Here is a 208,930-nt window from a genome sequence, read left to right on the forward strand (position 1 = left end):
TTTTGAATATCATATAATATAAAAACCTTCAAAAAATATAAATATAATATGACATGTAATTAGTCATATTCAACATCTCCCCCTTTTTCTAAGTGACTATTCCTCCATTTGTCATCTCCTTCATAGCTCCTTTATTCATTTGTCGATCTGGCTCGAATTAGTTTGTGCCTTGTATCATCGCTCGTCCAACATCGTTTGTTGATCCGTTGTTTGCATTTGACCTTTCATTTATTTTTAATCATTTTTTAGATCGTAAGTCATATTTCCTGTTTTGAACTTGAATTTTTGTTTGACTTTGACTTTCTTCACCTCTTCCCCCTCTAAAAATCCGTGTAGTATTATCGTTTGTTATTGCGTTTGTTGTTCTTTTCTTTATTTGATCAAGATGTCTCCTAATTGTTGTATATGCAAATACATTTTGAGAAATTGGAATGTTAATTTTTGGAAGTTATTATTCATAAATTAACTGAAAACGAATATAATATATTTTTTTGGGGAATTATTTTTGTAAATGATCTTAAAATTAACATAATATTATTTTATATATTTTCATATATTCAAATTAATTGTAAAACAATTATGATATATATCGCTTTAAAAAGTAAAACACATAATATGATTAATAAATTTTTTTAATATAATTTGGATTCTTTATCGAATAAAGTGATTTTCTATAGTCGTAAAGTTTTTTTTATTCTTTGTTATATTATATATTTGTTATCCTAATTTATTTAAATATATTTTATTCTTTCTTTATTTAGATTCCAATATAATAATAATTCTAATTGAGAGTTTTAGTTAACATCGATAATAATTTAATCAACTTCTATACACAACTCAACTCAAGCTTGCAGCAACCTGCAACAATTAGTGCCGAAACAAAAAAATCGAACCCTGTACCTTAGGTCTTCAGTCTAACCATTACATAATATTTCGGGGAACTAAAGCGTTAAGAAGATTCTATCTAATTTATACCAGGATATTGAAGGTAAAAAAAAAATTATATTCATGATATATTAATTTTATTTTTTATTTATAATATTAATAATTGTTTTATATTTAATTAATTTTGGTAGGATTTTTAAATTATTTTTAATTAGATTTTTATTAAGCACGTTATAATGTATATTAATCAGATGAGTATTTGGAATTTATTTTTAGAAAATATAATTTTAATAGTTTTTGTGGTTATGATTATTGTTTTTTACATTAGGTTTAATCATAGGGAGAAGTACAGCTTATATTAAGATAGAGATTATAGAATTAGAAAAGGTTAAGAATATATTGAGAGATGTAGAGAAGAAGATAAATATAGATAATTTCAGACGGACAGATAATTATAGACAAATAATTTGTTTTAGTTGCGGCTAGCTGGGTCACATGTCGCGACAATGTGATTTAACGAAAGATTTAAAGGGTGCGAGATGTGGCAAGAATGACCATGTAGCTATTAGATGCAGATTAGACAATTTGATATTAAGATGTAATACGTGTGGTCAAGATGGACACACACAAGAGAGATGTAAGAAATGACTAGTAGAAGGAAATGTTAATTTTAATGATAATTTGAATGATAATTTTAAGGATAATTTTATTGATAATTTTAATTATAATTTGAATGATAATTTTAATGATAATTTTACGGATAATTTTAATGATAAATTTTGTAATGATAATAATTTTTCTAATGTTGATAATTTTAATTCAGGTAAGAATAAATATTTTAATTTTAAGGATAAAGGTTGTAATAATAATTTTGCTAATGGTGATAATTTTAGTTCAAGTAAGAATAAGTATTTTAATATTAATAATCCGGTGATGATAATGAGTGTGTTAATGTTGATAATAATAATTTGAATAATAATAATGGAAGTATAGGTAAAGAGAGAAATATAAAGATAGAAAGTAGGAATTTTGAAATATATAGAATAAAAGGTTCAACTGGTGTAGATGTACGAAAGATTAAATTAGAAAATTTTTTAATGAAAAATAAATGTCCGAGAGTCAAGACAAAGGCTGAAGAAGCAGAGATATGTTTTTTATTGGATACAGGAGCGGAGATTAGCCTAATGAGTGTAAAAGATTTTAATAAATATTTTCCAAAAGAAAGATTCATTGCAAAGAGAATAAAAGTTAGACAATTAGATGGTAGCATGGTTAAAATTCTAGGTTTTTATGTGATAAAATTGTTAGATATAAATAGTAAAGTTATGGATTACGACACTAAAGATAGAGCCTATTTTAGGTTGAAATGACATTGAAAAGATAGGTCCTGAGTATAATTGGTGGTCTTTGTTTGAAAATGTCCGTGAGAAAAACAAAATAACGAATGAGATAATAAGAAGTGAGGATAAAGAGAAGACTGATTTACCTTGTTTAAGAGTTAAACAGGATATAGTTCTCGATAAACTCAAAAATCGAACACCAGAATTTTTAATTAGATATAGAAGTAACTTAGAAGAAAATAAGGAAATAAGAGATATAAAGACAATAGAGGTACAGTCGAAGATAAACAACAAGGAATTAATAAAATTGTTGAACTGAATGTTTTTGAGAACAATTTTAACAAAGAAATAAAGATTATTTTGAATAGATATAAGGAAGTCTTTAAAGAAGAATTAGGGACTCTTAGAGATTTTGAAGTATATATACGATTAGAACAAGATTATCGACCTAAATATTGCAGCACAAGAAGATTGCCGTTTTCGTGGATAGAAGATATAAATAAGGAATTAGACAAATGGTTAAAAGAAGGAATTATAAAACCAATAGTGCATTGCATAGTGTATGGGCAACACCGTTAGTTCCCATAAGAAAACCAGATAACAGTTTAAGACTGTGTATAGATTATAGAGTATCAGTTAACCCGTGGGTAATAAACGAAAGATATCCATTACCTAGAATAGAACAATTGCTGGCTAATTTAAGAGGAGCAACAATTTTTTCAAAAATAGATTTTTCGAATGCTTACTTGCAAATAAAGGTAAGTGAGAGAACAAGTAAGATATTAACGATTACAACGCATAGAGGATTATTTGCTTTTTGTCGTTTACCATTTGGTTTGAAAGTATCAGCTCCAATATTTCAAAGAACTATGGCGGCATTATTTCAAGGAATAAAGGGAATAATGTATTATTTAGACGATGTTTTGATATCTGGTAGAACAGAAGAAGAACACAATGCTAGGTTAGTTAAAGTGTTAGATATTATATTAGAAAATGGTTTAAAAGCTAATATTAATAAAAGTGTTTTTGGAACAAGAAAAATAAAGTATTTAGGACATATTATAAAGGGAGATGAAATTACTCCAATTGCAAAGAATATAGATAAGATAATGAATATGAGAGCCCCAAATAATAAGACTGAAGTACAGGCGTTTTTGGGAGCAACGGATTATTGTCATCGGTTTGTTAAAAATTTTGCAGAAATCGCCTCACCGTTGTATGATTTATGAAAGAAATATAAGAAAAATAAAGTATTTAGGACATATTATAAAGGGAGATGAAATTACTCCAATTGCAAAGAATATAGATAAGATAATGAATATGAGAGCCCCAAATAATAAGACTGAAGTACAGGCGTTTTTGGGAGCAACGGATTATTATCATCGGTTTGTTAAAAATTTTGCAGAAATCGCCTCACCGTTGTATGATTTATGAAAGAAAAATAAAAAGTTTGAATGGGGAGAAACACAGGAGAAAAGTTTCGAAACATTGAAGATAAAGATGGTAGAGAAACCGATTTTAAATTGTTTTAATGAGAAATTGGATATTATATTAGCGATTGATGCATCTAATGAAGGTATAGGAGGAGTTTTATTACAGATGACCGATAAGGTTGAGAAACCGATTTTATTTTTATCGAGACGGTTTAGTAGCACTGAGAAAAATTACCCCACGATCGAGAGAGAGGCGCTGGCTGTGAAATTCGGGCTAGAGAAGTGCAAAGAATATCTGATTGGAAGAAGGTTTATTTTATATACGGATCATAAGCCGTTGGTAGATTTATTCAAAAAAGAAAATAAAGAACTTATGATGTCACCAAGACTACAGAGATGGTTAATTTTAGTGGGTAATTTCGATTTTGAGATAAGATTCAGAGCAGGTAAACAGAATTGTTTACCAGATGTTTTATCGAGATTGTTTGATAAGGACTTTGAAGACAAAAACAAAGAGCCAATGATAAATATTTTAGAATATAGTAAAACAGAAGAACTTAATAGTAATGTTATAAGAACCTTAAAAATAGATACAAGAGAAAAACCGATAACTTTTGAAATAGTAAAGGAGATATCCAGGGAAGATGAAGAATTATTAAGAATTAGAACTTGTTTAAAAGGAGATGCAGAATGGAAGAAGGAAGACAAAGCATTTAAGAATATTAGAAGCGAATTAAATATAGAAGACAATTGTTTATTGAGAGGATATAGATTAGTGATACCGAATAAGTTAAGAAAAGAAACCTTAGGTGTAATACATTCAGGTCATCAAGGCATAGAGAGAATGAAAAATAAAGCAAGAGAATACATTTGGTGGCCTAGAATGAATAAGGAAATAGAAGAATTAGCTAAGAGCTGTGAAACATGTAATATGTGTGCTAATTTACCGGCAAGGGATAAGGACGATAAATGGCCAGAGACAAATGTGCCATGTGAAAGAATACACGTAGATTTTTTAGAATTTGAAAGAAAAAGTACTTTATTATGGTAGATGCTGGTTCAAAATGGATAGATTGTCAACAGGTATTTGGCCTATCTTCAAAAGTAGCGTTGAATAAGTTAAAAGATTTTGTAAGTAAATATGGATTAATGAAGACATTAGTATCGGATGGTGGTTCAGCATTTAGAGGCAAGGCATTTGATAAGTTTTGTGATAGGTAAGATTGAACATGTATTATCTCCACCATATTATCCAAGAAGTAATGGACAAGCAGAACGAATGGTGGCTATAGTTAAAAATTGGTTAAAAAAAGAAAAATATGGAGAAGGAAAATGGTGGTTATTATTATTAGCATACAATAATACTAAGAATAGCAAGGGGAATTCGTCAGCAGAGATGTTTTTAGGTAGAAAAACAAGAACTGAATTGATTTTTTGAAAGAAAAAATAAAGCCAAATGATAATACATATGAGGAGAAAATTAAAGTTGGAAGTTTGGTATGGATTCTTCTGTTTGAGGGTCCAGTTAAATGGGGGAAAGGTATAGTAAGCAAGAATATAGGAAGAAAGAAAGTAGAAGTAGAAATTGAAGGACAAGAAGGTACATATACAAGACACCTGAAACAAATAAGGCGTAGAAGCTTAGGACCTTAAGAGATTTGAGAAATATACGAAAAATTAGAAGAAATAAATTGATGAAAGACATATTTATGAGAATCATAATTTCTGATGAGACATATTTATGAGAATCATAATTTATAAAGAAATAAATTGATGTTAGACCTATTATGAGAATCATATTTTCCAAGAAATGAAATTATGATAAACATAGTAGGAGAATCATAATTTAAAGAAGGAATAAATTGATGTTAGGCGTAATGGAAGGAATCATAAATTGGAATGAAATAAAATGGATAATAGACCTAATTATGAGATTCATAATTGATAAATGAATAAAAGGTAAGTGGAGAAAATATAATGAAATATAGATAATTAAGAGTTGAGGAATATATATATATGTTTATAAAGTAATTTATTTAGATGGCATCATACGTCAGAGTAGGGAATAAGATCATAAAGATGTAGATAAGAGAAGTAGACGGATCGGCGGAATCCAATAGATGGATAGAGGCAGCTAGAAATGAGGCACAACAAAGCTATGGGGATTGGTTACAAGAGATGCCGAGAAGAACCAGATTTGATCGAAGGTTAGCACCTTATGGGATAACGAGGAGACTGGAATGTTGGGCTTGCGGGGGAGGACACAAGTTACGATATTGTCCAAGTGTAGAGTTGACCGCGAATAATAATACAAATTTACCAGTGCGAAATATGGTAGAATCATCGAACACTACGGGGACAAGGGAGATCTAAAGGAAGGAGGTGTTTTATATGCAAATACATTTTGAGAAATTAGAATGTTAATTTTTGGAAGTTATTATTCATAAATTAACTGAAAACGAATATAATATATTTTTTTTAAGGAATTATTTTTGTAAATGAACTTAAAATTAACATAATATTATTTTATATATTTTCATATATTCAAATTAATTGTAAAACAATTATTATATATATCGCTTTAAAAAGTAAAACACATAATATGATTATTAAATTTTTTAATATAATTTGGATTCTTTATCGAATAAAGCGATTTTCTATAGTCGTAAAGTTTTTTTTATTTTTTGTTATTATATTTGTTATCCTAATTATTTAAATATATTTTATTCTTTCTTTATTTAGATTCCAATATAATAATAATTCTAATTGAGAGTTTTAGTTAACATCGATAATAATTTAATCAACTTCTATACACAACTCAACTCAAGCTTGCAGCAACCTGCAACTAATAATGTTGTATCCATTATCTATTCTATATGTCAAGTTTCCTTCCTTTTGTACTACTACTCCTTTATCCCAAATATTTTCTTTAAACGTCTTGTACCAAATCTTGTCTCCTATTTCTATTTCTTTATTCTTTGATATTTTGTTCGTATCATGTTATCTCTATCGTCTAATCATTTGCTTGAATATCATCCTCCCATTAGCTTGTTCATCTCGTTATTTATTATCATTTTTATCAATGTTTATAAATATATATTATGATCAATAAATCTCAAATAAAATAATTTTGGAATAATTGAAATAATGGAATAAATAATTTATCGGAATCATTCATAAGAATAAGAATCATGGAATATAGAATAATAGAATATTTGGAATTGTTTCATTTTATATTATAATTTTTTTATTATTTTTATTTTTAAATTTTACTCCTTTTTTCAATTTAAACACTTTCTTTATATCATAATTTCTTTGTAACAAAATTTCTCTTTCTCCTTCCATTTTCAACATACGATCTCCATATAGTACTCCTTATCTCTCTTTCAACATCACGATATTTAATCACCTTTGTTTTAATTATCTTTTCCAAAGTTTTTTTCAATTTTTTATTAATTATAAAATTTTTTATTTTATTATTTTCTTCAATTTTTATTTCATTATTGTTTTTAATAACTATTATATCTTCAATTGTTATCAAATGATTTATTTCTTCTAATTTATAAGAATTTATTTCTTTTTTAACATTTAATTTACACAATTCAATTTTATTCAAGTTTTTATTATTATGATATTTATAATTATAATTTTCATGCTTTTTATTGTAATATGTACCTTCATAATTTTTACTATCTACTTTTCTATTTTCCTCGATTATATTTACAATTTTATTAAGTATGTTTCCAAAAACTTTTATCCACGTCCTTCCCAAAATTGCAATTTTGTCATTTTGGACTACAAAAGCATCTAAGTTTTGAGTTTTGTCTTCATATCTCACTTTTATTTTAACGATTCCTAGCACCTCTATTCTTCTCCCATCATAGCCAGTCAGTTTCGTATCCGATTTATTCAAGACTTTGATTTCTATCTTTCTAGCAATATTAATCGGCAATATCGAAAATCGAGACCCGGTATTTATCTGCATGTCTACCGGTATAGCGTAACTTTGTAAGCATCATTTGCCTTGTCATCATCATCCATTCTATTTACGTCATATCCGTTCTTGTATGACTGATTATTGTTCTGATTATTATTGTATCTAGGTATGTATCTCGATTCGTTCTGATGTCTATAATATCTATAATTATTTTCATTATATTTGCAATTATCATTATTATTATATCTATAGTTATCGTAGTTATAATTATTTTTATTGTTGAATCTTGTGAAATTATTATACGGTCCTGGCCCATTATACCCCCTATCATTATCATAAACTCTAGGATTATAATTGTTTCGATATCTTGGTTCATAATTATTTGTATGTCTCGAATCTTCATAATTATCGTGTCTCGGTTTCCACTGATATCTGTGTACGTGCGACTTCATCCCTTTATCGTGGTCATTGTATTTCATCATCCTTAAATTTTTTTACTAAATAATCCTCTAATTATTCTATGAATTTTGTGTTATCATTATTGTCTTATTTTAAATATTTCATCATTAAAATTTTATTATATTTTTATTCAATTTTATATTTTAATCATCTCTTACGTGTTTTTAGAATAATATTAACGTCATTTTCCATAATTCTCTTTCGTCTAGCTTCACCATGTTTCAGTATAATTTGTAACGTCTTATTGAGGAATTATATTGTAAATTTATTAGATAAATAAACAATCTTTTAGGTGAAATCTTTTATAATTTTTTTATCATTTTTTTAAAATTATCTATTTTTTATTAAATGAGGTGGATTTTATGAAACTTTTTTGATGATTTTATATGATCATTTTAAGGATAATATTTTAATGTGACAATTGTCATAATCGTTATTTTATAAGTTTTTTGAATTTTTTTGAAGAAAATAGGTTAAAATAAGTATTGATAACATGTGTATATATAAATTTAGTGAAGATGTACCAAAGAAAAGTGACAATTGTCATAATCGCTATTTTTAAAGGTTTTTGAATTTTTTTGACGACAATATGTTAAAATAAGTATTAATAACATGTTTAAATAAAAATTTAGTGAAGATGTACCATAGAAAATTGACAATTGTCATAATCGTTATTTTTAAAGTTTTTTGAATTTTTTTGAAGAAAATATGTTAAAATAAGTATTAAAAACATGTTTAAATAAAAATTTAGTGAAGATGTACCATAGAAAAGTGACAATTGTCATAATCGTTATTTTATACGTTTTTTGAATTTTTTTGAAGAAAATAGGTTAAAATAAGTATTAATAACATGTGTAAATATAAATTTAGTGAAGATGTACCAATGAAAAGTGACATTTGTCATAATCGTTATTTTATAAGTTTTTTGAATTTTTTTGAAGAAAATAGGTTAAAATAAGTATTAATAACATGTGTAAATATAAATTTAGTGAAGATGTACCAATGAAAAGTGACATTTGTCATAATCGTTATTTTTAAAGTTTTTTGAATTTTTTTGAAGAAAATATGTTAAAATTAGTAGTAAAAACATGTTTAAATAAAAATTTAGTGAAGATGTACCATAGAAAAGTGACAATTATCATAATCGTTATTTTACAAGTTTTTGGATTTTTTTTGAAGAAAATATGTTAAAATAAGTATTAAAAACATGTTTAAATAAAAATTTAGTCAAGATGTACCATAGAAAAGTGACAATTGTCATAATCGTTATTGTATAAGTTTTTTGAATTTTTTTGAAGAAAATATGTTAAAATATGTATTGATAACATGTTTAAATAAAATTTAGTGAAGATGTACCATAGAAAATTGACATTGTCATAATGGTTATTTTTAAAGTTTTTTGAATTTTTTGACGAAAATATGTTAAAATAAGTATTAATAACATGTGTAAATATAAATTTAGTGAAGACAATGAAAAGTGACAATTGTCATAATCGTTATTTTTAAAGTTTTTTGAATTTTTTTGACGAAAATATGTTAAAATAAGTATTAATAACATGTGTAAATATAAATTTAGTGAAGATGTACCAATGAAAAGTGGGAATTGTCATAATCGTTATTCTTAAAGTTTTTTGAATTTTTTTGACGAAAATATTTTAAAATAAGTATATATAACATGTTTAAATAAAAATTTAGTGAAGATGTACTCTAGATAAGCGACAATTGTCATAATCATTATTTTTTAAGTTTTTTGATTTTTGTTGACGAAAATATGTTAAAATGAGTAATAATAACATGTTTAAATAAAAATTTAGTGAAGATGTACTATAGAAGTGACAATTGTCATAATCGTTATTTTTAAAATTTCTTTGATGTAAATGGGTAAAAATATAGATTGTAAAATTAAAATTGCCTGAGTATATGCCATAGAAAAACATATGGTAATAATAGATTCTTCCCCAAAAACAGGAGCAAATTGGCATTTTATTACATTTGTTCATCGGGTCAGAAATTAATATGCAAAATTTATATCATAATATCTAATCCTAAGTTAGAAATTATTATTTTTTTACCAATTTTCACCAGACAATCTTGTTTAAAATTTGGGTAAACTTTTTTTTCTATTTTAAAATCAATATCGATGCAAGTTAACTATTTTCGTCAAAAAAAATCAAAAAACTTTAAAAATAACGATTATGACAATTGTCGCTTATCTAGAGTACATCTTCACTAAATTTTTATTTAAATATGTTATCAATACTTATTTTAAAATATCTTTGTCAATAAAATTCAAAAAACTTTAAAAATAAAGATTATGACATGAGTCACTTTTCATTGGTACATCTTCACTAAATTTATATTTACACATGTTATTAATACTTATTTTAACATATTTTCGTCAAAAAAATTCAAAAAACTTTAAAAATAACGATTATGACAATTGTCACTTTTCTATGGTACATCTTCACTAAATTTTCATTTAAACATGTTTTTAATATTTATTTTAACATAATTTCTTAAAAAAAATTCAAAAAACTTTAAAAATAACAATTATGACAAATGTCACTTTTCATTGGTACATCTTCACTAAATTTATATTTACACATGTTATTAATACTTATTTTAACATATTTTCTTCAAAAAAATTCCAAAAACTTTAAAATTAACGATTATGACAAATGTCACTTTTCATTGGTACATCTTCACTAAATTTATATTTACATATGTTATTAATACTTATTTTAACATATTTTCGTCAAAAAAATTCAAAAAACTTTAAAAATAGCGATTATGACAATTGTCACTTTTCATTGGTACATCTTCACTAAATTTATATTTACATATGTTATTAATACTTATTTTAACATATTTTCTTCAAAAAAATTCAAAAAACTTTAAAAATAACGATTATGACAATTGTCACTTTTCTATGGTACATCTTCACTAAATTTATATTTACACATGTTATTTATACTTATTTTAACAAATTTTCGTCAAAAATATTCAAAAAACTTTAAAAATAGCGATTATGACAATTGTCACTTTTCATTGGTACATCTTAACTAAATTTATATTTACACATGTTATTAATACTCATTTTAACATATTTTCTTCAAAAAAATTCAAAAAACTTTAAAAATAACGATTATGACAATTGTCACTTTTCTATGGTACATCTTCACTAAATTTATATTTACACATGTTATTTATACTTATTTTAACAAATTTTCGTCAAAAATATTCAAAAAACTTTAAAATTATCCATTATGACAATTGTCACTTTTCATTGGTACATCTTCACTAAATTTATATTTATACATGTTATTAATTCTTATTTTAACATATTTTCGTCAAAAAAATTCAAAAAACTTTAAAAATAACGATTATGACAATTTTCACTTTTCTATGGTACATCTTCACTAAATTTTCATTTAAACATGTTTTTAATATTTATTTTAACATATTTTCTTAAAAAAAATTCAAAAAACTTTAAAAATAACAATTATGACAAATGTCACTTTTCATTGGTACATCTTCACTAAATTTATATTTACACATGTTATTAATACTTATTTTAACATATTTTCTTCAAAAAAATTCCAAAAACTTTAAAATTAACGATTATGACAAATGTCACTTTTCATTGGTACATCTTCACTAAATTTATATTTACATATGTTATTAATACTTATTTTAACATATTTTCGTCAAAAAAATTCAAAAAACTTTACACATAGCGATTATGACAATTGTCACTTTTCATTGGTACATCTTCACTAAATTTATATTTACATATGTTATTAATACTTATTTTAACATATTTTCTTCAAAAAAATTCAAAAAACTTTAAAAATAACGATTATGACGATTGTCACTTTTCTATGGTACATCTTCACTAAATTTATATTTACACATGTTATTAATACTTATTTTAACATATTTTCGTCAAAAAAATTCAAAAAACTTTAAAAATAGCGATTATGACAATTGTCACTTTTCATTGGTACATCTTAACTAAATTTATATTTACACATGTTATTAATACTTATTTTAACATATTTTCTTCAAAAAAATTCAAAAAACTTTAAAAATAACGATTATGACAATTGTCACTTTTCTATGGTACATCTTCACTAAATTTATATTTACACATGTTATTTATACTTATTTTAACAAATTTTCGTCAAAAATATTCAAAAAACTTTAAAATTATCCATTATGACAATTGTCACTTTTCATTGGTACATCTTCACTAAATTTATATTTATACATGTTATTAATTCTTATTTTAACATATTTTCGTCAAAAAAATTCAAAAAACTTTAAAAATAACGATTATGACAATTTTCACTTTTCTATGGTACATCTTCACTAAATTTTCATTTAAACATGTTTTTAATATTTATTTTAACATATTTTCTTCAAAAAAATTCAAAAAACTTTAAAAATAACAATTATGACAAATGTCACTTTTCATTGGTACATCTTCACTAAATTTATATTTACACATGTTATTAATACTTATTTTAACATATTTTCTTCAAAAAAATTCAAAAATCTTTAAAATTAACGATTATGACAAATGTCACTTTTCATTGGTACATCTTCACTAAATTTATATTTACATATGTTATTAATACTTATTATAACATATTTTGGTCAAAAAAATTCAAAAAACTTTAAAAATAGCGATTATGACAATTGTCACTTTTCATTGGTACATCTTCACTAAATTTATATTTACATATGTTATTAATACTTATTTTAACATATTTTCGTCAAAAAAATTCAAAAAACTTTAAAAATAACGATTATGACGATTGTCACTTTTCTATGGTACATCTTCACTAAATTTATATTTACACATGTTATTAATACTTATTTTAACATATTTTCGTCAAAAAAATTCAAAAAACTTTAAAAATAGCGATTATGACAATTGTCACTTTTCATTGGTACATCTTAACTAAATTTATATTTACACATGTTATTAATACTTATTTTAACATATTTTCTTCAAAAAAATTCAAAAAACTTTAAAAATAACGATTATGACAATTGTCACTTTTCTATGGTACATCTTCACTAAATTTATATTTACACATGTTATTTATACTTATTTTAACAAATTTTCGTCAAAAATATTCAAAAAACTTTAAAATTGACCATAATGACAATTGTCACTTTTCATTGGTACATCTTCACTAAATTTATATTTATACATGTTATTAATTCTTATTTTAACATATTTTCGTCAAAAAAAATCGAAAAACTTTAAAAATAACGATTATGACAATTGTCACTTTTCATTGGTACATCTTCACTAAATTTGTATTTACACATGTTATTAATACTTATTTTAACATACTTTCTTCAAAAAAATTCAAAAAACTTATAAAAGAACGATTATGACAATTGTCACATTAAAATATTATCCTTAAAAAGATCATATAAAATAACATCAGAAAAATTTCATAAAATCCACCTCATTTAATAATAAATAGATAATATTAAAAAAATGATAAAAGATTTCACCTAAAAGATTGTTTATTTATCTAATAAAATTTACAATATAATTCCTCAATAAAAGATGTGTTTACAAAGAAGATTGTGAAAATCACTAATAAATTATATTATAAAGAATATTACATTTTTACAATATAGCAGCATATTATTTTTTTTGTTAAAAAAATATCAAATAAATAAATTTATTTTCATTTCAAAATATAATAATAAAAATAAAAAATATTAAATCATATCATGTTTATTTGTTGATAATAATAAAATATTTACATTAAATATAAATAAAATAAATTATTTTACTAAAATAAATAAATAATAATTAATGCTAAGCATCGATGCAGAATTTTGACTAATTTATTTTAGCCAATTTTTAGGCTTAGCCCATTTTTAGGCTTAGCCAATTTTTAGGCTTAGCCAATTTTTAGGTTTAGCCGATTTTTAGGCTTAGCCTAATTAGGTTTAGCCGAATTTTAGGCTTAGCCTAATTAGGCTTAGCCGATTTTTTGGCTATACCTAATTAGGCTTAGCCGATTTTTCCACCTAAATTCTCGGCTAAGCTTAGTCGGCTAAAATTAGCCGATTACGCAACACTAGATATAATAATAATGATAATTACAAATATAATGAAAATAATTATAGATATTATAGACATCAGAACAAATCGAGATACATACCTAGATACAATAATAATTAGAACAATAATCAGTCATACAAGAACAGATTAGACGTAAATAGAATGGATGATGATGACAAGGCAAATGATGCTTACAAAGTTACGATATACCGGTAGACATGCAGATAAATACCGGGTCTCGATTTTCGATATTGCCGATTAATATTGCTAGAAAGATAGAAATCAAAGTCTTGAATAAATCGGATACGAAACTGACTGGCTATGGTGGGAGAAGAATAGAGGTGCTAGGAATCGTTAAAATAAAAGTGAGATATGAAGACAAAACTCAAAATTTAGATGCGTATCTAGTCCAAAATGACAAAATTGCAATTCTGGGAAGGACATGGATAAATGTTTTTGGGAACATACTTAATAAAATTGTAAATATAATCGTGGAAAATAGAAAAGTAGATAGTAAAAATTATGAAGGTACATATTAGAATAAAAAGCATGAAAATTATAATTATAAATATCATAATAATAAAAACTTGAATAAAATTGAATTATGTAAATTAATACCAAATGTTAATAAAGAAATAAATTCTTATAAATTAGAAGAAATAAATCATTTGATAATGAAGAAATAATAGTTATTATGAAATAAAAATTGAAGAAAATACTAAAATAAAAAATTTTATAATTAATAAAAAATTGAAAAAAACTTTGGAAAAGATAATTAAAACAAAGGTGATTAAATATCGTGATGTTGAAAGAGAGATTAGGAGTACTATATGGAGATCGTATGTTGAAAATGGAAGGAGAAAGAGAAATTTTGTTACAAAGAACTAGTTAAAGAGAAATTATGATATAAAAAATGTGTTTAAATTGAAAAATAAAGGAGTAAAATTTAAAAATAAAAATAATTAAGTAATAAATGAAAAATTATAATATAAAATGAAATAATTTTAAATATTCTATTATTCTATATTCCAAATTATGATTCTTATTCTTATGAATAATTCTGATAAATTATTTATTCCATTATTTCAATTATTCCAAAATTATTTTGATCATAATATATATTTAAAAACATTGATCAAAATGATAATAAATAACGAGATGAACAAACTAATGTGAGGATGATGTTCAAGCGAATGATTAGATGATAAGGATAACAGGCTAAGAACAAATCAATGAAAAAGATATGACTCAGGCTAAACATGATACGAACAAAATATCAAATGAAAATTCTACTACAAACAAATGAAAAAATTTTTAGAGGGGGAAGAAGTGAACAAGTTGAAGTTCAACAAAAAAAGAAAATTCAAAGTCAGTTCAAAATTCAAAAATTAAAGTCAAGTTCAAAAGCGAGAATATGACCTACGACATAGAAAATGATTGTTATAAAAAAAATTTTGTAAAAAATATTTATATAAAATTTTAAAAGCTAAATGGAAAGGTCAAATGCAAACAACGGATCAACAAACGATGTTGGACGAGCGATGATACAAGGCACAGACTAATTCGAGCCAGATCGACAAATGAATAAAGGAGCTATGAAGGAGATGACAAATGGAGGAAGAGTCACTTAGAAAAAGGGGGAGATGTTGAATATGACTAATTTACATATCATATTATATTTATATTTTTTGAAGGTTTTTATATTATATGATATTGAAAATACCTTTTAAAAATTGTCTTTTCTATTTTAATATGTTAAAGAGTTTAAAATTGTTTTTTCTTATTTAACATACTAAAAACCTTATTTTTATATCATTTTATTTTGTGAATTACAAAAACTGATTACTGAAAATGTATATAAAGTGTAATATATTTTTGTAAAAAAGAGATATATAAATTTTTCAATAAAAGTTTGTTTTACTCGTACCTTGTTTGCAATGCTTTCATAAAATAATAATACAGTGAAACGAGTGTTAAAAATCAACTAACAATCAAAGGGAATAAATATAATAAAGTTTTATTTTAATTTAATACATATTGAGATTAAATATGGACAAGCAATTAATTAACAAGATTAATCGTTTTTAAATTAATAAAAAGAAATTATATTGTAAATAGAAATTTGTAATAAAAAATGGGAATTTTTTTGATCTTCTTTGAGAATGCTCAAGTAAGATTTTTGTTTAAATTTTATCTAAAATTCTAAATCATTTTTTGTAAAAAGTTTTTTTGATATTGGAAAATATTTTAGAATTTCTTAAATGTAATCTATTTTGAAATCTTGCACCAATTTATTTCGATAAAAATATAATACTATAAATTTTTATAATAACTTCGATAAAATAATTAATACATAAAAAATATTATTATAATTTATCAAAATATTCTTTTGTTCCACGAATTTGATGATGGTACCTATTTAGAAATTAAAAGAGTTAATATTATAATTATTAATACAAATCAATTAAAAGGATTACCTAATTAATCAGTTGCCGGCGATATCCCAACTCCAAATAGTTTTGCATGTGATTGTAAAAGTTAGTAAAATCATAAGGAATAAATCCGTGTAAGAGCTGAATAATATTCCCAATAATTTCATCTCTTGAATTAGGGCTGGGGTTTATTGCTCGATATTTATTTTTTAAGACTCCAAAAAAAATTTCGATGGGATTTAGCCGAGGTGAATATGGTGGTAGATATTCAATCCTATCTTTATATGCATCGATAAGATGGCTTCTATGGATAGATGCATTATCCATTACAATAATTGCATCTGGTGGTAAGACACTGATAAGCTCTGTCATAAAATCACGGAATAACAACCACTTATAAGCTCCTTCGATTATTTTATAATGGATTACCCCTCTAATTCCAATTGTACAAAGTATGCTTACATTTTTACCCTTAGAGGATGGATTTTTTATTACTGGACGGACATTGTATGGTGCCCAGGCGTAGATTGGTACAACGTGCAAGTTTATTCCAGTTTCATCTAAGAAATATAATTTTTCTCCTGGGATATTTAAGATCTTTACACAATAGATTTGACGAATATTGATTGCCCCAGGAGTATTTCTTCTATCAAGCTCCTTGCCAGCTCTTTTTTTCGACCAACCTATATTTTTTATATATTTGCTAATTGTTGTTTTCGTTCTTGGACTACCAGGAGGTAAATTTTCTATTATCTGCTGGATAGTAAGAGTATTATTATCCATCAATAAATTTATGATGAGTCTTTCAATTATGGAAGTATCTTTTTTTTACTTCCACTGTTTTGAATATTATATTCTTTTAAATGTTCTCCATTTATATCTGGGAATGTGTCCCGTCTAAATTTATGAACTGATGCTGTATACATTTCGACGTATTTAGCAATGTCTTTAATTTTCATCTGTTCTCTTTCTGGCATTGATAACAATTTAGTGACAATATCTATTTTTTCTTTATTCCAATATTTGTGTATTCTTTTTGGTCTTGGAATTCTCGACGAAGATTGGGAGTTTTCATTAAATTGGAAAAATTAATATTACTATTGGATAATAAAGATTCTATATTAAACATTTTTTTTAATATTTAAGAAAAATTTAAAAAATTAATAAATATTTTTTTACTTATTTAAGAAAAATTTAAAAAATTAATAAAAGTCTATAACACCTTTATTTATTTTTAATTAAATTTCCAACACAACGATTAATCTTGTTATTTAATTACTTGTCCATATTTAATTTTAATATGTATTAAATTAAAATAAAACTTTATTATATTTATCCCCTTTTATTGTTAGTTGATTTTTAACACTCGTTTCACTGTATACAAAAATACAAATGTTTAAAATTATATAAAAGAAATCATATAGTTTACAAACCTGTAGAGGTACGATTAGCATTAAAAAATAAATCTTTTTAATTAATCTCTTAACCTTATCCTTATACTTTTTTAGACATCCTCTTTTTAAATCCCTTATTAAAATTGTTCAAACTAAATTATAGCTTTGCATTTCCCTAATAAGCCTAAAATAAACTCAGGTAAAACATTAATGAAGTTTTGATCTCTTAAATATCATTTTAAGCCAATAAAATATTTCTAAACCAACCCCCCCCCCCCCGCAACCTCTTCTCTCAAAAATATTTACAATTTATTAAAAGAATTTGAAATTTTGAAATAACGACCATAATTTAAAATTTTTAGAAAAAAGCATTTATATAAAAGATAAAACCTAAAATACTCATCGTCCACTCGCTGGTTCGGCTCAATTTTTTAAATTTATTTATAAGTAAATTATAACTTTTTATATCTTCTTATCTTACCTATCACATTGGTCATAGATCTTCCAAAAGTAAGCGAATCCTAATAATTTTGCTGATTTTTTTTCTCAGGGATACAACACTTGTAATACAGATGTATATTTATCAAAATGAGTGGAATTACGCCCTATCCAATTTGTAGTTCTAGAGTAGTGTTGTTAAAACGCCGCGAGTCGCGACCCCGACCCAAAGCTCGGGTCGTTTTATTCAACTCCGACTCAATGTTTGGGTCGTTTTTTTCGACTTCGACCCGAGTTCAAGCCGAAAAAAACGACTTCGACCCAAAATATGGGTCGTTTTTTCGACTCCGACCCAAGTCCAAGCCGAAAAAAACGACCTCGACCCAAAATATGGGTCGTTTTTTACGACTCCGACTCAAAATTTGGGTTGTATTTTTCGACTCAAACTTGAAATTTGGGTCGTATTTTTCGACTCAAACTTGAAGTTTGGGTCGTATTTTTCGACTCAAACTTGAAGTTTAGATCGTATTTTTCGACTCCAACTCAAAGTTTGGGTCGTTTTTCTGACTCAGACTCAAACATCGGGTCGTTTTATTCAATCCGACCCAAAATATGGATCTTTTTTTTTAAAGACGACTTAAAGTTAGGGTTTCTTTTTTTCACCCCTAACCCAAAATCTAGATCATTTTTTTCGACCAAAAGTCAAATAACATTTAATATATATTAATATTATAGGCGGGAAAGTTACTTAAAGCTTCTTTAAATTATAATGCTCTGATTAACTATTCATCATAGTTATATTTTAAAATTTTTAAGTGAAGATGTACCATAGAAAAGTGCCATTTGTCATGATGGTTATTTTTGAACTTTTTTAAATGAAATAGATAAAAATATATATTGTAGACATGTTAAATCAAAATTTCAGTGATGATGTACCATAGATAAGTGGTAATTGTCATAATCGCTATTTTTGAACTTTTTTGAGTTTTTTTAAAGCAAATTGCTAAAAATATATATTCTAAACATGTTAAATTAAAAATTCAATGAGGATGTATCATAGATAGGTGACAATTGTCATAATCGCTATTTTTGAACTTTTTCAAATTTTTTTAAAGGAAATAACTAAAAATATATATTCTAAACATGTTAAATTAAAAATTCAATGAGGATGTATCATAGATAGGTGACAATTGTCATAATCGCTATTTTTGAACTTTTTCAAATTTTTTTAAAGGAAATAGCTAAAAAAATATATTCTAAACATGTTAAATTAAAAATTCAGTGAGGATGTATCATAGATAGGTGACAATTGTCATAATCGCTATTTTTGAACTTTTTCAAATTTTTTTAAAGGAAATATCTAAAAATATATATTCTAAACATGTTAAATTAAAAATTCAATGAGGATGTATCATAGATAGGTGACAATTGTCATAATCGCTATTTTTGAACTTTTTCAAATTTTTTTAATGGAAATAGCTAAAAATATATATTCTAAACATGTTAAATTAAAAATTCAGTGAGGATGTATCATAGATAGGTGACAATTGTCATAATCGCTATTTTTGAACTTTTTCAAATTTTTTTAAAGAAAATAGCTAAAAATATATATTCTAAACATGTTAAATTAAAAATTCAGTGAGGATGTATCATAGATAGGTGACAATTGTCATAATCGCTATTTTTGAACTTTTTCAAATTTTTTTAAAGGAAATAGCTAAAAATATATATTCTAAACATGTTAAATTAAAAATTCAGTTAGGATGTATCATAGATAGGTGACAATTGTCATAATCGCTATTTTTGAACTATTTTTTCGACCAAAAGTCAAATAACATTTAGTATATATTAATATTATAGGCGGGAAAGTAACTTAAAGCTTCTTTAAATTATAATGCTATGATTAACTATTCATCATAGTTATATTTTAAAATTTTTAAGTTAAGATGTACCATAGAAAAATGCCATTTGTCATGATGGTTATTTTTGAACTTTTTTAAATGAAATAGATAAAAATATATATTGTAGACATGTTAAATCAAAATTTCAGTGATGATGTACCATAGATCACTGAATTTTTAATTTAACATGTTTAGAATATATATTTTTAGATATTTCCTTTAAAAAAATTTGAAAAAGTTCAAAAATAGCGATTATGACAATTGTCACCTATCTATGATACATCCTCACTGAATTTTTAATTTAACATGTTTAGAATATATATTTTTAGCAATTTGCTTTAAAAAAACTCAAAAAAGTTCATAGCGATTATGACAATTGTCACCTATCTATGATACATCCTCATTGAATTTTTAATTTAACATGTTTAGAATATATATTTTTAGATATTTCCTTTAAAAAAATTTGAAAAAGTTCAAAAATAGCGATTATGACAATTGTCACCTATATATAATACATCCTTACTGAATTTTTAATTTAACATGTTTAGAATATATATTTTTAGCAATTTGCTTTAAAAAAACTCAAAAAAGATCAAAAATAGCGATTATGACAATTGTCACCTATCTATGATACATCCTCATTGAATTTTTAATTTAACATGTTTGGAATATATATTTTTAGATATTTCCTTTAAAAAAATTTGAAAAAGTTCAAAAATAGCGATTATGACAATTGTCACCTATATATGATACATCCTCACTGAATTTTTAATTTAACATGTTTAGAATATATATTTTTAGCTATTTGCTTTAAAAAAATTGAAAAAAGTTGAAAAATAACGATTATGACAATTGTCACCTATCTATGATACATCCTCACTGAATTTTTAATTTAACATGTTTAGAATATATATTTTTAGCTATTTCCTTTAAAAAAATTTGAAAAAGTTCAAAAATAGCGATTATGACATTTGTCACCTATATATGATACATCCTCACTGAATTTTTAATTTATCATGTTTAGAATATATATTTTTAGATATTTCCTTAAAAAAAATTTGAAAAAGTTCAAAAATAGCGATTATGACAATTGTCACCTATCTATGATACATCCTCACTGAATTTTTAATTTAACATGTTTGGAATATATATTTTTAGATATTTCCTTTAAAAAAATTTGAAAAAGTTCAAAAATAGCGATTATGACAATTGTCACCTATATATGATACATCCTCACTGAATTTTTAATTTAACATGTTTAGAATATATATTTTTAGCTATTTGCTTTAAAAAAATTGAAAAAAGTTGAAAAATAACGATTATGACAATTGTCACCTATCTATGATACATCCTCACTGAATTTTTAATTTAACATGTTTAGAATATATATTTTTAGCTATTTCCTTTAAAAAAATTTGAAAAAGTTCAAAATCAGCGATTATGACATTTGTCACCTATATATGATACATCCTCACTGAATTTTTAATTTAACATGTTTAGAATATATATTTTTAGATATTTCCTTTAAAAAAATTTGAAAAAGTTCAAAAATAGCGATTATGACAATTGTCACCTATCTATGATACATCCTCACTGAATTTTTAATTTAACATGTTTAGTATATATATTTTTAGCATTTTGCTTTAAAAAAACTCAAAAAAGGTCAAAAATAGCGATTATGACAATTGTCACCTATCTATGATACATCCTCACTGAGTTTTTAATTTAACATGTTTAGAATATAAATTTTTAGATATTTCCTTTAAAAAAAATTGAAAAAGTTCAAAAATAGCGATTATGACAATTGTCACCTATATATGGTACATCCTCACTGAATTTTAAATTTAACATGTTAAAAATATATATTTTTAGATATTTCCTTTAAAAAAATTTGAAAAAGTTTAAAATCAGCGATTATGACATTTGTCACCTATATATGATACATCCTCACTGAATTTTTAATTTAACATGTTTAGAATTTTTAGATATTTCCTTTAAAAAAATTTGAAAAAGTTCAAAAATAGCGATTATGACAATTCTCACCTATCCTATCTATGATACATCCTCACTGAATTTTTAATTTAACATGTTTAGAATATATATTTTTAGCAATTTGCTTTAAAAAAACAAAAGTTCAAAAATAGCGATTATGACAATTACCACTTATCTATGGTACATCATCACTGAAATTTTGATTTAACATGTCTACAATATATATTTTTATCTATTTCATTTAAAAAAGTTCAAAAATAACCAACATGACAAATGGCACTTTTCTATGGTACATCTTCACTTAAAAATTTTAAAATATAACTATGATGAATAGTTAATCAGAGCATTATAATTTAAAGAAGCTTTAAGTAACTTTCCCGCCTATAATATTAATATATACTAAATGTTATTTGACTTTTGGTCGAAAAAAATGATCTAGATATTGGGTTAGGGGTGAAAAAAAGCAACCCTAACTTTAAGTCGTCTTTAAAAAAAACGATCCATATTTTGGGTCGGATTGAATAAAACGACCCGATGTTTGAGTCTGAGTCAGAAAAACGACCCAAACTTTGAGTTGGAGTCGAATACGATCTAAACTTCAAGTTTGAGTCGATAAATACGACCCAAACATCAAGTTTGAGTCGAAAAATATCACCCAAACTTCAAGTTTGAGTCGAAAAATACGACCCAAATTTCAGGTTTGAGTCGAAAAATACAACCCAAATTATGAGTCGGAGTCGTAAAAAACGACCCATATTTTGGGTCGAGGTCGTTTTTTTCGGCTTGGACTTGGGTCGGAGTCGAAAAAAACGACCCATATTTTGGGTCGAAGTCGTTTTTTCGGCTTGAACTCGGGTCGAAGTCGTAAAAAACGACCAATACTTTGAGTTGGAGTCGAAAAAAACGACCCAAAATTTGAGTGAGCTCTGTTCGAGCCGACTCGGCTAAGCCGATTAACAACACTATTCTAGAGTGAGGTATAGTTAGGAGTGTGAAGGAGAAAAAGGTAAGAAAATAAAACTATATCTTCTAAATACAAAATAGCTATTAATTATTTAGTTAAAAAAAATTTTCATTTTAGATATTGTATTTTAAACATTTAGTAAATATTAAGTAATCAGTAAAATACATATCACTTAATAGATTATCCTTACGTTATATATTCTCTTCACTTTGTAATCGGAAAAAATTATATTTTGCTTCTCATAGTTTATTTCTAACATCAAATTTATATGCCTTTATCATACTATTTGAGTCTATAAGGTAAGGTACCTAGTCATGATGAATATTAATCTCATACGGATGTATAAAATAACATTATCATAAAAAATAAAATTATATCGGTAAGATATAATTAATATAGAAAACTAGAAAACATTAATTTAGAAATTAACAGTCAAGAGAGTAATAGATATCTTTTCTTAAAATATTTTTCTTACAGCGTCATGGTTCATTTTAAAAAACTAGATATCATTTATTTGAAAACTAACATTCAATAGAGTATTATAGAGATATATTCTTAAAAAATAAATTTTTATTTTCAAAAAAATAAAACTTTTTCTAACCATCTGGATGGAGCCCTAAAATTTCGCAAGGTTTATAAGTCGAAAGGCTTAAGGCTAAAAAATAATATTGAAAATAACAAAGAAAATGATTAATGAGATACTTGATTGATTTATTGTTATTTTAGAGAAAAAATATTATAATAACATTACATTATAATATATTAAAAATATGGAAATTTTAAGATCTTTTCATTTTTTTAATAATTCTTTGAAATAATTTGCGGTTTTTTTAAATTAATTTAATTATATTAATTTAAAAATTAATATTTTTAATTAAATTAAAATTTGGAGTGGCGTCATTAGGAAGGGGGGGGGGCGCGCAGGGGCTCAAGCCCCCTGAAAAATTTGAATAGCTTCCTGAAGCAAAAAAAAATTTTTTTTTTAATGGTTCCTTAATATTCCCTTAAACTAAAAAGAACTTTTTTTGATTGTCCCCTGTTTATTATAATTCTATTAAGTAATATATAGATTTAATGTTATTATTTAAAAATTAATAAGACTATCTAAATTTTATTAGATTAGATTAATACATATAAATTATATTTTCACTATGTCAGCTTGCAATCAAATTCTTTGTTAAAAATAAAATATCAATACCATGCATAATGTTTAAATATCAATTTAGCATTAACAGTTGAAGTTTAATTGATTTTTATTAATTAAATTATTATATAACCCTAATTAAATAAATATAAAGATTTATTAATTGAAAATTAACAAATTTAATATTGTAAGCCGAGTTTAAAATCACTATTTAAATAAAATGACTTTGCGATTTAAAAATTTAAGCATTAAAGACTTTATGAAAAAAACTAAAGATAAAAGTAGCAATAATCTTGAGGACCAAAGAAGTGGATTCAATAATAAAGCTGGTGATGAACAAAGTATATATTATACAGTTTTTAAAATTCAAACTTTGATTTAGTTGAAAGACGATTAATTGTAGTTTTAAAAGATATAAATATTGAAAACAAAAATGTTAAAAGAAAGAAAATAAGTAAATAAATTTATATATAAGTCTGTGTCCAAAATATTTTGAAAAAATCCTTAAAATTTTCACAAATTAATAACAAAACACTTTGGACATTTAAGTTTTAAAAAATAAAAATTTATTAGTTAATTATCTATTTTAATGGAAGGTTTCTTTTTCACTTGATCATAATTGAAGTTATATGTTTTTCCTATTTCCTCCCAAATTTGCCTAATTTCTATAGAATTTCTATTTAAGTCATTTTTCACCAGAGTATTAAACAATCTTGATTTCTTTAGTTTTCAAGTTAAGCAAAAATTGCTTCACAATATATTTTCACCTTTCAGGAGCAGGACACTAGAAATGGAAAATTTTTTTAAAATTTTTCTATTATAATCACATATGGTGATGTCAAAATATTAGCTAAATAAAACATAGTAAATATTTTCTATATAAATAGTCAATATCTTAAAAAATCATACACTATTATTCTTTTTACATTAATAAAGATAATATTGGGTAAATTGTTTACTCAATCATTCTTTCATAATTTGATAATTATATATTTATTTGTTTATCCTAACTTAATAATAAACTATATTTTAATAAAAATGCTAAATAAATTTAGAATAGTTCAAAATGGCTATATATGTGCACTGCTATGCGCATAAACTCAACCTTGTACTGATCTCTGCCTGCAAATCAGTACCTCAATCTAGAAAGTTTTTTAATGTATTAAAGGTATTCATGCTTTTTTCTCAATATCTGTTATCCATCAATAAATTTCTTGATTTGCAATTAAGATTAGGGTTAAAATCCAAAAATATTGATGCCTTGAGTTCTACACGTTGGGGATCCCATATTGGAACTATAGATGCAGTAAAAATGACTTTCCCTGCATATATTTCTTATCTAGAAAATATAGACCATGGTGATATGGTGAAAGCAAAGGGAATTTTATATATTCTTTTACAATATGATACAATTATGTGTATGTTTATATTCCAAAAATTATTATCTATGTGTACCAATATTTCTATTTTTTTGCAAAAATCAGATTCGGACATATCAACAGCATTGGCTCTTATTGAGTCTCTTATCAGTTCTTTGTCAAATTTAAGAAATAATTCGTATTTTTCTTCATTATTTACCGAAGTAAATAAATTTTGCAATTTATATAATATAAAAATAACAAATAAAAGAGCAAATATACCTTCTACCATTTTGAATAATTATATTCAAATAGATGATATTGTTTCTTCTAATCATTCTGATCAAACAGAAACTTTTTATAAGTGTCATGTCTTTTATCCAATTTTGGATATTATGATAAATGAATTAAAAAAGAGATGCCAAGAAAACACAGATATTTTAATAGCTATAAATGCTTTACATCCCTCCTCTCCCCTTTTTTTAAATAATGATATCATTAAACCATTTATCTTACATTATAATCTTCCTGATCCAATGGAAGAATACATAATATTAAAGGCTTATATTTTAACCTATAATAAAAAACACGAATCTACGTGTAAATCAATAATAGATTTGATAAAAATCTTACCCATAGATATATTCCCTCGTATATTTAATTGCCTTAAAATTGCGTTAACTATACCTTTTAATTCCTGCTCATGTGAAAGATCGTTTTCAGCATTAAAACGGGTGAAAACATATCTTCGATCGACAATGGGTCAGGAACGATTAAATTCGTTGGCTCTATTGAGCATAGAAAAAAATATTATTAATACCATTCCTATAGATCACATTATAGATGAATATGCAATAATGACTAGCCGGCGTAGAGAACTTATTTTATAAATAATTTAACCTTACAACTTTTGAAACGCAATTTTAGGCGTTAGTATCTGCGAGTAAATATATCGTTTAATATTTATTTTATAAATTTTTTTTTCATATCCAAAATTAGCTAAAAGACATGGTGCTTATAAAAAAATTCTTTTTGAGATAGGAAAAAATCAGAAAAAAACAGTAAATGCTTTCTTTTGATATGACCAAAGTTTCTGAAAAATTTAATTAAAAATATTTGAATACATTGACAATACAATAATATATAAGATCTTAATTGCTTTCATCATATCACTATGGTACTTATTTTCTAGCTCCCAAATTATTTATTTATAATTTGGCACACTTAAATTGTAAATAACTCAAGGCTTCAATATATTTGCATAATTTCTTCCAAACATAATTTCTTCCAAGATTTTAGGTGTTTTTGCTTTATCAATATATCTAACATACTAGATTTTGATATGAGTTAACATCGTGTATGTCATGGCTATGACTGCAAATTAACCAGCATCTATTATTTGTGTGGCTATGTAATTTAAGATTATTACTACAGCTGCTGAGAGCATATGATTGCATAATTAAGATGAGCAACAATGATCAACTGTCCAGTAGTTTATATAGGATTAAAAATGGAAGATAATCTTTTAGAAATTTAATATCTCACAATAATTTTCTCGATTACTTATCTAGCTTCCATCATGTCTTCTAAGAGGAAGCTCTAACCACCATAAGTTTTATGATTTGGATTGGTCGTTTATATTCTCTTCTTCAAGAATTCTTGATTTGGTTAGGCCTATAAATTTTTCCTTATTAGTCCATTCTATAAAACTTTGTCTAAAATGGTAAGAGAGAGTTATATTAGTTTCATGACCTTTTGTTAATGTTAGTTGCTTAGAATTATATTGCCTTATGGGGTTTTTAAAAACATTAACAATTGAGGCATATGTATGAATTAATTAATCGGTTTTATCACTTGTAATTCTTTAGACGAAATTTTTTATATCAGCAATTTAAAATACTTTATACTGTAGTAAATCGATTTTGCATAAAAAAATTTGTAGAAATGTATTGTTTTAATTATTTATATTCTAGTTTTAATTATTTATATTCTAGTCTTAATTATTTATATTCTAGTCTTAATGATATTTATATTCTAGTCATAATGATATTTATATTCTAGTCTTAATGATCAATATTCTAATCTTAATTATTTATATTCTAGTTTATTTTGTACGTATAATATAATAAAAAACAAAATATGAAAATAAGAATAATCCTTCAAGAGTTTAGTATAATATTAATATATAACCCGGCCGAAGGCCGGGCAAAAGCGGTTTTTAGTTGAGCCCCCTGAGATTGTAAAGGCTAGCGACACCCCTGTAAGTAAGTATAAATATTTGTAATTACTTGATAAAAGGAAATGAGAAATATAAATTTTTTAAGGTATTTTTAATTTGAGAAAGCATTTAAGAGGAGAAAGGCTAACATCTTAAACGTAATTTTAAATATAATTATATCATTGAACTCAGAATTTAATTCTCTATCCAAAACCGCTTAGATGTTTTTTTTACGTTTTCGGTGTAGCGTGTGAAAGTGATTGCCGTGAGATTTCGAATTCTCACACCATCAAAATCCCATGGCTCATACCGTGTCAAAGTGATTTAATGAGATTTTGATTTTTATCGCTTCAAATACATTAGGGGCCATTTAAATATTCAGAATCTCACGGCTATTCAATATTTCAAAATCTCATGGATTTTTTTAAAATCTCACATTACGAATTCAATATGAATTAGATTTTCTCAAATTTAAAACATCAGATTTTAATGTAGCTGTCAAATTGAAAATATTTCTATATAATACATTTTAATTTGAAAAGAAAGGATTTCCTGTATTATGAAGTAAGTTTTAACAATATATTATATTTTATAAATATTTTTAGTGATAATTTTTCAATAAATGAATTTTTAAAGTTTTCAAAAATTCCACTTAATGTCAATAAATCTAACTTTATTAGAAAATGCACGGCCTACAAGATAAAAGATGACTATCTTTACTACATGATAGGGGAAAGTAAATTTTAGATATTTTTTTATTTCAAATTGTCATAATGTATATGGGTTTATAAATATATTAATTTTTTTTTTAAATTTAGGATAATTATTAAATTTGATTAGAACATTTCATATATTTTTGTTAAAGTCTTAATTAATTTATTTTATAGGTAAATTAGGATGTAAGTGTATTTTTTATTTCAAATTATTTTAATTTATTTTATGTTTATATATATATAAGAACATTTAATATATTTACTAAGATTTTACATATAGGCATTATAAGATAAGTGCTATTTATACAACTAAAATTTAATTTAGATTATAACATAATTTATTATTTCTGCAACATCACATAATATTATTATAAATATAAAATTTAACATTGCAGAAGTTAACACTTTGGGTGAAAGTAAATGTCAATATTCATTGCAATTTTTCATTATTATTTAGCATTATAAATCTTTAAACCATTGATTGTTTTTATTTTTTCTGCTTATTATTATGTATATAATTTAATGATATATTATTTTAGAAGAAAGAAAAGTTATATGGTCAGGAGATGAACAAAGGAAGATAATTAAAATGATACATGAGGGGAGTGTATCTACAGTTACAGGTATTTCCATGGGAGGGCATCTGGGGATAAATAAAACTAATCAAATAATAATTGAAAAGTAAACATTTGCAACATTATCTTAATTAATTTTTTTTATAGCTTTTATTAGTTAGGAAGCAATAAAAAATCACAGTCGTTTTGATAAAACTTCAAATGTTTTGCATAATATAAAGGTAGTACCAAAGTCTTGGTATCAAATTGGCACCGATTTAATCCAGATGCCAGAGTCTAGAGAAGATTTTAAATATATTTTATGTGCAATATGTTATTTCTCAAAATATTTAATGACCATTCCTATAAAGGATAAAACAGCTAAATCTGTTGTGAAAGCCTTATACATTATTGTCATCACCCACCAATGTTATGAAGTAATAAAATTAAAAATATCAATTTTAACTTTGAATTTTATTTGTTTTTAATTTAATAAAACTAAAATCTATAATATATAGATTCAGATAAGTAGGGAATTCTGTAACAATGTTTTTACATAATTCCATAAATATTGTGGGATAGTAGAGAGAATAAGCTCTGCCTACCACCCACAAGCAAATGGTTTGGTTGAGAGAGTTAATAGGACAATCCAGAACCGAATAGCAAAATCGGTTTTGGATATCCCAACTGACTGACCGGACGCTTTAGTAGGGGTGTGTGGGACCTTCAATTCTTGCATACACTCTTCTACAGGATTTTAACCCTATGAACTGATGTATGGTCAGAAACCGCGACGTCTTGTTACAGTAGGGATAATCTTTATAATTATATTTTTAATTATTATTTAGTTACAAAATAAAATTAATGATGTATTAACCTTACCAGAGGTCATGGCAAAAATAACAATTGACAAATGTCTAAGGGAAGAGTTAGATATAAAAATGGCGCATCTCAAGAAAATAACAGAGCTAGCTATACAAAATATTGGCACAGCTCAGCTCAAACAGAGAAAGGATTATGAGAAGAGGATGCAAAATCTTTTGTTGTGGGACAAAAGGTTCTTGCATGGAATCATAAAAGATCAGATAGGAAAGGGGGGGGGGGAATGTTGAACCCCTGGATTGGCCCTTATTTGATCAATAAAATATTTGATAAGGGTAATAATTATATTATATAAATTATTTATTGTATATCAAGGTGTATATCGCATTTTTTTATAAAGTAAATATTTTTAGATACAAAGGTTAATATTTAATATCATTATAATTATTTTAAATGTTTTTATTATAATGTATTGCCTTTAGATATTGGTTTCCTAAATGTTCAGCTTGAAGATGTAAATTTCCCACTTGATACAGATTTTATCGATCCAAAGTGTCCCATAGGTAGACCTGTGCGCCGCCGGCTCACGCCGGAACAGCCGCCGATTGAGATCAGCGGCGTGAGCCGGCTAGCTGCCGATTTTTCTTATGGCGGCGGCGCGGCGTGTATAATATTTAGAATGTAGTTTAATTATATTTATATATTAAATTATTATTATTTAAATTTGAATATTAACATTAATATAATAAAACATGAATTGTATTCCATTGCTTTATATAATAGAATAGTGTATATCATTTACATTCATTCATACACGATATTCATTTCGGCTATATTAATTATTTTTATGGATTTGCGCGTTTTAAACCACCCTATATACAATTATGAAATAACAACTCTCTCTACTAATCAAAAATCAAGTTATGTGTGGAAGTACTTTGGAAATCTTATTTTGAAGAATGAGAATAAGAAAAGCACGATAATGCCTGATTATATTTATTGTGAACCTTGTTTAAAATTGGGGAAAAAAGATGAGGAAAATTCGGATAAAAATAATCCATTTTCACAGTAATTTATTTTAATTTTAGACTTATATATATATATAATTTATATATTAGTTATGATATCAAATGTTATAGCAAAAATATAAGTACGAGTAACCTTTCTCGTCACTTACTAAATTTGCATAAAATATCAGAAAAAACTAATAATAATAAATCCATTCAAACTCTAAAAATGTTTCTAAAGCCAACGCCAACATGTAGCAAGAATATAAAAGATAAAAAATGGCTCTTAGGTTAGTATTAATGTTTATTAATATTCATTTTAAATTTTTAACTGGTTTGTTAAATTAATTTTATTAAGCTCTATTTGTTCAAAACAACTAAATTTTTTAGTTTGTTTTGTCAGCTCTTATTTTGAGAACTTTTTAATGTACAAACTTAATATATAATTTATTAAAATAATTATGTAAAACTTTAAAACAACTAAATTTTTAGTTTGTTTATTGTCAGCTAGATCCAATGCATAAACTTATGTATAATTTAAATTAATAAAATAATTATGTAAAACTTTAAAACAACTAAATTTTTAGTTTGTTTATTGTCAGCTCTATTTTGAGATCTTTTTAATGTATAAACTTAATATATAATTTATTAAAATAATTATGTAAAACTTTAAAACAACTAAATTTTGAGTTTGTTTATTGTCAGCTCTATTTTGAGATCCTTTTAATGCATAATTTAAATTTATTAAAATAATTATGTAAAACTTTAAAACAACTAATTTTTTAGTTTGTTAATTGTCAGCTCTATTTTGAGATCCTTTTAATGCATAAACTTAATGTATAATTTAAATTTATTAAAATAATTATGTAAAACTTTAAAACAACTAAATTTTTAGTTTGTTTATTGTCAGCTCTATTTTGAGATCTTTTTAATGAATAAAATAAACTAAAAATATATTTTATTAAATTATGTAAAACTTTATTTTGAAAGTTCATAACTAAATCAAATTTTTTATTTGTTTCTCTTTTTTAAATATCTTTTTTCTAATAGGGCGAAATTATGTTTTGATGTGCTGCTTAGATTTATTGCCATTTGATTCTATAAGCAATAATGGGATGACAGATTTTCTAAAGGTTTAAAATTTAAATAAAATGATTATTAAAAATTAAATTGCCTAAAAAAATAGAAATATAAGATAATTGATTCCTCATCAGAATTGCCTAATAGGACAACTATTAGTCGGGGAGCACTTGATGATGTTTATTATTCTATAAAGACACATGTTTTAAACCTGATTGATGCTGGTCCAAAATTCTGTTCCATTACTTTTGATTTATGGACCGATCATTTCAAGCGGTGAAATTATTACATTTTCTTCATCATTTAGATGAAAATTTTGTTTTAAAATATTTTACCCTGGCAACCCGAAATGTGACTCAAAAGCATACTGGGGAAACCATATTATCGGAGATTGATGGTATCGAAGAGGAGTTTCATTTAAAAGCCAAAATAATACAAATGGTAACTGATGCAGGGGCAAATGTCAAAAGAAGCGTCAGATTGGGGGATTATGAGCATCATTTATGCTTAGGCCATGGACTACATAATTTGGTTACAGTTGATGGCATAAAAAAAGTTGCCAGAATTGATAATCTCCTTAAAAAAATTAGAGAAATTATTTCAGCCCTCAGATATCGAGTAGCTGATTTGGAATGTGAAATTGAAGATGAGCATCGTAAATGTCTCCAGTCAATTTATGAGACAGGTCATATCTTGGATATTGATGATTCTGATCCATACCTTGATGACCATTTTGATAACGAAGCGGATAATAGAAATGTCATTACACCAACCAATCTATATAATACAAAAACGTTAAAATTAAATTGCCCTACCCGCTGGCACAGCATATTAATTATGCTAGAAAGTGTTCGTAGCGTGAACAAAAATCCTATTAATAATGTTTTGAATAAAATAGGAAAACAATGTTTAAAACTTTTTAATAATGAATGGGATATGATTGACGAGCTTTATGCCGTATTAATTCCATTCCGAGAGTCGGTGGAATTTCTTTCCTCCCAAAAGGGATCGACTATAAATCTAGGGTTATTATTTCGCAGTAAAATAGAAACCCACATACAGATCAATATATCTGATTCCTCAGATATTATTTGTTTAAAAGAAAATATGCAAAAAAAGCTTGACCATAGGTTTCCCATTACTGAACTTCAAGTTATTTTATATTTTTATTAATAAATTTTGAACATTAGATATTTCTCCTTGATCCCAGATTTCAAAATCTGAAAATTGTGTCAGAATATTTAAATTCAAATTCTACTACATCATTGCAATTTTTAACAAGACATTTAAAACTTTTAGAAAATGATAAAAATGCACAAAGTGAAATCCAAGTTGAAGATAATGGGGAGACTTCCAGTTCTTATATCGCCAAAATAGCTCGTAAACATTCCATTCCAGGCAGTGATTATAACAATTGCCATATTTTGCTAAGCCAAAATAATATCCCAGAAGAGGATGCATTAACCTTTTGGAAGAAAAAGCAACTGGAACTTCCTAGGCTTGCTAATTTAGCTAGGAAGGTTCTTTGTATACCTGCAACCAGTACACCCAGCGAAAGAATTTTTTCCATTGCTGGATTAATACTCAATGCAAAAAGGACTTCTTTATGTCCCACCAATCTTGATAAAATTCTATTTATTCATGATAATTATAATTTAGCTAAATCTGAATTCTGATTTATTATATTTCTTATTTAATATTTTGTTTGCATTCCAAATATATATTTGTTATAATAAAAATCAATAGAATATTACTAATATATGTTGTTTATGTGACTCTGATCTGAGTGAAAATGCAATTCCTTAGTCTATTTCTGAGAATGAGAAAATACATGTTAAATTGAAGTGAGACAGGAAATAATTTAAGAAATAAACTATGCTAACAATGTGTTAGAAAAGAGCGCCAAATTATAAAAAAAATGTAATACATTGATTTATAAATTAAATTTATTAAAAAATTTTTTTTAAATAAATATCGCGCCGCCGCCGCCGACAATTTAATAGGCGGAGGCGAAATCGGCGCGCCGCCGAACGCCGATAAAAAAATTTAAAAAAACCGCCGCCGTCAATTGAGACATCGGCGCACAGGTCTACCCATAGGTAATGTTATTTTTGATATATATTCAAACTATTTTTTGAATGATATGATAATTTTTTAAAAATATTATTAGTAGCACATTTAGGTGAAGAGATATGTAATAAATTACCTATTGACAGTGGTTCCAAGAATGTTGGCTTTGAAGATGAAAATTTCCCACTTGATACAGATTTTATCGATCCAAAGTCTCCCATAGATAATGTTATTTTTGATATATATTCAAATTATTTTTTGAATGATATGATAATTTTTTTTTTAATATTTTTATAAGCAGTACATCTGTGTGAAGATATATGTAATACATTTCCTATTGACAGTGGTTCCCAGAATGTTGGCTTTAAAGATGAAAATTTTCCACTTGATACAGATTTTATCGATCCAAAGTTTCCCATAGGTAATGTTATTTCTGATATGTATTTAATTTATTTTTTAATTTATTATGTATACATAATTGGATGATGATATTTTGATAATAAATAAATTGGAAAGTAACCCTAGATATTTTTTTCCTACAACAAAGGCATGGAAAAAATATCATGCTAAAATATATGCTCTAAAGCCTCCCAAACATTGTCGGGATGTAGACTATGGTAAACAACTTGGTGAACCATCTATCTTGGGGCAAATTGAAGGTGATGGGAATTGTTTTTATAGGTAGAACATATTAATATAAAATTTCATTTTATTCTACTTTATAAAATTTAGGGCGATTAGTGTGGAGATAACAGGGGCTCAAAATTCCCATCTTATTCTCAGGCAATGGTTGGCACAATTTATGCTAACATTTGAGATGGAAAAAGTAATTCAGAATTACATTTATGAACAAATAAAAAAATGGATATAAAAACTTATATCGTAAATAATGTTATGACAGGACGGATATGGGCTTCTGACACAGAAGTCAGGGCTATGGCCACAATGCTTAATACTCCTATTTTTACATATTTAAAATATAATAATAACTTTGTATGGGCCCGATATGACCCATTTTATATTCGCGATAATATTAAAAAATTTTATAATAATTTTATTTATATAAAAAATGGAGGAATATTGCAATCATTTATCTTCGCTCCATTATTTAATACATCTTTATTAGTGTTAAATAATTTTTATTATAAAAATATAAATACTTCATTATTATAATTTATATTCCTCATAATATATATTTTTGCAATAATTTATCTTCCATCTAGTCATTATTTAATATTTCCTTATTAGGATCAAATAATTTTTATTATAAAAATATAAATACTTCATTCATATTATAATTTATATTCCTCATAATATATATTTTTGCAATAATTTATCATCCATCTAATCATTATTTAATATTTCCTTATTAGGATCAAATAATTTTTATTATAAAAATATATATATTTCATTCATATTATAATTTATATTCAGCTGATATATTTTTTTATGAAAGTTGTAGTTTATAAATAAAATTCTATATATACATTTTAATGTGCATTATATGATAAATAGTTATATCAATAAAGTTCTTCGTCTATTTGCATATTAGTTTATGTGACCCGATTCAAATATAAGTATAAATAATATAGAGATGGATTTTTAAAAAAAATATTATATTAGGTAAACAAAATAAGCATTATGATTAAGTCATTTAAGTTAAGAATTTATCTTACCATTTCTTTGCATTATTTAAAAAGGCTAGGTAATGATTTTTAGAGGGTAGTGTGGAAAAGGGAGGTATCATAAATTAATTATAGGAAATCTGAGGATAGGTTAAATCTGGATAGTTATGAGATTGTAGTCTTCGGTTTTGGACCTATTTAAGCTTAAATTTGTTTTATATATAAATTTCATATTGTGTAAATTAGAATATTAGTAAGAATATTTTTACTTCCTTTACAAATAATAAATTAAATAATATTCATATACCAAGGCAACCCACATAGCCTAAAATAATCTGAACCATATCACCCCCCCCCCTCTTTGGTATGAAATACAGACTAAAAATATAAAATACAGACTATATAGGCAGCATCGGGTTATAAGATATGCCGAATTTTGTGAAAAATAAAAAGATCAAAACAATCAGATTTTCAATTTAAAAAAAAGGTATGTACGGGGATTCGAACCAAGATTTTGAAGGTAGGTAGTGTAACATATAAGCAATAAGACTACGCTACATAATTATAATATTCAAGTTTATTTATATATAATTATATATAATTGACTATTCAATTATATGCTAATTAATTTATATATATTAAAATAGAAGTTATATAAATCCTTTACTTTATTGTTTAATGGTGTTTATTTATTTGATATATCCCAGTATTCGACTTATTAATCTAAAAATACAAATGAACTCTTGAAATGAAACAAATATATCTTGCAAAGCAATCAAAGATTATAATTAGACAGTTAGGGTGTATATAATTATTGTCACTATATTATAATATTAGTAATTTTAAATACTTGTCATGAAAACTTTAACTTTTAATTTATCGCTTCAAAAACATTAGGAGCCATTTAAATCAAAATCTCACAACCCCGTGAGATTTTTTACACGTTACACCGGTTCAGAAAATAATTTTTTTGACGCGAAAGCCTTTTACAGGGGAAAGGCTTACATCTTAAACGTAATTTTGAATATTTTTGAACCGGAAATGTAAAAAAATACATCTAAGCGGTTTTGGATAGGAAATTAAATTCTGAGTTCAATGATATAATTATATTTAAAATTACGTTTAAGATGTTAGCCTTTCCCCTATAAAATGCTTTCACGACAAAAAAATTATTTTTTGAACCAGAAACGTAAAAAAATACATCTAAGCGGTTTTGGATAGGAAATTAAATTCTGAGTTCAATGATATAATAATATTCAAAATTACGTTTAAGATGTTAGCCTTTCCCCTATAAAAGGCTTTCGCGAAAAAAAAATTATTTTTTGAACCGGAAACGTATAAAAATACATCTAAGCGGTTTTGGATAGGAAATGAAATTCTGAGTTCAATGATATAACTATATTTAAAATTACGTTTAAGATGTTAGCCTTTCCCCTATAAAATGCTTTCGCGACAAAAAAATTATTGTTTGAACCGGAAACGTAAAAAAATACATCTAAGCGGTTTTGGATAGAGAATATAATTCTGAGTTCAATTATATAATAATATTCAAAATTACGTTTAAGATGTTAGCCTTTCCCCTCTAAAATGCTTTCGCGACAAAAAAAATATTTTTTGAACCGGAAACGTAAAAAAATACATCTACGCGGTTTTGGATAGAGAATATAATTCTGAGTTATATTCAAAATTACGTTTAAGATGTTAGCCTTTCCCCTCTAAAATGCTTTCGCGACAAAAAAATTATTTTTTGAACGGGAAACGTAAAAAAATACATCTAAAAATCCTTAAATTTATATTTCTCATTTACTTCTTTATCATTAATTACAATATATTTATACTTATTTAATATATAAAATCATAACCAAATATTTATTTAATTAAAAATAAAATTATTTCAAAGAATTATTAAAAAAATTGAAAAAATCCCTTCTACTTTAGAACCACAGGGTCTTTTTAGATCTAACGGTAAACGTCCTGACGGGATCTCTCAAATCCCATGGAGGAGAGGCCAACTTTTGGTATGGGACTATTCCTGTATTGACCCCTTGGCCCCATCCAACCACGCCATCAACATCCTTGACCAGAAGGAACAACTTAAAACTTCTAAATACACAGAAATAATGAACGATCATTGCTTCATCCCAATCATATCAACCACTCTTGGCACCTTCGGCAAACTCCCCTTAGCATTTTTCAAAAACTTAGGATCACAAATCAGCAAACTCTCAGAAGAACCTCGAGAGGATTTTTTTCTTCGTCAACGACTATCCATAGCGATTCTCAAAGCTAATTATATCAGTTTCAATGGTAGTCTTCTAGCCAAAGAGCTATCCTAAACAACACTTACGTCCCTTTTTCATTTTTGTTTCCCTGCGCCACACCATCTCCGTTCTTTTTTTTATAGTATTATTATATATTATAATAATATATTTTTGTTTTATAAAAAATTGATTTCTTTGTTTGTTTTGGATGATGAAAAATAAAGGTTTTTATTATAATGTAATGTTATTATAATATTTTTTCTCTAAAAAAAGCAATAAATCAATAAAATATCTCATTAAATATTTTCTTTGTTATTTTTATTTTCAATATTATATTTTAGCCTTTCGTATCTTATACCAAGCCTTCGACTTATAGACCTACCCTAAAAAAAGTATTATAATAACATTTTAAATTACAATAATATCCGCCAGTTATCGTATTTTTATTTAATTTTTTTTCATGAAATAATAATACGCTAACTTGCGGATTTAATATTAATGAAATTTAAAATGTAATTATAATTATTTTTAATTTAAATATACCAAAGGATTAAACTCTTTATTATGAGATAAAAGGATACAACTTTTAATGTCTATTCATTTATTATTGAATATATCTATTAATATAATTTTAGAGAGAATATAACAAAAATTTTTACCTAAGAATTTACAGTTTACCTTGGCATTTGCAGTTTAACTTAGCATTTGTAGTTTAGTCAAACCCACCAACAATAACGTAAACAAGAAAAGAAAAAAAAGGGAAATGAGAACATCAACGATATGAAGTTTCGCTCAACATCGATATCAAGAGAACATCTGATGAGAAGTTTTGGATAAACAATAATGCTGTAACGGATATTATTGACGAACAGTTTATGAAATGATGCAAGAAAAAGGAATCTTAAAAATTCCTAAATGATAGTTACGGGAAATTGTGGCATGTACTACCTTGAAAGGGGGGTACATGTTATGTAATTGTTTATTTATTTTTTTAAATTATTAAAAAATTAAGTGTTTATTTTTTTTAATATTATTATATATAATATTATATTGAAATTATCGATAATTGTATAATCATTTTTTATTTTTAGTTTTTAAAAGGTAGAAATAAAATAATTGTTTAAAATAAAATATTGTGTCTATATTATTTTAAGTTATTTAAGAGGTAAAAAAAGGTAGTGAAACCAAGGTTAGAAAGTTCGTAATCAATTCAGTAACTTATATTAAAAATAAGTCATAAAATTGTTGTGTGGATTAATTTGCCTTTGTATTTATCCTTAGAATATGTATATTTATCTAATATTTTATGCTAGTAATAATTAACGAGGTATAATTTTTAAATTTATCATATGTTATTTCACAGATTAAACACAAGTTGCAAAAATAATATTTTTAATCATTTTAAAAAAATCTTAATAATTATTATTCCTTAATTAGGTCTTAATAATAATAATCGTATAATATAATATATTACTATTAACAACACAAAATTGATTTATATACTAAATAATTAAAATTTAGTCTTTTAATTACTAAGAATCGGATAAGTGCGAAAATATTAATTTTTTCAGTCCTAATGCTTCGCAATTATCCGGTTTTGACTGTATGTGCACCTGTTAATAATTTATATACCCCTCCATTTTTATCGTTTGGTAACATTAATTCCTTTATTGCAGTTAGGTGGAAAAGGGATGTGCTGTAGATCATTTATTTATATAAGACATCTAATCTGTGCGAAAGTAAAATTATACCATTTTGTAATTAAATTTTAATAGGGTTATTATGCTTTTCATGATTAAAATCTTTAATTATATAATTTAGTTGCTTGGAAATAAATTGCATAAATTCAAATTTATCTAACTATCCTAAAAAATATTTTAATAAAATATATAATATTATTGAATATACTATAATTTATCAAAACGAGTATCTTATCTTATATCTCAACTCTTTTGATCGTTTAAACAAAATATCAAAGATGCATTTATTTTGCACAAAATTCTCGACCCGTTCAAATATTTGTCTGGCCTGATAAAAAAAATTTTCTTCTCAACCCGGCCTTTTAAACTTTTATGGAAAGTCAGACCTGGTATGTTTATAATTTTTAGACAAATTTTCCGTCCATCACATTTTTAATGTCTATGTCTAATTTTCCTCCAAATAAGGTTCTTTATCTCTACTCAATGGCTATCTATTCCTATAACAACCGTTTCATAAACCAATTGTATTTAGATATCTGTATTGTGTATTTGTAATTGCAACATATAAATTACTTATTAATTTTTTTTGAGTAATTACTAGTATTTTAGTACAGATCTATAGAAATAAGCATATAATCTATTTTCAAATAGTATTTATCAAAATATTCGCTTGAAATTCAAAAAAATGTATCAAATTTTTTTTATGAAAAATCAGAGATAAGTTCTGGTCCTATTTTTTATGTATGAATTGCCCAGTCCGTTATAATTTTTTTTGATTTGCCCAGCCCGCGGGTTTTTGGGCGGGTCGAACTTCGCATATCTCTGGTTAGTAAATTTTCTGATACCCAAAAAATGATGATTAACCCTTATAAATTTATAATAAAACTATTTAAGACAATATTAGGCTAAGAATTAATAAATATCCACTAATTTCTAAATCGGCAAGAAAATAAGAAAGAGGATGCTTCCATTTATTTTTTAATTTATTTATTATATCTTTGTATGCTAATATATTTTTTTTGGTATCGGTAACAAATCTTGGTTGATATCGATATCGGCAAAAAAATGGCATAAGTGCATCTTTGCAACAAATCTATAAAAACATAATTAATGATTTATATGATTTTTATTATATCAAGCTATTTAAAAGTTAATTACAATTATAATGCGCAAGATAAATTATACGTGTATGTAAGCATTTAAAAAAGCAATGAAAACTAATAAAACGTTTTTAAAATAATGGTAACAATTAGTTTAAATTCCAAAAATAATTGAAATTTATTTTGCTCAAAAACGTTAATCATAAATGTTTGACTAAAACGTTTCGTCATATTAATTCTTGATTACCAATAAATTTTTTGTAAACAATTCCAGTGGATAATTTGTATTTTTTCATATTCATTTATTATTCAAGTTTGCTGACAGGTAGCCCTTTGGATGCATTCAATAAATGAGCCAATACCTTTAAAATATATATTAATATTATATAAGATTTTATTTCAATTTTTCAAATTAAAATATATAGTGAATAAAAGAATCCTCAATTTTAATATTTGCCTAAAGCCATACCAGGGCGTTCTAGAGTTTGATGATGCAAAATAGTATCCAAAAATTTGGATATTTCGTGTGCTGGGTAGCCCTGCCAGGCCCGCATTAGATTGCCGTGTCCTGCTAAATGACTTTTTTGTCTCATGGGAAAAAAAGACAATAAGTATGCCGCCTAAAGTTTAATTAAATCCTAAAATCCCGCAAGATTGTCAAAAATCATAAAATGTTATTTATTTATAATAAAATTTAAAAATTTTTATAGAAACACAAAAAAAAATGGTAGCTTAGAGTATATTTTATCAAATTTCTGCTATTTATACTGTCAAATTTTATGTAATATAAAAAAATCAGCTGAAAATTTCACATATTTTATCAAGTTTCATTATTTCCACCATCAAATTTTGAAATGAATTTTATAAATGATATAAAATGGCTAGCTTAATTTATTATATCCAGCATACGTCAAAAATAAACTTTATCGCATCAAAAATATGGATAATTTTTTGAAATCCAAACAAATCTCAAACCTAGAAAACGATGTAATCTTGTATTTTAACTTCTCATTAAAATCCGCATAAGATGGTATATTTAGTTTAATGAATTCAATATATATATAAAATATTTGTACATATTCATTCGATTTATTAGAAGGAATAGAATATTATTGCCTAGAATTGGTGAAATTAAATCCCAAAGAAAAACAACTTTTAATAAAAGGCTGAGCGAATAGATATATATAGAAATTCCTATATAATTAGAAATAAAACTCGATAAATTTAGACAGAAACGAGTTAAATAAAATGTGATAGCGTTGTTTTTCCAACTTTTTTAAAATTTTATACTTATCTAGCAAATTTTACAATATGGCATTATATCTGATTTCGTAAAACCTTTCTTGGTTACAAAAAATTTTAATTAAAGTTTTAAATTTTGATAATTTTAGTTGCTACCTTTTATATATTTTCCTATTATTATAATCTTTGAATTTAATATTTATATAAAATGGGGGGAGGGGGGAGGAATATATTATTCAGTCAATCAAAGTGAAAAGACTGTGTGTGCCAGATAAAAATTCAAAGCGTAATTATCAAGTTTCCGTCAAAGAAAAACTCACTAAAAGTGACATTATAGTTCCACTATAGATAAGATGGTCCGATTCGTTTTAGTTGTATATTTGATGAAAACCCAAACTAATATTCTAGCAAAAGAAATCGAGTATTAAATTTTTTGAAATTTTATATAAAAAGTAGAGATTTTGTTAAATGAAATAATAACTTGAAAATCAATTTTTTTTTGTTGATCGATTTGATATGGAATGAGATGATTTATTTATGTTTTTTCTATTGTATATTATCAAAATTACATAAAACAATTACTAATCAAATTGCTATAATAATGATAAATGTAGCACCTCAAATCAGTGGCGTAGACAAGGGAGGGGGTTACCCCCCCCCCATAACCTCCGAACGAAAATTTTTTTATTGCGAATAATTTTATACCCATTAATGGTCAAGATTTTTCTAATGGATAAAAATGCTCAATTTTTTCAAATTATATTTATTAATGCTCTAATATGATATTCTAAAAAAATCAGCCAAATAAAATAATCCTAAATAGAAAATCTAGCCTGGTGCATATATGCACCGTTAACCATTAAGAGGTTAAAAAAGATAAAAATACTATAAGATCAAAAAACAACAAATATCTTTATTCTTTTTTTGTAATTTATAATAAAAACGAGAAAATGTTTATATATTATGAAAATCCTTGAAACATTTTATATGGAGTGCGATTTGACATGTTTGGCACATATATCTTGAGTGCGTATGGCAATATCTGCATCTTCGTCTTTTTTCATCTATAATTTTGGATAAATAATGTCCAGATGAATCAATAGAGTTTTCACACTGTAATGCAAACTGGCTGGCGTGACCTGTACTTGAATTTTTTTCAATTTTTACTGGCGTTCGAAGGAGGTAGTTAGTAACTTCTCGTCTAAATGCAAGCAAACTCTTCTTGTCATCTCGATTCACGAATTTCCAGATTTTCCATGCATTTACCAAAGCTACATCAATAAAATTGGTGAATATTGGCCACCACCATTTTCTCTTATTTTTATTCTATATGTAGATATTAGATTATCACATAGATCAACTCCACCATGTGTTTGTTATAAGCAGTTACCATATTTGGCTTAGGAATCTTTATTTTAGAAGATATTTTCTTACACCTTGAAACATTAGAAAGCAAAGAGATAGTGTGGCATGTCGATGCAACGGTCACCACCGAATTATCATTCCAACGAACTACAAATATTTCGTTTAATTTTTTCAAACCTATAATCATAATATCCTCTTTCTTTTTTTGCTACAACCTTTATAGATTCAACTGGGCAATGCTCTATTCTATTGTCCCTCACAGTTCCAGTTGCAAAATATATTTGTTTTAAGTATGACAAGAGTTTAAATGATGTAAAGAAATTATCAAAATATATTTTATGATAATTTGGTTTTTGCAATGCCTTTAATAATTTTATGATTACATTTCCACTTAATCCATATTCATATTTATTTTCGCTTTTTCCTTAATATATATCAAATGAGAATACGTAACCGTCGGAAGAAGCCAATATCCAAGACTTGTATCCGAATCTAATTGGTTTTCCTTTTATGAACATTTTGCAAGAATGTCTTCCTCGATATGGTATCATCTGTTCATCTATTGATAAATGATGTTTGAAAATTCCGAATTGCTGTAATTTATTATTCAATATATTAATGTAAGGCCTAACTTTATAAAATCTATCATGTATATCTATTTTAGTATTGTCTGCCAATTGGATATTATATTTGAAATTTCGAAATTGTAATTGGGTCATTGTATCCCGGATTATTGGAATAGAAATATCGCTATCATTAGCCCAGTATATTCTTTCTTGTGGGAGAGAATGATATCCAGTAAATAATAGAATTCCAATAAATCTCTGAATATCTTGGATGGTTATGCATATGTTAGGTCTATTAATTTGTTTAGCATAAATATTACTTTGTTCTACAATTAGAGAATATAATCTTCGTCGAAAATTTTAGAAAATATATCTGATGGACTTTTACCATGTAAATCATTTTCAAGTTTTATTACATCTTCCTTTTCTCCATTGAAAGGGCTTGAAGAATATATTGCATCCGTTTTTCTCCATTTTAAATTGTGAGAAATTCGAGAATAGCTTCTTGTAGAATATGGTTCTGGAAGGTCGTCATCACCTGAATTATGAATCTCCTCCAGCTGTATCTGAAGGCAAAACTCCGATATTTGTTAAGTCATTTTCATCGAAATCTTCTTCATCACTAACTGCAGAGGGGTTTGGCGCAATTATAACCATATCTCTTTCTTCAATTGGTTCCTCTTCAAAAAGTTGAGCAAGCGCTTGTTCAATTGTTAGAAAACGTTTCATTAAAAAAATTTACTAAAAATTAAATATCTAGACAAATTATTTTCGTAGAATCTTGATTTTTTTATTAGTAATCTATTATTTTGATAATTTTGATTGAATTGACAAAACAGGTGCATAATATTTTATATAAATAAAATAAAATCTTCAGAAAGTAAGAGGCTAAAAATAATTTTAAACTTTTGAATATTTATGAACCTAATAATTTCATATAATTTGATCGGGATAAAAAATTATAATAGGAACAATATATTATTCGATTTAATCTCAGGGGGGCTAAAAAAATTTTTTTAATTATTTTCAAAAGGTCTTTTTTTGGGTATAAAATTTTTTAAAAAAAATTCTTAGGGGGCTCGAGCCACCCACCCCTCCTCCCCCACCCTTAGTGACGGTAGTGGTTTTAAGTATAATATAAAAAATTATAATTCTTTATGTTAAATTTCATTTGTTTGAATTTTTTTAAATAATTTATACTGCTAGATGGTTAACGGTGCATATATGCACCAGTCAACTTTATGTGGTTAAAATTTTAATTATTTAAAAATTCAAAAATGATTGATAAATATTGATATATCTATAAAGAATATATACACACTAGTTTTCATCGAAATAATTTTATAATATGCTTGTGAGATCACTTAGAAAATTTTGCATTTTAGACTTCATAAATTCACAAAGTTTGAGGGTTTCTTAGGGACATAAAAAAATATTTTTTTCATATTTTTCTTTTCCAGTTTTGAAGTATAATGTCTGAACTACATAAAAATCTTTTTTATTATTTTTTAAAATAAAAACTACTATGTTAAAATAAGGTATATAGGAGGTGGTGCATATATGCACCGTTAACCAGTAACGGGTTAAAAATCGCTTTCAATTTATAAATAAAATAATATATACGATATCAAAATGAAATATATTTAAAAAAACAAATAAGAATTTTCAATTTTAAATGAAAACATGGTTTAAATATATATACTAAAAATTATATGTAAAATTAAATAAAATAAAAATATATTCTAAATTTTTTCTGGCATAGTCATATTAAATATTTATAAATTTAATAATAAAATTTACATTTTAAACTAATTAGATAGTTTTAAAAATTTTAATCAATTTTTTATAATTTTTAAATAAAAGAAAAATCATTTAATTTGGGAAATATAATGAGAAAGTAAAGGTGATCGCTAATATGTTTGGGATTAAAATTCTAAACCTAGAGTAGTTTCTAGATAGTCCAATCGCTTAAATATTGATGCATCTACGATTGAGGATTTTTATAAAATAAATACATTTTTATTTCAATTAAAGGAAAGATTCATTAGTCACAATTTTATTTTAAACAGCTTTTATTTTCTTTTACCGGTTGAGTCTTAATATACTTAAAGCGCGAGAAGATATTAAGAAAATCTCAGAGTTTTATTCTGATGAATTATCAGGATCGTATGATATATCACTTTGTGAGTATAAAAATTTTGACAGAATAGAATACTCTTTGAGACCAAAATATGCTTTACAGGCCCTTTCCATGTGCAATTGCACTTTAGATTCCTGGCCTTATATCAAAACATTATTAATTTTTTAGCTACCTTCCCAATTAGTACCTGCACTAATGAAAAATATTTTTCAACTTTAAAAAGGTTAAAAACTAGGGATGTGAACCCTTCGACAAAAAAAAAGGATCCAGGTCTGGGTTCAGTAATAAAATTTAAAAAGGACCGGGGTCCAGGGTTCGGGTTCAGGGAACATAAAAATAATGACTCAAAATAAGATTTTTATTCATTCATTTATTATTATACTTCCAATATATACATGTATGGGAATTCAGAATCTCTTGATTTTAAATCCTTTACCGAGGGCAATTTAAAAAAAAATTAAAATCCGATTTAACAGGAAATATATTCAAGCATGTGTAGAGTATTTACCCTATAGGTTTAAATCAATTTTTCCATGAACTTTAGCTACTTCTAATTTATATTAATTTTTATATGTATTTTTCATATAAATTAAATTTAAAAATAAATATTTTTTTAAAAAATAGATGGCGCTCCTTTATAAAATAACGCATTTTGTTGAGATTATTATTTAAACTTTTATCTATTTTTAAACATAAATAGCAGGATTTCTATCATTAATATCATGAAATGAGATTATTTGGCTGCGGTTATAATCATTTTTTTCTTATAAAAAATTTTAATTTTCGAAAATTTTATAAATTTTGTAGATATAATAGATAAATTAAAATTCATGAAAGATATTACCTATTTTCGGATTTCATTAAATTTAGTTTTTTTGACGCCATGATAATTTCCTGCTGCGATAAATTATATGTACGCCCAGTAGCCGTTGATAGGCTAACTATTGTTAAAATATTATTTTTTGGTATGAAAAGGATATCTTGTGCAGCTAGATAAACAAAAGAATTTGCTGGTCCTTTAGGGTGAAGAAAGTTATTTTACTTCATCTCTAATTACATTCACTTCTTGTACAATTCTTAACCACCAATCGTTTTCATATGCACATGTTACATATCCTCTAATCTCATCGATTATTTGATCCTCAATCAAAGGATCCTCACGTGGATATACTATATTCTCCACAATAAATGTCTGCGAATTAGAATATAGTTTAGTGTTGAGTTAAGTTAAACAATTACTCGCCTTAAAATGATTATATAATTCTTTCAAATTATTAAGAACTAACCTTTTTGAGCGTTCATTCGTTCCCCCTTTTCAATGCTAGATTATGCAATCTTTTTTTCCTGGTAATACCCTACTAACTTCATCACTGTAAAAAATTTTAACAATATCAACTGTTTTTTGATTGAGATATTTTTGCAGGCTTTCGATTTGGAGTTGAAAGAATCCCCCTTTCTTCTAAAAAGATTTTGGAATTATATGCCATATGATTATGTAGCGTTGAATGTCGTTTTTATTATTTGCGCTCTAATTAGGAGGCAGAATGGTCAGCAATTGATATTTTTTTATTTTTAGATAAATTAGGATATTGTAATTCCATATTATTGAGTAATATCATTATTATCTTTGTACCCGATTCTGGATTGTTAATTATTATATCTGAAATAAGCTTTTTATATTTTCGCTATCCTTTTTTTTTAGATAATTTTTTTCGGTTAGTTTTTTTTTCTTTAGGAGATATTCCAATTTGTTTCAAGTTATATTGATTGCATCTATTGATGTTGATGCTGTGTTGATATTATTTACATATTAGCTATCAGAATAGTTAAATTTTCAATATTTTTTGTGATAACCGTTTACGACATTTATCACAAATATAGTGTTCCGCCTCAATGTTTGGATATTGTGTCATCCATGTTATGACTTTAAGCGAGTTCTTTTTATAATTAAAGTGTTTAGATTCTTTAAAAGGATTTAACGCATTTATATTTATACATTATAAATAATTTTAAAAAGAAAAATAATTAATATCAAAATATTTGTAAAATAAAAATTAACTACTATTAGGGCAGGTGCACGAGAACTTGCTTTTATCTTTCAACAATTAATTATTATATTTTCTTGTAGGAGATATGGAATCTTAACTATCTTTTTAGGAAATTTAATCATTTATTATAAAAACAACTAATTTTTACAAGTTATCAATATAATAATAATAATAAGTAAGCCTATCATATCAAACTATATATAATATTTTTTCATGATAGTAATGCTGGAAAATCTTATTATTTATGTTTAAAAATGAAAAAAAGTTTAAAAAATAATAATCTAAACAAAACACGTTATTTTATAAAAGAGCGCCATCTATTTTTGATCAAAATATTTATTTTTTGATTTTTTAAATCGTAATAACTAAAAAACGCATGGCTGTCCCAAGTTTAAATTTTTTTTATGAATAGATATAAGGTTAGAGAATAAAAAATTATTAAATTCAAAAAAATTTGGAAAGCGAAACACCTGGAGTTTTCATATTTAAAATTTATAACGTAAATAAAAACCACAACAATATTATTTCAAAAAAATCCTTAATATTTAATTGTTGTGTTTTAACTAGTTTATAATAGTTATTATGTCTTTGTTCCTGTGATATGTTTTTATATTACCATTTATATTTTTGTTTTCTTTGTTCAATTAGAAGTGATGTTTTTCTCATTATCATGTATATCTTTTTTTTCTTTGTTCACGTATACCAAGCTTGTTTGGATTTCATCCTCAAAACTGGTTCTAGCCAGTTTTCGAGATGGGCCTGCATTATTAACATGCTTTTAATTATTTTAATTTATCTATATAAAGACCACGAAAAATGAAATTCGAGATTGTGAATTTAATTTCTTTTATTTTTTTTGTTGTTTAACCTTAATTCGGTGGTATGGGCTTTGGGATTAACTTTAAAATAATATCTACACGACGTTGTCCACGTGATCCCATGACAAAATCGATACCCAAACCCGGCCCCCTGAATCCCCTTATCGACCATCCTGGACCCCCGAACACGGAGAGTGTTCTCCCCACCCCGGGGGTGCTTTGGTGCTGAAGAAACTGGTGACATTGTCAAAATTAAAGGAATCCTCAACAAGGAGGGATACTGGCAAATCATTGAGGATAATGTGATTTCATCAGGAAAGCGTTTGATCAGGAATAACTTTTTATTTCAACAAGATAATGACCCAAAGCATACATCCAGACTATGCAAAGATTATTTACAAAATCTACAACAACACTGTATTCTCGAGTTAATGACTTAGCCATCCCAGTCTCCCGATCTCAATCCAATCAAACTTTATGGGATCACTTTGATCTACAAGTGCGAAAAGCCCTCTAACCTCTTTTTGCACCTTTGGGAAGTATTACAGAGAGAATGGAACAATATTGCTTCCGAATATTTAAAAAATCTCATCAAAAGATTACCAAAAATTTGTGCAGCAATTATAAATAAAGGTGGTCATATTGATGAGATCAAAATTTGATCTTAATTATTTGCTGTATTTATTTTAATTTTATGCAATAATATGTAAACTTATAAATAAATTGTATAAACCTCATATTGTGTGTTATTTGTCTTATTTTAAGAAAAATGTTTGCAGAGTGGGCAATCATTTATGGCTGGTAGTGTATATATTAAATGTATTATATTTAAAATATACTATCAAATTCTAAGTAATCTATTATTTTGGCTTATTTATTCAGCCTTATTTTAAAAAAATATGGGCCAGATCTGAAAATATAAAAGCCGGCCAGGTCTGAAAATATAAAAGCCGGCCAGGTCTGAAAATATAAAAGTTGGCCAGGCCAAATGGGCCGTGCAAATGGTACCTTAGCAGGACTCTGATATGTATAAATTTATAATAACAATTTGAATAATGAAATAAAATATAATAAAATAAGTTTATTATGAATTGAAGTAGTTAAGTTAAGTTACATGAAAAAATAAGAAATAAAATAAAAATTAACTTCATATACAAGGTTAAAGTAAAATGTTAAAATTATATAAAATTTCAGAAATTTATAATAATAACAATTTGAATAATGAAATATGGATAAGTTAAGCTACATGAAAAAAATAACAAATAAAATAAAAATTAACTTAAGTATAAATATGTATGAGGTTAACGTAAAATGTTAAAATAATATAAAATTATAATAATGGTACTTGAATTTATTAATATATGTTAAAATATAATTGGTATAAAATATTTCCTAATTTAATTAAAATTTATTTATTTAATATTAATCTATCTAAACAGATCTCCATATTGCAGCATGCATCAATCTATTTCTTGCTTATGAATTTATATCAAAGTTATAAGTTATAACAAGCATTCTACAAGAGGAGCTTTAAAAAATCAAAGTAAAATTGAAATTAGATTTAGTCAAGTATGGTAGAAGACAATTGGAATAAACTAAATTTAAGATTATTATAAGTGAAACAAGTATGAGTGTTTGTGTTTTATCATGTTACTAGTCTATTTACTTTTTTTTATCAAAAATTAAAACATAATATTTAACCCATCATCTTGGACATGTTTTTGTCAAAAAAATATAAGAAATAATAAAAACCATAATAAAAATAGGTAAAAGGGAAATGGGTGTTTAGAGTAATGGAGTGAAATCTTCATAAAGATTTTGCTATAAAAATTTGCACACTAACCAGTTCACCCCTGGGTACGATCTTAGCATAAAGATCGCTCAATAAAATTAAAATTGGTTTTGTATATAATACACTAAACTATGAGAATCTTATGCAAGGAGTTTATTTATAATAAAAATTGATAACCTTATTTTGATCAGGAAAATTACCATTTGAAAGCTTGGAAAATATAAGTTTCCCATTAATCTTGATTTCAAATGACGCTAAATATTTATTATTATACATAAAAGTTAAGCTTGATTTACTTACATACACGACCAACACTACCAGTAACTTCTGCTTGAGGATCAACTTTAAGAATAGCATCCTTCAGTTTTTTAAATTTGCCTTCGTAACCTCATCTTGAGCTTTTAAATAATCAATACAAATAAGTATTATTTTAATTAGAAACTTACCAATATTCAACTTCTACTATAGTCTTCATTGTTTCTACAAAGTAAATTAGGATAAAATAATTCATTCATTCATTCATTGCCACGCCTACATCGCCCACCAGGAGTGGGACGTGCACAAAGTATATTCATTAGTATATAGATCCTATGCATGATGTATATCCGTTTTATTATAGTGGACGGTACCACTATGTAGCCAGCTAGCAAAATGAAGAAGGGAGAAGTACGAAAGTAGTGATGTATTAGTTACGTTACCGGTAGAATAATGTTAAGAAATATAATGTCATGTAATAATTTTCCTGAATCCTGATATGGTTATTCAGTGACGCAACAAAAAAAACAATAATAACTCTTATTACTTGGTGAGTATTGAGAGTTTAAGTTAAGTTTGCATGATGAGTCCCTTCTTTGTTTGTTATTCGGTGTGTCGATATCGCGTGTCATGTAGACCTTGTACGCGCTGTGCAAATGATATTTGGGTTCGTCGGTGTTATTGCGTTTTTATCATAACCAGTGTTCGTTATCATTATTCATTATTCTATTTGTTGTTGTAGCTGTTGTCGTTATTGTCACCGATATCGTGTGTCCAGAAGAAAAAGTCGTGGGTTCATATGAGGAAAGTTGCGTTGTCCAGATTATTATTATCATCAAAAATGCTTTGTTCTAGCCATTGCAAGAAAAGAAAAAGAAGAGAACGGTTCCTATTTTAATTTAGGCCATATTTTAGCATGTATTTGATATGTTCCTTTAGGTGTTTCGTGTTCTTGCTGAGTGCCATGAAATCTGCAAACGAGAGATTGATCAGGTCCATATCCTTCAAACATTTCGCCAACCAATAATATTTAGAGGTACTTTTCTTCCTACCGTCAGGAGACCATTTCATGGACGAGAATATCATATTTTCCTGCGAGTGTCTTAAGCTATGGCCTAGTAATTCTAATCTCCTCATGGGAATGAGTCGATTGATTGGTAGGATGTCGCATCTATTCCAGAGCGTTGAATTTGAGGTGTTGTATGGATAATATGTTTTGGTGATTCTTCTTAGGCATTTGTTTATCAATGTTTGAGTTGCGTTGATGTTGCTTTTAGTGTCCTGCCAAGTCTCCAGTCTGTAGGTAAGAATGGGTACAATTAGGGACATGTTATCTTGGTTCCTAGGTATTTGAAATCTGAAACTAATTTTATCGTATTACCCTCAAAGTTAAAGGGGTTTAAGTTACTCGCATATGTATTTGAGGTGATAAGCTTGGTTTTTGTGTAGTTAACTCTTAATCCATATTCATAATAGTTGTTGACAAATAATGATATAATATTTCTTATCTTGTATTCCGAGTTAGCTTATATACACACGTCGTCGGCATAACATAGAAAATTCTGAGAGTTATGCATGTCATTGTGGTGCTGTAGATCTCTGTAATGTGGGTTGAGTGCATATTCTTATTTAAAGGATTTATTTAGGATATTATCCATTATTACATTAAAAATAATAGGCGAGAGAATGCATCCTTGTTTAAGGCCCCTATTTGGTTTAAAAGGTTTTGATTTTATATTTAGATGTTGAGGTACTACGCTATGATTGTCATAAATTATCTTAATTAGCGATATCAGATGCTTATCTATTCCTATGATTTCCAGCAAGGGCCATATCTTGTGATGTATAATGGAATCGAAGGCTTGACTTAAATCAATCATCAGGGCAAAGATGGGGGATTTATGCATTCTAGCCTTTTCCAGAATAACTTTAAGTGTCATAGTCAACTCCGTAGTATTTCTACCCTTCCTGTATGATGTGATAGTGTTAGAGAGGAACCTATTAATGATTGGTTTAATCCTGACAGATATGATGTATGTGAAGATTTTTAGGGTAACTGGAATCAGTGCAACCTCTGTAATCCTTAAAGCTGTTTGGAGTCTTGTTTTTAGGTAAGTTTAGTATTATTGATGTCATCCATTCGTCAGGAAAATTACCCATATTCCATATCTCCCTAAAAACGGGAAGTAGTAAACTGGCACTTAGGTCTACATCTATCTTCCAAAGTTCTGCAAAGATCCCATCGACTCCAGCAGCTTTATGCATTTTTAGTCGTTTAATGGAACCGATTATATCCAACTTGTTCAGGTCTGACTGGGTGATTGGAAAGGGTAGTAACATATAGGTCTGGGCCACCTCGTTCTGTAGAGGTTCATGTAATGGTCTATCCATATGTCTAATTGTTCCTTTGGGTCAGTTATAATTTTATTGTTACTTAAGTGTAGTCTTGGTAAAGGATTGGTATTGAAGGTGGTGAGTAGTTTAAGAGATTGGAAAGCCTTATAAATGTTATTGTTATCAAAATTGAATTGGATAGATTTAGATAAATTAGCAATAAACAGCCTTTTGTCGGCCCTTATGCGGTAAGTAATGTATCTCCTGTGATGTTTAGCGTATTGGTAATGGGATATATTTATTGTTAGATTCTTAATTATTTGTATAGTCTAAGGGGTGAGCCACTCTCTGCGTTTAATGCGTGGTCTAAAACATGATGTAATACTAACTAATAAATTCAGCTTAATGTCCTTCCAGGTCAGATTTGGGTTAATCATGCAATTTAATGTATTCCTCCATGTTGCTAATTTAGTGACGAACTCTTCCTTCACCTCTAAGTTATTGAGCTGTGACAAGTCTTTTAAAATAAGCAAATTGAATAAATAGTGAGGTAACAAAAACTGGTGATGTAATGAGATGTAACGTGGCGTCAGCCAGATTTGAATAACAATTGTACACAAATTGATAAGTCCTAAATGATTTCTATATTATGTTGAATTTACATTATAAGCAGTAGCGTCACTAGGGAGGGGCGCGCAGGGGCTCGCCCCCTGAAAAATTTAAATAGCTCCTTGAAGCAAAAGTTTTTTTTAATGGTGAACTAAAAATAATTTTTTTGATAGCCCCCTGAACGATTTCTATTATAAATCTATTAAGTATTATATATAGATTTGATTTTATTATTTAAAAATTAATAAGACAATCTAAATTTTTATTAAATGAATGCTATTTTATTTATTAGATTAGATTAATACATATAAATTATATTTTTACTATGTCAGCTTGCATTCAAATTCTGTGTTTAAAAAGGTAATATCAATATCACTCATAATGTCTAAATATCAATGTGGAATTAACAGTTGAAGTTTATTTGATTTTTATTATTTAAATTATTTTATAACCCTAATCAGGGGCGTCGCTAGCCTTTAAAATCTCAGGGGGCCACTAAAAAAATATTTTATGGGGGGCGAATCCCCCCAAACCCGTTAATTTCTCGCTTTTGCACGTCTTCGGCCGGGTTTTATATTAATATATTATACTTTTTTGAAATTCGCTAGCTCTAAATTATAATTCTGAATTTCATATTTTGTCATTTATTATATTATGCATAAAAAATAAACTAGCATATATATAAATAATTATAACAATACAAGACATTTCTAAAAATAATATTTTTTAATACAACATCTATTTATTACAATATAAAGTGTTTTCGATTGCTGGTATAACAAAATTTGCGTCTAAAGAATTACAAGTGATAAAAAAGGTTAATTATTTCATACATATGCCTCAATTGATAATGGTTGTAAAAACCATATAATATAATAATAATTCTTAAGAACTTACATTGACAAAAGGTCATGAGGCTAATATAACGCTCTGTTACCATTTTAGACAATGTTTTATAGGAAAAATTTATAGGCCTAACCAAATCAACAATTTTGAAGAAGAGAATATAAACGACCAATCCAAATCATAAAACTATATAGTGGTTAGAGCTTCCTTTTAGATAACATAATGGAAGCTAGATAAGTAATCGAGAGAATTATTGTGAGATATTAAATTTCTATAAGATAATCTTTCATTTTTTATGATATATAAACGACTACACATTTGATCATTATTGCTTATCTAAAATATGCAATCATATGCTTTCAGCAGCTGTAGAATCTTAACATACATAGCTACATAAATAATAGATGCTGGTTAATTGGCAGTCATTAACACACACGATGTTAACTTATATCAGAATTTATTATGTTAGATAAATTGTTAAAACAAAAACACTGGAAATCTTTATAGAAGAAATTATGAAATTATATTGAAGTCATAAATTATTACCACGGCAAGGATGCCATATTAGAAATGAAACATATTGTAACTATAAAATAAGAACCAGAGTGATATGATGAAAACAATTAAGATTTTATATATTATTATCGCACTACCTCTAGTTGGTATATTATGTCTTAAAATAATAGTAGTTTGTAATAATATCAATAATATACTCTAGTGTTGACTATTTACCTGTAACTAGTTACATTTTTGCTAAAAAATAACTGTAAGTAGTTATATTTTAAAAATTGTAACTAGTAACTGTAACTAGTTATATTTTTTGAAATGTAGCTGCCAAAAGTAACTAGTTACTTTAAAAATAATATATATGTATAAATCTAAATAATATATTCCAGTAATTAATTTTATTTTTAATATGTTTTTTAAAAAAATAATATAACTATTTATTAAAATAATTATACTATATCTATATACTATGTAAAAATATATAATTAAAAGAAGAGAAATAAAATAAAATTATGTATTTAGGTTTGGTCGATAGATATACATTTGGATCGACAAATTTTGATTGATATTCTTTATCGTAGGTAAAAGCCTTTTTTGGATGACCTGTGGTTAAACTTAACCTTTGCCCAATTGTTTAGAATAATTTTAGGGCTTGTGGTCTAAATGATCCACAGGTGACTGAGACTACCTGAACAAACAAAAGATTATTAAAGTGATTATATTTATTTGTTTTTGTATTTTCAGCTTTGTGATAGAGTTGAAATAAAAAGATCTGGCAAAACGATCTACACATGTATAATCCGAGAAGTATACATTGGTTCCACGGGACTAGGGTCATTCCATCAGGGCTGAAGCCATAGGGTTCCAGTGTAGAAAGAATATTTGCGGATTTCAAGTTTATATTGATATCGAATTGAGGCATAGTGCCTGGATAATTTACCTTTTGAAAAACGACAGTATGGGGGGGGGGTGTCTAAGGTATCGATATGAGTATCACAAGGGACACATGATATCGGCGTTACGATTTCACAAAACGAAGACCTATAGCTATTCTAAGTTCTTCGTTGGTTAATAAACATAAGTGAATCCCTGTTTTAAATAGATTCTAATTTAGTGATATTGGCATTTATGACTGACATTTTAAGATCAAATATAATATTTTAGTGATATCGACATTTATGACTGACGTGTAAATATTAAATATAGTATTTTTATTAATACTGACATTTATGACTAACGTGTAAAGATTAAATATAATTTTTAATAATACTGGCATTTATGACTGACGTGTAAAGATTAAGTATTATATTTTCTATTACATTGATATTTATAGCAATTTTGCTTAATTTGTATTTAAAATTAACTCTTAAAGTTTTACATATTAATTTAAGGTTAAGTTCGAAAATGTCAAAGCTTAATATAGAGATGTGGGATAAAACAGGATTAGAAATTATATATAAGTTAATAACATTTTTTAAATAATTTAAATACTTTATTTAAATTGTATATAAAATTTACGTATATATAAAGATTAGAAAAGATATAAAAAAGATATGCGTTATAACGATATGCGACATAAATAAGATATACGATATAAATAACAAATAAGACATGCGTTATAAAGATATGCGATATAAATAAGACATGCTTTATAAAGATGTGCGATGTAAATAAGACATGCGTTATAAAGATATGCGATATTAATAAGATATGTGATATAAATAAGATATACGATATAAATTAGATATACGATATAAATTAGATATAAGATATAAATAAGATTAATTTGCGATTAAAAGATTAATTAAAATTTATTATGCGGTAAAAATGTTCGCGATAATTTTTTAAATATATATTCGAATTAAATTTTTTGATGCAACTTAATTTTTTAATTGGCGTATAATATGCCCATTTATAAATAGTATGGATAATTATATTTGTTTGAAGCATATTTGCCAATGCAACTATCTCCACCTCTGTTCCATAAGTTGCATTTTGTGCCATGCCTGTTCTCTCCAAATGTTTGTCAACGGGTTCTCCCAAAAACCCCTCCATCTGCTCAACAATATCCTTGCTTCTCATAAAGAGAATGCATTGCTGTCTCAGAAAATCGTAGTGGCATTCGTCATAACAAACTTCTTTGCTTATACATCTACAATAATGATTAACAATAATTTTTTAAATATATATACCTGAAGAGACAATTTCCATCACCAATAATCTGCTCGGTAGAAAATTATCTTCCATTACACCATTATCATATTTTGGATATCTTTTCTTGGTAGCAAAATGAAAGCGTTTAGAATGATAAATTTTCCAAATTCTGTTGGTGGGAGAAAAAGATTTGCATCATCTTTCTTAGAAATTACAGTCTCTACTGTCATATCATTATCTAAAAAATATGCATAATTAAATAATAATACATATTAATACCTTTTTCAATAAACAGTCCTATTTTGTCAATTACAGCTGGTATATAAAGATTAGAAGGCCTAACTAATAATTTAAAAAACAAATTATATCAATTTATAAAATTATTACTATTTTCTCGATGGCTACCAAGCTCTACCATCTTCGTTTCGTCATTTAATATCTTACCCTGGTGGGAAGAAAAAGATTTGCGTCATCTTTTATGGAAAGAGTCTCAACTGTCAATTCATTATATAAAAAATATGCAAATCAAATAATAATACAAATTTATACCTTTCATTACAGCTAGTACATTAGGATTAAGAGGCATAACTAATATAAAAACAAATTAATATCAATTTATAAAAATATTACTAATTTCTCGATGGCTACCAGGCTCTACTATCTTCGTTTTATCATTTAATATCTTTATCCTTTGTTGCAGTTTTACTTTACAAAAAAATGCATTATGCAAATCGTAAACAAAAATAATGTTTTATTAAAATATCCCCGTCTATGTAAATGAGAAAAAAACGCGTGAGATTTGTAGATTTTTTCATACTTTAACAGTTTTAACAAGTGGGATGTAGAACTTTTTATTCTTCGCTAGGGAGACTATGTAAATGTTGATTAAAGAAAAAGGATATATAATGGAGAAATTATGATGCGAAAAAGAATGATTATTTTAACTAAAATTTACTTTTAATTTTTTTATTTTAAGTTTTATTATTTTAATTTTTATTATTTTAATTTTTTTTAATTAATTTAGTTTGATTATATTTTTAACTTATGATTTAATAAAGATTTAGTATCATGTTATTTTAACCTTTCTTATTTGACAACGATTTTAATCTCTCAATCCTTCTAAAAACATCAAAATGTTACAATGATGTTGGAGAGTGGAGGCGACAGGGCAATTTCAACAATTCAGTCTAATTAACTCTCCCACTAGCCTCAGCAATATAAATATCAATACCATATTGGTACAGAGGTGCCTTACAGCGATTGATCCAGGCTTTAGAAGATCAAAAGTCAGTCTAATTAACTCTGAAAAGAGATTCTAAATAAAGGGGGAAGGGGATGTATGAGATGACTATCGACACTAAGACAAAGAATGAGAGCAATAAAACAATGGTATCAATATTAATGGTCGTATTTCGGAGAATTAGTCGTTTAGCTAAAAAGAATGCGTCACAAGAGATCGTTATACGTACAAGTGATCGATGTAGCTAAAAGAATTTCGTTATAAATTTTTATTAAAGATATACGGTTGACTGTTATTTAAGTTGATAATATTTAGCAAAATATCAGGTTGTTGATTAACCAAAAAATCTTCATAAAGAGAAACGGCTTTTCGTCATTAGAAAATTTATGCCGCAATCGAGCTCAATTAGAGATCGGATTTTTATTTTGGATCAAAAGATAGAAGAAATCATTATCGTATAAGAGATCATAAGGCAAAGTGGATATCTGGACAAGCGACTAGGTAGAACAAGTAATCAAGACCAGGATGCAATCGTTAATCGTTGACAAATTATCGCCAATTGCTTATCAAAACTTTAGAATAGGATACAAAATCGATGATCTTAGAAACAAGAATTCGTGAAAACCATCGTTTATCACAGACCAATCGTTTATCGAGATAAAAAGCTAATCGTGGATAACAAGAGAATGATAGAAAACAAGTTACGATGAAACTGGATGGCATCGATAATCGTTCATCAAGCGTGGATCGTGGAAAACAAGCCTTTATCAAGTTCGTCAGTGGCCTACAGAGATAAAAAGCTGATCGTTTCACAGGGTGACTAGCCACAGATAGAATTCAAAAATTTCAAGCGACAAAGCCTTCGTTAGAACTTAGAAGACAGCAAAAATTAAGAAGAATAAGTCGAGATCAAAAGAAGATTGATTATTCGCAGATTGGTGGGTCTAACTTAAGTGGAAGGGTGTTGCAGTTTTACTTTACAAAAAAATGCATTATGCAAATCGTAAACAAAAATAATGTTTTATTAAAATATCCCCGTCTATGTAAATGAGAAAAAAACGCGTGAGATTTGTAGATTTTTTCATACTTTAACAGTTTTAACAAGTGGGATGTAGAACTTTTTATTCTTCGCTAGGGAGACTATGTAAATGTTGATTAAAGAAAAAGGATATATAATGGAGAAATTATGATGCGAAAAAGAATGATTATTTTAACTAAAATTTACTTTTAATTTTTTTATTTTAAGTTTTATTATTTTAATTTTTATTATTTTAATTTTTTTTAATTAATTTAGTTTGATTATATTTTTAACTTATGATTTAATAAAGATTTAGTATCATGTTATTTTAACCTTTCTTATTTGACAACGATTTTAATCTCTCAATCCTTCTAAAAACATCAAAATGTTACTTCCTTATAAAATCTGCATCATCTAAAAAATACATATAATAATAAATATTTTATATTTTTGGTCTTCACAATTCTTATTCTCCTCTCCAATAATCGTGTTGAGTAATTTTGAGACTAAATATTTAAAAAAATTAATGTGAGCTTTATAAATAATACCGTTCAAGTGATTTTCTCGAGCATTTAACTCCTCATTATAACTCACTACCTCAGAGTTTTTATCATCTAAAAAATATGTATATTACTAAGTAATTAAGACAATCTTTTCTTGCAAAGTAATGTTTTATATTACAAATATTTGCTTTGCTCTTTAAAATGCTACCGCTAGCATTCATGAGCTCAATATTGCCTAAATATTAAAAATAATTTAATAATAATAATAAATTTTACTTTTAAGAATCCTAACTATTGTATAAGGAGGACCCATCTAAGGTTTGGTCATTTTACCACCTTTCCTATCAGCCCGACGGCTGTTCCAAATAAGCATTTGATCATTGACTAAATAAGGGTTATTTCTACCTGCATTACGACTACTATAATCCCTCTGCTGCTTAAGCTGAGCAAGATCTATATTGCCAGCAGCTATTTCACGAATATCATTCATCCTGGAAACTGTATCTTTAAAAATAATTCAAAATATGCTTCAGGTACATTGTCAGGATCAATATCCTCTTCCTCGTCAACTTTAAATAGAGACATAATATATAGTATATGATTATAGAGATTTATCATACCCCATAAGCTTGTTTTGCTTTTCTACCATACATCAGCTCATAGGGTGCAAATTTCGAAGATTCGTGTAGAGAAGTGTTATAGGCAAATATTATGCCAGGCAAGGCATCTGTCCAAATTAATTGTTCATCCTTAATACACTTTAGTAGTGCTTTTGGATTGTCCTATTCACTCTTTCAACCATGCCATTTGCTTGAGGGCGATAAGCACTTGTCACCCTCTGCATGGTCCCTACGAGTTTGTGATAATTATTGCTTATTTCATTCACAAACTCAAGTCCTTGATCATTAATTTGAATCTATATATAATATTAATATTTTATTACCAAATTTATTATACTTTTGCCATACCATGTGTACATGCATAGTAACGAGTAGAGGAAGCGCGATACTGATTTTGCTGTTTTATCTTTTAAAGGCATGGCTACAATATATTTGCTGAAATAATCAACTGCTAGAGCAATGTATTTATAGCCATCCTCACTTTCAGGCAAAGCACTTAAATCAACACCTATTTGTGTCCATACCTTTTGTAAAATAAAAGATTGTTGTTATATTATATACTCCATTAGGAGGTTCGGTGTCATGTAATAAAATAAAGCTGCTTACCATTATTTATGATTGCAGCTGAAAAAAAACATAATAATAAGGGATGAGGTAAAATCTAAATTAGCTAAAAAATGAAATTATGATATATATATATCAATTGTTACCTGAGATTGAAGGGGACTATATTAATTTCATTTATTATATTTTCAGATTATAAGTTTTAATTTTTTACAAGATTATATGCTAATTATATTTTTATTTTAGACTGTTATATTAACCTTAAAGAAACTAAAAATGAATATATGATATATTTCTTGTAAAAAAATTCAATAAAATTTAAATGGTTCAATATATGAAACTAACATAACTAATAAAAACAAGTGCCACATACATATAAGCTATAATAGACCGATCATTAATAAGGCTACAAATGAAAAATATAAAATACATAAACAAAAATTAGATACAATTATAATGACCAAATTTAAAAATTTTCAAATTAAGGACTTGCTATGTAATCAACTTTAATACCTTTGTTTGAATAGGAATTGAATGCAACTCATTGTTAGTTTTGTCAAATCTTGTGTTGCTACGCTGGCAAATGTCACAACATTTTACAAAATTAACAACATCCAATTTCATATTTTGACACCAGAAGCTAAAAATATAATACATGATATAATAAATAATTTTATATGCAGAAATATTTTACCTACTAGTCAAATTGCTGTGAGTCTTGGTGATAGCAAAATGGTCAGCTAAAGATTTTGCCTCATTAGTGTCACATCCATTCCACTATAACTTTTTAAAGAAGTTAAACTCTTCTGTTACAATCTAAAATTGTTTCACTATTATAAATGGTGAAACAATTTATTATTGTGTATTATATTTAAAAATATATTATTGATCATATAATATTATAATTTTATATATTTTACCTATCAGCCAATTTGCTGTAAGTCTTGGTGATACCAAAATGGGCAGCAAGAGATATTGCTGACACTAGTGTTGTTAAAAAGTCGGGTTCATCCAACTCCGACTCAGAGTCTCGAGTCGTTAGTTGAATATGTCGACTAACTCAAACTCAAGTCGTGAACTCGAGTTATTAACTCTAGTTCTTAAAACATTCGTCCTCTAGTCGACTAGAGGACGAATATTTTATGAGAGTCGTCAACTTGAGTCGATTAGAGGACGAATATTTCAGATTTATTATTATTAATTAAGATATTTTTTGTATACATTTTTTTACTTTAGACTTTTATGAGTCGTGAATACAAATTATATAGTTGAGTCGACTAGAGGACGAATATTTCTAACTTGAGCCGTCAACTTGAGTCGACTAGAGGACGAATATTTAAAATTAGTTATTATTAATTAAGATAATTTTTGTTTTTTACATTTTTTTACTTTAGACCTTCATGAGTCGTGAATACAAATTATATAGTTAAGTCGATTAGAGGACGAATAGTTCTATGAACTTGAGTCGACTTAAGGACGAAGATTTAAATTAGTTATTATTAATTTATAAAACATTTTTCTTTAACTTTAGACTTCCAATTTGAATTGTTATACGAGTTATATACTTAAGTCGACTAGAAGATGAATAGTTGTGTCGTTTTTTCGACTCAGACTCAAACGGGTCGTTTTTTACGACTTCAACCCAAAGTTGTGGTCGTTTTATTCAATCCGATCCAAAATATAGGTCGGTTTTTAAAGGACGATCTAAGGTTTCGGTTTTTTTTCACCTCACCCATTATCCTGATCATTTTTTTTGACCAAGACTTCTAGGGTTGACTCCAATCTATAATAACATTTAGTAGATATTAAAATTATGGGAGGGTAAGTTATTTATAGCTTCTTTTAATTATAATGCTCTGACTTACTATTATTAATGCACTGGCATTTGTCATCGTTATTTTTTTAAACAGTGATTATGTACTATAAAAAAGTGACAATTGTCATAATCGTTATTTTTGAATTTTTAAGGCAAATGGATAAATATATACAAAGTAAACATGTTAAATTCAAATTTCAGTGAAGGTGTATCATAGAAATATGACAATTTTCTACATTATTTTTGAATTTTATTAAAGCAAATGGGTAAAAATAGATATTGTAAACATGTCAAATTAAAATTTCAGTAAATCTGTACCGTAGAAAGTTGACAATTGATTTTAAAAAGTGCGAGTGGACCTGTTAAAAAATTTAAATGAGACATTTTGATGAAATAAATAGTAAAGGTTTCTGAAAATGCTTTGGAAAAATGGCACAATTTGCAAATATATTGAGCGTTAAATTACATAACGAATTGTGTGCATTTACCAGTATATTTAAAGATTTAATAGCAGAATTAAATGAAATGGATGATGATATCATATATACAAGTGAGGAGTTAAATAAAAGATGGAATATCACAATATGATTTGATAATAAATGTAATAGGTGTTTAATAGGCGTGTATGAAATCATTACAAGTTACAATATGCACAAAAGTGCATACATTAATTTATTTTTGACATATGAATACATTTTAATTTTGTCATTTGCGGAGGTAATTGCGAGAGAACATTTAGTAAATTAAAAAATTATAAAAAATAGGCTGAGCTAATTAGACGCGTTTTTATCCATCACGCATGATAACGCACCAAACATAGTAAACGCTGCTGAAAAAATGATTACACTTTATCATGAAAAATATAAAACAAGCTTATACAGCCACCGATATTTAGCCCATATTATAAATTTGATAGTTAAAGAGGGGATTTCAGCCTTAAATAAAAAACTAAATAAAACTAATCTTGTAAAGAAGTTACATTCTTCACCAAAACTTTTACAAAGGTACTTGGAGCTCTCAGGAGGAACGAGGATTCCTTTAGATGTAGTAACTAGATGGAACTCTAAATATTTAATGATATCAACAGTAAACAAAGTAAGTTAAACATATTTTTTCATAATGTCTTTTATGTTCTTCTTTTGATAACCTTCTTGAGATATAACATTGCATTGTCTAATAATATATTTAATTTAAATAGAATTTTGATGCAATTAAAGAGCTAGGAAAAAAATGTATGACAGAGCCTTTCGATATAAGCGTTAGGGAGGCAAAATCTTTAAAAGAAGTTGAAAATTTTTAAAAACCTTTTTATAAAATAACACTCGAAATATCGTCAGATACTACTACAATTGGAACCGCTGTTTTACTTATAGCAAAGATGGACAAAATTTTAGGGGAGGCTTCCAAAAATCATCCAGATGATGATATTAAAAATGCGGCAAGTAAAATGCAGATAAAATATGGAACGTATAAAAACTATCTGAGCACATTCAGCAATTATGTCTACCATGTTAGATCCGAAAACTAAGATGAAATATATGCCTCATTTTGTAGAAAAGCAGGATTATAATGAAAAATTCAATTTATTATATAAAACCTACGGGTGACCACACAAAGCAAATGTGTATGACTTCTCTCCAGATGATTTGGAAATACAGCCTTATTCGGTCTGTATGCATCACGAATTGAGAAAGTAATTATAAATATTTGGTTATATTAATTTATAATTTTAGAGAGGCTTGTGAATTTCCAGATCTCACAAGAGATGAAATTAAAGAATATGTCAAAGAACCGGTTGCACCAGCGTCAACTAATATACTTGATTGGTGGGCGAAAAACAGCGATTTCTACCCAATCTTGTCGCTGATAGCTAAGAATTATATTGCTCAACAAACGTCCAGCGTTCCAAGCGAAAGCGCATTCAGCAAGGCCGTTGATTTTTTGACCAAGAAGCGAAACAGGATGTCACCAACAACATTTAAACATATTGCTTAAATAATTGGGATGTTTCAATATGAAATCATTATATATATATACATTTGTATCTTATTGATTCTATTATAAATCTTGTTATTTGTATTATAGTTATCAATAAATATTTAAAATATAAATAAATATTGTGTAATTTATATATTATTTTGAAGATATTTAGTAATAATTTATTTAATATAAGATTATAGGCCTGTTTTTATTAGATTTTATCTAAGGTTTTACAAATTTAAAATCAAAGATCAAAAACATTTTAATTTATGTTTCTCTATTTTAATAAAGAATTTTTATGTAAAGTTAAAATAAAGTCTAACATTGAATTTATTTTAAAATTACCTCAGCTTAGAAAATTCTCAAATATCAAAAATTATGTTTCGCGTAATTTTTACGAGAATATTAAATATAGAATTACTATTCACTCGCATAAATAAGACATTTGAATAACTAAAAAATCTACGCGAATGAATTTTTTTTAATTAAATTTTTATAAATAAAACAATAAAATATGTTACTTTTTTTTATTATAATAACTAAATAAAAATATAAAATAAAAAATACAAATCTTATTTATTTTAAAAGTACCATGAAAACAAATAATATATTATTAAAAAGAGGAAAAGGAGAGTGTTTCAAAGAATCAAAAAATAAATTCAAATTATATTAATTTGTTACATTATAGGAATTAATAAATTAAAATATTGGTTATTGAATAGTAATATATTTAAATTTATATTACATTCATTATATTTATTCAAATAATATTTTTTGTTATGAATTCAAATTCAACTTATATTACTTTTTATTTTTCGTAACCTTACTTTTTGTTTTTTGTTTAATCATATATATTATAATTTTATATAGTATATATATAGCATGTGTATGAAGAGAAAAAGAAGTTAGTTAATAATAATAAAATATATCTTTACTTACTCGCACGTTTAGCTTCCTTCGTTCTTTGCATGGTGCCCTGGCTCTGGGTGGTGGACTAGAATGAGATGACTACCTAACCTATGGAGATGACTGCTTAACCTATTGAGATGACTACCTATTGAGATGACTACCTAATTTATTGACATGATCAATACCTAGTCTATTGATGACTGCTTAACTTATTGAGATGACTACCTATTGAGATGACTACCTTATCTATTGATATGACTGCCTAATCTATTGATATGACCAATGCCTAATCTACTGAGACGACAACCTAATCTATTAAGATGACCAAGAATCAAACCTTAGCACGTTCTTTCATGCAAAAATCTTCTTTCTTCATGGTGTCCTGGATCTGGATGTTGGACTGGAATATGATAACCAGCACCTAACCTAATGTGGCAACCTAGAAAGAACCAATATGGAAGTTGGACGTTAGGTTATGAATTTTATTTTGTGAGACCAATGATGATTACTTAATTCTAATCCACGTAAGAAGAAAAGTTATTATAAATTAAGATTTTATGCCGGGATAAAGGTATGTTATAAATTTTTAAAATCACTAAAATGTAAAATCATAATGGATATATTTGAACACACAAAAAGCCTTTAAAAAATTATTTACTTAATTTCTTAGTGAAATATTGATATTTTTTTGATTTCTTGTATGATGACCATTTGTTATAAATTAACTAAACCTAAAGATGAATTCTTAGATATAATTAAAAATAAACCATTAAATATCCTAAACAAGAAGATAAAACTTTAATTTTAAATATATTAAAATGTAATTAAAACATATGTATTAAAAGGGATTGATTTAAATAACCCTTATAAGTAATACTTAATATGATAAAAATGTTTTTGAAATAAAGCTTTTGAAGACAAGTGGTTATGTTACATCTTCATTTTAGATAAATATTTAAATGATGTGATGAGATCATTTTCTAAAAATTATCTTAGGAAGAATTTTTATTAAAAATAACACTTTTTGAATTAAAACTAGGGTGTGAAATTTAAATTTTTTATTTAAAAAGAGGGAAATGTGAATAATATTTTATTTGCATATTTTAACCTCGGAGATTGAAAATAAATAAAAATAAATTAAATACTAAAACGCAAAAATTAATTAAACACTAAAACGCGAAAAAATAAAATTATTAAAACGCTAAAAATATAACAATCTTATTGATTTATCATTCTTCACTTATTTTAATATTTTGATGAACTATTAATTCTTATTATTCGCGACTTACTGATGATTATGACGATTTTTAAAAAATTGCGATTTAAACGAACCATCGTGCAAAATCAAACCAACGATTGGGACAAGCCAACGTTATGATGATTCGTGATACAACTTAATTACCAAAACGATAAACCACTAAAACAACAAACTCTATATGACTTCTCCGATGAAATTATCAGAAGAGGGAGAATGTTGTGAATATACTTTTTGAACTAATTTTTATTATAATCTAATTTTTTGTTATAATCTAATTTTATTTTATAAACGGCGTAACCTTACTTTTAATTTTATTTTATAAACGGCGTAACCTTACTTTTATATTACTTTTTTGTTTTTCGTTTATATTCTAATTTGGACTTATAAAAATGTATATAAATGAAGTGTGAAATGAAAAAGTTAATTAATAAAATATATTTTTACTGACTCGAACCTCGCGCTATATCGTTAGTGTCTTTATTCTTTGCATAAGCCATCAAACTTTGCAATAAATACAATTTTTAATTAATGCAACCAACTATATATTTTAATTCAATAACATATAATAATACCTAGACTGACGATTCATTCATTAAAAGTGTACATCAATACAAATCAGCTAGAGACGCCATCTTGATTACTGTAATAAATATTAAAATTTTAAACGAGAGCCTAATTTTATATTATATCTGATGCAAACTTTATTAAAGAATTGCCTGTTCATCGAGATAATAAGAAAGTAAGTTATCAATTTAATATTAGTTTTTAACATGAAAATAATTATTATAAAGGTTACCAAAATGGCGGGTCCAGCTGATTTGCTTTTAACGACGCTTAAAAATGGATTTTAATGAATGAATCGTCAGTCTAGGTATTATTATATGTCATTGTTTTAATTTGAATAAGTTATGTAACGAATAAAAAAACTAAATTTTAAAAATTTATCTTATTTGTTGAAACATATGATCATAGCTTTTTTTTCTTCCCACCAATAATCCTATATTTTTATCGTCAATTCATCAAGTTATTATTTTATAAAAAGTATTCAATTAATTTAGATCAATCAAATAATATTAAAATATCTGAAGCACTTGAAAGTAATGTGATATATTTTGATATATATATTTATATTTTCTCTAGATCTAGACATGATTATAGACAGAAAGGAACAAAGAAAACAAGACTTTTAATTATAAAAAGATTGTAATTATTTATGTATTAGCATTATAGTTGTTAATAAATTATTTTTTATTGAATAAAATTATAATTAAATTTGTTTACTTGATTTTATCTCATTTTTTATTTAAGATATGTAAGAATAAAGCAAAAAAAAGCTTTTGTGAAAGATAATAACATTTTTTCCTTTACAATACCCTAATATTTATTTCCATTAATTTTAACTAATTTTGTCATTTTACCTTCATTAAATTTATTGAAATATAATTTTACACAAATATATTATCACTTTTTAAATTCTAATTTATTATTAAAGCCAAATTTTAAAATATTTTGCCTAAAAAATTGGAAACAATAAGATTAATATAAAAGAATTTAAGTTTATTAAGTGTTTTGTTTTCATTCACATGATATTTGAATTAAAATCCTGTGCCTATTCAAATCTTATGAATTCTAATATTATAAATGTAAATGTATTAACAGACCATGCTGGAATGAAAGTTTATTAATGCTTTATAACATAAGATTTTATTTGAACTAATTTTATTACATGCATCACAATTATTATAAAGTAATGTAAGATTTAATAAAAATATTTTGTGATAAGAGTTTGGCTAGACTCTGGAGTATATAATTCTTTTTCCACTATATTCTCTAGCTTTCTTAGTGAATCTTGATCCCTTAGATTATGAGCATATTCAAGAAAAGTATAATAACCATTAAGAGCCTGATTTTTTGTAATTAAATGATCAGATATCTCTAGGTTCCCTTCATCATTCTCGGAGCTTTCATAACCTTCTATAAAAAATAAGATTAATTAAAATTTTAAGTAATTAAACCTTCCAACTCTGATCTTATCTGATTACAAATATCCTGATCATCTAAAATTCCATGGCAGCTAGCATCATCATCGTGTAACGCATATTCTTCAAATATGGTTTCAAATTCATCTTCTTCGTTGTCAGTTAATGCTATATCATCCTCCGATTCCCAATCAAATGCCATAAACTTATCAAAAAATTTAGCTTCAATAAAACACTTTATGATTGTGGTACTTGTCACCTCACCCCATGCAAATTTTATAAGATAGAGGCTAAAGTGTAAATCTTTTATAAAAAAAGGTGGTGTCATTTCCTTCCATTAATGTTATCATTTTTCTCATGATACCCTTTCTATAATGACATTTAAAAGATATAATTGCACCCATGTCCAAAGGTTGAATTAATGATATTGTATTTGCTGGTAAAAAAATTAATTTTATATTGTTAAATGTTAATTTTGTTTTGTGACAAGATCTTCTTTAATGAGGAATCCCATTCTTTAAGAATATCTTCAAAAGTTGAGGTTGTCATCCAGCTGCTTTTATTGGAGTAGTATTTAACTGGTAATTTTTTATTTTTAAAGCACCTAGGGTTTTTAAATTTCCTTACAACATATAACTTTTTATCAGATCCATCCCCATTTATGATAAATAGAACTGTGACCTTTTCCTTGTCTGGTTTGAAGCCCAGTGGTTGAGTTCCACTAAATTCCATTGTGCCCTTTTGTAATGCTCGGTAGTATAGTCCTGTCTCATCACAATTGTAAATATTACTCCTTTGATAATCTTTAATCAGAGATGGGAGTGTATTGTATTTCTGCTCCATTCATTTGCATTAATAATATCTGCACTCCCCTTTTCATTGCAAACATTATGAAAATTTATATTCTGTCTTTTCCTAAATTTCTGCAACAAGCTGCTAGTAGGAATGCCTATAATTTATATATATTATAAAAACTTATAATTACCTTCAGTTTGGCTAAAAAACATAGCTTTTTCTAACATCACTGGCCCATTTAGACTGCAATTTTTACTTCGCATTTGGGTAAACCAAACCAATAAAGCTGCTTCTGTCTTTGGGTAACAACTCATTCTAACTCTTTTAGTTGTAGGACCTTAGAAATTGTGAGCATAGGTTTTCTTTATTCGCTATTAAACGGTAGATTGTCGAGACGTGGCAATTGTAATTTGATGCCAATTGTGTTTTTGATGTAGTGTTTAATTTATCAATTATTTCTTTTTTATGCTTCAGGGTTAATGTTTGGAATGATTTTTTTACCATTTTTATATTAATTTCTGGCGTGGTAATGAATGAATGAATGAATGGAAAAAGGTTAAATAAAAAAAATGATGAATAATTTTTTTCGATAAATTTTTTTTATTTTTTCACTTATCCGATTAAATTAACGTTATTGTTATATAAATGGGACCTGAAAAATTTTGCAATTATCCGATATTTCGCAATTAATCGATTCGCAAATAAATGTAATTTAACATTATACCATAGTAATTATTATCAAAATCGCGGGGTTTTTTCGCATTTAAAAGTTTTTGCACTTAAGCGATATGCAATTAAACGGTTGTACTTATTAATCAATATAAACCTTTAAAAAAATTTATTCCTATAGTTTCTAGTAAGACAAGTGAGTTTCATATACTTCTGAATCAATATGACCACCATCCACTACATTTCAAATATTATTGAAGACGCCTGATTAAAACATTTATATTATTATTATATATTTAATATTAAAATATATTATATTATATAATTATATATATTTTATATTATATTACACTTATATTCAGCGTCTACATGGCAGAAAATTTGATGGAGGCAACCCCCATCCCAAATCTACCCCTACCCCCTAAAAAATTTCGCGGCCTTCGGCCGCGATATTTGCCTTAATCAAGAAAATCTTATATTAAGTCACTATTTATACCCTTACAAACATTCAGACCTGCTTTGGAAAAAAAAATTTACAAACTGATAACTATTGTTACTATCCGTTTTCAATTAACTTATATTTAAGTAGGTAGTGCAATCTTTTCATAATTTGATTGATAATCAATTTATTTTCATAAAAATTAATATAATAGTATTAAATGAGATAACATATTTACATTACTATAAAAAAATATCAAAAATTTAGTAAAAAAATATAAGATGAGTAATTTTAAAGAGGTATAGCTTGATTCTATAATTACTAATACCTTTATATTAAGTAAAAAAAACAAAATGAGTAATTTTAAAGAGGTATAGCTTGATTCTATAAATACTAATGCCTTTATATTAATTAAAAACATTCATATAGATATAACTATTATATAAAAAAAAATTTTATGTAAATATAACTTTTATATAAAATATTAGAATAAAGAATATAGTATATTTTGCACAAGAATTATAAAAACATTTATGTAAATATAACTATTATATAAAATATAAAATGAATAGAGTATATTTTGCACTGGAAATATAAATTTTTTTATGTAAATATAACTTTTATATAAAATATGAGAAAAAAATGAATATAGTTGCACTGGAATTATAAAAACATCTATGTAAATATAAGTTTTATATAAAATATTAAAATAAAATGAATATAATATATTTTGCACTGGAATTATAAAAACATTTATGTAAATATAACTATTATAAAATATTTAAATAAAATGAATATAGTATTATATTATGCACCGGACTAGAATGATATAAAAAACTATTAAATTAAATTTACATTATTAAAAAGGCGTATATAATTAGCTGTGAAAAAGATATAACTTATTTTATTAATAATTTAGTTAATCTTTTAGACGTAGATGCAAATCGCGTTATAATGTCGTCTATTTTAAATCTTTCAAAAACATCAATTTCGCTGGATATTAGAAGTAAATTTTCTAAAAAGGGGTCAGAAATTTTATTCCGCATTCTAGTTTTATTTATTTTGACTTTGCTCATCACTCTTTCGGCTGAACAAGAAGTAGTTGGTAGAGTCAATAAATATTTATATAATAAATATAAATTAGAATAAGAATTTAATTTATTTAAAAGACGATATGGTAGTATAAATGAATATTTTATCCATTTTTTTGTATTAATTATGTTATCGTTATTGATATCTTCCTCGGTTTCATCGTTTACAATACCTTTAATTATATATAATTTTAAATAAAATATCAATAAATTACTTTCATCAATATATAACCCATCATTCTTTTTTATTTTCAAAAGATCCTTGCAATAAATGATTGCTTGTGAATCCAAATATAAAGATCGAAAATCATTATATTCACGAGCAATATCTTGAGCATTTAATTGGTAAGTATGACAAATTTGAGATATTTGCCACCCTTCTATTCTATCATTGGCTATAATTCCAGCTGGTGTAAAAAGAGATATTTGAGATAAAAAATTTAAACAATCATAATTAAATCTTTCATTTAAATCATTAATGATTGTATCAAGCACAGGGAAAAATATTTCCCTTTTATATCTATAATGCTAAATAATAATTTTAAATCTTTTTTTATTCAACTTGTTTTTTTTTTGTTTAACATAATTATTGAATGCTGTTTGATCAAATTTGAATATTGATTTTATATTATGCAATTCCGTTGTAACATTATTCTTTTTCAAATAACTGTTAGATAAGGAATGCAATTTTAAAAAAATATTATCCCCATTAGCTACATTTTAAAATTATTTATAGAAATCGTAACTAATTTTAACCTCTTAGTCTTTGTAATTTATTTTTTGTGTGTTGTATTAATTTAGTTACCATAGCCAAATCATTACCAACTGCCTGCATTTCAATACAAGCCTCATGTGTGCATTTCAATATTTCTTTCAAAATAAATAGACTTAATATGAAATCTTCATCCTTAATTCTTGTTAATAATCCATCGGCAATAGAAGAGGTGCTTGGGTCATTAGAATCTTTTAATTCATTTAATGATGCTATAATATGTTCATAAACATCTAAAAAAATTTCTACAGCTTTATAAGATGATGACCAATTTCTAAAAAAAGATAAGTTACATTAAAAATATTATATTTACCTTGTTGTATTTTTTATTCTTTTAAGAGATTTTTTAGACTTTGTCATTTGATATTTAACAAACACTCCTTGACGTCTTACCCCATTCATGAAATTATATAACTCATCCAATATTCCCATTACCTTTTTCATTTCTATTTTGCATCCACAAACATGAGCAACTACTAAATTGAGCCTATGTGCATGGCACCAAATATATATGGCTTTTGGAGCCTCTTTCAATATTAAAGCCTGCATTCCTTTGTATACTCCTCTCATATTCCCTGCACCATCCATACTTTGCCCAACCATATAATCAAGAGGAAGACCAAGATCTTTGAACTTAGAAAAAACATGTTTCTTTATATTTTCCCCGGTGGTTTCTGATGTTGTAAAAACATGGATGATCCTTTCTACAGGATGTGGATGCGGATCATCTTCTATATATCTTACAAGTAAAGCAATGCATTCTTTTTTAGACACATCATATGTTCCATCTAATATGATGCTATAGGCACAATTCTCTTTAATTTTTTGAATAATACATTTTATTATTTTTATCTTAATGACTTCAATAATTTTTTTCACATGGCCATATGACAATAAATTTATATAAGGTCTTGAAATTTTATCTGATTTTTTTCTCCTCAATTTTTCGTTGTTATCAATGTATGCCCGTAAAGTTGGAACCGTTTTTGCCATTAATTTTATGAGGCACATAAAATTACCTTCATTCGAATTAGTGCCCCAAAAGGCTATGTTACATTTTATAAGGTATATAATGGCATCAATAATATTATGAACTATATTACGATTTTCCATTATTATATCAAGCCTATTTGATAGAAAATGATCTTGAATACGCTTATTTGCAAGCCAAGTCATGTTGGTGTATTCACAATCCTTATGAATAGAAGATGACTCATGTCTCTCTAAGTCACGCTTAAAATTTTTCCAATTATTTACTCCAAGTTGAGTCCAAAAAGTATTGGATTTAGGGCCACCAAACATAAGACAATAAAGACAAAAGACTTTGTCTAAAGTGGTGCTATAGGATAACCAATTTCTTGGTTTGAGGGAACCATCAATATTAACCTTTTTATAATAGGATATATTCATGCTCCTATTTAAAAGTAGAAATAATGGATGCGTAAAAATTAATAAAAATTAAATTTTTTAAAAACCTTTTGTGAGTAACAGGATATTGAAATATATTTGAACATGGCTGACATGGGCCTATGGAAATTATGAAATTAATCAAGATATTTGTCATTCTAAAGAATATGAAATGAAAAGGGTCATTAGGCTCCTTTTTTTTATATAATTGAATAATATTTGGGCCTTTAATGTTTGAAATATTTTGGCTTGCATTGGGATTGATAATTGGATGAAAAAAAGATATAATTGGGGAATTTTCAATAACTTTGTGTGTTTGCTAATTATTATTAAAGAGTGTATAGTTTTATTTAAATTAAATACCTCATCATTCAAAATCAGCAGATCACTGGAACTGGGCATTGTATGAGAAGATAATATAATTTGGGAATCTTCAGTAAAAGATTTGTGCTAATTATTAAATAAAGAATAATTAAAATTTGTTTATTCATGAAAATATCTGAATATCCTCATTTATTCCCTTCAAAATTATAAAAGAAATCTTATTTAAATTAAGTACCTCATTATTCAAAATCAGCAGATCACTGGAACTGGGCATTGTATGAGAAGATAATATAATTTGGGAATCTTCAATAAAAGATTCATGCTAATTATTAAATAAAGAGTGGTTAAAATTTGTTTACTTATGAAAATCTTAATTTTAATAAAAATTTTATTCTTAATTAAGATATAGAAAAGTGGAAAATATTTCATAATTTATTCACTTCAGAATTATCAAACAAATCTTATTTAAATTAAGTACCTCATCATTCAAAATCACCAGATCACTGGAACTGGGCATTGTATGAGATAATATAATTTGGGAATCTTCAGTAAAAGATTTGTGCTACTTATTAAATAAAGAATAATTAAAATTTGTTTATTCATGAAAATATCTGAATATCCTCATTTATTCCCTTCAAAATTATAAAAGAAATCTTATTTAAATTAAGTACCTCATTATTCAAAATCAGCAGATCACTGGAACTGGGCATTGTATGAGAAGATAATATAATTTGGGAATCTTCAATAAAAGATTCATGCTAATTATTAAATAAAGAGTGGTTAAAATTTGTTTACTTATGAAAATCTTAATTTTAATAAAAATTTTATTCTTAATTAAGATATAGAAAAGTGGAAAATATTTCATAATTTATTCACTTCAGAATTATCAAACAAATCTTATTTAAATTAAGTACCTCATCATTCAAAATCACCAGATCACTGGAACTGGGCATTGTATGAGATAATATAATTTGGGAATCTTCAGTAAAAGATTTGAGCTAATTATTAAATAAAGATTAATTAAAATTTGTTCATGAAAATATCTGAATATCCTCATTTATTCCCTTCAAAATTATAAAACAAATCTTATTTAAATTAAGTACCTCATTATTCAAAATCAGCAGATCACTGGAACTGGGCATTGTATGAGATAATATAATTTGGGAATCTTCAATAAAAGATTTGTGCTAATTATTAAATAAAGAGTAGTGAAAATTTTAGGCAAATGACTTATTTTATTCTTAATTATAATATATAAATTTTTTTTTAACAAAAGTTGAAATATTTAAATATTCTTATAATTTATTTCCTTCAAAATTGATAAAGGGCATAATAAAAATGTACCTATATATTAAAAATCTTATCTTTAATAAAAATTAAAAGTATTATGCTCAAATTATAGATGAAGAATTGGTTTCTACTAATTCACAAAATTTAAGGTTATTTTTACTTATATTTATTGTCATGAATTAAAATAATATATATAAAAAATTACTTTTTGGAAGTAAGATGTTATTGATTTTTTTTGTAACTTGGTTTCAACCCCATTTGTGATATTGAATGGAATATCTTTATTTAAGGATACCCAATTATTATCCTTTTTGATAGCTATCTTTGTAAATTTGATATCAGATAACTTGACATGAGGATGTTTATGTTTATAATGGTTATTTATTTTGTCACTTCTTATTTTAGAAGTTTTACAATTAATATAGTCACATTTGACTTTATATATTGTTTTGTTACTTGGCATCTAGAATAAAAATGAAATAAATATTTAGATAATATTTTTTTACTCACTGATGGCCATCAAGAATGATGGAGAATCATAATTTTATCCTTTATTTGACGGTGGATGGCTGAATCTTAAAATTCTCCTATCTTATGAGGTGTGATTCAGAAATTAAATTTATATTTGTTTAAATGAGGGTGTAATTTTAAAATTTTCCAGTGGTTTTACAAAATATATTAAAGAAATATATATTTAGATATTTTAATATATGTGCACAATAAATTTTTATTCATTTGTATTATATTTTTAATCTAAAAAATATATTAAAATCTTTTAAAATAAATTCTTATTCATTTGTATTTGTAATTTATAATCAAAAAAATATATTCTAGACCCTTATTGTTTTTAAATTAAAATTCATAAATATACACTCTATTAACATATTTTATAAAAATAATGAAAAATTTACTGATTCAATCATCATCATATAAAGGAAATTTATTATGCACCCATCATTGAATAAAGAAGAAAATTCTGATTACCAGTCATTCATAATGGACTATCAGCTATTAACTTATATTTTTGATAATGTTTTCTTAAAAGATTCCTATTATATTATATGTAAGCTTAATGCATGGTCACAAAAAATATAATATTTTTTGTTATTTATGCCAAAACAATCATGGATCAATATTTCCTCCATTATACACTTCACAATTGATTTCTTTATTTCTTAGTGTCCAACAATTTTTAGAAATGTATGATGCTTTGAAATCATAGTTTCTTTAAATTAACAATCCTAATAAATTTTGCAAATAATTGAAAACAGGCATATTTGTGATTTGCCCATTCATTTATCTTCAAATAAAGTCTGAGAAATGATATATTTTAATCATTGAAATTAGAGACCTTCACTGGCATTGATTTCTTCATCCAGCCTAGGTCATAAGTAAAAATAATTTTCAGGCCCAGTTCATGTTTAATGGAAATCCAAACCCAAACCACATCATAGGTTTCAAAGATTATTCCCAAGCCATATCCAAAAATTTAATTTATTGTTAACAAAAATAAACAATATTTCAGTATATGGAATCACTTTGTCAATTCATTTAATTGAAATCTTTTCTTAAATCAATAATCAAATGAGAGGAATAGATTATCTGTTCATTCTCCCAAGATTTCTATAAATATTTAGAAAAAAGGCCAAATATATTATGGAAAATTTGATGTTATATAAAATTTATCTAATAATGAAATAAAAAATTTATCAATTCTTTTAACAAATTTTTTATCACACAATGGTTTTCACCTCTCACTTATAATTTTGTATATAATTTACACTTACCTCAAAGAATCATTTATCATAAATAGAAATCAATTATGGGTCCAACCTGATTGCCTCACAAAAATGTGGTAATATTTACCCCATTGAAAATGATTATTTAAAAAATTATTAGCAAAAATAATTGCCATGGTTCAAAACCCAGATAACTTATTAAGTATACATATTAAGATTAAATAAAAATAGCTTCATTCTTTATTATATTTATTTATCTATCATCAAATTAAGGAAAATGCAATTATATGCTTAAAAAATTACCTTTTTAAAATCCAAAAATGTTTCTTTATATTGTTAATTGAGTAGGATTATCTTATCATAAAAGGGATTCTTTATTCAAAAGGTCCTTATTATAAAAAAATATATATTGATAATTTAAAATTGATACTGTGAAAATCTAAATCCCATTATGTAAATGAATTTTCTAAAAATTTAAAAAAATAAATATAGTGTATAATATTTATAAATTGACAGATATCTTTTCTTTAATTGACATTTTTCAGAAAATCAACGATAATCATATCGATTATTGGATTTAAAAATATCATAATACAAGTCAAAAATTACCCTCCAAAAATCAATACCTACCCCCCAAAAACAAATGCCTACCCCCCAAAAATCAATATCTACCCCCCAAAATTAATACCTACCCCCCAAAATGCCAATATTTTTTGGAGGCATTTGTCTCCTACCCCCCCGGCCATGTAGACACTGCTTATATTAGGATTTTATTGTATTATAATATTACATTAAATTAATATTATAGTGTAATACATTATTAGTTATATATATTTTATTATATTATACTTATATAAGGATTTTTTTTTATTTTATATATGTATATTTAGAAGATTAATTATAGTATTAGAATGTAGTACCCTTTTTAGTATTATATTATTAGTTTTATATTATATTAGTATTATATTATATTAGTATTATATTATATTAGTATTATATTATATTAGTATTTTAAATAAAAGGCAGAAGTTATTGAAATTAGATACATCTACGAAGCCTTTTCCTGATAAAATTTGCTTGGAGGGGGGTCACAAGTACAACAATTGTTCAAGCCAATTTTTTTGACAAAACAATGCCATTTGATTGGGAATCAGAGGATAAAATAGATCCCATGTTTCTATCTTATGCCTTACATGATGAGAATGCAAGTTGCCATTATTAGATGAACAGGATATTTGTAATCAAATTAGATTAAAATTGGAAGGTTTATTGTCTTTTATAGTGTTGTTAAATGGCTCGATTTGAGCCGATTTTTTAAAACGGCTAAATCAATATTTTATCCAGAAAAAATATTAAGCAAGCCTGGAGATTTTTCTCATAGATGGAACAAAGTTTTGGACATCTATTAGCGAGATCTCAAGGCTTAGGATACTTCTGGCTAAAATATTGAGTTAGCCGTTTTTAAAAATCGGCTCAAATCAAGCCATTTAACAACACTAGTCTTTTATAAATAATAGAATTTATCTTATTTTCTAGAAGGTATGATAGTGTAGAAAGTGATAACATGAATGATGTTATGGAAGAGATAATTGAAACCTGTTAATTATCCTAATAAAAGCAGGGATGTGAACCCTTTGACAAAAAAAAGGGTCCAGATTCGAATAAAATTTGAAAGGACCCGGGTCCAGGGTTCGGGTTCAGGGAACATAAAAATAATGACTCAAAATAAGATTATTTTTTATTCATTTATTATTATACTTCAATATATACATATTCATAATTTACAAATGAAAAATTTAAAAATGAAATAATTTATATTTTAAATTTTTTATTCTCGCACAATCATAATATCTTCTAAAATATCATCCTTGAGATTTCCATGTAAAGTAGACAATATATATTTCAAAGATAAAAATTCACGTTCTACCCTTACTAAAATCGATAGTTATCCTTTTATAATTATTGTACTTGCGTCTCCGGTACAGCCATGAAAATTCTAGATAACATATATTTCTGGATATATTTAAGAATTTTCTTCCCATAATTTTAAAATATTTATATACTTATTTATTCTCTTAACTTCTGAGAACTTTACTATTAAAGATGCAATAGGCATTTTTTTATCCTCCTTTCTATCTGATGATAATTTGATTTTTTTTTCTCTATCTAAAAGTAAAATTTCAAGATCATCAATGTTGCTATCATTATTATTATTATCACTACAACCAATAGGTATTGTCGTAGCCTCCAATATATTGTAAATAATGGAGTTTTGCTTATGCTATAATTCTTAAGATGGTCTTTAGCCATTTGTTTTTGTTTAATATTCAATAAAACTTAATATCGAGGGTCTAAATATATAGAAGCGTATACAACACTATTTACAAATATTGTTGCTCTCGAATTTTCATGTTTTAAAATATTTGGTATAAAAAGAACGGTAAATTTTCCTAAATTGAATCGGCATCTAATAAACATAATTGTTCTGATTGTTATCTTAATATTGTTATTTTTAAAGGAACTATTACACTAGTAAGGTCCTTGGCATCAAGCATCTTCCGACAAAATGACTTCACATACTCCTATAATAAAATCATTACAGAAATCTTTCAAACTTAATAATCATTCTAGCATCATACAAATTGGGGACCAGTATGTTATGCATTATCATTTGAATTAAAATATTATTTCTTATACTACAAAATAATTCACTTTCAAAATAAAACATAGCATTTTAATAAATTTACATAATAAAATATTATTACACTGGAAAATAATTTATGATATCAATCTTTAAATAAAATGGAAGTCCAGGAAGAAAATTGAAAGAATAAAGCGAAGATAGAATAAATGATTCCACAAAAAAAATTAAATTATTTTTTAAAAATATATTTTTATTTTAAAAATTTTTATGACACCTAGAACCCTTGGACCCTCCACTTTTAAAAAGGGTCCAGGTTCAGCCAAAATACGAGGGTTCAGGGTCCGGGTTCACATTCCTGAATAAAAGTCAAGCTATGAAAGGATATCAAATCTTTATTCAGTATGCACATGCAAACCTAAAGGACCAAAAATCACAAAGGCTAGAAGTCATTATAGACTGATTCAACCCAGGCATTAATTACAAATTATTTAAAATCAATTAATTAATTTTATAAAAATTATTCATCTTTTTATTTTCATATTGTAAATTCATATTTTTATAAATTGTTGTGTATAAATATTATAAGTGTATAAAATAAATGTAGCTATTATAAAAATTACAAATTTTCCCATAATAAATATACATATCTGTCCAAAAAATTATAATGACTTGAATGAATATGTAATTAATATACAAAATAAAAGTTTTATTTGAAAAATTCTAGGTGATTAAATTATTAAATACATATATAAGAAAAATAACTATGCTGCTAAATATATTTTTTGTAAATTCTCCATGTCTAGAAGTATATTTCTTTTATGATATCCTTGTTTGCTGAAGTTGTTAAAGATTTGACTTGTTGGTTGAGGGATATCATTTAAAATATTGATTATATTTTTCTGAGAATCATGATTTTCAAAATTTGTTGTTTAGGTAATATTGTTGTATGTGGACTAATTTGCCTCTGTATCTAACTTTAGAATGTGTATTTATCTTTAAAATATTTTATGAAAATTAACGCAAGGTACGTGTAACCTGGGTGCTCCTCGTGTAAACTTTGAAAAATATTTTTAATATCTAATCTAATGGAAATGAGGTATACCTAGAGTAGCTATGTTAAATACACATTATTAGAAAGTGAGAAGCATTTAATATCTCAGACTTTATTTTTATAGATGATTTCTGACAGTTGGTCGTATTATAAAATATTATTTTGTCATTTTAAAAAATAACTTAATAATTAATATTCCTTAACTATTATCTTAATAATAATAATCGTATATATACAACAAATTTATATACTTTGAATATTATATATTACTATTAGCAACACAAAATTGTTTTTTATACTAAATAATTAAAATTCAATCTTTTAATTGTGAAAAATCGGATAAGTGCGAAAATATTAATTTTTTCAGTCCCAACGTTTCGCAATTTTCAGGTTTTGACTGTATGACATTAATATTATTTTATATGTGAAATATATATTTTATTAACAATTAGGATTAGTATGTTTTTATATGTTCAATTACTAAAATTTGATATGTGTAATTCCTAGAATAAATACGGGATTATCATTTCATATGTCCTATTTTATAATAAAAATGTGAGAACTGTAATATTTTGTATAACTCATCGTTTTAGGAATTTTTATATATAAGTAATAATAAAAACAGGTGGAATATGAATACGTCATTAAAACGATTCCAACCAAAAGTCGGATAAAAGCGGACCGAAGGCCCGCTAATGGGAATGAAGCCCCAAGAATATGAGGCCACTAGAAAACACTTGCCCACGACCCAGAGAATCGCCAGTCCACCCCTGGTTACGATACCGGTTTATTAAAGGGAAGTATATGTCATAATTGGCCAGCCAATGTCATTTGGAAAAGCAGATTCGTTTAAAAAAAATACAAAGAGAAGTTTCAATTGTTAATGATTGCTTCTGCGTGATTTGAAAATAAATAATAAAAATTTAACAAAACAATCACAATTTTTGATTCTATACTTTGAAGATTAAGAAAGTCTTATTTTCTATTTTATGATTTAAGAAATGATTACTTTTCTTAATAATTGGAAAATGTCGATCATGAAGATTCTTATTGTTGTAGCCGTTGAAAAAAAGAAGAAATGAATTTAATATAATATATCAAATGTCAGTTGACAGGGGGGATTAATGTTTCCTTGTGGATGGGAGTGAAACGAAATCATCACATGGGTTTTTGGTAAAGAACAATAAAGGTTTCTTTGTGTGCGGTTTGGAGTGAAGAAGACATTATATTGAATGAAGACGGGATTGATCGGGAAGATTTATCAATTTAATGATTATCGTTTATGATACTTAGATATTTGTATGAATAATTAGATTTAGATATTAGTATGAATAAATTAGACTTTTAATATATTGGAACTTGGACTTTTTCTAAAAAGAATTGTTTTGGATTGATAAGTTATATTTTTAAAGGGAAGTATTGAGAGTAAGGGGCATTCTTTTATATTAGTGCGGTGACCAGGATCGGAAGATTTGGAGTGATTCGGTTTTAAAGGTAAAACAAAATTTTTGTATATATTATATGATAAATTTTGACAACGCATAAGTATTAACACTACACAGGGGTAAGTGAGATTAAGGGGTGAGTTTAAGGGATTCTATAAGTTTATTTAAATGTTTAGCTTACAAAGCCCAAGATAGAAAGTATGTAATGAGTATTAGGCCGGAATATAAAAATATAATCAGGAATTTAAGACAATAATATTGGTTATATATGTTTAGATGTATATTGTACATCCAATTTTGACAGTAGGTATGATCTTATTATTTGGTAGGCCTTAAGACTCATTGAATGGTGTTATAGGTATTCCATCATAGGAAAATTAGACCTCAAGATATGCAGAACAGAAAGGATTGCTAAATATTTAAATATTAGGAATTTATGAAAATATATATAGAAGTGGATTTGTGTAATAAAGTATTTGTTATATAATTATGCATTTGGGGTTTTTAAAGTGATGTACATGTGTGGGATAGTTTATTATTAATTAATGTTACTATATTGTATATGTAATTCAGTTTCAATTAAGGTTGAAAGGGATCTATTTAGGGTGAGTTAATGTTGTTTATTTTAGAGTAATTAACCATTTTTATGAACTATGGTGTAATGTGAATGACACATATGATATATTTAATTATGAATGATAAATTAAAGGAATTGAGGTATGATGAAGTCAGAATAATATCTATAATGTTATATGTGGATAGTTATTTTGATTTAAGTCTGCATTTGATATATTATATATAAATTTGGTATGGATTTATAAAATGTATTGGATGATATGTAATATATTTTTTTAAAAATTATAAAATCTTTATATTTAATATATATATTTTTTTTAAATTATAAAATTTTATAAAAGTTTTATTTGCATTTATTATATTATTTTCATGGTATGCAATGATGTGAAGGGAAAATATTTTTGCAGATAAGGTCAGCCCGTGTTGTTGGGTATGCCTTGAGGTGGGAATATCGTTTAGTGTGCATACTTGAGAAAGACTTTTTTGTAAATTGTTTTTTTTGTGTAAATTTATTTTGCATATTACATTTTTTTTTTATCTTTGTAATAATTTTATAGCACATCACATTTTATTATGTATATTATAAACATGTATTTTTAAAAGAAAAAAAACAAACTCAGATTATTTTATATTGTGAATGCTATATCAACTACATATATACCATATATCCCATGATATTTTTTGTTACTTTGCATTCTACATTTCTGTGAATTTGTATTATACATATTAAAATTAATGGCTCATAAATTGATCTTAATTATTTTTTTAAAAGCAATTTCACCTTTAAAAAACTATTTATTTTTCAGTTTTTTAAAATGTAAATATATTTTTAGGTTATGTCTAAATCTGATTTACTTTTTGTAAACAATGATATCTTAAGTTTAATGTAAAATAAAATTATTTGCAAGATTACTTACGAAAAGTAGATTAGGTTTAAACATAAGCTAAAATACAATTTCACAATAACCTATAAATCAAATTAAATTAATTCTCTCTATTTATATATATTATATAATCTTTATATTATTTACCAGATAATAATATTATTTATTGTACCAATATTGCATGAGATCGGTATTAATAAAATAACAAGGATTCATGTCTTAAAAATATATAATCGGAGATTTTATTTATCTAAATTAAATATTTTAAACAAAAATTGTAGAAACCCTTTATTACGCGGTACCACCTTATAGGTAAATTATAAAAAATCTGACCAGGTATGGTTAAATATACTCAAGACATTTATATGGCTAAAATCATTTCAATATTTTATATTATTTATTTAAACATAGGTAATGTTCTTATATATAAAATTTTTATATTATTTATTTAAACATAGGCAATGCTTTTTATATTATTTTAAATTTTAATTTAGAAATAATATCAAGCACCACTCAATGTTATGTATGTAAAGATCAAGATAATAATGAAGACAAATGCATAAAAACGCGTGAATATTGTCAAAACCAAACTCATAATGCATGCCGAACAACAGTTAAAATGGGAGGTTTTTTATTATAAAATAATAATTATTAAATATATAATAGTGGTCCCATATTGGTCTGCATTACCTAAATATCAATATTACATAAGTAAACAATGTGATACAATTGACAATTGCCAAAACTTAAATATGATTCATTATGGTGGATATGATCCTGAAAGACATCAGGCTGTTAAAAAATGTACATATCAAAAATTTAATGACTGGGAATGTGTTGACTGCTGTATAGGAGAACTATGTAATTATTATGTAGTGGTAAGTTTTCATTATTGTAATATTGAGAAGTGTACAGATTGTAATGAATAATCTTATTTTTTATATTTCTTGGTTTAATAATAGATTTTATTTAATAAATTTTATAACAAAAATGTAAAAATTTGAATTATATACTCCCCTTTTTAAGCTATAAATTGTTTTTATTAATATTTTGAGTTTAAAAATGTATATTTATTTATTTGCTCAATCAATTTCACTCTTTTCATTTAAAGCTTTCTGGGAGCAAGGAAAAAGTTAGTCTGCTTTTTATCATAGTTGGTGCGATCTTATCCATTTTCAAGATTTTTGGCTCTTACTAAAAAATCAATCATAATCTGCATTTGACTTGCTCAATAATAATTATCTTACTTTAGTTTATACTCAAGTATCTTTTTTAATTTATATTTTTATAGCAATTATTAAATTTTATGTAAAAAAATAATTATTTTTTAATCCTTATCTAATATATGTTAATTGTTTAAAGATGATAATCTCATATCCTGATTTTTTTATATACTATTTATCTTTTAGAATATAAAATCATTGATTTTTACACTGTATTTTTAATTAAAAATAAAATAAAATATATTTATACATTTTTATTTTATATGAAAATTACTAATTATCTTTAAAAAAGCATTATTAGATATTATAAATTAAATTTCTCATTGATAAGAACCAATCCTATATATGGATATTAAATAAATAAAAATATGCATTTCTTTAAATATAATATTATTTAACGCATCTTATCATAGTGTAAGAATAAGGTAAAATAATAAAATCACAATCAAATTATTTTACTTATATAAAAATGTTATTTAATAAATAGATGACAAAAAATAATAATTGATTTTATTATAAATAACATGGCTACATTATATTGACGAAAAATTTATGATTTGGATTCAATATTAAATGAATGTTAATGTTGTCCTTCAAGTTTGTACCAAACATAATGGTAATAAAATCGTAAACTGAATGCAATGTTTACCCAAAAAAGGGTTATAAAATTTCTGAAAATACATATTAGAGGACCTATCTTAAAATGAGCAATAAAGGGAGGGAATTTGGTCACTAATTGGTATGAAAAATAAATCAAAAATGTTAATATAAGAAAAATCTAACCAGTAATATTAACAATGATTATTTTATAAATTTATATCTGCAATTTTTAGCCTATAAATCACCATAATATTTTCAGGAAAATTGTAAAATATAGTTCCGATTAGATATAGCATTATGAGCCTATAATTAATAGCTAAATATTATCTAACAAAATAGGTTTTATAAAACAATATACCCATCATCAATGTGTAACTAACCCTGGTAAATTGCATTGATGAAATAATATAAATATTATTTAACAATAAAACAGAACAATATAAGAAAAATATTATGAGTTTTGCAAAAAACATCATGCTATTTAGAGGGTCTTAAGGGTCTGTCTCCTACCCCAGCAGCCATATCAAAAGCAAGCACGGAAATACTGTGAGCTAAATCATCTGCCTTTTCCTGTAAATTAATGAAAAGGTTTATACCAGTTATATCATATAATAAATTATATGCAATTCATTGGCGTAAGTAAAGAGGGGAGATCTCTAAATTGCCTTCCCTAATTATAAACAATTTATGAAATAATAAGTATAAATTAGAGCAATATATGGACTGATCCTAGGTTGTAGCAATTGGACAACTCGATTTTGTCATTTTAAATAATTTTAGCCAAAATAATATTACACAAGCCTCGAGATTTCGTTAGTGGATGTCCAAATCGTTGTGTCACCTATGAGTAAAATATCCAGGCTTGCGTAATTTCTGAATAAAATAGTGGGTTAGCCATTTTTAAAAATCAAATCAACATTAGATCAAACCTTTTTAAAAAATTTTTTTAATCGGCCCGAATTCGGACCTTATGAAAATGTTAAATTATTGTTTTCCTAAAAAAAATTCCTTTTATAACTGAAAAGTTAGATTCGACGCAGGGTCTCTAGAATAAATTAATAGCTTCTTAAAATAATTACCATGGAATGGAAATATTTTTTAGGGAAATTTATTTAATTAAAAAAATGCCTCAAAAACCAAAATTATTTCTTAAAAAAATGTAATCTGGCCAAAAGTCTATAAACCCCCCTCCCCTTAGGAAAATTTTGGATAGGCCAAAGGATGGATGGGCAAATGATTACAATAAAACAAATATATTCAATGTAGTGCTGCCAAATTTTTAGGAATCAGCTCGCTAAAATGTTCCTCAAATTTTTTTTTTCTTTATCGCTCAAAATTTTTTTCCGTAAATTTGCCCTTTTATAGTTTCATTTTTTAATATACAAATTATTTATTTGTCTGTGGCGACACTACCATGATTTGGACAAGATATTACAAAAGGCGAGGCATTCCGATCTGATAAAAGTTTATCTATTAATTATATCGTCATTAAATCTGCGATATATTTTATAGTTAGCGAATTTATATCTTTCATAACTATTTCATCCATCAAGCTAAATTCTTTCTGCTTCTGGGTTGCTAATACAAATTTTATCTGCCATTTTCTTAGCTTTTTCAACGGTTTAGGAAAGAGTCATAAGATTTGAAATTATCAAAATATCGGAACTCATGTAGATCTAATTTATATTGATTTTAATTAGATAAATGTGTTAATTTTCGTTCTCCTTCATTATACAAGAGGAAGTTAGGTTTTAATAAATTTAATTAAATTTTTTAAAATTAGATTTATATTTTAATTCATTAATCTTTTCAATTAACTTGAATCGTGATTAGTCTCACCAGAATTTTGCTTAGATGGGAGAAGACCTACTAAGTAGGATTTTCCCCATAAATGTTATTGGAGATCATTAGGTCAACTTATAGTAGGCTTTTGGCTATGTTACTTTCTAAAAATGCCTTATTTTTTGAAAATTTTGAATTATAGAAATTATTTTAGAAAAAATTAAATTTTACTTATTTTTCCCCAAATTATTGTTTATATTAGGTAGAGGAAGTGCGTAGGGGGGAAATTTTTATTAGATTAAAATGATATTTATGAGAACAGGTAAATTTTTAGTTATGCCCATGGACCTAACTTTATATTTTTATATCAAATTATTTTTTAACTTATATTGACCGTCTAATTAATTTTTTAGCTCTAAGTAAGTTGTTTTAAAATAGACTCAAGTGCAGTGATTTTGCATCACTAGTTATAAATAAAAAAACATACTTGCGATTCCGCTTCAGCGTATATCCTAACAACGTCTTCTGTTCCAGAAGGTCTAAAAGATTTATTTTTATTTTTACCGATATATATAATTTAAAATATTTTTAAATTAAAAAAAAAATTCAATTAGATATAATTTGAGTGGTGGCAACACTTAGTGATTATACTACCCGAGTTTAATTCTTTTATGATATCCAGTTCGTATAATTGTATCACTAAAATTAATGAATGAAAAAGCGTGGCTATCAAAAAAAATACCTAACGTACAGTGTGGTTGATATGTATTGAATTGTTATTTTTTGTAAAATGTTTATTTTCATTATTTATTCAAAATTTTGATATGAAATAAAAGAAAAAGAATTGCAAGAATTATTAATGACTTATATTTCTATTACTAATAACAATTGCAAGAATTATTAATTGACTTATATTTTTATTACTACTAACAATACACTACAAGAATGGCGCAGTCGATAAAAAGTTTAACGGATTCAAACCTGTGTTACAAAGATTGGTACGACTTATTTAAAAACATACAAATGTTATTAAATCAATAGAATGTGATACTTATAAAATATTGGTGAATTTATATGCATCAGATAGTCCAGGAAATAAAGAGGTATTAGAAATAAAATACATAACATTTTAATCAAATTTTTTCATCCTACTCCTAATATAACTCTAGAAAGATATAATTTTTATCAATATAATCAAAAAAAATGAGGAAAAATTAATAGACTTTATACAAAATCTTTGAAAATTAGCAGTGAATTTGGGGAATATTTAAATTAGTGATCTGCATCGGGCCTAATCTTCCAAGCCCGGCCTGTTTAAAAAAAATTTACCGACCCGTCCTGGCCCGAATTTATTTAAATATAGAAATTAATTTTTATAATTACTCAAAATAAAAGACATATGTTATATGTCGTTTAGTTTCAATAAATAAAATCAAATATTATTATTTTATATAAAAAATTAAATATAAAATTGATAAATTTAGATATATTTAAAAAAATTTCCAAGGTCCGACCCGACTCAGCACGAATTTTTTTTTAAAATGTTAAGCCCGGCCCGGTCCGAACCCGATTATTTTAAATATAATTAGGCCCGAGCCTGGCCCGAAACCCGTTCGGGCATGGTCGGACTCGGGTTGGACCTAAATTTGCAGATCTCTAATTTAAATACTACATTAAGAGATAAATTTATATTCCGAATAAAAAATCCTAAATTTTAAAAAGATTATTATCCGAAGATAATATAGACATAAATAAAGCTCTTCAAATAGCTACTGCAGTAGAAATTGTAAAAAATACAAAATAATATAAATAAAATTCAAAAAGTTAATAATGATAAAGAAAAACAATCCAAGTCATATAATAATTATAATACGAGCCAAAATTGGGCACATTGCTCGAGTCTGTAGAAAAGAAATAGTGAATTTTATTAATAATAAAACAAGCGAATATAATCTTGAATTTTGGGTAAATGTTAAAATAAACAACAGCGATATCAGAATGAAATTAGATACTGGAGCTGGGGTAAGCATAGTTAACGAAATAGATTGGAAAAATAAACTTAATTCCTGGATTAACAAATTGCATGCTAAAACTTAAAAGCTATACAGGAACCAATACCACTATTAGGTCAGACTGTAGTAAAAGTACAATATAAAGGACGAACATTAGAACTACCTCTCATAATTACAAAAGGATATACAAAATATCTAATTGGAAGAAACTGGATAACTAAATTTCCCAAAATGACTGAAATACCTGAAAGGATCGCACAAATATATAACATTAATATATAAAATGAATTTCCTCAATTATTTACCAAAGAATTGGGCTCTTGAAAGATTTTAAGACACAAATATATATGAAGAACGAGAAACCAATTTTCTGTAAATCATGTTCAGTACCATATGCATTAAAAGATAAAGTTGAAGAAGATTTAAACAGATTACTAAAAATAGGGATAATAGAAAAATTAATCATTAACTTTATGAATTGCCCATAGTAATTGTTCAAAAGAAAGATAAAACATTACGAATTTGCGGGGATTTTAAAAGAACTATATATCAAAATATTAATATTGATTCATACCCAATGCCAAAAATCCAAGATTTATTAGCCAGTTAGGGAAAAGGAGAGGAATTTTCAATCTTGGATTTCTCAGATGCCTATTTTCAAATTAAAGTGGGGGAAGAGTCTCAAAAATATCTTGTAATAGAGGATTATTTAAAATATACAAGACTACCTTTTGGTATATCGTCTTCTCCAACAATATTTCAATAGGCCATCGAAATTTATTAAAAGCTTTTGCTTGTTATTTAGATGATATAATAACCGGAAAAAAACAAATTTATAAACGGTTTTAAAATGTCTACACAAAAACGGTATCAAGCTAAAGATACAAAAATGTAAATTTTTTAAACAAAATGTCGAGTACTTAGAACACAATAAAAAAACAGGATTAAACTAGGGAAAAAAATACTGAGACAGTAAAAAAAACACTAGAAACAAACTTAAAACAATTACAGTCATTTCTAGAGTCAGCAATATACTATTCAAAATTTACTTCAAATTTTGCAGCCAAAGCCAAACCATTATACATATTATTAGAAAAAACAGTTGTTTGGAGATGGACTAATGAATGCAAAGACGCGTATAAAAAATTAAAGCAAGTAGTATTCCAATATTACAACGTTATGATCCAAAATTACCCATTGTATAAGCAAAAGATGTATCAGCCATAGGAATTTGGGAGTAATATCACATATAGAAGGGAGTAAGGAGAGTCCAATTGCATTCGCCTCAAGAACACTGCAGCCGAGAAAAATTATAGCCAAATAGAAAAAGAAGCTCTTGCCATCATATTTGGGGTTACAAAATTCATCAAAGAATTATATGGTAAAAGGTTCACATTACACACAGACCACAAGCCATTAATGAGTTTATTTCATCCAAGAAAAGATATACCAACAACATCTACTGCCAGAATACAAAGATAGGCTTTATTATTAGTAGGTTACCAATATGAAATAGAAGTCAAAAGTAGTCGACAAATAGCAAATGCCGACATGCTATCTAGATTACCTATAAAGAGAACTCCAATATCAAAAGAAGAAACGCTAAATCAAATACAGGTGGGAGAAACACCTTTAAATGCAAGCGAATTGAATGAGAACAATGCGAGATGATATACTCTATAAAGTATACAGATATACAATAGACGGATGGCCAATAAACTATGATTCATGTTTAAAGTAGTATAGCCAAAGGAGAGAGGAAATTACAACAGAGAGAGGTTGTTTATTGTCAGGCGCGTAACCAATCCCCCCAATCAAAATTTTAGAAATATTTGAATATTAATTTAACATAAAACTTATTTTTTATAAATAAATTTTATTGAAATTTCCTTTCCTTGTGAGTACATTAACATTATTCAAAAATATTAATAAAATGGGAAAATTTTTAGTCAAAGAGATTGAAATCAAACGGTAATTTATTTTATTATTATATATAATTATTTTATTAAATTCAAAATTATTAGTGAGTTAGAATTAATAAGTATATTTAATAATATACTTAATTAATAATAAATATCTATAATTTTTTAAATATTTTTCATTTTTACTCCCATTTTGTAGAACAGAAGAAATTGAAATACAAGAGTTAAATAACGCTGAGCATGAAAAAAAGTAATGTGTCGTCAGAAGCGATATCATTATTGAATTCATTTGATCAAACAGAGTTTATCATTGCTGCTAGTTGCATCAATAAATTATTTTCCTCTAGCTTACTTTGTAGAATTTACAAAAACCAAATTGTTCAGGTTATTGATTTGGCGGAAAATATATATGAACAGGTAGATACAATAAGAATGAATATAGATAATATTTTCATATTATTTATCTAGACTTTAAATCAAAGGCTAAATTTTAATAACACTAATTAAACCTCGTCTAGCACCTAGGCAATTAGAGATGTATAATAAATATTAGCTCAACTGAAGAATATTATAAAATATCTATTATCATCCCATTCTCAGATACCTCTTTATCGCAAATAAAAGTACCATTTTTTAAAAAACAAGTCTCTAGCAATCTTCAAGTTTTATTACCCAAAGATCCTTCTTCGTTTTCAAATGCCACTATTGGTAAAATTAAATATTTAGCAAAATTTTATTCCTATGATATTGATACTGAAATAAATTTAATCATTGAATTCGAATTGTGGTATAAATATTTACTACGTTTAGCTATTTTACCTGAGCATGCTATTGATGCGCTCAATCGGTGTAAATAAACCTTGGCTCAATTTCCTAATATTTTGAAGTTGTTTTATATTCTTGCATGTTTGCCTATTACAACATGTACGAATGAAAGGACTTTTTCCAACTTGAGAAGGTTGAAAACATATTTACGAAATACTACTTCTGAATCTCGGCTAAATGTGTTAGCTCTGTTAAATATTCACAGGTTCCAACGACAATAGAAATTCTTGATGAATTGGCAACATTCCCACGAAAATTAAAAATCACATTATAAGTATAGTATTTAATAAATTTTTTTGTATAATATTGTATTTGATAAGAAGTTAAAAAAAACTTGTTTTTTAAATTATTTTCTAGTCAATATTTTATACACACTAAAATTAGTATTTTCAATAAAAAAATTATATTCTACTTATATTGTATGAGAATTTAAGCTGAGGCTAGTTTTTAAGCAAATTTTATAAAAAAATGACATTAATCTTTATTTCAACTTTACATTTAAAAAAACTTTATTAAATATAATAAACCTAACTTAAAATAATAAAAAATAGGCTTGTAATATCCATAAGCACGAATTAGTAAAAATAGTTAAAAATAGAAATATAATTATTATTAAATTATGACTAATTTAATAGAATAGCTAAAACATAAGACCCGACCCGAAGGCCGGGGAAAAGCTGGCCGAAGGCCATGTAAGAAGGGTTTTGTGGCGAAGCCCCCAAAAATATTCCCCCCCCCCCCCCCCATAAGAAAATCCTGGATACGCCACTGTTTATTGTGGAGAACTAAAATGATAATACCACAACAATACAGAAACAACGTGTTAGATATGATACATAGGACATATTGGAATGGTAAAAATGAAGATGAGAGCAAGACAATACGCGTGGTGGCCTAATATAAACCAAGATATAGAAACATGGGTCGAAAAATGTAGAGAATGCAGGAACAACACGATATGCCTCAAAAGACATCAATTCAAAATTGGCCAAAATCACCAAAAGCATGGCACCAAGTACATATTGATTATGCTAGACCATTTCCAAATCATTATTGTTTGGTAGTGATAGATGATAGTAGTAGCTGGCCAGAAATAGTTCCCATGACTAGTACTACAACCGAAAGCACGATTAAAATATTAAGAAATATTTTTGGCCAGATTCGGATTTCCTAAGATAATCGTTTCTGATAACGGACCACAATTCAGCAACAAAGAATTCCATGATTTCTGCGAAAAAACGGAATACAATTAGCGCACGAAAGTCCTTACCATCCTCAGACAAACGGCATAGCTGAACGATTAGTTCAAACTTTTAAGCAGAGCATGAATAAAAGAAACGAGGGGGATTTAGAAACCAGTCTAGCTATTTTTCTTTACAATTACAGAAAACACAAGGGGCAGAAACTAAACAAAGTCCCGCTGAAATACTACTAAAAATTAAACCTAGATGATTGTTAGACCAAATATTAGAACGGGGGAACAAAAAGGAGAAGTAAATGGAAAAGTGTGGTCGCGCATTTACATTAATGAAGAAAAAAAATGGGAAAAGGCCATTAATAAAAGCATATTCGGATCACTACGATATGAAGTAAGTATAGAGTGTAAAAAAATTTTATGTCATACTGATCAATTAAGGAAAATAACCGAAAATATATTAACTGAAGAATACGAATTAGAAGAGAGAAGCGAAGAGATAGTAAAAAAAAGAGGATGTAATAAACAATGATGAAATGAATCTAAAGAGGGAGGGAGAAGATACAAGAGTACGAACGAAACCAAATAGATTGGGGATAAATGATATGTATTGAATTGTTATTTTTGTTATAAAATGTTTATTTTCATTATTATATTAGCATATGAATTTGAATAATAGAAAAAGAACAATTATTTTGATATGAAATAAAGAAAAAGAATTATCTGCGACTTATATTTCTATTACTAAAAAAAATTCTGTAGGGATCGGGTTGAAACCTTAGTTGATTTGATATGGAAATCACCATATACATACAAAATATTTAATCTAGAATTCATAAGAATAAATTGTATTTTAATATAAAATAAATAAATGTCTTATTGAAAACAAAAATATTATTGAATATTCTTCATTATATTTTTAAGAAGTGACGGCAAAAGATATTTTAAATTTGATAGCTTTAGTTCAAGTCTGGCCTGGTCTGAAAATCAAACTTTTAAAATTAGGCCTGGTCCATCTACGCCCGTCTTACTTGGTGCAGGAAGATTCGCCTATTCCGACGAGAGGTCCTACTGTAAAAGGACTATTTTTGTAAATGAGTAAATTTCTGGGTCATATCATATAGATTATACCCTCTCAGAAGCGGAATTTACTTTATATTAAATTCTGAAAATAATCTAATCGTGTATTAACCTTAAAAAAGCCCGGCCTTTGGGGTATCGCGATACCAAAGAATCAATAGCTTCTTGTAGGGCAGGTGGAGATAAACATATTGTTTCGTCGGGAGAAGTTTTAACCAAGGTTCTATCGTTGATCTAATTTAGTTTTATAAAAAAGAAAAAATTATAGCTTCCAAATTAGGAATGCAACCTATTTTTTTTATCGGATAGAACCGATTATTCCTATTTTTTACATATTATCGGCCGATATGTTAAATTTTCGATCCTAAAAAATGGCGTCATAATTTAAAATTTTTAAAGCACTTTGATATTTAATTTTTTAATATTAAGGAAAATATATTTAATAAATAAGAACATTCTCATAAAATTGAAGTGTTAATTTAATAAATAACTTAATTAAAAATAGGCTAAAAAAATTATAAAATAGATAATTTGTTTTAATAAGGATATTTATTATTAAAAAACTTAATAATTTAATTTTTTTACAATTTACATGATCATGAATAAACTAGATGGGATACTACTTTCTACGTGATAGAAAGACTTTTGGAACAAAAAAAAGATTAAAACGGTTTTAGTATATAAATAAAATGATTACTGAATATGTTGAGATTCATAAATATACTGAAAAATAGGCCTAAAATAAAAGATAAATTTGCTAGTAGTATATTTTAAATGGTTTGTTATGATTAAGGCAGTCATAGATGGTGGTATATTTAAAAAAAGCAGTGCATTGAAAAATTAAAATATAAGTATAACGAACAAATTCAGATTTCGGATCGGTATTCAGCGAAATCAATATAATATCGGCATTGTCGGGTCGACCTCCAAAAAGTTGTATCGGTACACTTCTATTCCAACTAATACATTTATTATATTACCTCTCTTTCATTAGTGTTGGCGAGTCAATTAGCTAAAAAAATTAAACGTTACTGGAGTTCTAAAAGCTAACTTTTTTGAGTAAAACCATAGAGGGGTGAAGAGAAAGACGGCAAATTTATGAGGATGGGCGTTAATCATAATATTTTTAGTAATGGTATAAAGGGGCTCTATCCATATAAACTCAATTGAAATTTTACAAAAGCTGTTCCATTACAGCCAATTAGTTTTCAAACCTTGATTTTCATCAATCTGTTGGGTAAGTCCTGGTACATAGAATTCCAGTGGGTTATGTTCCATCCATATTTCAGTAAAATGGCCTCGACTAACAAAAGATCGGACAGAGCGTCTCCCACAGACTAGGTATATTCGTTTATATATTAATATATATAACATGGAAGATTTAAAAAATTATCAAAAAGTGAAGAAAAATTTATATTGCCATAATTCTAAGCAATACAATATACGAGCCCTATACGAATCTGTCCGAGTCTACCTTCCATGCCCGAAGTCAGACTTGAGTGGGTTATAATTGTTCTTGGCTAGGATCTAATTTTAAAATTTTAATTCTCAGATAGGGTAAAATATTTTAAAAAAGTACTCCATTTTTCATAAAAAATACGCAATCTTAAACTACAAATTGTAATATTTTGTTTTCCTAGTGTTTTCAAAACAATTTATAGGCTGATTTTACTAAAAATCAGGTGATTTCGGACATTATTTTCATTCAGACAGCTTACAAAAACAGCGCCGATAGGACTTGAATCGAATTATCGAAATAATTATAAATGCGTAAATAATGTAAAGATAAATACCTGGTTAGTCAGATTAATGAAATTCATCATATTGCGAGCGGATGTGTTTATTTTGGAGCTTGATTTATATGGATGCATATAAACAATATGAGTAAGATAAATTTAATATTATAATCTAATAAAATTCAAAAAAGGGTAAAAATTGATATAACTTTGACTGGGAGGTGTTAAATCTACAAAAATATATAGATAGTATTGTGATATGGGATTTATGGACATGTAATATCCCTCGATTTTAAATCATTCACTGATGGAGGTTTTAAAATTTATGATTAGACTGATTTCAGCATTGAATTTCAACCATAAACTTCATTTTTTTTCCATTTATATGAAAAATCTATATAAAAACAGTCGAAAATACAGAGTATGGGTACTCCACACATGATTAAATACTCGGTCACATCAGATTAAAAAATCTGCTTTAAAATTGAGAAATTCAGAATCACCATGTCTATATCCCAATACGACATATACAGTGCTGCAGTTCTAAAATAGGGAAGGGGGTGGGGTTATGGTATGCTTTTATTCTACAAAAATAGTAGGGGGCACGCGAAAACGGGCAGAGCTGATTTTAATTTTTCTAAGAATTTGAGGCAAATTTTTTTTTTGAATATTATTTATCTATTTTTTTGAATTGTTTATATTGAAGTATTTCATATAAAATACATGATATCTATATTATATAAAATAGCTTAGAAAGTTATAAAAAAACTAAAATATATATGTTGCATAATCAGGGTTGGGCAAATTTTTAGAAAATTGTATTCGGATACAGATACAGATACTTTAAATAAATTTTGTATTTAAGATACAAGATACTTTAGAAAAATTTTAATAAGATACAAGATACTTGTATTTTTTTAAAAAAAATGATCTAAGATACAAGATACTTTTTTAAAAAACTTTAAATAGTCAAAATCAAAATGTATAAAGCTTTATTTTCTTATCTATAATATAAATTTATAAAAAAATATTTAAAATAAATTGTAGAAAATAACAAATTTATTATAAAAGATAATGCGATATTCCATTTAATAATTATATAATTAGTAAATAATAATAAATCAGCATTATTTTTTAAAATTATGAAAGAAAGAAAGTTCGTTCAATCTTTAAAGATTTGGTCTATTAACCATATTAGCAAAGCTAAATAACCTTTCAACGGGGGCTGAGGAGGGTAATATTGTGTTATATTTAATAAATATTTCTTTTATATATTTATAACTATTTAACATATTTATACTCCGCCTGTCATCTTTCATATAATTTAGGACCTCTATTTCAATATCATTTATTGAATTATTAGAATTGGATGTGGTACTTTTAAGGCAAAAGTAATCATCATCTTCATCAATTGAAGATTTTGTTGAAGTATTAATTTCAATATTATTTTTAAAAACAATTAAAACTTCATGTAATAACAAATCCTGAAGGTATTTTTTTTCTTTTTCACCATTAATCCAACGATTTTTAAAATAGGGATGAGAAATAGTTGCCAAAAATGCACTTTTAAAATTGTTATCAAAATCATATATATTTTTAAATCTTTTATTTAAATAATTTTCTATGGCAAAAGCTAATGGTTTGCAAAATTGTAGATTGGTTTGAATTAAATTTGTAATTTTTTTTAATATTTAAAATTGGAGCTGATTCTCCAAAATGGCAGTTGATTTCACTCTGTATTTTGTCAATCGCTATAGTCAATGGGGCCATTATATTGCAATATTCTTCTAAATATTGAATTTCAATATCTCTTAATTTAGGAAATTCTAATTTTTGACATAATTTAGGAAGTACGCCTCTAAAAAGACTATCATACAAACTATTCCATCTAGTGCAACAAGGTGTAACTAATTGTTTTCCTAAAACTGCTTTGATAAGTTCTGCAGTTTTGGGCCTATTATTTGCATTCCATAGCTTAGTACATTTAGCTATTGCAGGATGATGAATTTTAGAAATGTTAGAAGAATCCTTAATAGCTCTCTCGACATCTGTTGTGGCAATTAGACTTATCGTATGGCACAAACAACGAATGTGTTGAGGCAATGTTATTGAGGCTTCTTTAGACCCTTAAATAAACAAATAAATAATTTTATTTGAATAAAATTTTTTACTAAATTTACAATATCATAATAAATTTTAAAGAAGTATTAAATAATACTTTCAATGATTTCGAATTCTATACATTCATCATCATTGATGTCAAAGTCATTCTCTACAGCTTCCATAGAATATCCAAACTCCTTGAAAGCTTTCTTAAAGTTAGAGCCGTTATCTGTAACAGTTGCTATAACTTTTTCGTCAATACCAAAGTCACGATGAATTTCTTTATTATGATCATCTTGAAGTACTTCAAAAAATTTGCCATTAAGTATGCTTAGTTTAAATTTATTGTTATAATTTTCGGTTGAAGAATCATCTGAAGACGAAGATAAACAAATTATTCTATTTTCTTCTTCCATAATTTTAAAATAGACAGATATAAAACGATTCAAATATGGTAGTTCTATTTGTTAGCAAATTGCTATATGATGACCAACGTCATATATCAAAAATTATCTTAAAATATCTAAATTTTAATTAAATTTTTCATTTAAATCTTAAAACAATATCATTTTAAATTTTAATACTATTTAAATTAACCAATATAATTTTTTTTAAGTATCTGTATCTTTTTGAATACAAAGTTGGTTAAGATACAAATACTTTTAAATAATATGTAACTTAGATACTAGATACTTTCCAAAATTCTAAAAATCTTAGAGACAAATATCCGCGATACAGCCCAACCCTGTGCATAATGAGGTTTTGAGGCTATTTGATACAACGCTTTTTTTTATTTTTGTCAGAATGACTATATAAACGATATATTGCGTCATTAATTTTAAGAAAACCCAACGGATTTAAGAAGATCCAGTAGGGTATGAACTATTTCCTCTGCATCTTTTGATTGCAGATAATTAGGTCTAGAAATATAAAAAATAGGTTCATCAAAAGAGGGCCCCAATACCGATTTTACATAAATAACCATGGCTGGTTAATTTGACAGTGTTGTAGATTCATCTACCAGGATATTGATTTTGGATTGTATATTGATAATATTATTTACAACTTTCATCAGCATTTCTTTTGAAATGTTTTAAATTATTAATAAAGCAGAATGCCTAGAATGCAAAATATGTTCCGTATCCAAACCATTGTGCTCTTGTAAAAATATTCAAAATCTACAACTGGGCGATTTTCTTTTGCAAGATAATATGCAGTATTAAATATTATCTTGGTATCAATGTGATAAACCACTTTTAACTGCCAGTATTTTTTTGTTCGGCTTCATAGCCTTTTTAAGCAGCTTTGTGTCCACCCAAAAATATTTTTATGCAGACATCGTAATTTATGTCTGTCTTGTAAATTGCTGCTCGGCTAGTAACAACGGATACAATAAACACTATTTCTATTGGATATTATTTTTTAAGAACTAATTATATTAGGGAAGGGTTAATTTTTGAATTGAAAATGTACAATTACATTAATTACTACCTTTATGTTTATAAAATATTTCATGATAAAAAAAAGAATAATATACCATTATAAAAAAATTCAAATTTTTGTAAGAAGCTTTCCGTGCCCCTACCTTTTTGGAAATATAGCGGGGACATGCTATAACTTTTTAATATGCGTTGACTACTTGACTACATACCTGGAAATATATGATATAATGACCCAAATTTAATTTTTTAACACTCGGTTTAATTAAAATATAAACAGTTTTGCCAACTCAAAACCAAAATTTTGCATATACATTCTCAAAACTTCTTATGGGAATATTCTAAAATAAAATTTTCATATGATTTTTATTCATGCATATGAATATTATAACTTATCATCACAGTATTATTAAATAGTTGTGACGTTGAATCATGAAAATACTATAGTCCTTTAAACTCGGGTCCTGTGTCTTAGCCCTTTTTTAAAAAAATACCACGACAGGGTAACCTTCAGTCTCTCCATTTTTTAATTTTCTCCTTGGTAACCAGATAAATATGGAAAAGGTTCGTAAATCCCTAACAACAAGAGTGTGATTTCGAGTTAATCCTAAGGCATGTAGATTATATAATCCTAAGGCATGTAGATTATATAAGTTCATGCCTTCAATCTGCAGAGCATATAATAAACTCTTTGCTAGGATATAGGCACGGTACAAGATGCCATTCTAATCAAAAACATTGGTTAAAAAGCCCAAAATCAAGAGTCGATTTAGGGCTTTAGTGAAAGTGCATTAGCATGACTGATGCAAAAATGGCTTAAATGCTCTAAACACTATGACTCAAAGGCGATATAGCATAAAATGTATTTATCGAGAGTTAAATCCCCCAGACTACGTCAGGTAACATTACCATTCAAAAAAGTTTAAAAGCAGAAGCATTCCAACAACCCTGCTTCCTGGTAGATACTAGCAGGCGATAAATAAACAAAGAGTTCTAATTCCATAAAAATGGTGGGATTCCTTGTCATGTGTTGACCTCTTATCCTCCTTAAGCATAAACAAACAAATATTTGTGATAGCTTCAGAAAACTGTTAGATATTCCTTTCCAAAATTTAATAACTTATTTTAAACTTAATTTTTTTTTTTATTAACCTTTATAAATTAAGTTCATTTTAGATTTTAGTTTTAAAACAAATATTATTTTCTCATAGCATAACTTAAAATATCATATTATTCTTTCAATATATGTATAGATATCGAATGATTTTGATAGATTTTTATATTCTCATTTCTCATATAATTACTTTTATTATGATAAAATATTGGAAATTAGGATCGTGTTACTTCATACTATTTCATTTAAATAACCAGGCCACCATGTGTAACAGCAAAAATAATAGACTCGATCTAGATTCAGATATAATATTTCTACAACTTACATCATTAACATCTTTAGTTTTAATGAAAGGTTAAAAACATGAAAATAAACTAAATTCAGTGTAAACCTTTTAGTGCCGTCTTTAGATAATTCCGCTATTTTTTGAACAAACTTTTTACTGTAGAGAACCTGTAAAATGTTTTCATTAAAGAAAATTTATAAATACCATAGACCTATATTGCTATAGACTGCTTAACGTTTAATTCTATAATGTTATAAAAACGTCTTTCATTTGGCAGCCATTTGCAAAATAGCTACCTTTATTTTAATAAGTCTGTGATTATAATAATTTTAACGTTAAATATGTCATGTATTTACGATTTTTGTTTTATTTAAATCACATATAAATTGCAAGATATAACATTTATCAAAAAGATATAATATAAAAATAATTAATATTTTAATGAAAATTAAATATATATTAAACAATTTTTATTAGGGTTGTACCGATATTTTTCATAGGATCAAATCGGGCCACCCATTTTAAAATATCGGTTATAGGCCAATATTATAAAATTTTCCGATCCGATCCTATATAAAATGGCGTCTTTAACAAAAATAAAATGTTATAAAAAAAGTTATATCTAAAATCATTTCTTTTATAAACAAAATCGAAATCCATTTTAATGTATATTTTTTATTAATAATAAATTAATTAACATTCTGCCATATTGTTATTTTTTTGTGCATTCTGTTTATAAAAGTGTGCGATAATCTCCTCTTCAGAATCAATTTTTAGTGAAGCTGCTGATATTGACAATTATAATCACCGCAGGCTGATCTCTGATAAATTTGAAATTTTGGTATTTCTAAAAAGAAATCTTCGATATATTAATGTTAAATATTTATTTCAAATTTCATATATATTTGTTTATTACTTATTATGTATATAGATTAATGTATTACTTATTATATAGTGAATTTTATATACTTTTAGAATTGCAATTGAATTGAATATAAACTATACCTGATCATTATAATATATTTAGTTATGGTAGAGTTAAATTATAGATGTTATACTAATAAAAAGTATATTAAAAATTAAAACCATTGATTTCTTTACAAAACGATATGATATCGGATCGGTAATCGGCCGATATCAATTTAATATTGAAAATATCAGATCGAATCTGCCTTCAAAAAGTGGTATAGGTACACCCCTAATTTTTATAATAATATATAACAAGAAAATAAAGTAACAAAAATTTTTTAAAAAATTTGAATTATATATTTTTTTTATATAACAAAAATAAGTTTAATTTACAACAGAATATGAATATATATTTTATAAAATAAATTGACATAAATAAAATTCATGTAAAAGTTTTTTTTGTTCAATAAAAATAAGGATTTCCATATGTGTAAGCATTTATTCTTATATTTTTTGTTATTACCAATAATTACGTTCTGAAATTTTCTTAGACCTTTAACAATTGTATAATATATAATATCATGAGTAAAAATATAATTCTATACTTTTAATTAATATTATTTTTTACTATTTTTTAATTTACAGACATAATGATATCTCTGACATTTTTTTCTATTATTTTTATTCCTGAACTATTATATATAATGGGATGTGGCTTTGAATCAAAATGATTATTAATTCTTTAAATTATTTAGATTTCCAATTAACAATAACGCTCTTTTAAGTAGTAGACTAGAGGTTTGCATTGGGCGGGTTTTTGAACCAAAAGTCCGCCCACCCAAAGTTTAAAAAAAATTTAACCCTCCCCGCCCATAGCTTTCAAAAAAATATATACCCGCCCGCCCCGCCCATTTGTCTAAAATTCCTTACTCGCCCGCCCATTAGCCTAAAATTTTTTACCCGTCCGCCCATTATTTATAAAAAATCCAAGCCTGCTTATAAAATTTAATTATGGCCATTCTTTAAATTTTTTCAGCATTACACCTCTACAAAAAGTTAGTGCTGTAAACATTTCTAAAATAATCGAACGAGTTCGCCTTAGACGTTCATTGACAAAAATCAAACGCGTTCAGGTTCTAGTTCACTTTCAAAAAAAAAGGAACGCGTTCACGTTCATGGACGGTTCAAAATTATGATAAATTTTTTTTAAAATTTTCTAATATAAAAAAATGAACACAATATTAGCCATGTTAAAAAATAATATAATTTTATTTTGATAATATAATTATAAAATTCAAAATATCATATCAAATTAAAAGATATTTTTATTTATAAAAAATTTTTCTTATTAATTTTTAATAACATTATTTTTCAAAATTTTCATCTGATAGACAAGAACGCTTGGCAGTTAATACGGCATTAGCTATACCAAAAACGCGCTCAAGGGTAGATGAAGTGATTGCGGTATTATACTTATTAAATAATCTTTTAACGTGGGAAATTTATTAAAAACATTTATTGTTTTGTTATTTGCTCCAAAGAATTGAGATAAGTTATCCTCCTCCAATCCATTTTCTCGACAAAAAAAAGGATATCTCGAAATTAACAGTTCTTGCATTATCATTTCTAGGGTTTTCAAAGCAATTTTTTCAATAACGCTATAAGTTTATTTTTAATAGGTTCGTTCTATGGAAGTTTTATCCATGAGCATTGAAGCTTGAACACTGGATGTATAATTGCAGAAAGAACATATTGATCTTCATATATATGTTCAAATCTTAAAAAAAAATATATATGAATTAATTGAGAGTGATGGGCTTAATACCTTTTATTAACCCATTTAATACGGCGTCTGTCAATGGTTGACCATATTTGAGGCAACTAATTTTTTTAATTTTAAAATAACTATCGTTATTGTTGGGGTCAAATATCCCAAATGCATTATTTCTTCAAATTTAATGTTTTAACTTAGTTATATCATATAAAATCAAATAATTAATATTAAAATCAAATGTCGTTTTCAATTGGAACCCGAAGATTTTGACAATATAATACTTTTTGGCCACATTTTACACTGTAAGCATTGGATTAGTTACTTCAATACAGGATGTTAATGTAAAACATTTATCATATTTGGCCATGGTAATGATAATTCATTTTCAGAATCAGATGATGAGGATTAAATAATAATATCCATGCTTATGCTAATCTATTAAATTAAAATATAAACAATAATATTCAAATTAATAAACTGTGTTAAAAAAATTAAAATGTGAAAGGGAAATACGCAGCGGATTAAAAAATATAAATAATACTTTTTTAAAAAAAATTCGGAAATATTAAATTTTTCAAATAAATAAAAATAAAAAGTATTTTTATCGAACACGTTCGTCATAAAAAAAGAACGCGTTCACGTTCAAAGTTCGTCAAAAATAAAAGGAACGCCGTTCATTATTTTTTTCAAAACGAAATGAACGCGTTCGTTTACAACACTACAAAAAGTTTATAATTTAGGAAATTAATTTAAGCATAAAAAAAATATTCAATTTAAATTATGGACAATTTATTTGATCAAATAGAATATTTATGAAAAAAATATAAATATAAAATTGATATTATATGTAATTATAATGAAAAAATAATAATGTATCGACATTTTCTGGATTTAAACACGTTTTTCTTTGTTCTAAAAACCTTCCAGCAATGCTAAATCCTCGTTCAGAAGAAGCACTAGTTGCAGGAATTGCCAATATTTTTCTTGCTAATCTTGATAGCTTTGGCAAATCTTTTTCTTTTCGTTTCCACCAAAGTAGGATATCCGTTTGAAGTATATCCTCTTCCTCAAGTGAGATCCGGATGTTTCGTATGCAATATATATAAAACTCTTTTTTTAAAGTGAGTACGGAATGAATAATCTGCCATTCCAATTAAACCGTGCTATTTTTGTAATCCTTTTCACGTTATTTGGAATAATAACAGAACAAAATACTATACAGTTTTATAAACCGGACCTCGAGTTAATATCAGAAACAGATGCATCTAACCAAGGATTTGGAGCTCATGCAAAAATATAATGGTAACGAATTTCCAATAGCTTACACCTCGAGAACTTTACAAGACGCTGAAAAGAATTATTCTACAATAGACAGAGAAGCCAAAGCAATAATAAACGGCGTAGAAAAATTCCATAACTATTTGTATGGACGAAAATTTAAAATACGAACAGACCACAAATCTTTAATAAAGATATATGGTAATAAGAGAGATTTAAGCTCATTAACAAACCATAGATTATTACATTGGGCTTATAAATTATCTGCATATGATTATGATATAATGTACAAGAATGGCGCTAATAATATAATTGCAGATGCTTTATCGCGAAACCCAATAGAGAAAAATGATGATAGAATAACAAGCGAAAATAAAACAGTGTAATATATAAGAAATCTTACTTATGACATATTAACTTTATCAAGAAAAGAACTGAGAGGAAACCGCAAAAGATCCAATTTTAAGAAGAGTAAAAATATTAATAAATGGTAAATATACAAAAATGATGACGGTATTTTATTTTGGAATGGCAGATTAATCATTCCGTACTCACTTCAAATAAGAGTTTTACATATATTGCAATGGGACATCCGGGTATTACATCAATGAAATCCATTACGAGACATTATATGTGGGAACTAAGCCTATTCAAAAAAACTCGAATATTCAAACCGAATAATTATGAATATGAATATATTCGATTCGAATAAAACGAATTATTCGGAATATTTAATAAATTGCTTTAAAGTATCTAGATACAATATCTAAATATAAAAATGTGGTATCTGTATCTGGATATACTTTTGATTAAAATATCTGTATCTGTTTTTAGATACTTTTTAAGATACATTTTGATATACTTTTATTTAAATCCTATTTATATTATGAATAAAAATAACTTGAATGTAAAATTTATTTTATTTCATATGAGCATATAATTTAAATATATATATTAAAAAATATTAAAACTACTATAATAAAAAATTATTTATAAAAAATATTAAAACATATATATAAAAATATATATACATAAATATTCATTAAATATTATGTGCGAGTTATCAATAAACCAGACAAATTTTGATATTACAATGCAACTCAAGGAATCTGCCATTTTTATATTCAATGAAATTGGTTAATTTTATTTTATTATACATTTTAGAAATTTATTTTAGATTAATATTAATAGTGATGAAGAGGAAGAAGTAATAATCAATGAAGCATCAACAAGTTCAGACATTGTTTTTTCATGGCCAATTTATAGAGCATATTTTAAAGATCACTGATAGTAAAATGTTTCCCATATCTACAAAAAAATATGAAAATTTCAGTTAGCATTACCTCAACTTGCAACATTGTAAAACATTTAAGGGTATAGATACTAAATAAATGTTTACAATTGAATTTTAAGCTTTAAGAGAAAAAGTTAAACACTATTAATGAAAAAAAAATTAATACAGAGATTAGTTGATGAATTATTAAGGTTTTCTACTGATCATACAAATAACCTGTGAAAAAAACAAATAATTTAATATCAGATTTTTTTCAGTACTCCACAGCAGTAGTTATAATTGTTAATAATGATTTCAATGTTGATACAACAAATTTAAAAAAAATTTGTTCGAAAATGAATGTCGAGATTTTAGTATTTTTAAAGAATATTTGTTACATCACCACAATCCCTTCAAGCACCCTGGTAGAAAGACTTTTTAGTGTAGCTAAAAATGTCTTTACAGATATACGAGATGCCTTAATGACCAAAATTTTGAAAAAATTTTATTACCGAAATCTAATAATTATTTATAATCATTTAATCATATATTTTCATATATTATATTAAAATCTAAAAATCATTATTGTTATATTTTGATAAATGTGATATCTAGTCAATAAAGTTTTTTTAGCTCATTCATACATTTTAATAGAATCCTAATTTAGGTTTATGCAAAGCTTATACAAGAGTATTAAAAAATTGTATCTGTATCTAGTATTTAAAATTGTATCTGTATCAAGATATCTTTTTAGGTGATGTATCTGTATCTATATAACTTTTAGACGATGTATCTATATCTAGATCGATTTAAAAAATATCTTTTAACAACTCTGGTAATTTTTATTTGATGACCTTCCAATCTGACAGAGCACAAATTTAAAAATCTCTGAAGTGAAAATTAAAGCAATATTTAAATTTTATTTGCCCTATTATTCGAATCTCACGAGAAGTTTATTTTTTTGAATCTCATAATAAATTATATTAAAAAATTACGCAAACCAAAGGTATATAAAAATATAATACATTTCTACAATAAATTATTGTTAGCTAGCCTAATTAAGTTAGAGGAAAATGCTTCTGATGAAATAGTTATGCATGATGTTGAATTTGAAAAATTTCCTCACAAAAAGAGCGAATATATGGGATCAATATAAAATTAATAAAGACGGTGAAAAGGCTGCTTGCAATCATTTCACGAGCATTATAAAATGTAAAGGCAAAACAAAATCCCCTCTTATTAATCATTATAACGGTAATAGGAAAAAAAACCCCAGGAAACCTCGGATTTTTTTTTCATATTTATAGAATTTGTCACAAGAAGCAGTTCTCAATTCACGTCGAATTGAGCCTCGATTTCTTCCAGAAACTTGGAACGTAAATCAGAGCACTCTATCCGATGAAGAACGCACAAATTTTTCTAATCTGGTTGGGAATAAACACCCATCAATCTGGGTATTTATTTAAAAAAATGGAATGCGAGGTGGCTATAGATGAAAGTAAACTTGAACGATGGTGTGTAGATAGTTGGACACCGAAAAAAAATCGCAGTTATAATACCCAGATTCGGTTAAAGAAATTTTGCGAGGAATACCGTGTAAGAGCGATTTCCTTCAATATTCAATGTCAATCAATATAATTATTATTCTTTGTATATATCTTGATTTATCAATAAAATAAATATATTTTATTACAAAATTTTGTCAAATTTCTTTACGAAAATAAGAAATACATAGGTTATTTTACTGGGGTATTTTTTCCCAGTACCAATTTGAACTTCAGCATTTTATCTTGTTTAAGCATTTTTTATGGAAGGGTATATATGTAATCTTTAAATAATGAATTAGGGCCTAAAGAAATTTAGCTGATTAATATATTATATTTTTTTAATATTTTTTTCTAAAATACTAATTTATCAATACATTATAAATATGAGCATATCCATTATAATCCAAATAAAAATATACATATATTATTAGGTAGTGTTGATAAACAACTCGTTTTGAGCCGATTAAAAAGGGCTAACTCAATATTTCATCCAGAAAAATATTACGCAAACCTGAAGAACTTGCTCATAGAAGGAACAAAGGTTTAGACATTTATTATCAAAATCTAGAGGGCAATATTTTTCTGGCTAAAATATTGAGTTAGTCGTTTTGAAAAATCGGCTCAAAACGAGTCGTTTAACAACACTATTATTAGGTCTTAAGTAAATTCTATAAATATGAAAAAAAAATCCAGGGGTTCATTTTCCGGGGGTATATTTTCCTGGGGCTTTTTTTCCGGGATTCCCTTTTTATCATCAGATTATTGATTACATTTTTTTATTATAATATTATAATCATTTTTTCTGTTAATCAAATTTGCAATAAAAAAATTTGTCAATATATTTGGAAGATGATATATTTTTATTAAAAAAAATTTCAATGAACAATTAGATAAAGATGTCAAAAAACTAGTATGTTCTTCACTTAAAAAACGATTGGTACAATAAAAAAATAAATTGTTATTGATCATTTAATTAATTATGATTTTTCTTTAGTTTGTTTTTGAACAAAAAATTTTAATTTCCTTAACCCGCCCGCCCACCCATAGTTTCAAATTTTTTTTAACCCACCCGCCCATTCTCGAAATTTTTTTATTCGCCCACTTAGATGGGCGGGCGGGCCGAAATCCCATCCAACGCAGACCTCTAAAGTAGACCCATGCAGTTAAAAGAAATTTTTCAAACCAAACAAATATTCATGTCTCTGTATTGCACTTTTTTGAAATGAATCTCTTTATCCAACATCTATAAATTATCATTATCAATTAAATAACTGTTTTTTTACCGGATTTTAAAATTTTTCCATTATCAAAATATTTACAGACTAAATTTAAATGGCCTATATATATGGCAATTTCAATGGAAGTAACAATTGTAAATATCTTTAATTAATAATTTGAATAAATTAAAGCGTTAACAAAAGATCTGAATGATTTTTATGATATCATCATGATTAAATATATAATTTTAATTATATTTTTTTACTATTTATTAATTTATAGATATAATGTTAATATCTCCGACTTATTTTTGTCTATTATTTTTATTCCTGATCACTTTATTATTACATAGAATGATGTGGCCTTGAATCAAAAATGCTTATCTTTATTTAAATTATCTAGGTTTACAATTTACAGTAAAGTTCCTTTAAGTAAGTGAACCCATGCAGTTAAAAGAATTTAAGCAGCATATGCTAGAACAAGTCATTTCCAAATATTAATTAAACTCATGGATCCTAGATATAAAAACATTATATTTCATCATTTTGAAAAAAAGAATGCTTAAATTTTAAGATAAATATTAGAAATAAATAATAATAATGATCATCTAAAATTATGATATTTACTTTTAAGCCCTTAAGTGTTGTACAACTGAGCTACGCTAAATATTCCTCATTTCCATCAAACTGTTATTAAAAAGGGGATGAGGCGTACTTTATTTTTTAGTGGGCAGGTCACACGTAACTTTATGCACAACAGTCAGAAGATAGTCATTTAAACCTCTATAGGCTGAGATAAAATGAGATGGGCAAGGCAAAAACCTATGCCAGAGAATTGATAAAAGAAGAATTTAATTACTTCGGGGTTGAGCATGGGCTGATTTTTTTCTACGTTAAATATGCAAATTCTGTTGGAGTGGATGTTAGTTGTAAGAAAAAATTATAAATCTTGTTATTATGTTGACCATCTAAAACATATATAAGTGAATAATTAATAACAGTCCATCTCATCTTCAGGATTACATAAAGTTAATGTTGTTCTATTGAAATTATAAATATTTCTCATTTGGTATATATATTGGTTTATCAATTTTTTTCCAAAACTAAATATAATATATCGATATACACATCATTAAAAGCATAATTGAATGATGATTTATGTATTTCTTATTTCTGATGAAAAAAATTGATTCCAAATCAGGGCTCAAATGGCCCAAGTTTTATATAAACAACACAATTTTTTTAAGAAATAATAAAAAATAAAAGTTATATAAGAGAATGCTTAAAACACAAGCTCGCATTAATCCTTTGATCTATATTTTTTTATAAGAGGCAGTTAAAAATTCTCCCCTCGTATATATAAAAATTTAATACGAAGATGTTTAAAAACTAGCGTTGTTAAAAACTGATAAATAGTTATATAACTAGTAACTTTAATTAGTTATTTTTTTGGAGTGTAACTGCTAAATGTAACTAATTATTTTATATAATATTCATATACTATTATAAATATATTCAAATAATTAATTTTATTTTTAATATATTATATTATAATAAATTAATTTTCAATTAAACTTATTAATTTGAATTTGATCAAATATCTGATTCTGTATGAGGGTCTTATTTATATAGTTAATATTGATAAATGAATCAACATATACAGAATAATAACAGTAGCCTGGATTTTGCTAGAGGGAAAGCACCATTATGTGGGGTTTTCCCCATAAATTTTATTAATAGGTCCAATAATTGTAGACTTTGGTTAGGTTAAACTTTTATAAAAATAATTTTGGTTTTCACTTTTCTTTAAAAATTTTGAATTATAGTAGTTATTTAAAAAAATTATTAACTTTTATCTATTTTTCTTTCAAATTCTTGTTTCTAGTGTTGTATATTTAGGTATGTGCCGACATTTAATATCGGATTGGATCGGTACCGATATTTAGCGTTTTCAAAAATATAGGATCAGACCGATCTTTTTTAAAAAATCGATCCGATCTGATATATCTTTTTATTGTTTTGAGTTACTTTATAATTGTATATACGATATAATTTTTTTATTTTTAAATAATTTCATAATTATATGAAAGGAACTAATATACAATTTGTTGTAATGTTTAAAAATTTTTTTTTACACTTTTTTGTTATATTTAAAACATCTAACGAGTGACATTCAGTTAGTATTGCTAAACGGCTCGATTTAGCCTATTTTAAAAACGATTAACTCAAAATTTTAGCCAAGAGTAAATTACCCATGCTTATTGATTTTCCCCACAGATATCAGAAAAGTTTGGACTTCTATTTGCGAAATTTCAAGGCATATGCAATAATACTTTAGTTAAAATTTTGATTTGGCCCTTTTAAAAATCGACTAAATGGAGCTGTATAAACAACACTACATTCAAACATTGCAAATATTTTAAATGAGAATATTAACTTATGAAAAATAAAATACACTTAATCATTCGTGAAAGTTAGTTGGTTTATTTAAAGTAAGAAATATTGATATATTAATGACATTGATACAAAGATAAATGGTAAATAAAAAATAATATAAACATCGGATCGGTTTTTAGTAATATCGGAAAATACCAGATCGGATCTGAAAAATTTGTGGATCGGCACAACCCTAAATATATTAAATATATTTTGGGGAAAGAGGAGATGGTGGTGTGTAGGAGAAAATTTTTATTAGCTTAAAATGATATTTACAAGAACATATAAATTTCAGAAGGGGGGGATTTCCCCTTGTACCTCTCTAGCTACGCCTATGTACAGAATTTAATATAAATTCTAACTCTGACTTGTCATTTAATGAGGATGGCATTCGAATGATTCAAAATTATACCATCCCTTTTCAAAAGTAATACCAAACAGACAGATGTTAAACTACCTTAGCCAAATTTCAAAAGATATTTAGGACTTCACAGAGAAAACTTGTAGTAGAGACCATATTAGCGTTAAGTGTTTCCTATGTAATATTCTTAAACGACTCGATTTTTAAAAAGGGCCAGATTAAGATTTTAGCCAATATATATGTTTGAAGATTTTTCTCATATATGGTAGACAGCAGAGTTGTTAAACACTACTTTTAAAAGTAGAGCGCTACCACTATCGCTACCCATCAAAAAATATAGCGCGCTATTAGCTACTTTTAATAAAAATAATTTAGAAATAATTTTTTGATAAATATTTAAATATACTTAGTTTTGATTATAAAAAAATTTATGTAATAAAAATAAATATTTATGGTAATATTCATTTATTATTTATTTTGTTACATTTTAATAATAAAATCATTTCAATATTATCATTCCCAAGTCTAGAGAGACGATCAGAAAGTATAAGTTTCGCCTTACTAAATAATCTCTCAACACTAGCACGTGAGGACAAGGCAGTATTTAATTATATATACATATTTTTAATATAAAAAAGGTTATCAAAAATACTAATTTGAGTATTTTTTGATTTTAAAAAACGAAAAAAAAATTATTAGTGAAAGTCATTTTTGTGGTTGTAACTAGGCCATTTTTGTTTGGTATGAGACTATTTAATACCATGAGCCAGAACCCCATCTCCATATTATCCTCACCTTTCAAAATTTCAAGGGAAAGAGCCACATATTGCATAACCTAAAAAATTAAAATGATATGAAATTGAATAATTATTAATTAGAATTACTTCTGTATACTCTTTTATAAAAGTATGCTCTTCATCGTTAACATATTGAGTTCCAACATGATCACAGAGAAAATTCATTTCTAATCTAATTTCATCCAGAAAAAATGCTATTAATTTGATTGCATGGTATAGTGAGTTCCATCAGTGGAGTTAGAAGTTAATAAATATCTGCCTAATTTTTTAAAATATGTCTGAGCCTTTAGAAGATTTGTTCTGCATATTCCATAGAGTTTGACATTTATAAAAAGTGGATCTTGATATTCATTTAAAATCTTCATTTTTTAAGGATCCTTCCCACTGTTGCTATCAAATTTTGATTATGGCATGAGCATCTCTGATGACTAGGCATTAGAGCATTTTTTATCACTTTTAAGTTATCTGCTATCTCATTCATTAGTGTCTGGTGACATAAAATTGTTGTACCAGGGGATAATGTTTTAATATCATGGTGAATGATGGATTATCAACCAAGGACATTGGCTGAACTGTATCAATTATAAAATCAACAATAACTTTATCAGCCAGTTTCTGCGAAATATTGGCATGTGCATTATTAATCAATTTGGTTTGAAGTGAATTGGTCTTTGGATGTAGAGTCACAATTATTTTTTCCTTAAAACTGTTGGCATAAATACTATTAGAATTTAAAAATGACAATTACCTTTAGGTGTTTTTTGAGGTTATAGCTATTGGATTGATTTAAGGATATATTTTTTTTATATTTTAAACAAATAAATTTGCAGCCAGTTTTGGTTTTTAGATAATATTTTTCAAATTTTGGAAATGGGAAATGTATTATTGTTATTAAGAACATTTTCTTCCCGGGTATCTTCCATATCATCATCTGACTCACTTTCAACGATTTGGATATACATTTGCGATGACGTTACGTGATTTAGGTCTATAATACAAAATTGAAAATATACTTCAATTTCAAAATTAAATCATAAATCATAAGAATTAAAATTAATTATGATATTTTATTTAAATTTTTATGTTTATAGTTATATTTTTAAAAAGTAGTTAAGTAGTGCAAAAAAAGGAGAGCGCTAAAAGCATAATAATTTTAAAAAAAGTAGCGCGCTATTAGCTATAGCTACCAAAAAAATAGCGCGCTACTTTAACAACTCTAGACAGGTTTAGACCACTATTTGGCTAATTAAGGTTTACATAATATCATGTTGACTAAAATCTTAATCGGTCTATTTCTAAAAGTCGACCCAAATCGTGCGGTTTAACAACACTAAAAAGGCATATTTCAGAATCTAAGTCATCCACACCCAAGCTATGTGAACACATCTCTGTAAGATTATTTTCACATAATATGTCTTAAATAATTGTACTAAATTTTAGTTAAATGTACATGCAACAAGATTTTTGTTTGGCTAAATATAATTAAATTAAACTAACTTAATTAATGTCTACATGATGATGTTCTTGTCATACATTATACTTAGTAGCAACATAAGATGCCAACAAGATCTTTTTATATAATTATAATGATAAGAAAGCGTATAACATTGCCATATGGAAATGTCAACCTTTGTCGAATTTACATCTGGGCCATCATCTTAACTAATTAAAAAGAGATTAAATTATTTTTATTAAATATGTTGCCCTCACCAAGTGTTCCCGCAGAACGTTTTCTCAGACCAGGGAGACTTATTTTTGAAGATAAACAAGCGGGGCCTTTAGACAGAAATTTTCAAAATAGTGTTTATTGTTAAAAGCAAATACTAAGCCCGAATTTTTAAAAAATAATCGGTGCAAATATATATGATATTCTGATATTTTATTTCGGTGTAAATACTATTTTACGGATTTTTTTTCAGTATGATTATATTTTTATATAAATAATTATTTAGTCACTGAAATTCGAAGAAATTTTTAATTATTTTTTAATAAAAATAAATATGCGATCGAGTTTATATAGGTGGAAATTTTTTGATGTAATAATAATTCAAAGTTTCATTACTCAAAAGTTTTAAGAATTGCATATTTTTTTCGTTGCATTAGCGTAATTTCGATATTGTTAATTTAACGTATAATATTTTTTAAATTTAACAAATATTTTTTCCCCCTTTTTATGGATTACATAAATTTTACATCTATCAAAATTTCATATACAAGAACCATGGCTTTTTTTAAAAGATCATGAGATTCTTATTAATCACACGTGTTGTTATAATAGCATGAAAATGGAGAAAATGCAGATGTCAACATGTTCAAGCAGCTATTCTATATGGAAGGGTTTAATATCATATTAATTTTTAAATTGTATTTTAATTAGAAACTATATTTAAAAATATTAATTAGAAACTATATTTAAAAATATTAATCTTCCTGTGAACTAATTTATTCATCTATTATATCTTTTTGTGTCCAGGGCTTCTATAAATGGCAGTCTTCGTTTAATAGGGTTGGCACAAAGTATTATTATTGGAAAATGGTAAACTATATCTATAATATTTGACAGTAAGTTTTTTTTAGGTATGCAATATTTAGAAAAATTTACTGCCATACACAGGGAATATCTTTTGAAAAATAGGGGGCCCTGGACATATCAAAATAGATGAATCCCATATTTTTAAAAGGAAAAATAACAGGGAGGATTTTAAAATCAAATGCCACTTGGGTTGCATTTGGGATATCAAGAAATGATCGAAAATTTTTTATTGTTGAAACTTAAAAAAGAGATAATGAGACCCTTCTTGGTATAATCAGTAAGCACGTCCAAACTGATTCAACTATAACGACGGACAAATGGAAGGGGTAAATTAAATATTGATAAATTTTAAAATTTAATATTTTTTCAAGTTATAAAAATCTTAAAGAAAATGGATATGATCATTACTCGGTCAATCACAGCAGAAACTTAATGGACTCAAATGATATATCGATTCATAGTCAAAGTATTGAGCTTAAGGAGGGATCTTAAGACGAACATCCCCATTTCCTCTTGTTTATATATATATGAATATTCTTATTTTCGTAATATTAAAAATATGTAAAATTTAAGTAAATTTTATAATATAAATTTATATAGAACTATTTTCTTTTTACTCAAAATTATATATATATATCTATATCATCATTGTTTATATATTATGTTTATTCAAATAAATTGCTTAATTATCTAGTAATTAATTTAATAGTCTTAACTTAGTAGCATCCAATATAGCACACGCTTTTTAAAATTTTTAAATAATATACACCATTTTTAATGTAAAATTAAAGAATTTTTACTTTTCACAAAAAAAATCTCCACCAATATCCACGCGATCGCATTATTTTTTATTAAGAAAATAATAATATTAAAAACTTCCCCGAGTTTCATTGACTTACTAAATAATTTGTATATCTTCTTTTAAATATCATTGATTAAGATTTGTAAGTCGTAATATTTTATATTAAATAAAAAAAAATGATGCGTTATATAAATGATTTATAAAGTAACTTATAATAAAACTAGTTACTTTGGAAATATAACTGTAACTAGTTACTTATTTATGAATATAACTAGTTACTGTAATCAGTTAAGTTTCAAAAGTAACTCTTAACAACACTATTAAAAACATAAGCTCGTATAAAATATTTTAATCTTTGTTTTATATGAGGTTGTTTAAAATTCTCTCCTCGTATGAATATAAAAAATAAAGTTATATACGAGCGGTAAAACCCCCAAATAAGAAAGCTCTTGTAAATTTTATGATTTTTACAAACTAATAAAGATTTAAAATTTGTTTAATCGTTACAGTTCCATGTCCGTTAGCCTCGAAATAAATGCCAACGTCCAATTGAGCCGCTTTGTGGTGCAAATGTTTGACACCGGTAGGAGTGAAGTATACCTTCATGTTCTAAGGATATAATAAAAAAAGATTGGAATTTAATCCAAAGTTTAAAATCGGAACCCTCCAAGCCGGGAAAAATCTATGATTCGAAACCCACTCTTAATATTTATAGGACTTGGAAACCCATATTAAAATTTCCAGGAACAGGTTTTAACAGAAAATGCAACTAATTTATATGCACTATATTATTTTAAGTGTTGTGTGATTTTACAGGGTTTATTTAGTGGTTAATATTTTTTCCCATTGCTTATTAAGAGTTTGGAGTCGGATTCGGGGCATCGGAATTCGAAACTACGTGAAATTTTATCTTAGTATCGGAATATGTTTCTAAAATGTTTAAAAGAATTATAACCGGGTTTAGTCCAAGTTCCAAACTCTGATTAATTTTTGAAAATTGGAAAGAGACCACTTAAGAGCGCAGCCTGAAGTTATTGATCAGTATTATTATCATTATATTATACCAAATTATCCCGTATGTAAAGAGTGGAACTCCCGTTGGCATAAGCGGTCTGGACTACTCCCAAATCAAAATCATTTGGGGCGAGCTCACAAATCTTCAAGGTATCCTTGATATAATAGGCAATCTGAAAAGGCAAAGAGTAATCATAACACCAAAATAATATAATGTTTTTATTATATATAATAAAGGAATATCTCTTCCATTCTTTTTTTTTCTTTAAAAATTTTTCAACCTCTAATCCTAACTAGGGATGTACCGATATTTTTTATCGGATCGGATAGGGCCGATATTTAACCCATTTTAAAATATCGGTTATCGGCCAATATTATAAATTTTTTTTATCCGATCCTATATAAAATGGCGTCTTTAACAAAAATAAAATGTTATGAAATTTTTAAAAAAAGTTATATCTAAAATCATGTATTTTTATAAATAAAATCGAAATCCATTTTAATGTATAATTTTTTATTAATAATAATTAATTAATTAACATTCTGCTATATTGTTATTTTTTGCGCATTCTGTTTATAAAAGTGTGCGATAATCTCCTCTTCAAAATCAATTTTTGGTGAAGCTGGTGATATTGACAGTTACCATCCGCAGGCTGACCTCTGCTAAATTGGAAATTTTGGCATGTCTAAAAAGAAATCTTCGATATATTAATGTTAAATATTATTTAAAATATTTATTCAAATTTCAAAATATATTTGTTTATTAATTGTTATGTATATAAATTAATGTTATTACTTATCATATAAAAGTAATTTAACAAAAAATATTTTATATACTTTTAGAATTGCAATTGAATATAAACTATAACTGATCATTATAATATATTTAAATGATATAAGTTATGGTATAGTTAGATTATAGATGTTATACTAATAAAAAGTATATTAAAATTTAAAACCATTGGTATCTTCACAGAATTCAAAATTAGATATGATATCGGATCGGTAATCGGCCGATATCAATATAATATCGGAAATATCGGATGGGGTCGGCTTCCAAAAAGTGATATCGGTACACCCTAATCCTAACTATTAATTGTTCGTATATAATTATATTTAAAAAAATGTTTTTTTTTCATAAGTAAAAATATTATGAAAGGTTAAGATGCAATCATAAAAATAAGAAATATATCGTCGATCTAGAATTTAAGCGCTCCACTCGACATTTTCAAAATTTTCGAGTTAGAAGTGGATAATAACTTATTTCTTCCCAATATATATAAAAATAAAAACTAGATTAAAAAATATTAATTTTTGCCAAAGTTATTGTCAAAATTGATCAATAACTTTTTCCTGTATTTGATTTTAACAATGTTGATTTTCTCATTTTAAACATTCAAAATTTTTGAGTTAGAAGTGTAAATAACTTATTTATTCCCAATATATATAAAAAATAAAAATTAGATTAAGAAATATTAATTTTTGCCAAAGTTATTGTCAAATTAATCAATAACTTTTTCCTATATTTGATTTTAAACTTTAATTAATTTTCTCATTTTAAACATTTGCGCAAGTGAAGCAATCCAATTCTAGATTATAAAAAACATATTTTTGAATTCATTCTATGACAAGTTCATATATCAGAAAAGAACAAATCAGAAGAGAATCAAATTCTAGGACAGAGTTTCTAATAGATTATTCTCATTCATTACAGGTAAAACAAATTTTTTTAACATTTTGAATATTTGATTTTAATATACATACAACGCAAATTGTACTAATATTATAATTAATTTTAAATTTTTTTTTAGGATAATTAATTTTTAAGGCAATTAAAATTTTATAAGATTTTTGGATAATTAAAATTGTTACATATAATAAAATTTTTGTTAGTAAATAAATGAAAATATGATTTATTCTTTCATTAGTTCTTATAGGCCTACTTTTAATAAAATGTCAATTTCTAAGAAGACCAATAGTGTGGTTACGACTTTAATTTTTTTCATATTATATGCATATTTAATTGTTGTTCAACAATTAATTAATAAAATAAAGAAGAAATTAAATAAGGTAAGTTAAAGGATTTAAATATTGTGGATGTAATTTCTGTGGCATCTGACAAGTCTTCACATTTTCCTGAAGATATAAAATATAGTTTGAACTTGATTTTAATTGAGCTCAAAAACTTTAGTGGTAAAAAAAATAGATAAGTGGGAATTATGCAATTAAAATTAGATACAAGTGTTGTACATAATATTTCAGAAAGTGCATGTATATCGAAAGATATGAATGATAATTTGAATTCACTTTTGAGTGAAATTAGAAAGCAAATATCTGAAGTTGTGATTCTGTGGAGGTTATAAAAAGTAATAGCGTTAATAATGTTGAACAAAGTGAAAGTGTATATTTGATTCTACGTGAGATCAGGGAAATTAAAGAAAATTTAAAGAGCTTTTCTAGAGACATATATACACATAAAAATAAAAAAAAAAAATTTTTGTGAATTGTTGTGGCCGAAAAGGTCATAATGAAAAAAATTATTTTCGCGTAATCGAAAAATTAATGAAAATGTTAATGCAAAAATAAGTTATAAAAATTGTCATCGATGTGGTTTCTTAGATTATATAAAAATAAATTGCATCGTGAAAGAAGTAAATTTTAAAAATGGTTTCCGCAGAGATCACCAGTATTGATAAACCCGGTAGTTCGTAACATGAAAAATCCTATCATTTCAAATTTAAATGAAATAGAGTGCCCGATTGTGTTTCAGATGTGAAGAAATGGGTCATATTGCTATGCATTGTCCAATCCATGAGTGGATTGCAGTAACTATATGATTTGCGAGAAAATCATATAAAAATCGAAAAACCATATATTTATAATAATAAAATTTTTAATATATGTAAAAAATTCTTTGGATATATTTAATAAAAAATACAATTGTCATGGGATTGATAGTTGTAAAACGAATTTTAACTCTAATAAAAAGATTTGCAGTGTTGGAAATTTTTATTGTCATTTTGATGAAATAAAATTTTTTATTGACTAATAATCTTAATAAAAAGGAATTTTGTAATAAGAAAGGTGGGAAATATCCATGGGAGATTTATAATAAAAAAATTAATAATATTCAGAGGCCATTAAATTCAGGGATGAATATTAGCAGGAATATAAATTATATTGAAAGTGAAAATATAAATATAATAAATATTTTTAAGCCTATTAAAACATAAAATTTTAATGGCTGAAAGATTGAATGAACAATGCTTGTGTCATCGGGTTAAATTGAGGATACTCATTAATTCTGATATTTGTGGAATTTCCGATGAATTAATTGTTATAGTTCTAAAAGTACATTGAAATTAATGAAAATCAAATGGTTGATTTTGAATTTAATAAATTTTGTGAAGATATATCTATTTAAATGGAAAAATATTGTATAATTTTTGAAGACACTTTGCTGTGTTTTGAGTAGAAAAAAGAATCGAAGAAGAGTTAGATCTTGGGTCAAAAATGGCATAAAATATTTATTGCCTAGAATTGAAGAAATTATGAACAATTTAAAATGTGCCAATATTTTTCAAAAGTTGATTTTTCTTCAGCTTATTTATAGTTATCTTTGAAGGAGGAAGGAAATTCGTAAATTGTTTATGATAACGACTCCTAAAGCATCATTTGCCTTTTGTAGGTTACCGTTTGGATTAAGTGTGACAGCGCCGATTTTTCAGCGTACTATGTCACTGTTTTCCAGAGATTAGAAAGTTTATTTTATTATATGGATGATGTGTTGATAACTGGGGTGACACCATAGCAACATAATCAACGTCCTGAAAAAGTTAAGAAAATTCGTGATAAAGATTTGAGCCAGTAAAGAAAAAAGTGTTCTTGGTGTAACCGAAATTGTATATTAGGGTCATCAAATTAATGGGGTCGAAGTGAAACTGCTTGATAAAAATTTTAAAAATATATTAAATATGAATTAGCTAAAGATAATGCTGAGGTGCAGTCCTTTTTGGGCATGGTAAATTATTATCATAGTTTGGTGGAAAATTTTGCAAATGAGGCATCTCCACCATATGATTTATTAAAGGTGTTGAGTGAAAAATTGAACAACAAAGTGCTTTCGAAATATTAAGGAATAAAATTTGCGAAGAGACACTTTTAGTGTGTTTTAATAACGATTTAGAAATAATCAAGGCAGTAGATGCATCCAATAAAGGTGTCGGAGGCGCGTTATTACATCTAATTGATGGTTTAGAGAGATCAATTATTTTTTTTCAAGAATTTTTCATGAAGTTAAAACCCGGTATTCTGTTATTGAACAGGAAGCCCTTGCGATTATTTTAGATTAACAAAGTGTGAATATTTAATTGGTAAAAAATTCGTGATTTATACTCATCATAAACCCTTGATTCATTTGTTTTAAAAAGATAACAAAGAATTAATGATGTCGAGATTACAACGTTGGTTGTTACTTGTGGGAAGTTTAAATGTGGAAATTAAATATCGGTGAGGGAAAGAGAATCATTTGCCAGATATTTTGTCCCGATTAAGATCGGGCTGTGTAAATCTTAAAGTAATCGACAATTAAATTATAGATAGAGAAGATGCATTAATTCGCACTCTATCATATATGTTAAGAGGTCCTACCACTTGGGAAAATCTTAAAATAAATACCTTGAAAGACAAGGCTTTAAGTCAGTTAAAATTGTGTTTAGACATGATCCATATAAAAAAATATAAAAAGAATTGTCAATTGTGGACGATTGTAATAATGCGTGTAAATCATGTTGTTTTACCATGAAAATTACGCGATTAGATTTTATGTTTATTACATACCGCTCTCTCATCAAGGCAGAGATAGGATTGAAGGTGGCCTGGTATGAATATGAAAAAATTACAAATAAATGTGTTCCATGTAATACCTGTGCCCGCATGCCCCATAAAGGAATGGGAAGTGTGTGGCTAAGGTCAAGTCAACCGTGGGAAAGGGTCCACATAAATTTTTATTGATTTTGATAAAAAGACACATTAATTGTGGATTCATTTTCTAAATGGGTTGAATATGAAGAAGTTCATGGGTAAACGACCAAGGTTATTATCAAATTATTATAAAAATTGTGGGCTAAATTTGGGATTCCAAAACAAATGTGTCTGATAGAGGTCCGGCGTTCATCACTGAAAATTTTAGACATTTTTGTACTTGGTTACAAATAAAGCATATGTTGGCTCCACCATATCATCCTAGCTCTAATGACCAGGTTGAGAGAATGGTAACCATAGTAAAAAATTGGATTAAAAAGGCCAAACAAGAAAAAAAATGAGATATGGATGGCATAGTTATATAATAACTCTAAAAATCGGCAAGGTGTTACTCCTGTTGAATTGCTTTTGGGTCGCCATAAATGCACTTCACACCAATTGCCTAAAAAGTTGCAATGAAAAGCGATCGCGATCTCAATAAAAAGGACAAATTTGTTCATGTTATATCATCCTCCAATAGTATCGACCCAATAGAAGATGTGAGGCGATGGTTCTTGACGGGAAAAAATTTATTCAGATCCCCTTGTATTTTAAAAAAACATAATGAAGGAATAGGAGAGATTTACATTATATGCTAGTGGAATACTACAGAGTAGATATCAAAGGTAGAAGGTTCTATCTTCGAATAATATTTCAATTGATACCTGCATTGTGAATGCATGATTATTGTATCGAAGACATTTACTTCAAAAAAAAAATGAATATAAAACTTATTTTTTTTAATTCTCAAATAATTACTGTTTTATAAATGGCAGGTAAAATTAGTAAAAGAAAAATACAAAAAGGATCTAAGTTACCTCCGATAATATCAGACGTTAGATACGATAATAAAGAGCACTAGCCAGAAGCTTCCACATTCGAAAAAGGTGTAAACTATGTGTTAGCCCATATTTAAGGAAAAGTGTGAAAAATGTTAAATTTATTTAATTAACCAGGATAGAAATTGTTTTAAAACATTTCATAATAAATAAATATTTTTTTATACATGTATTGAGCTCAATGATGTCAAATTGTATCATGATTTTTTTACCAGTATACTATGAAATATCTAAATAAAAATTTTACATCCTTGGTGTATATAAATGAAGATTTTTTATAAAAAGATTTTTTTAGTTTTATTTTAAAAAGTCGAGCTTTAAAGGGTTAAAAAAACAACTCGGCCCGGGTATTTAAAAAAAAATTTTTAAGGCCCGGCCTGGGTATATTCTAAAAATTTAAAATACGGCCCGGCCCTGCAGGTCTCTTGAAGACATGTGTTCTAATAAATATTTTTCGTAATAAGATTTTATATAAAATTTTTTACCTTTATATATAAGAATATTACCAAGAAAAAAAATTTGGTATTCAAAAAATAAAAAAATTATTGATGAGAGTTTTTCTTTCCTTAACATGAAAAAATTTTTTTTATAAATTTTTAATTTGAATTAAGAGACCGAGGCACCATGTTGTGATGGTGTGGTCTTACAAAAAAAATATAAAGTACGTTCTATTTATTATGTTCTACACATTATATAAATGAAAAACAAAAGTAATAAAAGGTTGAATTGTAAGTCAAAAGGCCAGCCGCGTAACCAATGTGGGGAAAGGGGGAAATCCCCCCTCCATCGCAAATTTAACTGTTTTCATAAATATCATTTTAAGCTAATAAAAATTTTACCCCCCCCCCCTCCCCCCCAATCAAAATTTTACAAATATTTGAATATCAATTTTCTAACATAAAACTTATTTTTTATAAATAAATTTTATTAAAATTTCCTTTCCTTGTGAGTACATTAACATTATTCAAAAATATTAATAAAATGGAAAAATTTTAAGTCAAAGAGATTGAAATCAAATGGTAATTTATTTTATTATTTATATATAATTATTTTATTAAATTCAAAATTATTAGTAAGTTAGTATTAATAAGTATTTTTAATATTAATTATTAATAAATATCTATAATTTTTTAAATATTTTATTTTTACTTCGATTTTGTAGAACAGAAGAAATAGAAATACAAAAGTTAAATAAGACTGAGCATGAAAAAAAGTAATGTGTAGTCAGAAGCGATATCATTATTGAATTCAATTGCTCAATCAGAGTTTATCATTGCTGCTAGTTGCATCAATAAATTATTTTCCTATAGCTCACTACTTTGTAGAAATTTACAAAAACCAAATTTAGATTTGGTTCAGGTTATTGATTTGGCGGAAAATATGAACAGGTAGATGCAAAAAGAATGAATGTAGATGAATATTTTCATAATATTTATATAGACGTTGAATCGAAGACTAAATTTTATGATATAACACTAATTAAACCTCGCCTAGCACCTGGGCAATTATTGAGATGTAAAATAAATATTGGCTCAACTGAAGAATATTATAAAATATCCACTTTCATCCCATTCTTAGATACTTTTTTATCGCAAATAAAAGTACGGTTTTTAGATAAAAATCAAGTCTTTAGCAATCTTCAAGTTTTAATACCCAAAGATCCATCTTCGTTTTCTAATGGCACTATTGATAAAATTAAATATTTAGCAAAATTTTATTCCTATGATATTGATACTGAAATAAATTTAATCAGTGAATTCGAATTGTGGTATAAATATTTACTACGTTTAGCTATTTTACCTGAGCATGCTATTGATGCGCTCAATCGGTGTAAAGAAACCTTGGCTCAAATTCCTAATATTTTGAAGTTGTTTTATATTCTACCATGTTTGCCTATTATAACATGTACGAATGAAAGGACTTTCCAACTTAAGAAGGTTGAAAACATATTTATGAAGTACTACTTCCGAATCTCGGCTAAATGGGTTAGCTCTGTTAAATATCCACAGAGATTTGGTTCCAACGACAAACAAAATTCTTGATGAATTGGCAACATTCCCACGAAAATTAAAAATCACATTATAATTATAGTATTTAATAAGAAGTTTAAAAAATGTTTTTTAAATTATTTTCTAGTCAATATTTTATAGTGTTGTTAAACGCCTTGTTTTGAGGCGATTTTTAAAAAGGGCTAACTCAGTTATTTATCCAGAAAAATATTATGCAAGCCTGAAAATTTTGCTCATAGAAGGAGCAAAGGTCTAGACATATAGTATCGAAATTTCGAGGCTTAGTTAATATTTTTCTGGCAAGCAAATTTTATAAAAAAAATGACATTAAACTTTCTTTCAACTTTACATTTAAAAAACTTTATTAAATATAATTACCTAACTAAAAATAATAAAAAAAGGCTTGTAATATTTATTAGCACGAATTAGTAAATAATAGTTACAAATAGAAATATAATTATTCAAATCTGATGGCTTTGGGTTCGAATCGCAGCAAATATCATTTTTTTTTCTTAATCCAACTTGGTATATTTTTTTCCTTCTTAATCCAACTTGGTGGTTCCGTCCTTTAAGATAGTTTTTAGGCCCAGCCCGTGGCCTAACCCCTGTACCTGTATCAAAATATATTTTCTTATAATCAGGATCATCATGAAGAATGGATCCATACCATGAGTGCTTTGTGACTTCCATTGTAAATATAAAAAAAACCCCTTAAGGAAGAATCCATTCCCACAATCTAATAAATATTTGCATTTTATATGATTACTAGCTAATGTCTCACAAGAATGACAAGGAATTAGTATTCTCTCTACTTTGATGATGGATAAATTAAAATAAGCCTATATGAGGTGTGAGAAATTTACATTATTTTGATGAGAGTTAATTCGAAAATTTTTATTATTCTTATATGTTAATGAAGTATATAAATAGGGGAGACCAGGGCTAGTCGGCGCAAGGGGCTTGTTAGTTCAAAGGATTTTATTTTAAAACCAGTAACGATTAAAAGTTGAAATTTAATTAATAGAATTCTATAATATCCAAATTTGGGGACAAAAATAATTTATAATATTTAGCTATTTAAATTTTTATCTGTTATGACATGTTTTTGACGTGAAAATTACAATATTTTCATTTAATATTATTAGGTTGTATTTAAAAATTAAAAGTTTAAAGATGACAAAATGGACATTATATGAAAGTTAAATATCTATTTTAATATTTGGGAAAGTTTCAGATTGATATCTAATGCTAAAATATATGTTAAGATCAGTGTTGCGTAATCGGCTAAAAACTACGCCTAAGCAAGCCTAAAAATCGGCTAAGCCTAATTAGGTAAGCCTAAAAATCGGCTAAGCCTAATTAGGTTAAGCCTAAAAATCGGCTAAGCCTATATAATCTGCTAAAAATTAGTCAAAATTCTGCATCGATGCTTAGTATTAATTATTATTTATTTATTTTAGTAAAATAATTTATTTTATTTATATTTAATGTAAATATTTTATTATTATCAACAAATATACATGATATGATTTAATAATTTTTATTTATATTATTATATTTTCAAATGAAAATAAATTTATTTATTTGATGTTATTTTAATAAAAAAAATAATATGCTGCTATATTGTAAAATTGTAATATTCTTTTTAATATAATTTATTAGTGATTTTCACAATCTTCTTTATAAATACATCTTTTATTGAGGAATTATATTGTAAATTTTATTAGATAAATAAACAATCTCTTAGGTGAAATCTTTTATAATTTTTTTTAAATTATCTTTTTTATTAAATGAGGTGGATTTTATGAAACTTTTTTGATGATTTTATATGATCTTTTTAAGGATAATATTTTAATGTGACAATTGTCAATAATCGTTATTTTATAAGTTTTTTGAATTTTTTAGAAGAAAATAGGTTAAAATAAGTATTAATAACATGTGTAAATATAAATTTAGTGAAGATGTAACAATGAAAAGTGACATTTGTCATAATCGTTATTTTTAAAGTTTTTTGAATTTTTTTGAAGAAAATATGTTAAAATAAGTAGTAAAAACATGTTTAAATAAAAACTTAGTGAAGATGTACCATAGAAAAGTGACAATTATCATAATCGTTATTTTATAAGTTTTTGGAATTTTTTTGAAGAAAATATGTTAAAATAAGTATTAAAAACATGTTTAAATAAAAATTTAGTGAAGATGTACCATAGAAAAGTGACAATTGTCATAATCGTTATTTTATAAGTTTTTTTGAAGAAAATATGTTAAAATAAGTATTGATAACATGTTTAAATAAAATTTAGTGAAGATGTACCATAGAAAATTGACATTGTCATAATGGTTATTTTTAAAGTTTTTTGAATTTTTTTGACGAAAATATGTTAAAATAAGTATTAATAACATGTGTAAATATAAATTTAGTGAAGATGTACCAATGAAAAGTGACAATTGTCATATTCGTTATTTTTTAAATTTTTATAACGAAAATATGTTAAAATAAGTATTAATAACATGTGTAAATATAAATTTAGTGAAGATGTACCAATGAAAAGTGACAATTGTCATAATCGTTATTCTTAAAGTTTTTTGAATTTTTTTGACGAAAATATTTTAAAATATGTATATATAACATGTTTAAATAAAAATTTAATGAAGATGTACTCTAGATAAGCGACAATTGTCATAATCATTATTTTTCAAGTTTTTTAATTTTTGTTGACGAAAATATGTTAAAATGAGTAATAATAACATGTTTAAATAAAAATTTAGTGAAGATGTAAATGGGTAAAAATATAGATTGTAAAATTAAAATTGCCTGAGTATATGCCATAGAAAAACATATGGTAATAATAGATTCTTCCCCAAAAACAGGAGCAAATTGGCATTTTATTACATTTGTTCATCGGGTCAGAAATTAATATGCAAAATTTATATCATAATAACTAATCCTAAGTTAGAAATTATTATTTTTTTACCAATTTTCACCAGACAATCTTATTTAAAGTTTGGGTAAACTTTTTTTTCTATTTTAAAATCAATATCGATGCAAGTTAACTATTTTCGTCAAAAAAAATCAAAAAACTTTAAAAATAACGATTATGACAATTGTCGCTTATCTAGAGTACATCTTCACTAAATTTTTATTTAAACATGTTATCAATACTTATTTTAAAATATCTTTGTCAATAAAATTCAAAAAACTTTAAAAATAACGATTATGACAATTGTCACTTTTCATTGGTACATCTTCACTAAATTTATATTTACACATGTTATTAATACTTATTTTAACATATTTTCGTCAAAAAAATTCAAAATAACGATTATGACAATTGTCACTTTTCTATGGCTTCACTAAATTTTAATTTAAACATGTTTTTAATATTTATTTTAACATATTTTCTTCAAAAAAATTCAAAAAACTTTAAAAATAATAATTATGACAAATGTCACTTTTCATTGGTACTTCTTCACTAAATTTATATTTACACATGTTATTAATACTTATTTTAACATATTTTCTTCAAAAAAATTCAAAAAACTTTAAAATTAACGATTATGACAAATGTCACTTTTCATTGGTACATCTTCACTAAATTTATATTTACACATGTTATTAATACTTATTTTAACATATTTTCGTCAAAAAAATTCAAAAAAATTCAAAATAACGATTATGACAATTGTCACTTTTCTATGGCTTCACTAAATTTTAATTTAAACATGTTTTTAATATTTATTTTAACATATTTTCTTCAAAAAAATTCAAAAAACTTTAAAAATAATAATTATGACAAATGTCACTTTTCATTGGTACTTCTTCACTAAATTTATATTTACACATGTTATTAATACTTATTTTAACATATTTTCTTCAAAAAAATTCAAAAAACTTTAAAAATAGCGATTATGACAATTGTCACTTCATTGGTACATATTCACTAAATTTATATTTACACATGTTATTAATACTTATTTTAACATATTTTCGTCAAAAAAATTCAAAAAACTTTAAAAATAACGATTATGACAATTGTCACTTTTCTATGGTACATCTTCACTAAATTTTTATTTACACATGTTATTAATACTTATTTTAACAAATTTTCGTCAAAAAAATTCAAAAAACTTTAAAATTAACCAATCTTCACTAAATTTGTATTTACACATGTTATTAATTCTTATTTTAACATATTTTCGTCAAAAAAATTCAAAAAACTTATAAAAGAACGATTATGACAATTGTCACATTAAAATATTATCCTTAAAAAGATCATATAAAATAACATCAAAAAAGTTTCATAAAATCCACCTTATTTAATAATAAATAGATAATTTTAAAAAAATGATAAAAGATTTCACCTAAAAGATTGTTTATTTATCTAATAAAATTTACAATATAATTCCTCAATAAAAGATGTATTTACAAAGAAGATTGTGAAAATCACTAATAAATTATATTATAAAGAATATTACATTTTTACAATATAGCAGCATATTATTTTTTTTATTAAAAAAACATCAAATAAATAAATTTATTTTCATTTCAAAATATAATATAAATAAAAAATATTAAATCATATCATGTTTATTTGTTGATAATAATAAAATATTTACATTAAATATAAATAAATTATTTTACTAAAATAAATAAATAATAATTAATGCTAAGCATCGATGCAGAATTTTGACTAATTTATTTTAGCCAATTTTTAGGCTTAGCCCATTTTTAGGCTTAGCCGATTTTTAGGCTTAGCCTAATTAGGCTTAGCCGATTTTTAGGCTATACCTAATTAGGCTTAGCCGATTTTTCCACCTAAAATCTCGGCTAAGCCGTTTTTAGTCGGCTAAAATTAGCCGATTACGCAACACTAGTTAAGATCATATTAGTAATATTACCACCATTGAGGTTAGTTGAATCGTGGCTTGCCGGCGCAATCAAACAATTAATTTTTATAATATAATGGTACGTAAATATATCCGCAAATTCAAAATCGAAAGATTTTTAATATTAATATAATTATTATATAAATTCATTAATATAATTATTATATAAATTCATTAATATAATTATTATATAAATTCATTAATATAATTATTATATAAATTCATTAATATAATTATTATATAAATTCATTAATATAATTATTATATAAATTCATTAATATAATTATTATATAAATTCATTAATATAATTATTATATAAATTCATTAATATAATTATTATATAAATTCATTAATATAATTTTCCATAATATACATTTCAATTTTAATATGATATCAGACCTAAATAAATATCTTGCAAACTTAAATCTTCATATATATTGTGATAATATAATATATATTTTATAATATATAGTGATATTATAATATATATTGTTATTATATATTTTCATAGATATAACATACATTTTTAGTATATAAATTTTAGTCTGATAATAAGATCAATTATTTAAAATGAATTATATCTATCAAACACATATTTTCATACATATCTATTATAATTGACAATAAATATGATTTAAATTAATACATTTTATTGAATATGAATTTAGTATATATAAATTTTAGCCTGATAATAAGATCAATTATTTAAAATGAATTATATCTATCAAACACATATTTTTATACATTTCTATTATAATTGACAATAAATATGATATAAATTAATACCGTTATTGAATATGAATTTAGTATATTTAAATTTTAGCCAGATAATAAGATCAGGCTTAAAATTTATAAACATATAGTAAACGAATATTTTTTATATAAATATATTATAATTGGCAATATATAATATGATTTAAATTAATACATTTTATTGGATATGAAAATTTTAGTTATCATGATATAATTTTGACCTGATAATAAGGTCATATGATATTATATATTTAAATATAAAATTAGATAAATTTTGAATAAATTTATTATTTATTTTATTAGGTATACCCACAACAAATTTTTTAATAAAATTTCTGGAACTATGCCCAAGATACGCCAAAATAATAAACAAAAAATTTTTGATGATGAAGAAAATAAAATTGTTGATTACCTTATTACCTGTAGTAAGACCTTCTATGGATTATCCGTTAAAAAGGTATTAAAAAAATTATAATATTATTATTTAAATATTTATACATTAGATAAAGATTCAAGCTTATTATCATGCAATTCAATTATACAAAAAAATACCCAAATATTGGACAATTAATAAAATGGCTGGTGAAGAATGGTTTTCTTCATTTATGAGAAGAAATCAAGATTATCTCTAAGATCTCCTGAGGCTACTAGTTTAGCTCGAGCTGCTGGTTTTAATCAAAAGGCTGTTCTATATTTTTTTAATCTATACAAGGGAATACTAGATCAACATGAATTAAGACCTATGTTAATTTATAATATGGATGAAACAGGCTTAACAACAGTGCAAAATCCATCAAAAATTGTTGCGCAGAAGAGTCAAAAACAAACTTCTGCAGAGCGAGGCACTCTAGTGACAATAGCGCTGGCTGTTAATGCCTTAGGGAATTATCTCCCCCCAATGTTTATTATACAACGAAATTTTTTTTAATAATATTAGAGACGATCCTCAGGGATGTATTGGTGCATCCAACGTATCAGGGTGGATGCAAGAGGATTAATTTATAATGTTTTTAAGTCATATTGTTTCTCATACCAGATGCAGCCAGAAATATAAAATTTTGCTTATTTCGGATAATCATATATCCCACCAATCTTATCATGCTATTCAATATAGTATAGATAATGGGATAATACTTCTATCTCTTCCTCCACACTGCACTCAGCCCTTTAAAATTTTTTTATAATAATGGCATAGATTCGTGGATGCGAAATCATCGTGGGATTTCTTTTTCCCTTTATGATATTCCCTCTATTATAAAGGATTTTACCTTTGGCAGCCTCCTCAAGAAATATTCAAAAGGGATTTGAATCTTGTGGAATATACCCATATAATGAAAATATTTATCAGGAGGAGGATTTTATTCCTTCATCAAATTCGTTTTTATTAGGAGAAAGTCTTGGAAATCATTTTTCAGATTCCTCAGTTATGCCTATTCCTAGCTCATCAATCGATTCTCTTCCCAAAATTTTTCCTTCTATTCCTAGCCCCTCATTTACTTCTATTAATCTTCCTAACCCTTCAAACATTAATCTCCCAGGCTTATCATCTATACCGATCCCTATTTCCCATAATTCGCAAAATAAAGTAATAAGGAAAAAAAGGCCGCGATCTTGACCTCATCCCCATTCAAGAGGTAAGTTCTTTTAAAAGAGAAGAATAAAAAACCAAAAAAAAATATTGTTAAAAAATTAATCAAAGATGTATGTATTATTTGTAAACAGAACAGGATTATAAAAATTTCCACAATTTTGAAGATTGGTTTCAATGTGGAGTATGTAAAGGTTGGGCGCATGGATCCTGTGCCAAAAAAGATTGTTATTTTATTGGTTATAATTGTAAATAGAACTTTATATAAATAAAGAATTATAGTTATATATTAAAATCTGAATTTTTTTTTGTCTCATAGGAAGCCTAATAAACCACTTGATTCGACTAGCCCCATCGATGAACCGACTAACCACGGGTTTGGGGCTACTAGGTTCAAAAAATGACTTTTACTAAAACTTTTTAGAGAAAAAAATATTAGATATTTAAAAAATATAACAGCATATATTTATAGATAGATGTTTAAGGGATTGGTATTTTGTATTTTTCTATATGATAATTATTTTCGGAGCTATGATGATTTTGACAATAATTGCGCCGACTAGCCCTGGTCTCCCCTACTTATTGCATTCAATATGAACAAATATTTGAAATATGTTTTAAATACTTTTTTTTAATTACATTAATTTCCTTATTTTTTAATTTTTATTAATTACGTACTCAATAAAAAATTTAATCCTGCTAGATGAGGGTTTTGTATATTGTTATCATGGAAACAGATTTTGAATTTGGACTTATTAAGAATTGGCTTCAAGTAATTAAAAACCAATTATTTTTGGAAGAGCATCACAGTGTTCTATCATCAAGATACCAAAAATTTATATCCAACTCAAATTTAGATTTAAAATAATAGATGAGACAATGAATACCAAGGTAAAATAAACGAGGACGTGTGCCCCCTGCTGGATCCTTTCGTCAGAATCTATGACATGTGGGCTGAATAAAGGGGTTTTAATGTTACAGTATGTCTCTAGGAATTTTGAATAAATAAGAAATTTGCGATAAAAACAATTTATGAAATTTGTAACTGAAAGCTTTTAAAGTCTATTATAATACCCATGTCAGGAGGAGGATTTTGGATATAATACAAATGGCATGTGAAGCTATTTTGCCTTATCCCTTAACATTAAATTCCAATTGATAAGTATACTTAATTAAGACCCAACCCTGGGTATTGATACATGACAATTATTTTTGCTAATAATCTTCTAAATAGCCCATTTCAATGGGATGGATACCACCACGGTGTTTGTGAGATAAACAGGTTTTCCCCCATAATTGATTCGAATCTATGATGGAAGGTCTTTTTTAAAAGAGTATTTAGGAAGGTTTTAAAGCATTTAAATGATTCTGATGAATGTAGATTTTATATGAAGTGAGGGTAAAAACCATTGCGTTTGAATGTGGAAAATTTGTTAAAAGAATTTATAAATATCATAATTCACAAATCATATTTTTTTATTCCATATTTTCCATAATATATTTGACCTTTTCTTTAAAAATTTATAGAAATCTTGGAAGAATGAATACGGATAATCTATTCTTCTCATTTGACTATTCTGATTCATCCATCGTCAAATGAAAGTAACATTTATTATTTATCCATAAGGAGAAAATTCTGATTCCCCGTCATTCTTGACGGGTTATCAGCTAGTATATATATATATATATATAACATAACTTAATATTATATCCAATGTCAATCAAATAATGTTTAAATGTATATTAGTAGATTAAAAATTTAATTATTTATAATATCTTATGACAATATTATATGATATGCATGAAGACGTCATGTCAATCACTAGTGTTTAATGAGATGAAAAGGATGATCGAAAAACCAACTCCTTTGTTTAAAATTTATTATTTTGATTGTGTTTTATGATAAATAAAATTGTAGTTATTTTATTATGGAATTATATCAATAGTGATATTTTTTCCAGGGACCCGAACCTTTATTTATAACGGTTCAGTTTGGTTACGGTTCAGTATGTAAAAAATTATAATGGTTACGTTCTGGTTACGGTTCTTAAGAATAAATTTATAAGGGTTCAGTTCGGTCGGTTCAGCTAATTATAAAGGTTCATTCCGGTTAGAAATTTTTTTTTACTGAAGCAACACTATCATATAATGAATTTAATTATAAATTTTGCCATCACTAATTTATTTTTTATTATAAACATATATAAATTATATATATAAAAAATATATGTCAAAATAACTCATTTTTAAATATATTATTTGAAAGCATAAGTAATATATTTTCTAATATAAATGGATTCATATTTGTTCGTTGAGGCGATAACACAAATCTTAGCCCCGAAAAGGCCCTTTCTTCAGAAACTTGGGTTGCTGGAACTGCCAGTGCTATAAGAGCAAGTTTATACAATTCTGGATATTCAAATCTTTTCGATTCCCAAAATATAAAAACTGATAATTTTTTGTCGATTCTTTCAACACCTTCAAACAGTTCAATAATATTTCTAATATTATGTTCTTTGTGTGCATTTGAAGTAGCTTTTTTAAATTCCGACTCATGCACTATCAGAAGCTTTTCTAATTCATCATCTGAGCTAGAGGTAGATTTCAATATATCCATTTCTAGGCTATCATCATTTTCCAAGGCCTATATATTTTAAATGAAAAATAACTTTTAAAATAAATCCGGACAATAATCAAAATAAGGCTAAATAAAATATGTGGACCTGAATTGCTTTCCATGTTTTATTTAAATGATCTTTGGCAGTCAATTTTTCATCTTCTGTCAGCAATATCTGATAACGTGGGTCCATATATAAGGCTGCACAAAAGGCATCATTTCTAATATTCGCCTCTCTTGCCTTGATAAATGTTGAAAAGTGCTGAGAAAAAGGTGTTTGTACCTTTTGTGTTTCTATTAGACAATTTAGCCAGGCAGCATAAAAATCGCCCAATTTTAATTATTCAGTTTGAAGAATTTTTGTCATAAAAGAGGCTTCATAGCTTTCAAAATATCTTTAATTATATCCCACACATCTTCACAAAGATCAATGCCTTGATCCATTTCTATTTCATCACAAAAAACTTTTAATTCTAACAATTTTTCTAGCATTAGGTAGATAGAATTCCACCTGGTACAGCAATCTATAAGGGGCTTTTTAAGATTTAGACGGGTTAAGATATTTAATGAAGTATGTGTGCGAATTTTTTTGCACAATGATCTGGCTTTGTTAATAATTCATTAAGTGACGATTTGATGCAATCATTTATCGCCAAATGAAATGTGTGGGAGGCGCATCGAAATCCAACTAACAAGGCTCCAGTCATGCTAAATATAATATTATCAGTTTCATCAACGTCGTCGATATTACTAATATTTGATAAATTATTCTCATGTGATAACATCATATCTTTGTCGTCAATATCTTCATGCTCCATTAAAAGCTTGATTAACTTAACCATATTGGATGCATTATCAGTAGTTATGCTATATATGTTGTTAATATCTATGTTATGTGTTTTAAATATTTCTAAAATAACTTTTTTGATATTTTCCGAGGTATGCTTTTCAGTAAGTTCTCTCATGCATATTGATCGTAATTGTATTTTTCCATCAGATATAAATTGAATATTGACGCCTAGAATAGCTCTGTCATACCTTGTTGCAATATCTAATTTTACAGAAATCTTTTTATTGAATATTTCTTTTTTTTTATATTAGCAAGGCATTTGCTGGCCATTTTATTAATATTATTACTCATATTTTCTGAATTTATAGAAAAATTATCCCCAAGTCTTGTTATAATTGGGTTGATAATTTTTTTAAAAGCGAAATCATCTAATAAGCTAAATGGCCGGCCATGTACAGTAATAAGTTCTGTGCACGAATTTACTAATGTGTTTTTATCCCTTTTAATTTTGATAAGAGAATTTAATGACTGCTCAATAGAAATATTATTAGGCTTTGATATTGATCTTGGAAAGTTTTAATTTTTTTGTAGTTAGGGATTCATATTCTTTTGAATGATGCCTTTCTAAATTACTGTATGGTCACCTTTAATTATCATTATACAATTATCTATTATACAGGTTGATTCATTTAAGAGAATATTATAACTAAAAAATGAACGGACTGGGTTAATTTGGGACGGACCATATTTCTAAAAGCAAATAAAGTAAATTTTTATTAATTATTAACGTAAATACAATAAATAAAATGAGATCTGTGCAAACAAATATTGTAAAATTGAAATTGATAATACTGCCAAGTTGTAAAGCAAAATTATATGGATATTATTACTTAAAAATTTACTATTCCTCTAAGAAAACTAATGCTTTAAAATATACTCAAATGCCAAAATTTTATAAATAATATATAAAATTAAAACTTCATAAATTTGGTAATTTTGAAATTTAAATAATAGCCTACCATCATATTCAAGGGTGGGTGGTGATATTATAATTAATTAAATAAATGCAACTAAATCAAATTGGCTATTTTGATATTTTGCATACTAAAACATAAAAAATAGGAATATGGTTCTAATACTATAAGAAATAAATACAAAAAATGAGGTCAGACAAATATAATATATTAAAATTATTTGATAAACTAAATAGAATTTATAATGTAACACAAATTTATTATTTAAAATAAAGGCCTGATATTATACTTAAATTAATTTAATAAATCAAAAATCTACAAATTGTTTAATTAGATATTTTGCATAATTAAAAGATTGTGGATAAATTTAAGTAATAGTTAAAAAATTAATACATACTTTATTAAGGATATAAGGATATCAGATCACACATATGTTTTGATCATTTAATAATTAAAATTATAAATAACGACGGAAATATGGTTAAATATATATTTACACCACAAGGAAAATAATGTAAAAATTAGAATTATAAATTTTATTTTGCTTTAAACCGGTTTAACGTCTTTTTATAAAGGTTCTTTTCACTCCTTTAAAAAATAATTATATCAGTTCGGTTACGGTTCAGACATTTATAACGGTTTCGCGGTTCGTTACGGTTAATTTTTTCATTTATATTTCTGTTTTTTTTCAAGTCTGAAAAATAATCATAAAACAGCTATATTTAAATAAGTTGTTTTTTTCAAAAGTAAAAATATTACGAAAGGTTTAAATAAATTAGATTTCGAAACACTCAAAAATGAAATTTATAAAAACTATTTCTGTTTTAAAAAGATAATTTTATTTAATAAACTCAATATAACAAAATGAGTGAGTTATACATTATATTATAAAAAAAATTGCTACAAAATATAGGGCTTTATAAATATATTTTTCGTTTACTTTTCCCCCAAAAATACCCAAGTATCAGAAAATAAAAATCTCATTAACAATTACAATTACCAAAGCAGCAATCTTGTCTCCGTCTAAGAGATTAAATTCGTGATCTAAAATATTTTTTTTAATATAAATTTTATTGTATCGTAAATTACTTGGTATGAATCAAAATTTATTTTTCCGGGGGAGGGGGTATACAATTCACTTCTCCCCTACCTCAAAAACCCCTTAGAAATGTCTTAAAAATATTTTAATTAAATTATATATGCAAAAAAGAACTTTTATCAAAGTAGTAAAACACTATTCTGTCCGCGTCGCCATCGAAAGAAGCATAGTGGACGTTTTGATCCTCAAAAAATGGGGATTCTTTCCTAAAATCATGAACTGACGATAACCCTTATATATATTTTTAAATTAAATTGATTGGAATTATTTATGTATTTTATCTAAAATGATGTTCCCAACCAATACATTTATTTTGGATATATCAAGTCACTAAAATGAAGTTACCATATTTAATAACTTTCTAATTTTACTTTTAATTTTAAATCCGAAAAAGGTGTTTTTAACAATTTTTAAATAAATTTAAAAAAATAATAATAACTAAACAAAATTAAATTAATTATATAAAGCAAATTAAACTCTCACATATTTACTAAATAAATATTTCAATAATACCCGTGGGAGGCTTCATATTCACTTTGACGTAATCAGCTCCGCACTTTTCACATTAAAAAAAAAAAATTAATAAATTAGTGTTATTCAAGATATTCGATTATAATTTCCTTCCACCGTTAAAAGGCTTAGTCTTATTTGTGAATGTAAAGGTTTTAATTAAAGGATAAGGAATAAGTCCAAATACCTGAATTATCTTTTTTTTCCTAACGAAAAAGGAAATATTTGTAGAGGTGTAATGTAGTATTAATTCATGCCAATAATAAGTGATAAATTTTATTACGTCAAAAACATATTAAAAACAAAAATGGGGTTAACAAATCAATAGTAATGAGAAGTAATAGACTAAGATGGTTTAGGCATGTGGAACGTAAAACAAAAGATGATTGGGTAAAGAGATGCACCATGATGGAAGTAGGAGGATCAAGATCTCGAGGAAGGTCTAAGATAACGTGGATAAAAGTGATAGCGGTAAATATAAGAAAAATGAATTTTACAAATATTGATGCTCAGGACTGTCAAAAATCGAAGGAAAATCAGAGGGGAAACTGGCTAACCTGAAGAAGAATTTGATATCAGTAAATAGGCTAGAAGTCATGGAATCAAAAAATAAAAAAAGTAATATTTTCTAAAATAATTATTTTAGGATTTAGCTAAGCAATTGAATGATTTTATTATATATTATGACTTTATTAAAAAGCGTTTAATATATTTTAGATTAAAATTCGAGCCGAGCTCGAAATTAGGAACTGGCCTAAAAAAATAAATAAAAATTTGAGAGCCGGGCTTGAAAATAAAATATATAAAAAAAATCAGGGCTGGCTTTAGGCCAAAATCATGAGTGTATAATAGAGGCTAATTTTTTTTAAACTAAAATGTCGATAATCACCAAAACATTACATAAAGAAATGAAATATTACATCCAAAAGAGTATTTATAATTGATAAAAAAATCATAGGTTTATACAGTAATCTTGCATGTTTTTTATTGAGTGAAATACATTTTATATTTAAATAGTTTCTTCAAATGTGAATAGATATCGAACTTTATAAATGTAATTTTATTTGTGTTGGCGAAAAAAATATTTTAGTGATAATTTTCACTAATCTATTAGTTAGCGTGATCTGAACGACACAACATAACATATTAAAAATATGTGACCTATAAATATTTTGCTATCATAAAAAAAAAATACCCCCTCCCCCCCAAACGAGTTTTTATAAATGTAAATCTACGGTATTTTAATAAATGAAAATATATCCTCACAATATAACGAATTTTTTATTCAAATTAAAAGCAGACATTCCGCGGAAAATTGCCTTCGGAATATTTTGACCGCAAACAAGACAATTTGTTTAGTCACAACTATAGCATTAGAATTTTCCTTTGCTTCTTTTTTAATTAAGATTTAAAATTGCGTAGTTATTTTTTCGTTGTTGCTTTTTTATTTATTTTTTAACAATTGATTTTCAAAACTTAGACCAGATAAACAAGAGCGTTCGCTGTGCTGAACACAAGTTTAATGGGGTAAGATGGGAGGGTTGTATTATATTTAATATATAAAATTGATAAATAGAGGAATTAATAAAAAATATTTAATGAATGATCTTAATTTTCAAAAGAAACTTATTAGATCATCTTCACTAGAATCTTCAATCAGATGCTCATCAAAATTTTTTATTTTCTTTATCAGAATTTAATCTAAATTCTATTTTTACCATCATATGTTTTTTTGAATTTGAGCTGCTGGACATTGAGGTCAAAATACACTTAAAAGTGTAGACTTATAATCTTTAATTTTCTTTATTTGTGTTTAATGTTTAATACTGAGGCCAAGGCAGACTTAAATTATCTTCATCTGATAAGTATTATTGACATATATTATTTATAAAATAAATTATAATATTGGAGAATATAAATTAACACACCTGAATTCCCCGGATGTCATCAATATTCGTAAAAAACAAAGAGAAAAATAAATTAATTTTGATCTTTTATATAAACTAAATAAAATATATATTAAATAAGGATTTACAAATCATTTTAGAAACTATCATACAATAATAGAAAATAAACAATGAAAACATAAGTTAAAAAATTATCATAATTAGTGGAACAAACTCCAGAATATACCTTAAGTTTTACCCAAATATGGTGTTTTTTAACTCACAAAAAGTCTTCCGGTTTATAAATTTATTTTATAAAAAAATGCGGTCATAAAAATAAATTTTAAAGAAAAAAAGATTATTTTAATTTTTTTTAATAAATTGAAAATGTGTTCATTAATTTATTTTTGCAAGCAAAATACTTTTATCTGGATGGGGATTAATTTAAATGTCAACATGTTTCATAAAATTATCATAATGATATAAAAAATTTTAAAAACTGAATAATTAATTTTGAACTTGTATAATAAAATAAAAATCAGGTAAATACAAAGATAACGATAAGAGATTTAATATGGAATTCAAATATAAATAATATATTTATAACCAATTTCAATGAGTTTCCCTTCTTTTTTAAATATAATAGAAAATAAATAATTTTGAAATATTTGGAGCTAAGTACGTGGCAGCTCAACCATCGGGGAGAGGGAGGGATCGACGGTGTTCGAAGGTCCGGGATTGTAGGAGAGTGGGACTAGGTTTAGTGGGCATTTTAGTAATTGTACCCAACTACCGTCGCGGGTGGCACAGAATGAAGAAAACAACATTTTATTTAACGCACATTGGTTATATAGCAAAATAGTGAATTTCATTTAATTAAAAATAGTGACTGTAAACGAAATATCAAAAGATTCCTTCCAAATAAAAATCAAATTTAACAAAAATAAAATACATCATAATTTTTACATCCAGATTTACATATTTTTCCCTCTTATATAGTGAACTCAAAAAAAATAAATAAAATATTTCTGTGTAAAGTTTTAATACATATCGGCCATCCTTAAAACAGGCTAGGACCAGTTTCAAGTGAATAAAATATAAAAACAAGTTTTTTTTTATCATTTACAATTTCGTGTAAAACAAAGTTAGATAATGATAGACAAAGGGGAGACAATATGAGAAACAATGTATGTTTCAAGTGAAAAAATATAATAAGTTATTTATAATTTACTAATTCGAGTAAAACAAAGTAAAGTATAATAAAGGACACAGGGGACAAAATGACAACCAATGTGGGGAAGCTTTAAAAGCAGTAGTATTATAAAAGATTTGTTGGTGAAGAAAATTCCATATCAAGATATAGTACAGTAATAATATGATTTGTTGTAACACATTTAATGTGAAAAACATTCTTATAGTTAAATAACTTTCCATAATTATTGTAAAAACATTTTGATAAAATTTTTTTAATAATAAGAGTTTTTAAACTTTAATGAAGATTAACGTCAAAGTTATGAATCGAATATAATTTTTTTTATATTTTGGACCCAAGTTTAAGTGGGAAAATGAGAATAAAAATTTTCTAAGATTTTTAGAATAATTTTTTTTTTAAATGCATTGTAAATTTTTTTAAATTTAAAGTATTATTACAATATATTAATGTTACTTTTAGTTATCTAAAGAATGGAAATCAGGATAAGATATTTGATAATTTCTTAATAAACATAAGTGAAAGAAAATTCGAATTTAGGGTTTTCAGATAATTCTTATTTTTTTATATTTTTATTTGGTTTTAAAATTAAATAAAAATTTAATTGTTGTAGTTGCTTTTATTAACCTAAAATGACGCATACCAAAAATCATCGAGATGTGCCACCAACCATTCTACCCATAACGGAAGCCCCGACACTTCAATTTAACTTTCCGTAATTATTGTAAAAACTTGTTGAGAAAAATACATCCTTTTTTAAAAAAACTTTTAAAAACTTGAAAGAAAATTTTGAGAAAAACATTATATTTTTAAAAACTTCCGGTAAGCTATGCACAATAGGAATAAGTGGATTGAAAAAATTCACAATAATAGATGGGGCTTTTACTGCGATAAAATTCAAGGCATACCTGGATGAATTATTCGCACTTTTACCTTCAAATTCATTACTTATAATGGATAATGCTCCTATACATCGAGCGAAGATAATTAGTGAGAATTATATCATATTTTGCCACCCTTATTCGCCGCAATTAAATCCGATAGAAAATTTTTTCGGAGTAATTAAAAATCAATATAGATCAAATTCTCCTAAACCCAATAACCGAAATGAAGTCGTTTCAATTGTTACGAGTATTTTAGGCAATTATTTTACATATAATTTTTCAAATTTTTATTCTCACTCACACCATAAAATTTATTGAAGAGGGAATTCGATGCATTCCTTTAAATGATTGAATTTGTAATTGATTTATATTGTGTAATATTTTATTTACAAAGAATAAATAAATAATAAATGGTTTTTTTTATTTTGGTGTTCGAATTGATCATAAAAAATTCTAAACAAATAAGAATTATCTGAAAACCCTAAATTCGAGTTTTCACTCATGTTTATTTAAGAAATTATTCAAATTTCTTATCCTGATTTCCATTCTTTGGATAACTAAAATTAAAATTAAAATATTGGAATAATTCTTTAATTAAAAAATGTATTGTAAAAATCTTAGAAATTATTTTATATAATATCTTTTAAAATTCTAATTTTTCCACTTAAACTTATGTCCAAAACATAAAAAAAACTATATTCGATTCATAACTTTGAAGTTAGTCTTCATTAAAGTTTAAGAACTTTATTATTATTTTTTTTTTTTTGAATTCTCATTTCTCCACTTAAACTTGTGTCCAAAAAAAACTATTTGATTCATAACTTTGATGTTAGTCTTCTTTAAAGTTTAAAAATTTTTAAAAATTTAAAATAATTATGGAAAGTTATTTAACTATATAAGAATGTTTTTTCACATTATGAAAATGTGTTACAACAAATCATATTATTACTGTAATATACACATTAATTTTTAGATACTTTATACTCAGCATTTATATAAAATCATTTTCTCATAAATTTTTAATGTCCCAAAGCAAACAAAATATATATCCGCTAGATAGCGTCTTCTTCGTCAACAAATATTTTTTAAAAAAATATTTGCAATTTTTATCAGATTAATTAATAACGAGAGTAATTAGTTTTTTTTGATGCATAAATATAATAAAAAATCTTTTTTATACCATACAGGGTCTACAATAATGTTGTCATAACATGATTTAATGGGTTCATTGTTCGGCACCGACATAAGGGAAATTAGAATATAAATTTTAAGTAATATAATTATGAATATTAATTAAATATACTTGCTACTTTATAAATATGTGAAAGGGATTGCGCAAAAATCGGATAAAAATAGGGAATTAATTCTCTATTGCTCACATTGCATTTCAATACATACATCATCAAATACTCAATAAATTTATTGATAAAATATTTTAAACGATATTTCGAAAAGGATATGATAGAGAAAACACTATACAAATACATTAATATAAATGTGGATTAGATCTCAATGATTAATAATGACATATTTATGCACGTTTGGAATTTTTATTTTTCAAAAATCGCCATTTTTGTATATAGTCATTTTATTTGTATAATTGTTTATATATATCATTATGACAAAATAATGAAAAATTTTATAATGTTATATAAAAAAATTTTTTTATAGCTTAGTATAAACAGAAGGAAAATATAAGTTTTAATTATTTATGTTTTCCATTTAGCGCGCAATAGAGACGATTAAAATAATTAAAATTCCTTCATTATTTAATAAGAAAAGTAGTCTTAATGAACCTAGATTTGAGCCGATTTATAAAAAAGGCTAACTCGATATTTTCGCTAGAATATTACCTAATCCTCAAAATTCCGTTAATAGTTTAAACCTTTGTGTCCATGAGGAAAACCTTAAGGCTTGCAAAATATTTTTCTGAATAAAATATTGAATTCACCGCTTTTTAAAAATTGGCTCAAAACGTGCTGTCTAACAATACTAAGGTGAATAAATATATTATAAACATAATTAAAAATTGAATTTTTCTAAATAATAAAATATTAGATTAAATTAATTTATTGATTGCAATCTCTGAAATGTACATAACCCTTCGCCATGGCTGTAATGCCGTAGTACCCTCCCCCCATTTGCATCGATTGTGGCTAGTCCAACAAATCGATACAATCCCTTGCACTGTAAGTTTTCTCGCGGACCATCATTAATCCATCAACAACATTCTCCTAGTTTCCAAGATATTTAGTTAATAAAGAATCTAAATCATAATAATGAACCATTTTTATGTAAGGTCAATTCAAGCATGCCGGGGGTCCTCTCTCAAAAAGTTAATATCCCAGCCACCCTTGAACCAATCTTTCAAATAAAAACGCCATACGTCACGATGGTATATCCCCGCTGGACCTGGGCCTATACTTGTGTCGATTTTGCAGCAACGTCCAACCTCTCATTTTCTGCCATCGAAAAGGCAGAAGTCCTTAAAAAACAAATATGCCGGCCAGGGGCGGACTGGCGACGCTACGACCTCGTGGGCATTTTTTACGGCCTCATTTATATGGGGGCGAAGCCATCATACCCCTATTTTGGGGCCCTTCGGCCGCCTTTGCCCGGTCTTCGACTGGTTTCCCTTAAATGGCTTCTTTGATTTACATGATTTTTATTACTTCTTATTTTTTGAAAATAAGTTCAAACGTTTTACATTTTTAGTACAAAAAAGGATAGTATTATACGATAATCATATTTTTATTTTTAAAAAATGCACATCTAAAATCATATTCATTACCTATATAAATTAATATTTATTGAAAATAAATATTTTATATTAGATTTACAACGATATTGCACTACAAAATCATATCGTACATCACATCACATGTAAAATATAAAAAAATTCATAATCAATATATTAAATTATAAATATAAAATTATTGCAGTTATACAATATTACAGAGAATAAAATTTATGCACTTTTATAAAATCAGGCACTGATCATATTGTTAATAATATTAATAAGATTCTAATAAAAGAATTAAGAAAATATATAATTTTTACGGTAATAAATCTCTCATTAACTTTGAACCTTTGCGCAAATATACAGGAATATCTTCTAGTTCAATTTACGCTAATAATTCTCGTTCAACTGACATCATTAAAAACGTTTCTAATTTTTCTTGGTCAATGTTACCTCTCAGCTTATTTTTATTAATTTACTAAATGCTTTCTCGCAATTAACCTGCGTAAATTAAAGTTAAAATGTATTCATATGCCAAAAATAAATTAGTGTCACTAAATGTATTCATATGCCAAAAATTAGTGTCACTTGTATGCATTTTTTATCTTTTAAGAATTTCATACACGCATATTAAACACTTGTTACATTTATTATCACACTCTGATTTATTATCATATTGTAATATTCCATCTTCTTCATTTAACTCCTCACTTGCGATATCATCGTCTTTTTCATTTAATTCTGCTACCAAATCTTTGAATACACTGGCAAATGAATAAATTCGTTATGAAATTTAACACTAAATATATATGCCAATTGGCCAGTTCCAAGGTATTTCATCAAAATGTCTTGGAGGCAAATATTGCACATTCAAGATAAGCTCTCAATTTGCAGAAAGTAGTTCCGACAAGCTGTTAATAATTTGATCAATTATAGGACGAAATAGTTCGAACCTATAAGGTCAATCGATTCTTGAGGATGTTCATCTTGGCATTGGTCACTATATATTCTCTTCGCTCGTCCTATTCGATCTTTTTAAAGAGCATTTTGTACTCAGATACTCTCCGGGAGCTATAAATATGAAAATGATTCATTTAAATTAGCAACCATTTTATTGCTTTATTTTGAATCGATGTAATAATCGATGATACAGAAGATTTAGCATCTTCTTTCATTTTCCATGTTGACAAAGTACCTAATTTTTTAGTTTGAAGATATGACAGTGGCCCCATTATTTTAAAAATTTCCAAATATATTATAGCTGTACTTAGAGTCTTTTACATAAATTATCAAGTTTTTGTCTTAAATTATTTATTATCTATTATAAAATGAAGTGTCTTTATCGTTATTGGGAGCAAGCTCTCTTTACCATATATCCATCTAAGAGCTTTTTCACGTGCCCACCACCTAATCTCACCTATTTTTTGCAGCCTTCTCAACTTATTTTGGCAAGAAGAATTATTCTTTTTCACTCAAGCATCCATCCTTTTATCTGATTCACCGACCTGGATTTTATTTGATTTCAATGAATTAAGAACAAGAAATGTTGGCGATATTATTTCTGTCGTAATTTTTAAAGGGATCATGACTATCCGGGATCTTCACAGGATAAAAAATTAGGGTTGATAATTAAGGAATGATAATATGGGATTATCACGTTTTAATCGTGATAAAGAGGAATCTTATTTTAAAAGCGTTTTCCACGAGTTTCGTTGCGTTTTTAATTTTTAATTTTGTTTTTTTTGGCCTTATAATATAAGATATGTCTAGTATAGGGTATCATTCGATAGCTAATCAAAAGATTTATTCAACTGGAGGTCAATCTCTGCCCCAGTGATAATACCGTATAGTTCTTTATCCTTTAAAAAATTGGAATTTTAAAGGGATCCCTTTAAATCCCGTGAAGATCCCGGATAGTCATGATCCCTTTAAAAATTACGACATTTCTACAATAAATCAATGTATAAAAATATAATAAATTAATCAAAACTTAGCTTTCACTCTACTCAAACTCAAACGGAAGCGTTTTCACTTCATGAAAAAAAAACAAAGAAAAGAACGTGGCAATGATGTGTAGTGTCAAGCGACGTTATTGATATTATTATGCATTAAAATATAGTAAACGACATGACAATTCTCAAGGAATGTGATATTCAAATTGTAGAGATATCATTATAAATAAATAAATGATAAGAGAAAATAATGTGAACATAATAATAATTTTTTTCTAATCGGCCTCTATTTTGATATTTTCCTCTGATCGGCCTCAAAAATCGACATTTTCTCAAGCCTTGAGGGCAAAAAGCCCACCGGGTTTTATGGCCAGTCCACACTTATGCCGGCCTCACCAACATAGTGTTAATACCAATGTAATTTCTACTAGTGTTGTTAAACGGTTAACGACTTAGCTGCGACTCGAGCCTAGTTTCTAGTCGATAAAACGACTTTGACTCGAGTCGACTAAATGAGCCGCATTGGTCGGTTCACTTAGTTGGCTCGTGTAGTTGACTCGCTGGGTCTGCTCATTTTTTTTGTTTTTTTATAAAATCTGGTAAATAAAATTTTGGGTTACTGATTAATGAGATCATAATAAGAATATTCATGTCGTAACTAAAAATGGCTCAGGATTCGAATTCGGCTTCAAGGATTATATACCTATTTTTATAACATAAAAATATAATTGTAAAGATGTTAAATTAAAATTTCAGGGAAGATGTACCATAGATAAGTGACAATTGTCATAATCGTTGTTTTTAAAGTTTTTCGAATTTTTTTGACGTAAATGGGCTAAAATAAGCATTGCTATTATGTTTAAATAAAATTTTAGTGAAGATGTACCATAGATAAGTGACAATTGTTATAATAGTTGTTTTATAAGTTTTTGGAATTTTTTTGAAGAAAATATGTTAAAATAAGTATTAAAAACATGTTTAAATAAAATTTTAGTGAAGATGTACCCTAGATAAGTGACAATTGTCATAATCGTTGTTTTTAAAGGTTTTCAAATTTTTTTGACGTAAATGGGCTAAAATAAGCATTGCTAACATGTTTAAATAACCATAGATAAGTGACAATTGTCATAATCGTTGTTTTTAAAGTTTTTCCAATTTTTTTGACGTAAATGGGCTAAAATAAGCATTGCTAACATGTCTAAATAAAATTTTAGTGAAGATGTACCATAGATAAGTGACAATTGTCATAATCTTTGTTTTTAAAATTCTTATCAATTTTTCTTAAACTTTTATTTATTTTTGTTATTCTTTCTTAATTTATTTCTAAATTTTAGCGATTTCTTTACGTTTTTTTCTTACTGTATCTTTTCCCAATTTATTTCTAACTTTTTGCGATTTTCTTTACTTTTATTTTTCTTACTATATCTTCTCTCAATTTATTTTTCTTCTCATTTTGATAATTCTTTTGTATTTTAAAAAATAATTTATAAATTTAGGTCCATTTTTTTAACAATTAAAATCCATGGAAATATACTTAAAATTTTTTATTTAGTCTGTCTTCCTCTCCTATTGTTTTAAATAATAATAATTTTCTAATGCGTTTTAAAAATATACATATAAAAATGATTATATTTTATTAATTTAAATATCGTTTGGTATTACAGTTAAGGAACCAAACGATTAATTTATAATTTAGCAATTGTAATTATATTGTCTGCCAAAAACATTAAATATAATTTAAAAAAAATAATTATCAAAAATAAGAAGAAGAAAATTGACAAGAGGTCAAAAAAATAAAGATTAAAAATGACGAGATTGAAAAGGTTAAAAATGTATGTAAAAGATTCAATGAAAAATCATAAAGAGATATTGTATCCGTATGTATGATGAAAAAAAACATAAAGAATTGCTAAAAAAATGGACCTAAATTTATAAATTGAAGAAAAATAAATTGCGAAGATATAGTAAGAAAAATAAAAGTAAAGAAAATCGCAAAAATATTGAAATAAATTAAAAAGGAATAAGAAAAATAAATAAAAGTTTAAGAAAAATTGACAAGAAATTTAAAAAAAATTACGATTTTCCTTTTTTGAATGGGAAACCCTGTATCTAGAGTACATCTTCAACGAAATTTTATTTAAACATGTTAGCAATGCTTATTTTAACCCATTTACGTCAAAAAAATTTGAAAACTTTAAAAACAACGATTATGACAATTGTCACTTATCTATGGTACATCTTCACTAAAATTTTATTTAAACATGTTAGCAATGCTTATTTTAGCCCATTTACATCAAAAAAATTCGAAAAACTTTAAAAACAACCATTATGACAATTGTCACTTATCTAGGTTACATCTTCTTAAAATTTTATTTTAACATGTTAGCAATGCTTATTTTAGCCCATTTACGTCAAAAAAATTCGAAAAACTTTAAAAACAACGATTATGACAATTGTCACTTATCTATGGTACATCTTCACTAAAATTTTATTTAAACATGTTAGCAATGCTTATTTTAGCCCATTTACGTCAAAAAAATTCGAAAAACTTTAAAAACGATATGAGAATTGTCACTTATCTTGGGTACATCTTCGCTAAAATTTTATTTAAACATGTTAGCAATGCTTATTTTAGCCCATTTACGTCAAAAAAATTCGAAAAACTTTAAAAACAACGATTATGACAATTGTCACTTATCCATGGTACATATTCACTAAAATTTTATTTAAACATGTTAGCAATGCTTATTTTAGCCCATTTACGTCAAAAAAATTCGAAAAACTTTAAAAACAACGATTATGACAATTGTCACTTATCTATGGTACACCTTCACTGAAATTTTAATTTAACATCTTTACAATATAAATTATATTTTTATGTTATAAAAATTAGGTATATAATACTTGAAGCCGAATTCGAATCCTGAGCCATTTTTAGTTACGACATGAATATTCTTATAATTTGGTACTCATTAATCAGTAACCCAAAATTTAATTTACCAGATTATATAAAAAAACAAAAAAAATTGAGCAGACCCAGCGAGTCGGCTTATGCGGCTTCTTGATTGGCTTGAGTCGGAGCCGTTTTTTACGACTACGACTCGAGTCGCAAGAACTCAACTTTTTAACAACACTAATCTTTACCAATACCTAAACCTGTGCACCGGCTGGCCAACTTTTTTAGTTACGTCTAAAACACCGCCGTTTATGAAAATCATGCCGGCGCAGTTTTTTTTAAATATATACCTTTTTATTTTAATAATTAGTCAACATCACTGTTGTAGGAAGTTTTTTGGTTTCTTACACTTAAAAAGAGATAATAAAAACCCATTTCGATAAATTCTGACAAATTTTAATGTAATTGTTGCTTGCTATTGTAGACGATGATGATTCAAATAAGCCATTTTCACAGTATAATTTTTTAAAATATTTTCTCGTATTAAACCAAAATCTTTAATAAATGAGAATATATGTTTTGTAAAATATAATCTTGCTATAAAATTCAAAACTTTTAAATCAACATTAGCATAAGAAATTTGTTAAAACACTTGACTTCTGATCATAATATTAAAGATATTTCATCAAAATCGCATAATTTAAAAAAATATTTATATCCAAACCAAAATTCCAGACAATTTCTAATACCTCTAAAAAATGGCTTCTAGGAAGAAACTATGTGTTATTATGTTGTGCTGACTTATTACCTTTTCAATCAATTGATAATATAGGAATGAAAGATTTTTTGAAGATATCAAATTTATAAAAAAAATTGATATATTTATCTATAATAGATCTACCTTAATGTCTTTTTTGTTCTATTGAAATAGCATTGGCTTCTAAGGAAGGGTTACAATAGTTGAATTTCATAGCCATGCTAACAATATGATTATACATAGACATGAATGATTTATATAATATTGAATAATTGCATATTCATTTGTCCTAATCATCTCTGTTTCTGTTTAGCTTTACACCCCAGAATAAATTTTTAACAAATTTATTTTTTCTTAATAAATTCTCCCTAATTTGTTGTCTAATATAAATTCAAGATAAATGATTTTCTGTTATAAATTTCAAAATACTTATTTTAAAAATATCAAGTTATCAATTTTCTGATTTGCCAGACAGAACAACACTAAGCCGGACTGCTCTTAATGATGTTTACCTATCAATGAATGCACATATACAAGAACAAATTAACTCAGGGCCAAAATTTTGCTCAATTACATTCTATACTTCATTTAATAAATGATAATTTTCAAATGATTTCATTTACTTTAGCAACTAATTAACCCAAAAAAATGCAGGTATTCTAACTGAGATTGATAAAATAGAAGAGGAATTTTAAAAAAAAATACAAATGGTCACAGATGCTGGGCCTAATGTTAGAAAAGGTGTTCGATGAGGTGAACATGAAGACCACTTATGTTTGGTCATGGTTTACACAATCTGGTGACAATAGATGGTATTAAATAGGTACCCTTTATTGAAAATCTCATCAAAAGAATTAGAGAGATTATTACTGCTCTAAGAAATAAAACTGCAAAGGTTGAATTTGAATTCGAGGCAGATCAAAGAAAATGCCTAAGTACAATAGATTTAACATCAGACATGTTAGATCTTGATGGTACTGATCCATATACCCTTTTCAAATTGGCAATTCCAATGATAATAACAATAATTCCACGCATATGAAAACCTAATTAAATGTCCCAACACGTTGGCATAATATATAATTATGGTAGAAAGCATATTGGATCCAATCACGTTGAATATATTAATTATGGTAGATAGCATATTGAATAAATAAGAATTTAATCAATAATATTTTTATAAGAATTGGGAAACACTTTCTCAAACTATGAATCTGATCTGGTAGAAGAACTCATTTCTTTCAAAATTTAAAAACTCTCAAATTTCTTTCAGTACAAAAAGGGTTTACTTTAAACTTGGCGTTACTTTTAGTAAAATTGAAACACATTGTTAAATGATTATGATAGTTCTGAAATCATTTCACTTAAGGAAAATATGCTAAAAAAACTTGTTACGATTTCCTGTTTGTGATCTGCAAGTAATATAATATAAATATAGTCATTTATTTAATTTATTTTTTATAAAAATTGACAATTGCGTCAAAGTATATAATAGAGCAAAATTGCTCAGCTTCAGGATTTATAATAAAACATCTTAAACCTATGGAGAATGATGATATTCAGGTAATAAATATAGCTATTGAGGATCAAGAGAAATTATTAAATTCAAGTTACTTAACAAAATTGACAAATAAACATTCAACAAAATACAAATTATGAATCCAGGTTAGGTCTTAGACAAGAATGCCACATTCTTCTTGGAAAACGACATTTACAAGATATGGATATTCTAAATTTTTGGGAAAAAAGAAGAGTGAACTTTCCAATCTTTCCAGGCTCGCCAAAATAATTCTTTGTATTCCGGCGACTAGCACACCCAGTCTACCGGACTGACGTCGAATTCAAGGAGATCATCATTATGTTCGAAAATTTGAATAAAATAATTATAAAATTACGAAATCGATTTTGGATTGATAATGAGTTTTCTTTTAAATAAAGATTAAAAAATATGCCGATATCTGTAGAATAACATATATTTATTTTTTTTAAAAAAAAATTATTAAGCTTAAAAATAATTTATGTTATAAAAATATAACTGCGCCGATTTACGCCGCTTTTGTTGACGGTGGCTCAAAATCGACGCGCCGCATCGGCGCACAGATTTACCAATACCTTAGGCAAGTTCGGAAGTGAGGCCCTCAATTTAATTAAATTCATAGGAAAAAAATAAGATAGATCACAGGGGACCCCAATGAAGGATTTTGCCTTCGTCAGCCGGTCCAATTTTTTAAGCATTCAGTCTTCTCTAGCTAGAGTGATATGTACCTTTTTTAATATTTTATTTTAGTTCTTTTTAATGATTTTCTATACAAAATTTTTTTAAATATAATTTTTAATATATCTCTTGTTTTTTTTAAATATATTTTTAATTGGTATTTGTATTTAATCTTTTTAAATTGAAAAAATACCACCAATTAAATACAAAAAAAAGCATGATAAAGGATATATAAAAGCCTTGTCACAATTTATAATATATATTTAAAAAATCGTTAATGAAAAGCGTCTGAGGCCTAATCGGCAAGAGACTCGTGCATTAGGTTCAAATCCCAGCAAACATGTTTTTTTCTTAATCAAACTTGGTATTTTTTTCTTAATCCAATTTGGTGGTTCCGTCCTTTGAGATGGGCATTATAAATTCCCATTGGGCCTGGAAATGTTGTCATTTGCAGACCTCTATGGCAAATGTATGGGAAAATAAACTAAGAGACGCATATCATTTAGAAATGGATTCTTTGGCAGAGGTAAAATCCATTATGATCTGCTGTTTCCAATGTCATTCTGGCTAGAGGTTTGCAATAGGCAAATTTTGGTGCATCTTCCTGCTCATTTTTAAAAATTTTGTTTAACTTGCCTGTGCAATGTTTAAAAATTATATTGGTTGATTTGGCACTTTATGTATTATTTTAATGTTTTTTACATAAACTTATAAATTATGGAATAAAAAAATAATATCTAATAATATCTATCTATCTTCGATCTATATTATATTTAAAAGCCGTGTCACGCTCACAGTGTCACATTTTATAATATATATTTTAAAAATCGTTAATTTTGAAGCATCTGTGGCCTAATCGGCAAGAACGTCGTTTACAAATCTGATGGCTTTGGGTTCAAATCCCAGCAAATTTTTTTTTCTTAATCCAACTTGGTATTTTTTTTTCTTCTTAATCCAACTTGGTGGTTCCGTCCTTTGGGATAATCTTTAGGCCCAGCCCGGGTATATTTAAAATAATTAAAATATGGCCTAACCCCTGTACCTGTATCAAAATATATTTTCTTATCATCAGGATTATCATGAAGAATGGATCCATATCATGAGATGATGCAAACTTATTCAAAACTCTATGGATAACAATTTATCAAGGAGTGCTTTGTGGCTTCCATTGTAATTAAAAAAAAACCCCTTAAGGAAGAATCCATTAATGAAGTTGTATATATATATACTTATTGCATTCAATATGGACAAATATTTGAAACATGTTTGAATATACCTTTTTTTAATTATATTAATTTCCTTATTTTTTTAATTTTTATTAATTACGTACTCAATAAAAAATTTAATCCTGCTAGATGAGAATTTTGTATATTGTTATCATGGAAACAGATTTTGGATTTGGACTTATTAAGAATGAGTCAAATTGGCTTCAAAAAATTAGAAACCGATTATTTTAGGAAGAGTATCACAGATTGTTCCATCATCAAGATACCAAAAATTTATATCCAAATCAAATTTAAATTTAATATAATAGATGAGACAATGAATACCAAGGTAAAATAAACGAGGACGTGTGCCCCCTACTGGATCCTTTCATCAGAATCTATGATATGTGGGCTGAATAAAGGAGTTTTAATGTTTAAGTATGTCTCTAGAAATTTTTAATAAACAGGAAATTTGCGATAAAAACAATTTATGAAATTGGTTATTGAAAACATTTTTAAAGTCTACTTTATAATAGCCATGTTAAGAGGAGGATTTTTGATATAATACAAATGGCATATGAAGCTATTTTGCTTATCCCTTAACATTAAATCCTAATTGATACGAATACTTAATACGTTAAGACCCGACCCTGTTATTTTTGCTAATAATCTTCTAAATAACCCATTGCAATAAAATGGATGCCACCACAGTGTTTGTGAGATAATTAGGTTTGTCCCCATAATTGATTCGAATCTATGATGGCAGGTCTTTTTTAAAGAGTATTTAGGAAGGTTTTAAAGCATTTAAATGATTCTGATGAATGTAGATTTTATACGAAGTGGGAGAGCAAAACTATAGCGTCTGGCTGTTGAAAATTTGTTAAAAGAATTAATAAATATCATAACTCACAAATCATATTCTTTTTATTCCATATTTTTCATAATATATTTGGCCTTTTCTCTAAAAATTTATAGAAATCTTGATAGAATGAATATGGATAATCTATACCTTTCATTTAACTATTCTGATTCATCCATCGTCAAATGAAAGTAACATTTAATTTATCCATAAGGAGAAAATTCTGATCCCCGTCATAAGTGACGGGTTATCAGCTAGTTATAAATAAATACATTGCAAAAAGAAATAAAGAAAATACAACTATTGTGATAAAGAAAATGTAATAATTTATTTCCCATATATAAAAAAAATTAATTTTAAAAAGTAATCTATAAACATGAATATGATAAATCTTTCATGGATCGATAACAACCAGGGTTTAACGTCCTTTAAAAGCCGATAGATAAAAATTATATTAACATTAAGATGACGGAAAGGATATAGTATTTAGATTACTAAGATTATATATTTGATATGTATGAATTTCAAGGGGTAAATTAATTTTTTTTACAATAAAAAAATAAATTTTATTATTAATCTTATAAAATATACTATGTACATTTTATTTATGAATCAACAAAAAAATTATAGATATCACACAATGTTCTTAGAAAAATAGTATGAAAGATCTCTCATAGGGAAAGAAGAATATTTTTGAAATAATGTATATGGTAATTATCTAATCCGAATCAATAGATTTTATGATACATTAAATACTTTACTTAATAGTTCAAGCAAAGATAAATTATATTCATTATATAAAACGTCATGATAAAGTCAAATAGATCAAACATTAAATTCAATTTGCTAAATATTATTTATTTGATTTTATATTATAATTTAGAGTCCTTTCTGCTTTAATTTTACGTCGCCAATGTGTTTTTTTGTGCCTTTTGGTTTTAAAACAAAGTTTTATCTAATGAATGTAATTAATTAATCATTACTTTGACTATTAAGTAAATTATTCAAAGACTAGATATAAAAATTAGGTATATAAATCTAGATACTATTTTAGATGTATCTGTATCTATTTTTAGCTATATTTATATTATAAATAATAGAATCAAATTATTTAATATGTCCGAGTTTATTTCATTACAAAAACAAACTAAACAAATTTTTTTGGCAATGAATGAGGACAACATGGTAAATTTTATAATTTATTTTATTTATATTAATTTAAAAAATATATATCTTTTTTATATCAATATTTCTGGACAATCTCTGAAAAGAAATCAAATAATTTAATATTTGGCACACCTTAGATGATATAAATATTGATATAAGTATTGATACTCATCAAATTTTGAATAATTTTTTTATAATAAGTGTCGTTTATAAACTAATATAAAGTTATATTCATTAAATATAACAATCACTCTGTCGTCAAATAACCAGATAATAAGAGTTTAGTGTGTCTAAAAGCGTCTTTACAGATAACCGGGGGCGCCTTAATGATAAATATTTTGAGATTTTTATTATTAAAATCTAACAACCATTATTTTAATTATATAGTTTTTTTTATATAGATGTGATATCAAATCAATAAATTTTTTATCTCACTTCAAAATTTGAATTTTAACAATAGAATCCTAAATTAAGCATTATTCAAACCTTACATAAGCATAATAAAAAATGGATCTGCATCCAACGTTTTAGACGATGTATCTGCATCGTGATCCATTTTTAAACGCTATATCTGTATCTTAATTCCCTTGAAAGTATATTTTAACAACTTTGTACATCTTTTACTGAGAGGGATACTTTTTTGTAAATCAATCCTGGTACAATTTTTTAAAAATTGGACTGGTTTAGAATTTTTTTTAAAAAGTAGGCTTTAAATGATTTTTTTTAATCCAAGCCGGGTGTAATTATTCCCTCTGCAAGATAACTTAAATTTATGAATATATATTTAATTTGTACCATGTTAAAATAATATGCATTATATAAGAAATAAAAACTCAAAATTTATGAAATAATAATTTAACTCGCTGACACTGACAGATGCTAGTAAAAGCTAAATGATATAGCAATAGCATTTAACCATATCAGGTCAATTCATCTAAGTTTTTGTCGCAAGACGATTTTCAGCGAACCCTTTATTGCGAATTCTTTTTCGATAATATATTTGCGCGAAGTCATGCGCGTTAACGATTGCGAATGCATTTATTAAAAGAAAAACAACATATTATAATAATTTACTCATATAGGTTCCTTAAATCATAAACGCTAAGTTTTTATTAATTATTGTCAATATATCTATGTGATAAAAAAAACAACTCGGGTCCTCACTCATGGCTCGGCATTTGGATGTTCAGTTTTACACCTTCAACATAAATTTTTAAAATGTGCTTTATACAATTAAAAGTAAATTTTAACAAATATTCTGAAAAGCTAGGAATTTTTACCGTACTTAATCAAGTTTAAAAATATTTTATTCTTAGATTCTTTTTTAAAAATAATAGACGATTTACTAAGCTAATTTTTTCAGAATTATTATTATTAAAAATAATATACGATTTACTAAGCTAATTTTTTCAGAATTATTTTTTTTTAATTTACCGAGCTAATTTTTTTAAACTTTTTTTCGTGTAAATAATAAAAAAATTCACATTTTTTTAAAGAACTTTATTTCTCTAGAAAATTTTCTTCTTCATTTATCGGATTGTTTCTGAAGAAAGAGAGGATTAGGAAGATTATGGAAATAAATCATTTGATTTATAATTGTTTTAGTTTTTTTTTGATTTGGATGATTTCATTATTTGATGCCAGTTCAATTTAATTAACAGCGTTCATTAGGAAATATACATCACTAAACGAATCTGCTCAAGTTTTAAGCATGTTTACCTTATAAATAAAAAAAATACAAATCAGGATTTTCTTGAAACAAATATACAATAATATGACTAACTAATAAATATGTTTAAAAAACATCAGTCACCAAAAGGGAAAAAAAATTATATTTAATATACTGAATAGGAAATGACCCAGATCAAAAAAATAAAGTGTTCCTAGTAGAGATCTACAAAGTCGGACCTGCGGGTCGGGCCAAAATTTAAAACTGACCAGGCCAGGATTAAGTCGGAAAAGTTGTTATGAGGCTGGGCCGGTCATGATAAACATATATAAATTAGGTAGTGTATCTCAAATATTTGAGTTTCGGTAAAATTTTAACAGGATAGGAATCATTTAAATATTGATGTATTTTTTGAATTTTAAGCCAAAATTTTGATTTACTATTTGAAATAAATTGCAATATATTTATTTCTTTGTATTTAAAGAGCTGTCTAGGGTCATTCCATGTCAAATGAGCAAAAAAAATGAGATTTTCGGCCGACCCCCTTCGATTTTTTTAAAATTTGGTTATCAAAGAAAGGTTAGTGTAGTTAAGAAATAGCCAAAATTTTAGCCTCGTAGCATTTATATTTTTGGAGATATTAGGGTTCAAAGTGGCAAAAATGATGTATTATCACCATTATCTGCCTTCATTCAATTAAGCATATCTTAAAAACTACATAATTGTAAATAACAAATTTGATATCAAAATTACGTAAAACAGATTTTTTTCAATTTCCGGTCCCGGTCATTTTATTTAATATGCAAGGACTAAAAACGGTTTTTTGGAAATAATATGACCTTCAATTTTAAAAAAAAATTTATCAGACATTACTGAACTCTTCCTTTATATTTATAAAAAAATTGGTTTGGGAGGCCATCTTCATTTTCAAAATCGATAAAAATGTTTAGAAAAGTGTATAAATATTTACCCGAAAGGGGGTGTCTTTGTAAATAATTATATATTAATCAGTTTTTAATAGTTTTTCATGAACTATTTGATATAATTTAAAGGATTATTCATATTGTAAGTGAAAATAACAATAAATGGGGCTTTCATTCAATTATGGAAATTGTGATAAAAGAAATTCAATTTATTACTTTATTTATAATTTATTATAAATTTTTTTGCCCATATAACATATAATAAAATATGGCCAACCAAGTTCTTGAATATATGAAATCATGTGAATTTAATATGACGCCAAAAATAATATCAAAATTTTCGCTACTCAATTTTTTAAAATTTTATTATTATTATGAAATTATTATATATAAAATAAAAGTATTATCATCATAAAATAACCCAAAACAATATAAATATTGGATCGGATTTTCTAAAATCGGCATACCCTTACTTGTAAATAAGAATAACAATAAATGAGTGTTTCACAATCAATAAAATAAATTTATATGGGCAAATGTGAAAATTGACCAGGGTCAACACATTTACGCGATCAAATAGAAATATTGTTTCGTTCTAAGGACATCAAATTTATAACATAAAATAATGGCTATCCGTAGATAGAACTACTCTTGAAACAATAACCAAGCCATTAGATGAAATTATCAATGGAAAAATGGAATCTTTATTACCCCATTCTTTTTTTTCAACGCAACAACCGTTGTATTAAAACAGTCTAAAATTGAACTAATACGAAGGCCAATATTTAATTTTATGTGATTTTTCAGAAAACTATAGCTTTATATTTCAGGATGAAGAACAAAGTTATCATTGGAATAGGGCTCAATCTACTGTTCACCCACACTTTTGTTATATATTATAAAGATAATTTTGCCAATATTTGTTGCCTAAATTAAGTAATGATATCCGAATCATTGCAACACAATACAATAGCAGTACATTATTTTCAAAAAACATTGGTAAATTTTTAAATTAATAAAATTTGTATTTCAAATAAATTTTTTTATTTTGCCGATGGATCCGCTGCACAGTATAAAAATTAGGAGTGTGCCGATACCACTTTTTGGAAGCCGATCCGATATTCTAGATATTAAATTGATATCGGCCGATAACCGATCAGATATCATATCTAATTTTGTATTCTGTAAAGATACCAATGGTTTTAATTTTTAATATACTTTTTATTAGTACAACATCTATAATTTTACTATACCATAACATATGTCATTTAAATATATTATAATGATCAGTTATAGTTTATATTCAATTCAATTGCTATTATTTATATAAGTAATATCATTAATCTATTTACATAATTAGTAATAAACAAATATATTATGAAATTTGAAATTAATATTTAAAATTAATATATCGAAGATTTCTTTTTAGAAATACTAAAATTTTCAATTTTTCAGAGATCGGTCTGCGGTGATGGGGACTGTTAATATCACTAGCATCACTAAAAACAGATTCTGAAGAGATTAATGAACACTTTTTTAAACAGAATGCGAAAAAAAATAACTATATTGCAGAATGTTTATTAACTAATCATTACTATTAAAAAAATTAAACATAAAAATATATTTCGATTTTATTTATAAAAATAAATGGTTTTTTAGATATAACTTTATTTTAATTTTGTTAAAAGCGCCATTTTATACCGGATCGGATCGGAAAATTTTAAAATATTTGCCGATAACCGATATTTTAAAATGGACGAAATATCAGCCCGATTCGATCCGATATAAAATATCGGTACATCCCTAATAAAAATCTTAAAAAATTTAATAATATTTACCATGATGAGCTGGATTTAGGGGTACAGGCTAAATGACATTTTTCTGCTACAGCACACGGGAAAAGTGTTTGTGATGGGATTGGTGGCACTGTTAAAAGATTAGCCTCTAGAGCTAGTTTACAAAGGCCTTACTCAAAGCAAATAACCACATCATATGAATTGTACTAGTTCGCTAAAGAAAATATTTATGGCATATATTTTGAATATATGACCCAAAAAAATTAGGATTCCGAAGAACTATTACTCAGGGAAAGATTTCACCGTGATTCCAACAGGTCTACATCAATTTAAAAGTAAAATGTATTCCAATTCAAAAGAAAGCACTATAGAATTTTTATCATTGAAAATATAATTTTTGGAGAAATATCAGAATACATACGTGTGTTTATGATTCTAATTGGTGGTAGGCTTTTGTTTTAGGGAAATATCGAAAGCAGGAAGAAATATATATAAAGTTTTTACATCCGGACCTTCTAATATAAAGTTTTTACACCCATCCGGAACTTCTAATTCATTTACTCTTTACTTTCCAAAATGTCATATCTTAACATTAGTTTCACCGTTAACTGCTACTGGCCGTAGTTATACATTGTTGTCACAAGAAAGTAAATGCGCTACCGACAAATTAGAATCTTTTAAAAGTGAGTTATATATTAGATTTTTAAATTTATATTATATCAATTATTTTTATATTTAGGGGGCCATATATGAAATGGACAAGATTCTGATCATATATTCAAGAACTATAAACTTAATTGAATATATTTTATTAATATTCATTAAATATATGTTATATGGGCAAAAATTTTTATAATAAATTATAAATAAAGTAATAAATTGAATTTCTTTTATCGATATTTATTGTTATTTTCACTTACAAGATGAATAATCCTATAAATTATATCAAATAGTTGAGAAAAAACATTAAAAACTTATTAATATTTAATTTTATACAAAGACGCCCCATTTCGGGAAAATATTTATACACTTTTCTAAACATTTATCGATTTTGAGAATGAAGATAGCCGTGTCCCAGACCAATTTTTTTTATAAATATAAAGGAAGAGTTTAGTAATGTCTACTAAATTTTTTAAAAAAATTGAAGGTCGTATTATTTCCAAAAAATCGTTTTTAGTCCTTGCATATTAAATAAAATGACTGGAAATTGGAAAAAAAAAATAATAATTTTTTATCTGAAAGTAGAATCTTTGTACGTAATTTCGATATTAAATTTGTTATTTACAATTATGTAGTTTATAAGATATGCTTAATTGAATAAAGGCAAATAATGGTAATTAAATACGTCATTTTTGCGATTTTGATAATATCTCCAAAAATATAAATGTTAAGAGGCTAAAATTTTGGCTATTCCTTAACTACACTAACCTTTCTTTGCTTACCAAATTTTATAAAATTAGGGAGTCGGCCGAATCGTGGTTGATTTGTCATGGAATGGCCCTCTAACTGAAATACTAAATTAATAAATAAAATAATATGGTATTAACAAAAAAATAAGCAAGTCATTGATATCATCCAATAACAAATACACAATACAGATATCAAGCACAATGATTTATAAAACGGTTGTAAAACTAAAAATAGATAGTCAAAGTGAAGAGATTATAAGAGCCTTAATTGACATTGGGAGAAAACCAGAGGATATTAAAGATTTGGGTAGTAGCGAACTTTTAGCAAGATTTTAAAGGGTCTGGCCGAGCCTAATTTTTAAAAATTTTAGCGGGGCGGATCAGGTAAAAAATTAAACGGGCAACTTGTTCAAAAATTCTTGCAGGGTGCAAACCTCTAGTTTCTAGATATTATTATATAAATTTATTAAGGTTAAAAGAAAATTTAAAAATCCAACATTGAATCGATTTTTCAAAATATTAAATATTTCAAAATACAAAAGTCATAGCAATTATCGCTATATTGACTTAGCGAAATAGCTATCGCGATAATGACTATGTTATATAATTTTCGCCATCGATGATATGCGATAAAAGTTTCGCTCCCATTTCGCTCTAAAGGGTTAGCGATAAAAATTTATAAGGTCCATTCGCTAAACATCCGCAAAAAGTGCTTCGCGATCCAGTTACGACGACTTATATTCTGGTAAACATAAGCAATAATAATGATGAAAAAACGAAATTTATATATAGATCAATTAAATTAAAAGTAAGAACGAAGATAAATTAAGAAATAATTAGAGCAAATGAGACAGAACAACAAATAAACAAGTACCTGAATTTTAAGCGAGTTAGAAGAGAGGAATATTGAAGTTTTAACATACTCAAATAATGAAAGCAAATATCTATATATATAATCCTCAAAAAATGTCAATCAAGTTTAACCAATAGAGTTCTTTTAAAAAATATTTGTCCAATGATAATCATCATAGAAATTTTAAGCCATTAGTAATTCCCATGTGATATATAATATGGCGAAACACAATATCCATATCAAATTTGCCATTGCATGTAAAATATTCTTTTTTCAACAAATTTTATCTAGATAATATTTGCTCAACACCATAGTAAACACTATATTCTTCATTTATTTTATTTTTAATGTGTAAACTTTCATTAGAGTCTATGACATCTGGGCTGAATCAAGGAGAGTTGGCTTCAAAGTTAAATTTCAATTATTTTATTTTTGATAAGATCACATATACCAAGGTAAAAGTTCTTATATTTTAAATTTATATAAAAAAATTTTTTTTACCTTTTAAAACCTAATTAATCAAAATTCAGATGCCATATCAATATCAGATGATGTTTAGATATTAGTAATAAATATTTGCTCAACACCAAAGTAAACAATATTTATTAAAATCTTCAACATTTTATTTTTGATGTGTAAACTTTCATTAGAGCCTATGACATCTGGACTGAATCAAGGAGAGTTGGCTTCAAAGTTAAATTTCAATTATTTTATTTTTGATAAGATCACAAATACCAAGGTAAAAGTTCTTATATTTTAAATTTATTAAAAAAAATTTCTTTTTACCTTTTAAAACCTAATTAATCAAAATTCAGACAAATTCTAAAACCTCTAAAAATGCCTAATAAGAAACTATGTGTTATTATGTTGTACTGACTTATTATCTTTTCAATCAATTGATAATATAAGAATGAAAGATTTTTTGATGGTATCAAATTTATGAAAAAAAAATTGATATATTATCTATAATAGATCTACCTTTATGTTTTTTTGTTTTATTGAAATAGCATTTGCTGCTGAGGAAGGTTTACAATAGTTAAATTTCATAGCCATGCTAACAATAAGATTACACATAGACATGAATGATTTAAATAATATTAGATAATTCATATTCATTATCTATGTTTCTATGTAGCTTTACAACCTAGAATAAATTTTTAACAAATATATTTCTTCTTGATAAATTCTCCCTAATTTGTTGTCTAATATAAATTAAAGATAATGATTTTATGTTATACTTTTCATAATACTTATTTTAGAAATACCAAGTTATCAATTCTAATTCTGATTTGCCAGACAGGACAACACTAAGCCCGACTGCTATTAATAATGTTTACCTATCAATGAAAGCACATGTACAATAAGAAATTAACTCAAAGGCCAAAATTTTGATCAATTACATTCTATATGTGGACAGATCAATACAGAAGAAGAAACTATAGTACATTTACACTTCATTTAATAATAGATAATTTTGAAATGATTTACTTTACTTTAGCAACTCATTATATAACCCCAAAACACACAGGTGAGACTATTCCAATTGAGATTGATAAAATAGAAGAGGAATTTAATTTAAAAAAGAAAAAATACAAATGGTCACTGATGCTGGGTCTAATGTTAGAAAGGGTGTTTGATTAGGTGAATATGAACACCGCTTATGTTTGGGTCATGGTTTACACAATCTGGTTACAGTAGATGGTATTAAAAAGGTACTCTTATTTGAAAATCTTATCAAAAGAATTATAGGAATTATTACTGTTCTAATATATAAAACTACAATAGTTGAATTTGAATTCGAAGCAGATCAAAGAAAATGCCTAAGTATAATAGATTTAACATCTGACATGTTAGATCATGATAGCACTGATCCATATCCAGATACCCGATTTCAAATTGACACTTCCATTGATAATGATAACAATATTTCCACGCAAAACCTTAAAATTGAACGTCCCAACACGTTGGCATAGTATATTAATTATGCTAGAAACCATATGTGGATTAAATAAGAATATAATTAATAATGTTTTGAAAAGAATTGGGAAACACTTTCTCAAATTATCAAACTATTAATCTGATCTGATAGAAGAACTATTAGCATTTCTTTTAAAAATTAAAGAATCTGTCGAATTTCTATCAGTACAAGGGCCTACGTTAAACTTGGCGTTACTTTTTAGAGGTGAAATTGAAACACATTTAATAGTAAATGACAGTGATAATTCTGAAATCATTTCACTTAAGGAAAATATGCTAAAAAAACTTGCCCTACGATTTCCGGTTTGTGATTTTCAAGTAATAATATATAAGTATGTTCATTTATTTAATTCACTTTTTATTTCAAAAATTATCTAGGTATTGGCTTCTCCTCCTTTAGATCTAAGATTTCAAAAATTGACAATTGTGTCATAGTATATTGTTGCATTATTCTAATTTTAAATTTTATTATTTATTACAATATAAATTTTATTATTTGTTATAATCTAATTTTATTTTATAAACGGCGTAACCTTACTTTTTTAATATTATTTTACTTTTTTGTATTTCGTTTATATTCTAATTTATATTTATAGAAAATGTATATATACCTTAAGAAAAGAAAAAGAAATTAGTTAATAAAATATATTTTTACTGACTCGAACCTCGCGCAATATCGTCACCATCCTTATTCTCTTCATATATAGTAGAACAAGATTGCTGAGCTTCAGAATTTATAATAAAACATCTTAAACTTATATAGAATGATAATATTCAGATAGTAAATATAGCTATTGAGGATCGAGAGGAATTATTAAATTCAAGTTGACAAAATTGGCAAATAATCATTCAACAAATATAAATTATGATTCCACGTTAGGTGACTTAGAACAAGAATACCACATTCTTCTTTGAAGACAACATTCACAAGATATGGATGTTCTAAATTTTTGGAGAGGTGAACCAATCTTTCCAGCTCGCCAAAAAAATTCTTTGTATTCCGGCGACTAGCATACCCAGTGAAAAAGTTTTATCTACCGCTGGATTGACGTTGAATTCAAGGAGATCCAAAAATTTAAATAAAATCATTTTTATATATGATAATTATAAAATTACGAAATCGATTTTGGATTTATTGTGAGTTTTCTCTTAAATAAAGATCAAAACATATGCCGAGATATCTGTAGAATAGTGTATATTTATTTTTAAAAAAAAAAATTATTAAGCAATTAAAAAAATTTATGTTATAAAAATTTATAATTGCACCGATTTACGCCGCTTTTGATGACGGAGGTCCTCTCATTTTATTATTGATTAAAGAAGATTTTTTCAACGTTGGCATTATGAGCTGATATAGAAAAAAAAGCATGCTATAATAGCAGTTCACTACATTGGTGAAAGATTGGGATATAAAAGAAATTAGAGTCATTTTTGATGAAGAGCAAGTTTTGCATATTCAACACGTCTGATTTTATTTGTAATAAACAATTAAAGTTGCAAAATTGGCTCAACAACTTTGAGTCATTTAAAGAAACATTTTTATTTTTTTATAAAAATCTATATAGACTTTTCTAAATCTGACTTGGGAACATTTTAATTTTCATCCATTTGAAACATTCCAATTCTTTATAAAGGTTCTGATTAGAGAGCAAAATATAAAATTCTATATCTATACATTCAATAAATTATCATTGAATTTATTTAATTTTTTTGTCCATTTTTAATATCTGTTTCAAATGTTACTTAGATAAGTTATGCTATCATCTAGCAAGAATATATTTTTCAGATTATAAATTACAAATACAAATGAATAAGAAATATTTTTAAAGATTTTTTATTGTGCACATAAATGAAAATTACTAACCATATACTTCATATAAATAATGAATTTTAGAATATCCCTTCATCTAAAAAATATAAATTTCTAAATCACACCTCTTCATCCATTGTTAAATAAAGGTAAAATTTATTATTTTATCATTGAATAAAGGAGAAAATTCTAATTCCCCGTCATTTTTGACGGGCTATCAGCTAGTAAATTTGATAATCCTTAAAGTATTTTGTAAAATTTAAAAAAAGTAAAATTAACAAAACAATATGAATAAAAGAATAAATTTAAAAATTTTTTAAAAGAGAAAATGAAAATTAATAAAATACTTCGAATTCTTATTCATTTCATTTAGGGTGGCAGGGAGGGGGGATAATAACCCAATTAAGATAATTTTTAAATGATTATAATTATTTTAAAAAAATAGCGCTGTAAACATTTCTAAATAAATACCAAGGTGTGAACGCTCCTTCTAAAAAATGGGTTCGGATTTGATTTCAGTGAAAAATCTCCGACCGATTCGGATTCGGGTTCAGGTTTTGGAGACCAGAAAAATAATGACATAACAGAATTTTTTTTTTAAATTTATTTTAATTAGTATTGTCATAAAAACAATTTATCATGATTATAATATATTCGTGATTTTGTACTTCTCTTTATCTTACTATATATCCTCAAATAGATATTATTAAATATTATCATCATTTATAAAAAATCTGCTTTGCTGGGTAAAATTTAAAAATCTTTACGAAAAATGGCCGACTCTTAAATAAAACAAAAATGATTCCAAGAAAAAATGATCAAAAAATGTTTTTTTTAAATTAATATTTTTTTTGAATAAAAAAACAATTGTTTTAATTAGGAACTCTTTTATAAATGAAAATCGTAAATTACATGTTTTTTTAATATTTTTAACATATAATTTAAAATAAATAAAATGAAAGTTTAAAAATTAAAATACAAATTTTTTTTTAAAAAAGGGTTAGTGTTTAACAAAATATCGAGGGTTTGACTTGAGTTCTCATCCCTGATAAATACAATATAATATAGTGAATAAAAAATAATAATTTTAAGAAAAATTTCCTATTAATTTTGAATAAATAAAACCTTTTATATATCTGTGTTCAACAATTTAAATATAAAATCCCTGATTAAAACTTAAAAATAATAGATTAGATTAAAATTTCAGAATCAGACTAATAAATTATATTTGGCAAGGAGAGAATTAGCCTTGAATCTAGGATGTTACAGTAAAGTATTTATTATAGGTAATGTTAATTCCTCTAATTCTGAAATTTGAGAATCGGTCTATAAAATATAAATACAGGGTTTCCCATTCAAAAAAGTAAAAGTCCCAATCAAAAAAGGAAAAGTTTCAATCATAAAAGGAAAAGGTCTGATCAAAAAAGGAAAAGGTCTGATCAAAAAAGGAAAAGGTCTGATCAAAAAAGGAAAAGGTCTGACCAAAAAAGGAAAAGGGTCAATCATAAAAGGAAAAGGTTCAATCAAAAAAGGAAAAGGCTCAAACAAAAAAGGAAAAATATCAATCAAAAATGGAAAACTCCAAAAAGAAAGGAAAAAGTCCAATCAAAAAAGGAAAAGTGTCAAACAAAAAATGAAAAGGTTCAATCAAAAAAGGAAAAGTTCAAACAAAAAAGGAAAAGGTCCAATCAAAACAGGAAAATTCCCAAAAGGAAAACTGTCAATCAAAAAAGGAAAATTCCCATTCTAAAAAGGAAAATCGTAATTTTTTAAATTTTTTTAAAAAATATAATAAATTTTTCAATTTTTCTAAAATTTTTATTTATTTCTGTCATTCCTTCTTATTTTATTTTTAACCTTTTGCGATTTCTTTACAGTAATTTTCTTACTGTATCTTTTCTCAATTTATTTCTAACTTTTTACGATTTTCTTTACTTTATTTTTCTTTCCTATCTCAATTTTTTTTCTCATTTTTGATAATTCTTTTGTATTTTTAAAAATAATTTATAAATTTTGGTCCATTTTTTTAATTCTTTATGTTTTTATTTCATCATAGATACAATATTCTTTTTATGATTTTTTCATTGTAATCTTTTACATACATTTCTAACCTTTTCAATCTCTTTAAGTCATTTTTTATTTTACATATCGTTTGGTTTTACAGTTTAAACTTATTTAATTTTAAAAAGATACATTATAACCAAACGATTAATTTAATTTAGCAATTGAAATTAAATACAATAATCATTCTTAAATTTTTATTTTTAAAATTATCAAAAATGAGAAGAAAAAAATTGAGAAAAGGTCAAAAAAATAAAGATTAAAAATGACTTAAAGAGATTGAAAAGGTTAGAAATGTATGTAAAAGATTACAATGAAAAAATCATAAAAAGAATATTGTATGTATGATGAAAAAAAAACGTAAAGAATTGTTAAAAAAATGAAATTTGTAAATTATTTTTAAAAATACAAAAGAATTATCAAAAATGTGATGAAAAAAAATTGAGAAAAGATATAGTGAGAAAAATAAATTGAGTAATGATACAAATAATCGCAAAAAGTTAGAAATAATAAAAATTGAAATTGAAAAATTTATAATATTTTTTAAAAATTACGATTTTCTTATTTTGAATGGAAATTTTCCTTTTTGATTGCCACTTTTCCTTTTCTGATTGGACCATTTCCTTTTTGTTTGACACTTTTCCTTTTTTGTTTCACACTTTTCCTTTTTTGATCGGACTTTATTCCTTTCTTTTTGGGAATTTTCCCTTTTAGATTGACACTTTTCCTTTTTTGTTTGAACTTTTTCCTTTTTTGATTGAACCTTTTCCTTTTATGATTGACCTTTTCCTTTATTGATCGGACCTTTGAATGGGAAACCCTGTAATACAAATATTATTAAATTATACTATAGAACAAAGACGAATTATCAATTGTAAATGTGATAAAGGAAACTGCTGATCAAAAAATAACTATTTTTACTTAAAAAATTCGATAAATGTCAAATTAATTTTTAATATTTGCAGAATAAAAATTTTAAAATTGAACGAAAGTAAAACACAAACGCGTTCACGTTCAAGGTTAGTCAAAAAAGGAACGCGTTCACGTTCAAGGTTAGTCAAAAAAGGAACGCGTTCATGTTTAAAGTTCGTCAAAAATAAAAGGAACGTTATTCATTTTTTTTCCAAAAAACTAACTTCGTCAACAATAGATAAATTAATAGTAAATTTAATCTACTTCAAAAAATAAGAAAATCAAAAAGAATTTGGGCTACATATCTTTTTCAACATTTCTAAAAAAATTTCTATTAATGTTACAATACGAGAGATTTAATTTGTATTTTATATTTTAACCCGTTACTGGTTAACGGTGCATATATGCACCACCTCCTATATACCTTATTTTAACATAGTAGTTTTTTTTTAAAAAATAATAAAAAAGATTTTTATATAGTTCAGACATTGTACTTCAAAACTGGAAAAGAAAAATATGAAAAAAATATTTTTTTATGCTTCTAAGAAACCCTCAAACTTTGCGAATTTATGAGGTCTAAAATGCAAAATTTTCTAAGTGATCTCACGAGCATATTATAAAATTATTTCGATGAAAACTAGTGTGTATATATTCTTTATAGATATATCAATATTTATCAATCATTTTTGAATTTTTAAATAATTAACATTTTAGTAGGTAACCACATAAAGTTGACTGGTGCATATATGCACCGTTAACCATCTAGCAGTATATATTATTTAAAAAAATTCAAACAAATGAAATTTAACATAATGAATTATAATTTTTTATATTATACTTAAAACCACTACCGTCACTAAGGGTGGGAAGGGGAGGGGTGGGTGGCTCGAGCCCCTTAAGAATTTTTAAAAAAAATTTTATACCCAAAAAAGACCTTTTGAAAATAATTTAAAAAAATTTTTTTCCCCTGAGATTAAATCGAATAATATATTGTTCCTATTATAATTTTTTATCCCGATCAAATTATATGAAATTATTAGGTTCATAAATATTCAAAAGTTTAAAATTATTTTTAGCCTCTTCCTTTCTGAAGATTTTATTTTATTTATATAAAATATTATGCACCTGTTTTGTCAATTCAATCAAAATTATCAAAATAATAGATGACTAATAAAAAAATCAAGATTCTACGAAAATAATTTGTCTAGATATTTAATTTTTAATAAATTTTTTTAATGAAACGTTTTCTAACAATTGAACAAGCGCTTGCTCAACTTTTTGAAGAGGAACCAATTGAAGAAAGAGATATGGTTATAATTCCGCCAAACCCCTCTGCAGTTAGTGATGAAGAAGATTTCGATGAAAATGACTTAACAAATGTCGGAGTTTTGCCTTCAGATACAGCTGGAGAATTGGAGATTCATAATTCAGTATGACGACCTTCCAGAACCATATTCTACAAGAAGCTATTCTCGAATTTCTCACAATTTAAAATGGAGAAAAACGGATGCAATATATTCTTCAAGCCCTTTCAATGGAGAAAAGGAAGATGTAATAAAACTTGAAAATGATTTACATGGTAAAAGTCCATCAGATATATTTTGTTTAATTTTCGACGAAGACTTATATTCCCTAATTGTAGAACAAAGTAATATTTATGCTAAACAAATGAATAGACCTAACATATGCATAACCATCCAAGATATTCAGAGATTTATTGAAATTCTATTATTTACTGGATATCATTCTCTCCCACAAGAAAGAATGTACTGGTCTAATGACAGCGATATTTCTATTCCAATAATCCGGGATACAATGACCCAATTACAATTTCGAAATTTGAAATATAATATCCATTTGGCAGACAATACTAAAATAGATATACATGATAGATTTTATAAAGTTAGGCCTTACATTAATATATTGAATAATAAATTTCAGCAATTCGGAATTTTTAAACATCATTTATCAATAGATGAACAGATGATACCATATCGAGGAAGACATTCTTGCAAAATGTTCATAAAAGGAAAACCAATTAGATTCGGATACAAGTCTTGGATATTGGCCTCTTCCGACGGTTACGTATTCTCATTTGATATATATCAAGGAAAAAGCGAAAATAAATATGAATATGGATTAGGTGGAAATGTAATCATAAAATTATTAAAGGCATTGCAAAAACCAAATTATCATAAAATATATTTTGATAATTTCTTTACATCATTTAAACTCTTGTCATACTTAAAACAAATGGGATATTTTGCAACTGGAACTGTGAGGGACAATAGAATAGAGCATTGCCCAGTTGAATCTATAAAGGTTGTAGCAAAAAAAGAAAGAGGATATTATGATTATAGGTTTGAAAAATTAAACGAAATATTTGTAGTTCGTTGGAATGATAATTCGGTGGTGACCGTTGCATCGACATGCCACACTATCTCTTTGCTTTCTAATGTTTCAAGGTATTCTAAGAAAATATCTTCTAAAATAAAAATTCCTCAGCCAAATATGGTAACTGCTTATAACAAACACATGGGTGGAGTTGATCTATGTGATAATCTAATATCTACATATAGAATAAAAATAAGAGGAAAAAAATGGTGGTGGCCAATATTCACCAATTTTATTGATGTAGCTTTGGTAAATTCATGGAAAATCTGGAAATTCGTGAATCGAGATGACAAGAAGAGTTTGCTTGCATTTAGACGAGAAGTTACTAACTACCTCCTTCGAACGCCAGTAAAAATTGAAAAAAATTCAAGTACAGGTCACGCCAGCCAGTTTGCATTACAGTGTGAAAACCCTATTGATTCATCTGGACATTATTTATCCAAAATTATAGATGGAAAAAGACGAAGATGGATATTGCCATACGCACTCAAGATATATGTGCCAAACATGTCAAATCGCACTCCATATTAAATGTTTCAAGGATTTTCATAATATATAAACATTTTCTCGTTTTTATTATAAATTACAAAAAAAGAATAAAGATATTTGTTGTTTTTTTGATCTTATAGTATTTTATATAATTTTTATCTTTTTTAACCTCTTAATGGTTAACGGTGCATATATGCACCAAGCTAGATTTTCTATTTAGGATTATTTTTTTTGGCTGATTTTTTTAGAATATCATATTTGAGCATTAATCAATATAATTTGAAAAAATTGAGCATTTTTATCCACTAGAAAAATCTTGACCATTAATGGGTTAAGACAATATCTAGGGATTAAATTCAATATAATAAATTTGTTTTTTGAAATAAAATAAGTTAAATATAATTATACTAGCTGATAATCCGTCAAGAATGACGGGGAATCAGAATTTTGTCCTTATGGATAAATTAAATGTTATTTTCATTTGAAGATGGATGATAGATTATCCGTATTCATTCTATCAAGATTTCTATAAATTTTTAGAGAAAAGGCCAAATATATTATGAAAAATATGGAATAAAAAAAAATGATTTGTGAGTTATGATATTTATTAATTCTTTTAACAAATTTTCAACAGCCAGACGCTATAGTTTTGCTCTCCCACTTCGTATAAAATCTACATTCATCAGAATCATTTAAATGCTTTAAAACCTTCCTAAATACTCTTTAAAAAAAGACCTACCATCATAGATTAGAATCAATTATGGGGGCAAACCTATTTATCTCACAAAATTGCCAGTCTAAACGTATTAAGTATACGTATCAATTAGTATTTAATATTAAGGGATAAGGCAAAATAGCTTCATATGCCATTTGTATTATATCCAAAATCCTCCTCCTGACATGGGTATTATAAAGTAGACTTTAAAATGCTTTCAGTTACAAATTTCATAAATTGTTTTTATCGCAAATTTCCTGTTTATTCAAAATTTCTAGAGACATACTTTAACATTAAAACTCCTTTATTCAGCCCACATATCATAGATTCTGACGAAAGGATCCAGCAGGGGGCACACGTCCTCGTTTATTTTACCTTGGTATTCATTGTCTCATCTATTATCTTAAATCTAAATTTGATTTGGATATAAATATTTGGTATCTTGATGATGGAACAATCTGTGATACTCTTCTTAAAATAATTGGTTTCTAATTTCTTGAAGCCAATTTGACTCATTCTTAATAAGTCCAAATCCAAAATCTATTTCCATGATAACAATATACAAAACCCTCATCTAGCAGGATTAAATTTTTTATTGAGTGCGTAATTAATAAAAATTAAAAAAATAAGAAAATTAATATAATTTAAAAAAAGTATATTCAAACATGTTTCAAATATTTGTCCATATTGAATGCAATAAGTATATATAAATATATATACTTTATTAACATATTATTAGAATAACAAAAATTTGGGACATAAATACAAGGTAAATTTCTCACACCTCATATAGGCTTATTTTAATTTATCCATCATCAAATTAAGAAGAATACTTATTTCTTGTCATTCTTGTGAAACATTAGCAAGTAATCAATGCAAATAATTATTAGATTGTGGGAATAGATCTTCCAGGATTTTTTTTAATTTACATGAAAGCTACAAAGCATTCCTTGGTAAATACAGAGTTTTGAATAAGTTTGCATCTTCTCATGTGGATCTTCATGATTGAAGTTTTCTTGAGTTATGGTCATAGGTATAACATAATTCAAGACATCATTTAAGAAATATAATTCATCAATATCAAAAGGAAATTTTTAAATTTTATTTTTATTAAATTCATTTCAAAATTATTTTTAAACTAAAAATGTTTATATTAGTCGAGTTCTTTTGACTATGACTAATAGTCGTAGTCATGGAAATCGACTAAAAACTTTAGCAAATTAGTCTATTAGTAGACTAATTTGGTCGACTAAAACGACTAATTTAGTCGAGTAAAACGACTAATTTAGTCTACTAAAATAGCTAATTTAGTCAGATCGATTAATTTAGTAGACTAAATCAATTTTTTGAGCCTAACTGAACCTGACCACTGATTAGATGGGGTTAGTCTAGTTCTTCCGACTACTTGAGATATCAGAGAAGATAAACCATAGAAGAGTCACATATTCGTTATTTTTAATAATTTTTTGTTCTTTTAATTTTTTTGGATCAAATGGGCAAAAATATACATGTTAAATTAAAATTAGGATGTATCATAGAAAAGTGACAATTGTCATAATCGTTATTTTTGAAGTTTTTTAAAGTAAATAGGTAAAAATATGTTTGTAAAGATGTTAAAATAAAATTTCAGTGAAGATGTACCAAAGAAAAGTGACAATTGCCATAATTGTTATTTTTGAACTTTTTTGAATTTAGTTAAAGTAAATAGGTAAAAATATATATAGTAAAGATGTAAAATTAAAATTTAAGTGAAGATGTACCATAGAAAAGTGAATTCAAAAAAGTTAAAAAATAACGATTATGACAATTGTCACTCTTCTATGGTATATCTTCACTGAAATTTCATTTTAACATCTTTACAATATATATTTTTGCCCATTTACTTTAAAAAAATTCAAAAAGTTAAAAAAAACGATTATGACAATTGTCACTCTTATATGGTAATCTTCACTGAAATTTTATTTTGACATCTGTACAATATATATTTTTTACCTATATTTACTTTAAAAAAATTCAAAAAGTTTAAAAATAATGATTATGACATCACTCTTCTATAGTAAATCTTCACTGAAATTTTATTTTAACATCTTTACAATATTATTTTTACCTATTTACTTTAAAAAAATTCAAAAAAGTTAAAAAAAATAACGATTATGACAATTGTCACTCTTCTATGGTACATCTTCACAAATTTTATTTTAACATTTTACAATATATATTTTTACCTATTTACTTTAAAAAAATTCAAAAAAGTTCACAAATAATGATTATGACAATGTCACTTTTCTATGGTACATCTTCGCTGAAATTTAAAAACATGTTTATAATATATATTTTTACCTATTTTCTTTAACGATTATGACATTTGTCACATTTTAACATCTTTGCAATATATATTTTTAACTATTTACTTTAAAAAATTCAAAAAAGTTAAAAAATAACGATTATGGCAATTGTCAATTTTTTATGATACATTCTAATTTAAATTTTAATTTAACATGTATATTTTTGCCCATTTGATCCAAAAAAATTAAGAAAAACAAAAAATTATTAAAAATAACGAATATGAGATTTGTGACTCTTCTATGGTTTATCTTCTCTGATATCTCAAGTAATCGGAAGAACTAGACTAACCCCGACTAATAAGTGGTCAGGTTCTAGGCTCAAAAAATTGGTTTAGTCGACGATTAAGCATGTAGACTAAATGGGTCGACTATGCTGACTAAAGTCGAGTTGCTAAAGTTTTTATTCGTATTTTTCGACTAAAACTATTAGTTAGTCGTCTGTTAGTCGACTAAATTTAGTCGATTAACAACACTATTTATATAGCATAAAAAAATCTATTTATATAAACAAAAAATCAGGATTTCGAACCGTTTAGTATAACGGTTCGGTTCGTTCCGGTTTTTAGTTTAAAATTTTATAAAGGTTTTGTTCCATTTCGGTTTTTAAAAAAAAATCATATCGGTTCGGTTCGGTTTATAATTTATAACGGTTCTTTTCGGTTTGTTCCGGTTTTTATAAATTTAATTTAAAAAAAAATTAATCATTAACCATGTATATATTAATTTTAGAGAAAAATCTTTTTAGTTTATAATTTCTTGTTTAATTTATCCATGATAATCTAATAGATATTTTTATTAAATTTAGGAAATATAAATTAGACAAATTAGTTTTTTTTTTATTTTATAAATAAATAAGATAAAAACAAACATGCGTAAATACACTAATGAATAAAATAATATGTATACTGTACTATTTAGGTTTAAAAAGAGAATTCGAACGGATAACTAAAATATTTTCTAATATTTCAGGATTTAATTTAGTTCTCTGAGCAGAGAGTATAAATTTAAGGCTTGAAAATGCTCTTTCTACAGAGACCTGCGTAGCTGGAACTGCTAGCACAGTTATAGCTAACTTATAAAGTTCTGGCATACTAATCTTTACATTTTCCCAATAATCCAAAAGATTAGTATCTCTCTCTATATTATCAAATGACCGAATTATATATTCTATTTCTATACATTTATTATAATTTTCGATGATCTGAGAATTATTCTTATTAAGACTTTCATGCGACTTTAATAAATCTTCAAAATCATCATCTAAATTATCCTTCGAATACGAACACGTAGGCATAGTATTTAGAATTTCAATATTCTGATTATTTAGATTTTGTATCAAGTTCCAAGTTTTACAAAGATGTTTTCTGGCGATCTCTCTTTCTTCAAAAGTTAAAAAACATTATATCTTGGGTCGAGATAAATAGCAGAGCAAAAAACTTCATTTTTGAAATTTATTTCTCGTGCTTTCATCGTAGAAACTAAAAGTCTGGCAAATGGAGTGTCTACTTTACTCGTTTGCATGAGACATTTGATCCACGCAGCATAAAAATCGCCCATTGTCAATTGTTCACTTTGTAAATATTTTGTCAAAACATAAGCTGGATATAAAGCTTTTAATATGTCACTAATTATTTTCCATTCATTCTCTGATAAACATTTTTCGCGATCGCTTTGGAGCGATATTTCTTGGCAAAAGCTTTTTAACTCTAGTAATCTCTCCAACATTAAATAGATAGAGTTCCATCTTGTGCAACAATCTATTAGTGGTTTTTTCAAATTTAATTTTGAGAGAATAGCCATTGTTGTCTGATTTCTTATTTTTTTGCAGATGTTTCTTGCTTTATTTATCATGACAATTTCATTTGAATTTTTAATGCAATCATTAATTGCTAATTGAAATGTATGTGAAGCACATCTAATAGCTATTAATATGGATCTGGTATTTGGTGCAAAATTAATATTTTCAATATTAAAAAGTTCTTTATTTTCATCATGAATTATATCATTATTATTTAAATCGTCATTATCTATATCATTATTATTTAAAACATCATTAATTAAATAATCGTTAAGGTCATCATCTTCTTCATCGTGTAGTATTAATAGCTTAATTAACTTAATCATATTTTCTGCATTATCGGTGGTTATTGTGTAAATCTGCTTAATTTTTATTTCATATTCTTTTAGAACATCTAGAATAATTTTTTTAAGATATTCTGATGTGTGTCGTTCTTTAATCACTTTCATGCATAGAGTTCTTAATTTTATTTTTCCGTTATTTATAAATTGAATATCGATCCCCAATATGGACCTATCATATCTAGTTGCTATATCTAATTTTAACGAATTAAGTTTTTGATATACTTCAGGAAAATTAAAATTTTAAATTTAGGTTAATATTTTAAAATTAATTATTTTTAAAACCGTTCAAAATATTTATAACGGTTCGGTTCGCTCTTTTAATATTTTCTTCATAACGGTTCGGTTAAGGTTCAGAAAATCATAACGGTTCATTCCGGTTTTGCGGTTCGGTTCGAACCCCTGCAAAAAATCAATTTAATAATTTATATAAAAAAATCAATTTAATAATTTATATAAAAAAATTAAATTTAATAACACTGTGTGACAAGAAAAATGGGAGAAGAAAATAAAAACAGGTTTTGGTGCAGAATTTGATGCTGAGTTCGAATCCGTTTTCCAAATTTTCCCTACACGTCAAGTTTTAAAAATATTACCGTATAAAGACAACTTTTCGAAATCTCAAAAATGGTCAAATTTAGGTCTTTATACGGGTATATTTTAAAAAGTTTCGAATAAAAATCCCTGAAAATTGGTGATAGTGTTAAACTTATATTTCTTTATAAATTTACTAATTTTTATAATTTTTTATCGATTGGTTTTTGAGAAAAATGGTAAAGAATTTCGTTTTGGGGGTCTCAAATTTTCAATTTAAATTACTATCAAAATTATTAACTTTAGAAGATAAATTTTATATAATTTTGCTTCAAATATGCTCAAGATTATATATTAATTCTAATTATGTTTCAAAAGTACTCTATGCCATGAAAAAATCTATAAATTAAAAAAGTCGGTACAGATATTTTCGAACTTTTTAATTTGTACACTTTTATTGAATTTTCTCTGCATAAAGCAAAATTAAGGTAATATTTATCTTTTTTAGTTGTATTTAGTAATATTTTATGCATTTATGATCAATTTATACCAAAATCAGATATCTGTACCCACTTTTTTAATTTGTACTCTTTTTGAATTGAGCATTTTTAGAGCAAAATTCATTTAAAATGCAATAATTGGTAATTTTTTCATATTTTTTATTAATATTTTTCTTTTTTAGATGTATTTAAGAATATTTGTTTTTATCAATTTATATCAAAATATATGATTTTCCAATGAAGTACCTTGAACCCGTAGTATGGGCAATAAATAATAATGCCAAATAACGAGTAGGAAGAAAGGAGAAGAATTATATTTTTTTGCGCTTAATTTTTCATAAACATTTAATTTCTTTCATTAATTTTTTTTTAAATTGGATTTTAAATATTATTCAAATTCCCTCCTTATATAATATTCTACAAAAAATTAATGCCGGGGTCCCCTTGTTTAAAGTGTGTCTCTAAATTTTGTTACATCTGTGCGGGCTATATATTGTCCGCAAAAAAATGTCCAATTTCTCCAATCATTCAAAGGATTTATGAAATTTATTACAATATTCCACTCTGCGATTTGGATAAACCAATTGCCCCTAACTACATATGTAAAACATGTTATAATTCTTTTAATTCATGGGTAAATGGAAAACGGTCATATTTGCCTTATTCGAAACCTGCATTTTGGCTCGTAGCAAGAAATCATTCGTGGGATTGTTATTTTTGCTCGATTAGTACATTTGGGTTTAACAAAAAAAATAAGAAGAAAATTCGTTATCCTGAAATTTCGTAGGTTGTTTATCCGGTAAAATATAATAAATAAATATATTAAATGTAAGCTATATTAAAAAAGATTTTATAAATAAAGGTAAATTTAAAAAATATAGGTTGTTTAAAAATTGAGTGAGGATTTTATAAAAAAATGTATAATAATAATAGAATGTTTGCTGCAAAAATTAAGATATTTTTTTTAGTTGTAGGGATCATTAGAACCAAAGTTATAAACCTTCAAAAAGTGCTAAAAATGACCTTTTTGGCCACTTTAACCTAAAATAAATAAAAAAACCTGACGTGCTAGAAAAAAATTGACAGCGAATTTAGAAATATGCATAAAAAACTGTCTTAAAACATGTTTATTTTATTTTCTCCCAAAAAATCAAGTCGAAATTTGTCACACAGTGTAATTTATATAAACGAATAATCAATTTTAGTATTAAGTTAATAACGAAAAATATATATATATATAAATTAATCAGGTCATCTCAACAATGATGATCCTGATTATAAGAAAATATATTTTGATACAGGTACAGGGGTTAGACCATATTTTAATTATTTTAAATATACCCGGATAGGGTCTGAAGAAAATAAAATACCAAGTTGGATTAAGAAAAAAAAATGATCTTTGCTGGGATTCGAACCCAAAGCCATCAGATTTGTAAGCGACGTTCTTGGCGATTAGGCCACAGATACTTTTCAAAATTAACGATTTTTTAAATATATATTATAAATTGTGACACTGAGAGCGTGACACGGCTTTTAAATATATTATAGATCGAAGATAGATAGATATTATTTTAATTTTCATAATTTATAAGTTTATGTAAAAAACATTAAAATAATACATAAAGAGCCAAATCAACCAATATAATAATAACATTGGACAGGCAAGTTAAACAAAATTAAAATAAATGAGCAGGAAGATGCACCAAAATTTGCCCATTGCAAACCTCTATCCAGAATGACATTGGAAACAGCAGATCATAATGGATTTTACCTCTGCCAAAGAATCCATTTCTAAATGATATGCGTGTGCCACTTTTATTTTCCCATGCTTTTACCACAGAGGTCTGAAATGACAAGATTTTCAGGCCCATGGGAATTTAGTTAATGCCCATCTCAAAGGATGAAACCACCAAAGAAAAAAAAATACCAAGTTGGATTAAGAAAAAAAAATACCATTGGATTAAGAAAAAAAAATACCAAGTTTGATTAAGAAAAAAAATATGTTTGCTGGGATTTGAACCCAATGCCTTCAGATTTGTAAACGAGTCTCTTGCCGATTAGGCCACAGACGCTTTTCAAAATTAACGATTTTTAAAAAATATATTATAAATTGTGACCAGAGTTGTTAAGGAGTGGCAGTCCTGGAGCGCCGCTACATTTTTTCAAAAACACCTTTTTAAATTTGAGGAGTAAAAGCGAGAGCTAGCTTCTTTTAGGTCTGGAGTGGAAGAGCGCCGCTCCACCGCTTCTTTAAATTTAATATATAAATTAAATTATTTTATAAATATTAACAATATTTGTTAGGGATTGGGAGTAATCATTACTAAAAACAACATTTATAAATTTTCTACATTTTAACAACATTTTTTCACTATATTACTTTCCAATTCCCAGGGACCTTCCCTCTAAACAAATGATGTTATTTTCTCCTATCAAAATCACAAAAGAAAATCTAAATTAGCATTAAAAAGCAATTTCCTCCTATCCCCCTCCTTACCGTCCAATCTCAATGAAGATTGCCTCACCCCATTCCTCTGAAGAATTTAGAAATAAATTTAGCTAATGAATATTATATAACGAATAAAGCTAACGAAAAGTTAAAAATAGGACATCAAGTAAGATCAAAATTTTGTTTCACCAAAAAGAATTAATATTTTTATATGGGCCTACACATATAGAGGTCTTCTCGGGATATCCGTAACATTACCCAAGCTCGGGTTCGGAATAAAAGACTTTATCGGGTTCAGGTAGTGTTGTAAAATGGCTCAATTTGAGCCGATTTTTAAAAACGGCTAACTCAATATTTTATTCAGAAAAAATATTATGCAATCCTAAAGATTTTTCTCATATATGACACAAAGGTCTGGACATCTATTAATGAAATCTCGAGGTTTAGGCAATAATTTTCTGGCTAAATATTGAGTTAGCTGTTTTTAAAAATCAGCTTAAAACGAGCCGTTTAACAACACTAGATTCGGGTCAGCTTATAAGAAGTGTCCGACCCGATAAATAAGTATAAATATCCTAAATAGTCATTTTAATTTATAATGTCAATTAAATTAAGACATCATTAATTCAATAAAAATGAAATTTTATTTTATTTAAATTTATCCATTATTAAATGTTTAGCCGAGTTTTATATTGGTTTTTCATCTAATCATTTTAAATATTAAACATCAAGTTTTTCCTTTTTATATTGAAAATTTTTTGGAAAATCGTGTAAGTCATATGAATATTCATTTTTTAGATATATAACAAAAAATAATTTTAGATATTATGGATTTAAAGAACATAGATGAAGAAATCGAATTTCCATCACACAAAAAATATTCTAAACTTCTAAAAGATGTTAATAAAAATAATCAGAGAAATTTAAGGGCAAAATGCCTTTTGTGTTCAAATAAAACTATTTAATTTTCAAAAGTGAGCAGCTTCAATCTAAAAAAGCATCTAAAAGTAAAAAATCTTTCTTTTAAATACAAAATGATTTGGAAGATTTTTTTGGATTCCATGAAATTGATCATCAGGAAGATAATATATTGGACAAATTTTTTTAAATAATGATACCAAAATTACTATTTTTGAAAAATTCCCTTAATTAAAAAATGTCTTTATAAAAGACAATACCTCGCTTTTCACTCTAGTACTCCCGAGGAGCGCCTATTTAGTATTGTAAAAGAGGTCTTAGGGGCTAAGCGTAGATGTTTGTTAGATTCTAATTTAGAAAATTTATTACTTTTAAATGCTAATAAAAGGTTATAAATATTTTGATAGATCATTTAATATAAATAAAGTTTTTTGATAAAAAAATATAATTTTGTTTCGTATACCTTTTAGAAAAATAAAATCATAGTAATGGTTATGGAGTGGCACTCCATTACTTGAAGCGGGAGCTAGCTCCTTTTAAAAATGTAGTAGTGGAAGCGAGAGCTAGCTACTTTTAAAAAGGAGAGTTAACAACTCTGATTGTGACACTATGACGGTGACAAGGCTTTTATAAATCTTATTTATATATAATGTTGTGCAGATTTGTTACTTTTTAAATTTATTAGCTATAAAATTATTTAGCTTGCAAAAATTATTAAGAATATAAATGTTTTTTTTTTAATTTTTTGCAAATTAAATATTTTTATTTGCATAATAAATTAAAAATATGGGAATTTTTTTAAATCAAATCTGCACAACACTGTATATCGAGTTTATCTGTTATCTAAATGAGTTACACAAGTGAAATATATTTTTAAAAAAATGTTAGAAGACAATCCATGACAATGTAAAGTAAATATCGAGTATATAATCTGATAGAAATAATGACGATATAACATAAATAAATGAAAACTAGCTCAAGTGACATGATTGATCTTCGTGTATGATAGTCAAACAAAATATGAAATAGTACTTTTTGATTAAGAATAACCATAGTTAATTTTAAAAAATCAGATAACGATATACCTCCTCTATACCCCACTCCTTAACTAATACCGATGCTAAATTACTAAATATCACAATATGAAAAATATGGATACCAATATAAATTAAAACTCACGTTCAAGTTAAGGCCTGATTGTGTAGACTGGATAGTACCCATTTCATTATTATTCTCAATTTCATCGTTTAAAGTATGATTATTAGAATTGGTAGTTCGGCCATGCTTAATATATCCAATATCCCCAGTGGCATTCCCATTTAGACCCATATTAACCACTGTGAATTCCAAATATTTAATATTTTCCCGCAAAAGTATTTGGAGGCGTTCCATTTTGAGGGCTCCTACCCCGTTCGCGGTGTCGACCCCAACTAGTATTCTGTAAGGGGGATCGGGGCAGTCCTTATATACAATATCGGTGCGTAAGGAATTATTATCACCAAAAACAAATTTCCTTATATTAAATTTTGCTTGTGAATATTAATTATTAATTTTTACTATTAAAAATGAGCTAACTGCACCTTACTCTGGGACACTGTAATGATCCTGATTTAAGGTCGGATATTAAATTTGTCATTAAAAATACATGAAACCATGAAATTTTTTTCAATTTTAGGGCTTAATTTAAATATAACGCGTGATAAGTCTTTCATGAAAATTTAGGAGGGCATCTTAGTTTTGCAACGATTTCTTGTAAATAATCTTGTTGCGATTTGTGACCAAAGTAACGCGAAGGCGTCCCTTAAACCCCGTGGGTATTTTTATCCTATATTAGACTTCTGATACTCATCTTAGAAAATATTTTTGCTGTTTAGCATTTGTTTATTTGACAGATGCTAATTTTATGAACGAACCTGTGAAAAATTGAAAAAAGCGGTCTTCAATTTATCGAAGTAATCCCTTTCGGCAGGATAATACGAAATGTCGGAATCGCTGTTGGCCGTGTATACCATGAAATGCAATTGAGGGGTCGTTAGGAGACCTAAAAGTATGATTGAAACGAACGTAATAAAATAGGGCGAGATAATACTTCCTTTCTAATAGGGGTGTACCGATACCACATTTCGGAGGCTGATCCGATATTAAATTAGCATCTGCCGATTATCGATCCGATATCATATCTGATTTTGTATTCTCATCATTTTAATTTTTAATGCATACATCTAGTGTTGGAAAATCGTTCCATTTGAGTCGATTATTAAAAACGGCTAATTCACTAATTCAGAAATATATTACCCAAGTCTGGATATTTTGCTCATAGATGGCACAAAGGTCATCAATTAGCGAAATTTCAAGGTTTAGCCAATATTTTGGTTAAAATATTGAGTTAACCGTTTTTAAAAATCAGCTCAAAGAGAGCTATATTTACTCCTCTCATATATTTTTTAATAGTATAAAATCTATAATTAAACTATACCATAACATAAGTCATTTAAATATATTATAATGATCAGTTATAGTTCATATTCTTGAATCTAAAAGTATATAAAATATTTTTATTGATAAATCATTTATTTATATAACATTAATCTATTAACATAGTAAGTAAAACAAATGAAATAAATTTTTTTTAAATGAAGATGCCATTTTATAGGATCGGATCGGAAAATTTTATAATATTGGGACCGATAACCAATATTTCAAAAAGATGACATATCGGCCCAATCCTATCCGATAAAATAATATCGGTACATCCATAGTCTCTAGGATAGATCAATTTCTTTAAATTAAAGCGTATGACCTGAGTTTGAAATATTCTTCAAAATAAAAAATTTAAATGAAGATTTTTTTCCCAATTTTTAGACGAATTTTATCTAAAATTCCAAAAAAAAATTCTATGAAATTTTGATTTTATGCATAAAAATTCAAGGATAAATAACGAATATCTTTAAAATCCTTATCTTTCTTTACAGTTTTAATTTTGTGATCCTAAAATATTTTATGTGAAAAAATCTCTTAAGATTTTTTTTAACCTCTGCTTGTAACTGAATTTGATCAGTGACGAAAACAAAAAGAGAAAAAAGTCGTTCTCAATAAATCTAAATTTAATTTGAGCAGGATAAAATTAAATAGTGAGTGAAATAATCCATATTATATGAGTATCATTAATACTTACCCCCTTTCCTTCCTGTAGCTCGTTTCATTTTATTTAAAATTACAGAGCAGCAAACGTGATTTAACTCATTGATTATTCGATGAATGATGGCCTTAAATTATTTCTTTGTATAGTTAAATGAGCACTTAAACACTGTCCCAAGAGCGCTCAGATTAAACGAGTCACAATGTGTAATTATTTTTATTCGTTTCATATTTAAATATATCAGGCTTTTTATTTAATTTATAAACGAATTTGGGCATGTTAAGATCAAATAAATATTGTAGAGCATTCTTAAAAATCAAATATGGGAAATAAACGGTTAAAAAAATTTATAGAAAATTATTTGGATATTAAAAATTACATCTATTAAATTATATGAAACTTAATATGCTTTAGCAATGAGAGGTAAAATCATTTTTTAAACCATAATTTTGGTATTTTCCACCCATAGCATTGATCCCCAATATGCAGGCTTCCAAAAGGACAGGGCAACTTTTTCTGAACGAATATTAAATGTAGGAGTAAAAAAAATTTAATGGCATTATGGTGAATCATAATGACGTGGATTATTGTTTAAAATCTTCTGAAAACTTTAAAGGTTCACATTTTTATGCCGTAATCTATTGGGGACCACTAACTTTCTTTTCCTGATTATACAATCATCTTGTTAACTCAATTTTTTCTGCCCATTAAAATATAATTTTGTTGCCTGACTATCTTTCTTTTCCTGATTATACAATAATTCTGTTAACTTCCTTTTTCTCTGCCCATTAAATAAAATGTTGCTTGACTACCTTTTCTTTCTTTCTTTTTATAAATTCAAGAGGTATTTTTTGTCCCAACCTTATTCCCTATTATAGTTATTTCAATCAACACTGTCAAGGTGATCTCTTGTCTATTTATAAATTAAAAATTTAATGGGAGGGAAATAAAAAAAACCTGGTATCGTGAGCCAAGTACACCAAGCTATTCCCTAGCCGGATAATGAAGTCCGACATAATCATGTCGATGGAATTCACAATTTCTTCGTCCCTGATATATTTTTTCGAATTGAAGATTAGGTTATTGCGAAAAAAAATTGATATCTAATAAGTTTTTTTTTAATTATATAATATATTTTATATTAATTAATCAAGTTGAAAAATAAAATCGAAATAGACATAAATAAAATTAATAAGGAAGGTCTAACTTGCAATTGGCTAAAATGGTGGCGTAACTCTCCCAATTCTCTTCCAACATTTCGCCGTTGTTCCCTATAATCTTGACGCCATTATCGCATTCTGGGTTATGGGAGGCGGTAATCATAATGCCGGCCACCTCTGTTTTGTATTTTAAAAATAAGAGGTTGTTTGTTGGTGAATATATGGTTTTTTCTCATTCAAATTAAAAGGTTATTGTAAATTCAAAGAAGGTCTTCAACAGATTTTATATTTATCCGACTCAGCCTAGATTTAAAAAGTAAGTTTGGCAGAGAACTAAGATAGCATCCCTATCAGCCTCACAGTTTAATTAGACATGTCAAAGGTTCACAATCAATGATGAAGTTAAACATTTAGATATAATTATGAATAATTCTAACGCGAGTCTCGACGCGTGATACCCAATTTTTAAGCATTATTGAATGTCTCTTTATATTAGAATTCCGGCGCCTTAGATCTTTCCCCGTTATTAATATTTTTGTTAAAAATTTCTATTACCGAGATTGGAAATGCAACTTTTTAAGGTTTTTCAATTAAAGAGTGCTTCGGGGAAGATGGGAGACCTAACCAATTATTCCGGAGAAGTTGGAAACAAAATAGAGAAAGAAACCTGCGGAACGACGATTTTCAATACCAAACTATGGTAAGATAGGTAAAATTGGGAAATGTCGAAGTTTTCGGATGACAAAAGACAGGAATGGTATGAGCTAAGGGAGAATCGTAGTTTGTTTAAAAAAAGAGAAGAAAATAAAATGTAACACATGAGGTTCTTCGTGCAATCTCTATTAAAAGTGAAAATGATAAAAGAATTAAGAGACAAATTTGGTGTGAAAGCAAATAATTATTGTTATTATTGAAAAAGTAAAAAGTTATTAAAAAAAAATATTTTATATAGGAAATAGTTAATAGAAAATAAAGAAAATAGTGTTTAATAAAATGTTAAACATGTTCATTAAATTGTTGAGAAAGAGGGGTAAATTAATAAAAGAAGTGATGGGGTATATGTGGAGATAAAATTTAAATAAATTGTTGGTAATAAAGAAAAAATTTTGTTTATATATGTGAGGATAAAATGTAAATAAATTGTTGGTGATAAGGAAAAATTTTTGTTTGTGTAGTTAAATAAAAAAAATTTTTTCGTTTGATAGATACTCATTATTAAAAAAGCAACTGAGGTCATGTTATCAACAAAGACAAGTGTAGACCACAATTTCAATTCTCGTTGATTTGTTATTCTTGTGGGATCGAAGGGCATAAAGTAACGCATTGCCCAAACAATTTATATGTCAGATCTAATATTACAGCTCATTCTAAATAAGTGATGTCAAATGCGCCAAGAAATTACTCTGTGAACCCAATGAAGGCTTCGGATATTCCTCCTCAAGGTGGGATGATCAAAAGACTACTCGTGGATAATAACAAAGATTTCAATGTTAGAAAGACGGCGACGAGGAAGATATATACTCAAAAATTCAGGAGACCCATAATGCGCAAGAATAATATGGTGACTGAAGAAGTACAAGAAAATTTTGCAGAGTTGGTTTTAAATGAAGTGAATAATAAATATATTTTTTTGTATAAATAGTGTTTTATATTAGTGTTGTAAACGAACGCGTTCGTGAACGAAGTTCGTTTTTTTAAAAAAAATGATGAAAGACGTTCCTTTTATTTTTGACGAACTTTGAACGTGAACGGGTTCCTTTTTTATGACGAACGCGTTCGAATTTAACGTTCGTTCAATTTTAAAAATATTTTTATTTTTATTTATTTGAAAAATTTAATATTTCCGAATTTTTTAAAAAAATGTATTATTTATATTTTTTAATCGGCTTTCCTTTTCACATTTCAATTTTTTTAACACATAGTTTATTAATTTGAATATTGTTTGTATTTTAATTTAATAGATTAGCATAAGCATGGATATTATTATTTAATCCTCATCATCTGATTCTGAAAATCCAAAATCAGATGAATTATCATTACTATGGCCAAATATGATAAATGTTTTACATTAACATCCTATATTGAAGGAACTAATCCAATGCTTACCAAGTGTAAAATGTTTCCAAAAGTATTATATTGTCAAAATCTTCAGGTTCCAATTTAAAACGACATTTGATTTTAATATTAATTATGATTTTATATTATAATTAAGTTAAATCATTAAATTTGAAAAATAATGCATTTGGGATATTTGACCCCATAATAACGATAGTTATTTTATAATTAAAAAAATTAGTGGCCTCAAATATGGTCAATCATTGATAGACGCCGTATTAAATGGGATTAATAAAAGGTATTAAACCTATCACTCTCAATTATTACATATATTTTATTTTTTTAAAGATTTGAACATATATATAAGGATCAATATGTTCTTTCTGCAATTATACATCCAGCATTCAAACTTCAATGGCCATTGATAAAACTTCCACAGAACGAACCTATTAAAAATAAACTTATAGCGTTATTGAAAAAAATGCTTTGAAAACCCTAAAGAACTGTTAATTTCGAGATATCCTTTTTATTTGTCGAGAGTAGAGAATGGATTGGAGGAGGATAACTTATCTCAATTCTTTGCAAATAACAAAACAATATGTTTTTAATTAATTCTCCACGTTAAAAGAGCTGTTTATTAAGTATAATACCGCAATCCCCTCATCTGCCCCTGTAGAGCGCATTTTTAGTATAGCTAATGCCGTATTAACTGCCAAGTGTTCCTGTCTATCAGATAAATATTTTGAAAACAATTATTAAAATTAAGAAAAATTTTTTATAAATAAAAATATCTTTTTATTCGCTATATTATATTATATTTTATTTATAATTATATTATCAAAATAAAACTATATTATTTTTTAAAATGGCTAAAATATATTGTATTAAAAAATATAAGTTTTCGATTTTTTTTAGGAATGTTTGTCTTATATTTAGTATGATAGTTTTTTTTGTATATATTTAATGTATATATATTTGTAGTTGCCAAGAGTACCTCTGAAAAATAAGGGAGGTGTGTTCTAGGTATTGATTTTCGCATTGTATTTTTAATATATTTTTGATTAAAGAAAATCGATTTTGTAAAATGATATTAATTATTTTAAGTTTTTGTTTTTAGTGATAATAATAAAATTGGTGTTGATAATTAATTTGTGTTAAAGACAATCACAATCGTATAAAAACAAAAACTTAAAATAATTAATATCATTTTATAAAATCGATTTTCTTTAATACAAAATAATAATCAAGAATAATAAACAAAATATGGTATGCATACCAAATCGATAACTTTTCGGCCCGACCTTTTTAATTTCGATAAAATTTTGTATGCTGAGAGAATATCATTTGAAAGCATCGAATCCATAGCTTCCTAGTACTCATAGTTACAGAGATATCAATGGTCAAAAGTGCCAAAAATGGCCTTTTTCGAAAAATACGATTTTTTGAAATTGAGATAAGTTAAAAAATAATGATTTAAAAACAATAAGTTATATGTCATTTTGTAACTATATTAAAGGCCTTTTATTAAATATTAAGGATTTTTTTGAAATAATATTGTTGCGGTTTTTATTTACGTTATAAATTTTAAACACGAAAACTCCAGGTGTTTCGCTTTCCAAAATTTTTTGAATTTAATATTTTTTTATTCTTTAACCTTATATCTATTCAAAAAAAAATTTAACTTGGGACAGCCATGGGTTAATTATTACGATTTAAAAAATCAAAAAATAAATATTTTTTTAAAAAATAGATGGCGTTCCTTTATAAAATAACGTGTTTTGTTATAATTATTATTTTTAACCTTTTTTTCATTTTTAAACATGAATAATAAGATTTTCCAGCATTAATATCAGGAAAAAATATTATATAGATCGTTTGATAGGTTTACTTATTATTATTGCTATATTGATAACTTGTAAAAATTAGTTTTTATAATAAATGATTAAATTTCCAAAAAAGATAGTTAAAATTCCGATATCTCCTATAAGAAAATATAATAATTAATTGTTGAAAGATAAAAGCAAGTTTTCATGCACCTGCCCTAAAATTAATTAATTTTTATTTTACAAATATTTTGATATTAATTATTTTTCTTCTTAAAATTATTTATAATGTATATATATAAATGCGTAAATCCTTTTAAAGAATCTAAACACTTTAATTATAAAAAGAACCTGCGTAAAGTCATGACGTGGATGACACAATATCCAAACATTGAGGCGAAACACTATATTTGTGATAAATGTCGTAAACAGTTATGACAAAAAAATATTGAAAATATAAATTCTGATAGTGAATATGTAAATAACAGCACAGCATCAACATCAATAGATAAAATCAATATAACTTTAAATGATATTGGAATATCTCTTATTAAGAAAAAAAACTAACCAAAAAAAATTATCCAAAAAAAGGTAGCAAAAATATCAAAAGATATAATAATTAACAATCCAGAATCGGATACAAAAGATAATAATAATATACTCAATAACATGAAATTACAATATCCTAATTTATCTAATAATAAAAAATATCAATTGCTGACCATACTGCCTCCTAATTGGAGCGCAAATAAAATAAAAAGACATTCAACGCTACATATCATATGGCATATAATTCCAAAATTATTTCAGAAGAAAAGGGGATTCTTTCAACTCCAAATCGAAAGCCTGCAAAATATCTCAATCGAAAAACAGTTGATATTGTTAAAAAAAAATTTTGCAGTGATGAAGTTAGGGTATTACCAGGAAAAAAAGATTGAATATCTATCATTGAAAAGGGGGAACGAGTGAACGCTCAAAAAAGGTTAGTTCTTAATAATTTGAAAAAATTATATAATCATTTTAAGGCGAGTAATTCAAACTTAAAAATTGGATTTTCGAAATTTGCTAGCTTAAGACCAAAAAATTGTATATTAGCAAGGGCTAGCGGAACACATAGTGTATGCGTTTGTAGCATACACCAGAATATTAAACTTATGATTTTAGGCTGTGAATTAGCAACATTGACTAAAAATGGTGAGGATACATTAACAATTTATAGAGATGCTATAGGCAGAATGATTTGCAATCCCCCGTTACCCACCTGTTAATTTGGTGACTGCAACGAATGTCCTGGTTCGGCACTCTTAAAAAAACGCATCATAAATTATTTATAAAAAATGATATAGCTCTTGTTACGTTTAAACAGTGGGTTTCGGTAGATAGAACAACTCTGGAGACTATTTCTCAATCTTCAGACGAATTTATTAATTATTTTTGCGATAAAATGAATATTCTCATACGCCATTCATTTATTTGTGAACAACAAAGTTCATTTCACATTAAAAATAGTTTAGAAAATAATCACTATCTAATTATTTGCGACTTTTCAGAAAATTATTCCTTTTTTGTCCAAGACGAAGTTCAGGGTTATCATTGGACAACTTCGCAAGTTACGTTGCATCCATTCTCAATTTATTATAAAATAGGAGATCAAATAAACAATCTAAGTTTTGTGGTAATATCGGAATCCTTAATTCATAATACTGTTTCATTTTCATTTATTCCAATCGCATTTGATTCATTTTTTAAAAAACAAATCCGACACACCAGAAAAAATTCACTACTTTTCTGATGGTTCAGCAGCGCAATATAAAAATAGGAAAAACTTCATCAATGTGCTACCATGAAATCGATTTTGGTGTTCAAGCAAAATGGCATTTTTTTTCTACGGCACATGGTAAAAGTCGGCATAGGCGGCACAGTAAAATGGTTAGTTGCCAAGGCAACAAAGACCTTATACTGATCAAATAATAACACCTTTACAATTTTATAAATATGCGGAAGAGCATATAAAAGGTATAAATTTTTCTTATGCCACTATACCAGAGTATGAGGAAGAAGAGATAAGGCTAAATGAGAGATTTAGTAAATCTATCTTAATACCCGGGACACAAAAAATTCATGCAGTGTTTCCGATTGGCTTAACTAACTCAACACTAAACTATATTCTAATTCGCAGACATTTATTGTGGAGAATATAGTATATCCACGTGAGGATCCTTTGATTGAGGATCTGTTAATCAATGAGATTAGAGGATATGTAACATGTGCATGAAAACGATTGGTGGTTAGGATTTGTACAAGAAGTGAATGTAATTAGAGAAGGACCAGCAAACTCTTTTGTTTATCCAGCTGCACAAGATATCCTTTTCATACCAAAAAATAATTTAACAATAGTTAGCCAATAAACCTGTGCGTACATATAATTTATCGCAAAACAAAATTATCATGGCGTCAAAAAAACCAAATTTAATGAAAACCCGAAAATAGGTAATATCTTTCATGAATTTTAATTTATCTATTATATCTTCAAAATTTATAAAATAATTTTTCGAAAATTAAAATTTTTTATAAAAAAAAATGATTATAACCGCAGCTAAATAATCTCATTTCATGATATTAATGCTGGAAAATCTTATTATTTATGTTTAAAAATGAAAAAAAAGTTTAAAAAAATAATAATTATAACAAAACATGTTATTTTATAAAGAAAAAAATATTTATCTTTTGATTTTTTAAATCGTAATAACTATAAAACCCATGGCTGTCCCAAGTTTAAATTTTTTTATGAATAGATATAAGGTTAGAGAATAAGAAAATATTAAATTCAAAAAAAATTTTTAAAGCGAAACACCTGGAATTTTTATGTTTAAAATTTATAACCTAAATAAAAACCGTAACAATATTATTTCAAAAAAATCCTTAATATTTAATAAAAGGCCTTTAATAGAGTTACAAAATGACATATAACTTATATTTTTAAAATCATTATTTTTTAACTTATCTCAATTTCAAAAAATCGTATTTTTCAAAAAAAGGTCATTTTTGGCACTTTTGGCCATTGATTTCTCAGGAACTATGAGTACTAGGAGGCTAAAATTTTGGATTCGATGCTTTCAAATGATATTCTCTCAGCATACAAAATTTTGTCGAAATTAAAAAGGTTGGGCCGAAAAGTTATCGATTTGGTATGGAATTACCACCCAATAATATTAAAAATATAACGCGAAAATCAATACCTAGAACATAAAGTGCACGTTTAAAAAAAAGAATATACTATAAGAGGAACCCATATTCGATCGATGGAGGCTCAAGGAAGATTACATGGTAAGCGTTAGTTGGAGGAAGTGCTGAGCCAATAGTTTAGCTGTAGTTATGACTGTAGAATATAAATATCAGCCTTTACGCTAAAGTTATAGAATCAGTGATGCAGCCTATACTGTTTTTAGTGAATTAAAGGCATTGGCGCTTTTATAAAGACACGGCATAAATTAAATATAGCGGTGAGTTGCAAAGACTATGTCCATAATATTAAGATCTATTGAGAATTCTGGAGGTGGTCATATTAGAGACAAGATGTTGATGTATACTATTTCTTTATCAGGTTTGTTCTTTGAAAAATTTGTTGGGGGGGGGCAGAATTTAGCAATGCGTGGATCTAAATGTTATTTATAAGGTAATTGATGTTTTTAATAACATTAGCATATAGTTGGGTTGACAAAGATCGTAATATTTTTATAGAAAATCAAAAAATCGATTTTTCTAAGATTGTAAAAAATTTTTTTTAAATTTTATCTTGCAAGTAAAGGATTAATGCTCAAGGGAACAAGTCAGGAAATTGTTGAAAATTAAATAATGATTTTGATATTTTTTCAATTAAAGAGCCGATGATATATATAATATACAGTAATTTTTTAAAAAATTTAACTACCAATATCGGTGTTTAAAAAAGGTCAGCTGAGATTGCTAAATAAATTTATTGTAGAATTTTCTGATTCAAATAAAAATACCAAATGAAAATTAATTCTTTCAAACTAACATTAGCTACTGCTATTTTTCAACTGGTTAAGAATTAGCCCATTTTAAAACTTCCAATTGTTGGTAGAATTTGAAAAAGTTTTTCACCACCTTACATGCTAATAAAAATAAGTAGTAATCAACTTCCATCCTTTAACGATACAATCAAGCTTTAACTCCTGTACACTTCTTATCCATACCTTTTAAACCTAAAATATTTAAATTTAACAATCAATGAAATGTAAACGACAATGGAATACGGGGGGCTTCTGAATTCAAACATTGACATTTTATTTTGGTAAAGTTTCAAGCAAGATCAGGCCATTTACTGATATTATGTTTTCAGAAAATATATTAGATAAAGTAGACCTAATTGAATGGTGGGTGGTCGATGTAGGATGTAAATATTAAAAATAATAATAACTATTTACTACATCTTCACCACCCACTTCAGTCGAGAGATTATTCTTATAGTTTGGAGTTGTTCGCTTGCAGCTTAGGAAATTTAGGAACAGAAAAGGGAGAAAAATTAGTTTTTTTTATTTAAACAATTTCTAATACCAATGTCGGCGATATAGATATTACTTGTGATTTTTAATATATGTTATTTCTTAATTTTACAAACTAATTGATTATTTTTTTTATTATAAAGAAATAAATTTTTTTTTTAGATATGTGTAGATTTTTGATATAGGTTTCTTCGTCATTTAGAATATTAAATAATTTTTCACTATTGCCGTTAGAATCAGCAGCTATTTTTCTACTATGTCAAAAATTGAAATAGCAAATAAACTTTTTTGTCTAACAAGTGGTGAATGCTGGTGCAATTTGGTTATTTAATTTAGATTTTGCTTAATAAGTCCTTATCTTTCATTATTTTAAATTTTATCAATTGATTTTAAAAAATCGGGGTGATTTAAATAGGCCAAACCTAGTATATAGGTATAAAAATAAAATTGGCAGGAATGAGGATAGACAATGGCAATGCCATGAAGATTTACATAAAAATCGTAATATCAAAAATCTCTAAAAGAGAATATGACTATCAATAAAAATTTTGTTCACCTTCCATAGTGTTGTGAAGGTTACTTTTCGTTAGTTACAATTTACATCATTAAAAAGTACTTGTTACATTTATCAAAAATAAACGAATTTGAATAACTTGTAAAAAAATTCAAGTCTAGTTACCTTTCATTTTTTTAAGTTAAAAGTTGCATTAAAAACCCTTAAGGGTAACTAGTTAGATATTTTTACCTAAAAATTGGCAAGCTAAGACTAACTTGTTATATAGTTGGGTAATGGCTTAATGTCGGCTAATTCGACTCAATCTTCAGGCGCCTACCGGAGAAAACTGTTAACAATAACTATGTTGTATTCCATATTAAATCAACCAAAAAAAGTCGATTCTCAACCCGACCCCCTTCGATTTTTTAAAAAATTTGTATGTTGGTAGTATATACACTAACTAATAAAAATGTAAAATTTTACTTTTCAAATCGGCTTACTTCATGAGATATGGGCATCTTTAGAAACGCGAAAATTCCAAAATACAGTATATTTAATGTTAAATATCTCAAAAAGTAATTAAGCTGAAGGCATGATTTAAATTTTATTAAATAGCTCTAGAATAGCCCTTTAATATGATATAAAAATTATTTTATTAATAAAAATTACCAAAAACCGGAAATAGCTATAAAATAAAAATTGCTCTTTTTTTCTTTATAATTTTTTTTACAAATAGACATTATACTTCTTAATATTTGTACAAAATTTTAGATTGGGACCATTACTGGGCCAATAGTTATTACGCTTTAAATATAAATAGTATGGCTTAAATCCTATATTATACCAAATATATAGTAATTTACGAAACAAATAAAAAGAAAATTCCTTTATGATCGGGCCGATTATATTTTTTTTATAAATGTTTCGGGCTGTGAGCCCACTAGTAAACATTATGTCATATTTAACATATAAGTTTAGCGATTTTATTTTAGAGAGAATATAATTGTAAAAATATTTATAACTATTTAGCTAATTATTTATATTACTATCAAATGGCTTGGTTCCTTTTTCCATTAACTTTCATTGATATAAAATTATTCATACCTGGCATAAGTCTGCTGTTTTCGTCAGAATTATAAAATTCTATTACTTTATTTGCAATGTCATCCGGAATTATTCTACTTGGTTTTATGATATTTGGGTTTGACAAAACACCCTTTTCTTCAACTAATTGTTTAGCTGTCCGGGCCATAAAATTTGTGGTTGAAAATTCCTTTTCAATTTTATCAAGAGTCCAAGATTTTGGTAAAACTGTTAAAATTTGTATTTTTTTCATTGCGAGAACTTGTAGCAAATTTTTCTTTCAGTTGATTTATGATTTCGGCTTCATCTTTTTTTGCTTGATCCTCTAGATTTATTTTAAACTTTTTTAATTTTTCCCTGAATTTTCAAAAATTTATTTACAGAATATTTTTTCTTTTTAATAGGTGTCTCCCCTAAAAATGCAAAGTTTCATTTAGAGTTGAAATTGAAGTATTAAAATCTGTATAAGAGTCGGGATTATTGCATGGTTGATCAGGTTCAGAATCGCTAAATGTTTCATTACTAGTTGAGGTAGAAGGTAAGTTAGAAATAGAAGGTAATGTGATCGGGATCGTAGAAGTAAAAGGTGAGATCAGATTTGTTGAATATTTTTTTAATTTTTTCCGGCAAGAGCTACAAATTTTTTGATTAATTGATAAGCTAGAATTCACTTCTATCATCCATTGTAAAACATTTCTAAGATCGTAACGTACTGAATGAGATTTTATTCTAAAGGGATTACAGCACTTTACTGGAATAGAAATAACTTTTCTAGACATTTAAATTTTTTTGGTAAGGAATAAAAGATAGCTATTAATTTTATATAATTATTTTAAATTAAAAATAAATTGGACAATGAATACCGATAATTTAATTTTCTTAGAAAAATGGCTTTATAAAATTAATCAATAAAAATGACGGCTGTTGCTGTTGGAATTGAATTTGATTTTTATGATAATTATTTTATTTGATAATTAATTATGTAGAAAATAATCTTTATGAAAATATATTTCTGACGATCACAAAGATAATTTTTTATCCGGTAAAGAAAATAATCTACATAATTCACTCATAGAATTGCCAGGTCAAAAATCTATAATTTAAGGAAATTTTTTTTTTGGGGGGGGGGCGAATATAAATCTTAAGATGGGGTTCGGATTTCAGTTTTAATACTATTATTCACAAATATTATCACTTTTGTTAAAAAAATAATTACTCATTTCGTATAATATAGAATTTAAGCCATACTATTTATATTTAAAGCGTAATAACTATTGGCCCAGTAATGGTCCCAATCTAGGATTTTGTACAAATATTAAGATATATGTCTATTTGTTAAAAAAATTTAAAAGAAAAAAAAGGGCAATTTTTATTTTATAACCATTTCCGGTTTTCTATTTCCAGTTTTTGGTAATAAAATTATTTTTAATATAATAAATTTTATATCATATTAAAGGGCTATTCTAGAGTTATTTAATAAAGTTTAAATTATACCTTTAGCTTAATTACTTTTTGAGATATTTAAAATTAAATATGGTGTATTTTGAATTTTTCGCGTTTCTAAAGATGGCCATATCTCATGAAGTAAGCTGAGTTGAGAATTAAAATTTTATATTATTGCTAGTTAGTGTATATACTACCATCATGCAAATTTTAAAAAAAATCGAAGAGGGTCGGGTTGAATCTTCAGTTGATTTGATATGGAATACAACATAACTATAAGGCGTTTTAATTTATATTAGTTCCTTACAAATTTTAGCGGCTATCTTTCTATAAAAAATCCCGAGGTCAAAGTGATAAATTTCGGCTAAAAACTTGGTTTAGCTTAAACGGCTAAAAATATAGATTACCCAACTATACTTGTTTATAAGTGACTACTAATTATCTATTAATGCTAAATTTAAATTCCAGCTCATATAAAAAAGTAGCTTAGTTAGTTTAACAACCTAATCAAGATAAATTGGTTTATGAACTACTCTATTTCAGTATTATTTTATTAAATTAATTTTACTTTTAGTGTAGTTAGCATAGAGTACAGCTAAAATACCCATTCGGAACATTACGTGGTCCAATTGATTGGCACTTGAAAAAAATTTCGAATAAAAATTACAAGATAAGATAAAAAAAATAAATAACTCCTGTAATATTTATAATTGTGAATAACAGGCATCCTGATGTATATAAGATTTTGACATATTATGATTAAGATTCTAGAAATTCCAAGTGTTTTTAGCAACGATATAATATGAACAAATTAAGTAAAAATATATTTGGGTAAATTGTATCATATCCATCTTCATTGGTTACTTTTTGTGGAAATGGCAAAATAAGATGCAAGATTTTGAGAGCCTAAAATTTGGGATCCATACCAAAACTGAGCTATTAAACCGGTATTAACCGTTTTACCTAAACTGACACATTAAAAGTTTAATCATCTAAGCCTCTAAAAATGTATCGGGTAGAACCTCTTGATATCCTGACCCTTTTTAAAGATTATTAAAAATAAATTTTGATTGATAAGTAAGAGCAACTGTTCTTTTTAGATATTTTTGTATATTTCTATATGATGGTTGCAGAGTTGGGCATTAGTGTTAATAAACGGCTCATTTTGAGCTGATTTTTTAAAACGGCTAACTCAATATTTTAACCAGAAAAATATTGCCTAAGGTTCGAGATTTCGATAATATATGTCTAAACCTTTGTTCCTTCTATGAGCAAAATCTTCAGGTTTGCGTAATATTTTTCTGGATGAAATAATGAGATATCCGTTTTTTTAAATCGGCTCAAAAAGAGTCGTTTAACAACACTATCGGGCAGTACCGTGAATACTTGTATCTAAGAGATCCTTTTGTGTACTCAGTATCTTATTAACATTTTTAATAAGATAATAGTATCTGTATCTAAGATCCTTTATTTTGAAAAGTATCTTGTATCTTTTTCAATAATAATTTCTGAATAAAATAATATACAAAAAAATTGGAAGGAAACAATGATTTTATTTCGTTTTTTTTCTCTTTTTATATCTATATATATTGATTAATAATATAATTAATTTACAAACATATGACATAAAAAATTTATAATTAATCCGTTTTATTTCTTTAAAAAAAATAATAATAATTTATTAAAAGAATAATTGTGCAAATAATCAAAAAAAATATTCATCAACAAAAATGAATGAATTCACAATTTAACATTTTTTAAAAAAACGACCCACATAACAGTTTTGGTACAATGTTAAGTACGCAGAAACGGCAAAGGTCTAATGATAAATTATTTGAAAAATTCGATTATCTAATATACTGAATTTATTTTAAATATTCTTTTGCAAATTAATATTTCAAATCCCATTAAAAATACTAGTTTCTCTTATAAATCTATGCTAAGAATGGGCTAATACCAACAATAAAATACCTGATTATTATAATTAACTCATCATTAAATGTTTTATTAATTATTGCAAATATTCATTCTTATTATATGTGTTTTATGTTTCACAAATAATTATTAAAAACTGTATTTTATAAAATATTCTAATTTAATTGGTAATGATAATTTAAAAGTATCTCGATATTTTGAAAAAGATACTAATATCAGTATCTAAGATTCCTTTTTTCACAAAGAATCTGTTTAGATTCTTTTTCTGGAAGACCTGACCAACTCTGGATGGTTACCAGTAGGGCTGTGCCGATCCACATATTTTTCACCGATCCGATATTTTCCAATATTGGTTCGAACCCGATCCGATATTTATCTTGATTTTTTACCATCCCCCTTTGTAATTAAGAAATCAATATTTCTTATGCAAAAAATCGAATTATGCATTTAACTTTATTTTTTTATTTCTACAATAATTAAAAAAAGTTTAAAGATATTGATAGTATTAAATGAATTTTTCTCTATTCCTCCCCGTTAGAATTCCGCAGAAAACGCATTTTGCAAAATTATCTATGTCTTTTGCAAAATATTTCCATAATTAAGATACCATATTTAAAAAAATTCTTTTATTTAAAATATAAATAATAAAATTGGCGTTATTATTTAAAAAGATTTAAAATAAATAAAACTGGTGTTCTTTTTATTTTTATAAAAATTTTAAAATACTATAAATCTATTTTAAAAAATAAATAAAATTTAAAAAGTGTTGTGCATTTGCATTGTTTAAAAAAAAAATATTTAGAAAAAAAATTATTAATGTAAAATAAATATACATAAAATAACAAAAAAAAAGAAAAGTAAAGTAAAAAGATCGGATCGGTTTTTACAGGCATCGGCCTGATCCGATATTTTTGGAAAACGCTAAATATCGGTGCCGATCGGTCCTTTAATATCGTCACAGTCCTAATTGCCAGTTACTCAAATTAGTGGATAGAGGTATTCTCACTCATAGAGGTTATTCTTTTAACTAATATATGATGAAATTAATTCCATATCAAGAAAAAGTCGATTTTCAACCCGACCCCCTTCAATTTTTTTTAAATTTTGTATACTGGTAATATATACTATAACTAAGAAAAAAAATGAAATTTTACCTTCCAACACTGTTTACCCGCTAAGATATGGCCGTTTAAAGCGCGGAAAAATGGCACATTTTTGACAAAATGCACCTCATTTATTTTCAAATATCTCGAAAAATAATTATGTTAGAAAAATAATTAAAATTTTATTTTGTAGCTTAATAAAAGTTCTTTAAAATGATATAAAAATAAAAATGATAGACATTTTATTAATATCGAAAACCGGATGTGTAAAACCGGAAATTTTTCTGTAGATAGATACACTGCTTTATATTTGTACAAAATCCTAGACTGGGATGAACATGAGTTTAGGAGTTATCACTCTTTATATGGCTAAAATTGAACAAATTTAACATTAATATCATCATATTTTAATTTAATGAATAGTTATGAAATAATGTTAATTTAAAATTTATGTCTAAATGATAGGCCCTTACTTTTTTTATCTTTATAAAAAAAATTTGAGAAGTGGCTGGGATAATGAGCTGTTTAGAACTTTAGTTAAATTTTATCTCGAAATTAAAATTACTTGACAAAATAATTTTAAATATTTTATTTAGCATAAAATAATCTACCAAAATTGAAATTCAACAATAAATTTTCCCCCATATATTCAAAATTAAAGAAAGGCTTAATATATTATTTGACGAGAATTATAGATTATAAAACATTCAAACAATGGATAGCAGTTGATCGAACTACCCTCGAAACACTGACAAAATCCGCTGACGAATTTGTATATTATTTAATTGAATAATTAAACAATTTAATTCCTCATTTGTTTATAGCTTCACGATAATAATTAATTCGAAACTTTTTAAAATTCAATTTAAATGTTGGTGAATTCTTAGTTCAGTAGCGTACGTAGGAATTTGGTGTGGGGGGGGGGGGATAATTACAATTTTTTTAAATAAAATTATTGTTATTTAAAAATATCAAGCATAAATTTATTAGGACTAATAACTATTTCTAATATACAAATTTAAATTAATATGAATTATAAAAAATTAAATATATAAACCGATATATAAAAATAAATTTGATTTAAAAAATATTAAACGAATATAACCGGCGGCATATAAATACTTTAAATAAATCTGAATTATAAAATATTAAGTGGATATAACCAGGATATGATGACTATAAAATAAATAATCCATAATAGAAATTTAAATTTTTTTGAGCTTTAAATGTTGGAAATATGAATAATTATATTTTTTATGTAAAAGAAAAATATATAAGACATTAAAAAATGATAGCACAAAAAATATTATAGAAACATTATATTTTTATTATGTAAAATCCAATCTTCGTTGGGAGGGAGCTAATTTTTCAATTATCTCATCCGTGTTTGGCGTCAAATGCCTATGAATATTCAAAAGGGCCAGACCATTCAACCTACTTTCAGAAGTTGTACTTAGGTACGTTTTTAATCTTCTTAAAGAAGAGAATGTTCTCTCATTAGTTGCAGTACTAATGGGAAGAGTTGCTAATATATATAATAATTTCAATATATTGGGAAAATATTCTAAAAGATGTTTGAAATGATGCAAAGCATCATAGCATTTTTTGGGACTATATCAACCATAGTTAATCTTTTATACCATAGTTGGCATTCAGCTAATAAAGCATCATGAGATACATTAATGTCTTCATGATAAAAATCTTCCAAATATTTTATTTTTTTTCTATCACCATCTGAATAAGGTTCAGAGGGCTTTTGCGGAAGTAATATCTGCAGATTGATAAGTGTTTCTTGATTAAAAACCTTTCATTTACTTGGGTTATAAATGTATCCAAAAGAGGTATAAAGACATTTATTTTATAATATTCTTCTATTGACCCTATATTAATATTTGGACGATAAGTTTGCCTTACTGTAAGTCGTGGGAGACAAATATTGAACTCGCATAGCTCTGCTTTTGATTCAACATTAACATATAAAATATAAAATTCCTCATCAACATTAGCTCTAATTTCATTGAGTTCTTTGTCTCTGCTATTCTCATCATCTCAATCAAATCAATATCAGGTTTTTGAAAAGTATTACATAAAATAGTTGTATAATTAAATAATTTATTAATACATTCTAATGCGAAAAAAAAATTTGGTATAAGTATTGAATCCAGTAACTTGCTTGCTTCTGAAGAAATATCTTTTTCAGACATTGTGATATTTCTATAAGAGCATTAATAATCGGCTCTTCTAACTCGATAAAAGCTGTTACTACTCGATGTCGAAGACTCCATCTTGTTGGACAAGCTTTTTGCAATTTTTTTCTCCTTGTTGGGCAAGGAGTTTCAGATATAATTCTGTTCAAAATATTTTGACGCTTGGGGTATCTAAACATCTCATAGATGCTAGATATTTTACCTGATATAAATATAAAATATTTAATTTAATAATTAAAAACCTAAGCAATTTGATATCAATGGTAAAGAACATGAATCCTATATTGCTAAGTTGAGCGAATGGGCAGCACAGTGGACATATATAGCTGTTGGGCATTTTTTTTAAATAAATGCCTGAAGCCCATTGAATTGTCCACTCATTGCACGTGCTCCATCATACCCTTGCCCACGTATCATATTTATATTTAGCTATATTTTTTAAAATAATTATATAATAAGATTTATTATTACTTTTAATTTTTTAAGATTCACAAATATTACATCAGCTAAAGCAGACCCAGTCATGCTTGAAACAGGAATAAATTGGAGAAACATTTCCTTGATAATGTTTTTATGAGTATCTACATATAGCGCACACAACAACATCTGCTCAATGCCAGCAATGTCCGTGGTCTCATCTGCCAAAATTGAGAAGCATGGGGCAGAATTGATTTCAACAATCAATTTTTCTAAAATGATATTGTTGCAAATATCAATTATCTCATTTTATATCCTAGGGCATTTTTATTGGTACTAATGAGGCTCTCCATTAATACAGGATCTCCTAATGCTTTAAATTTTAAAAGTCCACGGAAATTACCTTTGTTATCATTATTATTAAAATTTAAGCTTCCTGAATCCTTGTGGCCACGAAGTTCTAGGCCTTGCAAGCCACAATATAAAATAGCCTCAATAGTTAATTTTATCTTGCCTCTATTTTCTTTTGCAATTTTAACCCTATTTTTATCAATTATTATGAAATGGGAATCATATCCCCCTTTTGAATTGATTCTTTTGAGGAAATCATCAGTTCACAGCTTTTGCTTATTAAATTATCATACTATACTTTTTTGCTTTTTGGCATTATTTTCACCTTCAGCGTTTTTTAAAAAAAGTCTAATATCCATGACTAGAAATTTGAAAATTATAATACCGGGAAATTTAAAAATAATAGATAAATATTACGCCACAAAGAAAACTTGAAAATGAAATTAATTGATAAAGTAAATTAGTAAATGAAAAAGGTAATAATATAAAAATTTAAAAAGAAATAGATATGAATAATTATAATAAAATATAAAAAATAATATTTTGAAAAATATGTATGGCATCTGCATTTTGGCTTTGGGGGGGGGGGGGGGGGATTTGTCTCCCTGCCCCCCCCTTGCTGGGTACGCCAATGTCTTAGTTATTGCAGACTTTTCAGAAAACTATGCATTTGTAGTGCAGAACCATGCACAAGGATTCAGACCAATAATCAAGCCACTAATAACTCTTTTATAATTTATTACCGTGAGAACAACATAATAAAACATGTAAATTTATTGGTTATATCAGATTGTTTAAAGCACAACGCATGTGCATTTTATTTATTTTAAAAATTGATCGTATTCTTGAAGGAAAGATTTAATAGAGTGGTTAAATTTATTATTTTTCTGCTGGAGCAGTAACCAATATAAAAATAAAAGATTTCATTAATCTCTACAATCATGAAAATGATTTTGGGATAAAGGCTGAGTGACATTTTTTGAAACCGCACAAGGTAAAAGTCCATGCGACATTTTGGGGGCCGTTACTAAACGGTTAGCAGCTCGAGCAAGCTTTCAACGTCCATGAACATTACATATTGACAACAATAGATTTATTTAACTATGCAAGAAATAATATCTATGGGGTAAATTATATATTTGTGAGCAATAACGATATGAACATAGAAAGTCATCTTGAAAGCAGGTTTTTGAGAGCAAAGAGAATTTCTGGAACACAAAGTTCCAAGCTTTTATTCCACTGACGAAAACAGAAGTCATAATTTATTAAAATTTCTTGGATGATTATAATATATGATATATTTTAATTATAAATTTTTGATTGTATTATATGTAATGCAATTTGAGGCAAATAAAGTTATAAATATGTTTAGAATTATTTAGTCAAGTAACTTCAAGACAAAATTTAACTAAAGTGTTAAACAAAGCTCATTATTCCAGCCACTTCTCAAATTTTTGATAAAGATAAAAAAAAGTAAGGGCCTGTTATTTAGACATAATTTTTAAATTAACATTATTTCATAACTATTCATTAAATTAAAATATGATGAAATTAATGTTAAATTTGTTCAATTTTAGCCATATAAAAAGTGATAACTCCTAAACTCATGTTCATCCCAGTCTAGGATTTTGATATAAAGCAGTGTGATATCTATCTACAGAAAAAAAAATTTGAAAAAAATACCTTTTTTTTCTATGGCCATTTCCGGTTTTACACATCCGGTTTTTGAATTAACAAAATGTCTATCATTTTTATTTTTATGTCATTTTAAAGAACTTTTATTAAGCTACAAAATAAAATTTTAATTATTTTTCTAACATAATTATTTTTCAAGATATTTGAAAATAAATGAGGTGCATTTTGTCAAAAATGTACCATTTTTCCGCGCTTTAAACGGCCATATCTTAGCGGGCAAACAGTGTTGGAAGGTAAAATTTCATTTTTTTCTTAGTTATAGTATATACTACCAGTATACATTTAAGAAAAATTGAAGGGGGTCGTGTTGAAACCTTGGCTGATTTGATATGGAATTCACCATATATATATTCTGACAGCAGAAGAGAATCTTGAAAATATTTTAATTATATAAAGACTAACTCAATATTATGTTTTTAGGGAATGATGAAATTTTAAAAAAAATTGTGCTTCTCATTATATAATTCTGATGTTGTTATGCGAAAAGATTCTAACTGATTCAAATATTATTTATTACAAAGGGAAATTGAATATTTGTTATGGAAAATATGATCAACTGGCCAAAAGTAATGACAGAATTCAACCCACTTTAAATTTATGAAATAGCTGTGGTTTCCATGATTTTTTGGTAAATTCAAAACATGATACAAACCTAGTTAATAACATGTTAAATAATTCTAAACAACTCACCTTAATTTGGTAAGGTTTTATAGAATCTCTGGCATGCATGTTCCAATTTTATCCATATGTTTACTGCCATATGTAGTTAAACATGTATCTTTAGATTCTAAAATCTGTAAGGCCTAAATTTCTTGGCCTAAAACTTACCTTAATCTGAAATAAATTGGCTTTCAGTTATATTCCAATCAAATTTTAAAATGGTAAACTCAGACTTACACACTAATTAGCTTAATCTTGGGAAGCATACATAGGATGGAATGCCTTCAAGCTATTTCTATAATATAAGCATAATATTTGAGCCTTATCTATAATTTGGATCTGTATTTTGATCATTTTTTCATAAGCTTAGAAGCTTAATTAAATATATTTTGACATCTTGGATCAAGTAGATATAAATAATAGTAAAAAATTATTATAATGTTTAGCACATTTTTATTTTTTTTCTATCAATTTAAGCATACAAAAATATAAGTTATAAATAGGGTGAGTCTTGCATCACCTGGTAACCTATAGGTCTAAATAGTGTACAATTAAATTTTAAAAACTGGGCTAAAGAGAACATTTTAAATCAATATTAGTTTAATAGTGCTCAGCTTAAAAATGGGATCTATGCAGGTGATTGCTTTTTATTTATACTATTGTTAACAATGAAATGATCATCAATTTTATAATCCTTGAAATTTAAATTCTAAAATATGTAGATTTTTTCATGAGACCATAAGATCTGAATTAATAATTTTTTTATTTTTAAATATTGGCCTGTCTTATAATAACCAGCAATATTATTGTAGCATTCATATTTTTTTATATTATGAATATAAAACTTCATTAATGAGTTATAAAGTGGTCTTTACATTTATTTAGATTTGTTTAAAATATAGTTGTCAATGTTGATTCATGCATATTTTAAAGTTAGAAAATAAAGAAAAATATTTAAAATTATCATTGTAATATCATCAAGTCTTATAAGTTTTAAAGAATTTCTTTTAATCTAAACATTGTAAAATTAAGTAATTAAATTTTTTTAGCTGATTTATAAATTATTACAAGATTTAAATATTGGTTCTTTTTAAAAATTATAAGTTTTAGTTTCTAGCCCATTGTCAAGTTGTCTTTGTATAAAATTAGTGTTGTTTTAATTGATTTAAATAACATTTAATCTAGTGGGTAATCCCAAAAACATTTAACATCTATTTAACATAGCTTGTTATAATAGTATATATTATAAAGGTACATTGAAAAATTGAAATTCATTTATTAAACAAACAAACACATGTTAAATTATATTACATTATATTGTGTGATATTATACATTGATCTTTTTATATATGATGAAGAATAATTATTTATATGGTATATCTTATTCTTAGTAATTTTTAGATAAAATATTTAAATTTATACAATAATCCTTACAAAGATTTTTTTTAAGGTAAAGTATAAGAAATAATTTAAATAGGGGTACATTGGGAATAAAATATACAACATATATTTTTACAAATACTTGGTTCGAAATCCTGCAGTTCCATATAAAATGTCCTTTTTCCCGTATTTTGAAAATAACAAATTATAATGAAATATTTCATTAGTTCGAGTCTGATCAAGAATAGGACTCATTAAACAAATATATTACGAAATAATTAAGATATTGACAGCTATAAATTATAGTAATTTAACATTTTAAAAACATGTTAAAAAATATTATGTATTTTTAGATAATTATATACTATATATTTCTATTTATGGTTTAATCAATGTCTAATAAATTTTTTTAATATATATATTGTTTAAAATATAACTTAAGAGAAGTTTGGTATCCCTTCTTTATATTCAGGCACCTCACTTAAGAAGATTTTGGTTAGAGGTGGGCGCGGGCCTAATATTTCATTCACGGCCCTCCCGCTCACGGTGGCAATAAATAAAATTAACGCCCATTCACGCTTACCACTAAAAAATTTTCGACCCGACCCGCCCGCTCACGACAAGCAATATTTTGATTCATCGTCACGCCCGAAAATTCACGGTGTTTTTAAATTTTTCAAAACTTTTGCTATAATTTTACACTTTTTTGAATTCATTCTATTTATTTCTCTAATTTCATAATCCATATTAATAACAAAAAATAAATATAATTTATAAATTGAAATTTATTTAGAAAAAGAAGAATGTCCATTTTTATTTCAATTGTATACGCCT

The 208,930-nt window shown here is 26.1% G+C and overlaps 4 protein-coding genes and 2 long non-coding RNA genes across 11 annotated transcripts; 2 read left to right on the top strand and 4 right to left on the bottom strand.

Moving 5' to 3' along the window:
* Positions 1-40,972: 40,972 nt before the first annotated feature.
* Positions 40,973-51,538, bottom strand: LOC135922059 (uncharacterized). The gene is made up of 4 exons (XR_010570714.1): positions 51,342-51,538; positions 51,196-51,293; positions 51,073-51,149; positions 40,973-41,286 (listed from the first exon to the last, which is right to left on the bottom strand). It is a non-coding gene; the product is annotated as an uncharacterized LOC135922059 (long non-coding RNA).
* Positions 51,539-69,267: 17,729 nt separating this feature from the next.
* Positions 69,268-69,799, bottom strand: LOC135924535 (uncharacterized). The gene is made up of 2 exons (XM_065459596.1): positions 69,524-69,799; positions 69,268-69,482 (listed from the first exon to the last, which is right to left on the bottom strand). Exons 1-2 carry the CDS (start codon positions 69,687-69,689, stop codon positions 69,268-69,270), a joined length of 381 nt encoding a protein of 126 aa, XP_065315668.1. The 5' UTR covers positions 69,690-69,799.
* Positions 69,800-71,872: 2,073 nt separating this feature from the next.
* Positions 71,873-78,553, bottom strand: LOC135926917 (zinc finger MYM-type protein 1-like). 4 transcript variants are annotated; one of them, XM_065462976.1, is made up of 16 exons: positions 78,444-78,553; positions 78,317-78,401; positions 76,781-76,865; positions 76,480-76,737; positions 76,088-76,171; positions 75,899-75,982; positions 75,656-75,742; positions 75,463-75,546; positions 75,220-75,306; positions 75,024-75,110; positions 74,729-74,979; positions 73,567-74,667; positions 73,238-73,527; positions 73,044-73,194; positions 72,697-73,001; positions 71,873-72,654 (listed from the first exon to the last, which is right to left on the bottom strand). In XM_065462976.1, the coding sequence occupies exons 4-16, from the start codon at positions 76,735-76,737 to the stop codon at positions 72,290-72,292; spliced, it is 3,234 nt and encodes a 1,077-aa protein (XP_065319048.1). In that variant the 5' UTR covers positions 76,781-76,865; positions 78,317-78,401; positions 78,444-78,553; the 3' UTR covers positions 71,873-72,289. The 4 variants fall into 4 exon arrangements, with proteins under 4 accessions (XP_065319048.1, XP_065318992.1, XP_065319110.1 ...); XM_065462920.1 differs by having other exon boundaries at positions 76,781-77,897; XM_065463038.1 differs by lacking the exon at positions 76,781-76,865.
* Positions 78,554-84,915: 6,362 nt separating this feature from the next.
* On the top strand, positions 84,916-85,989 carry LOC135922345 (UPAR/Ly6 domain-containing protein cold-like). The gene is made up of 4 exons (XM_065456731.1): positions 84,916-85,024; positions 85,108-85,239; positions 85,280-85,491; positions 85,725-85,989. Exons 1-4 carry the CDS (start codon positions 84,952-84,954, stop codon positions 85,809-85,811), a joined length of 504 nt encoding a protein of 167 aa, XP_065312803.1. The 5' UTR covers positions 84,916-84,951; the 3' UTR covers positions 85,812-85,989.
* A 690-nt stretch (positions 85,990-86,679) lies between these two features.
* On the bottom strand, positions 86,680-208,376 carry LOC135922671 (phosphoacetylglucosamine mutase-like). 2 transcript variants are annotated; one of them, XM_065457103.1, is made up of 18 exons: positions 208,239-208,376; positions 198,917-198,987; positions 186,970-187,099; positions 186,720-186,812; positions 186,205-186,278; positions 184,537-184,664; positions 183,803-184,084; positions 138,963-139,005; positions 138,564-138,680; positions 138,351-138,394; positions 117,922-118,044; positions 117,365-117,466; positions 102,036-102,097; positions 97,046-97,103; positions 96,467-96,589; positions 95,365-95,486; positions 88,706-88,757; positions 86,680-87,006 (listed from the first exon to the last, which is right to left on the bottom strand). In XM_065457103.1, exons 1-18 carry the CDS (start codon positions 208,349-208,351, stop codon positions 86,914-86,916), a joined length of 1,830 nt encoding a protein of 609 aa, XP_065313175.1. In that variant the 5' UTR covers positions 208,352-208,376; the 3' UTR covers positions 86,680-86,913. The 2 variants fall into 2 exon arrangements, with proteins under 2 accessions (XP_065313175.1, XP_065313176.1); XM_065457104.1 differs by lacking the exon at positions 198,917-198,987 and having other exon boundaries at positions 208,239-208,359.
* On the top strand, positions 163,586-165,873 carry LOC135922672 (uncharacterized). 2 transcript variants are annotated; one of them, XR_010570992.1, is made up of 7 exons: positions 163,586-163,693; positions 163,747-163,835; positions 163,911-163,971; positions 164,031-164,073; positions 164,640-164,821; positions 164,879-165,675; positions 165,736-165,873. It is a non-coding gene; the product is annotated as an uncharacterized LOC135922672 (long non-coding RNA). The 2 variants fall into 2 exon arrangements; XR_010570993.1 differs by having other exon boundaries at positions 163,747-163,789.
* Positions 208,377-208,930: the final 554 nt, after the last annotated feature.

Source organism: Gordionus sp. m RMFG-2023, chromosome 1 (assembly GCF_954871325.1).
Source record: "Gordionus sp. m RMFG-2023 chromosome 1, tfGorSpeb1-WG-v2, whole genome shotgun sequence".
NCBI lineage: Eukaryota > Metazoa > Nematomorpha > Gordioida > Chordodea > Parachordodidae > Gordionus > Gordionus sp. m RMFG-2023.

What these genes read in the sequence shown, in the direction of transcription:
- LOC135922671 (XM_065457103.1), bottom strand. Translation starts at nt 208,351, where the DNA reads ATGAGTCCTATTCTTGATCAGACTCGAACTAATGAAATATTTCATTAT. An exon ending in GTTTTACTACTTTGATAAAA is followed by an intron (nt 138,395 to 138,563) that starts GTTCTTTTTTGC and finishes AAAATATTTTAG; the next exon opens with ATCACGAATTTAATCTCTTA. An exon ending in ACGCTGAAGCGGAATCGCAA is followed by an intron (nt 87,007 to 88,705) that starts GTATGTTTTTTT and finishes ATTAATTTACAG; the next exon opens with GAAAAGGCAGATGATTTAGC.
- LOC135926917 (XM_065463038.1), bottom strand. Translation starts at nt 76,737, where the DNA reads ATGCCAAGTAACAAAACAATATATAAAGTCAAATGTGACTATATTAAT. An exon ending in TGCTGATTTTGAATAATGAG is followed by an intron (nt 75,111 to 75,219) that starts GTACTTAATTTA and finishes TTTAATAATTAG; the next exon opens with CACAAATCTTTTACTGAAGA. An exon ending in GTTAAACAAAAAAAAAACAA is followed by an intron (nt 73,002 to 73,043) that starts GTTGAATAAAAA and finishes TTAGCATTATAG; the next exon opens with ATATAAAAGGGAAATATTTT.
- LOC135924535 (XM_065459596.1), bottom strand. Translation starts at nt 69,689, where the DNA reads ATGGCATTTGATTGGGAATCGGAGGATGATATAGCATTAACTGACAAC. An exon ending in GATAAGATCAGAGTTGGAAG is followed by an intron (nt 69,483 to 69,523) that starts GTTTAATTACTT and finishes TATTTTTTATAG; the next exon opens with AAGGTTATGAAAGCTCCGAG.
- LOC135922345 (XM_065456731.1), top strand. Translation starts at nt 84,952, where the DNA reads ATGGTTAAATATACTCAAGACATTTATATGGCTAAAATCATTTCAATA. An exon ending in AACAACAGTTAAAATGGGAG is followed by an intron (nt 85,240 to 85,279) that starts GTTTTTTATTAT and finishes AATATATAATAG; the next exon opens with TGGTCCCATATTGGTCTGCA. An exon ending in TATGTAATTATTATGTAGTG is followed by an intron (nt 85,492 to 85,724) that starts GTAAGTTTTCAT and finishes TTTCATTTAAAG; the next exon opens with CTTTCTGGGAGCAAGGAAAA.